A 259,503-nucleotide genomic window follows, 5' to 3' on the forward strand; every position below is an offset into this window, starting at 1 on the left:
TATTTTCTCTCTGCTCTGTATCCCCCCACGCATAATGATTAAAACATTGCTAAGAGACTACACTGGAGAATCTGAAGGGATTGATGACAGAGAAAATGATTACACTTTCCATTTGTAACAGGGTTTTCATTTGATTCTCACATTAATCCCATGAGGTGGTATAGTATTACAGTGCTCAGTAACTTGTTTACGAGATCCCACAGATAGAGGCTAGGTAGAGCCTAGGTATGCAAACTCCTGCCTGTAGTATTATTTTTCCTCTTCATTATCTTTATATGGGGATGGAATACAATAAGTTCTAGCTTTTATTTTCTAAATTGTTTGGGATTGTAATGTGGTACAATTAAGAGATCCCTGCATTCTCAGTAAAACCTGGGTTTTGATCCTGGTTTTTCCTCTTAGTTAATATTTTTCTATTTCCATGATTATTTTTCTTATTTGTGAAATAAGGTAGTTGAACTAGGTGATATTCATTCTCCCCTCCTACTTTAGTTAAAGTCAGTAATTTTAATTAAAAAAATTGCAAATGCCTTATTTCATGTTAGAGTTCACTTAATGTTCTATAAAATACCTGGTTTGTAAATTAATATGTATACTTGAGCAAATGCCCCCCCCCACTAAGCTACTAATTATTTTTAATTGTGGTAAAATACACATGTAAAATTTACATCTTAACCATTTGTAAGTGGACAGTTCAGTAGTGTTAAGTATCTTCACATTGTTGTACAACCAATCTTTGGAACTCTTTCATCTTGCAAAACTTAAATTCTATCATTAGTTTATTTTCTCCTGAATCTACTAATTTATTGTTAAAACTATCAAAATGAGCTTTTCTTTAGCAAATATAAAAAACTCAAGTTATATGTCACGTTCAGGTTTGATGTTGGAAAGCACTTTGACTCTTAAGACATTTTTCTTTTCCTAGCCCTTCGTAAACAAACTATTTCATTTACTTTAAATTTTCATTGATTAAATTTTCATTCAGCAGATTTCTGTGCCAAGTATATAGTGTTAAGCACTGGGGAAACAAATTTGAATACAATATCACTGAACTTGCTCTCTGGGATCTTATAATGTAGTAGGAGAAACAGACTGGTAAATACATAGTTATAGCACTAGTCCTATAATAAAGGTATAAATTGATTGCCGTAGTGGCATAGATGGGGGGGCTTCAGGGAGGCATCATGGAATTAGCTACATCTGAAGGATGAGTAAAAGTTTGGCCAAGCAGAGTCAAATATATGAAAAGCATGAAGAAGCGAACTGGCATGGTGGGTTCAGAGATGATAAAAATGTTAGTATGTAAAGCGTGTACAGCATATTTTGGGGAATGAGGAAAAGGCTTCAGTGAATTAGGGATCTGACCCTGAATGATGTAAAGAGCTCATCGAAGTTATTTTTTTTAAGTTTGCTTATTTATTTATTTATTTACTTACTTACTTACTTAAGTGAAAAAAGCCTAGAACCCGGAATGAGCCTAGTGTAATTAAGGAAAGAACAAGGGAGCAGTGTGGCTAGAGAAAACAGTGAGCAAGGGGGAGAGAAGTAAGAGATGAAGTTAGATGGGCAACAGGGGCGATTGTGTAGGGCCTTGTAAAGCCATTTTAAAGAACTTGGTAAAGGAGCCACTGGAGGATTTGAACAGAGGAGGAGCAGGGTCATGCTGTGGTAAAGGAATGGTAAAAAGGAAGTTGCTTATGGTAATTTAAGTGACAAGTGATGATGGTTTTAGGTCAGTGAGGAGAAAATGGTTGGATTTTGGATATGGTTTGGAGATAGAACCAATAGGATTTGCTGATGGATATGGCATAGGAAAGAAAGGAATGAGTCAGAGCTACTGTAAAAGACTAGAAATTGGGTAATGAGGACCTGATCAAAAGCATTGGCAATAAGAAAGCAGACAAAAGGGAAAAATTCATGAGATATTTCTTAGAGTTGATAGAACTGGAGATAAAGATCTGAGAGTTTTTAGCAAAGATGTTAGTCAAAATGATGAGATCACCCAGGTATGTGTAGTAGACAGTAAGGAAGACAGAAGTTTTCTGGAAGCCAAGGGAGGAGAAAGTTTCCAAAGAAGGGATGATCACAGAGCAGATAAAGGAAAGGGTTGGAAATTGGCCACAGGATATCCTAAATTAGGGCCGGTAAAAGCATGCTTCAGGGCTTGCAAGCAGCTGGCCTTCACACCTAAAATCTGTCCACATTATAGTTTGCCTGACAGGATGTTTAAAAATATTTACGTTTGAATGCCATTGGACTTGACTTGTGTTCTTTATCCCCCAGTCTTTTCACTGATACTTTCTTTGCAAACTCAGCACCTGATGTCTTGCTCATTAGGTGACTTGCCTGATCATGTAGGCATTTGAATTTGTGACCCTTTGTTACGCGATGAAGTCAGGTTTTCACCTGGACAGGTGGGTGATCTGGTTTCCAAAAACAGAGATAGGTGGCCTTGAATTTACCAGGTCAAGCCTCTAGTCAGTCTAGGGCTGTCCCAGTATTCTTTTGTGCATCAGTGCCCCCAGTGGCCTTGCTTCAGTTTTTCAGATTCGGAAAAAGATCAGCCTCAGAGCTGATCAGACGTGAAGATGTTAATTCATGCTAAAAAGTAATAACAGTGGCTAACATTTACATGCTGCTGTTTTAAGTGCTTTACATGAATTATTGCATTTAATCTTCATGACAGCCCTACACAGCAGCCCTTATTTTACAAATGAGGAAATAGACACTAAGAGATTGATGAATTTCCCAAGGTCGCAGAGTACATCAGTGGGAATTCAAGTAATCTGATTCTAGAGCCTGCATTTTTATTTGAGGATAGACATCCCTAACACAAGAGAATGTGTGTGTGTGTGTGTGTGTGTGTGTGTGTATCAGAATACCAATTCAGTCATGTAAAATGAGGATTAGATATTTGCATCAGGGAGGGTATTCTCTCCATGTAGAATGTTATATGGAAAACAAAATTACAAAAATTGCCTAATGAACAGGAGCATGGGATTAGAATGAGGGAGTTGATTGTAAATGACTGGAATTTTAAATGGCGTCAGGGTCTGATAAAGTGATATTTCCATCTTCATAACGTATCTGCCAAGCAGTTACTTGCATCAGCCTTACAGGATATCCCCTCTCCTGGGCAGTGCTTACATGGGCACTGGCCACATTTGTCTCTACCTTTCCTTCTTCATCATTTCTATCGCTAATCAGCCCTACTTTCTGATAGGTACATTTCTTTTCATTGCATGTTAATATCTTAAATTTAGTCATCTTTTACTTGGTCATGTGTATCTGACTTCCTCATCTGATTCATCTTATTTTGATTTTATGGTTGAACTTTCTGAGGTGATACTGTTCTGAGGAGATACTATTTCTAGTATCTTTTTTGAGGTGTTTGGGTCCTGGAAGGTGTTGCTTGACTGCTGATGCCATGTACCAACCCAGATAGCTGTCATTGGATGACCTTTGCAAAAGCCGTTTCAGCAGATTATTATTACTCTTGGCAAAGAACAACCTTCCTCTAATGTAAAATAGCTTTATATTTATTTTCTTTTGCCCTCTCCTTTTTTTTTTTTTTTTTTTTTTGAGTAGGCTCCACACCCAGTGTGGGGCCCAATTCAGGGCTTGAACTCATAACCCTGAGACCAAGGTCTGAGCTGAGATGGAGTCACACACTTAACCGACTAAGCCACCCAGGCACCCCATGCTTTGCTTTGTTTTTAATGTGAGTTCATGGCTTAACATTACTACTTCAAATGAACTCTTGTAATACTTCAGCTTTCATAAATCATACCCACATTTTTGAGTGGCAAATAACCAAAGCAAGTCCCAAGGAGTGTTTAAAGGGAATCCTAAGTTAATCATCATTAAAATTATAAAACCATGTAAAAATCATTAACAATGTATTTATAAGTGATAGAACAAAAGAACCTAGATTTAGAACTCGTGATACTCAATATTTTACATATATTGCTATTTATAATTCACATACTTTAATTCATTTGATTCATGTAGACAGAACAGTTATCAATATCTTCACTTTATAGTTTAGGAAACAGATTTGGAGGGTAAATAACTATTTACCACAGTCTATGTCTCATAGCATTTGATTTCATACTCTTCCCTTGCCACCGTTGCCTCATGATGGTAGTAATTTGACACCAGATGCTGGATTGGGATATTGGATCCATAAAAGGGTTTGGGTTTTTTTCTTTTTTTTTTTTTTTTTTAAAGATTTTATTTATTTATTTGTCAGAGACACAGAGAGAGAGGGAACACAAGCAGGGGGAGTGGGAGAGGGAGAAGCAGGCTTCCCGCCGAGCAGGGAGGCCGATATGGGGCTCAGTCCCAGGGCCCTGGGATCATGACCTGAGCCGAAGGCTTAACAACTGAGCCACCCAGGCGCCCCAGGGTTGTTGGTTTTTTTTTTTTCCTTTAGATATTACTTGATCCCAGGCAATTTCAGCCTACTTTATTATAAATTCATCTTATATGACAGTTTTTCTAAATTCTAAAACAATTAAAAATTGAATGTATAAAGAATACCAATTTTCACATATTTTTAAGAGTATGAAATCAGTTAAATCTAGCTACGTCTGCACATTTTTAGCTATGGAAAACAAGAATTCTTCTATTGTATACGGGTTTTAACCTATTAGGAGAATTTATTGAAGATGCATAGAGATCAAAAGAGCCAACATCTCTTTTGCTTGAATTTTTCTTGATGACTGGCAGTTGACAATAAAATATTAGATCACTGGTTCTTTGTGTGTGGGGTTTGAGTTCTTTACAAAGGCTACTCTTTGGCTCATAAAGGAGCTTGTGGGTTGATTTCTTTTCTACATCCTTGGCATACATAGGAGTCTATTTTAAAATTATGTTTTATGTAAGCAAACAAAAATGGAAGTGAATAATGCATTTATGTAAGAAATTCATACATATTTTGGCTGTATATACATATCTACCAAACATACATTTTTTAAAAATTATAGATACCCAAGCGTGAAAACCAACATTTGACCAAATCTTAGACTAAAGTTAATATCATCATCATAGATTAAATTTCTGGAATGCGTGAATAAATCTGAAATATCCCTCAAGTTATTATAATTTATTATTAGAAATTTTAGTGGTCTATTTTTAAAAATAGGACATTCCAGTGAAGTAATAATTTCTCAACACTGCCTATTGCTAAATTACTGCTATAATTGCTACAATGCACATTATTGGTACTGAATAGAGGGTCACCTTCAAATGAGATTAGTGGAACACAAGATAGTTGGGGGAACTTTTTTTCCTCTAACATTTTCCTTTATAATTTTTTTAAAATATCTGGAGCAAAATGATTGATTACATTACACATAACTTTAGAGTTTTTTCCTCATGAAATTTGGAGGTAACAAAGCTAACATTCTGTTTTTAATTCGTCTACAAAAGATATGAATTCTCAAATAGGATTTTTTTTCTTGAAAGATTCATGGGATTAAATAATTGAAAATATTCTTTAGAAGTTATTTTGTGTAGTGTTATGAATGTTAGAATGCCAAATAAATGAATAAAGTTAGAATCATGACATAATTTCTATTTTTGTGTTTTGTATTTTTTTTTAAGATTTTATTTGACAGAGCAAGAGCGCACAAGCAGGGGGAGCAATAGAAGGACAGGGAGAAGCAGGCTCCCCGCCAAGCAGGGAGCCCTATGCGGGGCTCTATCCCAAGACTCTGGGATCATGACCTGAGTCAAAGGTAGATGCTTAACCATCTTAGCCACCGAGGTGCCCCTGTTTTGTATTTTTCATTTAAATTTTTATAATCATTTGTCAGCTCAAACAGTGTATAATATTCTTCCTTAAAATCAATAGCTAAATTACTCTCTCAATATTATTACTCCGGTTTTTTACTTGGCTATTTGAGGATTGTTAGTTTCTTTTGTACATAAAATGGTTTTCATAATCATTAATTGCACATTTTTCTCTTACATAAATGTACATTTGTACTTCATCTAATTGATAAAATTTTAATATATAAAGCACAGGGAAATTCTTGTTGTAAGTTATACCTGAAAATGGATATTCAGATACTAATAGTAAATTCAGATGACATGGCTTTTTTTAATATATATGACCTATTATGCTGATTAGATATAATAGTAACTAACCTAAGGATCATGTAATTTCCAGTCATGTCATACTCAGGGATGCAGAAATGACTTGAAGCAGGCCAAGGCAGAATGGAGAAACATGCTTTAGCTGGATACTGAGGCCAAAGCCTAATTTTGGCATGTCTTTTATTTATTTATTTATTTATTTTTAAAGGTTTTTTATTTATTTGACAGAGAGACACAGTGAGAGAGGGAGCACAAGCAGGGGGAGTGGGAGAGGGAGAAACAGGCTTCCCGCAGAGCAGGGAGCCCGATGCGGGGCTCGATCCCAGGACCCTGGGATCATGACCTGAGCCGAAGGCAGACGCTTAACAACTGAGCCACCCAGGCACCCCTTGGCATGTCTTTTAAAAAAAAATGTACTCTGACAACACTCCCTGAAACCTGGAGCCCTGGTACCTCATATCGTAGGTAATATGATAGCAAGTAATTTGGCGTATTAGGAACGTTAACAGACCAAGTGGGATTTTTTGAATATTACTGGGTCGTAGGCAATTTTACCCAGTTCACTATACATTCATCCAACAAAACTTTTTCAACTTTTGTTCTGATGTCATGACACCTAGAAGATTATTTTCTAGCTTTCAAATTCTGTTTACTTTATTTGCTGAGATTTGTTTCTATTGAGTTTCTAGTTTCTCCAGCCTATACTGGAGAGCCTAAGTCAAGAGGATAAATTGAAAGGGAATGAAAGTAAATGAATTTTAGCTTAGTGAGATAACCAAGATAGTAAGTGAAATATAAAAAAATTATTTAAAAAAATGTAGTCTCAAAAAAACCTATGGCGGGGCGCCTGGGTGGCTCAGTTGGTTAAGCGACTGCCTTGGGCTCAGGTCATGATCCTGGAGTCCTGGGATCAAGTCCCGCATCGGGCTCCCTGCTCAGCAGAGAGTCTGCTTCTCCCTCTGACCCTCCTCCCTCTCATGTTCTCTGTCTCTCATTGTCTCTCTCGCAAATAAATAAAATCTTAAGGAAAAAAAAAAAAAAAAACCTATGGCAAGCTAGTACACAATGTTGTTTTATTCCCGTAATATTCTGTCTCTGCTTATGGCATAAAGGATGTTTGAGGAGTAATATGGTTTTCTTTCATGATGTCAAACATACAAGCTCAAGGATATATTTAAAAATTCTTCATTTCCCTAGATTAATATACAGCAATGCCTCTTCTATCTGGCACTGGGCAGGGAAATTAGCATCAATAGATATTAGCAGAAACTAATTTTATTATAAATATTTTCAAAGGATCTCTTTGTAAATAAAATATGTGGCATACTTTCCCCTCTTACTAACTAGACAATTACTGATTTATCTTTTTCTTAATTACTTTGGATCATCATGAATATCTGTTGTCACCATAATCACTATGAACCCTAGGTATTATACTCCATCTTGTTTTTTCTTGTGTCCAGGAGACTTTGGAAATATGGGAGGCTTTCACACAGACTGATTAAGCTAAGTATTGCTTAATGATAGGATAAAGGAGAAACAGCCTCAGGAACAGACTCCAGATTTGGTCTACCACAGTTTCTTTTCTGCTTTTACTTGTTTGAAATAATTTTTCATTGTTATTCTCTGAAGGAAAATAAAGGAAATTTCCCCCTGGAATCCATGCTTTTGGGATTTGTAACCTTTCCCAATTTCTATGAAATTATCTGTCATCTTCCATACTCATTCCATTAAAATGCATGTATTTCGGGCGCCTGGGTGGCTCAGTTGGTTAAGCGACTGCCTTCAGCTCAGGTCATGATCCCAGGGTCCTGGGATCGAGTCCCACATCGGGCTCCCGGCTCAGCGGGAAGCCTGCTTCTCCCTCTCCCACTCCCCCTGCTTGTGTTCCTGCTCTCGCTGTCTCTGTCTCTGTCAAATAAATAAATAAAATCTTTAAATCTTCTTTTTTTTTAAGATTTTATTTATTTATTAGAGAGTGAGCGAGAGAGAAACAGCATGAGAGAGGAGAGGGTCAGAGGGAGAAGCAGGCTCCCTGCTGAGCCGGGAGCCCGATGTGGGACTCGATCCCAGGACCCTGGGATCATGACCTGAGCCGAAGGCAGTCGCTTAACCAACTGAGCCACCCAGGCGCCCAATAAATAAAATCTTTAAATAAAAAAAAAATGCATGTATTTCAGGTAAATCACAAGAGAAAAGGAAACCAGTTGAGGGCTATCTATTATGAACAGTGCTAAGTAATTACCTAACTTTATCTCAATCCTTACACAACTTTGTGATGGTAGATTGATTGATCCTATCTGTAGATAAGGAAACTGAATATTAGGGGGCAAGATAATTGGTTCAAGTTAGTATAGGTAATATATGACTGGGAAGCAGAATCTGAACCCAGATCTTTCTGGCTCTAAAAGCTTTTGTTCTTCTACTTTACTACCATGCCTCTTTAAGTAATCTGTCTTAACATGCCACAAGTTTGGTTATTGTTCTTGTTTAACATTCTCGCTTTAATTTACAGGTTCAGGTGAGTTCACTTTGCCAGAATCCTGGGTCCTTATTAAATAAGGTGTTTGTTTGATTTTGGTTTGGGTCCTCTTCAACTTTAGGTGAAAATTGCTATTCTGGCAGCCAACTACTTCATTAGTATTTGACTCTCTTTTCTGGATATTGGTGCTTAGCTCCCTTTTGTTTTTATTGAACGGCAAACCTTAGTGATAACATAGCAGTTTTCATTACTTCTAGCATTCCTCTCTTTTCTTTGCCTCTTCTGACTTTGATGTGGAGGCTTTCATCCTACGAAAGCTGTTAACCTAAACTGCACCACTTTTTTTTTCCCAAGTCACATAAGTGATTTTTAAATAGAATTAAACAGTCATCAGAAACCCTGGAGGCCAGAAAGCAGTGGGATAATATATATTTCTAAAATTTTTTTATTTAAGTACAGTTGACATACAATGTTAGATTAGTGTACAACATAGTGATTCAACAATTCTATACATTACTCAGTGCTCATCACAATGAGTGTAGTCACCATCTGTCACCATAGAATGTTATTATACATTATTGACTATATGCTCTATGCTGTACTTTTCATCCCCATGACTTATTTATTTTATAACTGGAAGTTTGTACCTTTTAATCCACTTCACTTATTTTGCCCTTTCCTTTAACCCCCTCCACTCTAGCACTCACCAGTTTTTTCTATTTATGAATCTGTTTCTGTTTTTTTGTTTGCTCGCTTGTTTTATTTTTTAGATTCTGCATGTAAGTGAAATCATATGGTATTTGATTTGTCTGACTTATTTCACTTAGCATAATACCCTCTGTGCCCATCCCTGTTATCACAAGTGGCAAGATCTTATTCTCTTTTTAGGGCTGATTAATATTCCACTGTGTGTGTGTGTGTGTATGTGTGTATCTCACATAATATTCCACTGTGTGTATATATATATCTCACATGTATTGTGTGTAATATTCCAGTGTGTGTGTATACACACATATCACATATCACACACACATATATATATCAGTATATATACATCTTCTTTATTCATCTAGTGATGGACACGTAGGTTGCTTCCATATCTCGTCTATTTTAAATAATGCTGCAATAAACATAGGGGTACATATATCTTTTCAAATTACTGTTTTCATTTTCTTTGAGTAAATACCCAGTAGTGGAGTTACTGGATTGTATTTCTATATTCAGTTTTTTTGAGGACCCTACATACTCTTTTCCACAGTGGATGCACCAATTTACATTCCAACTAAATTGCACCACTACTTTATCAACTTGTCTGGGACCCTGAAATGAATGGGGAAACCTATTTTCCAGCTCTATGTGATTTGATTCTTTTACTTTTTAAAAAATCTATACAATAAAAATTTTTGACTAATTTCCTTTGAGCCCCTAAAAAAATACTGTTTAGTAAAAAGAAAACCTTATAGCACCTTATAACTCCAAGTGCCATATTTCAGTCCAACTAATCTAGCCTGGTGGCTGCCATTTCCTTACAAACATTAAAATAACTTCTGTGGGGGGCACCTGGGTGGCTCAGTCGGTTAAGCATCCGCTTTTGGCTCTGGTCACGATCCTGGGGTCTGGGATGGAGCCCCATGTCGGGCTCTCTGCTCAGTGGGGAACCTGCTTCTCCCTCTCCTGCCTGCCACTCTGCCTGCTTGTGCTCTCCTTCTCTGTCTCTCTTTCTCTGTCAAATAAAATCTTTTAAAAAATAAAATAACTTCTGTGGAATTGAAGTAACTCATATTTACCTTTGCATGTGAGAAATGCAACTTTTAGACCTTAACAGTTTCTCTGTATCATCTCTTAAAATACCACTTAAAAGTGTGTTGATGAAGTTTCTTTTTCTCAACATTTTATTATGAAAAGTTTCAAATATGCAAAGATATTGAAAGAAGTTTACAGTAAACACCCTCATATCCTACCCACCAGTTGGTGAGCTTCTTAATCTTCTTTACATTAGCTTCTATTAAGTGGTTTGGCTATTTGCAGTTTCCTCCTAACACCGAATGTGTGTAGCTATTATAGCAACATGGTGAAGAATTACGGGTCTGGAAATCAGACCCGAGTTTGGGCTCTAGCTCTGTCATCTACTAGCAGAATCAGTTAAGCCCCTTGCTTTACCTGTTTAATGAGGATAACATATTTCATAGTTAACATGAAAATGAAGTGAACTGATTGAACATGTCTGCAGCATAGTAATTATTCAGTAATTGTTAACTATCATATTGTTTTTTTTTACCATAAATTTGATTTAAGATGTTATTTTACTTCAGAAATACTGTTACTTGATCATAAATACATTTGCTGGAATTGAAGATAACCTTAAATAGTGAAAGAATTAGATAATAAAAAGTGTGGACTAAAAATTGCTGAGAATTATATTTTATTTTATTTTTTTTTATTTTTGTTTTTTTAAAGATTTTATTTATTTATTTGACAGAAAGCGAGAGAGGGAACACAAGCAGGGGGAGTGGGAGAGGGAGAAGCAGGCTTCCCGCAGAGCAAGGGAGCCCGATGTGGGACTCGATCCCAGGACCCTGGGATCATGACCTGAGCCGAAGGTAGACACTTAACGACTGAGCCACCCAGGTGCCCCTGAGAATTATAAAAAATTTTCAAAGTCACATATCCATAATCCTCTGAGGGCCCCCAGCTTTTTATAGGTTCTGTTCCAGGCAGTATTTTGGCCTTCATGGGGAAAATAACAAAATTAACTTACCCTTTTTTGGAAAAGGAACAGCTAAAATTGAATTATTTGCGCTTTTTATTTGTTAATATCTAAATTTGAGAGATTGATTGCAGGACTACTAAGACAAACTGGCACTCTAGTGAATGATGAATGTTAGTACTTTCTTTAAAGAATAGCCATTAGGGGCGACTGCCTTCTGCTCTGGTCATGATCCTGGAGTCCCAGGATGGAGTCCCTCCTGGAGCTCCCTGCTCATCAGGGAGTCTGCTTCTCCCTCTGACCCTCCCCCTCTCATGTGCTCTCTCTCTCTCTCAAATAAATAATCTTTAAAAAAAAGAATAGCCATTAGTTTTATTTATGTTCTCTTTTGTTTTCTGTATTTTGTTGATTTCTGTACTTATATTTATTATTTTCATTCTTCTCCTGGGTTTACCCATTTCTAAGTTCTTTAGTTGAACATATAGCTCATTTGTTTTTAATCTTTTTATTTCCTGAAAAATGTGTTTATTTTTTTATTTTTTTTAAAGATTTTATTTATTTGTTTGACAGAGAGAGATACAGTGAGAGAGGGAACACAAGCAGGGGGAGTGGGAGAGGGAGAAGCAGGCTCCCCGCAGAGCAGGGAGCCCGATGCGGGGCTCGATCCCAGGATCCCGGGATCATGACCTGAGCCGAAGGCAGACGCCTAATGACTGAGCCACCCAGGCGCCCCAGAAAAATGTGTTTAAATAAAAGCATAGGTCTCCTTCTAAGGACTCCTTTTCTTTGTTTAGGTCTTTTAATAACTTCATGGTGTACTCTGCACCAAATTTATACTGGGAGGTTCACCAGGAAGTTACATTGCTTGAATTTAGATGTTTCATTATTATGTTACTGATATATTCAGTACCTCCATCAGATCATTATAATGCCTGCTTTGAACGTTTTGAGGCTGAAATGATGGGGATTATGTGCTCCTGTGTTTTGAAGATTAACACATTATTCATTCATATCCTTACTACTTTGAAGAAAAATGTTGACCCTATTCAAAAGAATGACCTCAGGAATAAGGAGGTGACATTTAAAAGGTATAAATCATGGGAATGTTTGTAATACTCCTGGAGGATTGCCTGAACGATAATAGTCTACTAATTTCTCAATATTAGTAGTTTTCAGCTAATTTTTTTTTTTTTTTTTTTTGCCTCAACACTGTTGTAGAAAAAACATTCCCATCCATTGACAAAGTGTGTGTCTTTGAGTGAAGAGTGTCAAGTTATCAGGTTCTCCAAATATGTTCCATTCTTCTTTTGGATTTTTGCTTGGTTATTGCAGTGGCATCCTAACTGCTTTCCTGTGTCTGTTTTATTTCCTCTTTAGGTCTGCTTTTTACTCTCAAAGTTATCTTTCAGAATGGAGATCTAATTACATCGCCTCGTTTCCTGGAAACACTTCAGTGCTTTCTCATTTATATTAGAATAAATCCCAAACATGGTCAAAGCTCTGCATGATCTAGAACCACCCATCACTCCAGCATAATTTTAAACCAGTTTTCCCTTTGTCTTTATAATCCAGTGACGTTGGCATTGTCTCAGTTTCTGTCTCAGTTCTTCTACACAGAAGTTTTGCTATCCTATTATCTCTGCCTGCCACTGGTCCCTCTGCAACCTTTTATCTCTTAGGCTGGAACTCCTCACCTCAGTTCATTCATGACTTCCTCAAGGAAAGCCTTCTGATAAATGACTTTCTCCTGTTGGGTGCTCTCATAGCTCTATTTACCTTCCACATTTACTTGTATGGTTGTTACTTTATATGTATTTATATGATTCTTTCATTCATGTCTATCTCCCCCATCACTAGATTAAAAACTTCTTGAGAGAAGAAACCATGTCTTTCTTGTTTATCATTGTATGCCCACTGAGAAGGTGGTGAATAAATACATGTTAAATGAATGCCTCCCCTTTCTTTTTGGGGAGGACAGAAAATTCTAATATACATACAGTTTTTGAGAATCCCTGCTCTAGGTGTTGTAGATTTCATCCCCAGATTAAATCAGAATATCAGAGGAGTGCCTGGCTGGCTGTCTCAGTTGGTTGAGGGTGTGACTCTTGGTCTTGGGGTTGTAAGTTCCAGCCCCACGCTGGGTGAAGAGATTACTTAAAAAAATAGAATCTTGGGCGCCTGGCTGGCTCAGTCGTTAAGTGTCTGCCTTTGGCTCAGGTCATGATCCCAGGGTCCTGGGATCGAGCCCCGCATCGGGCTCCCTGCTCTGTGGGAAATCTGCTTCTCCCTCTCCTACTCCCCCTGCTTGTGTTCCCTCTCTCGCTGTGTCTCGCTCTGTCAAATACATAAATAAAATCTTTAAAAAAACAAAAATAGAATCTTAAAAAAAATCAGAACATCAGACAATTGTGTACTTGGACAATATTACTTTGTTTCCTTATAAAATTGCTTTTTCACAATTGGATTTTGGCAGCAAGCCCTTGGTTCAAATTGAGGCATGCTTTAGGTGATAAACTATTGCATTGGTTGTATGGACACTATTGAAGGTAGTGTCCATTGTGACAAGTACTGACCATTGTATCAGATAATGTCTTTATGAGGACTCAGGGGAGAAATTTCTTTCTGATCTCACTACTAGAAAAAACCATGCCTCTCTTGAGCAACTGGTCTGTTTTTGTCTTGGAAGTACTGTTGTCTTATACCTAATCCTGTTTCCTGAAGCCAAATTTGCAGCTCCCATATAAAAATTAGTCAGGGATCTCTGGCATACTCCTGTGTAAATTAATCTTAGTCTTAGCTTCACCTTAATCTTTAGAATTTTAACATATTTTATATATTGATCAATAAAGGCTCTATAAATAGCATTCAAGGAATAATAAAATTCACCCAGATTTTTTCTTGAAGCTAAGTTAATCCGCTTGCTGGGTAAGAAATGAGTTCACTCTGTCTCTCCGTGCTGAAAGTGAAAAAGAGAGGAAAAGAAAAGGTTTATTATATATTAGGAATTCTAGGTTTTATGTTCTGATTGGGTCATTTGGGAACTAGAAATTCTTCTTTTTGATTTTGTTCTGCTGTCACAAAAGCGTAGAGATTGCTTTATAAAGAGGTCTGAGGTGGGATATGAAAGTGTCTGTTAGGTTCAGAGATATAAGATCAGCACTTTTGTTTTTTTCTTTTTAGATCAGCACTTTTATATGCACATGCTGGGAACTTGGTAGAGTTTTATTTTAACAGTACTGCCTTAGTCCTACCCTTATAGAACAGCATGCTACATATTCACTGCTGTATGGGTTATGATCTTTGTAGGAATCGTGATCAAAGGCCTTAGTATTTAGCCTGACTGAATATCAGAGTACTTTTGTTTTCCTTCTGTTACAAAATGAATTTTTGTACCATCTGATGAAATAACAGCTGTGCAGAAGCATATATGACTCTGGAGACCAGGCATTGGGAGACTGTGAGACAAGTAAGAATAGCCATGACTAAATTCTAAGAAGAGACTAGAAGGCACTTTAGAGTGATGACCAAAGTAAGGGAATCTTACTTCTGAGTCCACTTTTTTTTAAGATTTTATTTATTTATTTGAGAGAGAAAGCGAGCGAGAGAGAACATGAGCGGGAGGGAGGGGCAGAGGGAGAGAGACAAGCAAGGACCCTGGGATCACAACCTGAGCCAAAGGCAGAGGCTTAACTGACTGACCCACCCAGGCGCCCCCTGAGTCCCCTTTTGATAGCCAAGTTGTCTTTTGTTTGAATATAGATCGGCCAACTTTCCCTGTGATATTACTTCATGGGCAGCAGGAAGTATTAGCAGTAATTCATATTTTTTTCTTGGCTTGCCAGCAAGAAATCTAGAGCTTATGCTATTATCCACAATCACTTAGATCAATGACTTTAGTTTGTTGTAACTCTGGGGCTTTGCGGTATTATCTTTTCAGTCAATGTTAATAACAAATTTTGGATAACATTTTCAAGTTATGTGACCTCTATAGTTGAAAATAGAGTCCTAATGATTCTAGCATAAAGAGAGTATCTGTTTTTTTCTCCAGGGAGATCAATGTCCCTTCAGACACTCCCACAGAAGCATAGTCTCCTGAAGGACATGGGAAGGAAATATCTAATATTGTCTAATTATTATATTTTTATATATAGTTGTTATCTGTATATGCAAGTTAGGTTTTGATGAGGCAAATATGAATAAGCATGTTGTGGATTCTGGAAATAAAGATTAGAAGGGTCACGTATGTAAAAACAGAAGTAGAATTACTTGTAAAAAAAAGTGAGAAAGAGATTCTTAGTTATCTCTGGGATACAGATAACTTGCATAGAGTTAAGCAAAATTTGGAAGGGTTGCCATAAGACTGTGGAGGATGTTAGGCTAATTAGAATTTATAATTTTGCCCATAAATTTGTACCAAGTCTCATTCTTGAAGGAATTTGTATTTGAGTTGAGGCTTTCGCAAATTCTAAGGTTGGCTCGAGGAGTGAAACTTGCTATAGCTGTAGATAGTCAAAAAGGGATAAGCTGAATTTCTGCAAACCAAATACATTCCAGAGGGTGTAAGAATGTATTGGATAAAGAATGAAGATTAAAAACACTTTGAAAGTTGTAGATATCTGTCAGATTTTACCACTGGTAATTTGTAAAGAGAAACTTTTGCTGAAACAAGTAAGATGAGCCATCTAGCATGTAAATGTTCAAGGTCCAGTTTGGGGATAAACATAAAATCATAAAAATTCATGTCAGGTAGCTCTGCTATGGCCCTGATATGACCAGACAGTGTTCTCCTTGAGAAGAAATAACTAGTTTGGGAGGTATAAGGTGGGGAGTTATGTCAGGTCTTTATCAAGAAGATCATACGTAAGCTATATAGGTTGAGGGAAGATACCAGAGTAGGCAAGCAAGTTTTCCGTTAAGGATGCTGACAAATTCAGCCAGTAAAATTGTTTATTACTTACATAGACAACAAATGTAGGATCACCATGGTGTTAGCTCCTTGTGTCTATTGTCTCACTGGGTAACACTGAAACCAAAGAGGCCAGACAATCACAGGCAACATGAGTGGTAGGGTACCCTGTGGCTGAGGAACAGTGGCCATATGAGGAGAATATATGGAGGTGGGTTAAAAATAGCTTTGTTAGCAGCACCTCCCAAGACTGCCTGTATTTCTGTATTCTGGAGGACCATTCTTCCGGGGCTCAGGTCAGCCTACGGTTGAGCCTTGCCTGTGTGAGCTAGGTGGAGACATGTAAGGTTGCCAGTGCCTCAGTTCAGAGCAGTTCTTCTACATTATCCATGGTAAAGGAGAAATGACAGGGTGAATTAGAACAAAAGCATGAAAAGAAAAGTGTTACAAGCAATAGTTTCAAGTATAGAAATTTGTGTTCTGTTGATCTTAGGATAAGCAGCCTATTTCTATAAAGTTGTCTGCTTCTGGAATGTAAAGGCATCCTTGACATCCTGACAGTCACTTGGTACCTTCTGAGAAATGTCTTTTTTCTGGTGATCATGTCATCTTTTCCCAGGATGCTTGTATTTATGAGTAATATCTTTGTAATATCATCTATCAGGAGTACTTGTATAGTATTTTATTGAGGCTTTTATGTTTCTTCCAGAAGACTCAGTTTCTGATCTATAGCTTGTAACAGGAGCCTTTAGGCAAGCATAAAGAAAAAGCAGAAACTACCTGTGGAGGTAAGACTGAATGGTTCAGGTTAAGTTGTTTTAATAGCAACAATATCAGAATGGGGAGAAGTAGAGTCCTTTATGAAGCAGATCAATTTATAAGGATTTAGTGAAATATACCTCAGAATAAGAACATATCATGAATATTGAGGGCATTGAGCCATTTCAGAGTTTTTAATTAATACCACTGTGTGTTATGATTTTCTCCAGTTGTCTGCAATGTAGATATTTAAACCTAGAGATAAAATCTTTTAAAACTTAATTATTTTTTAAAATAACAGCTTTATTGAAATAAAATTCACCTTTTTAAAGTATACAACTCATTGGCTTTTAGGATATTCAGAGTTGTGCAATCATTACCACTCTCTAATTTTAGAACTTTTTTTTTTTTAGAACATTTTCATCACTCCAAAAAGAAAAACCCCATGACCATTGACAGTCAATCCTCATTCCTCCCTCTGATCTACCTGGCAATCCCTAATCTACTTTCTGTCTCTATGGATTTGCCTAAGAGATAGATTCTTTTAAAAATAACAACTGAACAGTTGTTTACATGTCCATAAACATGAATATGCCTCTTCCTCAAAAGGATATAATCACTCTATTATTTTACATTAATGAAAAGTCATCCATATAGAATTGAACTGAGAGCCTCTCTTTTTGATTTATTAAATTTAAAAAAGTGTTTTGGGTTTAGTAAAAAACAGCTTTCATAATGGTGTTGAGCTAATTCAAAATCTAGAGAATGCTAAGCACTCTTAATTATATTATTTCTTCTGTTTTTTATTTTTCACAGAGCTAAATTAGTATCTGATACATTAGTAGGTGCTCAATCAAGATAGCTTTATTTTGTTTTGGTGACAGAACTGGCTTTAGAAGCCAGCTGTCCTCCCTGGAAGTCTCCTCTTCCATCATGCCATACATGCTTTCCATTTGTGCCCAAAGCTGATTTTTGTAAAGCATTTGTAAACAGTTCATGGAAATGGGGATCAATGTTCTTTATTTCCTTTTTCTATCCTATTTCTTGTAACCATACACAGATTTAAATTCACAAGTTTAAGTTTGTTGTGTGAATGCTAAAATGGTAAATAGTCTAAGGGAGAAGAAAGAAAAGTAAAATACCTTTCATTTCTTTTTGTCTAATGACAAATATAAGCACCCCATATTTCACAGTTAAAGAATTTATGTAAAGTAGGACATAAATTCATAGGCAGCATTTTTAACTTAAATACTTAGGTTAAATAGCTCCAGTCAAAATGTTAAGTATGAATTAGTGATTTTAAGATATAAAAAGATTTATGCTTTAAGGAGCTCAAGTTGGAAGAGAAGGGTGGTAAAAGAAAAGGTGAATGTCTGTAGGTTTTTTTGGTGCTGTTTAAATTTTGTTATGGTGTAAGTATAGGCAGTAAAGTACACAATTCGTAAATGTACAACTTGATGAATTTTTTACACATAAGTATGTATATATAATGATCACCACACAGATCAATATACAAAATATTTCAACACCCCAGAAGATTCCTTAGTACTCCTTTTTTGTCAGTTACAACCCTCCAAGAGGTAATCACTATTTTGACTTCTGTCACAATAGGTTAGTTTTGCCTCTTCTTGAAATACATATAAATGGAATCAAATAATACTCTCTTGTGTCTAGCTTCTTTTACTCATAATTGTGTCTATAAGATTCATCCATATTGTGTGTAGCAGTGGCTATTTTTTTTGCTTTATAGTATTTCATTATATAAATAAAGCACAATTTATCTGTTCACCTGTTGATGGTGATTTGGGCTAACAGTTTTTTACTATTGTGACTAAAGTTGCAAAGAACATTCTTGTGCTTATCTTTTGGTGAATATATGCACTCATTTTTCTTGGCACTTCAGGTTTTGTAGTGTTAAAAAAGTTCAGAACGTTTTTGTTAAAACAGCCAGAATGCCAACCCTGCCTCACAAGAAATTTTTAAGTCTGCCTAAATGGATATATACCTCTTTGATCTTATAATAGAAATTGGGGGAAAATAACATTGACTTCACTGCCAATTTTGGGTGGTATTGTGCCTGTTCTATAATGCAAGAGTTACGGATATTATACATTCATTCATTCAGTGAACAGTAGGGAACCATCCTAGGGGTTAGAGATACAGCTATGAAAGACGCAATCACATCCTACTTTCCCCAACCAATATGTTCAAGTTATTTGAACATAATGCATGGAGTGTAGTGATAAAGAAAGGAGAATTATTAGGACAGTACTTAGGGTGAAGCATCTCACCTAAACCTGGGTAGTCAGTGGAAGCATCTCAGAGGAAATGACATCTGACCTGGGTCCAATAGAACAAAATGGAATTAGCCAGGTGAAGGAAGTGGAGGGTGGGTGTTGAGAGGAGCGGACAATGAGAGTTTTTGTTTTTTTTTTTTTTTTTAAAGATTTTGTTTATTTTTGACAGAGAGTGCACAAGCAGGGGAAGCAGCAGGCAGAGGGAGAAGGAGAAGCAGGCTCCCTGCTCAGCAGGGAGCCTGGTGCAGGGCTCGATCCCAGGACCACCATGACCTGAGCCGAAGGCAGACGCTTAACTGTCTGAGCCACCCAGGCACCCCGACAATGAGAGTTTTTAAGGCAATGTTTAAAGCTTGGAGATGTGAGAAATTGAAAGTAGCTGGGAAGCAGGGACTCAATTATAAAGGACCTTTTGGTAATATCACAGAGTTCTGATGTCATCCTCAGGTCAGAAAGGAATCACTGGTACTGTCCTTTTATTATGGAAGACTTCAAACACCTACACATCCCACAGTTTGAGCAATTACCAGCTCATGACCAATCTTGTTGATACCACTTCCTTCCTCCCCCAGTGGATAGTTCTGAAGCAAATTTGAGACATCACATCATCATTGAAGATTTTGAGCAGGAGAGTGACATGATCAGTTTTGCATTTTAGAAATCACATATCCCTAGTAACTTTAAAGTATCTTTGTAATGCACACACCATAGTTTGGTTGCTTCTCATTTGCTTCCAGTCATACAGACATTTGTCTTTCCGTACTATTTATAGCAGCTTGCATTTTTTCAAACTGTATGGAAACATGATTAAATGCCAAACTTATTTTATATACTTATCTTCTTATGTAGATAGATCATTGTTTAATTTGCCTTTAAAATACTATTAATGAATATTTTGGGTTCTATAAGTATAAAAAGGTCATAAACAATATAAAAGTTTGTTTCTAGTTTGGTCTCCATTATAGCAAACATATTAGTATTTGGAAAGTGGAATTCAATTTATGATTTTACTATGAATATTTTTTGCAGATTCAAGTTTAATTTATGATTCTTCTGTAGCTCAGGTTTTGCTCTTTATCTGCCTATTGAAATCTGTTTTCTTATTGAAGTTTACTTTGATGGTGAGAATTAATACAGATTACTTTTATTTTAAAGCTAATTATCATTGTTTACATGACACTAAGTTAAAAATTCCGTCCTGTAGTAAGAATGTTTACTTACTAAAATGTTTTAGTTTAACTTTTTTTTAAAAGGTGATTTAGTAGAAGGTAACTGCTGTAATACCATGGAATAACACTGCATTCATGCATACATTCATTCATTTGGTGAGCGTCAGTGATCTTTTTTTTTTTTTAAAGATTTTATTTATTTATTTGAGAGAGAGAGTCAGAGAGAGAGAGAGAGCACAAGAGGGAGGAGCGGGAGAGGGAGAAGCAGACTCCCTGCTGAGCAGGGAGCCTGTTGCGGGACTCGATCCAGGGACTCCAGGATCATGACCTGAGCCGAAGGCAGTCGCTTAACCAACTGAGCCCGAGCGTCAGTGATCTTAATCCAAATCAGAGGTTGGCAAATTTTTGCTGCTAAGACTGGTTCTTACATTTTTGAAGGATTGTTCCCCAAAAAGGGAGAAGAATTTGCAACAGAAACCGTATGTGGCCTGTAAATATACTACCTGGCCCTTTACAGGAGAAGTTTGCCATCCCTGATCTAAATGAATATAACCTAAATTCTTGGCATGTGCTTTTTTTTCTTTTGGAAATGTTTTTATAAGACTCATTTTTGAATAACATTTGAAAATAAAAATGTCATTGTTTTCTACAGAGAAGATGGCGAATTAGAAGATGGTGAAATAGATGATGCAGGACTCGAAGAAACACAAGAACAGGAAGCAAAAGAGGATGAAAAACAGAAAAATGAAAAAGCCTATAGAAAATCAAGGAAAAAACACAAGAAAGAAAGAGAGAAGAAAAAATCCAAAAGGAGAAAACGTGAAAAACATAAGGTTAGCTAGAATCTACTTTGAATTCTTTTAGTAAATTTGTATGAAATATAAAATACTGAAAATTAGAAAGTATAAATTATTGCTTATTTTATTATAAAACATTGTTTAGAGGGGTGCCTGGGTGTCTCAGTCAGTTAAGTGTGTGACTGGATTTCAGCTCAGGTCATGATCTTGGGGCGTGAGATTGAGCCCTGTGTCAGGCTTCTCACTGGGCATGGAGCCTGCTTAAGATTCTCTCTCTCCCTCTGCCCTTCCACCCCCCAAAAAACAACTTGTTGATTAGATATTTTTATTTATGTGATTAATTTTCTGAACATAAAAATTATATGAATTATCTCAAAAATTTAAAAATTAATCAAGGTAACTTTTAATGCAAGTTAAAATAAATCTTTTATTTTTAAAGATTTTATTTATTTATTTGTCAGAGAGAGAGCGCAAGCAGGGGGAGCTGCAGGCAGAGGGAGAAGCAGGCTCCTCGCTGGGCAAGGACCCCGATGCAGGACTCGATTCCAGGACCCTGGGATCATGACCTGAGCTGAAGGCAGACGTTTAACTGACTGAGCCACCCAGGCATCCCTAAAATAAATCTTTTTAACTAATGGAATTATATGCAAGAATGATAAAAGATTAAAGAAAGTTTTATTCTCTACCGATATAGATTAGTAGCATTGGCATTGTCTGTTTATTTATTCATTCATATGTATTTTCATGTGCTTGTTATGGAAATCTCTGTGCCCTATGCTAGGGTTATAGTAATGAGTGAAACAGTCTCTAACAGAGATTACATTGAAATGGGAAAGAGAAGGCAATAAACAAATGAAAAACAAATGTCATCAAGAAAAAAAAGTAGGGGGCGCCTGGGTGGCTCAGTTGGTTAGGCGACTGCCTTCGGCTCAGGTCATGATCCTGGAGTCCCTGGATCGAGTCCCGCATCGGGCTCCCTGCTTGGCGGGGAGTCTGCTTCTCCCTCTGACCCCCCCCCCTCATGTGCTCTCTCTCTCTGTCAAATAAATAAATAAAATCTTTAAAAAAAAAAAAAGAAAAAAAAAAAGAAAAAAAAGTAGGGTGCTGCATAGAGAATAATGTAGTTTGGGATAGGGAAGAAGGGACATCTCTCTGACAGAGAACTCAGGGGAAAGTTGGCATCTGTGGTGGGGTAGTTTTTGAAACTCCCCTGTAAAAATAGAGCAATAAGGATAGCAAAATCAAAAACTCATTGGCAACATCTACCAAAAAATGAAGTAACAAGTTATTCCCACAAACCTTAAAAACATAAATGGATAAGGCCAAACCATAGACAGCACCAAGACCTGTATAGGATCAGCAACTGTGCATACTGAGGCAGAGGGAAGGTAATGGGACTTCCAGAAAACAAATTGCCAACAGGTACTCCTCTCAGATGGAGGAGTTCTGACTCCATGTGGAAAGTCCATGGACCAGTCTGAGAACAGCAGCAGAAAATGAGAGGAAACTTTACTAGTTTCAATTCACATGTGAATGTAAAGTGACCACATGAATTTGGATGGTGCTTGAATGGTCTGGGCCTGATGAACTCCTGATACTAATCAACCAAATCCCTCTTCTCAGACAGAGTCCCAACACTGAGAATATAACTGCTATCATTAGAATCTAAACTGAGGGGCGCCTGGGTGGCTCAGTCATTAAGCATCTGCCTTCGGCTCAGATCATGATCCCAGGGTCCTGAGATAGAGTCCCACATCGGGCTCCCTCCTTGGCGGGAAGCTTGCTCTCCCTCTCCCACTCCCGCTGCTGTGTTCCTGTTCTTGCTATCTCTGTCAAATAAATAAATAAAATCTTAAAAAAAAAAAAAAAGAATCTAAACTGAAAGGACAAGCATACTAGGGCTGGGCAAGGAAAGAAATAGATTTAAAAATGAGGGAAGGGAGCAAGCAAAGCATATTTGAGAAGATACATAACCATATTTATTAATACTTCATGCAAACAATGGAAGAAATAACCCTAGAAAACAAGATAGGACCACGATCACATTCCACGTAAATTATTATTTAAAAAAAAAAAAAAAAGAGGGGCACCTGGGTGGCTCAGTCAGTTAAGCATCTCCCTTCGGCTTGGGTCATGAGCTCCAGGTCTTGGGATCGAGCCCTGAGCAGGCTCCCAGGCTCCCTCTGCCCCTTCAGCCTGCTAGTGCTCTCTCTCTTGCTCTAACTCAAAGAAATAAAAAAAAATCTTCAAAAAAAATTTTTTAAAAAGGGAATAATGGAGAGAATAATATTATTCCAGAAGAGAAATAATTCCCATAAAACATATAAAATATCTAACCTAATATTTCAAAATGATAAAAAAATTTAAGAAAGTAATATAAGCTATGATCAAACAGCATAAATACAGTTTTGTAGGAAATATCCTTTGGTCATCTGGGCAAAAAGACGAAGTCCCTTATAGGAAAAGAGAATCAGGTTTATATAAAAATTTTTGATATAAATATTTTATGCCGGAAGATAATGGAATGACATATTTTTTTTAAAGATTTGATTTGAGAGAGAGTAGAGTGAGAGAGAGCACGAGTGGGGGGAGGAGCAGAGGGAGAGGGAGAAGCAGACTCTCCCACTGAGCAGGGAGCTCTACATGGGGCTTGATCCCAGGACCCTGGGATCATGGCCTGAGCCAAAGGCAGATGCTTAACCGACTGAGCCAGCCAGGCGCCCCTGGAATGACATATTTAAATAAGATGTGGGCCAAGAATTTTATATCCAGCTAAATACTGACCTTCTGATACAAAGTTGTCAAAAATATATATATGATAGAACTCAGGAAATATTGTTATCATGAGCCTTCCTGTAAACTCTACTAGAGAACAAGTTTAGATAACCAGAATGACTAGTTGAGAGAGAGGCATCTATATACACATACATATTTCCTTGTAAAACTAAGACTAAATGATGGATAAGAGGAGCAGTGTATTATGTATCTGAACATTACAACTATAAAAAATACCAGGAAAAGCAGAAGAGTATATGGCAAGCAGGATAAGCTTACTGATTGCCTTATAGTTATTAACTCAGAGTAAAAAGATGTTGCTTCACATTGTTATCCTGAGAATGAAAAAGAAAGGAGAAGAGGTTACTGCTGAACTTCAGTATTGGTCCTGTTAGTAAAGAAATAGTATGCAAAGAAGGGACAGGGACCAAGGTTATTGGAAAAAGGTTGTACAAAAGAAATAATGGAGGGACACCTGGGTGGCTCAGTTGGTTGAGCGTCTGACTCTTTTTTCTTTTTTTTAAAGATTTTATTTATTTGTCAGAGAGAGAGAGAGACTGAGCAAGCAGGGGGAGGGGAAGGCAGAGGAAGAAGCAGGCTCCCTGCTGAGCAAGACCCCCAGTGTGGGACTCGATCCCAGGACCCTGGCATCATAACCTAAGCTGAAGGCAGATGTTTAATTGACTGAGCCACGCAGGCATCCCAAGTGTCCAACTCTTGATCTCAGCTCAGGTCTTGATCTCAGGGTCGTGAGTTCAAGCCCCATGTTGGGTTCCACTCTGGGAATGGAGCCTACGTATAAATAGATAGAAAGATACATACATACATACATACATAAATGCAAACCTTTCTAAATACCAAAAGGTATACTCCCCAACAATGCAAAATCCAACTCTAAGCTGTGTATAATAGAAAGATTTAAAAAATGGGTAAAGCTATGCAGGCAAATGCAAAGAAAGAAAAGGCAGAAGTCATAATGTGGGGCACCTGGGTGGCTCAGATGGTTATGCATCTGCCTTCGGCTCAGGTCATGATCTTGGGGTCCTGGGATCAAGCCCTCCGTCGGGCTCCCTGCTCAGTGGGGAGTCTACTTATCCCTCTCCCTCTGCCCTTACCCCCTGCTCATGCTCTCTTTCTGTCTCTCTCTCTCAAACAAATAAATAAAATCTTAAAAAAAAAAAAAGTCATAATGTTGATATCTGAAAAAGTCAAAATTAGGTCAAAATGGCATTGAAAGAAACAAGGATATTTTGTGATGTTAAAGGCTATAATTCACAATGAAGTATAAATTATTAATATTTTATATCCCCCAAAACAGCAACTTTTATAAAGCAAGAACTATAGGAACTGCAAGAAGAAATAGGAATACACTAATAACAGGAGATATACCAGTATGCCTCTCTTAACCCAAAGAGATCAATCAAGTGGATGAAAAGGTGGTTAGGATATTAAAGAGAGATTATGTAGTGAGCTCTGAATCCTGAGAATACAGCTTCCTCTCATCTTTACGGCCATACAGTAGGCCTTATAAGCTCTAATTACTTTGATAGAGTGGAAGTGTTACAAAGAGCAATGTCAAACTACAATACAATAAAATTAGATATTACTAATAAAGATAAAAAACAAAATGTCTTTTTGCTTTGTAATTCAAATACCTGCTATAAATAGCCTGTGGAACACAGGGGAAACATTAAAACTGCAGAATTTCGTGAAAATGATAAAATCCCGATATGTAAGTACCAACAGAATATAGCTGAAGCGGTTATCAGGAGAAAAATTAGAGTATTGCAGTATTTATTACTGCTATTATTGCTAGGCTAGAAAAGTAGCCAATCAAAACAAAAACAAAAAGGAAGGACTTTTAATTAAGTTACAAACAGAACTTAATGAACTAGAATGAAAAACCAGTAGCTATTAAAAAAAAGATCAACAATATATATAAATCATTAGCCAGACTAATCAAGAAAAAGGGGGCACCTGGCTGGCTCAGTGGGTGGAACATGAGACTCTTCATCTTGGGGTGTGAGTTTGAGCTCCATGTTGGGTGTGGAGCTTACTTAAGAAAAAAAGAAAAGAGGGCGCCTGGGTGGCTCAGTTGGTTAAGCGACTGCCTTCGGCTCAGGTCATGATCCCAGAGTCCTAGGATCAAGCCCCACATCGGGCTCCCTGCTCTGTGGGAAGCCTGCTTCTCCCTCTCCCACTCCCCCTGCTTGTGTTCCTGCTCTCGCTGTCTCTGTCTCTGTCAAATAAATAAATAAAATCTTTAAAAAAAAAAAAGAAGAAAAGAAAAAAGGGAAAAGCAAAAATAAAATTTGATATGTTGAAGCTAAGAACTTTCAAAACCATCAAGTCCCATCTCCTTTTTAACAGCCTTTTCTTTGTCTATCTTCTTTGGCAGATACATACTTTCAACATTTTTCTTGAAAATCTTAACTAGATCACTTAGTTCACTAGACACATTTTCTAGTTTCCATGTTACCGAATGTAGCTGTTTTTGTTCAACTTTCTGCCACTGCATAATGAGGATTTCCATTCTTCCAGTTTTAATAAGATATCCCACTTTCCTTTAAGTTGCCTCAAAGTTCAGAATTTTACTAACAGTAATTCAAGGCAACTTATTTATTTATTTATTTAAAGATTTATGTATTTGAGAGAGAGAGAGAGAGAGAGAGAGAGAGCACGAGTTGGGGGAGGGGCAAAGGGAGAGAGAGAAGCCCAAGCAGACTCCCTGCTGAGCATGGAGCCTGAACGCAGGGCTCGATCTCATGACCTATGAAATCATGACTCAAGAGAAAACCAAGAGTTGGTTGTCTAACCCATTTTTTTAATTATTATTTTTTGTATCTCTACACCCAGTATGGGGCTTGAACTCACGACCTGGAGATTTAGAGTTGCATACTCCACCAACTGAGCTAGCCAGGCACCCCTCATTTGAGTTAATTTAGACTTTCACAAATACTCTCCTTAAAGTCCTTCCAGTTTCTATCCACTGCCTGTTTCCAAAACCCCTCCTACCTTTTAGATATTTCTTGTGGAAGCACAGCATTTCCAGACACCAGAATCTTATTAGTTAACTGTTGCTGCACAACATTACCCCAAACTTAGAAACTTAAAAGAATAAAGATTGATTTCCCAGTTTTTGTGGGTCAGGAATATGGGTGCAGCTTAACCAGGTGATTCCGGCTCAGCTTTTCTCGTGGGGTTGCAGTCATCTCAAAGCTTGACTGAGGCAGTATTCTTTTCCATGTTCACTCACGTGGCTCTTGGCAGGCCTCAGTTCCTCACCGTGTGGACATCTCTACAGACTGCCTCAGTGTCCTCATGATGTTATCTGGCTTCCCCCAAAGCAGGGGAACCATGAGTGAGAGAGAACAAGAGAAAGCACCCAAGATGAAAGCTCTAGTCTTTTTTATAACCTAATCTCAGAAGTGATATACTATCTCTTCTGACCTATTTACTAGCTATTTTTAATATAGTCCAATTGCTAATTTCAGGTTAATAATTACTACTTTTTTTAAAGATTTAATTAATTAATTAATTAATTAATTAATTAATTAATTTTAGAGAGAAAGAGCCCATACAAGAGCAGGGGGAGGGGCAGAGGGAGAGACAGAATCTCAAGCCGACTCCTCACTGAGCACGGAGCCCCATGTGGAACTCGATCTCACAACCCTGAGATCATGACCTGAGCCAAAACCAAGAGTTGGGACGCTTAGCCGACTGAGCTACCCAGGTGCCCCGTCACACATACATATTTTTTGATAATAGTCTTAATGGCTTCTTAAAGTCTATATATTTTTTTAGCCTCACTGTTTTGGAATAGTCTGAAGAAACTTCTCCCTTAAGCAGAACCTTCTCTTCTCTGGTGGTTTTTCCTGAAGCAGTTCAGTGTCTTCATTTGAGCTCTTCCTAATCAAGTCTTATCCCTTTAGTGATCTTCAAGTGAAAAGTTTTCCTTTGAGCTGGAGCTGACTTCTGCTAGAGACTTAGCAAACTTGGCTTCTGAATAGACAATGTTTAGGGGTGCCTGGCCAGCTCAGTTGGTAGTCATGAGTTCAAGCCCTGCGTTGGGCTTGGAGCCTACTTAAGAAAGAAAAAAGAAATGGGCAATATTTATTTCAAACCCTGACCAACAGATGTTAAATAAATAAGTTTGAAGCATTTCATAGCATAATTATAAAAATATTTCTTCATATCACCTATCAAATCAGCAAAAATAACACCACCACAAAACTAAACCTGAAAACATTTAAGAAGAAGTAGAGGAAAAGTTTGTCTTTCTTAAAAGAGCCTTTAAGAATGGAGGAAAACATCCTTCTGTGAAAATATCAGAGTTCAATTTAGTTCAGCAAATTTTTACTGAGTCAGTATTTTCACTGATAAGAACTTTAAGAAGTCTTTAAAAAGAGTGCTTAACCTGAGAAAGTAATTATTTTGACTCAATGGAGATATGGTGACTTTTTTTTTAAGAAGCACACTCATACTTTAAAAAGCTTACTCTTTTTTTTTTTTTTAAGATTTTATTTATTTATTTGACAGAGACATAGCGAGAGAGGGAACACAAACAGAGGGAGTGGGAGAGGGAGAAGCAGGCCTCCTGCCGAGCAGGGAGCCTGATGCGGGGCTTGATCCCAGGACCCTGGGATCATGACCTGAGCCGAAGGCAGATGCTTAACGACTGAGCCACCCAGGTGCCCCTAAAAAGCTTACTCTTAATATTTGCTAATCATTATCAGTTACTTGTGGTTTCTATTTCACTTTTTTTCAATTTTGTGAGTTGGATTTATTTCACATTTATAATTTGGTGTGTTTGGGTATCTTTTAGCTTTTGGTACTTATGCAAAAGAATAAGAATTCTAAAACCATTTTAGGTAAAAATAATTAATTCATACTTTACTTATGTTCTGTGATCCTCTTTGAAGACATAATTTTATTCTTTTAAGATTAACTTAAATCTAAGATCACTTTCAAGCATAGAGGGGCACAAGTCCTTGGACCACAGGGATGATGATGAGAATACTGCCATTAAATCCTTAAGAAGAGGAGAAGATATACTTTTCCTCAGAAAATTTTAGAGAAGTTGAGGTGGTGGTGGCCTTTGGAGCAAGGATTTTTTTGGTTAATACTTCAGAACCTACTAGGATAATACAATCTACTGGTTGGCACTTCTGACTGAAACAAGCCTATATAATTACTAGTTAATTTTTTTTCCTTTTGCAAGTGTAACTATTTGTTTTTTCCTTTCTTTTAGCATAATTCTCCATCTAGTGATGATAGTTCAGACTACAGCCTTGATTCAGATGTCGAACATACAGAAAGTTCCCACAAAAAAAGAGCTAGTTTCTACAGGGATTATGACATTCCATTTTCTCAGGTATTGCCTTTTTAAAACAATTGTGATCAAATATACACAGCATAAAATTTGCCATTTTAACCATTTTTCAACATACAATTCAGTGGCATTAAGTATATTCACAGTGTTGTGCAACCATCACCACTATCCTTTTCCAGAATTTTTCATCATCCCAAACAGAACCTGTGTACCCATTAAATGATAACACCTCACTTCCCCCTCCCCACCAGCCCCTGGTAACCACTATTCTACTTTGTCTCTATGAATTTGCCTACTCTATAGGCATATAGGTGGAATAATACTGTATTTGTCTTTTTCTGTCTAGCTTATTTCATTTATCATAATTTTTTGAAGGTTCATCTAGCATGTATCAGAGTTTCATTCGTTTTTAAGGCTGGATAATATTCCATTGTATGTATATACCATATTTTGTATATTCCTCTGTTGTTGGACAGATGGATTGCTTCCACCATTTGGCTATTGTGATAATGCTCCTTATGAACATGGGTGGGTAATATTTCTTTGAGACCCTGCTTTCAGTTCCTTGTAATATATACCTAAGAGTGGAATTGCTGGATCAGATAGTAATTCTGTGTTTAATTTTCTGAGGAACTGCCAAAATGGTTCCCATAATGGCTGCACCATTTTACATTCCCACCACAATACATGAGGTTTTCCAGTTTCTCCACATCCTTGCCAAACTTGTTATTTTCTGGGGCTTTTTTGCTTTATTTTGCTTTGGGTTTTATTATTATTTTTTTTTATAATAGCCTTCCTAATATGTGTGAAATGACCTCTCACTGTGGTTTTGAGGTATTGCCTTTTTTTTTTTTTTTTAAGATTTTATTTATTTGAGAGAGTGAGAGAGCACAAGCGGGGCAGGGGGGAAGGGTAGAGGGAGAAGCAGACTCCCCAGTGAGCAGGGAGCCAACTTGGGACTGATCCCAGGACCTGAGCTGAAGGCAGATGCTTAACTGACTGAGCCACCCAGGCACCCCTGAGGTATTGCCTTTTAAGGGGAAAAATGAAATTTTCAGTTTTATTCTTTGCCTTCTGATATTTTGAAAAAATGTTTTATATTTTTCAATATAGAAAAAGAGACATGCAGATGTATGCTATAAATTTTAATCTTTGAAAATCATACATCATATATTAGATTGCTAGGGCTATCATAACAAAATACTACAGACTAGTGGTTTAAACAACAAAAGTTTATTTTCTAGTAGTCTGGAGGCTATAAGTGCAGATCAAGATGCCAGCAGGGTTGGTAGCCTCTGAGGACCATAAGGGAAAGATCTGTTTAGCCCTTTCTCCCTGGCTTGTAGTTGGCTACTGTCTTGCTGCTTTGTCCTCAAATGGTCATTCTGCTATGCATGTACACCCGCAGGGTCTCTCTGTGTGTCCAAATTTCCTCTTATAAGGACATCAGTCAGATTAGATCAAGGCCCACCCTAGCGACCTCATTTTAACTTAATTACCTCTTTAAAGGCCCTATCTCCAAATACAGTCACATTCTGAGGTATTGGGGGTTAGGGCTTTCACATATGAATTTTGTGACATCTACCTCTTTAAGTGCAAAAAATTATTTGAAGTGTTTTAAATAGAAAAAAAATTAAAAGAACATGATATACTTTATATCTTTCTCGGGCATGTTGCACTGTATGAACAGTCTGCAGTGTAAATAGTCTTTTGTGCTAGAAAAATCTTGATGCTCTCAGGAACACTGGGGAGTATTCAGATCAGTGTGCACCTATCTGAAAAACCACAGACTTTCTGAGTTCTGGTTTCTGCCAGTCTGTCAATATGCTTGTCTACAGAGTTCTATTCTTTTTCCTAATTTGATGTTCCTAATCTCTTATGAGCTTAGAAAACAAAATACTCTGTGTGTTAGAGTTCTTTCATTGCCTTCTGTTTCTCTATTGCCTTCTTTATAGCTGAAGTTGCTCAGTAAGTAATTATTGAATAAATGAAGTTTATTATAATATCTTCTATTAAAATTTGAAAAGAATTATACTCTAGTTAATAATTTTGTCGAGTTAAGTGAACGTATCTGTATATTCAGTGTGTCTGCTGATTTTGGAGTAAATGGAGCTGCCATTTCTCAGAACACTAACAGTTATTCATTACTAATGACAAAATTTTTAAATATATCAAACACTGATACCTAAATTTCATAATTTGCAGGTAGATTTATGTTTTAGAAATAATCAAAAGTTGTTTAGAGACTATTCCAAACAATGAAAAAATGCTCAGAATGATCGTTACTGTTTCAGATAGCAAAGCATTTGAAAATATCAAATAATGAGATTTATAAAAGCTCTTGATTCATAAGCTGTCACTAAAAGTTATTCCAGAAAAGGAGGTAAACAATATTTTAAAACAGTGGCAGAAGTATTTTAATAAATATATAGCCTTCTATGGGGGCTACTCTGAAGGACAAAATAAATTTGTATGGGGGCGCCTGGGTGTCTCAGTCGGTTAAGCGACTGCCTTTGGCTCAGGTCATGATCCTGGAGTCCCTGGATCGAGTCCCGCATCGGGCTCCCTGCTCGGCAGGGAGTCTGCTTCGTCCTCTGACCCTATCCCCTCTCAGGTGTTCTCTCTCTCTCGTTCTCTCTCTCTCAAATAAATAAATAAAATCTTTAAAAAAATAAAAATAAAAAATAAATTTGTATGTATAAACAACATTACATTTGTTTTAACTGACTCATATTTTCTTAAACATTATAATTATTTATTGTCATTAAACTATTATAGATCTCTAGAAATACAGTGTAATTATTTTTGTTTCAAAAATTCAGTTAAAGAAATTAAGAAAAGAAAAAGGATGATATTTTATATTTACCCACATTTCACTTCCAATGCTCTTGTTCCTTTGTGTAGATCTGAATTTCAATCTGGTGTCATTTTTTTTATTTATTTTATTATGTTAATCACCATACATTACATCATTAGTTTTTGATGTAGTGTTCCATGATTCATTGTTTGTGTATAACACCCAGTGCTCCTTTCAGTATGTGCCCTCTTTATTATTTTTTTTCAATTTTATTTTATTATGTTAGTCACCATACAGTACATCATTAGTTTTTGATGTGGTGATCCACGCTTCATTGTTTTCGTCTAACACCCAGTGCTCCATGCAGTACGTGCCCTCCTTAATACCCATCACCGGGCTAACCCATCCCCCCACCCCCTCCCCTCTAAAACCCTCAGTTTGTTTCTCAGAGTTCATAGTCTCTCATGGTTCATCTCTCCCTCTGATTTTCCCCCCTTCATTTTTCCCTTCCTTCTCCTAATGTCCCCCATGCTATTCCTTATTTTCCACAAATAAGTGAAACCATATGATAATTGACTTTCTCTGCTTGACTTATTTCACTTAGCATAATCTCCTCCAGTCCCATCCATGTTGATTTAAAAGTTGGGTATTCATCCTTTCTGATGGCTAAGTGATATTCCATTGTATGTATGAACCACATCTTCTTTATCCATTCATCTGTGGAAGGGCATCTCGTCTCTTTCCACAGTTGGGCTATTGCGGACATTGCTGCTATGAACATTGGGGTGCATATGACCCTTCTTTTCACTACATCTGTGTCTTTGTGGTAAATACCCAGTAGTGCAATGGCTGGGTCATAGGGTGGCTCTATTTTTAATTTTTTGAGGCACCTCCACACTGTTTTCCAAAGTGGCTGTACCAACTTGCATTCCCACCAACAGTGTAAGAGGGTTCCCCTTTCTCACAACCTCTCTAACATTTGTTGTTTCTTGCCCTGTCCATTTTTGCCATTCTAACTGGTGTAAGGTGGTATCTCAATGTGGTTTTAATTTGAATTTCCCTGATGGCTAATGATGGTGAACGTTTTTTCATGTGTCTGTTAGCCATTTGTATGTCTTCTTCAGAGAAGTGTCTGTTCATGTCTTCTGCCCATTTTTAAACTTGATTATTTGTTTTTTTGGGTGTTGAGTTTGAGAAGTTCTTTATAGATCTTGGATACCGGCCCTTTGTAGTATCATTTGCAAAAATCTTCTCCCATTCCGTGGGTTGCCTCTTTGTTTTGTTGACTGTTTCCTTTGCTGTGCAGAAGCTTTTTATCTTGATCAAGTCCCAGAAGTTCATTTTTGCTTTTGTTTCACTAGCTTTTGGAGATGTATCTTGAAAGAAGTTGCTGTGGCTGATGTAAAGAGGTTATTGCCTATATTCTCCTCTAGGATTTTGATGGATTCCTGTCTCACATTGAGGTCTTTCATCCATTTTGAGTTTATCTTTGTGTATGGTGTTAGAGAATGGTCGAGTTTCATTTTTCTGCATGTGGCTGTCCAATTTTCCCAGCACCGTTTATTGAAGAGACTGTCTTTTTTCCATTGGACATTCTTTCCTGCTTTGTCCAAGATTATTTGACCATAGAGCTGAGGGTCCATATCTGGGCTCTCTGTTCTGCTCCATTGGTCTATACGTCTGTTTTTGTGCCAGTACCATGCTGTCTTGATGGATCACTGCTTTGTAATATAGCTTGAAATCGGGCAACGTGTTGCCCCCAGCTTCTAAGTTCTAAGAATAGTACAAAGAACTCCTGTATATCTCTCACCCAGATTCCCAGAATGTTAACATTTTACTGCATATGCTTTGTTTTCTCCTTTACCTTTCTTCTCTCCTCTTCTCTTTAGAGGGTCTAATTTGTCATTAAACCCATCTATTAAGTTCTTAATTCCAGTGTTTGTGTTTTTCAGATCTAGAAATTTGGTTTTTTTTTTTTTCAAATCTTTAATTTTATAGTTCCCAGTTCACTGCTAAAACTCTCGTGTCATTTTTTTTTTTTTTTAAGATTTATTTATTTGACAGAGAGAGACACAGCAAGAGAGGGAACATAAGCAGGGGGAGAGGGAGAGGGAGAAGCAGGCTTCCCGCCGAGCAGGGAGCCCGATGCTGGGCTCAATCCCAGGACCCTGGGATCATGACCTGAGCCAAAGGCAGACACTTAACAACTGAGCCACCCAGGCGCCCCTCTCATGTCATTTACTTGAAAATAACAAGTACAGATATTTTAAAATCTGTGTCACATGAATTTCAATATCTGGAGTCTGTTTCTATTACTGGTTGCTTTTAGCTGTTCCTCATGCCAGTCTTATCTCCTCATATGACTAGGTTTTTTGTTTGCTTTTGTATTGTGTGCTGAGCATTGTGTTTGCAAAATACAGTGCATTTTGTAGAAATAATTTGAGGCCTGAGATGATATTAATTTCCTTCAGAGAGGATTTTTACTTGCTCCTGACAAATTTTTAGTGACCCTTACAAGCTTTATTCTAACTTCAGGGTTTGAAGATAGATTGGACTGTAGCCTCTGACCCACGTTTTGAGATTGACCCAAAACTGGTGGGTGGGGGTTACTAAGGCTTCTATTTTTTCTAGACTCTGGATTTCTCCTTTTGTTCCCATAGATTAAAGGGGCAGTCAGAAGTGCTCTTGAACCTTTCAGCTGATTTTTCATGCCGGGCTGATGCTTTCAGAGCAAAAACCGCTCCAGATGCTGCTCATTTCTCATGATTTTCATCTACTCCATGGATATTAATGATCCAGTAATCCCTCACACGTTGATAGCTCTCTGATGTTTACAGTGGATTAAAAAAATATTGTGTCTATCTTTTGTATATTTTTTAGGAGGAGAACTGATCTGAATTATTTAGTCTGCTAGGAGAAAAAGTTCAGTACCATTTCCTCCACTTATGTTTTAGAGTTGACTCACTGAGATTAGAAAGTACCCTAAGTACATCCTAAAACTTCTGTTTTCCTAGATAACAAATGCCTGCTGTATAACTTCTATAATTTAGGCCAAAAATAGAATATAGTATTAACATCTAGCTATTAAATTTGAGGAGTTAGTATATCTTCCCTTTTCCTTATCCTTGTTCAAGGCCTCCCATTCCCTTATTTCATGTTTACAGTGATTGTTGTGGGACCAGTTTCCATTTTACAGAAAGCCAGTCTGCCCTGCAGACATTCTAGCCAAGAATATAGCCTCATAATTAGTCAGCAGAGTGATTGGAGAAACTGTATCCTACGTGTAGAACTTACAGGCTTTTTCATTTCTGTTATCTTCTTGCAGGAAGGCTTTAAAAAATACTTGCTAGATCCTTGCTGATGAATGCATTTTGTTCGTTCCAAATGATGAACATATGAAACATACGGAGATATTCTCCTAGAGAACTGGGGCTGCTCCTGTAATGTCATCCATTTAGTGCTTAGTGGAGCACTAGCACTGCATGGGTGATGCCCAGACTCAAACATTAGAGTCTTTCACTGCAGAAGGAGCCCTGGGAGGGGGGGGGGGGGTGGTGTTTGCATCATTAGAGGGCTATTAGGAATATTTGCAGTTGGGAAAACTAGCTAGGGGTATAAATAGAAAGTTTAGGGATAATTATATTTTAAAAAGTAGGAATATGGAGATTATTTTTGTAAAAGCTGTGAAAAATCAGAGAATTAAATTAATATTAAGAATTAAAAGTTTTTAGGGGCGCCTAGGTGGCTCAGTCATTAAGCGTCTGCCTTCGGCTCAGGTCATGATCCCAGGGTCCTGGGATCGAGCCCCGCATCAGGCTCCCTGCTCCACGGGAAACCTGCTTCTCCCTCTCCCACTCCCCCTGCTTGTGTTCCTGCTCTCGCTATCTCTCTCTGTCAAATAAATAAATAAAATCTTTAAAAAAAAAAAGAATTAAAAGTTTTTGGGGCACCTAGGTGGCTCAGTTGGTTAAGCATCTGCCTTCAGCTCAGGTCATAATCCCGGGATACTGGGATCAAGCCCTGCATCAAGCTCTCTGCTTGGCCGGGAGCCTGCTTCTCCCTCTCCTTCTGCCTACTGCTCTGCCTACTTGTGCTCTCTCTCTCTCTCTCTCTCACTGTCAAATAAATAAATAAAATCTTGAAAAAAAAATTAAAAGTTTTGGGGGCACATGGGTGGCTCAGTCAGTTAAGCATCCGACTCTTGATCTCAGCTTGGGTCTTGCTCCTCAGGGTTGTGAGTTTAAGCCCCCCATTGGGCTCTATGCTGGGCGTGGAGCCTGCTTAAAAAAAAAAAAAAGAAAAGTTTTTATAACAAGCATCTAATCTGAGAGAAAAATTCATACTCTTTAAAGGTATCATTGAAGAATTAATGAATCACATTTTTTTTGGATGATTTGTTTTTTGATGTTGAGTTGATAAGTTCTTTATATATTTTGGATACTGACCCTTTATCAAATACGTCATTTGCAAATATCTTCTCCCATTCAGTAGGTTGTCTTTTTAGTTTTGTTCGTTGTTTCCTTTGCTGAGCAGAAGCTTTTTATTTTGATGTAGTCCCAACAGTTTATTTTTGCTTTTGTTTCCCCCACCTCAAGAGACACATCTAGAAAGATGTTACAGCCAGTGTCGGAGAAATTACTACCTGTGCTCTCTTCTAGGATTTTTATGGTTTCAGGTCTCACAATTAGGTCCTTAATCCATTTGAGTTTGTTTTTGTGTATGGTGTAAGAAAGTGGTCCAATTTCAGTCTTTTGCGTGTATCTGTCCACAATTTTCCCAACACCATCTGTTGAAGAGACTTTCTTTTCTCTCTCTCTTTTTTTTTTTTAAGATTATTTATTTATTTATTTGACAGAAAGCAGAACGAGCAGGAGAGAACATGAGTTGGGGGGGGGGTTGAAGGGGAGGGAGAAGCAGACTCCCCACTGAGCAGGAAGTCCCAACGTGGGGCTCGATCCCAGGACCCTGGGATCATGACCTGAGTTGAAGGCAGACGCTTAACTAACTGAGCCACCCAGGTGCCCCAAGACTGTCTTTTTCCCATTGCATATTCTTGTCTCCTTTGTCAAAGATTAATTGACCATATAATTGTGGGACTATTTCTGGGCTCTCTATTATGTTCCATTGATCTATGTGTCTGTTTTTGTGCTAGTACTATACTGTTTTGATTACTACAGTTTTGTAATATAACTGGAAGTCTGGAATTGTGATACCTCAGTTTTGTTTTGGTTTTCTTTTTCAAAATTGTTTTGGCCAACTCGAAGTCTTTTGTGGTTCCATATAAATTTTAGGATTGTTTATTCTAGTTCTGTAAAAAATGCTCTTGGTATTTTGATAGGGATTGCATTAAATCTATAGATTGCTTTGGGTAGTATAAACATTTTAATGATATTTGTTCTTCCAATCCATGAGCATGGAATGTCTTTCCATTTGTTTGTGTCATCTTCAATTTATTTTTTTTTAAGATTTTATTTATTTATTTATTTCAGAGAGGGAGAGAGCAAGAAAGGGCAAGCATGAATGGGGGGCGGGGACGCAGACTCCCCGCTGAACAGAGAGCCCAGTGTGGGGCTTGATCCCACCTGAGCTGAAGACAGACGCTTAACCGACAGCCACCCAGGCACCCCTCATCTTCAATTTCAATTTCTTTCATCAATGTTTTATCGTTTTCAGAGTACAGATTTTTCACCTCTTTGGTTAAGTTTATTCCTAGGTGTTTTATTATTTTTAGTGCAACTGTAAGTGGGATTGTTTTCTTAATTTCTCTTTCTGCTGCTTCTTTATTAGTGTATAGAAATGCAACAGATTTCTGTATATTGATTTTTGTAGGCTCTGTGACCTTAATGAATTCATTTATCAATTCTGGTAGTTTTTTGGTAGAGTCATTAGAGTATCATGTCATCTGCAAATAGTGAAAATTTTACTTCTTCCTTACCAATTTGGGTGCGTTTTATTCCTTTCTCTTGTTTGATTGCTGTGGCTAGGATTTCCAGTACTATGTTGAATAAAAGAGGTGAGAGTCGACATCCTTGTCTTGTTCCTGACCTTAGGGAGAAAGCTCTCAGTTTTTCCCCATTGAGGAGGATGTTAGCTATGGGTTTTTCATATAAGGCCTTTATTGTGTTGAGGTATGTTCCTTCTAAACCTACTTTGTTGAGGATTTTTATCATGAATGGATGTACTTTGTTAAATGCTTTTTCTTCTTCTATTGAAATGATCATATGGTTTTTATCCTTTCTCTTATTGATCTGATGTATCACAGTGATTGATTTGTGAATATTGAATCACCCTTGCAGCCCAAGAATAAATCCCACTTGAATGTCATGAATGATATTTTTAATGTATTGTTGGATTCGGTTTGCTAATATTTTGTTGAGGATTTTTGCATAAATATTCATCAGAGATATTGGCCTGTAGTTCTCTTTTTTGGTGGTGTTTTTATCTGATTTTGGAATCAGGATAACGCTGGCCTCATAGAATGAATTTGGAAGTTTTTCTTCCTCTTCTATTTTTTGGAAAAGTTTGAGAAGAATAGGTATTAACTCTTCTTTAAATGTTTGGTAGAATTCACCTGTGAAACCATCTGGATCCTGGGCTTTTGTTTATTGAGAGTTTTTGGATTAATGAATCAATTTCATTGCTAGTAATCAGTCTGTTCAAATTTTCTCTTTCTTCCTGATCAGTTTTGGTAGGTTATGTGTTTCTAGGAATTTATCCATTTCTTCTAGGTTGTCCAGTTAGTTGGCATATTTTTCATAATATTTATTCTCTTACAGTCTGTTGTGTTTCTGTGGTATTGGTTGTTATTTCTCCTCTTTTGTTTCTGATTTTGTTTGAGTCTTTTTTTTTTTTTTAAATGAGTTTGACTAGAGAATTAATCAATTTTGTTGTCTTTTCAGAGAACCAGTTCCTGGTTTCATTGATCTGTTCTGTTGCTTTTTTAGTTTCCTGTATCATTTATTTCTCCTCTAATTTTTATTATTTCCTTCCTTCTGTTGATTTCTGGTTTTATTTGTTCTTTTTCTAACTCCTTTAGGTATAAGGTGAGGTTATTGAGTTTTTTGTTTTGTTTTGTTTTGCTTCTTGAGGTAGGCTTGTATTGCTATAAACTTCCCTCTTAGAACTGCTTTTGCTGCATCCCAAAGATTTTGGACCATTGTGTTTTTATTTTCAGTTGTCTCCATGTATTTTTTTTATTTCTTCTTTGATTTCTTGGATGACCCACTCATTGTTTAATAGCATCTTATTTAACTTCCATGTATTTGTGCTCTTTCCAGATTTTTTCTTGTGATTGGTTTCTAGTTTCATAATGTATTATGGTCAGAAAAGATGCATGGTATAACTTTGATCTTTTTGAATTTGTTGAGACTTGTTTTGTGAGCTAATATGTGATCTATTCTGGAGAGTGTTCCATGTGCACTTGAAAAGAATGTGTACTCTGTTTTAGGATGGAATGTTCTGAATATATCTATTAAATCCATCTGGTCTAGCATGTCATGGAATCACATTTTTTTTTTTTAAAGATTTTATTTATTTATTCAACAGAGAGAGAGCGAGCGAGAGAGGGAACACAAGCAGGGGGAGTGGGAGAGGGAGAAGCAGGCTTCCCGCCGAGCAGGGAGCCCAATGCAGGGCTCGATCCCAGGACCCTGGTATCACGACCTGAGCCGAAGGCAGACGCTTAACGACTGAGCCACCCAGGTGCCCCGGAATCACATTTTTTAATAAGAGGAAAAGTCGACATCATTCAACTAATTAATTAATCTTCACCTTAATCTAAGTAATTATTTTTTATTTTATTTTCATAGTTCTTTATTAAAAATGTCAGAAACACTGCCTTTTGGCTACAATTATAAATCCCTTTCTGAATTTCTGAAGTGCTAGATGAGAACAATTGATTTTAAAAACAAACAACAAAAAAAATTTCTAAAACACTGCTCAAGGAACGCCTGGGTGGCTTAGTCAGTTGGGCGTCTGCCTTAGGCTTGGGTCATGATCCCAGGGTCCTGGGATCGAGCCCCACATCAGGCTCCCTGCTCAGTGGGGAGCCTACTTCTCCCTCTGCCTCTGCTGCTCCCCCTGCTTGGGCTCTCTCTCTGACAAATAAATAAATGAAATCTTTAAAAAAACAAAAACACTGCTCAAAGTAAGTCAGAAACCTAATACAATATCTTTAAAATTTAAAATTGATGAGCTAATGGATTTTCTTGGTATGTTTAGTTAAGTATTTTTTTCTCTATTTTATAATTACTGAAAAGATCTTAATATTTCCCTGCATTTTATTAAAAACTCATAGTTTCATGTTGGTAATCTGCCAGGGCAGACAGTATTTTTATATTATATTTAAAATGTGCTAAGCTGAAGATGAGTCATGGTCTGGGTTTTGCTAGATCTTCAAACTGTAATTAGGTGCATTTTTTCTTTCTTTCTTTTAAAAACACTTGACAGAAGATATGACTGAACTAATACAAATATTTTAGTGAATAGAGATGGAATTGAATACTATCATTAAATAAAATTGTAGGACTAGGGGTGCCTGGGTGGTTCAGTTGATTAAGTGTCCAGGTCTTGATCTCAGGGTTGTGAGTTCAAGCCCCACATTAGGTTCCATGCTACTTTAAAAAAAATTGTAGGACTAAAGTATATTCTTAGTTTTCATATGTTTTAGTAAAATAAATTATTAATAAAATTAATAATGTATAGTATAATAAATATTTCCTAATGAGCAATTTTTTCACTAGATGTTTTTAACTTTTAGGGAAATCCTTGTTAGGCCTCAGATATAAACATTTCCTTTTTCTAAAATTTCCACACATTTTTTTTTAATTAAGTATAATTATAATGCTTAAATTTGTCATTTGGGACAATATTAGGAGAATATATATTTTTTTCCAGTTCAAGCTATTTTACTGTATTTTCCATATTTTCAAAAAGACTGTATTTTTTGGAGAAGGAATTCATGTATAATGGTGTGGGTTTTTGAGTATACTTTTATACTCATATATCGAGACATGGGACATGGAAAACAAAAAGTGAACAAACCACACTCACCAGCAAGATCTATGAACTTTAGAATGTTTAATAATACCAGAGTAGCATTTAGCTTTTTGAACTTTAAATACTTTAGCTTTAAATACTGTCATAGACAAGTACTAACCAAGAGTTAGAACTACAACTGTCTTCCCCTTCTTTCTCCAAATTTCTGAGGGAAAAAAGATGTCCTGTATTACTATCAATTCATTTATTTAACTGAAAAATCCTGATAATGATTGTCCATTTTCACTTAGCATGGACACTTATCAGGAAGCTACATGACATCAAAGAAGAGTCAACATAACAAAAAATTTAAAAGTAAAGAATATGATGAGTACAGTACGTACAGTGATGACAACTTTGGTACCTACAGTCAGGAAACAGAGGAAGATTTTGCCAATCAGCTGAAACAATACAGACAAGCTAAAGAAACCTCAACTACTGCTTTAGGATCATCATTTTCTAAAGAACCAGGGAAAAAACAAAGAATGAAAGCTCAGCAAGGTAAGTATGAAATTGCCAGTCTTTTTTGAATATGAGAGCCTTATTACAACAGGCAGCTATGGAGTAACAACTTAAATTTCTTAGTCCCTTCTCAAGATCAGCTTATTCCCATGGTTCCTGAATTTGTTTTTCTTTATTTTATAGATTTTGAGGACAAACATCTACGAATATTTCAGTCTGCATGATATCTTCATATTTGAATTAGAAAGATACACTAATATTTTAAAAGTATATAAAAATGTAAAACAACTTTCCCATTATGTTTTTTCCCTTTCCTTGTACGGTGATACCAGTATACTGAAAAAATGGCTTACCTTTTTCAGTTGTTTCTGTTACTCTGCGCATTGCTTTATATTTTAGACCTGTAAAGACAGAATTCTGGGGAGCTATTCTTTTATTAGACTTTAAAAGATGATGATCATCTTTGCTGTGCAAAGGTACTTATACTTAGGATTATGGATATCCTTCAAGATTGGAAATAAGAACATAAACTAAGAAGTTTCTCGAGTGATCATCACTTCATCTGCTGTATTGAGGCACATGATCCCTGGAGAGACCAGGGCAAGTTGCCATAGAAACTATGGGTCACATAAAAGTCAAATCAACCTTACAAATTGTCCACTCAATGTCTGCTTCAAGAAAACTGGAGCAAGATGAGGCTGAGGTGAAGGAGTGAGCCCCTAACCCAATGTTACTATACTTTCTATATTGTTGAAAAAAGGAATCAGTTATGAGTAAATGTGATTATTTTTATGACTTTATTTTTTCTTGATTTCCTAGCAAAATTCCTTTGAAAAATATGAATCCAGGCTTTTGCTGACCTAAAAAGGAAAGGAATTTGTCTGTGCATATGCTATTGTAATTAGTTAAGTTTGTTCCTGAAGTCTAGACATAGTGGTGTCAGGAATCATTCCACTTGGGGAATAAGGGAACATAGAGAGGTTTTGCTCATCCATTCCCACCTGGGGTTTTCTCTTTCAAGCTCTTCCTGTTTGTTCTGTTAAAGAATTGAGTATTCTTTTATTTTTGACATTCATTTTCCCCCCTCAGTTATGAAAGTAATATATGGTCAAATGCAGATAACTTTTTCTGTGTGTGGAAACAATAACAAAGATCAAAGATAAAACAAAAATAATTTGAATCCCTACACCCAGAAATAACTACTATTAATATTTTTGGTGTACATTCTTCCAGAATTTTTCTGGCAATTATTTTTAACAAAAAACTATGCATACTGTTGAACTTGTTTTTTCCCTTAACTATGAATTGTATTGTTCTTACATTAATGAGTAGCTTTTAATGCTAACATTCTATTCAATTAAATAGATATACCATAATGTGTCTAACAGATTCTTAGGTTTGTGTGATCGTAATCACTTGAGATTTAAGTTGCACCCATTTTTTTTTAATTCTGTGATTAATCCTATATATTTATATATGTCTCAAAGAGCATCTTCACAAATATTTTTTCTTAAGAATAAATTCTGAAATGCAGAATTGAATCAAAAGATATAGCCACGCATTTGAAAATTTTTTATCCACATACCAAGTTGATTTCCAAAAAGTTGATAGACCAATTTATAACACCCCACCAGTATGTGAAAATGCCAATTTCTCCAAATCCATACCAACACTATTCTTTGAGATAAAAATTGGTATGTTATTTTTAAACTTTTAGTTTTTTATTTCTTTTAATGAAGTAAAACATTTTTTCATATATTTATTTGCTGTTTTGTAGGTTTAAGAACACTTAATACATAAGAAAATGTATTAGTTTGATGTGACTTTGGTAAAATGAGAAATGACTCTATATAGTAACTTGCCATCCTAATACATAATTTTTGCAATTTTAGATACTTTTAAATGCCAAGTTTTTTAAAAGTAAAAGGTATCAATTTTACTTGGAAATATATGTGATACCTACTCAAAATTATCACTAGAAACTCAATTTGGTCAAATTAACCACAATGTCTTCCTTAAGGATGAATATAATATTTAATTCCCTTAAAAACAGAAAGCCTTGTTATTTCCTATTCAAAGGAAAATTGAAAAGAACAAAACTAGCTTTGACTTCTGTAGCCATGTGTATTCTGGTGCCTTGACCTCCTTATTGTTAACATCCTTTAAAAAAAAAAAAAAAAAGAATGAGAAGCACTACCTGGAAAGTAAAATGTAAAGATTTAATTAATTTTTTTTTCATTGAATCTAGAGAAGGAAAAAAAATGCACTGTATATTATAGACTATTTAAAATATGCTGTTCCCTATAAACTGATAGGTTGACAGGTGTGTTGTTTTTCTATAATATTTGAAGTACATTTTAACTCTTTTAGGTATTGAACAGAGGGTTAAAACTTTTAATGTTGGTCGTGGACGTGGTTTGCCGAAGAAAATCAAACGCAAAGACCGTGGGGGAAGAACCAATAAAGGGCCTAATATTTTTTCAGGAATGGATGACTATCAAGAGGTACTGAGAATTTATAATGAGGAGAGCTTTTCCATCTTTTAACCTATTTGGCTGCAAAGAAAGCATTGTGATTTTAATGCTCCTTTCCTAGTAAATGAAAAATTTCCAGCTAAGATCAAATGAGTATAAATAGATTCTAAAAAAAAGAAATAAAAGAATTGTTTTAATTAGTCAAGATACTAGTATAGAGATGCAAATTTAGGTGACCTTGAAATAAAATTAATGTGTTTGAAAGCACCTCAAAATAAAACTGGTATGTCGGAAAGCAAAAATGTGATTCTAGTAGTTCTCTGTTGTACTTTACTTTCCTAGGAGTCATCTTCCCCAGACGCAAAGGGCAATAAAATGCTAATAGCTCAATATGAAGCATGGCTAATAAGAAGGGAGATACTGTAGCGGTAGATTAACTTATTAGAACTGAAAGCAGTGAAATAGAAGAAAAGGCACTATAAATGGTTGGAAAGCTGAATTTGTGTACCTTGGGTATAGTAAATAGTGAATAAATATATGTTGAATTGAATTCTGAACATGTACATTTCAGCCTTGTTGCAACTCTTGGGATTAAAGTGGTCCAAATCCAGTATTCTGCCACTGTTCCAGTAAGATTGATTGAATTATACAGAGCAAGGGTAGGTTATTAAAAGCTACGACCTTGAGTGAGATGAGAGCAAAGGGATAGCAATATATTGTAATGTGAAAATGCTTGATTTTCTGATGTCTGGGTTTAAAGATAAGGGGCAAAGATTTCTTTCTTTTTTTTTTTTTAAGATTTTATTTATTTGACAGAGAGAGAGACAGTGAGAGAGGGAACACAAGCAGGGGGAGAGGGAGAGGGAGAAGCAGGCTCTCCACCGAGCAGGGAGCCCAATGTGGGGCTCCATCCCAGGACCCTGGGATCATGACCCGAGCTGAAGGCGGACGCTTAATGATTGAGCCACCCAGGTGCCCCAAGGGGCAAAGATTTCTTAATATGTACTCCTTAGTGTACTATTTAGGGAGATGTTAATAGGTATGACCTAAAAAAAGAAGTTCAGGCCCAAATAAATTTGTGAAACCCAGCACATGCCAGTCTACTCTTGGGGATTCTCAGTTGACATTAATGTATTAAAGGCTTCTTGCAAGTTAGATATAGAAAAGCCTGTTTTAGGGCGCCTGTGTGGCTCAGTTGTTTAAGCGACTGCCTTCAGCTCAGGTCATGATCCTGGAGTCCTGGGATCGAGTACTACATCTGGTTCCCTGCTCAGCAGGGGGTCTGCTTCTCCCTCTGACCCTCTTCCCTCTCGTGCTCTCTGTCTCTCATTCTCTCTCTCAAATAAATAAATAAAATCTTAAAAAAAAAAAAAGCCTGTTTTACTTTGTTCAATCCATTGTTTTCATATTTTACTTGACCCTGAACTTCCCCCCACTCCTGCCCAATCTATTAACATTCATTGAGCCATTCACTATTCCATGGAATAGCAGCTTTGGAAACAAGCTTAGAATTTCTGAGTGATTGTAACCTACCTGTCCATCTTCCTACATTCCTCTAGAGTGTGCTGCTTTCCCTAGACCAAATTAATATGAATGCTATCTGAAAGTAAGCTTTCTCCTATATCCAATAGGTACACACTATGCTTGGAAAAAAAATTAGCTTCCAAGAAAGTGTGGCTTTGAACAAGTTACTACCTGAATCAGAGCTTTAATTTGCTTAATCTGTAAAATGAAAGTATGGTATTAAATTAACTCTAAGGAGACCTTCAAGCACTAACATGTTTACAGATCTGGATTGCAACTAAAAGATTCTTTATCATGTTATAGAAAATCAGAATAAATTATTTCTTTTGCATTCATCAGATTTAGAATATTTTTCCTTTTGCTTACTAAGATTAAAATGTTATCAACTGTGTCAGTTTATTGGCTGTCAAGAGAGATTTCTTATGATTCCAGAAACAACCAGGAGAGTGCCAGATCCCAAGCAAGTAGCTCATATTCAGGAGTGGCCTGGGGGAAACCTATCCAGGGTAGAGTGAACATGCTAGAGTGGCCAACATAGATCCATTACCATCCTTTCCAGGAAGTGTGAGATCCTCCCAAAGCCAGATAAATTCACAGATGCCTGCATGTCCACACGAACTGTCTTGAAAACTCTGTGTGGTCATAGAACAAGTAAATTTTTGATAGATTTGAAGGACTTATTTATTCTGTTGGCCATAAAACCTCCCTTAATTTTTTTGTATTTATAACAGCTATTACATTTTCTGTAAATACATATTATTTTGCTGGCAAATCTTTTCATTCCCTCTTCCTTATATATTTTAAAACATATTTTATGCTCTTGTTCCTTATACCAATGTAATACATCTTCTAGAGTAAATACATTTTAAAATAACAAATAGGTACTTTAGTTTTCCCTCTCTCCATCTTTCCTTTCTCTCCCTCTTTCTTTTTTTTCTCCCTCTTTGTTGAATTGTGTTTTCTTAGAGGTAGTATGATACAGTGTAAAGGGTCCTAGCTATCCTGACCGCTAACTTGCCATACGACCCTTGGCAAGTCACTAATTTCTCTAATAGCCACTTTTCACATTTGTCTAGTGAGGCTGATGAACTAAATGACTTCTGTGGTTCTTCCAACTCTTATATTACATGAGATCTTAGGGTAGAGGACATTCGTGTCGCTTCTATAGGCTTAGACTTAAAAGATCAGATCTTTTAGGCATGTTATTTTGTCCTAAAATTTTATTGTTAAAGCTGCTTTAGATTTTCTAGAATATCTTGATTATAATTAGGTTTCTCATGGTTATGGATACTGATATACTTTCTACTCATTTAAACTAAACTCAACAACTAAACTAAACAAACAAAAAAACCGACTATCCTCTATTAAAACAATGAGGCACATCATTAGAAAGTAACATAGAATGTGTTATTGATGAAATAGAGGTACAACTTGGTGCATTTTTCAGGGTGGTTTTGGGTTTTCTTTGGTGATTACTTAATATTTTACTTTTCTTTTTTTTTTTTTTTAAGATTTTATTTATTTATTTGAGACAGAATGAGAGAGAGAGAGAGCACATGAGAGGGGGGAGGGTCAGAGGGAGAAGCAGACTCCCTGCCGAGCAGGGAGCCCGATGCGGGACTCGATCCCGGGACTCCAGGATCATGACCTGAGCCGAAGGCAGTCGCTTAACCAACTGAGCCACCCAGGCGCCCCGAATATTTTACTTTTCAATTTCAGTTATATTCTCCAAGTTGGCCTATTGATTTTGTATAATGCATTCTCCTTGGCTTCCTATTTTATTATAGCCACCATTTTTTGTACAGAAGGCATATGTGAGCTGGTCATTTATATCTACTTGTTCTAAATGAGCCTGGAAATAGAAAATGTTTGCGAGTCAAATTTACATAAATTTAAGACATTTTAAATGATCCTATCAAGAATAGTATAAGCAATTTCATTGTGTTTTTCCTGGGGCAATTTGGGTATACTTTTATTTTTTAAAAGAACCTATAGGATTATCTGTTTTCTTGGTATTTTTGTACTTTTTTCCCCAGAATTCTTACAGTAAAACATATATTTCAGATGCAAACGCTGAGGATCAGATTTAAGTCTAGCCATGTTTTGCCTCAAGTGTTTGCTCTGAGGCAGTTTCCTATTTTCAGTAGGTTGTGTATTGTTCTCCCATCTCCTTAGCAAATTGAAGGAAAGGGAAACAAATCAAATTAGAAGAGCAAATAGTTTATTGTGAGCTCCTGCTATATACAAAGCATGGTGCATACCAGGTGTTTGTAAAACAGTGCTATTTTATAGAGCTCATGAATCTAAGTCCTTAGCATGGCTAAGCATCCTACTCTTGTTACTCAATCTTCTTGTACTCATAGCAAAAGTTGAATAGAGGTCTAAGGAGAAAGTAAGGAAAACAGGTAGGGCTGTGAGATTTTCTACCATATACTTCTTTTTGTTATTTTTTAAAAGTTAAAGGAAATACATCCTCTTTTTTTTTTCCTAAAGGAAGTACAGAATAACCACACATGCAAAATATCTTTAATTTTTTGGAGATCCATCTAGAGACATACACTTTAAACATGGGGTTATATTCTTTTAGTCTTTTTTCTTTGTCTTTATTATTATAAAATTCAGATCAGTTTTCCACTTACTAAAGTACTGTGAACATTTTCTTATGTCCCTAAATTGTCTTTCCATCTCATCAATTTGTAATGATTTCATACTAATCTACACTGATCTGCATCATAATGTAGTTGACTGGTCTCATTGTTTGGGATGTGTAGCGTATTTCTAGGTGTCTGTCTGCTTGTTTGTTGTTTTATCATGTAATTCTGCAGTAATTTTTGTGAATAAATGTATGTGTGCCTCCCCGATAATTCCTTCAGAATACTCCTGAAAAGTGCAAATTTTGTGTCAAACAGTATGGATATTATCAATCTTTTATAACATAGCTATCAACAATCACAAGAATGCACATTTAACATCTTTGCCAACAGAGTATTATTGTTATTTTTCAAGCTTTTCATAATTTTATTTTTAAAAAGTAGTTGTACAGCCTAATTAAAATGGAGGGTTCTTTGCAACCAGTAGTAGCAGTAAGCAGTGTATGAGAAGCGAATCTCTCCAAATAAGTGTATAGTGTTGAATGCCCGCTCTTGACCACTCTAAATAGTAGTTTGTACTGCTTTCCCAATCCATTTGACTATCCATTTTAGTACATAGTATTTCATATGTTGTATTCAAGTGATTTTTTTCTTTCTTACAGTATAGTAAACCAGGGAAAAAATGGAAGGTTATGACTCAGGAATTCATTAATCAGCACACAGTGGAACACAAAGGAAAACAAATCTGTAAATACTTTCTGGAAGGGAGATGTATTAAGGTAAATTTTGGGGGGTATCATAAATCATTTTAACTTCCAAAATAATCTTTAAAATGTAAAGTCTTTTTTGGGGGTGGTTAGTTTGGTTTTTTTTTTCCATTTCTCATACAGTTGTAATAATAAAGCTGGTTCTTCAAAACGTATCTTCAAAGTGTATCTATGGAAATACTGTACATCAGAATTCATTTAATTATATTCTGGGACAGTAATATAATTTGTTGAACTCAGATTTTATTTAACAAACACATAATGCTACGTGGCAAGTACTGTTCAAAGATTATTAATATTAAATTTTTTAATCTTTACAGCAACCCTATGAAGTAGTTACTGTTATTATCCCCATTTTAAACATGGCCAAACCAAGAGGTTAAATAAGTGCCCACAGTAGCTCAACTAGAAATGATGAGTGCTGGTGGAACCCAGGCAGCAGCCTCTGAGGCCATGCTCCCCGTGCTGCCTCTGCACATAGCCACATCCACTGTCTTGGGCAAGACTTCCAAGGGATTGTTTGAATTATTATTAGATCATTATTTAAACACTGAAGATATGGCCACAATTCCACCATGGAACACCAAAGAAAAAACTCAGTTGTTTCTTTTTTTCTCTTTCTTTCTTTTTTCTCTTTTGTGACAGGGAGATCAGTGTAAATTTGATCATGATGCAGAGTTGGAGAAGAGAAAGGAGATCTGCAAATTTTATTTACAAGGATATTGTACCAAAGGAGAGAACTGCATTTATATGCATAATATCCTTTATTAAAAGGTGTAAATCAAAATATTGAGGTTGTAAAATATTACTGAGGTTTTTCAAAATCCCTAGAAAACCTACTTTGGTTTTAAATTTAAAATAGCTTGTGCTATGTTCATACGATTTTTTTCTCTTAATCTGTCAAAGTGCTGATTACAGTAATAAATTTCCTAAAACCCTACAGGAATTCCCTGAACCGTAAACCACCTGAAGATGGCATATTTTTCAATAAACTTCTGGAATTAGTATTTTCTTTAGAAGTTCAAAATTTGTTTTCAAAATCATGATGTAGCTTGGCTTATAGTTTTCATGTTGGGATATTTGACTTTAACATGACATGTTGAGCCCTTTTGTTTTCTTTATTAATATAAGCTCTTGCTACAAAATTTGTTTGCTCTGTCTACAATTTTTATTGTGGAAAGTAATGGAATTTACATAATTGACATACTATAGTATTTGCTATAACAATTATATTTTTTATTTAAAAATTTTTCTAACTAAATATAGTAAGGAAAATTAAAATCTTTGAATGTTTTGCTATGTAATTGAAATATTTCATCTTAAAAATTAAATTGTCTAAACTGACATGATTGTAAAAAATTCAGTACAATATATAGTAATACAGCCTTATTGACTCAGCACAGTTATGTTTTTGGATTTAAAAATATTAGAGTTTGATTTTACTTAGTCTCTTCCTTAATATTTTTATTTACATGAATTTCCGTGTAAGTTCTATCATAGTGGAGCAAAATGTTACCAAGGAGACAATTGTAAATTTTCACATGATGATCTGACTAAAGAAACAAAGAAACTTTTGGACAAAGTAAGTAATATTTTTGCACTTCAATTATTTGTTAGGTCTCACCACAGATTCATTTGACTTGAATCATATTTTATAAATCGTATTTCATAAAAGTCTGAGAAATCAAGGATTTGTTATTTTATGTTTTAATCTATGAATGTAGTGTGTTAGAAAAGCAGAAATATTGGACTAGGAATTAAGAATCATTCTTACTCTTGTTCTGCCATTAAAAAGCTAATGTACTTTGAGAAATATCCTTTACCACTTTGAACCTCATTATCAAAAATGAGTTAGCACTCTCTGACCATTTTAACTTCAAAATGATATTTTCCTAATAACAAAACTGGTTTATTGAAGTCTTCACAGTTTTTAAATGTAAGGAAGAAAGCTTGTTTTGGAATAGTAATCTTTGCCGATCATTTTTAGGTGTTGAACACTGAAGAAGAAGCCACAAATGAAGATGAACGAGAATTAGAAGAACTTAGAAAACGGGGCATAACTCCTCTTCCCAAACCACCTCCAGGAGTTGGGCTTCTGCCAACCCCACCAGAGCATTTTCCCTTTTCTGATCCTGAAGATGATTTTCAGACCGATCTCTCTGATGATTTCAAGAAAATCCCATCTCTTTTTGAAATAGTTGTAAAACCTACTGTGGATTTAGCACATAAGATTGGGAAGAAGTAAGTTAAAATTTTCAAAAATGGCATCATTTTCCCCCTAAAAGTTCTTATTAAGAAACTAACTTGTATTCCATGTTAATCATATAGTTAAACTTAGATAGAGATAGCAGATACCTGGCATTTACCCCGATTGCTCTTCCTGCTTCCTCTTTGTCTCTGCCCTCTGCTGCATGCCATCAGTGCTTCTCTCTATGGAATCCCTAACAGCTTCAGAAACCTCTCCACATAGTAACCCTGAAGGACACTGCCAGGTGGATGACGTTGGCCAATTCATTACGAGGCTACATTCGACATTGATAACATTTTCAAATAGTGGCATTAGCATGTTTCCAGAATATTTGATTCTTTTAGAGAAGTATTTCCTTGGGCTATTAGAGGAAAACCTTTGGGTAAGCTGCATCCAGATTTGCATTTTCTAACAACACCATTCCAGTCCTGCTGCCCTTTCCCAGGGATGTGCCCTTGGGCCTTAAGTCTCATTGTTGATTATTTTAACCCTGAACACTCAGGAAAGCAATGAGATCTCAGCAAATGAGGAACAAGAAATGTCACAGTTAATGTGAACCATTAAAATTATTTCTGTCAAGGTCAAGAAGACAGGTATGTTCACTGTTTGGCTAATATTGTAGATCAGATCCTACCCAATGCAAAAAGAGAAAGACATAGTAGATAAAAGGTTAGAAATGGAGAGGCAGCTCATTATTTGGGCGGTTTCCCTTGGTAAACCTGAAGGAATCAACTGATAAAACTATTAGAAATAGTAATTAAATTAGTAAGATGTCCAGAAAGAAGAACAACAATCAAAATCTAAAGGTCTTTTTATATGCCAGCAGTAATTGATGAGAAATTGAAAAATTGTGTGTTTATATAGTTTATATATAATATGAATTGTCTATATATATAGATTCTATATAATATAAATTGTATATATAAATTGTGTATATATATATACAATTCTAATTTTGTTATATTTAAAAAAAGGTCTGTGGGGGCGCCTGGGTGGCTCAGTCAGTTAAGCAGCTGCCTTCGGCTCAGGTCATGATCCCAGGGTCCTGGGATCGAGCCCCACATCAGGCTCCCTGCTCTGCAGGAAGCCTGCTTCTCCCTCTGCCACTCCCCCTGCTTGTGTTCCCTCTCTCGCTGTGTCTCTCTGTCAAATAAATAAAATCTTTAAAAAAAAAAAAAAGGTCTGTGTATGCCTAGAATAATTCTAGGAGAGAACTAATCAAAAAATGTATCTTTGGGTGGCAGGATTAGAGGTGATTCTTATTTATCTTTGTACTTTTCTGTATTTTTCAAAATATCTGTAAGCTTTAGAACAGCTGATGGTGTCAATTAAGACTGTGGGCTAAAATGAAGGCAAGATGCTTATACTGGTGTTTTCATTTAGAGATAATGTAGAATAAACTGCTTCTTAAAAACACATTCTGGGGGCGCCTGGATGGCTCTGTGGGTTAAGCAGCTGCCTTCGGCTTGGGTCATGATCCTGGGGTCTTGGGATCGAGCCCCACATTCTGGCTCCCTGCTCGGCGGAGAGCCTGCTTTTCCCTCTCCCTCTGCCTGCCATTCTGCCTACTTGTGTTCTCTCTCTGTCAAATAAATAAAATCTTTAAAAAAAAAAAAACAAAAACACATTCTGATATAGAAAAACACACTTAACCAATACATATTTAAAAATATAACATTCTTGTTTGCCTCTTTTCTTTGAGCTAAGAAATATTATTCTTTCTGTCTACAGGCCACCAGCATTTTATAACAGTACCTCACCACCAGGACCACAGTTTCAGGAAAGCAGCCCACATCCTCAACATATCTATAGTTCTGGATCAAGTCCAGGTCCTGGACCTAATATGTCTCAGGGACACAGTAGTCCTGTGATGCACCCGGGCTCCCCCGGACATCATCCATGCGCAGCAGTGCCACTCAGCCCACCTTTGCCACCTGCTCCACCTGGAATTTTAGGTCCTCACAGTCAAGCTGGGGTACTTGTTCAACCAGATGCACCTTTGACACCACCGAGTATGAGTGGTGCTTACCATTGCTCGGGCTTTCCAGAACATATGATGAAAGTACCTAGAGAGAATCACTGTTCTCCAGGTTCCTCATACCTGCAAAGTACTGGTGAAATGCAGCTCAACACCAGTTATGAGTCCCTACAAAACCCAGCTGAATTTTATGATAATTACTATTCACAGCATGCTGTACATAATTTTCAGCCACCCAATAACTCTGGTGGTAAGTTTACCTTTTCAAATAACTCATTTTTAATTTAAAATCTTTGGAGTTCTCCATTTTTCATTAAAAACATGATAAGAATGTGTGTCTTTAATAAAGCTAAGTAAAATGTAATGAAATTGAAGCTATAAAATATATTTTAAATTTAACCAAACATTTGCTACACCAGAACTTTAGATAGCTTTAAAAAAATATTTACAATCGGGCGCCTGCCTTGCTCAGTCGGTTAACCGTCCGAGTCTTGGTTTCAGTTCAGGTCATGATCTCCTGGTCGTGAGACAAGCCCCGCGTCCAGCTCCACGCTCAGCATGGAGTCTGCTTGCCCCTGCCTCTCCCCTCCATGCTCTCTCTCTCTCAAATAAATAATATCTTTAAAAAAATATTTACAATTACATAATTTGGTAATCAAATGTAGTTATTATTAAAGCTTCAATTTCTTATAATTTCTTATAATTCAATTTCTAGTGGAGTTCTGTGCTAAATCAGTGTCTGTGTCTTTCTGTGTTGTGTGTATAGATGGGATGTGGCATGTTGACTTTGCCCAGCATCAGCCAACCATTGTTCAAGACTCCCCTAACCGTGCAAGTGGATCTGACGGCAGCAGCAACACAACAGGCCATGGCCCCCTGCCTGCACCAGGCCTCCTCCCTGCAGTGCAGAGAGCTCTTTTTGTCAGACTTACTCAGAAGTACCAAGAAGAAGATGAACCAAGCAGCACCCAACCTCAAAGGGCACCAAGCAAGGAAGAAGGTGTGTCAGGTGTTATGATAGCCTCTTACTTTGGATTACTCAGTTCCTGAAATGCTCTTGAATAGGTTAAAAAATGAGTTCCTCTGAACTATCTATTCTATTTCCAGTTTACCTGGTAGCTTGTGTCTGCTTGGAATTGATTGTGGTTTCCAGTGCCAATAATGCTTTAGTAATTAATTGCAAAGAGTTTGACCTGAAGCAGTGATATCTGAAGCTATAGTGTGAGGCCTGGGCTGAAGTCCTTTTTATGGAAAAAAGAAATAGAATAGGAACCAGACATCTTCCAGTTCAGGAATTTTGACTTCTAGCCCAAGTTTAAAATGATTCAGTTATTAGAGAAGTTTTTATGGGCATAAGCTGTATACTTAAGATTCTACTATATTATGAAGGAATATTATTTTTAATATAAAAGATTATGTGGAAACCTCAAGTTTACCTTAGTGTTTTTGATATCAATAAGTATACAGCAATTAGTTAATTCAGTTAAGGAGAGAAAGCTTAATACATCCAGTTCTTCTTATGAATTACAAAATTGATGTGTTTTCCCACTTTCTTTTTTGCATATATATATATTTTTTTATTAAGTAAATTACATGGCCAACGTGGGGCTTGAACCCATGACCCTGAGACCAAGAGTCTCATGCTCCACCAGCTAAGCCAGCCAGGTGCCCGTTTGCCCACTCTTAAGCATAAAATTTATAAATATGTAAAACTAGATAACATGAGGTAGCTCCAAGCTATTATATAAACATCTGTAGCACTAACTCTTCATTTATTTAACATCACAGGGAAATGAGGGATTCCTAATAAGTTAATTTCCTGTACAATTTATGTTTGCTCCTTAAAGTGCTAAAACTTAACTTTAAGAAAAAACAATTTTAATGATAATCTTTCTATAAAGTCTTAGAAAAGTTTACATTTTCATAAACAAGAAAATTACAGTTTTTCTGGATTTAAATTTTGTAGTGTAATAATATAATTGGTGATGTTTTATGAAGGTTTTTTCTCCGTATCCAGGAAAAATCTTGAACAGCTAGGTTTTTTTTTTTTAATTTAAATTCAATTAATTAACATATAGTGTATTATTAGTTTCAGAAGTAGAGTTTGGTGATTCATCAGTTGTATATAACACCCAGTGCTCATTATATCACGTGCCCTCCTTAATGCCCGTTACCCAGTTACCCTATCCCCCACTTCCCTCCCCTCAGGCAGCCCTCAGTTTGTTTCCTTTGATTAAGAGTCTCTTATGGTTTGTCTCCCTCTCTGATTTCATCTTGTTTTATTTTTCCCTCCCTTCCCCTATGCTCTCCTGTTTTGTTTCTTAAATTCCACATATGAGTGAGATTATATGATAATTGTCTTTCTCTGACTTACTTTGCTTAGCATAATACCCTGTAGTTCATCCATGTCATTGCAAATGGTAAGATTTCATTCTTTTTGATGGCTGAATGATATTCCATGGTGTGTGTGTGTGTGTGTGTACACACACACCATATCTTCTTTATCTATTCATCTGTCGATGGACATCTGGGCTCTTTCCATAGTTTGGCTATTGTGGACATTGCTGCTATGAACATTGGGGTGCAGGTGCCTGTTTGGATCACTACATTTGTATCTTTGGGGTAAATACCTAGTAGTGAACAGCTAGGTTTTTTGTGTGTTTATGTTCATTTTTATAAATTTTAATGCCCTTATAACTTTAATCTGTCCTTTGATAAAAAGCTGATAACTTTCATTTCTTATCTAATATCTCCTTTCCATTTGGCCTATCTCTACTGGTCTGCTTTCCTTCTGTTCTATATTCATTCTCATTCCAAAAAGGATTTAAGATTGCTTATGAAATATATTGATATGAAAGTCAAAATAAAATAGCATCTTCCTTCTGTGGGTCAGATTTGGATCATCTTACCTATTTGGAACAAATAAATTCTGTGAGGAGTGAAATCGCTATGCAGAAATATTTAAAATAATGGCAACAGGTAAAAGTGAATCACTAGTTCAGCTTTGGTCTTCCTGAGGTCAAAGAGAGGAAGAAAAGAGATCTAGTGTCTAGAAGTAGTTTTTTCTGACACTGAAATATGAGTGAAACTTTTTTCCATTGGGTTGGGGTGCCTGGCTGGCTGAGTCAGTGGAACATGAGACTCTTGATGCTTGGGGTTGTGAGTTCGAGTCCCACATTGGATGGAGAGATTACTTAAAAATAAAGTCTTTAAAAACAAAACAAAACTTTTTTCCATTGTGATATATGGTCTATACGATTTTAAACCCCAATTCCACCCTAAATACCAATGCCTGTTTTGTAACTCTGTTCAAGCTAAATGTGTAACACTAAAGTTCCGTGGAGTAGAAACATGTTAGTGAGCAGTGAGAGGAGTTAAATGAGAATATGTCCAATATTCTATTAATCCAAAATATTCTAGGATATATACATATATATGTATGGGAGTGTGTGTGTGTGTGTTTGTGTTACCAATTCAGAGTCAACGTATGTATGTTTTAATGGAAAGGAAGGAGACTCCCTCCTGTAGCATCAGTTTATAATCCCTGCTGTACTACGAGAGAGAACACCTCTTGACAGTTAAGCTTCTTAACAGGGTGTCTAACATACTAGGGTTAAATATAAACCTTCGGGAGTAAGGTCCAAAGTGTTCCCATAAAGTTAAAGTATATAAATTTCAGGATGTTAGTTTTGTTATTTTTACTTTTAAATGTTTAAATAGCTAATAATATATTCACATATGTCAAACATCTAAAAATGTAATAAGCTACAAATGAAAAATCTCTTCCTCATCCCTCATTTGCTTGGTTCCCATTGCTTCCTTAACCAGTGCTATTAGTGTTTTGTTTTCTTTCCAGATTCTTAAAAAATATTTCATCCTTGTTATCTTGATAAATCCAGAGTTACAAAGCTTAAGTATTACTTGAATTAAAGAGATCCAAAACATTTTAGCATTCTTTTCCAAGAGTATTTTCTCTTCTTCCCCAACTCTGTCATACCACACACACTCTTGAGTTCCCTTTCGGCCAGTTCGAGTGAAAGGTCCTGACTTCTCCCTGACTGGAAGGATGTTACAGATATTACAATATCACACCTCTTTCTTTATAGAGTATGATGACTAAATTGATCATTGTCATTCCACATCTAATTTTATTCCAGTATTGAAACTCTGGTATTTCTCTGATGCATTTTCTTGAAGTTAGACTATACTTATTCCAGAAGTGCTGTGTGTTTTTTAATTATTTTAATTAAGGTCAAATATGAATGATTCATTCTTTATAATAACTTTTTGTCTGCATTTAGATGATACTGTTAACTGGTATTCAAGTAGTGAAGAGGAAGAAGGAAGCAGTGTGAAGTCAATACTGAAAACATTACAGAAACAAACAGAAACTTTAAGGAATCAGCAACAACCTTCCACAGAGCTCAGCACTCCTACTGACCCAAGACTTGCTAAAGAGAAAAGCAAAGGAAACCAAGTTGTTGACCCTAGACTTAGGACTATCCCAAGGCAAGACATGAGAAAATCTGAATCTACCCCACTGGATCTTAGACTTGCATGGGATCCCAGGAAACTGAGAGGGAATGGAAGCGGTCACGTAGGATCTTCTGTTGGTGGAACAAAGTTTGATTCACATCATGCAAATGCTAGCTCTGTCAAACACAAAAGAGGAGATGATGATGATGAAGATACAGAAAGAGAATTGAGAGAAAAAGCTTTCTTAATACCTTTGGATTCTTCCCCTGGCATAATGCTCCAAGATCCAAGGTCTCAGCTGAGGCAGTTCAGTCACATTAAAATGGATATTATCCTAACCAAACCCAACTTTGCAAAACACATCGTGTGGGCTCCAGAAGACTTACTTCCAGTCCCTTTACCTAAACCTGACCCAGTATCTTCAATCAATTTACCTCTGCCCCCTCTTATAGCTGACCAGAGGCTCAATAGGTTATGGAATACAAAAAGCGATCTTCATCAGAACACAGTGCCCACTGATTTGAAATCAGCAGCCAAAGCCAAAGTGAACACCACAAACAGAGAAGGCTACCTAGAACAATTTGGAGACTTACATAGTTCAGGAAGTAAATTAGGAGATCCTAGGCTGCAAAAAAATTTTGATCCTAGGCTTCATAGACTGCAGAGTACAGAGTCTCACCCAGCTGTTGTGAAGGACTCACATACATTAAAGGCCACCCCTCACTTAGCCAGATCTAACCCTGCTTCGTCACAGCCCTCAGGGGCAGCGACTAGCAGTTCTGGGCCAGGGCCTTTGCCTCCATATGCCCCTAAACTCTCCTCTTCAGCTGGCCTTCCCCTGGGAACTCCAAGTTCAGTTCTTAGTGGCATTAGTTTGTATGACCCTAGGGAGCATGCTTCATCATCTGCATCAGAGCTAGCAACAGAAAATGCAGAGAACCAGAAAAAAAGTGGTGGTTTAAAAAGTAGTGACAAAAATGAGCCTTCTCCTGGAGAAGCAGTCCTGCCACACAAAACCAGTGCAAACGTGGAAGTCGCTGTGGATGGGCTGGCTGATCCCCAGGCAGATATTCTCAGGAGTCCTGGTATGGTTCAGGTCCCAGCAGTGCACAGTCTTCCTATTCAGGCATTAACAGGCTTAATTAGACCCCAGTATAGCGATCCAAGGCAGTCCAGGCAGCCAGGACAGATGAGCCCCACCCCAGAAAGTGATCCCAGTAGAGAACCAGATGACAAATCTCTGAAAGAGGTTTTTAAAACTTTTGATCCAACTGCTTCACCATTTTGTTAGCTATTCTTTTCACTCTGTGACTATTACAGTCCTCTGCTGTTTTGTAACTGGTTTACCTCTATAGTTTATTTATTTTTAAATTATAAATACTTTTCAGCTGCTAGTATCAGAACCACATGAAGTTATATCCTCTAAAGCCTGTGGTATTTTATATAATATTTTTATAACTTTAAGAAACTGTAGTAATTGACATAGAAACCTATATATCATGTTAGCTTCAGTAAAAGTACTTTTATCGTTAATAAACCATCATGAACTTGACACTCTGCCCAAATATATGCCAGTCGTCTTTCATAATCAATGTTTAGATAATGATTACCACTTTTATATGGTTGTTAGTTTCAAGCAATATGATGTACATTACTTTTGAGCAACAGTATTTTGACTAGGATCTTCTCTATTTGTCAACACAGAACTGATTAATATGTAATGCTAACTGCTAACTAAAATGTAAAATGAAGTAAAGAAAACATTTTTAAAATCACAATCAACAGAGCAGTTTGTGTTTAAGGGCATCACTTTTATTAGTATTGGCAATATTATTTGTGTAAATGAAGCATTTGAATGTCATATCTTTTAAAAGTATTTTATTGTATACTGTATCATAGAAGTTGGAGATACATAGATTGTTTTTGCTAAAGTGAAAAATTCCCCAAGTTCTCTAACATTACTTTTTAAATTTAATTTTTCATATTAAATAGTTATGAGTTCTTGCTGTGCTATGTGATGTTTATGTGTTTCAATGTTTTTTGTCTTTAGCAGCATAATTTATATTACTTTTTCAAATGATGTAGCTGCAATAATTGTATTCATCATGACTTTGGAAATTTTTAACAAAATTTTAAAAGATCCAGTGACAGTCTGTAGTGATTATTGCATTGATAATGTTTTAAATGTCCAGGTTCTATATTTTAAATAGCAAGAAAACACAGAGATGGTATAATCAACTGTATATGGCTACCAATAAAGAATCTCTTTCAGATCTCTCCTGACTGGCATTCTGTAACAGAAGAGACTGCCTGGTATTTTAAGTATTTAATGTCCTCATAGTTTGGAAATCTAAACTGATTTAGAAATTGATTTTTATGAAAAATAATTTGTATTCATTCTTGTGTCTTTTGTGCAGTATATAAATAATGGCAGCCCTATTTGTTTTATACATATATTATTTATAATGGAAACTAAGTATTACACTGATATTCATATCTTGAACTGGACATGTGTGACCGTGTTTGCTGGTAATAGCTCCAATAAGTAACTTGAGATGGAGCATTTCACTATAAAAGATAATGAAAGTGAAGGAAATTGGTCCTTGGATGAAAATAGCTATGCTTGAGAAGTGATTTAAAAAATACACGGCAAAATATTTCTGTGAGAACCTAACACTCAGCTAGTATATAATTTAATATTAATGCTTATTTTTCTATTCACTTCTTCATTTTTTTTTCTGCTTTGATTCCATGCTTAAATGGGGTTGCAGCTAAGTGAACAGAAACTCTGCTTACCTAAGAAGTCCACTGTGTTCTAAGTGGAAGGACAGTTGTTCAAGGGGATGTGAATTTTTATTATTTATACTTTGGTTCCATTGTTGCCTAAAATGGCTCTGGATAACATTTTTGGGTTAAAAAATGCACTTTAAAGCCGCCATAGAGAGTATTCTCTGCTTTACTGTCCACATGAACTTTTATTAATTTAAGTCAATAAATGGTTAAAACTGACAGAAAAAAGTGTGTGTGTATACACACATACACTTATATACATACATATATATAATACTACTTTATCAGGAAAAAATCAGTAAAATTGCTGCATTTTAGTAATTAAATTGAAATTTTTAGCAAATCTTTAATTCCCTCTTATAATTATATTAAGTAATGATGTTCATATTTTAAATATCATACAAAAAAGATAATTTGGCTTGTTAAAGATCCAAATAGAATCCAAATTCTTTTTTTTTTTTTTAAAGATTTTATTTATTTATTTGACAGAGACAGCGAGAGAGGGAACACAGCAGAAGGAGTGTGAGAGGGAGAAGCAGGCTTCCCGCGGAGCAGGGAGCCCGATGTGGGACTTGATCCCAGGACCTGGGATCATGACCTGAGCCGAAGGCAGACGCTTAACAACTGAGCCAGCCAGTCGACCCTAGAATCCAAATTCTTAACAGAAGATCCTTTTTGGAAGGAAGAGAAATGTTGAAGGTTTAATTAAAAAGTAAGGTTTAAAAATCATTAATGCAAATTATAATGTCCATTTGCTCCATATTCTTGAGTCCCTATCATATCAGCTAGGGTCCTAGAGGCTATTTTATAAGTGTGGGCATAGTCTCAAATTTAACAATATATGTTATATGAAAATGTTTAAAATAATGAATTTAATTTGTGGGTTTTTTTTTTTAATTTGTGGTCTTTTTTAATCGAGATAACTTTAGCTTAGGGGATAGTCTATTGTATCCTGTCAATTTAGATTATTTTAATCTTCTTTTTTCCTTTTTCTCACCAAAATTTAGTAAGTAGCCATTTTCCCTGATGAATAGGTCTTCTTTAAGATGAATCAGTATTTGTTAGAATCCGTGTAAGTTGATTTACACTAGCACACTGGAAAATACTTTATGTCCCTATTCTTATAAGCCAAACATTTACAAATAACAGAAATAACTTGTGTCCTAAAAGAGTCTGGATGAGACTCATTGATTGAGGTGTAACTTAACTATTCATACTGGTTTGTGACAGAAGGTTTATACCTGTTTACTGTGATGTCAAGTAGAATGGGATATATCAGGGTGTTGAATTGGAATACCTAGGTGACCATAATTTAGTTTGGGCAACTCCTTTCCCACATTTTAATGTTTAGTTTTTGCTCCAAACTCCTGTCTCTGGATCTTTCCCAATTAGGACCTCATTCTGAACCTGAAAGTAAACCAAATATTAGAGTGATTTCAAATTCTGCTTCAGCAATTACATCTGCTTCTGTAGGGACCCTCTGTGTTACCCAGCTGCATGTGCCAAACCCCAGAATTAGGTTGCAAGTGAAACAGCCTAATTATAGGATAATGTTTGCTTAGGTTTCTGTTGTCTTTTAATTTGCCTTAAGGACTAGTTTTCCTTGCTTGTCCTACTTATTTTAAGAGTGGAAGAACTGTTGATTAGTAAAGAAATCCTGTATAAGTGTGCATATAGGCCACTTCGCTGAATTAATTAGAAGAGAAGAAGGAAAGGAGAACTTGGGAGGGCTGGGGGCTTAAAGAGAATAAATTCATATTCTTGTTCTGAATTGTTTTTTTCTCAACGTCCAGTTCCTTATCTGTGAAATGGGTATAATTTTGACTGCTCACAGATTTGATGTAAGGAGTAAATGAATTATTAAAGTATTTTTAAATGTGAAATTGGTTTATAATTTTACGGACATAATCATTACACATTACACTTCCACTAGGGTGCATTAAGCTGTACAAATTCCAAAATAACATGATTTGTATGGCTCACCGATTTTATGTTTTTTCAGATGATATATATTGAAGACACAATAGAATTGCGTGAGAAGTTGTTGTAGAGAATATTAACCCATCAAGTTAGCAATTCCCTTTAACATTTTGTGTGTTGTTAGTAAGACGTAGGACTTTCGTAATTTAGAGCTGTATGGACTTGTAGCGTCTGTTTAAGATCTGACCGCTCTGCCCATTTTATGTAAGTTGGATATTGATGGAGGGTTAAAAATGCTATGACAATCCATATTGCGTGGTGTATTTGCTTCAATTATAGCATGTGTGAGGTGGGCAAAGTGGCAAATTCATTATAAAAGCCATTGGCTCTTAGAAACATTAGAGATGTTTACTCCCACTCCTTAGTATGTATTTCTGCTAGCACATGACATGGAGGTCTTTCTGAGTGACCACTTGCTTGATAAAGATATCATTTTCCTTTGGTTAATGGCAACTTAAAGTTTGGAGGTTCCTAGGGACCTAGATGTGAGGTCTTGTCGAAATCTTTCCAATTGCCCAACACAAAGTCAAGGTAGAGATGTTCTCCCTGAGTTTACCCTTCTGGGCTTGAGGGTTATACCTCGGAGAGGTGGTCTGTGCTGAAGGCACAGACTTGGAGGTGTGGTCTGCAGTCAAGTGGTCCACTGATAGGGCCCCTGAAAACTTCAGGAACTGGGCTTTTGTGAATATCTAAAATAAAGAGTTGTAATTACCTTTTCAGAAATGGGTTGGCAGCACTTGATCATATTTATGGTCAAAAAGTGGGATATATAAGTCATTAGTAAACAAACAAGGCTTAGTTTAGGAAATGTAAGTTTTAACAAAATGTAACCAAACAGGGCTTGAGTGTTTAAAGCTGTCTTCCTCACGTATGTGTTACGATTTAGCATTTATGTAATGCCTTTCCTCCAAGGAGTTTAATGTGATTTACAGAAGCAGTTTCGGTAGCTACCAATCACCAAGTTGCTAGGGTTTTGTTTTTGAGTATGTTATTTATCAGTATCTGCCAGTTGTAACAGAGCCCAAATTAACCTGCTTTTCTTGGAAAGGATACAGACCTAAGAAAGGACTTTAGGTCAACGTCAACATAATATTTAGAATTTCTAATTTTTAAATAAATAAAAAGCACATTTTAAATGGTATTTTATGCTTTTGGAGGCAGGATGGTATGTGCCTCCTTGCTTTGCTGTTTCCCCACAGCAACAAGCCTGGTTCTAGGCACAGGGTGGGTGCTTTGTTAATTGCTTGTTAACTGCTTCCCGACATCCATTAGATTTTGATGTGGTGGAGCCATTCCATGATTATATCCAAGAGTACAATTCAGAAAGTATACCTCTTTTAGTAGACACAAGGCACCTACCTTCTCTCTCTCTCTCTCTCTTTTTTTTTTTTTTTTTGCCTCCCCTGCTCCTCTCCCTACCAAACAATGTGAAGGTAGGGTTATGGCAGCATTTAACTTAGGAGTTAAATGTTTCTACAATAATTCATAACTCTTAAGAATCCTCCAGGTTTACAAGATAACTTTACTCCTTCATGGTGGAAGTTTGATCAATAATTCATTCCTGTAGATCTATGAAGGATTCTTTCTGTAGCCAGAAAGAACTGCATAATCAGAGCCATATTTTTATTTTAAAATACATTTCTCTAATTTCTCTCTTCCTGTTCTCAAAATATCAACCACAATTACGAAGGTATGCCTAACCTAGTGAATTTCCAGTAACGTTTAAATTTTTTTTATCCCAGCACCTTGAATGGTAATTTACCCTTTAAAGTCGTGACTTGGACTCTACATTGGGTCTTGTGTGTTCCTTAATACCTTTCATTAGTCTTTGGAATAGAACAGTCACATGTTACAGTGGGCAAAATCATTGTGGGCATAGATAAAGTCTATTTCTTCAAGATTGTGAATTCTTAAGACTATTGCAGTCTTGTTTATCCTTGAATCTCTTGTTTTTAAAACTTTGAATTTGTCAGAAAAAAGTTAATATATAGCTAACCATAGCATTTTAGAAAAATATTAGCTCTGTGAATTACCAGGCCCCATACTTCCTGGCTCATTATTGATTTTAATGCCTTGGTGAGGGTATTAAAGTTAAGAGGAGCAGTAGAATTTGCATTAGCCAATATTATTTTGTCAGAGGTGTGATATATAGTTTATTTTAAGAGAATTAAATATATAGAGACCCAAATAAAAAAAAAAAAATCTAGCCATGTTGTTTCCAAACCTCCATTATGAGCAATATTTTAGTGTTAGTTGTCAGTGATAGACTATACATTTTATATGCTTTTTTAAATAGAGAAAGTGAAAAATTATAAACTAATCATTATTACAAGAGGTTTTTGTCCACCTCTGTTTTACAGACGTTTGCCCTCCAGTTGTTTGAGAGGAAGTCAAATAAGAGAGGAGAATATCTTTTTCAAGAGGTAGAATGAGATTTCCTTATAAAAGTGACAATCAAGAAGTAGTCATTTGTATACTTACTTGCCAAAGTGTTAAAAAGAATTTTCCTGCCCCTAAATCCCCTGCTCTCCCCCCTGCCCCGCCCCAGGATTCAGAAAGGGCTCAGTATAGATCCAGGTTTCCAGGGCCCAGGTCATTTTGGTTTTAGTCCCGGGCTTCTATGCCTGCACATGGCAAAGGCATTGATAGCACTTGCGTCCTAGGATGCAGTGTGTGTCGGGGGGGGGGGGGGGGGGGGGGGGGGGGACTGTGGGGGGGACATTCTGTGTCCAGACTTACGATCATTCATTTTCTATCAGACCCACAAGCACTGTCTGTGGGCTAAAATGTAGGTTAAACCTATTCAGAATGAGGTGGGATTTTAAAGCAAAGCAACAATTTTTAGTGTTTTTATTTCAATCCCCCAAGTTGTATCTCAAATGTTGGGGAAATGCTGCCTTGACTGTTTCACTTTGCAAGGTTTTAGTAGATACCAATTTAGTAAATTAACTGAACTGTTAATCTACTGTCTGTTCAGAAGATACCAGCAGGATATATTTTGCTAAACTGATAAGGACTGACAAATCATTGGGTAAAATCAGGAATATTATTTCTTCTCATTTACTAATAACTTTCCAACTTACGTTCTGTTGTTACAAGTTTCTGTAATTTTTTTCTGTGATACCTTTCTATCGTCTGACTTTAAATAAAAACATTTCTGATAATATCTGTCTGGCGCTGTGTTGCTTTTCTTTAACAGATCTTTATCATTTAAGGACAGAATACAGGGGTGCCTGAGTGGCTCAGTTGGTTGAGCATTCGATTCTTGATTTTGGCTCAGGTCATGATCTCAGGATCCTGAGATCAAGCCCCATGTCGTCTCTGTACTCAGCCAGGAGTCTTCTTGAGATTCTCCCCCACCTCCCCCTGCTCATGCATGCCCTCTTGTGCACACTCTCTCACTCTCTCTAAAATAAATAAATCTAGGGGCACCTGGTTGGCTCAGTTGGTTAAGCATCTGCCTTCGGCTCAGGTCATGATCCCAGGGTCCTGGGATAGAGTCCTGCATCAAGCTCCCTGCTTAGTGGGAAGTCTGCTTCTCCCTCTCCCTCTGCCCCTCCTCACCCCCCACTTGTGCTGTTTCTCTCTCAAATAAATAAAATCTTTAAAATAAAATAAAATAAATCTTTTAAAAATAATAAAAAAATAAAGACAGAATACAGGGGAGCATGTACTCGTATAAGAACTTACAACTGGAGCCTATTGCAGGCCTTCCTGAAAGCAAGGGAGGGCAGGCCTTCAATGTACCTTTAGTACACAGAGATTATGCTTCACTGAGCCACACAGATTAATAGCATCTAAAGTCCTAGTTCCCGATACTGTCTTCATTCTGGATATGTAAGCATCTCTTACGTTAATTTTCGATTAAAGGACCCAAATCTGAGAGGTTGCTAGCAAATTCTCTGCTTAGAGCAGAGCAGGAGCTCTTCAGGACCAGAGAAGAACAAACCTCATTGCAGAGGAAGGGCTCAGAGTAGTGGGGTGTGCACTTCCCTTCGAGATCAGGAGCAACAAAGAAGGGACCCATCTTGCATCCCTCAAAGGTCCGGAAGCCTCGTCAAAAGATGTTTTCTGGTTTCTGTTCTAGTATGTTCAGTGGTCAAGGACACACTGTCTCTAATAAGGGGGCCTAGCAGATTCCTGGATTTAATTATTGAGCAACTCTGTAGAAAGGTCTTTTTTGAGAGCTGGCTATCTTGTCTTGGTGCGCACTATCCTGAGCTACAGAACCCTGGGCAAGTCAGGACTTCCCTGAGCATCGCTTTCCTCATTGACAAAATCAGGATCCATCACTCATTTAAGAAAGACTGTTTGAACACTCAGCATATGCTATTAGGTGCAGGTTACAGAAATGGACACGATGGACTGCTTTTATAGCCTACTATTCCCCAATGAGAAATGTATGTGAAACCGGTCTGCAAAATGGATAAAAGTGGAGATACTCTGGCTGAAGTTGGGGTGGGGTGCTGGATCCCACACCTACATCACCTCAAAGGAACAGGAATGCCTGCGAGAGCCCTAATCTAAATCCCCCCCCAACAGCAACCGGCTCATTGTAAAATGCAGCTATCACACAGCCACTCACTGCCTTAAAAGCCCTCCAGGATTTCCCTTATCTGCCCAAAAAATCCAGACTCCACGGCTTGACAGTCCAGGCTCTTTTCCCGTGCCTTCCCCCACCCCCACACCCCCCTGACTGTTACATCCCTGGGTCGGCAGAGAACGAATTGTTCTCTCTGTGAATGAGCTGGAAGTTTGTCCTCTCTTGCACCATGAGCTCTTTTTCTATTTGCCTCTGTCTCCCTGGGACAGGGGAAGACACACAGGCTCTGTTCCTCAGCAGGAGCTCCAGCAGTAATCACTAGGATGAGACAGACCGGGATTCCAAATCAGAGGCCTTTATCCATACAAGTGGCACACTTCCAGGTCCCACAGCCTTTTCACAAGTCTACAAAAATGTTTGAGACTTGAAAAAGAATTTTGGTTTCAAAATGTTGTAAGAAATTGTAAAGGTGAAATGTTTAATTTTGAAAGCAAAGTTATTAAATATTTTCATGTTTATAAAGAATAATTATACAAGTATATATTTTACACATACATATAAGCACATCCATAAATAAATATATATATACACATACACACACACTTAGTGTGGAAGATGGGTGCATTTACGATGCTAGAGTAAGATCTTGAGAAATGAGAGTACTTAGGGCCTGTGGAGGTCAACACATGGCCCTGCTTCCAATCGAGAATTTAAAATCAAGAAATATCCTGGAATAGAGGAAATGGGGCTTATTCTATAAACCTGGAGCTTCACTACTGTTAATTATATTTCTGTATATGCAAGAAAAGTGGCGAGTTCATCTGCATAGCTTTCTGTGCTTTGTGCAAGACGTTGAACAGGAAGATATTTTAGCTAGTTGTAAATAACTACGTATGCTTTATGTATTCGTTCAGCAAATATTAAGCGCCTTTTCCTTGTCAGGCTCAGCAATAGGCCCTGGGGATTCTGACGCAAACGGGACGGATGGGCTTGGAGTTTACAGCTGAACGGAGGAGCCTGACATGCAGTAAGCATGTAATTCCGGGGTGCCGAGTGCCATTTCTCAGGGCTGCTGAGCCGCAGGGTGCTTGGAGAAGGACACAGCTGCAATCCTCCCTCTCTTCCTGGGAGGAACTTGGCCCGTACTTGTTTCAGCCCCTTACGAGCAGGACAGCTGAGTCTGATCACCACCTGGAGGCCATGTGGAGTAACGGCTCACGGGGGGGAGTACCAAATCCATCCCGGGAATGAGTCAAGAACCCAGAGAGACCCGAGTTCTGGGAAGAGCCCATTGCATCGGACACACTGGAGAAAAATGAAAAACTAAGCCAGATTTTTGAAGAATTGGTGGATGGTAAAGAAACAAAATAGCAGGGAGACTAATATTTATAGGAACTTGGTTCTGAATAGCAGGAGATCATCCAGGGAATGTTTCCGAAAAAAGGAGACTCAACCATGAGCTAGAGAAAAGGTAGTTCAAAAAAGAGAAGTTCTTCCCCTGCTGGCCAAGATGGAGTAAGAGAGACCAGGTCTCTGCGCACACACCCCACCCGAAGGCGCGAAGCCACCAGATGAAATGTACAAAACACGAGTCCTCAGTCTTGGAACCCAGGCAGCACAGGATAATCGTCCTTAAGAGACACTAAACCCAACAGGCAAATTCACACTCCTAGTTGCAGATTTCCATACCCCTCTATCAAAATGGCTGGAAAACGTAGAATGAACATCAGGGAGGACATTGAAGACTTGAGCATTGGTGTCATTTAACTTGCCCCAGCCGGTGTTCATACAACACTCCACCTAACAACAGCAGAAAGTCAATGAAACCAAAAGTTGGTCATTTAAAAAGATACATACAATGGAGAAATCTCTACATCAATCTTTCGGAAGAAAACATTAGAGGAAGTCTTGTGACCTAAGTGCAGCAAAGAGCCCTTGGGAGCTGGGAAGGATTACCTCACAGTCGTCATGCTGAAGGAAAGAAGCCAGAGGGGAAAGACCGAGTGCTACTGTGGGGTCCCAGGTTTACAAAAATCCTAGAGAATGCAAACTAATCTTCACGCAGCAACACAAGCAGCCCTAGTAGGGACCCCATCCCAGGCTAACACCACCTCAGCTTCCCCATACCTTGAACTCCACCAACCTCCCCAATCCAACCTACAAATCTTCCAGTACCTGGCTTCCTGCACAACTGGGACTGTTCTCACTTTGCAATGCCTTAATAAAGGCTGAAGCTGACAGGGGTTGGATGTTTTTCTCCCCGCTTCCACAACCTATATGTGATGTTCCTTCTAAGCCCAGAAACAGAAGCATCCTTCCCAGGAGGAGATCAGCCTCACCAGGGGCCCAGGGACAGTCCCCCAAAACGAGAACATGGCCAGGGCATCTCTCTGAGAGGCCCAGCCCCAGCCACCTCACCCCCGCCTGACCCACCATGTCACCCTGCGTCCCCACAGGCTGATTCAGCCTAAAAGGCACTCCCCACTCTGGGCGGCCCATCTCAGGGCCAAGGTACACATCGACAGAGAGTCCGACTCGGAGAATACTTCTCAGCCTTTATAAGGCTTCTTGAATCAGGGCTGCCAGTGTTGGGGGCCCTTTAGTGCTGGTTTTACGCAGGTCCAGCTCATCACAGTCCAGGTTTGAAGTTTCTCGAAGTCTGTGCCTTAGCAGTTTTCTTCTCCACTGTATGCAGAAGGTGGCAACTTCGAATTCTTCTGAGTCTGAAAAAGGTTGTCTCTCAAGCCCTAGAGGAGAGAGAGGTAGTTTTGGGTACTGAGGGACACTGTGCACACTCACCGGAGCTCTTGCTTAGTTAGGGGGCTCCGCTGAGTGAGATTGGAGCTGATTTTCTGACATTCTGACCCTAATTTTTTTAAGTTAATTTACTTATTAATTAAACTGTACACCCAACATGGGGCTCTAACTCATGATCCCAAGATCAAGAGTCACATGCTCTTCCAGCTGAGCCAGGCCAGGCACCACCAGCCCTGATTTAAAAGAGATCAAGGAGGGGCGCCTGGGTGGCTCAGTCGTTAAGTGTCTGCCTTCGGCTCAGGTCATTATCCCAGGGTCCTGGGATTGAGCCCCGCATTGGGCTCCCCGCCCAGCGGGAAGCCTGCTTCTCCCTCTCCCCTACTCCCCCTGCTTGTGTTCCTTCTCTCACTGTCTCTAGCTCTGTCAAATGAATAAATAAAATCTTTTTAAAAAATTGTCAAAAAAAATAAAAGAGATCAAGGAACTGTTGGGAGAGGTCCTCTGAATTAGAGTCCACTCGTTCACTCACTCACGAAAGAAGCGCCATAGGACAAAGGATCTTATGTTGGTCACCACTGAATGTTCTGAGAATGTAGCCAATTAAACATGCTCTCTCTACCCAAATTCTACCTCCTTTTGGATCTTGCTTTATTCATTTTGCTTTATGCAAACTATCTGTGGGTCTTTATTCCGTGGCCTAAGTGGAACTGGGACACAGGTGCACGCTGCCAGGACCCAGCCCCACTCTCAGGTTCTCCAGCACTCAAGCAGCCTGGAGACTGGGCTTCGGGGACGGGCCCCGCCCCGCCTCCAGTGGTGCCGCGGGGTCCGTGGGGGGCTGGCACTGTGGCCAAGCCAGCAGGGAGGGAGAGAGACTGCTCCCCAGGGGCCAGGCCTGAGCTTTTCTCTCAGCCTTCTTTATAGCCAAGAGACTGGAACCTATAGCTAAAATATGCATATTTTTCAAATGCTTTCCACTGGGTGTGTCTATTCTATGTACTCTTTGAGCTTTAACTGATAACGAAGTTTCCTTGAACCTGACAAGAAAACTCTCGTTCGATTTAGTTAGCACCTCCATGCAGCAGCCCACAATTCTAGGTCTGTGGCTTCATGGAGTCAACTTTTTAAAATTTTAATTCCAGTGTAGTTAGCATACAGTGTTATATTGGTTTCAGGTGGACAATATAGTGATTCAACACTTCCATCCATCACCCAGGGCTCATCACAAGCGCACGTCGAGTTTACATTTTAATAAGTGCTCCTCTCAGCCGGGGACCCTGAGCCATGGGGCTGTGCGTGTGTAGTCTCTGCCAATGCCGGCTTTTGGGATCAGCAGTTACCCGGGACTTGCAGCTTCCGTGGTCCTCACCGTCTTGGAGACAGCCTGGAGGAGCTGTTTTCCAGCAGGAGCTCTTCAGAGGACCTGCTTCTCGCCAGGGAGGCCTTCACGCTTGAGCGTTTACAGGGGGAAAGCAGACAACATTACACCAGGTAAGACATGCAATCTCAAATAGATCAATACCAGAAGGTTCTACAATGGGAGCCTCTTCCAGAAAGCTGGGATGCCTTTGTATCAGGACGACTCTGGAAAGAAAATGTTCCAAAGGCAAAATTTCGCATGTTAAAACAAAATTTATATTTTAACACTAAGAAAGCATGAACCGTACAGTATCTACAAATTAACGAGAAGTGTGTTTTTATAGAAAATAATGGAAGAGAAGTAGCAGAGCACATGGCAACATCCATATATGCTGAAGGGAGCAAGAGATTTCGCACCAGATTGCAGTCAGGACTTCAGCGTTCTACTCAAAGGTCAGACTGGCCCTTCCTAATTAAATTACACACCTCAAGGACTTTTGCTTTAAACGGAATGTAACTGGATTTAGTTACACAAGCTGGTTTCCCACAAAGGCAAATAAAGATGTGAAATTTAAGTTCCTTTAACTTAGGTAAAATCTCAGGACTTCCACGTGCTTTAGATGATTGAGAGCTTGATAAATATAGCTGTAGTCATCATGCCTGTTTACTTTCTGTATTTCCGGCTCATTGAACTCTTAGAGCCCTGCTGATATTGGAAAGACTGCCCCTCCCGGGGTTCGCCACTGCCCAGAGGAAGTAAATGACCCACTGGTCCTACACCGGCAAACCAGCCTATGCCCTGAACACCTCCTTTGCAGAGGTCTCCCCCTGGGGGCTGCAACCCTAATCGCCCCAGGGCCAGCCAGGTGCCAATTAGAGGTCATCTCTACATGCCAGGGCCCCTTGAAAATACTCCATGTAGCCTATCCTAAACCTGTTTGCCTCCTTCCCCTGCCTTGCCCATTCCTTCCCACGAAAACCCCAATAAAGGCTCTGCTTTTTGACCAACGCTGGTGCCTCCCTGTGCGGCCCTGCGTGGTATGCCACGCCTCCTGTTCCTAGGGACCTTCTTCCTCCATGGCAGTTTTTTCCACATTTCCATGTCTTACCGTACCCGATGGGAACAAATCCCAGGTGCCCTTATAACAGTACCCATAACTGAAATGCTAACATTAATTGCAGTTCCTGTATCCTAAGTAGAAAGGATTGGGTAGCCTTGAAGTGATTATGTACCTGAAATATTATTTCCCAGAGAATGGTAGCCACATTTTATTTTTAAAGAATTGTTTAAGAAAATTCACATACCCTGGTCTTGGCGATGTTATGCCTCCCAGGAACTGATAATAGTTTTAACTATCAAGCTTTCCCATAATATAAGAATATTATGAATACGGGTTTGTTACTGACAAATGTGTTGCTATCAACACAAAATCTGCTCTAAGGAGACAACAAAAACTGCTCAACTCCAGAGTCTGGGCATGTTAAATGAATAAATCTATTTTTTTAAGGTTTGTTTATTTATTTTTAAAGAGAGAGAAAGAGCAGGGGGAAGGGGCAGAGGGAGAGGGAGAGACAATCTCAAGCAGACTCCCCACCAAGTGCAGAGCCTGACGCGAGGCTCTATCTCACCACCCTGAGATCACGACCTAAGCTGAAACCAAAAGTCAGATGCTTAGCCAACTGTGCCACCCAGGCACCCCAATAAATCTTTTTTTAAATCTTCTTAAGTTTTATTTAAGTAACCTCTACACCCACCGTGGAGCTCAAACTCACATCCCCAAGATTAAGAGTCGCATGCTTTTCTGACTGAGCCAGCCAGGCGCCCCTAAATGAATAAATCTTAACGTAAGCTTTGTACTGCTATAGTTTTCCTTAGGCTGATGACATTCACAGTGCTTTCACTTTGTAATTAATGTATTTTTAGACAACTGGTTTTTTGGTTAGATGAGTATAAAAACAAATAGGGATGCCTGGGTGGCTCAGATGGTTAAGCATCTGCCTTCGGCTCAGGTCATGATCCTGGGGTCCTGGGATGGAGCCCCGCATCAGGCTCCCTGCTCAGTGAGGAGTCTGCTTCTCCCTCTGCCGCTCCCCCCTGTTCATGCTCTCTCTCTTTCTCTCTCTGACAAATAAATAAATAAATAATCTTTTAAAAAAACAAACAGAGAACTAATGGTCAAAATTTAAACATGATTACAGTGTAGAGATCAGTCATTTCTGTTTCTGGATGAACTCTGATGTGATGTGAGCATGGGAGCAGGTACACGGTGCCATGCAGGGAGGGGGAGCCTTGCAGGGAACAGAAGTTCTGATGTATTTGATTTTTAAACATTCCTTATGGTTACTTTATGTTCACACCTCCCCAGGAACTAGTTTTGCATGTTAAATCTTTTTTTTTCCTTATGTATATTGCCAGATATACTATTTTGGGGATAAAAGGAGAAATGACAGTGGCTTAAAATTTTTTTTTGGTCCTCTATAATAATTCTCTATATTTTCAACATCTGTTTAGTATTCTCAACATAAATGTAGACTCTTGGAGGAAACATTTTAAAAAGTATCCAAAAAAAAAAAAAAATCTGTCCCCTCCTAAGCCCTCCCTCTGGTTCTTGAGAAAGCAGAGCACAGCAGTTGCCACCAAAGCCATTTCCTACTTGGAGATGATGCAGAGCTGGTTGCTCATTATTTGAATCTGCTCTACCCCACACAAAAGCTCCCGGGAACATCTTTGATCTATGCAGTTCTTAGCAATGATGCGGATAAGTCTGGCGAAGTTTTGTCCAGAAGTCGCAATTTTCCTAGTGGAGGTAATGAGCTGATCTTTGATCTATATCAAAGAAATGAAAGAGTTAGGAGTCGATCAACAGTGCCCTCCCAGGTTTTCCCTAAGAAATCGGTGGCAAATTGTAAAGCATCCAACGGGGCACCTGGGTGGCTTAGTCAGTTAAGCAGCTGTCTCTTGGTTTCGGCTCAGGTCAGGATCTCAGGGTCGTGAGATTGAGCCCTGTGTCAGGCTCCACGCTCAGCACGGGGTCTACTTGGGATTCTCTCTCCCTCTCCCTCTTCCCCTTCCCCAGCTCATGCTCGCTTGCACACACCCTCTCTCTCTAAATAAAAATAACTAAATGAAAATCTTCCTTAAAAACCTGTAAAGCATCCAAAACTTGTTTGGCACAAGTTATGTCAGCCCCAGAATGAACAAATTTTAGCTTGATCTAAAACTATGATCTCCCGAACCTCCTCCAAAGGCTTCAGGACCAGCCCCTCAGAGGATCACTCTCCTGAAAACCAGCAGAATGAAGCAATCTGCGCCTAGGCTTCTGTGGGGGAACTGCTGAAGGGAAAGCAGCCCAGCCTCCTGGTCATGGTCTAGCCCTTTTCCCACAGGAGCCATGGCCTGCACTGGTTCAGGGTGAGTTTTCAGCAGACCCAGGACAGAAATGAGGCCCCTAAGAAGGGCCAGGTATGGGGAACATCCAGGTTGAAGGGGATCTCGGCTGGAGCAAAGGTGCAAAGGACTACAGTCCGGTGTAGGGCTTCCTAGCTGGGAAATGATCATTAATGGGCTGGAGACAGAAAACAGAACCTTTAATGCAAATAAAATCTTAAACATTATGGTGAATGCTGAAGCAACTAGTATGGATAAAAGACGGACAAGCTCTTTGCTTCTGCCAGCTCTCTCGATCCACGAAATGTGGGTTTGATGACCTGATTCCAGAATCACTGGTCTTTAGGATAAGAATGAAGAAGCGTACTAAGAAAATAGGGAGGAGGAGGGTGGGAGACTCCCTACCTTTTCCTGTGGGTACAAAATATGGTACACTTTTACTGCCACAGTTCCCTAATCTGGATCATGACTAAGAAATGGCTATGGTTCTCTGCTGGCCCATAGAAGGTATTCCACAAATATTTGTTGAGCAAACAAAGATCTGAGATGCCATAATGCTATGGAAAGTCTACAGTAAGATCACCTCCATGCGTGACGGGGAAGGGCTCCACTGAAGAGGTCTCACAGGTGCCAGAGAAAACTCAAACCCCATAAGAATAATCTTGTGTAGACCTCCGCCACGGAAGGAGGTGCTTACCTTTTCTGTCTCTCCAAAGGACAGCTTCTTCCCGTCTTCCCACCTTCCTCCTTGTTTCCTCCAGCTCCACCCCAGCCTCTGGGCTGAAGCACGGCTGACATGGCTGGTTCTAGATTAGTGTCATGGGATCTGAAGTTCTGCTTCAGGAAACCCTAGGTCCCCCACTCCTGGACTGCCAGTTTTCCCCTCACCAGCTATTTTAAACTCTTTTCTCTGATTGACTTTGGTGGTTAAAATCTGGAAGGTATTAACATTGAGATTTGGGAGGTTTATGGGAGAATTCTGCAGAGGCACTCTGTCTTCCCAGGCACTAGCCTCACTATTAAAGATTATCATTTGATTTTTCTTTTGTCATTTCCCCGTATGTGTACATTTCCCCAGGGAACTCCATGGGGTGGAGGGTTAGCATATTCCTGGACCCTCAGCCACACGGCACTGCCAGCGCCCAAGTCCTATATAAATGAGACTATCTGAGATGTCTGGAAAGAAAATGGGAGTCAGCGAGAAGGTACCACTCCCCCTTCTGAGGTAATGACCCCTGGGTAGTCAGTGGCAAAGTGGCTGGCTGAACTGGGCAGGGCAATGGAAGGTCTGAGTCTTGAGGGGGTGTGGTGGGGGCTGCTGGGTTTCAATCAACAATAGAGCTGAAGAGAATTAGGACAGCCACACAGGATAGAAGTTGGCCTCCAAAAGCCAGTGCAAAGCAGCCCCCTTCCCCTCCTGCTGTGCCGGCCCCGAGTGGCTATCCATCAGGAGGCTGCAGCTCCGTTACTTCTATTTGGGGGAATTCTTTTTTTTAAAGATTTTATTTATTTATTTGACACACAGAGAGAGCACAAGCAGGAGGAGCGGCAAGCAGAGGGAGAGGGAGAAGCGGGCTCCCCGCTGAGCAGGGAGCCCAATGCGGAACTCGACCCCGGGATCATGACCTGAGACCAAGGCAGACGCTTAACCGGCTGAGCCACCCAGGCATCCCTACTTGGGGGAATTTTTTTTTTTTTAAGATTTTATTTATTTATTTGAGACAGAGAGAATGAGAGACAGAGAGCATGAGAGGGAGGAGGGTCAGAGGGAGAAGCAGACTCCCCGCTGAGCAGGGAGCCCGATGCGGGACTCGATCCAGGGACTCCAGGATCATGACCTGAGCCGAAGGCAGTCGCTTAACCAACTGAGCCACCCAGGCGCCCTTGGGGGAATTTTTAAAGATGTAAATAGCCCTCTTCAGTTCATCCTTTTGGGATATGAATGAGTCCTTAATTTTAGTGAGCTGCAGTTTCTGACAAATTATCTTTCCTGATGCAATAAGACCAAGACTTCATGACTGAGCCCAAAAGATGAAGGGCAGAGAGAAGTGAATTCTAGGATGCACCCAGAGAAAGAAGAGAGCACTTTAAAATGCTATGTGCCCATCAGCCTGGAGCGTGGCCCTTCCTCTCTGGGAGCTGCCCTGCCTGGTCTGTCCCCGCTCCCACAGGCAGCCGTAGGGGGCGCGCTGTGCCCATGGTGCCCGGCCCTTCCACCACGGCGGCCCGCTGAAGGCCAAGTACCAAGATGGGTCCTCTCCTCCTCAGACTCTGAGCCATCAGGAGCAGCTCTGCGGCCATCTCACGGGTAATCTGGATGATTCGGCTCCCCTCATCTGCGCTGCCATCCTCTGGGAGGGGCTGGTCTGGCTCAGGGCCCAGCCAGGCCAGGGACCCCGGGGAGCCGGCTGCTGGGCTGCCCCTGCAAGAGGACAGGGTACAGCTAAGGAGACTCCAGATGCTCAGGCCTTTCCACTACTGTGCGGGTGGCCCTCTCGCCACTTTTTAAAGAAGAGTGGGAGTCAAGAGGGCTTCCTGATGCCCCACATGCCAGCATCTCAAGGCAGTTTTCTCCAAGTACGAAGGGAAAACAGTGAATCCCTATTACTCGGTGCTCCGTTCATCCAGAACTTGCATAAACTGGAACCTGGCATACTCAGATCCCAGTGTGGTTCCACTATCCCCTTTTCTTTCCCTCTGTCAAGTTTCAGGCCTTACGTGGGAGAAGGGAGACTCTACAGCTTCTTGAGGAAATTTGGGAAGCCTTGAATGTTCTACTTTTGGGTACCCAGACACTTTCTCACCAATCATTCCATGTGAAAGGACTTTACAGTTCTGATAAGAATAATTAGGAATATTCTCCCATGAATGTGTTATTTTCGAGCGAGAAAAAGCTATCGCCGGCACTCACAGCTAGGCCAGGTTATTTCTTTATTGGACCCTTCGTGGAGCCTCCCCTCAGCCTTTTCCAGAGTCTGGAATTGAGACAAGTTGTTCTGGCTTGGAGCCAAATCCAAGAACAGAGGATCAAGACTGGCTTTGATGTCTTTCCACCCTCCCCACCAGGTCCTGAGCTCCTGAGGGCAAGGGGTGTAGGTGGGCGGGGAACAGGGTGGGAGGGGCCTCCGGGCCTGCCCCCAGCATTCCTTCTTCCCCAATACCCCAGAGTAGCATAGTAATGCCTCAGAAGGGATAGAACTGTTAGATGTCGCTATTGGAAAACTATGAGGTCTTGAGCATAATAAATTCTATCTAAATTGGGATATATAAGTTCCTGATTCTATTTGGTTGTAAATGTAGCAAATATTTGGGCAAAACAGGAATGGAAATCAAAGGATAACTGTTCCAGGCCTGTGGAGAGACCTGCCCGTGTTCCTTCCACTCCCACCGTGGTAGGTGGCTATGTTCAGTCTTTGTCAGCTCCCCCACTGCCAAGCACACAGGGAGGGGTCTATAGCTAACGGTGTGGAACCAGGAGACCAACCATCCAAGGAAGGGGCAGGTGAATCGTATCATTTTGGCTGTCGCTATAGAGCTCAGGTGGGTGTGGAAGTAAGAAGTTTCCATGGGACAGACGAGGGGTCGTGAGTCTGCGGCCAGGAGACCACAGAGGACAAGATCCAGAGGACCTGCCCTGGAGTCTGGGGGCCTCCAGAACAGTGCATTTGGCCCCAAGCTTGGCCCAGGAGGAAGCAGAGGTGACAGCTGCCAAGGCTATGGAAAGCATCCTCATGCCTCAGGCTCGACTCAGAAGCTGTGCAGGTGTGGAAAACAGCAACCAGCCAGATGCGTGGCTGGAGGTAGTACAGAGGTCCATAGCGAAGGCTTGGGTTCTGGCAGCTTTCTTCTCCAACCATAAAGTACTCAGTTTCACACCAGGAGCAAATCTCAGTACAGGCACTGGGAGGACCTCTGGGTACTCGCTCTCCTCAGAGCTTTTATTGCCTGGAGAGTCCTTCCCATCCTCATGGACAAGACCAATTCCCTGCTTCCTTTGAAACTCAACTCAAGACTGCTTTCCTCTTAGGAGACATCTAGAACATCTGTTTCATCCCTTCCACGACCGTTTTGCCCCAAACGTGAACCTCTTCTGCACTTGTAGGCTGTCTTTAGCATCCTAGCAAGCATTCAAAATCACCTACTGTGCACTGCAAGGCACCAGAAACTGTGCTTGGTGTGAAGGATCTAAAGACAAGTAAGACTGAGGCCCTGAATGCTAGCAACTGAGAGCTGAGGCTTTCTGTGCTTGTGTGTATTGAGGAGTCATCTGGTTTGCTATTGTTTCGTGTTGCTTCTCCAATTAAATAGTCCTCTGACTTCTGAAAACTGTTCGTCAGCCTTCTTTTAGACAGGCTGAATGTCCCGATTGATGAGAGGGGTGAGCTTTTCTGGAGAGGGACCAAATTATGCCAAGGCCCTGGGGTTACCCAGATGGGGCCTTGGAGTAGGTGAGAAGAAGAGAGAAAAAGGGAGAGAATCCACCTGAGACTAAGACTCAAACGCAGTGACTGCAAACAAGGGCAAAAATGGCAAATGTGTGATTTGTGGTCCTTGAGTCAAGGGTTAAGAAAGTAGGAAATATTCTTTTCAACTCATGTTTCACATTCAACTATCAGGGACTTTAAGCATCCAAAGCCAGATGTGTCTCCAGGCTCTTCAGTAAGGGAAAAGGCCTAGCACTGTGTGTGGAGATCCCCTTAACTGGCATAAAGAATTTCCACTTGTGACTTCCAAGTGCCCAGAAGATGCACAAGCCCCTTCCCAAGCCCACATCCTCCCTCAGCAGGTTCTGTCAGGGGCTCACTGTTTGGGGTGCTGATCTGGGCCGGACGGAGGGTGTGTCTCTGCGCCCCAGGAGCCCAGGGAGTGGGAGAGTGGAGCAGACAGATACCATGGATGGCGAATCTCCCTTTTCTGCAGGCCCGCACCTCGGGGGGTGGGCTCTTGAGGCAGAGCCACTGTCCCTATTGGAATGATGTGTGTAGGACAGTGCTTCCTCCGGGATAGGAGCCTTGGAACGTGAGGCCTTGCTCTTCACCCGGGGGAAACCAGCCTCCAACAGGAGAGATGACACCCCTTCATGGACAGGCGTGACAATGAAAGCTGAACGGGCTTGCCGTCCTCGCCATCCCAGGGCGGCCCACCTCACCTGCCTTGGTGCAATTGTGCGAAATGCTCCTGACAGGAGGTTTTGACAAGAAGGGGATGCATCAGGGGAACTGATAGAAATAGAATGTTAGTGAAGTCAGTGGCATCAAATAAGTGTCTGAAAAGACCATATGGAGAAACAGATGAGGAGCCTGCAGGACACCGATTTCACGAGACCAACAGCTATGGGGCAAGGTGAGCCTAGAAGACAGCTGGAATCTGCGGCAAGAGGCCTTAGGCTGTGAGGGAAAAGGCACTGTGCCTGCTCTCCTCCCAGCTACTTTGGGAAGAGGGTCTCCTCCCATGGTAATGACCTTTTTTTTTTTTTTAATTTTTATTTATTTATTTGGGACAGAGAGAATGAGAGAGAGAGAGAGAGCACATGAGAGGGGGAAGGGTCAGAGGAAGAAGCAGGCTCCCTGCCGAGCAGGGAGCCCGATGCGGGACTCGATCCTGGGACTCCAGGATCATGACCTGAGCCGAAGGCAGTCGCTTAACCAACTGAGCCACCCAGGCGCCCTGGTAATGACCTTTTGGGGAGAAAAAGGAAGTAAAGAGTAAGGGAGTGGAGGCACATGGTCTGGCCAGCTTTGCCTTGGGAGAAGGCCCAGGGATGGGCTTGGAAGGGTCCATGTAGCCAAACATAAGGGGGTGGATCAAGCTGTGCCTAAAACGCTGGGCTGAGCACGCCTGCGAGGGAATTTCTTGAGCACTGCCAACCTACTCATACCTCTCACTGACTCTGGTCACAACTGGTGTAAGTAAATCAAATGTTTGGGCTCCCCAGTGGCTGACTGTCCTGTCTGGTGCCCTAGAAGGAAATGACTATGAGTGGAAGGGGTTCAACAGACCCAGCACCCTTCCAACAGATCTTTCTTTTTGCCTAGGCTGCTTCAATGGAGCCCTACCATTTGCCGACAAAAGAACCCCGATTGGGGCAGGGAGGTAAGTAACATCACAGAGGTCGAGCTGGCATGAGGCAGCCTGACCCACTGGAGGGGTGCTGTCGGTCACAGCAAGGGAAACCCCTTCCAGCCGGGGCAATGGGGAAAAGCTTCACAGATGTCCGTGGTTACAGCCACCACTTACGGGACACTTCCTACGTACGTCCAGGCAAGTGCGACTGGTTTACATGGAAGCTTTCGTTAACCCTCTGCCAGAAGAGTATCAACGTTCCCATTTCCTAGACTGGGAGCTTGAAGTCCAACATAGCCAGAAGCTTCACTGAGGTCTCGGGGCTAGGAAATGCTAGAGGCAGCCAGAGCCCCGGGCAGTGTGATTCCTGATCTCAGACTCTCCAAGGCTGCGCTGTGCTGCCGGCCAGATGGGAAGTACACACGTGGGCACCAAGACAGCTTTTTCTGGAACTTGGCACTGGCCTTTGGTTACTAGAAAGAGGGCTGTGGTGGGGGAGGAGGAAAGATGCTGACTGCCCTACCATGTCCAGGTCTGCTGCGAGTGTCCCGGGGGTGGCTGGATCAGCCTTGCAGGTCCCCACTGAACTCCCTGGGGTGTTTTTTGGGGCAGCACCCTGAGAATGTACACTGCCCACTACAACAGCTCCTGATGCACGCTCGTCACAGCGGCGCTGGGGCTGGGCAGGGTCTTGTTCATCCCTGGGTTTCATCACTGCTCTCTCCTCACTGGGCTTCAGGCACTGGGCCAAGAGTTTCCAGGCCTCGGTGTGACCACCCTTCCAGGCCTGGAGCTGGGCCATGGCATGATGGGCCTTGGCTGCCCACTCCCACTGAAGCCAGTCCAGGGTGTGCACTCTCCACTCCTCTGGGTGTTCTTGGAGCCCTGGGATCCTCTGGGCCACCTCCTTGGTGAGGACAAGAATGCTCTCCAGAGCCATAAAAAGGTCTTCCTGGCATGTCCCAGACTCCTGACTTCCTGCCACGATTCCCTGTGCAGCTTGGATACCAGACACCATTCCTTCCAGGGAGCTTTCTGGCCTGGTCTGAGGTTCTTTACAGACAGAGAGCCTTGGACAGAAGGCATCTTGGAAGGCATGTTCATAGTCGGCATTGATGATGCTGAGGTGGCCAGTCAGGGCCTTAGCTCGAAAGGAGATCTCCAAGCAGAGAAGTTCAAAGCGTGTGGACAGGCTGGGAGATGGTTTGGGGGAGGAGGCCAGGACCTCTGCCACATCCAGCAGAGCATCTGTGAGCAGGTGAATTTCCCTGCACAAAAAGGAGACCTCACCTTTTACCTGCACATCCCCACACAGGAGGCTAGAGAGCCTGGCAGCGTCTTGTAGCCTCTGAGAAACATCTGCTGCCTGGGCCAACCCTTCCTGCAATCCCTGCTGGTCCTTCACAGCCTGTCGCAGGGGCAGTAAGAACAGACCTTGTCTCCTGCTGAGTCCCTCCATGCACTGGAGTAGGTCTTGGACAGCCACTGACCATAGAAGGCACCCATCCTCAATGCTCTCCTCCCATGACTTAGGGGCTTGGAGGCCATCAGAAGCCAGAATCTTGTCCAACAGCTGTTTAGCATGGGTCTCCACCTCCTGTAATCTGCCTTGCATTTGTAAAAGTGCTTCTGGATGCCCCGTTGAGGCAGGGTCCTTCTTACCCAAATCCACAGGCCCACTTTTGGCTGCTAGTTGAACCATTGACGCTAAGTTCTGCTGCAGCTCCATGAACACTGCCATGTTCCTTGGAAGATCAGCTGCTTGGTTGTGACAAAATAGCTGTTGACACAGAGGGTACCAGTCACCAGCCCTGGCCACCAAACCCTGTCCAGTTTCTCTGGGTCTCCCAGACAGCTGGAGAGCCCCTTCCAGAAGCCCATTGGTTCTAGCAGTTGTACAGTGTGCTATCTCCATTGCTAGGTCAATAACAGAAGGTGCTAGTGGTGGGATTTCTTGGAGTCCAGGCATCCTCTCTGACCCCAGTGGTCCCTCTCCAGCCAGGGCCTCTTGAGGTACATCCACAGCTGCATCCTGCTCCTGCAAGTTGGTGTGAGCTGAGGTCACTGCCTGGTGGCTCTGGCTCTTTACAGCAAGGATGAGTTTGCTGATGGCTGGTAGTGGAGAGTCCCCCCTCTGTGGATGGATGTCAGGAATCAAGGGGCAGGAAAGATCGTCCCTCGGTGGATAGGAAGTACCTGAGTTGCTTTTCTCCAACCCAGGTTCCCCCTGGTGTTTCAGTGCAGGTGCTGTAGAGTCCTGAAGGCTGGGGAGAAAAAAATAAGATCGTCCCTTAGCAGCGTCAGACCTCCGGACCTGGTCCCGAAGAGGGCTGAGGATATCTGGGTGGTTAGTCCCATCCAGCCCCTCTTGGATGCTCTGGGCTGAAGAGATCAGATGTTTTGCCATGGTTAGAAATGCATCTGTGTCCTGAGTGCTGTGCCCACCTGAACAGTACTCAGCAGCTGCACTCAAGAACAGTGAAGACTGCTCCAACTGCTGGATCAAGACCCTCAGGCCATTCCGGAAAATGGGATCCCGATGTTGGTCCACATACCTGCTCATCACCTGCACTATGTGTGTGGCTCGACCCTGTAAATATGCCACAAGTCCGGGAAACTCTCTGGAATCTCCACTCTTCAAAGTCCACGTAAAGAAGTCCAAGTGGTTGGTCATTTCCTGAATGGACACACTCAGGAACTCAGGAATATTGAGAACGTCATCAAAACATGCCAACAGGCCTTCAGATGCCCTGGTCCATGCCTGAAGCAGGGCCTGCAAGGCGGCCGGGCTCCAGTCCAGACCAGACCCCTGGGGGCTTTGTGAAAAAAGTTGTTGCACCCTGACCACAAGCCCCCAAAGGCCTGCCATGGTGACCTCCATGTCTTTGCCAGTTTGTTGTCGGGGGCAGCAAACCAAGACCAAGTGAGCCACTCTGAGCATCCGCTTGGCCTGGTCACGGAAAGCAGCAAGGAAAAGCTGGAGTTTCTTTGACAAGGCCTCGCCATCGCCCGGGGAGCCGACTGCGCGAGTGGCCAAGGCGGCCTGGACCAGTCTGTGAAGAGGACTTCGCGTGTCGGTGAACGTGTCCAGGATCTGGCGCAGCAGTCCGGCCCGCACTCCCCGGGAGAGGGCCTCGGTCGCGGCCTGCAGCGCCGCGCACTCCCGGCCCGGCTCCAGGCTCCCGGAGGCCCGGCCCGCTGCCGGAGGCCCGTGCAGCCGACCCAGGCGCTGGGCGCCGCGCAGCTCCAGCAGCTGCCCGCAGGCGGCCACCAGGCGCAGCCTCTCGGGCGGCGCGGAGCCGGCGGCCAGGCGCATGCAGTGCCACACCACGGCGGCCAGCAGCGCGTCCAGGGGGCCGCCGCGCAGGCCCTCGGGCGCGGGCGCCGCCAGCAGCTCGCGGAGCCGCCGCAGGCGCCGGGTGAGTGCGCCGGTCGGGGCGCCGGCCGCTGGGGCCGCGGCGCTGGGCTCCAGCTGCGCCAGGAGCTTGCCGAGGGTCTTCCTGGTCTGGGCCAAAGTGTGGCGCTGGGAAGCGGCCCGCTGCGGGTCGCGCGGACGCTGCAGGTGGCCGCGGGCGGCCTCGAGCAGCGCGCGGACGCAGCTTCGCAGCAGGCGGCCGGCGCGGCCCAGGCGCTCCCCGGGCCCGCGCGCGCTCAGGCCGCCCAGGCGGAGCAGCGCCGAGGCCAGGTCGGCGAAGGGGCCGCGCAGCGAGGCCGCGTCCTCCGCCGCCTCCAGCGCATCCAGGCACGTCAGGCACCACCCCGCCGCCCGCACCATCTTCCTCGCCATCGCCGCGTCTTCAAGCAGCAGCACCTGTTCGGACAGCCAGGGGGAGAGAAGCTTGAAAACGCTGGCGCGTTCGGGGAGCGCGAGCAAACAACGGCAGTTGCGTCCCTCCCCGAGGTTTACGAATAGACCCCCCCCCCCCCCGCGCGCGCAACATCCCAAGGCTAAAGAGTATAGAATCTCAGGGCCAAAACAAAACAAGTTATCTAGAAGTGACCTTTAAAGTAAATATCTGGCTTGGCTGAAATTGTGAGGCTTCCTAAATTTGACGAAGCTACATTTAATGTGAGGTCCAACTTGGGTTTGGAGTGAGCATCTCCAGGTTAGAAGAGGAAGAGTCAACTGTCTATGTGGTAACTGACACATAATTAAGGAAAAAGTGTTTAGGAGGGACTTACTATTTGGATGAGGATGATGGGGGCTGGAGAGATGGCCTGTCCAGGAAATGTCTGAGAATCTTTCCTAGCCCGAGTCTGCCCATCCTGGATGGCTCTATCTCTATTCCCTGCTACAGAGCTGGTACCCAAACACTTCCAAGAGCCTGCCCTTCTTCCCCTCTGCTCCTCCCATCAGCAGGTGCCCCAAACCCTCTGGTTTTGCCTCTCACATCTCCCCATTTCCAGTCTCACTTTAATGAGGATCTGTTAAGTTGCCAATACCGTCCCCCCCAATAGCCCACACCATTAAAGCTTTAACGATGAACGTTAATAATATTGTAATATTTAGGACATATAGATCTTATTAGGGAGCAATGCCCCAACCTACAGGAGTTGTGCCATACATTCCTGACATTGTGGAATGTCAGGAAAATGGAGAGTATTTGGAGGCCAAGAGGTTATTCGGCCCCCCTGAGATCCTTCCAGCAGAGCCTTCCTTCTGGACCCAGATTTGCCAAATAGGCTAAGACTTGCAGAGGTTTCAGCAGGCTCTCCGCCACAGCTCCTGGCCATGAGCCAGGTGAAAAAGGAACCCCTCCGTGACACAGTTTTATTAGGGGTTGCTAAACCAAGTGTGGGGGATGAGGGGGGCACACATGGGTTAAAGACCATAGGCCCTAATTTAGTAGGTCTACCAGCTTTCTATGGCAATCTTCCACATTTAGCATTTATTGAATTGGTAATGAAGTCTGTGCTGTGATCTTGCTGGAAGCTTGGGCAGGGGATCTCTCTGCAAAGGGCATCCACTGTGGGAATGACATGCCCAATCCATGTTTCCTTGCAATGAGCTATGTCCCACTAACCAGCTAACCAGGTCTGATATCACCCTCACCTTGGTGGTATCTACCAGGATCTGCTGAGCTGTAGTCACTAGCTCCTCCCGGTGACTTTGACATTCTGGCTGAAGATGGAGCTTCTGAGCTACCAGCATGATGTTCCTCCCAGATAGGATCAGAGACTCAGCAGTAGGCTCCATTTCCTCCCAGAGCCACTCCTCCTCAGAGTCTCCTGCCAGCCTGGAAAGACACATTTTCAAGCAGCATTACCAACATGTCCATAAATGGAATGATACAAAAAGAAACATACCCATAAGGAAATTATTATACATAGACTTTACAGAGTACTATGAAGCCCTTAAAATGGTAAAGTAGGTTTGTATTTATGGTGATAAAAGCCTCTCTAAGACATAATGTTAAGCAAATAAAACCAAATTATAAAATAGCATGTATGGCAATATCTCATTCATTTTCAATTATGTACATATCTACATAGAGAACTATCTATCTAGATGGATAATCATCAAACTGTGGTTATAGCTTGGCATTTAAAAATATGCTTCATTGGGATGACTGGGTGGCTCAGTCAGTTAAGCGTCTGCCTTCTGCTCAGGTCATGATCCCAGGATCCTGGGATTGAGTCCCACATCAGGCTCCTTGCTCAGTGGGGAGCCTGCTTCTGCCTCTCCCTCTGCCTGCCACTTCCCCTGCTTGTGCTCTCTCTCTGACAAATAAACAAAAAAATCTTTAAAAATAAAAATGTTTCATTCCTTTTTGAATTTGCTCTCATTTTCTCTGCAATGAACATGTATAATTACTACAAAAATCAAAAAGCCTCTTTTTGTAAGAAATACCTAGAATCTCATTTCAATCCATGTTATCAAGAGGAGAGGTTTTGCATAACAAAAATCAATTTCCATGAACACAGATGTCCACAGCAACTGTTTTCATGTGATGCAAACATTTCCCTTTCAACAGCAATCCCTAATTACACAAAACAGACCAAGAAATGTCCCAAGTCCTCCTGCCCCCTTACGATTATTCTTTGCAAATGAGGCTGAGCTCTGTGCCTTCAGAACTGTAGGCTGAGAGGACACAGGACTGCCAGCTGGAGTAATCACAGAGAATCTCCTCTCAGCTTTTTGTCCCTTACGTAGTGGCAGCCAATTTCAAAGCCCCTCATCCTGACCTGCTCCAAACATCCCAGCTACCCTCATCAGAAATATCTCTTGAGTTCCCCTTGTACAGAATGACACAAACCAAACAACCCAGCATGGCAAAATGCTGAAACATTAGGGGTGAGCAATGTGTAACAGCTGTCTCCTTCCCTTATTTTACTTTTAACTCCTTGTGGAGAATGTGCTCATCAGCTGAGGTTGACATGCAGTCCGCTCAGCCCATAAATAGGATTCGCCACATCCTGTCAGCTGTTCAGTTGCAGAGCTGGGACAGTCCCCCATGCAGCCTGACCTCCTGGGATTTCTCATTTCTCAATGTTAAAAGGAGGGGAGAGAAACAAAGCTCCCAGGCATCAGGGCTGTCTATGTGAAATGAGGCTGTGGAGTGCTGTGTTAAAGCTAAATGGCTACATCCCAATATAAGCTTGAGTCCAAGGTGCTTCACAGAGAGGTCAGTAAACACCCTGTCATGATCTGATGGACGTCCCCACGCTCCTCCCTCTTCCTTGAGAGCTGGGGAACATTTTCCTGTCTTCCCCTCACTCCTCACTCCCATCCCTGCTTTCAGATTCGGCTGAGATTGTTATTCATTTGAAGGTACAGTTGGAATTTCCCTTAACGTTGCATTTTCTCTTCCAAGAATTTTGACCATCAAACATTCCAAGATACGAAACTATTGTCCTATACAAAGTTCTTTGCTTCTTCATCTTCCCTTACCTTGAGGTCTCTGGTTTCTGTTTGTGGGTTAGTGTTGTTAATCATTATTTTTCTTGATTTTCTTGGTTTCTGGAATTAGGGTATACATGGTGGTAATAGTCACCACATCCTTGCACATCTGCACTGTTTATGTCCTTCCTGTGCTGGGGGAGTAGGGAATATAATGGTAGTGGCCATTCTTTGTGGCGGTCCTTTCCTCTCAGCTGCCCATAGACCCGATTCCAGCACCTTCTGGCCTCCAGAGGTACAGGTGAGAAATCCAAGGCCAGTCTATTTGATACCAGTCTAACTGATTTTCCTTTGTAAGTAATTCGTTTTTCCTGTCTCTGAAAGCACTTAGAGTTCAGGAATTTTACCAATATATGCTTTAGGTGTATCTTTTCTCCACAGTCTCACTGAGAACAGAGGGAGCAGTTTTTATGTACAGATTTGGGTCATTAACAGGCTCAGATAAATTTTCTTCTATTATTTGTTTGTTTGATTCTCCTCAATCTCTTCATTTTTCTCCTTCTAGAAGCTCCATTATTTGCAAACTGGGTCTCCTGGATCTGTCCTCCAATTCTGTTTCTTCATGCATGATTTCTATCTTTCTGCTTTTACTCTCTGGTTTGAATTGTATTATTGACAAGCTTTCAGATCATGATTGGAGTCATAACTGTAAACATTCTCAAATTTCTGCTTCAAGTTATAAGGGTATCAGACTAAACTCCTCACCAAGAACAGTTGTAAAAGATAGATAAAATAGTTTATTAAACCCAGAGGACAGCCAAGACAGCCAGGACTTATCCTTGAGTAACACAGGCCAAGAGGCAGAAAAGCCATGTACAAAATGGCAGCTATACCACGACTTCTGAGAAAACAAAAATTAGAGTTTGGGTCTTGTCAATGTGAAGGGAACCTGATGAACACCCCAGAATTTCAGCTGAGACCCCAAAAGTCTACACCTTGGTAGTAAGAACAAGCCAGAAATATCTTCTTACAAAGAGTGAAATTAGTCTTGAATCATCTAGGCTTTGATTGGATAAGTGAGACCTTTCCCTACATTAATTTTCCACCAGAATAAATTAAACTTTGTCTAGAAGGAGACAATACTACATAGAAGCACTAAAATTTTTCATTCATTACCGTAGTTAATTTTTAAGAATTACCCTCACATGAAAAAATAAAGGTGGCTCAAATTATTTGGGTAAAGATAGACTTTATAATAAACAGTACTGGGATGACTGAATAGCCATCTGGAAAAATATAGTTGGATTGTTATTTCAAGATACATACAAGATTGAACTCTGAATGGATTAGGGAATCTAATGTGAAGTCAAAACCATATAAGTATAATGATGTACTATGTGTTGGCTAATTGAATTTAAATTAAACAAACAAACAAACCCATGTAAGTACTAGAAGAAAACATAATTGAATACCTCTTTAATCTTGGTATAGGGAAACCTGTGTAACTATATTCAAAATTCAAAGGCAATAAAAAAATAGGTTGATAAATTTACATAAGAAATTTTTAATTTGTATAGCAAAATAAATTTTCTTAAGTCACATGACATGGCAAACTGGGAGAAGATATTTTCAATATATATGACAAAAAGCTAATAACTTTAGAACATATATTCAATGTTTATAAACCTGGTAATACAACTCTGCATTGTACACTTTGCTTTTATCACTTAACAATGTATGTGAGTATTGGGTTAATAATATAACACAAAATATATTACAAAGGGTTAATAACCTATTATATATTTCAATATATTCAGTATATAATATGTAATATATTTTAACCCAGCAATGTCACTAGTTGGAAACTACCACCTCCAATAATATGAAAGCGAATATGCACAAAGTTATTCATTGCCACATTGTTTGTAATTTCAAATACTGGGAACAACCTAAATGTCCATTCATAGGAAAGTGGTTAAATAAATTATGATGTACTCATACACACGATGGAGTGTTATGCAATTATATAAAAAAGCAAAGAAAATTTCTATGAAGTGATATGTGTGATCTCCACAATATAGTGTTAAGTAAAATAATCAGAGTGCAAACAATGTCTACAGTATGCTACCCTTTGTGCCCAGTGTGGAGCCCAACATGGGGCTTGAACTTAGAACTCTGAGATCAAGACCTCAGCTGAGATCAAAAGTTGGATGCTTAACTGACTGAGTCGCCCAGGCGCCCCTGAGAAAATACACGTGTTAAAATCAAGTGGCATGTGAGGGAAAACCCCAAAATTAAATATGAAAAGGAAAAAATGAATCTATTAAAAAAGTTGTCAGAATTCTAAGATGGCCCCCAAATTCTCATCATGTGGTGCACACATCTTATAATGGCCTCCCCTTACATGTGCGTGGGACCTACGAATAGGATGGGATGTTATTCTGTGATCAAGTTATGCTATATGGAAAAGGAGATTTTTTCAGATGTAATTAGAGTCTCTAATCAGTTGGCTTGACTTCATCAAAAGGGGGCTATCTTGGGTGGGCCTGACCAAATCAGGTGAGCCTTCAAAAGAGGGTGTGTGGGTCCTTGAAGAGACAGATCTGAAGCAGCAAGGACACTCTCTGGTTCAGCCTTGAAGAACCAAACTGCCACACTGTGGAGAGGACCATATGTCAGGGCCTCAGTTCTGTAATCCTAAGGAACAATTCTGCCAACAACCAGTGGGTTTGGAAAAGGGACTCAAGCCCCAGGCATTGCAGCCCCAGCTGCCACCTGCATCACACAGCTCACCCAGTCTGCTGAGACCCAAAGCAGTGGACCAGCTCCTGCCCCACAGACACTGTGAGATAATAAATATGTGCTGCTTCAGACTGTGGCAATTTGTAATGCAACAGTACAAAACGAATATGATCACAAGCGGGTAACATAACAACTCTGAAAAGCATAGGGAAGAAAAGAACTAACCTAAGTAACTTTGGAGAAGAATGTTTTTCCTGGATAGAGTCAGGTTAAAAAGAGTAAGAACTACACACAAATACTGCTCTCCAGTTAGCCAATTTGTTTCTCCTATGGTTACAAGTTAAGTTTGCAACTCTTTATGTGTACTCCAGGGTTGAACAGGTAAGGGGACATCCTGTGGATAGTAAGAGCAGGATTCTCACTGTTGGAGAAAGAAGCTACAGATAAGAAAAGGGGAAGGCAAGAAAGGACCTTGTGGTGTTAGATTGGAACTGGAGATACCAGTATGATATAGATAGATAGATACATGATAGATAGATAGATAGATAGATAGATAGATAGATAGATAGATAGATAGATGATAGACGGACTTACACAGCATAAGGGAGAGATGGGGAAAGAAAATAGGATGGGAATAGGAAGTGCGAAGGAGGGAGAGAAAGGGAAACTACCTGTAATCAATATGTACCAAGATGTTCACAGTGGTTATCTTTGGGCAGTAGGCTTATGGGCAATTATTTCTTTCTCATCGCACTCATATTTTCTAAATGTTCATCATAGGATATATTTTTAAGCAAAAGGAAACATATACTTGTATCGACCTCTTCTTGTGGGGTCTTCCCTGAAGCCCTGGCTTGCTGCCAACACTAGACCCCTGATGTGGCAAGTTCCTTCTTGTTTCCTGAGAGCTTACCCAGCAGACAGAGACCGGGGAACTTGCCAGCCAAACACTTACCACGTTTTGTGCTGATTGCCTCCATTTGGCTTATCTTGAGAAGTGCTCAAGGAGCTGCCCTGAAAGCCAATGGAGCCAATCCCAAGTCAGAATATGAATTATTTGCAGTAATGTCCTGATTGGCGAGCTGGACCATTTCCCATGGTCATGAGCATGGATAATTCTCTTTATAAATAATTTACATGCCCGGAACAGACAATACAACAAAGGCATTCACACTGAAACAGACAAAAAAGATGTTTGCCTACTCCCAAAATTTTGTGTGCTTTTTTTGTGGTTACAAATGCATTGCGTTAAAAAACTTAGAATGTACAAGAGTATTAAATTACTATAGAACACTTAAGTACATTGTTATAAATATTCTGGTAAGCTTCTTTCCGTGAATTTTTTTCTTTTTACATAATTGGAGTCACATCACATACAGTCCCCGGCTCCATATTTTTTGTACGTGTGTGTGTTAAAATATATAAAACAAATGTCTATATTTGAAATATATATAAAAAATGTATATAAATACATAACAAATATAACAAAATTTACCAGCTTACCCATTTTTAAGTGTACCATTATAGTGACATTAAGTACACTCACATTGTTGTGCAAACATCACCATCATCCATCTCCAGAACTTTTTTCATCTTCCCAAACTGATACTCTGTACCCATTCAACACTAACTCCTCATCTCCCCTTATCCCTGCGTATTCCCCTGGCAACCATCATTCTTTCTGTCTCTGTGAATATGACTACTGTGGGTACCTCATCCTAGTGGAATTCACAGTATTTGTCTTTTTGTGCCTGGCTTATGTCACATAGCATAATGTCCTCGAGGTTCATCCAGGTTGTCAGAATATCCTTCCTTTTTAAGACTGAATAATATTTAGGGCGCCTGGGTGGCTCAGTCATTAAGCGTCTGCCTTCAGCTCGGGTCATGATCCCAGGGTCCTGGGATCGAGCCCTGCATCGGACTCCCTGCTCCACGGGAAGCCTGCTTCTCCCTCTCCCACTCCCCCCTGCTTGTGTTCCCTCTCTCGCTGTGTCTCTATCAAATAAATAAAAAATTAAAAAAAAAAGACTGAATAATATTCCACTGGATATGTACACCACATTTTGTTTAGGCATTCATCCATTAATGGACACATGGGTTGCTTCCAGCTTTTTTGGCTGTTGAAAGTAATGCTAGTATGAACACAGGTATACAAATATCTGTTAGAGTCTCTGCTTTTAATTCTTTTGGGTATAGACCCAGAAGTGGAATTGCTAGATCACATGGTAATTCCATTTTTAATTTTTTGAGGGCTCATATACAGTTTTGAATCCTCTTTGTTTCTAATTCACTTAACTTTTGAGCATGGGTATTTTTCAACAATATTTTTGTAATTTTTTGTTTTTGTATAAATTTCAAACTTCCAAAAAGTGGCAAAAATTATATGACAAACTCTAATATATCCTTCAACCAGATTCACTCACTGTTCTCATTTTGCCACATTTGTTTTGTCATTCTCTCTTTTTCTCTTTGTGTATGTGTGCATGCTTGCATGTATGTAGAGAAGGTTCCAGATACCATGCTCCTTTAACCAAAATGATTCAATGTGTATTCCCTAAGAACAAGGACATTAACTTTCAAAACTGCAGAACAATCATCAAAACCAGGAAATTAAACTTTGATACAATGTTCTTACCTAATCCAAAGTCAATATTCAAATTTTGCTAGTTGCTCCCAATCTAAGAACATGCATTAAATTTAACTGTCAAGTCCTGTGGTGGGCGATTCTAAACGCCCCTCCACCCCCAAATTCCCATCCCCTGGCTAGTCAGTCAAATGTTAATCTGGTACTGCTGTGAAGGGGCTTTGCAGAAGTAACTAAGGCTAATAATCAGCTGATCTCAAAACAGGAAGAGTGTCCTGAACTATCCCGGTGGGTCCAGTGTACTTGCATGAGCCCTTAAAAAAGAAGTAGGCAGATGGAGAAGTCAGAGAACTTTGTGAAGTATGAGAGGAACTTGACCTGCCCATGAGGGCCACATGGAATGCAGGCCGCCCTGAAGGGCAAAGACCAGTTTCTGGCTGACAGCCAGCAAGGAAATGGGTTCCTCAGTCCCATCACCACAAACAAGTGGATTTGGCCAATGCCCTGAATAGTCTGGAAGTGGATTCTTCCCAGAGCCTCTGCCTATGAGCCCGGTCCACAGACACCTCAATTTTGGCTTAGGAGGCCCAAAACAAAGGAACCAGTCAAGCCCACCAAGTTCCAACCTGCAAAACTGTGAGACAATACATTTGTGTTGTTTTAGGTCCCTAAGCTGGTAATATCTTGTTAGAGCCCCCGCAGGAAATGAATACAGGTCCCCTCAGTCTCTTTTACTCTGGAACAGTTCCTGAGATTTTCTGTCTTGACTCTTGACATTTTATGAAGAGTACAAGCCAGTTATTAGTAGAAAGTCCCTCAGCTTGGGCTTGTCAGTTTTATTAATAGATTCTCATTATACATTTTGGGAAGTAATTCCACTGCAGTGGCGCTGTGTCCTCAGAGCATCACATCAGCAGGTACATCGTGTTTTTCTCCCAATAATAACAATGCTAATTGGGGCGCCTGGGTGGCTCAGTCATTAAGCCTCTGCCTTCGGCTCAGGTCATGATCCCAGGATCCTGGGATCGAGCCCCGCATCGGGCTCCCTGCTCCACGGGAAAGCCTGCTTCTCCCTCTCCCACTCCCCCTGCTTGTGTTCCCTCTCTCGCTGTGTCTCTCTCTCTGTCAAATAAATAAATAAAATCGTTAAAAAAAAAAATAATGCTAATTTTGAATACTTGGGTAAGGTGACATCTGCCAGGCTTCTCTTCCTTAAAACTACTACTTTTCCCTTTGTAGTTAATGAAAACTTTGCCAGAAGATACCTTGAGACAATATAAATATCTTGCCCCTGTTAAACCTTTGCCCACCCATTTTAGCATCCACTGGTGACCCTTGCCCCGAACAGTGGTTATGACAGTTGCTGCATGCCCTGTCAGTATTAATTCTAGCTCTATATTAGCTTAAAATTTTTGTTTGGTAGCCTGCTTCTCCACGTAAAACAATGCTACAAGTTTCCCCTAATTAACAAATGTTCATCAACATTTTTAGCATCTATTTTGTGTTTCAGGTTTCACCATAAAGTTATATCATGCTTTACTGGACTAGGGCATTTAGCTTGTTTCTACTTTGTCACAATTTTTAATTATGAGGGGCCAGAAAAGTAGTACCTTACCCTTGTAATTTGCATTTTGTTCTTTGCCAAATTGGTAAAAGAATGACTGAGTTTAGGGGGGCGGGGGTGGCTCAGTTGGTTAAGTATCTGACTCTTGGTTTCAGCTCAGGTCATGATCTCATGGTCATGGGATTGAGCCCTGTGTTGGGTTCTGTGCTGGGCATGGAGCCTGCTTCAGATTCTCTCTCTCTCTCTCAAATAAATAAATAAATAAATAGAATTACCGAGTCTAAGATTGAATATATTTTTCATTTTTTAAAATTCATTTTAATTTCTTCTTCAGTGAAATACTTTTCCCACTTCTCTATTTACGTATTTGTTTTTCCCTTGTTGATGCAGTTGTATGTTTATATTTTTTTCTTTTCTGTTTGCTCCACTGCCCCTGAAGGCAGGAACTGTGAACATCTTATTCACTGCTGTATTTCAGCACTTAGGATAGTACCTGACACCTTACTACGTGGTCAATAAATACTCGTTGGATGAAAGAGAGGAATACTGGAGCACCTGAGTGGCTTAGTTGGTTAAGCGTCCAGCCCTGTGCTGGGGAGTCTGCTTGGGATTCTCTCCCTTTCCTTCCCTCTCTTATCCACTCTCTCTCTCAAATAAGTAAAGAAAATCTTTAAAAAAAAAAAAAGAGGGAGAGAGGGACATTTATGATACCTCTTTTTATGTTAAAGATCTATCTGAAGCAATCGTTCATAAGCTACCATATGCTAGGCACTGTGCTCGGTGACTCGTGCAGATTATTCACATACATTGGTGACAGTCCTATGAGGGAGGTTTGGTTATTACCTCTACATCCACAGATGAGGCATCTAGAGATTTCTGAAGTTAGCCATGGCCAGACAACCAGCAAGTGGTTGGGGCTGGCATTCAAACACAGGCAGTCTAGCTGCTGTGCTTATGTTAAGTTTGGGGCAATGAAAATGTCAAACTTTTGTTGTAGTATTCAACTGTTTCATTTATAGAATTCAGTTTTGTTGTTACAACTGGGCCTTTTTATATGGACCCTGGAACTAAATTTAATATGGAAATAATTTGCATTCGGGTTTGCTAATAATCAGGTCCAATGCAGATAATAAATGACAGATAATGAAAATCATGTTTAGACAACTCTGAAAATTCTTATCTCTACGATACAAAATAATCTGTGAGAGAAGAAGGAATCTAGAAACCCTGTGATGGGACTTGCAGTTGCTTCTTAGTGGGAAGCCGAACTAATCCTGAAATGTTTGTTTACTCAGAGTAGGCCCCAGAGCGCCTGGGTGGCTCAGTTGGTTAAGTGACTGACTCTTGGTTTCGGCTCAGGTCATGATCTCAGGGTCCTGGGATCGAGTCCCACATCGGGCTCCAAGCTGAGATTCTCTCTTTCCCTCTCCCTCTGCCCCTCCCCTCTTTCTCTCTCTCAAACAAATAAATCTTTAAAAATAAAAAGAAAGTACACTCCAGCTAATAAGTAGCAACATATGAAGTAGGTTCGCTCTATGTTATACCAATTTATTTTCCCACCTGACTTCTTTCCAAAGCATTTATGGAGACTATAACAAGGCTCTAGTTAACACTCTTCTTCTTCTGCAGTCTTGTCAGGGAAAAGGGCTGGAGTTCTCTGAAATTATTACCTTTTGGCAACTTGCACAAAGTCTTCACTAGCTTGAGCCAATTCCTCTGCCATCTTCTCCAAAGAGGCAAATACTTCATTTTCCATGTCTTTCCTCTCCATCGAAATGATCAGATGGCAAAGCTGAACAGTCATTGGGGAGATGATTCTCTCAATGGCCGTGTTCTGTATTATGGAGCCAACGTCTTCCAAGAGGAAAGATTCCATCTCTTCCAGTCTGTGAATAGAAGTGTGACATGGTCTGAGCCCCTGCTGACTGACATGTATAAATAGTTCTCTGACTTGATGTTCATCCAATTTTACCTCTACAATGGGAAAGAAATCTACAAAGTATTAAAGAGCCAAATGGGGGTAATTTTCAGGACCCTACAAGTATAGAATAAATTGTGGCTTAGCAGAACATGTAAAAAAAGTAAAAGAAGGACACGTGAGAGAGGTTCAGAGGAAGGCAAATAGGATGGAAAACGGACTCACTCATGCAAACTGTATGACACAAAGGCCAGTTTAAGCAATGGTTAATCTAATTATGAAGACATGACTGAGGTCTTCATTATTTGTAGAAGTACATATAATAAAAGAAATTTTGCCTGACTTTTACTCTATGGAGCTTCTCAGAACAAGGGATGAAAGCCATGTGGCAAGAGAAATTTCTTTCTTGGGTTGAATGGGCATCTCAAATCAAAATTCTCAAAGATCCTAGGAGTACTATTACTTGGGGGTTAATAAACTTCCTTCCCCTGACAGTATACAAGGATGAATGACAACTTGAGGATAATACACAGAAATTTCAAGCATTGTGTGGGCAAACGGACAAAATTCCAATACTGAAATGTTTGATCGGTAATTACAAGAGTGTAGCCACACACAGGGAGCCAACAAGGGGGAAAACATGGACATTTTTGCTTACCTTGATGAGAAGATACTTTCCACTCTCTAAGCAAAAGAGCAGACCCCTGAATTCACTCTAAATGTAAGAAACCCAGTTTGGGTTTTTTTTTGGGTTTTTTTTTGTTTTTTGTTTTTTGTTTTTTTTTAATTCAGCAACCGGAATCTATTTACATCTACACTACAGTTCAAGACTGTGGCATTGCCCAGCAACTGTTAGCTGACTCGGCTACTGACGTCACAGATAGGATTGCTAACAAGCAAACATCATAATTTATGCATGGAGCTATGGAAGGTCTATGGAAGGTCTAATTTCTGCAGTATTAAAAGTCCTGCTTATTCACAAGAATAAGAACGAGATTCAAGTATGAGAAAAAAGCTAACCTGTTTTAATCAATCCAGTCATAAAAATAAAACTCAACTACGAGTCTTTGGACAGTTTTGTTGTGGGGAACGAAAAGGAAATTTGGCACTGGAGCTAATAAAAGGCAGATGATGAATCACCGAACAGTTTAATTAACTTGACTTCTTTCTAGTTCCCTTGTGTGGATTTTCACAAGAACTTGTTGAGGGAGTATTCTGGCTATTTCTTGGAACAATAAAAGGAATTGGGGCTTAAACTGGAGGAAAAAGAAACTCTAATTTGTACTAATTTGTGTTGTGTCCCAGATGATTTCTACACATCAGCTCACTTATTCCACAGAACAATTTAATTAGGTAAGTGTTATTAAGTTCACTTTATGAGTGAAGAAACTGAAGACGGGAGCATATGAATGGTACCGAATCTCTGAGAATGATTTCCTATTCAAATGACTGGACTTTCGGTAAGTTCCTAAAGATTACAGTGTTTGAGTTGTGTCTGGTCAGGAAAACAGAAACCACTCTAGGTATTTAAAATAGAGGGAAAATAAATAAATAATATGGAGGGAATTTGGTTCAAGGAATTAATTACAACAGCATTGGGAGGGACAGTGAATGAGGCAGGACTTTTGGCTGAGTAAGGAGACTGTCAAATACTCTTCCCCAGAAGCAACTACAAAGATGGATGAAATTGCCCTAAAACAACCATTTCAGCACTTTGGAAATTGATCAAAGGCATACAACAATCTGAGGAGTGTTTATGTGTGAGCACTTGCTGGACGTTGTGGAGCTCTATGGCATTCTAGTCTGGGGCTGACTCCATCTACGCCATCAACATGGCGTCCTGCCAGGGAGGGAGGTCCAGAAGAACCAGTAGCTTTTCTATTGACATTGAAAGGGGCTCACTCAGTTTGGAGCAGTGGATGATGACACCCAGGATCATTGTCAGTGAAAGGGATTTCCTGGAGGCAGGAGAGTCTATGTCTATTGTAAGACATACTATCCTGCAGCCGATAGGGCAATGGTACCAGATGGTAATTCAAATCAACAGAAAGTGATGAAGAATTCCTATAAAGTTACTTATATAAGTAATTATCAAAACCATACACACATTTTCTCTCTCTTTTTTTTTAAGATTTTATTTATTTATTTGACAGAGACAGACACAGCGAGAGAGGGAACACAAGCAGGGGGAGTGGGAGAGGGAGAAGCAGGCTTCCCGCTGACCAGGGAGCCCGATGCGGGGCTTGATCCCAGGACCCCGGGATCATGACCTGAGCCGAAGGCAGATGCTTAACGACTGAGCCACCCAGGCGCCCCATTTTCTCTTTTCTCTTAACAGATTTAAAAATATAAGATTATGTAAAATAACAATTATAACACTGTCTTGTTGGATTTATAAGAATAAAAGCATGAAGGAGGGGAGAGAGAATAGAACTACATTAAAGCAAATTTTCATTATTTTACCAGAATTAAAATAGTATTAAGCTGCAGCAAATTTTTTTTTAAAAAATTAAGATGCACATTATAATCCCAAAAACAACCCCAGGAAAATAACTTTTAAAAAATACTAAAAGGGGCACCTGGCTGGCTCAGTTGGTGGAGCATGTAACTCTTGATCTTGGGGCTGTAGGTTTAAGCCCCACACTGGGTGAAGAGATTAATATTTTATTTATTTATTTGAGAGAGAAAGAGAGAGCACAAGCATGTGCACATGAGCTGGAGGGGGTGCTGAACGCAGAACCTGACTCAGGGCTTGATCTCACAACCCTGAGATCACTACCTGAGCCAAAACCAAGAGTCGGACACTTAACTGACTGAGCTACCCAGGCACCCCCCAAAATAAAATATTTTTCAAAAATACTAAAGGTAATCAACAATTAATTAAAATTGCACACAAGGGGCACCTGACTGGCTCAGTCAGTAGAGCATGTGACGTGATTTCCAGGCCATGAGTTCAAGCCCCACGTTAGGTGTGGAGCCTACTTAAAAATAAATAAATAAATAAAATATAACTTACTTATATAATAAATATATTATATTTTATATAATAAAATAGCATACTGAAAACAGTATGAAGGAATAGAAATAGAAATATTTTTATAAAATATTTCTAAATAAAAATATTTTTCTATTTTCCTTCATCTCTGTGTGGGAGTTACTGCATCTAGGAAGAACAGGAAATAGAGGAGAAAATGACTCAGGTGCCATATGGACTTAAGCAGCTTCATCCTACATGTTGAGATGTGAGTGTCTCTAGAAGGTATTCCTGTTCTCACAACTGTCACTCCAACCCAGAATTCCAGCAGCAGAAACTGGAGGGATATTTGCTCCTCTAGTTAAATTCCTCTAGGTAGCATCCAGAAAAATGTAAGCTTCCCCAGGAACAGAGCTCTGTGAGGACAGGGACCTCGTCCTGTGTCCTCCATGCCTTGAACACTGTCTGGAACAAGGACTTGTTTAATGCAGGTTTTCTGGGGTAGAAGAGTATGAGTGGCATTCTTCAGGGAGAGGTGTCGAAAGGCTCTGTTGGAGGAGGAAGCAGTCCTACCTCCAAAGTGCTAAAGAGCAACCAAGACCTTGGTCTAAAGAAATAGTGAGTCTTATTTTATTCAAAACAATTGAGATAGAAAATGCTAGCTAATTAAAGGTTTTGATTAATAGGGACTTTATGATCCATCTGGTACATGGTTCATCAGTTTTGGAAGGGTTAATACACACTCAACATTAAAACTCCATCTAACACACTTTCATTTGACCTTGATGATGATCAGGGTACTTCAAAGGCTTTCGTTGAAGTAGTGTGGTAAATGTGGCAAGAAAGTTACAATGGGAAGACTTAATAAAATGCTATGACTTTGAAATTGAGGATGCTGGCTTCAGTGAGCCATTGTAGTCTTTGATGTATGGGTAGATGTGAGGAATGCTGTGTTTTAGAAAGATTAATTTGGTAATGATGTTCAGCGAAGACTGGAGAGGTAAAGGGGCTAAAGCAGGAAGAGCAGCTAGAAGACAGGTGTGAAACCCAAAGCACAAAGTGATTGCGGTAATGTTAGAGATGATGAGAGAAAAAGAATTTTGGCTTGTTTTGGTGTCCAAGTATAGGACACAAAGAGCAGAGAGAGGGGAAAGGGTAGCGGAGGATTCTGAAGCTTGTTTCTTAGGTGTATGACCCTTAAGCCCATGTAAGAAAGGTCCTTGCTTTAGAAGCTCCCAGTCTGACCCTACTCTAGCCACGTCCCTCCCTACGAATGAGACGTTTGTGAGGGCAAGGGGATATGGCCCCTCCCCCCCCTTTCTAGACTATGCTAGGTACCTGAGAACCAGAATTCATGGTCCAAATAGCCCAGCTCTTGTCCTGAGCCTGCACTGCTTTCTTCCCAGGTCTGTTCTCTCAAGCGTTGATCACATTGCTGGTATGCACATCCCTAGGGCTGGGCACTGACCAAATGGCAGCTGTTTGTGGGAGGTGCTGGGTGAGGAGATGCAGTCAAGGAAGGGAGTAAACAGGGGCAGGCCATGGGCGGAGGCCAGGGCCATCTCTCCCAGTATTTCCAACTTCTGGCACTGAACTTCTATGAATCTGAGAATTCTAAAACTCTTGGCCTCCCAGGTCATCCTTATCATTATATATTTGTAAGGCGGAAAGACAGACATTTTATGTAGCAGCTTATGGGCATGGCTTAGAACTTTAAAATATTTAGACATATGGTTTCCATTTGTACTCTTGCCCTGCAACTATTAAATGTGGCCTTGCTTTTTAGCCTAACATATTCCTTATTGTCTTCCTATGACTCTTCTCCAAATCTTCTCTTGTGCTGAGAGTTCACCTATTGGATTGTCCCTTAAAATATCTAGCTCAGTTCCCTTGTTAATTGGCTTGCCAGTTTTTTAAATTATTAATTTGTAATTCCTCATGTATCCTAAATATGGGTCCTCTGGCAGATATGTATGTACACACACACACACACACACACACACCCCAGACATCATATCCTGTTCTGTGGCTTTCCTTTTCATTCTCGGGATGGTGTCTTTTGATAAAGAAAACTTTTATTTATTTATTTATTTTTTAAAGATTTTATTTATTTATTTGAGAGAGAGAATGAGATAGAGCATGAGAGGGGTGAGGGTCAGAGGGAGAAGCAGACTCCCTGCCGAGCAGGGAGCGCGATGCGGGACTCGATCCAGGCACTCCAGGATCATGACCTGAGCCGAAGGCAGTCGCTTAACCAACTGAGCCACCCAGGCGCCCAAGAAAACTTTTATTTTTAAGGGTGCTAATTCACTAGTTTTTTCCTTTATTCCTAGAGATTTTTGTGTCCTCTTTAAGATCCTTACCTAGTGTAAGATCATAAAGATTTTCTCTCGTGTTTTTCTGTTAAAAGCTTTATTGCTTTACTTTCATATTTAGATGCATCAGCTCACAATGAATCTGCAACTGATTTTGTGTGTGACAAAGGTCAAGATTAATTTTGTTTTCCAAATGTATATCCACTGACCCAGCTTCATTTATTGAAAAGTCCATCCTTTTCCCCACTGATCTGCAATGTCACCTTTGTTATGGACCAAGTGACTATAACTATCAATCGATAGATAGATACCTTTCCTTTGGTCTTCTTGTCTCTCCTGTGCCCAAAGCATACTTTCTTAATCACTGTAGCTTTGTACTTAAATACTATAACTTTTATAGGTCTTGGTATCTGGTAGTGTAAAGTCTTCCAACTTTCTTCTTCAAGGTTGCTTTTGTTATACTTCGACCTTTGCACTGCTGCATAAATTTTAGAATTGCCTTTTCAATTTCCCTCCCGCAGACACGGGATTGTGCCTTGGAACGTTTCGCTTTTATCCATAAATCGTCCCCTTGGAACAGTGGGGGTGGGAGGGGAAATCCTCCGCTGGCACCGTCCCCTGGCTGGGACCCGGGACTCAGTGGGACGCGCGCAGTCTCCGGCCTCCCTCGGTCGCACATTCCCGACGCCGCGCCAAAGCCGCGCTCGCCCCCGCCAGCCTCCCGGAGAAGCCCCCGCCAGCCTCCGGGAGAAGCCCCCGCCAGCCTCCCGGAGAAGCCCCCACCAGGGCCCAGGACGCTCTGCGGAGCCGCAGCGAACACCCGCCCCGCCCACCGCGGCCCCGCCCGGGCGGGGGCGGCCGCGCGGCATCACGGGGCGGAGGCGGGGCCGCGCCAGGAGTCGAGGGAGGGGGAGGGGGCGCGGCCTCCGGCTTGACGCGCGGGCGCCCGGGCGCGGCGCCGCCGGGACCTTAGTGGCTCCGGGAGCCGGCGCGGCGGCGGGCGCCCGGGCGGGTTCCGCGCTGAGCCGCCACCTCGGCCGGCTGGTCCCTGCGGCGGCGGCCCGGGCGGCCCGGGCGCACGGCCCTTCGCCATGTACACCTTCGTGGTGCGCGACGAGAACAGCAGCGTCTACGCCGAGGTCTCGCGGCTGCTGCTCGCCACCGGCCACTGGAAGAGGCTGAGGCGCGACAACCCCAGGTTCAACCTGATGCTGGGCGAGAGGAATCGGCTGCCCTTCGGGAGGCTGGGTGAGCGCTTCCCCGTCCCCGCCCTCCCGCTCCTCCCACGGCCCGTTAGCACCGGCGCTTTTGTCTTAAGGTCATAAATCTCCCTCTCCGTCGTTCCCCGGGCAGAGAGAAAATGGGTCCATGAAGGTCTAAACCCACCGCTTTGCATGCCTTCTCGTCCCGTAAAGCGGATTCGGGGCCGCCGCTGCCCCCGGACAATGGCGGGTCCCTGCAGCCCGGGGGGCGTCGGCCGCGCGCTCCCGCACTGCCCCGGCCCGACGCCCCCAAAACGCGCGGGGCCGAGCTGGGGCGGGGCCGGGTCCCACCGAGCCGCCGAACGACCTCAGGCTGGAGTCTTCTTGCGAATTTTCTGCCCTGAGGATTCCACCCTGCCTGATGTTGGAGCGGGAGGGATCCCTGTGTGTGTTGAAAACCCTGAGGATTCAGCTCCCCGAAGGCTCAGATAGGCTGGGGTTTTTAAGAGACCTCCGGATTCCAAAAGCGGGAGTTTCAGAAGTAAGCGAAGCCAGGGAGATCTTTCCTTAGCTTCCCCAAAGAATGTGTTTCCAAAGTTGTGTGTTGAATGCAGATTTTACAGGGCTCTGGCTTCACCCTGCGTCCCACTTCTCCGCCCTGCTCATCCCGAGGGAGTTACCTTCACTCACATGGTTGATGCTGGCTTGGCATCACATCCACATCCATATCCACATCCTCGCGTATAGGGAGGGGCAGGGAAAAGGAGAGGACCAGCAGCTCCTATCTAGGTGACGTAATCCAGAAGTTGTGCAGATCACTTCAACTTACAGCCCATTGACCTGAACAGGCTCGTGGCTTCTCACTGCGCAGTCATCCCAGAGATGCAGCCTCTCTCACAGTGGCCATGTTCCTTGCCAAAATTCTCTTGGGGTGGGGACCAGATCGAATTGCCAAAGACAGGAGAGGAGAATCAATAATGAGGAAAAGTCATCTCTGCCGTGGAGGGCAGCCCAGAGAGAGCGGTGTTCAATGTCCAGCAGAGGACACAGTTTTTAGAAATAGGTGTGGTCAGAGGGTGGAGAGGTTGAATGGGCAGATTGAAAACAGGCCATTGGGAACTGACTGGCCACTGGTGAGCTGCTATTAGGGCCTTTGGGTGGGGGGTTGTACAGTTGTAGTGATTTCAGGAATGAAGGGTGTTTAGCATAGCCTTATGGAAATTTTTTCTTTGGAATGGTACCATGGACAACTTTTTATTGTTCTACAAATTTAGGATGTATGTATGATGGAGACTCCATGGAGGGGCTGATTCCAACCCCCAGAAATCTGGGACTACAGGGAATGTGCCTGGAGATTCCCTTTGGTTAACCTGTCTCTCCAAGAAGCCCTCAGCAAAGAGAATACCTTCCCTGAAAGAAGAACTACCTATCGTTGAGAACATGTATTTCCTTCTTGCTTTTGCATTTCCCTGCCCGACTGACTTATTTTCCTCTGTGGAAAGTCTCTGGGGGGCTGGAGCAGGGGTGGTTGGCATTGCTAAGGTGCTAGGACTAGGGGGAAGGAGCAGAAACTTACAGGCTTCAAAACCTAAACAGGTACCACAGAGTCTACAGATGACAAGTAAATATTTGTTTTTTATGGAAAAGAAAACAGCGTCCCACAGCCATATGGTTATATGTCTTCACTGTTAGGGATATTTAGTTTTTGCTTAAAGTTTGAAACCCAAGGAGATGGCTTATAGAGCCAGGTAAAGTCTCAGGAATGCTGGTGCCATGGAGATGAGAAGGTAGGCAGTTGAGGTATGAGCCAGGTTCATCTGCCCCAGGGAGACAATGAGAGCTAGTTAGTGCCTAAATATTTTTATTTAATTATATGCTATTCTCAGATGTATCCTTCTTACCTCTGGCATCTTCTACTCAAACTCCCTTTGTTTGGTTTTACTTTTTTTAAAAAATATTTTATTTTATCTATTTGAAAAAGAGCGAGTGAGAGAGAGAAAGAGCATGACCTGGGGGGGAGGGGCAAAGGGAGAGGGAGAAGCAGGCCCCCCCTACGCTGAGCAGGGAGCCGGATGTGGGGCTCCATCCCAGGACCTTGGGATCATGACCTGAGCTGAAGGCAGACGCCTAACTAAGTGAGCCACTCAGCGCCCTGTTTGGTTTTACTTTTATTTCTGTTGCTGGAAATTCAATGCATTTTGTTAGGATTTTAAACAAAAGTGGAGGCTTTTGTTTTGTTTGTATCCTTTCTGCTCTATTTTATAGAGGAGGGGACATGCAGTAAGATTTACTGAAGATGAGTTTCTCTGTGGAGGATACACAGAAGAAAGTCCTCAGGGCTTCTGATTTTATAGACATGGCTTCTCCACACCTTCGTTCACCTCTTGTGGCTCTCCTAGAAGCTCGCAGAGGTAGACATGCTTGAGAACAGCAATAGCATAGTTCTACTGCCCTCCCTGATGGCTGTAGAAAAGCAAGGTTAGGGGTGTCAAAGCATGACTGTTAAAGTTGTATTGTACAGAAATTATTAAATCCCTCTGTGTTAAGCCAAGAATGGGGTGGGTGGGGATCAAGGAGAGGTGAAATAGAAAATACTCTTCCACCCTAAGAAGAAAAAACAACAGCAGCAGTGGTCTTTGGCAGACCTGGGAGGTTGATACCTTAATATCCACTGTGGGGCGGGGGAGGGTTTCCAGTGCCGTGCTGCGGAAGGGGAATACAGGTGCAGGGCGACAGCATGTTCCATTTCCTCCAACCAGTCCTGAAATGGGAGGAAGAAAAGCTGGGCATGACACAGCTGTTCTCTCCTACATGCTGGTGCTGACATTGTCATTTCCCACCTGTCCTCTTTCCCTTCTGAGCCTTCTCTTTCCTTTGTAGGTCACGAGCCTGGGCTGATGCAGTTGGTGAATTACTACAGAGGGGCTGACAAACTGTGTCGCAAAGCTTCTCTAGTGAAGTAAGTGTTTAAGATCCTTTCAGTGTATTACATAAATGTTTTTAGCTTTCATCCTGAAGCAACTTAAGCAAAAATGGGGGATTTTTTTTTTTTAAGGATAAAAATACTTTTATCTAAAAAGCCAATGATACTAGTTCTGGAGCATCCTTTGTGCTACTTTGATTGCAGTCTAAAACTTTGCTGTTTGTGCTTGATAAAGCCTGTCTGTCTCCTAGGTGAGGCTCCTGAGAAGCAGAAGGGGAAGCCAGGTTTCTTGTGTGGGTGATTGATGGGGGAAGAAGTGGAGGCTCCTGGGAGAAGCTCACTTGTGGTGGGGGGAGGCCAGACAGCAGGAGAAGAAGCCAAGCAAAGGTGCGGTTTCAGCTGAAGGCTATCCTCAGCCTGACTCCATGGTGCTCAGGAGTTAAGGGGACCTCAGAGTTGAGACACGAGGACTTGGCTTCTGTCCTCCAATCTCAGGCACTGGCTGTAGGGAGGAGTGAAAAATGTAGCCCACCCCCCATTTCTGGGCAGGGCCTAGACCCTGGAGAAAAGGCATGCATAAGCTCTTGGGAGCCACCTCATAGCAGCCAGGGGTCCCCTCAGAAAGGACACCCGGGCAGCATTAACAGTAGCTGCTACACCGCCCATCTCTGAGCAGTGCAGTTACGGCGAGGTGTCGGAAGAACGGTACTGTAAGGTGGAGGGAAGCAGTATTAGACAGTGATTAAGATCTAGGATCAGAAGCTTGTGTTTTAATCCCAGCTCTCCCTCTTCTTAGCTGGGGCAAATTTCCTCATTCCTCCGAGCCTTAGAATCTACCTCGTAAGTTGGCTGCAAGGATTAAATGGGGCGACAATGTAAAGCGATAAATAGTAGTTGACTCTGTGCCTTAGTTTCCTTTTCTGCAAATAAAATGGGGGTAGTAATAGTAATAGTAACTGCCTCAGGGTTGTTGTAAGAATTAATCGAGTTAATTTGTATACTGGCTTTGAGTAATGTCTTTCTCATAGTTCACACTACATAAGTAAAAGCTCTTCTTCTTACTATTATGGCTGTCACTGCTATGACTGTTTTCATTTGAGTAGGGAAAAACTGGGTAGTGCCCCTAAAATGGGGGCTGTAACAGGTCTCCAGTATTCTTTCCATGATGACCAATGAACATGTGTGTGTAGCCAAACAAATCACTTGGGGAAGAAGAAACTGGAAGGTATGACTCAATGTAAATGCTCTTTTCCCCACTCACATTTCTCTCTGGGCTCCATCTATTTACTAGGTTGGGTGTTCATGGCATTATTTTCCCCTTTTTGTTTACACTCTCTGGCCCCAGTAATGTATGTATCCACTTCTCTGTGTGATGGATTTTCATGATTCACCAGCTACCCCTAAAGGTGAGCAAGGCTTTGTGAAGTCCTGTGATTACATTTTTTTTTGAAGATGTTATTTATTTATTTGACAGAGAGAGGGAGAGTGCATGCACAAGCAGGGGGAGGGGCAGAGGGAGAGGGAGAAGCAGGCTCCCTTCTCAGCCAGGGAGCCTGATGGGGGACTCCATCCCAGGATCCTGAGATCATGATCTGAGCCGAAGGCACATGCTTAACCGACTGAGCCATCCAGGTGCTCCTTCTTATTACATATTCACATACTTAGAATGCAAAAGATTGTTTCACCAGGACTAAGAGTAGAAGTGGGACATGATTGTTTATTTAGATTATTCGTTTAGAAAAAAATTTTTTTTTAAGATTTTATTTATTTATTTATTTGCGAGAGAGAGTGAGAGAGAGAGCGCAAGAGGGGGTAGGGTTAGAGGGAGAACCAGACTCTCCGCCGAGCAGGGAGCCCGATGTGGGACTCGATCCTGGGACTCGGGGATCATGACCTGAGCCGAAGGCAGTCGCTTAACCAACTGAGCCACCCAGGCACCCTCGTTTAGAAAATTTTTAAAAAGTTGTATTCAGTCTTTTTTCTACTATGATTTTTTGATCTGAACATAAAGGTAGAATTTAGCTTTTATAAGTATGAACAGAGGATGCTGTAAAAAAAAAATATATATATATATATATATCTAACATTCTACTTATTTGCGTAGTTAGCAGCTACAAAGTGGACTCAGTGCATAGCTGGAGTCATGATTGGTCTGAGTAGGTATCTGGATCTCTGTGACCCTGGGCAACGCCACTCTGGATCCCAGTGACCCATCTGTAAATGTGGATGGTGGTGATCATACTTGCTCTGTGCCTTCTGTGGCATGTGACATGGTCTGTGATTGCACCTTGTAAATGGTGACATGACTTATGCAGGCTGGGGCTTGTCATCATCCACATAAGCTTCCTTCATTCTCTCAGGTGTCCTGCAAGGGATTGTGGTAGTTCCAGGAATTGATTGTCCCTTTGTCATTTTGTCTCATAATTTTATATGGCTCTAAAGGGCTCCAGAGAGTTAAGAATGTAATTTTCTCATTTTAATGTGGAACAAAATGGCAGCTCCTGGAGGAGAGCTGGGTTGCCCATGGCCATAGCAGTTAGTGTTGAGCTAAGACAGTTCTAATCTGTACAAATGGGACCCATGGGCTGTGTGACTGGGCATCCCTTACAGGGCTTCCCAGAACCTCGATAGGGTTCTCCGCTGGACCATTTACAGCAAGTCCCTTCTTCCTGATACTTCAGGGAATTTCAGAAATTCATCAAGGCCCTGAGGCTGTAGTCTCAGAGCCCTGAATGGCTTTTCTTCTGACCCAGGGTGGAGGCTTTCTTTCCCTACTGTGAGTTTTTCTCCCTTGTATATATAAATAAGTCTCCTTTTGTGATTTCTTTTCAAATGGGCTTATGAGGAAATGCAGCAATTGCAGAGGATGCTGTCCAGCAGAAATAGAATGCTAGCCACGTGTGTAATTTTAAGTTTCCTAGTGGCCACATTAAAATAAGTACAAAGAAAGAGGTGCAATTTATTTTAATAATATATTTTATTTGACCAGAAAAATCCAAAATAATGTTTGACATGATATTAATATAAAAAGCAATTAATGCGTGATATTTTATGTATTTTATTTTCATTCTGAGTCTTCAAAATCTGGTGTGCATTTTTCATTTTTGGAACATCTTAATCCAGACACTAAATTTTCATCTGAAACACTTGCCCTGTATTTAGATTTCATAAAAATTTATAGTTGAAAAAGTAGATTTAATACTTAAGTTGTTCCCACGTAAACTTTTTCAGTAACTGAATGAAAAATCCTTTTTCCTGTCATAGTCACATGCACATTGACAAAATTGCTTCATATTTTTAGAAGAGTTGACTTGACTTTTCAAAACTATGTCCAAGTTAAGTAAATTTGCTAACTCTTGTGTCAACACAGTATTATTAATATCAAATTCAAAAGACATATTGAATAAATTAAAAAGAAATTCTAAATATAGCAATATCAACAAAGTATTCTTCAAACTGTTCTTTAGTTTTTGCAGCCAATTTATGTAATGCTATTTCAACTTAAATCTACATGTTGAGTCATGTTATAAAAATACGTAAAATCATTATTGTTGACTTGTATTATGAAGTTGAAACATAAATTTTCACACTTGTCTGGTTAGGTCATAAGTAACATCTTCTTTTCCCTTCCTTGGACCTTTAAATTTAGCTTGATCATATGCAGTGTGGATATTGGTGAGAAAATGTCAATCCCACTGCCATGTTTTATCTTTGATTATTGGGTGAAATAATTATTTCTTGATTTGGGAAGCATTTTCTTTTATTGCAAGGAAATCTGATTTGGAGTTGACAATACAGTGAATTGTAGAACTTTATCTCTCAATCAGTGAACACCAGCAGAGAACACAGAATCATTAAATTCATTGTCTTCTGTTTCTTTCAACAGTTCCATACTGGGGAATCATTGTAGCATTTGCAAGTATATACTAAAGCTTTTCAACAACTGTATCCATGATAGTTTTCATAGAGCCGGCTTCAGAAAACTGAGTGTAAATGTTTCCAATATGTAACATACAGTACAATGAAGCAATAAAAGAATCATCAGTCTGTTAAAATCCCAGTAAGTCAGATTTCAACCCAACCTAGCTGAAGTACTGTCACGATAGAAATTTTCACATATAGGTGAAATTCTTCTTTGACAGATGTAAAAGATTAAAAAAATATCTACACCATAAGGTTAATAGTTTTAAGGCTACAATTCAGTAATATTTTTTCATGTATTTGAAAATTCTTTGAGACAGAACATACCCAAAGTATTAATTGGGCAACATCTTGTGTCATAGAACTCAACTAAAACTAAAGAAAAATATTTAAGATTTTTTTACTTTTGAATCAGTCTTTGATATTATTAGAAAGGTTTTATACTCCTTGGGCAATGTTTGTGACTTAGCCAAAGACTGTTCACTTTTTGTAAAATATCTTTTTTACTCTTTTCCTCAGAATATTTCCTCTAACTGTATTTCTATCTAAAATGGTTTTTTTTTTTTTAAGATTTTATTTATTTATTTGAGAGAGAGAATATGAGGGGGGAGGGGGACAGAGGGAGATGCAGAAGCAGACTCCCCACTGAGCAGGAAGCCCGATGTGGGGCTCCATCCCAGGACCCCGAGATCATGACTTGAGCTGAAGGCAGACACTTAACTGAATAAGCCACCCAGGTGCCCCTAAAATGGTTTTCTTTTGGGGCGCCTGAGTGACTCAGTCAGTTGAGTGTCTGACTCTTGGTTTCAGCTCATGTCATGATCTAAGGATCGTGAGTTCGAGCTCCTTGTTGGGTTCTGTGCTTAATGGGAAGCTGCTTGAGATTCTCTCCCTTCTTGCCCCCTTGTGTGTTCACACACTCGCACTCTTTCTCTCACTCTCTAAAAATAAATAAATCTTGGGGCGCCTGGGTGGCTCAGTCGTTAAGCGTCTGCCTTCAGCTCAGGTCATGATCCCAGGGTCCTGGGATCGAGCCCCGCATCAGGCTCCCTGCTCCATGGGAGGCCTGCTTCTCCCTCTCCCACTCCCCCTGCTTGTGTTCCCTCTCTCGCTCTCTCTCTCTTTGTCAAATAAATAAATTTTAAAAATAAAATAAATAAATCTTTAAAAAAAAAAATGGTTGTCCTTTTTGTGCAAGAATCCATGTCATTTTATCACTGACCAGAGTTACAAGCTCAGAGCCTGTTGAAATTTTGTTTAAAATTTTTTTGTAAGGTATTTCATTCTGATTTCAGCCAGATTTCACTGATTTTTTTTTTTAAGTTTTTATTTAAATTCCAGTTGGCTAACATAGGGTGTAATATTAGTTTCAAGGTGTACAAGTTAGTGATTCAACACTTACATACAGTCCCTGGTGCTCATCACAGCAAGTGTACTTCTTAATCCCCATCACCTGTTTCACCCATCCCCCACTTCCCTCCCCCCTGGTAACCATCAGTTTGTGCTCTGTAGTTAAGAGTCTGTTTCTTGGTTTGTCTCTCTCATTTTTTTTGTTTTTGTTTTGTTTTGTTTGGTGGTTGAGAGGAAACTGCTTATGAAATTCACTATGTATTTGCTGAAAATGCCTCCTTTGTACAGCAGACAAACTCTTTCATTTTACTCTGCTATAGCAAGTTGCAATTGCCATTCATTATGAAATTTCTGACATACCTTCTGCCAGTTCTTTTTTTTTTTTTTCTTTACTGTTCTGGTCATAGTTCTAGCTTTGGCATCCTCACTCAGTTCTCCATCAATCTTTGACTAAAAAATAAGAAGAAGAACCAAAAACTGAGAGAAGAAGAAATAGCTTACACTATCTAACAAAGCCATGCTAAATGCATATCTGCTATATGCCAGAAATGTGCTGGAGGATGTGTTCATGAAGTTGGTTGTCAGGTTAAGAGCTGATAAAGGAATTCCAGCAATGAAGATGTGGATAATACACAAACTCAAAGGGAATAAAGCTATCATATTAACTTGACAAAAAAAAAAAAAATTCGGCATCAGTAGTATTCCTTTGTTTTAAATTTAAAAATTTGTCCATACTTATTTTTTAACTTTACGTTTCACATTAGTTACCAATTATGATTTACATAGCTATCATTGTAACTTGTGCTGTCTGCGTAATAAACACAAGATAATGTCTCATCAGTGCATGGAAGATAAAGTCACTTGAACTGAATCAATCTATTGTCCCCGAGTAGAACAGTGATGTGTTTATGTATCTTCCTACAAACACATGTTCCTGACATGCACGCTGCAGTACCACAAAAATATCTTAGGTCATGCAGTGGTTAATGTCATCCTACCAAAAGAGTACAATTGTGATTAATGGAAAAATATTTTACAATACTTCAGTTTTTACATTAAAACTAAACAAGGTTTAAAATTCAGATCCTGGGGGCGCCTGGGTGGCTCAGTTGGTTAGGCGACTGCCTTCGGCTCAGGTCGTGGTCCTGGAGTCCCGGGATTGAGTCCCGCATCGGGCTCCCTGCTTGGCGGGAAGCCTGCTTCTCCCTCTGCTTGTGTTCTCTCTCTCTGACAAATAAGTAAATAAAACCTTAAAAAATTAAAAAAAATAAATAAATAAAATTCAGATCCTGTGTCACATTGGCCATATTTGAAATACTCAGAAGCCATGTGTGGCTAGTGGCTACCTTATTGGCCAATGTAGATAGAGTTGACTATTTAGTGAGTTAGAAATATATTGGGTTTTGGGGGCGCCTGGGTGGCTCAGTCATTAAGCGTCTGCCTTCGGCTCAGGTCATGATCCCAGGGTCCTGGGATCGAACCCTGCATCAGGCTCCCTGCTCAGTGGGGAGCCTGCTTCTCCCTCTCCCTCTGCTGCTTTCCCTGCTTGTGCTCTCTCTTTCTCTCAAAAATAAATAAAATCTTTAAAGAAAAAAGAAATAGATTGGGTTTTGTTCCTTTGAATTCAAGTAATTGTCATATTCTATTGCCTTTGGCTTAAAAATAACTTTATTTTAAATCTGAGTTAAAAATTTCTTTTTGGGACCCCTGCGTGGCTCAGTTGGTTAAGCATCTGCCTTCGGCTCAGGTCATGATCCCAGGGTCCTGGGATCAAGTTCCGCATCAGGCTCCTTGCTCAGCAAGAAGCCTGCTTCTCCCTCTCTGCCTGCCACTCCCCCTGCTTGTGCTCTCTCTCTTTCTCTCTCTCTGTCAAATAAATAAATAAAATCTTAAAAAAATTTTTTTTCATTATTTCTGCAATTTGCTCATAGACGGTTTTTGTAAGTGGATCTTAATACAGGCTTAACATTAATAGTTCTGTTCTAGACAGAGGAGGGAGCACAGCTTAAGGAAGGCCTGCAGATGTCTTTGGATGAGTTCCCTCCTGCCTCCGATTCCTGGGGAGTAGGAGTAAGTTTCGAGTGAGGACTGGGAGTTTGGGGCTTGCGTAATGGCTGTTTCTTAACTACCTTTATGATCTTGGGAAATTTACTTCTTGTGACCCAGTGGCTAATCTGTGAAATGGGATGCTAGTGCCGCCCCCACTGGGGATCTGACTGGAGAGTAAATGCAATGGGAAGCCCTTCATAAGCCCTTGTGTTTATTAAGTGCTTTGCCCATGGCCTGACTTTATCTTCCGTTGTGTTATGTTATTTTGGGGGCTGGAGATATGTTTAGTTATGACCACTGTAGTCGTGTGCCCCATTAGAAAGGTTCCTCCTTGGGCGCCTGGGTGGCTCAGTCGTTAAGCATCTGCCTTCGGCTCGGGTCATGATCCCAGGGTCTTGGGATGGAGTCCCACATCGGGCTCCCTGCTCAATGGGAAGCCTGCTTCTCCCTCTCCCACTCCCCCTGCTTGTGTTCCTGTTCTCGCTGTCTCTCTCTGTCATATAAATAAATAAAATCTTAAAAAAAAAAAAAAAGAAAAAAGAAAGGTTCCTCCTTTACATGTCATTGAAGCCAGGTGGAGCTAAAAGCAAGAAATGAAGAACTAAAATAAGTCTTCAGATAATTCAGATTCCTAAGGAGTAGCCTTTGCTCTCCAGAGAGTTGGACCAGGATAGTATTTTTTCTAGTAAGCCAAATAGTTTTCTAAGTTCTCTACTTTGTTTTTTTAGCATGTGTCTTTAGCATGTATCTTGCTCAACCATAACATGTATGTTGAGAAAGTATTGTCTCAGAATTACTTCAATTTTCCTTAGAGATGCATTTTAAAAGGTGCTAAAGTCCTAGATATTGAGCTCCTTTTTAACTACTTGGAGCATGCCTTTAGGGTTGCATGTAATAGCTGGGTACTGCCCAGTAGTGCATTACAGGTCAGCTCAAGGAGGCCAAGAACAAAGAGTGGGATAAAAAGACTAGCTCCTAAATAAATAAAATCTTAAAAAGAAAAAAGAAATGAAAAGACCAGCTCCCAGCCCCGGTGTTGTCCTGCCTCTTTGACGAGCTCTGGGGGAAAGCACTGGCTTTTCTGAATAGAGTGAGTGGCAGGGTGTACTAAGAAGGGAAACTGACCTTCTGTCATCTGTCAGGCTAATCAAGACAAGCCCAGACCTGGCTGAATCCTGCACATGGTTTCCAGAGTCCTATGTGATTTATCCAACTAATCTCAAGACCCCAGTTGCTCCAGCACAGAATGGAATTCACCCACCAATCCATAATTCAAGGACAGATGAAAGGGAATTCTTCCTGGCTTCTTATAACAGAAAGAAAGAAGACGGAGAGGGCAATGTTTGGATTGCAAAGTCATCAGCTGGTGCCAAAGGTGAGTTGGCATTATTGTCCCCTCCTTCCTTTCCTGTAGGTTCTCATGTATTTTGTTCAATTGTTCATTAGAATTCAATGATATCTTCAGATGAGTGAATCTGAATCCTCAAGGGTAGAGACCATGTCTAGTTACATAGTTTTAAACATTTATCTAGGTACTGATGACTTCTAAATGTATATCTCCAGCCAAAGTATTTCCCTTTAAACTCCAGATCCAGTGTGGTGGGCATTTCAAATGTAACATGTCTGATATAGAACTCTTCATTTCCTGCCCAATTTAACCCACCCCAGCCTACCCCTCTTTCAGTCTTCCCATATAGTGTGTGATCCCACTCTGCACCCAGTCTCTGAAGCCCAAAACCTAGGCTTCATCCTTGACTGCTCTTTTCTTTACGATCCATACCTAATGCATCAGCAAGTCTTGCCTGCTCTAGCTTCAAAATATATTCTGAATTAGACTTTTTCTTGCCATTTCCACTACTATCACTTAAAGTCAGAACTACTGTTCTTTCTAGTCTGTGTAATTGCTGTGCCTGCTCACAGCCAGTTTTCCTCTAAGACAGAGCGATGTCTAAAAACATGGATCTGGTCATGTTACTCTCTGCTCAAGAATTACCAGCTGGCCTCCCAATGCAACTCAAATAAACTTCAGATTGCTGATGGAGCCTACACTATTTAACATTTGCTTCTATCTCTGGTACCATCTTCTATTCTTGGCCTTGCTCACTGTTCTATAGCCACGCCTACCTAGAGTCCTACATATACCCTAAAGTTGTCTATGTATCTCAAATGTCCTTATGGATTATTTTCTATTTCTTTCAGCTCAGATGTTGCCTTGTCAGAGAAGCCTTTTCTTTTCTAAAATAGCCTTTATGTCCATTGCTCTCTGTCCTTTTTCCTGCTTTATTTTTCCTCCTTGCACTAACCTGTTTCTAGCACTTCTATTACATATCTGTTTATCTGCCTGTCTCCTCTCTCATACCATAAGCTCCATGTAAACACAGACTTTCTGTCTTGTTCATCTCTACCCTCCCCAGAGACACTCAGTAAATGTGTGTTGAATGAATGCATAGAAGGAATGAGGTTTATAATATTGACTCAAGCTCAAAATATAGGCAGTTCCCAGTGTAATGAACACATAAACACGGTCTATCTCTATAGCTACCATCATATGCTCCTTTTAAAACCATTCTATTTTGAACTTACTTCTTCTTTTATTGCCTTGGAAGACCATCTGGCCATTGGTACTCATTTCTATCCCTGGTCCAGTGGACCTCACCTTCTTTTCCACCAACCATGAGACAGGAGGGCATCACCTGGAATTTCCTGAAAGGGGGAGAGTTGGACTCTTGCCACAAGCCAGGTACCTCACCTACTTCTCTCTCCCCTCTTATGACCTCTTCTTAAGTACTGTCCCCTAGTTTGGTTCTAATGATAAATGGGGGAATTGGAAGAGGAAATAGACATCTGCAGTATTCCATATTCCTTCTGTGGATTTGGGCTCGAGTCAGGATGGCCATTGTAAGGACATCTTGTATAATGGAGCCTTAGTTGGAGTGAGAATCAGGAGTGAGGCAAGGTCCTTGGTGAAGAGCATGTCAGGTCATGGCAGCGATCCCACCTGGGTGGTGTCTGAACCCTCACCAAGACAAGTCAATAGATTGATGGTCAGCATCAGGGAGAGGTAAAAAGAGAATAAAATGCCAAACAAAGAAGAAATTTTGCTTTAGGAAGTTGAGATAAGTGGTATGCATTTGTTTTGTTTGGGAACTACAAAATGAAACCAATAGAATGAATGAGTGGCTTTTATTCTTGTTAAAGAAGTATTTAATGCCTACCCATTATGGGAATAGTTGGCTCAACCTTCACACTATATCCAGTATAAAGACCCCCTGTTCACCACCTCTACCACCGATCTTGGACCTGAGCCACTTTCACCTCTCACCTGGAGCGTTGCTCCTTGTCCTCCTGCCCTTGGCCATTCTCCAGAGTCTACACACAGTACAGCAGGCAGAGAGCCTATTAAAGCACAGTCAGACCCTGTCACATCTGTGTTCAGTGCTGTCTCTCCCTGGTGCCGGGGCAGCACATGGAACCCAGCAACAGTTCAATATATGTACTGAGTGCTGAATGAACGAATGAGTGAAATAATGAGTGTTTGGAGATCCAGGGATAAATAAAATAGATATAGTCTCTTGCCCTTATGGACCCAATCTAGTCAGAAAGAAAGCTAGTGATGCATCTATTTCCAGATAAATAGTTGAGATGGGAACAAATAACAAAAAAGACTATCACCTTGAAGCTCCTTAAAGAATTGCAGAGTTTCTTCATAATTTCTCCAGGTTTAGTTGGTGAGGATATAAAGAAATAGTATTAGAAATATAGTTAACGAACACATGGAAACATGCTACACTGGTATGCAAAACTTACAAAATATAGGTAGATTTTATGTACCATTTTATACCTACAAAATAAGAGAGACCTTCAGTGGGGCACCTGGGTGGCTCAGTTGGTTAAGCGACTGCCTTCAGCTCAGGTCATGATCCTGGAGTCCCTGGATCGAGTCCCGCATCAGGCTCCCCGCTCGGCAGGGAGTCTGCTTCTCCCTCTGACCCTCCCCCCTCTCATGTGCTCTCTCTGTCTCATTCTCTCTCTCTCAAAAAAGTAAATAAAAATCTTAAAAAAAAAAAAAAAGAGAGACCTTCAGTGATACTGTTGCTGAAAGTTTGTTATGAACTGCTGCCTCTTAGTTGTGATACACTGCCATTTGAAAAAGCAATAGGATAATACAAAGGAAGAGCCATAGAGAGTGCAGAGGCTTTGGCTCACTAATCTCATTCCTGAAAACTTAACTCCAGGGAAATATTTTAAAAGAAACAAGAGTGATCTATAGCAAAGACATTTACTACTATGTGACCTGTAACAGCAACATTTTATTTAGAAACAACCCCACTGTCCAGCGATCAGTAAATAAATGTGTAATTTTCTTCAGCTGCTAACATAATTGTAATGTTAATGTAGAAACAGTGAAAATATTGACAATATAAAGTGAAAAAAATTGACAACATAAGGTGAGTTCACTATGACTGAGCCAGTCTTTGCCCTTATGGAAAGGAAGGTGATATTAAAAGATAAAAATAATTATATTAGGAAATAAGACTAAAGGTAACTTTTCTATTTTACTTGAATGCCATGTTTTTATTTTCAATAATAATAGTTCTTTAAAGTTATCAAAATGTATCTTTCTACCTTCTTCCATTATTTTTCCCATCTATCAGCATGAGGTATATTTTCAATAAGAAATAGTTTACATAAGGAAATAGCATTAAGGGAAACAAAGTTGGAGCAAAATAGGAGGGAATGTGAGTAGATTATGGAGAGCAAGACATCAAAGGTGGTACAGTTCCAGGGCATTAGTAGGAAGGGGTGTTTTAGGATAACTATTTAATTTATTTTATTTTTTTTTATTCTTATGTTAATCCCCATACATTACATCATTAGTTTTAGATGAAGTGTTCCATGATTCATTGTTTGTGCATAACACCCAGTGCTCCATGCAGAATGTGCCCTCCTCAATACCCACCACCAGGCTAACCCATCCTCCCACCCTAATTTATTTTTTTTTAAGATTTTATTTCTTCATTTGACAGAGAGGTACAAGCAGAGGGAGTGGCAGGCTGAGGGAGAGGGAAAAGCAGGAAGCCTGATGTGGGGCTCGATCCCAGGACCCTGGGATCACGACCTGAGCTGAAGGCAGACACTTAACCGACTGAGCCACCCAGGCGCCCCTTAGGATAACTATTTTAGAAGAAGTGAAATGGAAGAGAGACTGAGGTCTGTATAAAAAAATTGGCAAATGGAAATAAAGAGGAACCAGGGTATCTGAGTGTAGTTCCTGAGGGAGATGAAACAGAAAGAATCCTGTTCCTACAAAAAGAGAGGAAGGAGCTTTTCCAAGTTGATTTGCAGTTTCTTGTTTAAGGGCTAACCACATGATGGAGCAAGTGACAAAAATGAGATAGTTGTAAAGGGGTTGGCTTTTAGGAAAGTTGAATTATTAAATTAATTAACAAAATTAAATTAATTTGTACTGAAAGCATGAGACCCAAGTAGAGATGAGCTATAAATCAAAGCATAGGTCAGAGGTCCTAGAACTAAAAAACTGAGTTCAGCAAGGTTGCAGAATATCAGATCACACAAAAATCAGTTGGATTTCTGTATATTAACAGTGAATATATTAAAACTAAAATTAAAAACAATACCTTTTAATAGTCACCCCAAAGAAAATGAGATGCTTAGGTATAAACTTAGCAAAACATGTACAGGATCTTAATGTTGAAAATTACAAAACAACTGAAGTTCAAAAAGATTCTAAGTAAATGCACAGACATACCATGTTCATGGATTGCAAGACTCAACATTGTAAAGATGTCAGTTCACCTCTAATTTGAGTTCTTGAGGCTTAATGCAATTGCTGTCAAGACGTCAACCAGGCTTTTGTGCGGACATAAAGCTTCTTCTAAAATTCATATGGAAAAGGCACAAGCCCTAGAATAGCTTAAACAATTTTGAAAAAGAAGAATCAAGTGGGAGTAATCACTGTACCTGATATTAAAGCATACTACATAGCTACAATAATCACTACACTACAGTATCGGTTGGGGGACAGAAACATAAATCTGTGGAAGGGAGAACTCAGAAATAGACCCCACACATATACCCACCTGATTTTTGACAAAGGTGCAAAAGCAATTCAATAGAAGGACAGACTCTTTTGGGATGCCTGGGTGGCTCAGTCAATTAAGCATCTGCCTTCAGCTCAAGTCATGATCCCAGGGTCCCCGCTCAGTGGGGAGTCTTCTTCTCCCTCTCCTTCTGCCCCTGCTTGTGCTCTCTTGCTCACTCTCAGATAAATAAAATCTTAAAAAAAAGAAAAGAAAAGAAAAAGGCTCTATAGATAAAAAATAAACGAATGAAAAGATTTTCAATATCATTAACCATTAGGGAAATGCAAACGAAAACCACAACACTCCTATTAAAATGGCTAAAATAAGAGATGGTAATGACAGCAAATGCTGCAAGGGTCAGGAGAAACTAGATCAATCACACAGTGTTGTTGGGAATGTAAAATGGTACAGCCACTCTGGAAAAAAGTGTGGTAATTTCTTGTAACATTAAACCTGTAACTACCATATAACCTAGCAGTTGCATACACTTGGCATTTGTCCCAGGAAAATGAAAACTTATGTCCATGCAAAAACCTGCACATGATTGTTCATAGCAGCTTTATTTGTAATAGCCCCAAACTGGAAACAGCTCAGATTCCTTCAAAAGCTGAGTGATTAAGCCAGCTGTGGTGAATCGAGACCTTGGAATCCTCCTCAGCAATAAAAGGAATGAACTATTGATACATGCAACAACTTGGATGAATCTCCAGAGAGTCATGCTGAGTGAAAGAAACCAATCCCCAAAGATCACATACTGTGTAATTCTATCTATATAAAATTCCTGAAATGACAAAATTATGGAAATGGAGAATAGGTTAGTAGTTGTCAGGAGGGTGTTATGGGAAGGGAGGTAGTTGTGGCTTTAAAAGAGCAACACTGAGGGATCCATGATAATGGAACTGTTCAAAACGGGAGAATATATTTGCAAATCATAGATCTTATAAGACACCTGTATCCAGAATGTGTAAAGAACTCGGATAACTCAATAATAAAAGGACAACCTAATTAAGAAAAGAACAAAGAACCTAAGTAAACATTTCTCCAAAGAAGATATACAAATAGCCAATAAGCACATGAAAACATGCTCAACATTGTTAGTCATTAAGGAAATGCAAATCAAAACCACAATGAGATAACCACTTCACACCCACTAGAATGGCTATAATCAAGAAGACAGTAAAGTGTTGGCAAGAATGTGACAAAATTGGAACACTCATATATTGCTGTTGAGGATGTAAAATGGCCTGGACATTTTGGAAATTAGTTTGGCAGTTTCTCAAAAAGTTAAACATAGAGTTACCATATGACCCAACTATTCCACTCCTAGGTATATTCATGAAAGAATTAAAAACATGTCCGCACAAAAACTTCTATGCAGATCAAGCAACAGTGGAAAAAACTCAAATGTCCATCAGTTGATGAATGGATGAACAAAAATGGTATATCCACACAATGGAATATTATCTAGTCATGGAAAAGAAGAATGAAGTAGCGGTACATGCTACAACATGGATGAACCTTGAGAACATTATGCTAAATGAAGAAGCCAGACACAAAGGCCACATACTGTATGATTCCATTTATATGAATCATCTAGACTAAGCAAATCCAGAGAGAGAAAGTAAATTAGTAGTTGTCAGAATAGGGTAAGGAAGGAATGGGGAGTGTACTGCTAATGGATATGGGTTTATGCAGGGAGGTAATGAAAATGTTCTGAAATTGTTAGTGGTGGTTGCAAATCTCCTGGATATATGAAAAATCATTGACTTGAATACCTTAAAAGGGGAAATCTTATGATAGGTAACATATATCTCAATAAAGCTGTTGAGAAGGATATTGTATCATTTATTTAAAGTTGATGGACAGTACATTTATCAAATTTTTCCTATTACAATGCTGTAGGGAATTGACTTGTACAATTGTGGTTATGCCCTAACTTTCTGGATATTTCTATAAGCTATAGTGTGAGAACTGGGTTTATTAAAGTCTTTATCAGGGTAGCCAAGTGACCAACAGTAAAGTGGCATTTACTTAGGATGCTTGGATATTTTGAATGTCTGTAAAAATGAAATTTCATGTTTGGCGCCTGTCAAGATAGTGTTTACAGTCCTAGGTGGAGAAAGAGTTAGATGGCCCTGGTGCTGTTGTGGGCAGAGGGGAGAATGTGAGAGATTGGGGAAGTGATGGGATGGAGGAAGAAGAGTGAGCAGTCCAACAGAAGCCTCCTCTCAGTTTTCTCCTGCTGTCAGTATTTCTCTTCTGGCTTTCTAGAGACCTTTTCCTCTTGGGATGAACTGGACTCATTTCTGTTACAATTTTGCCCTGTTAGGTGAAGGCATCCTCATCTCCTCGGAGGCTACAGAGCTTCTGGATTTCATTGACAACCAGGGTCAGGTGCACGTGATCCAGAAATACCTTGAGCACCCTCTACTTCTGGAGCCAGGTCACCGCAAGTTTGACATTCGGTAATGCATTGGCGTCCAGAGTTTTTGTTACTAATCTGAGAGAAATGCAGTGGTGGGTAATAAGGGTAACATGGAATGTGAGGAAGTACTTGACCATGTGTAATACATAGCCAAAATTGAGCACAGCTGAAGAGAACTGACCCAAGTTTCTCTTTTTCCTTCAGTATTTCTCTTTTCTTTCTAGAAAACATTACTAAAATTATAGGTTTTCCTTTTTCATATATATTCTCTTTAATCAAAATGACTTTTGCCTCCAAAGAGGAGAGTATAAATGTATGGGGCTTGCTTATGGAAGCAGCTGAGAGATGAACATAAAACACATAATTCAGACACAACAAATAATACGTCCTTGCTTCATTACTTGTGTCCTCTAGTTTTTAAGGATTTCATAAACACACCTCACATACCTTTTTGGATTCTAACTTTCATGAGCAAAGGGCCTGGCATAGAATAAGAGAGAGGTTGTCTCGTGCCTTCTAGAGCTAAACAGCCCTCTTCCCAGCTTTCCTGTGGCCTTGCTGATGTCTCCTCATTGTTGAAGATTCCATCTTCTTGTTGTCTTCATAATGACTTGCTGCTTCTTGAACACCAATCCTATGTCAGATCAGCTTCAGGATAAACAGTCTTCCTCTTAAGATTACTAATAGAGCAAACATGGCAAATGGAGGTTTTGTGGATAAACCTTAGGATCCAACCCATCCAGATCTCTTCAAAATGCTGTCTTTTGAACAGATCAAAGGCTCCTTGTCATTTATGGTAAAATGTTTTATTTGCCTCATTACAGTGATAATCCACTATCTTGGCTAGTTGTCATGGCTTGCCTCATAGAATCTTAGAACCTATCTCCTTCCTCTACTTCCCTCCAAAAATGTTAAAGTGTGGTGATGATGTATATACTGTGGAGAAACTTTGAATGACTTGAGTGCAACTGTTTTTATTGACTTGCAGAAGCTGGGTCTTAGTGGATCATCAGTATAATATCTACCTCTATAAAGAGGGTGTGCTTCGGACTGCTTCAGAACCATATCATGTTGATAATTTCCAAGACAAAACCTGCCATTTGACCAATCACTGCATTCAAAAGGAGTACTCAAAGAATTATGGAAAGTATGAAGAAGGGAACGAAATGTTCTTTGAGGAGTTCAATCAGTACCTAATAAGTGCTTTGAACATTACCCTGGAAAGTAGTATCTTACTACAAATTAAACATATAATAAGGTAACTTAATTGTCTCTTTTTTGGTTATGTGTCTTGAAGAAGATTTGGGAGTTTGTGCCTTTCAAGGAATTATTCTATTTAAGCTGTCTAATTTAAGGACAAAAATTATTTGTAATATTCCTTTATTATCCTTTCAGTATCTATAGGATCTGTAATGGTGTCACTGCTTGCATTCCTTATATTCTCTGTTTTACCGGGACAGATTGTCTAGAGGTCTATCAATATCATTAATCTTTTCAAAAGGTTACTTTTTGGTTTTATTGATTCTCTCTGTTGTTTTTGTTTCTTTGATTTATGTTCCTTATTATTTCCTTCCTTCTGCTTTTTTGAGGGGTTTGTTTTCTAGTTTCCTTAAGGCGAAAAGTTAGATCATTGATTTGAAAGAATTCATTTTTTTAAACGCATTTAATGCTGTCAGTTTCCCTCTAAGTACTCATTAGCTGCATCCCACAGGTTTTGCTGTGTTATGTTTTCATTTTCATTTTATTAAAATATTTTCTAGTTTTCCATGTTACTTCATCTTTGACTTATGTTATTTAGAAATTTTTGCTTAATTTCCAAATATTTAGGAATTTTCCAGCTATTTTTCTATTACTGATTTTTACTTTAATTCCATTGTGGTTAGAGAACATACCTTAAAATTTGTTAAAGTTTGTTTCATGGCCCAAAATATGGTCCAATTTTAGTGAATGTTCCATGTGCACGAAAAATAATGTTTATTCTGCTATAGTTGGGCTGAGTGTTCTATAAATGTGAATTAGGTGAAGGTAGTAAGTAGTGTTGTTCAAGTCTTTTATATCCTTGCTGCATTTCTGTTCTACTTGTTTTGTCCATGATTGAGAGGAAAAACATTGAAGTCTCCAAGTATAATTATGGATTAGTCTATGTCTCCTTTAGATTTATCAGTTTTGCTTCATATATTTGGAGATCTGTTTTTAGGTGCATATACATTTAGAATTATGACCTCTTTTTGGCAACTGACTACTTTAACCTTATGTAATTTCTGTCTTTATCTCTGGTAATATTTTGAAAGTCGATTTTGTCTGATAACTAATATAATCACGCTAGCTTTTTTTGATTAGTGATATGTCTCCATCCCTTTAATTCTATCCACCCTATTCCATTCTATATTTAAAGTGGGCTTCTGGTGGACAGCATATAGTTAGGTTTTGTTTTTGTTTTGTCTAACAAAACATCCAATACGGTAATCTCTACCTTTCTAATTGGTGTGTCTTTATCATTTAAATTTAATGTAATTATTGGTTTGGTTGGATTTACATGTACTGTTTTATTATTTGCTATCTGCTCCCTTTTGGTTTTGTTTTTCATTTTCCCATTTCCTGCCTTTTTATTTTTATTTTTTAAAAGATTTTATTTATTTGTCAGAAAAAGGGAAAGAGAGACCGTGTGCACGCACAAGCAGGGGGAGCAGAGGCAAAGGGAGAAGCAGACTCCCCGCCGAGCAGAGAGCCCGATGCGGGGCTCAATCCCAGGACCCTGGGATCATGGCCTGAGCCAAAGGCAGATGCTCAACGACTGAGCCACCCAGGCGTCCCCATTTCCTGCCTTTTAAAATTTATTTAGAGTTCCATTTTAATTTTTCCATTGAGTATTTGGCTATCTCTGTCTCTCTTTTTAGTGGTTATTCTAGGGATTATGATTTATATACCTAATACTTATTTCACAAGCCTTCTTAGAATTAATAATTTACCACTTCAAATAAAATGCAGAAAACTTATAACCTTATGGTTCCTTTAACTCTCTCCCTCTATAGTTGTGGTATGCATTACACTTACATACACTGAAATCTCTACTGCATGTTACTGTTCTTGCTATCAATAGTCATATATTTTTTAATTTATGTTAGATTATCAGGTTGGATTTTTAAAAAAATATGTATATAAGACCAAATGGTATGCTGTCTACAAGAAACCCACTTCAAATATAAAAAGAAAAATATTCTTTTTTATTTACCCAGATATTTGCCCCATTTTATTCTCTTCCTTCAGTCCTAAAGTTCCAAGTTTCTCTCTGACATCATTTCCCTTCAGACATTAGCATTCCTTTTAGAGTAGTTCTTTAGGTAATAACTCTGTTTAATTTTCTGTCATCTGAGAATGTCTTTATCTCACCTTATTCCTGAAGGATATTGTCTTTTCTTCTTTTCTTTTTTTTAAGAAATTTATTTATTTGACAGCAAGAGAGGAAACACAAGCAGGGGGAGTGGGAGAGGGAGAAGCAGGCTTCCCGCTGAGCAGAGAGCCCAATGCGGGGCTAGATCCCAGAACTCTGGGATCATGACCCAAGCTGAAGGCAGACATTTAACAACTGAGCCACCCAGGCGCCTCTCCTGAAGGATATTTTCACTGGTGTTACATAAACATAATGTCAAGCAAAAATTGCAAAATATATAAGCTGTATATAAGATGTATACAGATTGATTCTGTTCATATAAATTGAAAAACAAGCAGAACTAAATAAGTTATTTAGAAGAATGTTCATGTGTGGTAAAAATAGAGAACTGAAGGTATGAAAAACACAAAATTCGAAATAGTGGTTATCTCTGAAGTGGAACTAGGAGGGACCCAAGAAAGAGGCTTAAAGGAATTGGATTGTGGGTAAATGCATGGTCATTAATGCTATCTATATTGTAAACTCACACAACATTATTATTATTATATAGTTAATATTCATTTAGATTTCCCCATACATTTTTACTATTTATGTTGCTTCTCTTTCTTTCATGTATTTTCTTAATTTTGTCTAGGATCAGTTTCCTTATTCTTTTTTTTTTTTTGAGAGAGAGAGAGAGCATGTTCAGGGGGTGGGGGGGGTGGAAAGAGAATCTGAAGCAGACTCCCTGCTGAGTGCAGAGCCTGATGCAGGGCTCAATCTCACAACCCTGAGATCTGACCTGAGCCACCCAGGCGCCCCCAAAGCAAATGTCTTTAAAAAAATAAAGAAGGAGGGTGCCTGGGTGGCTCAGTCAGTTAAGTGTCTGTCTTCAGCTCAGGTCATAATCTCAAGGTTGTGAGATCAAGCCCTGTGTTGGGCTCCCTGCTCGGTGGGTAGTCTGCTTGAGATTGTCTCTCTCCCTCTGCCCCTCCCCCTGCTTTCTCTCTCTCTCAAATAAATAAATAAGATCTTAAAAAAAAAAAAAAGACACTTGCTTTGGAAACAGATTTCTAAATCAGCAGAATCCTTTTTTTTTTAAGCACTTTGAAGATGGCTTACCATTGTCTTCCGGCTTCCATTACATAGGCATCATAGTGCTTCTTGAATCTGTGGCTTCAGGTCTTTTATTTGTTTTGGGATATTCACGGCTACTATCTTTTCACTTATGGCTTTTGGCCCATTCTTCTCTCCTGTGGGATTCTGTTTACATGAAGCTAGTCCTTTTCACTGTCTCCCATTTGTCCCATGTGTATCATTTGATCTCTCTCTTCAGCAATTAAAACCTATTTAAAAAGGAAAAAGCCATTAAAATTTATTGTTAAACTCATCTGTTGAGTTCTTGATTTTAGGTATTATACATTTCAGTTCTAGAATTTCCATTTGACTCTTTTTAGATTATAGTTCTTTTGTGAAATCTCTCACTTGTCTTATAACATCTTGAAAATGTTAATGGCAATTCTTTAACATCTTTACTTGATTAGTCTGAAATCTGAATTACCTGTAGTAGAGGTTAGGAAACTATGTTCTATGGGCCAAATCCAACCTAAAGCTTGTTTTCATATATGCCACAAGCTAAAAATAGTTTCTACATTTTTAAAAGGTTTTTTAGAAATAGAAGAATATGTAACAGAGACTGTATGTAGCCTTCAAAACCTAAAATAGTTACTGTCTGGTCCTTTGTAGAAAAAGTTTGCCAACCCCTGACTTTTATAGGTCTTGTTTCTATTGTCTGTTTTTTTCTCTTGGTCCTGTTTCTTAATGTGTCTGGAAATAATTTTTTAATGTTACTCATTTATTATAGTTTACTAAATCCAATAGAGATTTTTTTTAAATTGGGGTGTAACATGCATATGGTAAAGTCCACAAATCGTAAGTGTACAGTGTAGTGAACTTTTAATTATGCATACACTCAGCTAATCATAACATGAATCAGGATATAAAATATTTACAGCACCGGGGCGCCTGGGTGGCTCAGTCGTTAAGCGTCTGCCTTCAGCTCGGGTCATGATCCCGGGGTCCTGGGATCGAGCCCCACATCGGTCTCCCTGCTCCGCGGGGAAGCCTGCTTCTCCCTCTCCCACTCCCCCTGCTTGTGTTTCCTCTCTCACTGTGTCTCTCTCTGTCAAATAAATAAAATCTTTAAAAAAAAAAAATTTACAGCACCCCCGAATACTCCCTTGGACTCCCTCAAAATATATACTTCATGCCACAGAGAGCCACTCTTCTGACTTTTATCATCATAGATTCCTTTTGCTTACTCTTACATTTTATGTAAATGGAATTATACTGTATTTCCTGTTTCATGTTCAACTTTTTTACAATTGTAGCTACGAGTTTCATCTATATTGTTGCATAGAGCAGTGGTTTACCTTTTATACTGCTGTGTAATATTTCGTTGTGTGATTATTACACGGTTTATCCCTTCTATAGTTGATGGACATCTTGGTCTTTATCTTTTACGTTTTAGACCTATAATCTACCTGAATTGTTATATACCAAGTTTCATATTTTTCTACGGGGTATCCAGTTGACCCAGGATCATTTGTGCTTAAGACTGGCCTTTTGCCACTGCATTTTGGTGAGCTTTTATTATAAATCAGGTGGCCATTTATATTAGGGATCTCCACTCTGTTCTGTTGGGTCTGTTGTCTGTTGTGTCATTACCACCTTATCACAATGACTGAGACTTTTTCCTTAATGTATTCTTACATAGAGTCTGGCAGAATAACTAGTCCTCTTTCTTCGGGGATTATAGGTGCTTAGAATTCTAACACCAGATAAATCAAGTATGCTGAAGAAAGATTTCCTATTTTAGGCAAAGATTTATTGGATATTTGTTACCTTCCTCCCCACCGTCCCCCCCGCATTGTTCTGTACAGTTCAGAGAGTGTTGCTACTTTGGTGCTATAAATGCTCCTAACAGCTCTCATGGTTTTATTCCCCACCCCACCCCCCAGCTAGCCTCCCCCTACCTTCCCACTCCCGCTGAAAAAAGATGTACTGTATAAAGTCTCTGATGATGAAAAAAAATTCTTTAAAGTGAGTTATTAATCTTGAGCTTCTAGCAGATAAAAAAATCATACTTAATTTTGACTTGCTTCTGGCTCTCAGTTTTTCCTTTATGTGTTTGAGCGTAGTGTTTCTTTCACTTTGTTGGGGTTTTTTCTTCTTTCTTTTAACCATGAGCCTCTATTATATGTAAAAGTTTTCTTAATTATAATATTGGAAGGGGTATTTTAATTAAAACAAAAGTTAAGGGTATTCCCTTATAGAATAGAGATAAACTATAGAAAAAAAAAAGTGATATGTGGCTTACCAGTGCAGGTTAAAGATGAATGAGAGAAGAAATTTTCATTCCATTTGATTCTTAAATGGTTAACTGCCCAAAATTACTTTTAGAGGTTTAAACATAAGCATAGAAATATTTTCCTATTTTGGGGTGGGGGGAGAAAGTAAGTTGATGCTTGGGCTGGGGTAGGGGGATGTAGTGGTGGAGGGAAGTTGGGGGAACAAGACTCTGGCTCCAAGTTCAGAGAGGTCTCTGTTCTTTAAAGTCACGAGTCAAGACGTACCTGTATGGATACATCTTGGAGTTAATCACATGAAAGCCAGTTCCTTCATTTTTCCTTCTAAACATACAGTTGTGTAGGAGGAAAGCTATTTCTGGTAATCTTAGAGTCATCATAACATATTTTATTACTAAAATAGATATTTTGCCCCAACATTCAGTTGAGGGAAAAGGTCAGGGAAGATCTGCATAAAACAGAAATGACTGGGCGCCTGGGTGGCTCAGTTGGTTAAGCGACTGCCTTCGGCTCAGCTCATGATCCTGGAGTCCCAGGATCGAGTCCCGCATCGGGCTCCCTGCTCGGCAGGGAGTCTGCTTCTCCCTCTGACCCTCCTCCCTCTCATGCTCTCTGTCTCTTCATTTTCTCTCTCTCAAATAAATAAATAAAATCTTAAAAAAAAAATAAAAACCAGAAATGACCTAGGTTTTCTGGGATGGTTTTTCTAGAAAACAGTGATTTATTATTAATAAGGTTTATATATATTTTTTCAGAAATATTTTATTTATTTATTTGACAGAGAGCCCAAGGGGGGGCGGGGCGGTGAAGGGCAGAGGGAGAGGGAGAAGCAGGCTCCCACTGAGCAGGGAGCCCAATGTGGGACTCGATCCCAGGACTCTGGGATCATGACCTGAGCCGAAGGCAGACACTTAACCAACTGAGCCACCCAGGCACCCTCGTAAGTTCTTCATGTAATTACCTCATTGAACCATCCCAGTGCTAGGACTAGGTATTACTTTTACCCCTTCCTCTATGGATAAAGGAATCAAAGCTTGGCTAAGAGAGGTTAAAGATCTTGTCCAAGATTCTGGCCTTAGGCCCCTAACCTTAGATCTCATGTATTAACTCAGTATGTTTCTAAGGCTCATGTTCAACATTTTTGTGTTTTCAGTTTTCTGTGTTTTTTTTCCCAATTTTTTTGAACAGTAGTTGATGTTAATAGTAATTCTATTTTGTATTTTAATATTTAAATCTTTTAATTAGTAATAATTTGGCATTAGAACCAGAGGTAATGAAAGTAATGAATGAGGCCAGCTTCACTACAGATTCTGCTCTTCACCAAATGGCAGTCCATTTCTTTTATGTGGCAACAATGCATGGGAGTGTTTTATTTATTACAAACATGGCAGCAGTCTCCTGTTGGAGGAATCCACCTTTCCAGGGTCTGTGGTGACTTAGCGCTGTGCTGGGAAAGCAGCCCCTACCTGGAAGAACATGAGTATTGGCAGAGTTTTCTAAAAAATAGCTTGATAAATAGCATTGTCTTGAGTAATCTGTTGGTAATGAAAAGAGAATTGGGGCATCTGGCTGGCTCAGTTGGTGGAGCGTGCAACTCTTGACCTCTGGGTTGTGAGTTTGAGCCCTACACTGGGTGTAAAGATTACTTCAAAATAAAATCTTTAAAAAATAAAATAAAATAAATAAATAAATTAAGTCCAGGGCGCCTGGGTGGCTTAGTTGGTTAAGCAACTGCCTTCAGCTCAGGTCATGATCCCAGGGTCCTGGGATCGAGTCCCACATCGGGCTCCCGGCTCAGCGGGGAGCCTGCTTCTCCCTCTGACCCTCTCCCCTCTCATGCTGTTTCTCTCCCGCTCACTCTCTAATAAATAAATAAATAAATAAATAAATAAATAAATAAATAAATAAATAAAATCTTTAAAAAAAAAATTAAGTCCAAGTGGATTTTTTATCATCACTTTTGATATAAAATCATCCAAGCACATCTTCCATGTTCCTTCTCCCTCAACCAACCCATTCTCAGTGAACTCTCCCCCTTTGTCCCGCAGAAGCTGCCTCATGAGCGTGGAGCCCGCCATCAGCACCAGGCACCTCCCTTACCAGAGCTTCCAGCTCTTTGGCTTCGACTTCATGGTGGATGAGGAGCTGAAGGTCTGGCTCATTGAGGTCAACGGCGCCCCGGCTTGTGCTCAGTAAGCCTGAACACCACTATGTTTTAACAAATGGGAAGTTGGTTCCACAGTTGGAATAGCCTGTCTTGGCAAGGTGGTGAGGTCCCATTACCAAAGTGTTCAAGCGTAAGCCATTTAACTGCTGTTAGGGAGGATGGCCTTTGGCAGGACCCTGGCCAGCAGGGGGCTCTGCTGCTGAGTCAGTCCTTCCCAATTCCCCCATGTGTGTTGAGCAATAGTCTGTGCTCAGGTGGGTGGTAGTTGCTATGAGAATTTCAAACAAAGCTAATAACTGTCAGAGGAGACCCTCTTGTGTGACCAGTTCAGGGAATGGGGTCCTGTGAGTTGGAGGGGACACTGATAACCAAGAAATTGAGGGGCTCTCCAGGCAGGAAGTGTTCTGAGAAGGCACTGTAGACACAGTGGAGCTAGAATGGGGATGTAAGAGAAGAGTGTCACATGTACCATGGAGAGGAGGGGAGAGCCTTCAGAAGGGGGACATAGCATCCATTGGGACCCTGCCCTGTGCCAGGCTCTGTGGGACATGCACAGATGAGCAGAACATGCCCACGAAAGCCTCATGGAGGCCTTAGAAGTTAGGAGAAGTCCCCTAGACATGATCCTCGAAACCTGCTGGTTCTTCTAAAGATTCACTTTCATCAGGTCAAGACCCCTTCATGGTTCCCCACATCCATGTCTTGAAGGAATTGAGGTGATCATCCACAGGTTCCGGAAAAAGTCCTGGACCTACAAGGGGCAGCGTTAACACACAAGTAGCTCTTTCATTAGGAGCCAGGCCTTTACCACTTGCTCAGTGGCTGTGACATGGCAGGTGTGATTCATCTCGTTCGGCAGTCCCTTCAGCTAACCAGTATTCATTAGCACCTCCAGTCTGCCAGGCCTCATAATGGGGCCTGGGTCACAGTCTTGAGCAGAGACACAGGCCCTGTCCTTAGAGAGACTGTGGGCATGACAAAGGACCAGACAAATACAGCTTACAAACTGCGACATGCTTTATCCTTCCTAAAGGATGTTAAAGGTAGTATCATTGAGCAAAGGGCTGCTGTTGAGCCGTGGCGTTTGGAACTGAGTCGGAAGGAGGGAAGAGAGGTGAGCAGGATGGCTCACATCTTCCCTTCACCAAACCCACAGCAGCGTGCCTGTTTTCCCCTGTCCTTCTAATAAAGGTTCAGTCTTCCCTTGTGCTCTATGCCCTATCCACCCCTCTTCCTGTCCCATGTCCCTTTGCCTTCCTCATTCACAGTGTCACCCTCTCCCACATTGCTCCCTCTTCGGGGTTCCCATCAACATGTGCACATGCAGCAGATTTCCCCAGCTGGTGAAAAAGTTCCCTCCCCTGATGCCACATCCTGCTGCAGAGATTCCTCCTCCTGCTCCTGTCACAACCAAACTCTGGAAAGCAGTGTCTGCTCAGGCTGTCCCCTCTTCCTCTATCCTCATCCATACTGTGGTCCATTCTGGGCTGGATGCCATCCCCTCCACCCCATAGAAATTGTTCTTTGAAGGTCCCCAGCTAAGTCCACATTGCCAAGTGCAGTGGCCCCTTTCTGTGCAGACATCCCTGGACCTCTCAGCAGCATTTGAGGCAGCTGCTCACACCTTGCTGGGATGCTCTTCTGCTGGGGCTTCGGGCACACTCTCTACTGGGAAGGTTCAACTGAGGAGGTGTGGGCAAGATTGGCCTCTTGCTCTTCATCAGCGGACCCCAATCAGTGCCTCAGTCTTGGGTGTTTGTCTTCTCTCTCCACTGCACTTTCTCTGAATGTGATCTTATTCAATTTCATCATTTTAAAACCATCAAATTACATCACAGCCCAGAGTTCCAGACCAGTGTCTGCACCTGCCTGCCCACCGTCCTACAAGGATGTTTGTGGATGTCTAAGAGGCACCCCCTGCCCCAGACTCGCCCAACTCCGTGGATGTCTACCTCCCCTCCCCACAGAATCTAAGCTGGAATCCTGATCAAGATCCAGCCTCCTTCTTTCCATTACCCTCAGGTTCTGTGCATTGGGACCTTGTCAGCTCAGCCTCCAGCCTTGGCAGCCTCTGCTGTCCGCCCCGACTGTCGCCCTCCCACAGGTCGTCCTCCATCACTGTGGAGGCTTTTGCAGAGAGCCTTCTAACGGGGACCTCCCCTTCTGCTCTTGCCCAATAAAATCCACTCTCAGGGTGCACTGCTCCTGCCATTGGCCCAGCCCGTCTTCTCCCCCTCCCCCAACACACTCTTTCTCTCCTCCTCCTCCTCCTCCCTTCTTCCTTCCCCCCTCCTTCTGTCTCTCTGGGTGTATCTCTCCTCTCCCTCCTCTTTTCTGCCCTGTCATCCACTGTCTGACTTCACTCATTCCCCAGGTCTCAGCTTATTTGTCACCCTGGAGAGTCTCTCCTAGAGTTTCCTCAGCCACGCTGAGAAGGTGCTCTCCCTCCAAGTATCCCCACCACAGACAGGCAAGATGGCTCTCACACTCGATTGAAATTGCCCGTCTTCCCTGCCAGTGAGAGCAGGAGTCATTTGTCCATTCACCTGAGACCTTCCAGAAATATTTGTTCAGGGGATGCTTGATCTTCGTGCAGCATTTGTATGTACCATGGAAACCAGTTCTATGAATTTGGTCATGAGGTGGAACATCTAGGGCAGGCCCTGGTGAAAAAACTTTGACTTTTCATGTGCATGTTGAGGAACATCTTCAGTGATACTCTTTAAAACATGTTGCAGGAAGCTTTATGCAGAACTGTGCCAGGGCATCGTGGACATAGCCATATCCAGTGTCTTCCCACCCCCGGACGCGGAGCCACAGCACGTGCAGCTGGCTGCGTTCATCAAGCTGTGACCGAGGGAGGTGCTCAGAGCTGCCTCAGAAGAAGCACGAGCTCACGCTCCAGGGGAAGGTGAAATGTCAGGATTGCTCATTACCAAGCCGGGACTGGAGAAAGAGAGGCAAACCGGCAAAGCCGTGATCCAAGGGGGAACACAAGAAGAAAAGGCCACTTCCCCAAAGAGTGGTGGCTCAGGGGTTCCCAGGGGGCACTCTCAGCACTGCTATGGAGATGTGAAAACTGAAGCAAATTTCTCTGAGGGGAGAGCAAAATATTCTTCTAAGGGGAAAAGACAGGGATTTGATTATTTTACGTTCTCACCCTTTAAAAAATCCAATTTTTATCCTAAGGCAGCATTGTGAGCAGCGCCTCTCCTCCCTGAGGGTTGAGACTGTTGGACCTTTGGTTGGTGTCTTTCCACCTGCTGCAGCCTTAGTGCCTTAGCTCTCTGCCCAGCTGCAACCCTCTGTCTGGGACAGGGATTGGATGTTAGAGCACTTGGGAGGTTGCCAACGTGTTCCCTGCCCATCCCTCTCCACAACACCCTGCCCTTGAAGCTCTGGACAAGCATGCACCAACAGTCCTTGGTTTTGTGCTGGGCGCCACTCACAGCAAAGGGGGCTTGCCTCCTCATGTTCCTGAACGCGTTTGGTCAATCACCTGTCAGGATTGGTGTGGGCTGGGCACCAAAACAGCAAATGCTGCTCTCGATCTGCTCTGTGCATGTTTTAGAAACCAAGCAGCAAGTTTGCCACAAACCCATAAGCATCAAATAAGCATGAGAGAGAAAAACAAAAACAAAAAGCACGATGTCTTGCTTTACTTAATAGTTGGGTGTGGTGGGTCTTTGAAATACTATGATTCTCAGTTATCTTTGTTTTAACCAGAATTCTACATGCACTTTTGCAAAGTTCCCTTTTGTTCACTTTTTTGTTGTTTTAACTTTTGGAAAACCCGCTCTAGGGGGCAGGAGTAGAATTACACACACATGCACACACGCACACACACGCGTGTGCACACACACACCCCAGGTGGCACTGCCCCAGACACAGGTTGCTCTCCCCCATTTTCCTGCCCTCGAAGCACCTTCTGCAGGAGCTGGAAGGGCAGGTATTGTCCCAGGATTATCTGCCTGTTTGTGCCTCTTCACATCAGGGTGAGGGTCTAAATGAGTGTATGTCTGGCCTGAATGGGGGAGTCTCCTAAAACGGGAAAGACGTGGTTTCAGAGCTCCACACAGCATCTTATAAGTCAACAAATGTGTCCTGTTAGGTGCAGTTTCCACTTACTGGATCAAATGTTCTGTAGATTTTTTAGGAGGCTACATCACTAGCAGTGGGAAGAACAAGATGCTACTTGTGTTCATTGTGAGCTGAATGAACAGGTCCTTCTTAGAATGTACTGGGAACCACAGCAGGCCTCCTGTCCAGTAGAGTGCTGTGTTCTTCCTTTGTGTATATGTGTGCTCCATTATTCTTTCTATGTGGCACCAGACAACAGTTCTGCAGTCAGGGAGACTTTTCTAAAAAGAGAAAAGAGCAGTGCCTCCTGAAACATGATGAGATGTGGGAGCTTACAGTGAAGAAAGGAATAAGGAGTATTTCATAGATGCAGCAGTGGGTGTAGGATGTGGTGGCATTATGTCGGGGTGAAGGAGAACGGCCCAACTGGTTTGGCTCTTCTGTGAATTTGGAATTACAAAATATTCTGGTTACCCACAATATAGATAATAAACTTTGCATCCAGAGCAAAATAAAAACAGTCAGCAGTGAAAGTCAATCGTGGAAGCCCAGCACTGTTGGGTTAGTGTTTGGGGACTTTGAGCAGATCATGACAAGGTGCACCCCCTTCTAGAACGTGTAAGATACTGAGTCCTTGAGAAGTCTCTGTGGACTGGTGACGGGGAAAGCATGGAGGTGTTTGTCGTGCTATCACATGTGAACGTAGATTTGTAATGATCTTTTGGACCTGAATTAAAGGGACATTTGAGAGTTTTCTAGTTCTTAACAGTGACAGAGCTAAGAATTTAGATGTTGCAAGTCCATGGATCTTGATGGATTTTCTAAGAAACATAAATCACTGGCATATATGTGAGGGAAGTAAGGCTTTAAAAAGAAAGTTATGCTTCATTCCTCACATAGTTTCAAATAAGTATCTGTTTTATGCATTTAGTTTTGATTGGGTGGGATGGTTGGCTCAGAACTGTTCCTTACCCTTCCATGATACCCTTGGCACAGATGGTCATGCCTCGCTCCTCAGTCTTTATACGTGCAGTATGCGTACGTGTCGCCAGTTGCGGGGGGAGGAGGTGTTCTTTATTTGGAGATGTTAATTCCCACCTTGGTGCTGTCATTTGGCCGCACAGTGTGAGATGATCCCGTTAACCTCTCTGTGCCTTGGTTTCTTATCTCATGGAAGAGATTGTTGCCTGACCCGGGGACTACCTCAAGGATTTTTAGTGAGGACAGGTGAGATCAGGAGGACTCAAGAACCTGTGGTACCAAGGTTCTCCGTGCTGACTATATGCTGGAATCACTTGAGAACCTTTTTAAAAATGTTGGTTTCTATACCCTCTTTCTCTCCCACCTCTGACGAATGAAATCAGAAACCTGAGGCATCCGTTTTCTTTCAGATGCCTTGAACCACTGCTTGAGAAGGAAGGAAAAACACATTGTTACCTTAGAGTAATCAAATGAGGCCTAGGACTTTTTTTTAAAAGTTCCTTTTGGAGGGACAGGCATTTCTTTAAGAATGACCGTGTTGTTGGTCAACGTGTTGACCTACGTATTCATGATACAGGCAACTGCTGTCTAAGCATGTTCTCTTTTTGCTTCTTGTCCCAGATTTGTAAACTCAAAATATGCTTTCATTTCCTTAGTTTGTGAAGTCTTGACAACAAATGTAAACAGACAGGAATTTATAAATCTGCTAAATATGTGTTAAGGGTATTCATTACTGAGAGGAAAGCCCCTTCCCTCACTCTGAACTCCTATGGTAATTATAAACTCGATTTTACCCAGAACATTGAAGTGCCTCAGTGTCTGTATGATTCCGTGCAGCACGTACTGGCATGCTTACCGGCTGACTTGCTGTTTCACCAGCACCTCAGGGTGATTATCCCAGACTTGGAATATCTGGTAGTGTCGGAAATGTATGGGATCCGCAGAATCTGCAAGCAGCAGCGAAGCTACAGAGTGTGTTTCCATTGACAGCCAAGGTTGTGTCAAGCAGGTGTGGATCCAGCCCTGTTGTGGGGGTGGGGGTGGAGGGGACTCTGCTGGAGAAGACCAGGGGCCAGAGTAGGTCCCCTGCAGCATGTGGGTGCTGTGGAGAAAATTCAGTGATACACTTGTCTCTGATCCTAGACACAGAATCTGTACCTAAGAGGAAATGAATTCTGAAATAAGGTGATTTTATGAATGTTTAAAATGCCCAGAGCATTAAAGTAATATTTCAAGTGTTTTTGTGCCCTTTGGTTCTATCATCTTATCATGGTGGTTGACTGTCCTAGGATATCACTGGTTATTTGAACCCATGATTCTGTTACTCAGGTAGGCAGACTTTTTCCGGAAAGGGTCAGATTAGTAAATATTCTAGGCTTTGCAAACCAAACAGGTTCTTTGTGGCATATTCTTCTTCTTTTTAACCACCTCTTAAAAACAAACTTAGTTCATAGGCCATACAAACGCAAGCCAGATGCGGCCACTGTTTGCTGACATAGCATGTTATTCAATACATAAGCCAATAGATTGTCCTTTGAAACTGTAATGAGCTCCTCTGAGGTGAAGCACTGAAATAATTTCCGCTGCCAAAATCCAGTCCATCTCTTACATGTCTTGTGTGTTGTCTGAATCATGATACAGATGGTCAGGTGAGACCCATGGTTGTGAGAAAGCATTATGAGTGCTTCAAACATGGGGAGTAGGTAGAGGGGCTTCTGAAATGATTCTGCATTCAGCCAGAAGGCCATGAAGTCCTAAGAGTTCACTAAGGCCACGTATATAAATACCTGTAAGTCTCACACACCTCAGGCATTTAGTGTCATTTATGTAAATTGTAGTTAACTTGTAACTTCCTGTGTGAAGAGGCTGAATGCTTTGGACTTCTTCCCCATGTATGGCTGCTTTCACTCCATAAACATACTTCTGGCACAGAGATAAGGCCTTCCACAGATGGAAACCCTGGCTTAAGCACTCCAGACAGGTTTCTGATATGATATGATACACACTTACCAGACTCAGTGTAGCTTGCATGGGCAGGGTGCAGGGACAAGCAGACGGGACCCAAGCAGGAAACTACTTAGGATCCTGACAGCGGAAAGGTTCAAAGCCTTCAGAGGACTTCTCTTCGCGGCTGGTCCTGCTTGCTGTCAGTAGCTGCCCCTTCTCCTTAAAGAACCTGAGATTATCCCATAGCCCCAGAGATTCAGTGATATTTTAAAGATGTCTCCCACAAAACATCCCTAAGGTCAAAGGAAAGTGAGCCCCTGTCCCAGGGGCTGTAAGCAAAATTCCTTTTCAAAATTCACATGAGAGGACATCAGTAAGAACAGCAGGGTAAAACCTCTGAAAATCCTCTCTCCATGAAAGCGATGGGAACACTGGCAAAAACTGTCTAGAAATTAACCAGAGGCTTGCAACAATCCAGAAACATTTATTAAAGAAAAGTGGTTCCACCTTGGTAAGAATAGCACGTTTTGTGATGTTTTAATTCACCCTATTTTCATCCCCCTTTTCCTAGCTCCAGGATAGCCTTGGAAATGAAAAGCCCCATAATCATGGTAAAATCCAGGAGTCTAGCAACAATTGGAGGGTACAGAGTGGGTTTGGAGCTCCTCCAAAAAGCCCCATTCCCGGTGAATTGTCATTATTTGACCTGTATGGCAGTTCCATATAAGTCCTCATCTCAGGGCTTGTCTTTGACATTGCTCAAAGTGTGCCCACTGTGAACAACCTTTTCCCTAGGTGAGTTTGTTAAAAATAATCAGCAGCAATTGTTTAAAACCTCAGCTTCCTGAGTTGGCTAAAAGAGTTGGAACAAACAACAAACTGACCAAAAAACTTAGGAATAGATGGGGAATGAGATATCCATTGGAAGTTCTGGAAAGTTTCTGAAGAACATAGAAGGCCACACACATGTATAGGGCTATGTGCAGGCCTGGGGAGACCTGAATTCCCTCAGCTTTTTTTTTTTTTTTTCCTTTTTAAGTAGCATGGAGCCCAGCACTGGGCTTGAACTCACAACCCTGAGATCAAGACCTGAACTGAGAACAAGAGTCAGATACTTAACAGACTGAGCCACCCAGGCCCCCTGAATTCCCTCAGTTTTTACTTATATATGACCAGGAGAATCTACACAAGCCTCCCTGGCATGTGCACACACACACAGCCCCTTGGCAAAGACTGGGAGACTTACTGGTGCAAGTGTTTAAGGAAATTAGTTCTAGATTGAACTAATGTTCAGTCATTAGTTGACCATTAAGCTAGCAGCAGAAACTTCAGTGGCCACATACATCAAAGAACATAGGCTTTACAGAATTATTTCAGGAAACTCTAAATAATCAACGACAACAATAAACCCTGGAGAGGACAGAGTATCTGGTTTCCAAAGTTGCCCCATCATATTATTAAATTTTTCCAATTTTCAGCACAAATTATGAGACATGCAAAGAAAAAGTATGGCCCGTGAAGGGAAAAGGCAATCAGTAGAAACCATCCCTGAAGAAGCCCAGGCATTGGTCTTATTACACAAAGACTTTAATTCAGCTATTTAAAATGTTTAAAGAACCAAAAGAATGATGAGAATGATGTGTCACCAGAGAGAGAATATCATTAAAGAGGTCTAAATCGTTTTAAAAATAGAGCCAAGTAGGAATTTTGGCTTTAAAAAGTACAATAATGCAAATGAAAAATTCAGTAGAGGTGTTCAAAAGCAGTTTTGAGCTGGCAAAAGAAGGAATCAAATATGAAATCAATTAAGATTATCCAGTCTGAGGAACAGAAAAAAAAAAAATGATGAGGGGCGCCTCTGAGGTGGCTCAGTCGGTTAAGTATCTGCCTTCGACTCAGCTCCTGATCCCAGGACGATGCTCAGTAGGGAGTCTGCTTCTCCCTGTCCCTCTGCCCCTCCCCCCTGCTCATGCACACACGTGCTCTCTCTCAAATAAATAAAATCTTAAGAAAAAAGGAAAAAGAATGAAGAAAAATGAACAGTGCTCCAGAAATGTATATGTATACCAACATATACATAACAGGAGTCCTAGAAGAGAAGAGAGAGGGAGGCAGAAATCATATTGGAAAAAATTGTGGCCAAAAACTTTCCAATTTGATGAAGAACATTAAAATGCATCCAAGAACTCCAACAAACTCTAAGTGGGATAGACTCAAAGAGATCCACACCAAGACACATCAACCACTAAGATAATAACTCTAAATACATAGTAAAAGAGACAAGGTAATAAAAAAGCGGAGAAGGTAGATAGAAAGCATATAGAAAACAAATACCGAAATGACAGACATAAATCCTACCTTACCAGTAATTTCATTAAATGGATTAAATACTACAACCAAAAAAGCAGAGACTGGCAAAATAACAAAAACAAATCAAACATAATCCAACTTTATGCTGTCTATAGGGACATACTTTAGATCCCAAAACACAAATAGGTAAAAGTAAAAATATGGAAAATATATATCATGGAAATAGTAGCTTAGAGACCTTGAGTGGCCATACTAATATTAGAGAAAATACACTTTAAGGAAAAAAAAAATGTGGGGCACCTGGGTGGCTCAGTTAAGTGTCTGATTCTTGATTTCAGCTCAGGTCATGATCTCAGGGTTGTGATATCGAGCCCCACATCAGGCTCTGCGCTGGGTGTGGAGCCTACTTAATTAAGACTCTTTCTCCCTTTGCGACTCCACCCCCTACCCCACCAGCTCACGTGCGTGCTCTCTGTCTCTTAAAAAAAGAAAAGAAAAATGTTACTACAGGCAAAGAAGGACATTTATAATGGTAAAAAAATTAATCCGTCAGGCAGATAGAACAGTTATAAACATATGCACCTAGCAACAGAACCCCGAGATACATGAAGCAAAACTGGCAGAACTGAAGAAAGAAATAGACAATTCAACGATAGTTGGAATTTTCAGTCCCCCATTTTCAGTAATTGAAGAACTGGTCAGAAGATCACCAAGGACATAGAAAACACTGTAAACCAACTAGATCTAACAAATATAGATAACTCCACCCAACAAAAGCAAAATACATTCTTCTCAAGTACACATGGAACATTCTCTGGAATAAACCATATGGTAGACCTTAATGACTCAGTAAATTAAAAATTATTGAAGGGGCACCTGGATGGCTCAGTTGGTTAAGCGACTGCCTTCGGCTCAGGTCATGATCCTGGAGTCCCTGGATCGAGTCCCGCATCAGGCTCCCTGCTTAGCGGGGAGTCTGCTTCTCCCTCTGACCCTCCCCCCTCTCATGTTCTCTCTATCTCATTCTCGCTCTCAAATAAATAAAATCTTTGAAAAAAAAATTACTGAAATCAGGGGTCCTAGCTGGCTCAGTTGGTAGAGAGTGTGACTTGATATCAGGGTCATGGGTTCAAGCCCCACTTTGGATATAGATACTACTTTTTAAAAAATTAAAATTATTGAAAGGTTTAACGGTGTCAGCATTGGATAGAAACAGAAGATAACCTTTAAAAGTGATATAGGAATGAAAACTACCATCTGACGTAGGTAAAGGTAAGATTGACAGAACGGATGGATTCCCAAGGGGCAGGAGGACACTTTTAGGATTGGTGGATTAATTCATTATCTTAATTGTGGTAGTGGCTCCACGGGTGTATACATAGGTCAAAACCTATCAGCGTGCACACTTTAAATGTGTGGCTTATTTTATGTCAATTATACCACAATACAGAATACAACTGTTAAATACAAACATAGAAGATGAAGTTGGAAAACATTTGCAGGCATTCCTTGATAAACCCATATTCTGGGGGGATAAGTGATTCATAGGACTCATGGAAACTCAAAGGATTTTTTTTTTTTTTTTTAAGATTTTATTTATGTATTTGACAGAGACAGAGAGGGAACACAAGCAGGGGGAGTGGGAGAGGGAGAAGCAGGCTTCCGCCGAGCAGGGAGCTTGGTCCCAGGACCCCGGGATCATGACCTGAGCCGAAGGCAGACGCCTAACGACTGAGCCACCCAGGCGCCCCGAAACTCAAAGGATCTTAAGGCTGGAAGTCCCCTAGGATGTCCGGGCCTCCCGGCCCCCCAGGAATCCGGCCTAGATGTGGGGAGAGGGGTAGCGAGGACAGACCACTCCCTCACCATCGCAGTGAAGTCTTCACAACTTAAGAGTTGTGAGGTGTGGGCAGTCGGTCTGGTGGCCAACATCTGCTTTTTTCCAGAAGTCAGGGTCAGCATCAGGTATCAGCATCGGAAAATGATCAAGGGGAACAGGAGGGGAAGGAATCTCTGAAGACCACCCTCCTCCAGGCCTAATCGACTGCGCGAATAAATGCCAAACAGATCACAGGCTGAACAGGACGTGGAGCTGACGTGAAGTGGATTTCTGCCTGCCTTCCGCGGAGGGGGGAGTGGGTGGGGCGGCCGCGCTCTGGCTCTGTACAGTTTTAGACCGGCCCATTCATTCCATGGTTTAGGTTTTCAAGTCGACCCTGTAAAGTCGAAGGGCCAAGGTCCGGCGGAACCAGAGGAACTACATTTCCCAGCAGGCTGTGGGCGCCGGCGTGCCTGCCCTTCTTCCCGGCGCGTGCGGAGCGGTAGCTGGCTCTCGGTGTGCAGGCGGACGCATGGATCCCGCCGGCCGGTGGCAGAATCTGCCCAGCGGGCCTAGCCTAAAGCACTTAACTGACCCGTCTTACGGGGTCCCGCGGGAACAGCAAAAGCCAGCGTTGCAGGAACTGACTCGGGCTCATGTTGAGTCCTTCAACTACGCTGTGCGCGAGGGGCTCAGCCACGCAGTGCAGGTGAGCGCGGCGTCCTCCCAGGCTCCCGTCGGCTCTGCGTTCCGTGGCGCCGCTTCCCCGCTGCGCGGCCCGCGACGAGGCGAAGCTCGAGGCGGGCAGAGGAGAGGGGCCCCGCGGGGCTGGGGGAGGGAGGCTGGTGGCAGGATGCGTGTGTGGCGCTGAGGGAGAGGGAGATCCAGGAGGCGGGGGTGAGTGGGGCCTGGGCGGAGTGGGGCACTGGCCTCGGGTAGGGGTCCCAGAGAGATGGCTGGAAGGTCCCAGTATAATCCCAAATAGTTGTACCCCTTGATCGCGCCAGACCCCGCGCCGGGGCCTGGCACTTGTAGTCGAGTCGACTAGGGGAATACTAGATGTGTTTGTGATGGGAACCGTAGTGTTTCGTAGGACAGTTTCAGCGTGCGGTGAGAGTGAGGAAGTGCCCCGGGTGGGTGTGCTTCCCAGCCATTCACAGCGCACGCGCTTTCGTATCACTGGGAGTTTTACTTCTCCGAGAAACTTACCCGAAAAGGTTCTGAGCCTATTCGCACATAGACTGTACTGTGGGAGGTCATCCTTCCACGGTTTTCTTCTCTCAGAGCTTTAACGGGAGAAACTACTGGACGCCTGTTCTGAATTAGGTAGGTGGGTGTTGAGGAAGATACAGATGAGCAAAGAAGCGAGATTGAGTAGCAGTAACACTTGCTCAACATTAAGGGATTGATCTAAAGGCTATGGTAGCAGAGTTCAAGTGAAGAGGTGGTGGCGGGCGAGGTCGTGTCTCATTTAGTCAGCATAGCCAGTGTCTCCAGGTACTAGGCTCTGCGGGTGAGGAAGAGGCAATCCTGTGTGAGACACAGTTCTTGCTTTTGAGTGCTTGGTCTCATGTTTTGCGAGTGGAGTGGAGGTGGTGGAGACATGGAAGCAGTGCCAATACTCTTGAGAAATGCTCTGCCAAGCAGAGTGCAGGGTACTTGGGGAGCACATAGGAGGTGCGGCTAGTCCAGGTGCTTGAGAAAAGGCGGGGTGAGATGAATTGAAGGCGGAGGGGGGGCGGGGAGTGCATTCCCTCCAGGGGAAGTGAAAGAGCACAGCTCAGGGGACACTACTGTGTGGGTTTGTTGGGAAGGATTTGTGTTGTGAGAAATAGGGATAACGGAGAGCTTTGCCAGTTTCTGATACTTGAACTCTCCAAATAATATGTGAGCCATTGAGGTTTCTTTGAAGATTAATTAATACTCCTTCACCTTTTGGCAAAAGATGAGGCTGATGGGAAATATTTGTATCTGTGAGGAAAACCATATCTAACTAAAGGTTAATTGGCACTGGGGTTTATTAAAATGGTGAAAAAAAAAGAGTCCGGGGTTGAGATGATCAAGGAAGGCTTTCTCTAAAATATAAAAGCACATGTACATAAGAATTTTTATGAGGAGTGATATATAGACTGGCAGTTCTCAAAGTTTTTGGCTCCAGGACCCTCTCCCACTCTTAAAATTCTTGAGGGATCCTGAACAGCTTTTGTTTATCAGTATTTACTCTATTAGAAATTAAAATTGAGAAATTTTTAAAACACTAATTCATTTAAAAGATAAACCAATTATATATTAACATTTTTAATAAAAATATTTTTGGGGAGGAAGGTGAAGATGGCGGCGATCAGGGTGTGGGTCCTGGGAGTCTGATGGCTGCAAAAGGGCAGCTGGTGTTGTTGGGTGCACAGCCTCCCACATTACCAAGGACGTGCTCCTGGGACCCTATCCCAAGACCCCACAAGAACCGGCCACTATCACCAAGAAGTATAATATGGGGGTGGAAGACTACCAACCAGTCAGATGACAGCATAGGGTGTGGCAACTATCCGAAGCTCCCTGACCACTCATGGCAGGAGAGGGGTCCATGGTATGACTGGGACCACCCAGACCTGAGGTTGAACTTGGGTGAGCCAATGCACTGGAACCTTGACATGTGTATCAGGAAACTTGTGGACACATCCCTCATGCCTGTTTCCTGAAATCCCATGTGTAAGCACCTCTTGGGTTTCGTGGTCTTCATGGTGTTCATGTTTTGGGTTGGGGAAACTTACCCCACCTACCAGCCCATGGGGCCAAAGCAATATCCTTATAATAATCTGTACATGGAACAAGGGGGCAATTCCACCAAAGAGCCGGAGCTGGTGGTTCTTTATGAGATTTGAGGAGGCTTCATCAGCTTTGTACCCCCCCTTATTTCTAGAGATTTAACCTTAATGAAATCCCTGATAAAACTTAGTGCTGTGGTTTAAAAATCTTTATTTTCTAAAGCAGAAAAAATTAAACGTAAATGATATTTTTGCGTTATCTTTTAAATGTCTGGCTTATTAGAAGACAGCCGGATTCCCATTTCTGCTTCTGTATTCTATGTCTTAAGATACATTGTTTTGATTGAAGTACATGTAGAAAGCATAGCCTGCACAAACAGTGATGCTGCAGCTTAGCTGGTACCATCAGACTAAGTGAAAGTGTTGTTACAGAAAACACAGTAAAGTAAATGAAGGAAGAATAGCTTTTGTCATATTTTTGTTTAGAGGTTTGCTCAATTCAGGGGGCGGGGGGATGGGTTCCTTCATTCTTTGAGTCCAAATTGATGCCTCACAGTCATCTTTTCAGAATACAGTCGATTCTCATTTTTCAGGAATTCATATTTGTGAATTGCCTACTCACTAAAATTTATTTGTAACCCCCAAATCAATATTTACCATGTGCAGAGTGGTGAAAAATTTGAGTTGCCCCATGTGCTTCATCCCAACTGAGGTCCAAGAAGGTGATGCTCTGCTTTCTTGTTTCAAGCTCTCAGACTATAAGTATCTTTTTCAAAGTCTGTCCAGTTTTTCTCATTCTGGTGCTTTTTCGTGGTGATTTCACTGTTTAAGATGGTCCTCAAAAACAGTGCTGAAGTGCTGTCTAATGTTCCAAGTGCAGAAAGGCTGTGACGTACTCCTTAAGAGAAAATCTGTGTTAGATAACCTTTGTTCAGTCATGAGTTAGTGCTGTTGGCTGTGAGTTCAGTGTGAATGAATCAAAAATATATACTGAGGGGTGCCTGGGTGGCTCAGATGGTTGGGCGTCTGCCTTTGGCTCGGGTCTCGCTCCTGGCTTGGAGGAGATCCTGCTTCTCCCTGTCCCTCTGCCTCTCCCCTGCTCGTGCTCTCTCTCTCTCTCTCTGTATCTGTCTCAAATAAATAAAACCTTAAAAAAAAAAAACAACAACCAATATATACTGAATAAGGTATCCTTAAAACAAGGTTATGTATTGATCATTTGATGAAGTGTGATCAGAGACTCACAGGAACCTAACTTTGTATTTCCCCTAAGAACAGTGATTCAGTATTCACGAATTCAGTGTTTGTGGCAACATTATAGACCATAACTATCTCAAGTAATGAGACTGTATTGAGATAAAGATAGTGCACCTGTGGCTTGAAAAAGTGAATCTTCTCCCTTCTAAAAATTAATGCTTCAGGGCACCTGGGTGGCTCAGTTGTTAGGCGTCTGCCTTCGGCTCAGGTCGTGATCCCAGGGTCCTGGGATCAAGCCCCACATTGGGCTCCCTGCTCGGCGGGGAGCCTGCTTCTCCCTCTCCCACTGCCCCCCTGCTTGTGTTCCCTCTCTTGCTGTGTCTCTTTCTGTCAAATAAATAAATAAAATCTTTAAAAAAAAATTAGTGCTTCTTCCTTAAATAGGACAGATTAAAATTTCATTTTAGAATAAAATAATACATTCTAAAACAATACCAGCTTTAGATACAATTTTAAAATTTAGAAAAGGTCGACTGAACGGACATGAGGAGAAGAACCTTCTTTATACTCTTGGCTCCATTTTTGGCATTTTTATTCTAACGCTAAGGCTAGGAGGTTGTTCACAGTTGATATGTACGAGAGCTCAATGATACCCTTTACTCAGAACAGCAGAGCTTCCCCAGGGAGTGGTGCAGAGAAGCGGCTGTTGTGGGATGGGAAAACCTCCGGGGCCACCACCTGTGTGGCTCTGGCATCAGTGTGAGGCCACTGGGGGATGAAATGTACAAATATCAAAGAAGGGCATTAGAGTGTCCGGTCCTACATCAGGAGGATGTTTCCATATCCTTGCCTGTTAGCCACAGTCCCATTTGTCTTACTATGTATTTAGCAGACACCAGGTATAATAGAGCAGGAAGGCACTTGGTTCAGAGAACAGCTTTGCTCTGTACACTGTTGTACCCTAGAGCCTACTATGAATTTGACATGTAGTAGACACTCAAGATCTGAAGTAGCGCATTATCGTTTCAGGGACTTGGGGTATGAGTAGAATGGGTGTAGCTTTAACCATCTTCCTGGATAGGTCACCTTTGGCATGATGGGCATCAGTGCTTGTAGAACGTGTGGGGTTTGGAAGAATCTTACAGAAAGAGGGCCTTGGAAATGCAAGCAGTTCATAGTGTGAATTGTATTTCAGGCTATCCCTCCCTTTGAATTTGCTTTCAAAGATGAGCGGATCTCTCTTACTATCGTGGATGCTGTCATCAGTCCACCCATAGTTCCCAAAGGGAACATCTGCAAAGAGCTCAACATTTATCCAGCCGAATGCCGGGGCCGGAGGAGCACGTATCGGGGCAAGCTGACCGTGAGTACAAGTGACAGCATGTGACCCTCACACTGTATGTTTGCGAGAATAAGGCTGATGCCTAATACAGTGTATACCACAGTTCTGCTTTCTTTGTACTGTCATCTAAAAGAGATACCATCTTCTAAATCTAAAGCATAAAATCATTTACTTTACAGCCTTCTTCCTTACTCTTTTAAAATACTTGTTCTTGTAGATCCACATAGTTTCTTTTTCTTAAGTATTTTTTCTCTCTCCTTTTCCTTTAGGCTGATATCAGCTGGGCAGTGAATGGAATCTCCAGAGGAATCATTAAACAGTTTCTTGGCTATGTTCCCATCATGGTGAAGTCTAAGCTTTGCAACTTACACAACCTTCCCCCCAAAGCCCTCATTGAGCACCACGAGGAAGCAGAGGTAACTGTGGGTGGCCAGTACACTGCAAGGCCAGGTGATGCTAGAGAAGGCCTGAGGTGGGGGTGAGAAGATACGGCACGTGTCAGTGGGAGTCAGGTTTTCTTTCTCTGCTTCCGTTTCTGGATGGGGAAAATGGGGCTAGCTGCCTTGTGTGCATCCTGTGCGGGGCTCAGAATGAGGCTCAAAGGAGACAGTGTATGAAAAGTGGTGGTCCAGTTAGAGAACAGTATTACTGTGGGGGAAGAGTTGATAGGACTTTCCCGAATTTTCTGTAGCATACACATTTAGAGATGTCTGCTTTACCAGCAGTAAGATTGTGTAAGCGTATTAAATGCTTCCCCTGCCTTCTCTTTGGCATCTCTTTTAGCTGCGTTAAGTGGTTTTGCAGTATTGAGTTGAAATGATCAAGAATACAGACTCTGCCTGCAATGGGAGACAGTGTAACGTGGTGGGATGAGGGTGATGGTATCAGATCTGGGTTTGACACCCCGCCGCTCCACTTACCAGTTATGTGGCTTTGGGCACATTCCATCTTTCTGAGCCTCCATTTCCTCTGCTGGGCATAACAACGGTGCCACTCGTTACTATGAGGGTTAAATGGGGTGGAGACAGAGCAGCCCAGCATGCTTACGCCTGCTTCACAGTGAGGCAGTGTGTAGTAGCTTTTTATTTATTACAGAAATGTGATGCCAGAGCTATGAAAAATCGTTTCCTCTTTAGCTAATCTGAATGTCTGGTTTCCAGAGTTTTTGTACAAAGTTTTTTTAACTTATTTGGGAAACCTTATTTGCCTTATTTGTTTTCATCTCTTTAGAGTAAGTTTTTTTGTTCTGTTTTGCTTTTAAATATCATTTGAAGACAAATCATTTTAGGGGACAAAAGGGCAAGTTAGGTCGAGCCTGTCCAGTGGAAGAAGTTACCCTGATTTTCTTCCGTACTTTTCTCCCAAGTCCCTAGAACCTTTTTAATGCACTTGAGAAGACTGTTAGTTCACACGCTGACAGTTTCCGAGGGATGTGTAGACCCTTTTGCCTCCATGTGCCTCCTGTGCACTTTGCACTATATCTGGCAGGTAGCTTCATGTTTACAATTAACGTATCTTTGTCTAACAAATTATAATTCGTCTCTTTGGCAGGAAATGGGAGGTTATTTTATAATCAATGGCATTGAAAAAGTCATCCGAATGTTGATTATGCCTCGGAGGAATTTCCCTATTGCAGTGATAAGACCAAAATGGAAAACCAGAGGGCCTGGCTATACTCAGTATGGTAAGTTGTAGTGACTTTTGGAATGTTCTCTTAGAAAAGTTTTGTTTCTTTTTCTAGTAAGCATTTCTGTGTTAAGATTTTATAGTGGGAAACCCTACTTTCTATTATGTATCATTTTTTCCATATTGAAAGAACACATGTATTTATGGTATTACTTATGAAGGTGGAGGTTGGCCTGACTTAACCAGAGGTAGGTATGGGCCTCAGAAGTCTTCTGGTGCAGGCTACCATGGCATTCCTCTTGGGGTCCCTGGCTGACAGCCACCTGGCCTCTGAGCACTCTCTGTGACAGTGCCTGGCTTCATAAGACAACATTTTACATTCTTGGGAAACCCTGCGGTTAAATAATTTATTCCAATAATTGAGCTAAAAATCAGCCTCGAATGGGATAGCCATACATATTGTATCTAGAATGATGGCATCTCAGCAAGTCAAAATGGCTAGTCATTTATTCTTTTCCATCACTGATGCAGAATGTCTTCGCAATTTTTGTTTAACACTGAAACAAGCTTAAAATCTAAAATTCTGCTTTTTTCCATTTGAACTCTTGGATCAAGCCATCATCTCTTGACCAGATTCCATAGGGTACGAGGGATATAAAATGCTATATGATCAGGCTCTGCAGGGTGCTAGCGATATAATGTGTTATAAGACATGGACCCTGCTCTGGAAGGAAACTTCGAAGTTGGATTACATTTCTGTAGCTTTGGTTACTTTGAGAGGTTTTCAACCCAGGGAGATTTTGCACCCTAGGGGACATTTGGCAAGGTCTGGAAACATTTTTGGTTGCCATTCTTGGCTAACTTTGGGGATTTGGCTCTATTTTTAAGAGAGTAAAAATAATTCAGGAAAAAAAACAATGATGGAAGCAATTATAGTATTACTGAGTTTCTGACTTCTTGCTTTGTTTCAATAGGAGTCTCAATGCACTGTGTGAGGGAAGAACATTCTGCAGTCAATATGAACCTTCACTACTTGGAAAATGGCACAGTTATGTTGAACTTCATTTATCGGAAAGAACTGTTTTTTCTTCCTTTGGGATTTGTACTTAAGGTGTGACTTCATGAATATATTTGTTTTGCTATGAAGAGCTTCCCTGGGGGGGTCACATTCTGTGCAGAATGGATGGATAGGGTCTCGTTAGCGGAGTTCATGCGTACCAGCTATGCACTGCTCCATAACAAATTACCCAAATTTCAGTGGCTTAAACCATCAGTAAATATTTCCCTCTTACTATTTCTGTGGCCGGGAATTTGGAAGTGGCTAGGATTGGGGGCACGTCTGCCTCAGGGTGTCAGGAGATTGCAGTGAGATGTCAGTAGGGGCTGCGGTCGTTCAGAAGGCTGGACCAGGGCCGGAGGGTCCACTTCTAAGGTGGTGGGGGTCACTCATGGCTGGCACGTCAGTGCGGGCTGTTGGCAGAAGGCCCCAGTTCCTCTGAGTGGGCCTTTGCACAGGCTGCTTGAGGTAGCTGTCTTCCCCGAGAGGGCTAGCCAAGAGAGCAAGGCTGAACCCACAGTCCCTTCTATGACCTGTCCTTGAGAGTCACACGTCTACTTTTTCACCATATTGTCTTGGTCACACGGGCCAGCGCTGACTTAGTGTGAGAGGAGGCTATACAGTACCAGAAGGGGAGGATCACTGGGGCCATCTTGACGTCTTCTTATCATACAAGCCAGGCCTTATCTCGGAGAGTTCATTTCGATTCCCCAATAGTGGAGTGCTAATTTTTTTGAGTATTAGAAAAATAGAGAATTGTTACCTAATGGGTAAAATGGTTTAGTTATTACAAGCAATTAAAAAGAAAACTTTTTTCTGTTCTAGGCACTTGTCAACTTCTCCGATTATCAGATTTTTCAGGAGCTCATCAAAGGCAAAGAGGAGAACTCTTTCTTTAGGAACTCTGTTTCTCAGATGTTAAGGATCGTCATGGAAGAGGGTTGTTCCACACAAAAACAGGTCCTTAACTATCTAGGTGAACGCTTCAGAGTAAAGCTCAGTCTTCCTGACTGGTGTCCAAATGAACAAGCCGCAGAGTTTCTGTTCAAGTATGTGTGCTTTTGCTTAAACTGTTTTTTGTCAGGCGGAAGGTGTCAGTGGTTCTTTATATTGATTGTAGTTAGGGCTGGTGAGTCCGCTGGGGCTCAGAACGGACCTGCAGGTAGAATTCTGGTCTAAGGAAGTAGTGGCTAGCTCTGTTTCTATGGCCATCCTTACCTTTTCTTTTTATGGCAGTTTCATTTTATTTTATTGTACTTTTGTACTTTTATTTTGAAACAACTTCAGACTTCCAGAATTGCTGCAAAAATAGTACAGTGGACACTTTTATTCACTAGTTGTTATCGTTTTTACTACATTTGCTTTCTTAATTTCTCTGCACGTGAACACTTTTTTTTCTGCAACATTTGAAAGTTGTGAGCATGATGTCCCTTTCTTTCCCCAAGGCAAAGACTCTGTGTTCTGTAACCACTGGATAGTTCTTAACGCTATCCAATATGTAGCCACAAGTCCCATCTTGAGCCCTTGAATGGCCAGTGCAACTGAGAAACTGAATTCTTAAGTTTATTTAATTTTAATTAATTTAAATGTAAGTGGCCACATGGTGCTTGTCACGCCGTGTTGTCCAGCATAGCTCTAGACCTTGTGGCCATGTCCTATCCTTTTGCTCATGCTGCCAGTGAAGATGAAAAGCAATTTTTTGTTTGTTTGTTTGTTTTTAGATTTTATTTATTTGATAGAGAGACAGCGAGAGAGGGAACACAAGCAGGGGGAGCGGGAGAGGGAGAAGCAGGCTCCCCGCTGAGCAAGGAGCCCAATGCGGGACTCGATCCCAGGACCCCGGGATCACGACCTGAGCTGAAGGCAGTCACTTAACGACTGAGCCACCCAGGCGCCCCGAAAAGCAATTTTTTGAAAATGAGTAAAGCACTTCTAGTAAACAGGGATTGGGGACCATGGTCAGTAGATCATCAAGTAGTGGTAGCAGCTAAATTGTTTTAAGCTTTGCTTTCTCTTTTGACAGCCAGTGCATCTGTATCCACTTGAAATCCAATACTGAAAAGTTTTATATGCTTTGTCTCATGACCCGGAAGCTCTTTGCTTTCGCCAAAGGAGAGTGCATGGAGGACAATCCTGATAGTTTAGTGAATCAAGAAGTCCTGACGCCCGGTCAGCTTTTCCTCATGTTCCTGAAGGTAAGCGCCTACTGCTCTCACCCCGGCCGGCTGTCCCTCTCGTGGAATGGTGAAGCAGTTCCCTGCAGTATTGTTTCCTATGTGTTTATGATTTGTAGTGTGGGCATTTTACAGAGTCTGCCTTTTCTTTTTGTTTGTTTGCTGAGCAGTAAGGGACTTAATCAAAGATCTTAGTTTATACCAAATTCAGAAATTTCCCTGATGTTTCTTAGAGGCTAAGTGAAGACAACATCAAATCTTGGTCATCACGTTAATGATAACATGTAACTGTCCTAACGTGTGTGATCGCCTTACTTTTACACCAGCTTTGTTTTAAAAGCTTCTGAACCTCTGAATGTGGGTCACAGTAAGAACCTTCAGGAAGGTACACGACAGTGACATGATCTGAATTGCAGACTTCATCGGCCATTTCAACTGAGTGTTGCAGCAGAGATTGAGGTGTCCTGTGATTTCTGTGCTTGATTCTGAGGGCTTCTTAGTGGTGAGGGAGCGAGAGAGATTGCAGAGCTGCCCTTGCTGAACTTGAGAACAGATAGGCTGGGCCCCGTTCATCATCTTTTGTGGTGTCTCCCCTCCTGCCCTAGGCACTGTGCTCAGCTTTATATGCCTCAGCCTTTCACCGGAAAGGCTGGTGAACCTCCCAGGAGGGCTTCTAAGAGGCCGCTCTGGCTTTTCTTGCTGTGTCGTGCACAGACCGTACACACACGTCCCGGTCACTCAACTGCATTTCTAAATCCCGAAAGTGCTAGCACCTAAAAAATGCGAGTTGGCAGGAAAACCTGACCTGCACTGCAGGAGGCTATTTATAATTTTTATTGATTCTACTTAGTGTGACAGTTTGTGTGTTTCACTGTGGAAATGTGTTTGATTACAAGTCAGTGCCTCAGTCTTCGTAATAGGTGTAGGTTTATGCACTTGCTAACTTTCTAAAGTCTGGAAAAAAAAATTTTTTTTTTTAAGATTTTATTTATTTATTTGACAGAGCGAGAGACAGCGAGAGAGGGAACACAAGCAGGGGGAGTGGGAGAGGGAGAAGCAGGCTTCTCGCGGAGCAGGGAGCCCAATGCGGGGCTCGATCCCAGGACCCCGGGATCATGACCTGAGCCAAAGGCAGACGCTTAACGACTGAGCCATCCAGGCTCCCCTAAAGTCTGGAAAATTCTTTTTTTTCTTTTTTTTTTTTTTTAAAGATTTATTTATTTATTTGACAGAGAGAGAGACAGCGAGAGCAGGAACACAAGCAGGAGGAGTGGGAGAGGAAGAAGCAGGCTTCCTGCGGAGCAGGGAGCCCGATGCGGGGCTCGATCCCAGGACCCTGGGATCATGACCTGAGCCGAAGGCAGACACTTAACGACTGAGCCACCCAGGCGCCCCAAAGTCTGGAAAATTCTTAATATTGAAATACATTTGGCCCAAGTGGTTCTGCAATGTACTGCTTCTTGAGGAAAAGTTTATTGTGAGGCTTAAATAAATATGCAGAGTGCCAGCATATAGTACGTGCCCAAGAAATGCTACTTGCTCACCTTAGCAAGTTAATGACAAAGTGACAGTAGGCAGACATGTGACAAGGGAGAAGAATCAGCTCCTCATTCCCCCAGTCTCCTGTCTTGGGCTACAGAGCTGCTACCGGTGTCTCTGTCTTATTTTTATTTCCATTGTGTTTCAGATTTCTAGAAGAAGAAAGAGTCAGTCTTTCCTACTGGTTTGTCAGCCATCTTGTATGTGGGGTGTCATTTGGAGACTTTGATCTCTTCTTAGTTATTTGTTTTTTCTTCTTATTATTTTGTTAGGACAACGGGCTGCTGCTTGGTCTCAGAGCTTTGTTTTTGTTGTCTGTTTCTGCCTGTTGAAGCTGTTTGGACTGCTTGATAAGAGCATTTTAATGAAAAACTTTTCTAAAGCCAGAGCAAACCATTAACGTCGATAATCTTGACTGGGAGCAATTTTGCCCCACTCCAGGGGACATTTGACGGTGCCTGGAGACAGTTTTGATTGTCACAGCTTGGGGGGTGCTACAGGCATCCAGTGGGTTAGGGCCAGGGACACTGCTGGACATCCTACACGCATGCTCGGCCCCTAAGAACTATCCAGCCAAAATGTCAGTAGTGCCGAGGTGGAGAAACTCTGATCTACAGGTGTTTGTAGCTTCTGTCTTAAGAATGTCCACCCATTGAAAGGCTGGTTTTCAGGTTTATAGGCCAGATGTTTTCTATGTCAAATGTATAAACTTAGTGGGCCTTTGTTGGCAGACCTACAGATTATGTGGGAGTAAATATGAAATGTGAATAATTTGAATTTAATGGCTTAAATTTTATTTCAGGAAAAAATGGAATCTTGGTTAGTGTCTATTAAAATAGCTCTAGACAAGAGGGCTCAGAAGACGAATGTGTCCATAAACACTGAAAATTTGATGAAGATTTTTAACCTGGGAACAGACCTTACAAAACCATTTGAATATCTTCTTGCTACTGGGAATCTGCGTTCCAAAACAGGTAAAATTAAATCGATTGGCTACATTTTAGTTACATTTCATTTGCTCAGTGTAGATTTATATATTGCTGAGAGAGGTTCTCTTTGAAAGTGAACTTGTCCCTTTCAGTCAAGACTGATTTCATGTTGTAAATTTGACAAGTGTGTATCAGTCTGAAGGACTTGAGACAAGGCATCCGTAGAACTTCACACTTCTCATCGTCACATGCATCTCTGTGGCTCCTTCCAGAATACTAAGGACAGCGTCAATCCGTGAGGAATGGTCATTGGGACAGGTAGTCTGGGAGGGTTGTAGATACGTGCCCGTCCCTAAACCAGGTGCGTCAGAAAGGCCTACGTGGTCATTGAGGGCCCAGAAATCTGCTGGGGTTTTTTTTTTTTTTTTTTTTTTAAACAGATGGTACTGTTGCAGATTGTTCTTAGGAATAACAACTTCTTACATATTCTCTAGCCCTCTCTGATGAATCCCATTTAGTTACTTGCTGTTTCATACTCATTTAATGTTTCCCACTAAGGAGGTGTAGTAGTAGAGGAGAGAGGGAATGAGGGGCACTAATATAACTTGGGAAATCGGGAGTTTTACTGCCTTTTTACTACTAGTTTTGTAAACTCTTTCCACTCATTCGAGCTAATAAACTTTATAGTAACTCTGCGGTTTGTACTGTGCTCTGAGGTGTTTGTCCTCAGAGCCTCAAATCAAAATAGACTTGTATTTTTAAGTTGAGCCTGTTTCTAAACAATTTTTGTTTTATGAAGGTCTTGGCTTCCTGCAAGATTCTGGCCTTTGTGTTGTGGCTGATAAGCTGAACTTCATACGCTATCTGTCCCATTTCCGCTGTGTGCACAGAGGGGCCGATTTTGCCAAGATGAGGACCACCACGGTGCGCAGGCTGCTGCCGGAGTCCTGGGGCTTCCTGTGTCCTGTGCACACCCCAGACGGGGAGCCCTGTGGCCTCATGAACCACTTGACCGCTGTGTGCGAGGTCGTCACACAGCGTGTGCACGCGACCTCTGTTCCCGCCTTGCTCTGCAGCCTCGGTATGTGGGGCGCGACTGGAAGTCGTTGGTTTGGGGGTGTGCGCTTTCACAGGTGCAAATTGTTAAGGTTTGCTTATTTGGGGGCTGAGCAGAGAATTCCAGCAAGAATTCTGTTTCCTCTTCTATGCAGGAGTTGGGCTGGTCTCTTGGCTCTTCTATAGGTCAGGTGCCCTTTTTTGAGAATGAGTGAAGAAGTTAAATGTTGTAGTTTTGTTCTTTCACCACCACCCCCCACCCCACGCCAAAAAAAGATGTCAAAGCGTTTGAAATAAAGCAGCATTCAGCATTTAATAATCAGAAATAACATTTGGGGTCACTCTCCTTGCATCTGATGGCTCAACCACTGCATCTCTAAATAGGAAACAGTGTCATTTTGCAGGAAAACAGTTAAAAAGGAGTTGTCTAGTCTGTACCCTGATGTCATCAGAGACATAGCCTTTGTTCCCGGGGACCTTCTAGCTGCGCTCTCTGCTTTGGCTGAATGTCCTGGAATGACCACAAAAGCAAATACATTTTAGCAAGTAGGCAAATTCACAGGTATGGAATCCACAAATAATGAGGATCAAATGTAGTTAGGTTTTGGGGGAAAAGTTAATCTATTTACATGGTTCAGATCAAAATATAGAAGGTAGACAGTGGAAAGCCTCTCTTACACTCTTGTCCCCCAGCTGCCTCCCCCCGCAGACAGAGTCACTAGTTGCCCATGTGTCCTTGCTGAAATGACCTGTAAACACTCAAGCAATATAAAAATGTACTGGTTTAGAGATAAGATAACTAGAGGTCTAAAATGACGAAGCGGTTGCTGAAGCCCTCCGGAGGGAGTTCTGGCTGTAGGGAAAAGCATTCCGAAGTGAGCGTTCTGTTTGTTCGTTTCCCCAGGGGTCACTCCGGTTGACGGAGCTCCACCTCGACCGTACAGCGAGTGCTACCCCGTCCTGCTGGATGGCGTCATGGTTGGCTGGGTGGATAAGGAGCTTGCTCCGGGCATTGCAGATTCTCTCCGACATTTTAAGGTGATCTTGTGTCTTTGTGAATTGTTTTATGCCTTGATCTTGATTGTCAGTCCTTTTCTTGTCGTTGAGGTAGCCCCACAGCCATCTAGAGTGGTCGGGGGTCTGGAGGTCAGAAGCTAATTCCACAAGTGCCCGTGTACCCCCAAAGTGGCAGAGTCTTGTCTTGTGCTGGCTCATAGGTTGGGGTCAGTGACAGATACTTTGACCTGAAGGAATTTTTTTTGGGGGGTAGTTTCCTTGAGGCCCTAATCTAACAAATGTTAACTTTTTTTGTTTTGTAAATATTAGTGGCATAAAGGGAGCCTCAAATATCTTCTTTATATTTGAAGTAGTATTAAAGATAGGCAAGATATTAAGTCCTATCCTGTTGGCTTCTGGATCTTGAAAGTATATTGTTAAAAAGTCAAAAAGGGGGCGCCTGGGTGGCTCGGTCGTTAAGCGTCTGCCTTCGGCTCAGGTCATGATCCCAGGGTCCTGGGATCGAGTCCCACAACGGGCTCCCTGCTCTGCGGGAAGCCTGCTTCTCCCTCTCCCACTCCCCCTGCTTGTGTTCCTGCTCTCGCTATGTCTCTCTCTGTCAAAAAAAATAAAAAATCTTTAAAAAAATAAAAATAAAAAATAAAAAGTCAAAAAGGAAATAAAAAAAGTCAAAAAGAAAGACATCCTTTAACTTACTTGGAATTTTCCTAACAAGAGTGTTGCTATGAAGAGTGTTGCACTGAAGAATTGTTCTTTGGCAAGAGGATGAATTGTAGTTCATGCTCTGGTCTATTTGGTTTAGTTTTGGTTTTGTAGTTTTAAAATTGTTTTACTTTGATATAATTGTAAATGTAAGGACGTTTGAATAGCACAAAGAAGTCCCATTACCCAGATCCACCAATTGTTATGTTTTGCTCCACATGCTTTATCCATTTGTATGCTCTTTATAAATAGGTACGTAGTTTTTTCTTCTGAACCATTTGAAGGTGGTGGACAGGCAAGACCCCTTTTCCACAAAGATTGCAGCGTATTCTTCCTAAGAACAAGGAGTTTGTCTCCTCAATAACCACAGTATGCTTTTTAACATCAAGGAAGGTCAGGGTGGTGAAATGCTCTGCTGATACTCAGAAGATGTCAGTTGTCTCAGTCATGTCCTTTATGGCATTGTTCTTGCCATCCTGGGCTGGGACCCAGGCCGGCATCACATATTACATGTAGTTATCATGTTTCTTTAGTCTCCTTTAATCTGGAACAGTCCCTCAGCCTTTCAGGTCTTGACCTTTTAAAAAAAAAAACTACAGGCCAGTTATTATATAGATATTCTTTAATTTATGTTGGTGTGGAGCTTTCTGATGATGAGATTCAGGATATCCTTTCAAGAGGCACATGATGTTGGCTTGTCCCACAACTGGTGATGTTAATTATGATCACTCTAAGGTTTTATGCTCTAGGTTGGTCCATTGTGCTATTACCAGTTTTCTGTGTAATTAGTAATTTGTGGAGAGAGATTTGGAAGCTACCTGAAAGCCCTTTCCCTCATCAGATTTTCCCCCTGCGAGTTGGTGACTTCTTTGCAGAATTATTACTATTCCATTGATGATTCTTTGCTGAGTTATTACTTGATGGCTGCCAAATGGTTCTAGCTCCATCATTCCTTCCGTGTTCATGAGTTTCTGTTTTGTAAGGCAGAGTTTTCCTTTCTCCTCCATTTGTTTGTTTGTTTATTCACATCAGCATAGATTTATAAGATGCTTGTTTTATTTTATGAGTATTCTGTTGCTGTTGCTTATTTTGATGCTCAAATTGGATCCGTTTCCACACTCTCCAGAAAGTTCCTGTGGTTTGGTTTTGTTTATAAATTTACATAACAAAATTTACCATTGTAACCATTTTTAAGTGTATAGTTCAGTGCCATTAAGCACATTCATGTTGTTGTGCAACTATCACCCTATCCCATCTGCTGAAGTTTTTCATCATCCCAGACTGAAACTCTGTGCTCATTCAACAGGAGCTCCCCATTTCCCCCTTCCCTAATTCCTGGTAACCACTGTTCCATTTTTCTTCGTGAACTTTGACTTTGCTAGGTACCTCATGTCAGTGGAATCATACAATGTTTGTCCCTTTATGTCTGGTTTATTTTACTCAGCATAGTATTTTCCAAGTTCATCCGTGTTGTAGCATGGGTCTGAATTGCATTCCTTTTTAGGACTGACGAGTATTCTGTTGTATATACCACCACGTTTTGTTTAGCCATTCATTTGTTGGTGGACACTTGGGTAGCTTCCAGCGTTTGGCTACCATGAATACTGCTGCTATGAACCTGGGTGTACAGGTACCTGTTCGAGTCCCTGCTTTTGGTACTTTTGGATGCCTACCTAGAATTGGAATTGCTGGATCATACAGTAATGCCATGTTTCATTCTTGGGTATATTTGGGGACAAATCTGTAATATTTTCCCTTAGATGTGTACTGAGCGTATTATATTAATTTATTCCCTAATAATCATCATTCTCTAATAATATGATAAATAATGAATCCTAAATTCCTGGAATAAATCCCACTTGGTCTCGGTGTATTTTTTCTTTTCTTTTTTTTTTTTTTTAAGATTTTATTTATTTATTTGAGAGAGAGAATGAGATAGAGAGAGCATGAGAGGGGGGAGGGTTAGAGGGAGAAGCAGGCTCCTCGCCGAGCAGGGAGCCCAATGCAGGACTCGATCCCGGGACTCCAGAATCATGACCCGAGCCGAAGGCAGTCGCTTAACCAACTGAGCCACCCAGGCTCCCCTGGTGTATTTTTTTCTTAATTGACATAAGTATCTGTTTTATAAAAATTAGAAAGTTTTCCTTTGTTTTCAGTGCCCTGGCACAGTTTGTGGAACATTGGGTTATCCGGGCCTAAGTCTGCTAGAATTCCCGTCTGAAACCATCTGGCTCTAGTGCTTTCTTTGGGGTTAGTTTCTGGATACCTTTATTTCTAATATGGAAATTGATCATCTTTTAAAAGGCTTTCTACTTTTGTTGAGGTCTGTTTTGGTGAACTGCATTTTATCTATTTCATCTTGATTTCTTAGAGGTATGCAGAGTATACCCATGATTTTAAAATTTAGTTTCAGTGGGTTCTTTTTTTTTTTTCCTGTTGTCATTTCTTACTCAGTACATTTGTGTGTATGTGTCCCCCTTTTTTTCTTGATTAGGTTAAGTGAGGGATATTTGTTGATTTTTTTTTTTTCTTTTTTAAGAATGAAGAATTTTGATTTGTTGCTTTGAACCTTTTTCAGTACTATACCTCATTAACTTCGGGTTATATCTTTGTTAACTTGTGGGGGTTTTGTGTGTACGTGTGTCTTTGTTGGTTTTGTTTTGGTTTTTTTTTTTTTGCTTTTGCATTAAGAATTTAATCCATCTATTTTTCTTGATGACTTGATTAGCTGTGACTGCCCTTAAGTTCTGATATATAGGTTTCATTATTTTTTCACATTTCTGTAATGTGGGTTTGTATTTTACCCAGGAGTTGATTAATAAAAGTTTTGTTGTTTTGTTTTTTAAATTCCAGGTAGAAGGGTCTTTTCATTGAATACAGTTTAAAATAAAACCAGTAATGTACTACATTCTAGACATCAGAGGACAAACTTTACATTTAGTGTGTTCACATGCACCTTCTTGGTTTACCTTTCCCCTAGTCTCCCCCATTACCAGTTTGCCCCAGAGTGAGGCTGAGCCCCTCAGAAGGTAGGGCTTTTGCCAACTCTGGATACTGGGTGAGTGGCTTTCTGTGTGGTGATGAGACTGGCACTACGATGTTACTGGCATAACTAGTTTTCTGATACTGCTTTTTATATTTGACCTCCTTTCGCATTCTGCCCACCTCCTGGGTGGCAGGGGGATAGATGTAAAACACATCACTGCTTCTTAATTGAACTCTTTTTTTGTTGAAAACAGGTGTTGAGAGAAAAAAGAATTCCTCCCTGGATGGAAGTGGCCCTTATCCCCATGACAGGAAAACCAAGTCTCTACCCGGGATTATTCCTGTTTACCACTCCTTGTAGACTGGTGCGGCCTGTGCAGAACTTGGAATTAGGCAGAGAAGAACTAATTGGAACTATGGAGCAGGTTCGTAGAGCACTGTGATTGGTTCCTCTGTGTGCTCGTGTAGTATACAACTTTCGGGGACTTAATAACCACTGTGTTTTGGTTTTTTGTTTTTTTAATAAAGATTTTATTTATTTATTTGACAGAACACAAGCACAGGGAGTAGCAGAGGGAGAGGGAGAAGCAGGCTCTCCACTGAGGAGGGAGCCCAACGTGGGGCTCGATCCCAGGACCCTGAGATCGTGACCTGAGCCAAATGCAGACACTTAAGCAACTGAGACACCCAGGCGCCCCAACCACTGTTTTTTAAAAGTGTTATCGGGGTGCCTGGGTGGCTCAGTCCAACCCTTGATTTCGGTTCAGGTCATGATCTCAGGGTTGTGGGATCGAGCCCCGCATCAGGCTCCATGTTCATGGGGAAGTCTGCTTCAGATTCTCTCTCCCTCTCTCTCTCTGCCCCTCCCCCGCGTATGTGCTCTCTCTCAAAAAAAAAAACCAAAAAACTTTTTATAAAGAAAGTGTTGTCATTGTTTAGTAACAGTTGGGCATTTGAAAGAAAATCAGAACTTACTTTCTGCCTCCTCTGTGACCTCTCGCACATCGAGAGAGAGGATTGGTGGTCACATTACCTGCCTTCCCATCTTGCCCAGCTCCTTTGTGCCTGGCTCTGCCTCAGGTGGTGAGGTGGGAACATTCCATTGGAGTCACAATTTTTGCCTACATCTTCACAGTTGCAAAACTGTGGGCTTCGTGCTACTTCAAAATGTCTTTCTTCCTGTCCTTTACGGTTGGACCAGGGTGGATTTAGAATGAAATGTGTCAAGCAGACAGTATTTCTGACTGGAAGCTTCCCATTGGATTCCATCAGTGTTCATGATGCTGAGTGGGGAAGGTTTTTGTTCTAGTCTTTGGGTCCTAAACTCTGAGAGATAGGATGAGTTAATACGTTCTCAGTTATTCTGTGCCTTGAACTTCCTCGTCCTTCCTCTTTTCCAGATCTTCATGAACGTTGCCATCTTTGAGGATGAGGTTTTGGCAGGAGTTACCACTCACCAGGAGCTCTTCCCTCACAGCCTGCTGAGTGTGATCGCCAACTTCATTCCTTTCTCCGATCACAACCAGAGTCCTCGGAACATGTACCAGTGCCAGATGGGTAAGATGGTGGAGGGCGGTGGTATTCACACAAGAAAGGTGCCTGTAACTTTTTTATTGTGAAATAATTTCAAACTCAGAGAAATGTTGCAAGCACAGTACAGAGAACTCCTATAAGCCCTTTATGTAGATTCTCTTAACGTTTTGTCCCATGTGCACCGCTTTCCATTTGGAGGTAAGTTGCAGACACGATGCCCCTTTACCCCTAAGTATTTCATGTGTATTTCCTAACAGTAAGGGTGTTCCCTTGCATATTACAAGGGCAAGTATTAACATCAGGAAGTTTAACATTGGTGTCATTATACTGCTTTATAATCTTTACTCACATTTTGACTGATTGTCCCAAAAATATGGTTTATGGCAAATTTTTCCTATGTAGCACCTAATCCAGGATCACACGTTTCATTTAGTTGTTGAGTCTCTTTAGTCTTTTAAATTAGATCCTTAGCCTTTGTCATTTTTGACATTTTTGACCTTTTTGTACCTTGAACAAAAAGGTAATTTATTTTGTGGAATGTTTGTCGATTTGGATTTGTCTGAGATCTTGTGATTTGATTTTTGAGGAACACAGGCCGTTGTCATCACCCACATTTCACCACTGCTGGTGCTCTGCCTGCCTGCCTGATGATTCCGGTTTCCATTGAGTGTCGTATCCCTTGAGCCTGAAAACCTTCCTTTAGCACTTTTTTTATAGTTTAGGTTGCTGGCTACAAATCCTCTTTTTTAAATAAAAACTACAAATCCAGTTTTTATTTCTCTGAAAATGTCTCTGTTTGATCTTCACTTGGAACTGGATGTACGATTCTGATTTGACAGTTATATTTTTTCAGCACTTAAGAGATACTACTGGGTCACTTCTTGGTCTCTGTCATTTGTGCTAGAAGTCAGTGGTTATAAGTGTCATTGTTTGCTTGTATATAATGTGTTATTTTCCCATCCTTAAGATTTTCTCTTTATATCTGGTTTGTAGCTGATTGAGTATGATATGCCTAGATATGATGCTCTTTGTGCTTGGGGCTTACTGGTCTTCTAAAATCTGTTTTAAAAGGTTTCATCAAATTTGTAGTTATCTGTCATTATTTCTAAAAACACTGCTTTTGACCTCTTGAGTTTTCAGCATGCGTCATCTATGTTAAACCTTTTGATAATTGCCCCGTAAGCCACTGGGTTTCTGTTCTCTTTTTTCCTTTGTTTTCTTTCTTTCTTTTTTTTTTTTTTAAGATTTTATTTATTTGTGAGAGAGAGAGCACGAGCAGGGTAAAGGGCAGAGGGAGAGGCAGATTCCCTGTGGAGCAGGGAGCCTGATGTGGGACTCTATCCCGGAACTCCAGGATCATGACCTGAGCTGAAGGCAGATGCTTAGCCGCCTGAGCCATCCAGGCGCCCGCTTTGTTTTCTTTCTCTTCATACTGGATCATTTTTATTGATCTATCATTACCCTCACTGACTTTTCATTCTATTTCAGATATTTAATTTTTCAGCCTAGATTTTCCATTTGTTTCTTTTTTATAGTTTGTTTTCTCAGAGATTGTTTTCTTTGTAAACATATTTTCCTTTATGTTTTTGTTTTGTTTTGTTTTAAAGATTTTATTTATTTGTCAGAGAGACAGAGAAGAGAGCAAGCGGGCAAAGCAGGGGGAACTGCAGGCAGAGGGAGAAGCCGGCTTCCCGCTGAGCAGGGAGCCCGATGTGGGACTCTATCCCAGGACCCTGGGATCATGACCTGAGCCAAAGGCAGATGCTTAGCCGACTGAGCCACCCAGGTGTCCCTCCTTTATGTTTTTGAGCATGGTTGTAACAGGTGTTTAAAAACTGTTGTCTGGGGCGCCTGGGTGGCTCAGTTGGTTGAGCGACTGCCCTCGGCTCAGGTCATGATCCTGGAGTCCCGGGATCGGGTCCCGCATCGGGCTCCCTGCTCGGCGGGGAGTCTGCTTCTCCCTCTGACCCTCCTCCCTCTCATGCTCTCTGTCTCTCATTCTCTCTGTCTCAAATAAATAAATAAAATCTTAAAAAAAAACAAAAAAACAAAAAACTATTGTCTGAAAAAAATTAAAAAAAAAAAAAGTCTGCTAATTCCAACATCTTTTTTTTTTAAGATTTATTTATTTATTTATTTGAGAGAGCTTGCATACACAGAGAGGGAAGCAGACTCCCTGCTGAGCAGGGAGCCCAATGTGGGTCTTGGTCCCAGGACCCTGGGATTATGACCTGAGCCCCTCAGGTGCCCCGCTAATTCCAACATCTGGGTCGTCTCGGGATCAATCTCCATTGATTACATTTTTCTTGAGTATGGGTTATGTTTTCCTGTTTCTTTGTATTTCTAGTACTATTGGATCATATCAGGAACATTGTGAATGATAGGTTTTAAGACTCTGGGTTCTATTATGTTCCTTTGAAGAGGATTGGTTTTTAGATTTAACTTATATCTAAACACAGCAGTTGAAGTTCTTTTAGTCTTAGGTGGGCTGCTTAGATCTGTCCCATGCATGCATAGTTCAGTCCACCAAAGATTTGGACTCAGTTTATATGTAGAATTTAAGGCTCTCCCTTTATGGTTCTTCCCTTTCTAAAATGTCCCCCCTTACTTTCCAGTTGCTGTTGTGCTCTGAACTCTATTCCTTGGCTCTTCAAGCCAGTAAAACTGTAGGTTTTTATCTAGGTTGTAGCCACTGTAGTGACTGGACCATCAGGCCAAAAGAAACAAAAACATTAAAAACTGAAAAAGCTAGTAGTTCACGCCGTTCCGTTTCTTTTGTCCAAGTATAAATTCCTCTCCAGTTCCTGACCCCTTTTGGTTACTCTCCAGTGCTTTCAGATTGTGTGTGTGTGTGTGCGCGTTTGCCCATGTGGTGATTTTTTGTTTTGTATTGTTCTGGATCTTATGTGCTGAGGGTGGTCTTGTAGGAGTAGCCTTCTATTACTGCAAGCTGGAAGTCTCCTTTTCGGTATTTTAAAATGCACATATATATATTTAATCTTAAAAATCACTTTATTTCAGATTGATTCTCTATAATGTAAAGTAGTAGAAAGAAGACTTACTTCCCTACCCTCTGTACCCCATACCCAGAATTAACAAATACTGACATTTTGCTCTGTGTAAGAAAATAATCTAATAATAGTTACTGTCCCCTTTTCACCCCTTTTCTTCCTCCACTAGTAATACCCTGTAGTTTATATATATCCTTTATTATCCCCTTTTTATGCTTTTCTTATATTATACACATGTCCACAAACTATGGAATTGTCTGGGATGTGTTACAAATGTACATAAATCATACAATATTAAATGTCATTCTGTGCTTTTTCCCCACTCAGCATTGTTTTCATGGTCTGGTTACATACATACATGTGGTTCTGCTTTATTTTCATGCTGTGTATTAGTCTGCCACGATTGATTTATTCATTCCCCTATGATGAATGTTTTACTGTTTCCTATTTTATTTTATTTATTTATTTGAGAGAGAGAGAGGCAGACTCCCCACTCAGTAGGGAGTCTGATGTGAGGCTTGATCCCAGAACCCTGGGATCATGACCTGAGCAGAAGGCAGACACTTAACCAACTGCACCACCAGGCACCCCTCGAATTTTATATATGACCTTTATAATCAAGGGAAACAAACAAGATGCTGAAGTTTTTTTTCCCTTTGTAGGGAAGCAAACCATGGGCTTTCCACTTCTCACTTACCAAGCTCGGTCAGATAATAAACTGTACCGTCTTCAGACTCCACAAAGCCCTTTAGTAAGACCATACATGTATGATTATTATGACATGGATAACTATCCAATTGGGACAAATGCCATCGTTGCTGTTATTTCTTACACTGGCTACGATATGGAAGATGCCATGGTAAGTTCTACCAAGAGATGTAGTTCAATTCCTTTTAATTTGTAACTTTTTTGTTTACTGTTTTTCTACGTCCTGGTGCATGAGTGTTCTGTTAAATGATTAATTGCTCGTCTCCATTGAAAGTGGCAAGCCCTGAGGAATATTCACTAAATATTCAGATATGCATATATTGTGCATACTTGAGTGCATAGTATGAGTAGATGTTGAATGAATGTAGTCTTGGATATATCTACCTTTTATATTTATGCATAATTAGGTTTTAAGCCATTTATAAGTGGGTTTTAGTAGTGTAGGTGGCTTGGAAAATGCGGAGTGTTTTGTTTACAGTTTTATTTGCGAGAGAGAGAGCATGAGAGAGCATAAGTGGTGGGTATGGGCAGAGGGAGAGGGAGAAGCAGACTCCCCGCTGAGCAGGGAGCCTGACGAGGGGCTCGATCCCAGGGTCCTGGAATCAGGACCTGAGCCAAAGGCAGATGCTTAACTGACTGAGACACGCAGGCGCTCCTGAAAATTTGGAGTTTTTAAATTAGAATGCCAGTTATCCTAAACCAAGTATTTTAATTCTAACCATTTTTAATATTGTGAAAATCCCCATTTGACCTCAGTCTCTTGAGTTAATGATTCTTTGACCTTGCAGATCGTGAATAAGGCCTCCTGGGAACGAGGCTTTGCCCATGGAAGTGTCTACAAATCTGAGTTCATAGATCTCTCTGAAAAAATTAAACAAGGAGATGATAGTCTGGTGTTTGGAGTCAAACCTGGTGACCCGCGGATTTTGCAGAAGTTAGGTGATGATGGCTTGCCATTTATTGGAGCTCAGCTGCAGTATGGAGATCCGTATTACAGCTACCTGAACCTCAACACCGGGGAAAGCTTTGTGATGTACTATAAGTAAGTGTGGGTACCCAGTGCTATTTTTTGAAGGCTGTTTCTCAGTGAAATTGCTGAGGTCAGTGAAAGTTATCTTGTGACAGGAGAATTTTGGAGAAGATAAAAGTGGTAGCTCAGTTACTGACTCAGTCATAACTGAATTGGCATTTCTTTTTTTTTTAAGAGCTTTCTATTTATTTATTTGACAGAGAGAGACTGCGAGAGAGGGAACACAAGCAGGGGGAGTGGGAGAGGGAGAAGCAGGCTTCCCGCTGAGCAGGGAGCCCGATGAGGGGCTCGATCCCAGGACCCTGGGATCATGACCTGAGCTGAAGGCAGATGCTTAACCAGCTGAGCCACCCAGGCGCCCCTGAATTGGCGTTTCTTAAATGAGACAGAGTTCTGTGTCTGCTGGACGGCCTTTGGTTTTCTGCTTCTCTTGTCAGTCTGTTACGATTTGACAAGCTGCCTGTGACTTCTTTTTAAAACTCAGCTATTCAAACTTGGTCATCTCTCTCATGCATGTTGTTAGGGATTTCCCTAGCTAAAAATGTCAAGTTCATGATGCCTCTCGTTAAAATTAAAAATGGTTAGTTTATTTTCCATCTATGAAATGGTTTCAGCAGTAGGTCTTCATTAATAGTGTTTTGGTGGTCTCTGTTGCTTTTCTTCGGATGAGCAGAGTTCTGTAGCGAACAGAATCAGTAGCTCTGTTCATAAATACTTTTAGGGATACCAACTCTGTTTGTACTGGAGAAGAAATGTGAGAATAAGTTTTGCAAATATCCTTTATGAAGGACTAATTATGTCAGTGAAACTTAGGTGTGTTTGTCAGTGTAAAGAAAGTAGTTTGACCTTCTGTCTGCTTTTTTTCCCAGGAGTAAGGAAAATTGCATTGTGGATAACATCAAAGTGTGTAGTAATGACACTGGCAGTGGGAAGTTCAAGTGTATTTGCATCACGATGAGAGTCCCTCGGAACCCAACTATCGGAGATAAATTCGCTAGTCGCCACGGGCAGAAGGGCATCTTGAGCAGGTTGTGGCCGGTTGAGGACATGCCTTTCACCGAGAGCGGGATGGTCCCAGACATCCTGTTCAATCCTCACGGTTTTCCCTCCCGCATGACCATCGGGATGTTAATTGAAAGTATGGCAGGGAAGTCTGCTGCTCTGCACGGTCTCTGCCATGATGCGACACCCTTCACCTTTTCAGAGGAGAACTCGGCCTTAGAGTACTTCGGCGAGCTGTTAAAAGCCGCTGGCTACAACTTCTATGGCACCGAGAGGTTGTATAGTGGCATTAGTGGGATAGAACTGGAAGCAGACATTTTCATAGGCGTGGTTTATTACCAGCGTTTACGCCACATGGTTTCAGACAAATTCCAGGTTAGAACCACGGGAGCCAGAGACAAAGTCACGAACCAGCCTATTGGGGGAAGAAATGTCCAGGGTGGAATCCGTTTTGGGGAAATGGAGCGGGATGCTCTTTTAGCTCATGGTACATCTTTTCTCCTTCATGACCGCCTCTTCAACTGTTCGGATCGTTCAGTAGCCCATGTGTGCGTGAAGTGTGGTAGCTTACTCTCTCCGCTGCTGGAGAAGCCACCCCCTTCTTGGTCTGCCACGCGCAACAGAAAATACAACTGTGCTTTGTGTGATCGCAGCGACACCATCGACACTGTTTCTGTGCCTTACGTTTTCCGGTATTTTGTAGCGGAACTGGCAGCTATGAACATCAAGGTGAAACTGGACGTCATTTAACTTGATGTGGCCTTTTGGGTTAGGAGAACTCTCAGATTAAAACCAAATATACCTTGAGCTCAGTGAAGATATGACTTGGTTACTCTGGAGTGTTTTTCAAGGGTGTTCAAGTTTCCCACCGAGACCTGGCAACTAAGAATTCAGGATTTCTGAGTCTGACCAGTATGGTAACTACTGAAGTTGATTTTCAATATGTTTGTTAAAAAATTCCACAAGTATCTTCTTTAAAAATGATACACTGATAGAAGGATATATAGGGAAGTCTTTCCAATCCCAGGGTCTTTGTACCCTACTTTCAGTGGGCAGTGACCACCGAACATTGCTCCGTCTAGAACCGAGCAATCCAGTACAAATACCACGCAAGTCACATATGTAATTTTATATTTGCTTATATCCACATTAAAGTAAAAACCAAAGGTAGCTCTATTGAAGTGTAATTGTTAAACAAAACTGTGCATAGTTAACGTGTACAATTTGATGGGTTTGAGCATACGCATACACCTGTGAAATGATCACCACAATCGAGGTAATAAACATCACCCTCCAAAAGATTCCTTGTGCACTTTGGGGTTGTGTGTGTTTTTGGTAAAAACACTGAATTTGATATCTACCCTCTTAACAAATGTTTAGGTGTACAATAGAGTATTGTTAACTACAGGCAGAATTGACTCGTATAAGTGGAGCTTTACACCTGTTCAGTAGCAACTCCCCATTTCCCTCCCACCAGCTCCTGGTAGCCATCACTCTAGGCTGTGAGTTTGACTCTCTTATTAGATACCTCATATAAGTGAGATCATGCAGTATTTGTGCTTCTGTGATGGGCTTATTTCACTTAGCATAATGGTCTTCAGGTTTATCCATGTTGTTGCATATGGCAGGATTTCCTTTTTTTAAGGCTGAATAATATTCCTTTTTGTGTGTATAGCACATTTTATTTGTTCATCTTTTTTTTTTTTTTAGATTTTATTTATTTGAGAGAGCAAGAAAAAGCACCAGCAGGGGGTGGAGGGGGAAGCAGGGTTCCTGCCAAGCAGGGAGCCCAACGTGGGGCTCGATCCCAGGACCCCACAATCATAACCTGAGCCGAAGGCAGATGCTTAATCAGTGGAGCCACCCAGGCGCCCCTATTGGTTCATCTCTTGATGGACATTTAGGTTGTTTCCATACCTTAGAAATAATGTTCATATACTGTATTTAATATAGTCAAAATGCCATTTCCACATATAATAAGTAACAATTTATGGAGATATTTTACATTCTCTTTTCATACTAATCTCTCAAATCCAGTGGCTGTTTTTCTTTGTACATTTCATTGTACGTACGTGCTGTCCCCCCGTTGGCGCACATTTGGGCAGCCCCGTTCTTTGGCTACTGTAAACAGTGCTGGCGTAGATAACCTTGTATTCCCTCGTGAATCATGCTCTTTGATGTTAAACTTCACTAAGATAATTCTTGAGTCTGGCTTTAGGTGTCTGTTACTAACTAGAAGGCAGATAGGGCTAGACTGAGAAAAATGTATATCCTGGCTTTGCTTCATGAAACTGTTGGGGAAAAAAATAAGGAAAAATGCCTCAAATCTAGTGGCTGATACTTTCACCTACTGTTAGTAGAATCCCAGCTGAACTTTAGACAGTCTCTGTCTATCTCACAATCCCATAGCTGAGGTATGTTGTTCCAAGTCTCCTAATTTTTTTAGGAGCACCAAAAATGGTAAATAAATAAAGTTTGTTTTAACTTTTACTTGTTTTTTATTTAAATTCCAGTTAATATATAGTGTAATATTAGTTTCAGGAGTAGAATTTAGAGATTCATCACTTCCATATAATACCCAGTGCTCATCACAAGTGCCCTCCTTAATCCCCATCACCCATTTACCCCATCCCCCTGCCCGCCTCCCCTCCAGCAACCCTCTGTTCTCTAGAGTTAAGAGTCTTTTATGGTTCTCCCTCCCACCCCTTGCTATGTTCATCTATTTTATTTCTTGATTTCCACATATTAGTGAAATCATATGTCTTTTCTCTGGCTTATTTGCTTAGCTTTTCTAAATTATAGATTCACAAAATTGACATTGGGACAATTCACAGAGTTTAGTCCTATTTCACCAGTTTACACGCACTTGTTTAGATATGTGTGTATAATTCTGATCAATCTTATCACACTTGTAGATTGATGTAACCAACATAAGACACAACTAAAAACCATAAGTGACTCTTAATCATAAGAAATAAACTGAGGGTTGCTGGAGGGGAGCAGGTTGGGGGGATGGGGTAGCTGGGTGATGGACATTAAGGAGGAAAAGTGATTTAATGAACACTGGGTATTATATAAGACTGATGAATCACTGACCTCTTCCTTTGAATGTAATAATATACTATGTTAATTTAAATTAAAAAAAAAAAAAAAGATGCACAACTATTCCACACCACAAGGCTCTGCCATGTTTTCCCTTTATAGCCATCCCCAACTCCATCCCCCAACTTTAACCCCTGGCAACCACTAATCTATTCTCCGTCTCAATCATTTTGTTATTTCAAGAATATTATATAAATGGAATCATACAGTATGTGACCTTTTGAAATTGGCCTTTTCCACTCAATGCAATTCCCCTGAGATCCATTGAAGTTCTTGAATGTATCTGTAATTTATTCCTTCTTACTGTCACTCAGCACTCCATGATATGGAGCAGTTTATACTTTATCATTTGGGCTTGGTTTTTGGTAGCTCATGCTTTTGGTGTCATGTCTTTTTTTTTTTTTTTTAAAGATTTTATTTATTTATTTGAGAGAGAGAATGAGAGACAGAGAGCAGGAGAGGGAGGAGGGTCAGAGGGAGAAGCAGACCTCCCGCTGAGCAGGGAGCCCGATGCGGGACTCGATCCCGGGACTCCAGGATCATGACCTGAGCCGAAGGCAGTCGCTTAACCAACTGAGCCACCCAGGCGCCCTGGTGTCATGTCTTAAGAACTCTTCAAGCCCAAAGATTTTATCATAATATCTTCTAAATGTTTATAATTTTATGCTGTACATTTAAATCTGTGATCCATTTATCCCTTTTGAGTTTTTTTTTTTTTTAAGATTTTATTTATTTGACAGAGAGAGACACAGCGAGAGAGGGAACACAAGCAGGGGGAGTGGGAGAGGGAGAAGCAGGCTTCCCACAGAGCAGGGAGCCCGATGTGGGGCTCGAGCCCAGGACCCTGGGATCATGACCTGAGCCGAAGGCAGACGCTTAACGACTGAGCCACCCAGGCGCCCCTTGAGTTTATTTTTTTTTAAAGATTTATCCCTTTATTAGAATGTGCAAGTGGAGGGGGTGGGGTGAGGCAGGCAGAATCTCCAGCAGGGAGCCGGGAGCAGGGATTGATCACAGAACCCTGAGATCACCACCTGAGCTGAAATCAAGAGTCCAAATGCCCAATGACTAAACCACCCAGGCGCCCCTTGAATTTATTTTTGTATAAGGTGTGAGGTTCAGATCAAGATTTTTTTTTTTTGCCAGAGAATTGGGTGATAAGTATCATTTTGAATGTTGTGCTGGTATAACACAAATCAGTGTATGCAGTGAAGGGATAAGGTATAGACAAGATACATATTTATACAAATGGAATGTTGTTTCAAAACAAATGTCTTCAAGGGAAGGATGGAGCTGTAGGTAAAACTGAATGTTACATCTATGAATGGAATATTGCATAACAATATTTTAAAGAAGTAAATACAAAATTGAATGATAGGGGGCGCCTGGGTGGCTTAGTTGTTAAGCGTCTGCCTTCGGCTTGGGTCATGATCCTAGGGTCCTGGGATCGAGCCCCGCTTTGGGCTCCCTGCTCCGTGGGGGGCCTGCTTCTCCCTCTCCCACTCCCCCTGCTTGTGTTCCCTCTCTCGCTGTGTCTATCAAATAAATAAAAGCTTAAAAAAAATTGAATGATAGGTTAATTATCTGAATAGTATATGGATAGATTAAAAACTGCAATAAAATAGGGCTGTATGTTATATTTCTGTATTGTTTTATAAGTTTCCTAATGAAAGAACAGAACTACACACAAGATGGAATAAATAATTTGTCTCTGTTAAGAATGTTGATCCAGAGCGCCTGGGTGGCTCAGTTGGTTAAGCATCTGCTTTCGGCTCAGGTCATGATCCCAGGGCCCTGGGATGGAGCCCCACATTAGCCTTCCTGCTCAGTGGAGAGTCTCCTTCTCCGTCTCCCTCTGCTGCTCCCCCTGCTTGTGTTCTCTCTCTCTCTATCAAATAAATAAATAAAAATCTAAAAAAAAAAGAAGAATGTTGATCCAACAAAAATGAATTGCCCACTGTGGTCCTTGAAACTAACCTGTTTTATTTAATGGACACTCCATACACCCAAGTGGTTGTAACAGGTACTGCAAGATGTATTATACGAATAGACGTTTCAAGTATGTGTGGTACTTCTTTCGATGGTAAGAAGTGTTTCTGTGGGGCAGATCTACAGTGAGGACAGTGCCAGTGGGTTGAGTATCTCTGTGGGACCCAGCAGGTACCCCAGCCCAGCCCTGCGGTGTGGGGGAGGCAGCACAGGATGTGGGGAAGAGCCCACTGCACTGATGGAAGAGCTGGTCCGGGCAGGAGCGCTTCAGACCCCCTTCCAGCAGGCTGTCCACACTGCCCTCCCCCTTTGACAGCTAGTCCTGGTGAGCCTTTTCAACTGCAAGCGTTACTGACAATGATACAGGGTGCAGCCTGTGGCAAAGGGATGTAGGCGAAGGCTCCCCCTGGGGTTTTGGCCTTCGTGTCCTTGTTAAGAGAACACACAGAGAAGGTGATGTGAGCGGAGGCAGAGATGGAAGTAATGTGTCTACCAGCCAAGGAATGCCAAGGACTGCCTGTAACCACCAGAAGCTGGGAAACAGGTATGGGACAGATTCTTCAGAGCCTCCAGCAGGAATCTGCCAGCACCTTGATTTTGGACTTCCGGCTTCCTGAACTGTGAAAATGCATGTCTGTTGTTTTAAGCTACCCAGTTTGTGGCAGTTCGTTACAGCAACCTCAGGAAGCCAGTCCCACTGAGGCTTAGCTCCTTACAGAGCACAGATTAGCATGGTTCTAAATGTGCGATGCCTCCATGTGGATAGAAGATAATACTGAGATTGGTGAGGAGGCCCAGATTGGCTGTAAAGAAAACAAGCCACTTAATTAACCCTTCCCACACTTACTTTTCCTTCCCAAGTGGTGCAGTGTTCTATTTGAACCATCAAATACCACTTCTTGGAGGCAAAGCCAAGAAGTGAGGGCAGTGTCCTCTCTCTGGGACTGGTTTCTGCACACCTCCCTTTCAGCCTGTGGCCCACAGCTCCCGAGGACCTGGAAGAGATCAGCACTGGGACCCGCTCATCAGCTGCAGCTTCTGAATCTGCATTTCCTACGCCTCAAACCCCATGAACCTGCCGTGGATGAGGAAGACACACGCAGTGCTGCGGAGGTGGCCAGGCCCACTGGAATCTCAGCCTCAGGCAGCCGCCCAGTGCAGGAGGAAAGGAACTGTCCTGGGTGAGCTGTCAAGGTCTTGCCTAAGACCAGTCCCCAGGAGGCAGAATAGAGCCGAGCAGACCTCATCACGAGGGCACCGTTCTGCTGCCTCACACCCATCATCAGGTAGGAAGGTTGTTAGCTGGTGTTTGTCAGTTCCTCTAGGACAGAGCCATGGCTTTCACCTCCTCCCAAGCCCTCCCCTCGCCCAGCACCGGAGGGAAGGCAGCACCCTTAATACAGGCCTGTGTGGACAGCATGGCAGGACCCAACAAGTGGACCCTTTTCCAAGCCTCACCGGCCCTTGCCTAGACTAACAAATGGTTGGAATCCAGATGCAGGAGGAAGGGATGGGATTCATTGCAGTTCCCAGGAATCCTAAGGCTTTGGGCTCTGGAAGAATAGATCTGGGAGGCATAGGATCCAGGAGACACTAATGAGAAAATGGAAGTTAAACTTCAAGCTAAGTGTTCATTTTTCTCTGTCTTTTTTTTTTTTTTTTAACTAAGGAGCTTAATGAGGAGAAAAAAGAAGTCAAGAGCTGGGACACCCCCTCAGAGTCAGAGTATGTGGTTTCCTCTAACAAATTTCTGTGCTACTATCTCCAGAGGAGGGGTGATCCTGAAGCTCTAGGTCACTAGCCACCTGGCTAGTGAGAAAAGATGTAATGTGGCTGGAAAAGCGTGCTCACTGCCGTCCTCAGCTTGGAGATTTTACATGTATTGGGCTCGTCAGGATTTGCCTCCCACCCATCATATCCTATAAACTTAAGATTAAGAGGGAGAGCTTCTAGAAAAGAAAAACCCAGATGAAGGGGGCAGTGAAGCCACCGAGGGGAGAGAAGGAGCCCTCGGGAGTCCTGGAGACCCTCTCCTAGTCAACAGTACTCCTCTCATAACACCATTAGGAAATCACCAACACACCCAGGCACCATCCCTTCCTGCCACATGGCCCCTTCAGGGGATCAAGGGTCAGGACTCACACTGCTGCCAGCTCACAGATCATCTGGTCAAAGTCGTTTCTGTGCTGCCATTCATGGCGGCTCTCAGTCTGGCCAGGGATCGAAGCACTGGACAACTCCCTCCAGGTCACATTCTACAAGGGCATCCTCCCACCCACCACCCTGTATCCACCCATCATGCTCCCTGCCCTTCATCAAATCTGACATGCCCCACCTGGAGGGACTAAATACGCAAAGACAAATATCACATGATCTCACTTATATGTGGAATCTAAGTTGAACTCATGAAAACAGAATGGTGGTTGGCAGGCCTGGGGTGTGGGGGAAATGGGGAGATGTTGGTCAAATGGTATAAACTCTATTAAGATGAGTAAGTTCTGGAGACCTAATGTATAGCATTAGATAATAATAACATATTGTGTACTTGAAATTTGCTAAGAAATTAGATCTTAAATGACCTTATCACACATAAAAAATGTTAACTACGTGAGCTGATGGATATTACTATGGTAATCATTTCACAATGCCTATGTATACCAACACATCCCATTGTATACCCTTTTTAGCAGTATGAATTTTGGTCTTTTACTTGCTGTTTCCCCAGTTCCTGGCACATATATGGCACTTAATAAGTATCATACGAGTCAATGAGTGGATCTCATTTTATCCTCACGCAATCCTGTGAGCAGATGGTTTCATTTGTCCCATTATGACTCTGCCAGACCCCATGCTATGGAGGGGATCCAGCAGTGACCATGAGACAGATACAAGCCATTCCCTCATGGGTCTTGAAGAAGGCAGAAAATAAGCAAATACAATAACTAATTCTGATAAGGCTAGAAAAAGCAAAGTACAAAGTGCTCCATACCATGTGCTCTGCAGGCGTCATTTCAGTCTCTGCTCACAAGGGCATCCTGAAGCAGCTGTCATGGAGGAAACTGAAACCCAGAGAGCAGATTCTGCCCAAGATCTCCGATTCAAACCCAGGTCGGCTTCACTCCATAGGTCTGCCTTGCATTTGATCCCTAGAGAGGAAGTTAGTCACTCTGGAGCTATAGCCCAAAGACAACCTAGAAGCTTGGAGGCACAGGTGTCACACTTCCCAGAGGGGGTGTCTCCTCTTGGGGTCTTCATCGTACCTACTAATGAGCCCACGTTTGAACCCCTTCTCTTGAGGAAGCACATTACAGGGACTTTGAGATAAGACTCAGGAAGTGCCAAGGGACAGGTTAAGATTTCACTTTCCCAGGAGAGAAGAATATGAGGATTCAGTCCACAATTGAAGCCAGAGTGTTCTCTGTCACTGAGGGTGTTCCTTCCCCCGTTCTCCCACCAAAAATACACACTTGGAAGTTTTTGCAAGAAGGAAGAATAGGAAGGCTTTGGGTGAAAAGCTTTCCTTCGGTGCGCATAGCTCCAAACCTACTCCTGTCATCGGAGGCAGGTTCAGATGGTCAGTGGGGCAATCATACGTCAAGGGCCAACCAGAGCAGCTCACAGTAACAGGCTCCCGTGACAGCTCTCACTTCTCCAGAACTCCTGAGGGTCCAGGCTCTGCCTTAAACTGTTCACAGGCACTATGCCCTATGTAAAGGATCTCACTATCATCATCCCCATTTACAGATGAGCACACGGATACTCCAAATAGCTGTCACTTGCTCACAAATAGCTCTTGTTCCTCAACACTATGATGAAGTGCATTTTATGTTAATTTTGGCTGGAGTCTGGGAAGACATCCACATACTAGATGGCTGGGCTGATGCTTAGTTTCTCTCTGATCATGGGATACTCGCGCCCACCCTCACAGAGGGGAAAACGCACCCCCAGGCCTCACACTGGAGGACAGATCAAGAGATGGAAACGGTACCCCACCAGGAGGAACTAGAATTACACATGCCCATAATCACGTGGAGCCAATATTAACACTCAAGTCCGGCCTGGCCGCAGGGCTTATGCCAAGAAGGAGGGGGCCTGGTCTGGGTAACCCAGGCTAAGCCGAAGGGACGTCCAGGCCGGTTGGTCCCACTCTTGCGGTGACCCCCTTCCCGCGGCTCCGCGCGCGCGCACGAACCAGCATCCCGAGAGGACGGGGAGCGCCTGCGCAAGACAGAGGTGGCTAGGCGTCAGGCTCCTAGTCCCCGCGCCCAGCAGCCGGCAGCCACGGCGCCCAACCCGGCCACAGCATCCGCTCGCCACCAGCTCCGGGCGGGCAGCTAGGATAGAAGCGCGTGCTGCGGCGTCCACCCCTTATTCCCGGCGCACTCCGCCGGGGCCAAGGCGAGCCGGATGTAGAAAGAGGTAGAGCAACCGAACCGAATGGGGGCCTGCGATGACTGCGCAGGCGCCGCCACGACAGGCGGGGCCGGAAGGAGAGACAGGGCGCCGCCATGACAGGTTGGGCCTGAAGGGAATGGAACGGGCCGCTTGGCGGCTCTGCGACCGGAAAAAAACGAGGCAAGGACAGCGGAGTTGGGCGCCGCCATGACAACCTGTACCGGAAAAGGCGGGACTCTCCTCCCTGACTGATTCCCTACCGGCAGCGGCCTGGAGATGTGAGTAGCGGGAGCGCCTACCCCGGATATGCCGCCGCACCCCCTCTCTTCCCGTGACCTGGACCTACGCCAGCACTCCGGGAGGAAGGATTGGCTTCTTTGTTCCTCGGAAATCCGACCCTTAGGATTCAGCGCAGTCCATTACAAGTCTCATCCCTCCGCGTGTCCAGGCCCCGCCCCTGAACGTTTAGACTCTTCCCCTCTTCCTCGTGGTAACTGGTAACTTGTCAGGTCCACCCTTAACACCCACCCAACCCCTGTCCCTAGGACCCCTGGCACTGTCCACCACCTTGCAACCCTAGGACTGCAGAATTGTCGCGGGACCTCTACGATTCTTTTTTTTTTTTTTTTTTAAGATTTTATTTATTTATTCATGAGAGACAGAGAGAGAGAGAGAGAGAGAGAGATGCGGGAGCCCGATGCGGGACTCGATCCCAGGACCCTGGGATCATGACCTGAGCCGAAGGCAGACGCCTAACCATCTGAGCCACCCAGGCGCCCGACCTCTACGATTCTTAGACCCGTTCTTAGAGCTCCGGGTTCATCCCCCTAGATCACCTAAACATACGTTTTGAACCTTAGGATCTGCACAGTATCCGAGACCTCACCTGTAGCACCCACAGACTTGTTCCTAGACCATTGGTCCCACTCTAGATTTCCAGATCTTGTTCCCAAGAGCTTACTTGTAGGAACCTCCAGATCTGTCCCAGAGCCCCAACCTTCCCCAGGGTTTCCACGTCATGCCCCTAGAACTCTGGGACCCACCCTAGGACCCCCAAACCCACTCCAGGGCTTCGAGTCTCATCTCCAGGACCCCTGTCCTCAGGCCTAATCTTTAAGACTGGCCAATAAACCCTTCCCCAGGACCAAAGACCTTACCCCTTGGACTTCTAAAGCTCTTTTTAGAACTCCAAACCCCTTTAGGGCTCCCAGGTTTTCTCCTAGAACTCAAGATCTTACTTTTAAGGCCCTATTGGGGAATGCCCGAACTCCAAGACCCTTCTTCCAGGACCCCAAGGCTTGCCTTCGAATGATTAGATCTTTTTTGGAAAAGATCTCCACCATCTTCCCAGAAGCCCCCAGCCTGTTCCATAATCCCCAGCGCTCATGCCTTACCTCCCCCTCCATCTCCCTGGCTCTGTCCAGGATCCTTCAGACTTCCGGATCTGCCCGAGATCCCTAGTGTTGTTCCCTGCTCCATCCTCCTACCAAAATCAGAACTCCCTTTCTTGTCTGTTGTCTGGAATTATCCTCAGCCCACCATGTCCCACAGGCAGGCAGCCCTGGAGGTCACTGCTCGCTACTGTGGCCGGGAGCTGGAGCAATATGGCCAGTGTGTGGCGGCCAAGCCTGAGTCCTGGCAGCGGGACTGTCACCACCTTAAGATGAGTATTGCTCAATGCACGTCCTCCCAGTGAGTGTGGACAAGAATGGGATGGGGTGGGAGGTGGGGGGTGGGTAGGCGGTGGAGTGGAAGTGTGAATGCCTGAAATGCCCTTCCTCCACAGCCCAATCATTCGTCAGATCCGCCAGGCCTGTGCTGAGCCTTTTGAGGCCTTTGAGGAGTGTCTTCGACAGAATGAGGCAGCCGTGGGCAACTGTGCAGAGCATGTGCGCCGCTTCCTTCAGTGTGCCGAGCAGGTGCGGCCACCACGCTCACCCTCAGCGGTGGAGGTGAGGCGGGGGGGCGGGGGGCTCATCCGTTCTCACCCCCTTCATCCTTCTGGTTGCTCAGAATAAAGACCTGGGAGTTATCCTCAGCCCCACCCTACCCCCCACACAGACCCGCACCATGCACCCGGGATCCAGAACATGATAACCTCTTGCCCCTTCCCATAGTCCCTGCTTGAGTCCAGACACCTCCCTGACCTGTTCACCTCCAGAATCCCTGCCCCCGCCTTTTCCCTGACACTCTGAATCCCCTCTCACTTGCCCCCCACACAGTGGCCAGAGAGAATATTTAGGAACTGAAAACTATTCACATTACATATTTGCTTAGAGCTCTTCAATAGCTTCCTATTCACAGAACAAAATCCCAGGTCCTTGCTGGGTTCTCTGTGTTCTTCCCTGGGCTGACCTCAACCACCTCCTTCCTTACCTGCTCTCTTGTTCCCTTCCTCACTGTCCCTCAGCTGTACTGGGTGAGGGGGTGAGGTGGGGGCAAATGAGTCTTACTCTCTTTAATGTATACAGTACATAAACAGATATGCAGTATAACTATGGTATTAAGATTTCATGGATGGCTGCAATTTTTAAAAGCTGTCTTAAAAGACCCCTTGGGGAGCAGTAATAAAAACAAAGTTGAGCAATGCTACTTTAGATGTTTACTGCCTCCCCTCACTGGACTGTGCGCTCCTAAGGCAAAAGTCACATCTTGCACCACCTCCCTCTTAACATTCTCTCATTTGAGCCTCTGTGCTCCGTATTATCACTTTCAGTCCATTCTCTGTGATGGTCCCAGAGCGATCCCAAAGGAAATCTGACCATGTTCTGCTTCACTTATTTATTTATTTATTTTTTTTGAGAGAGAGAGAAAGAGAGTGTGAGCGGGGAGAGGGACAGAGAGAGAGGGAGGGAGAGAGGGAATCCTAAGCAGGCTCCACACTGACGTGGAGCTCAGTCTCACAACCCTGAGATTGTGACCTGAGCCAAAATCAGGAGTCGGACGCTTAATCGACTGAGCCACCCAGGCGCCCCATGTTCTGTTTCACTTCGAAACCTTTCAGTTAAGCGTCTGCCTTCAGCTCAGGTCATGATTCTGGGACCCTGGGATCGAGCTCCACGTCGGGCTCCGTGCTGGGCAGGGAGCCTGCTTCTCCCTCTCCTTCTGCCACTGCCCCTGCTTGTGTTCCCTCTCTCGCTGTGTCTCTCTCTGTCAAATAAATAAATAAAATCTTTAAAAAAACAAAACAAATAAAAACAAAAAAAGCTTTCCATGGCTCCTCACTTCCATCAGGCCAAATCTAAAGTCCAATAAAACCTCTCCTGCGGGCCCATCCCCATCCCCGGGCTCCCATGGTCTCTGAGCTCCTTCCGTTATGGCTTATATCTTACTGCCTTATAACTGCTTCATTCCCATTGCCTGTCTCAGAGGAGTTCTAGGCTAAAGATGGGGGAGATGCCCTTCCACCAGGCCCTGTAGTCCTTGTTTTGTTTTAATACGGCAGTAATAAGTGAAAGGTTCAGGCCCTAGGAGCGGACACCAGCAGGTAGGACTTTTAATTCTTAGAAATGCTTTAGTAATGATTGCATACTATTCATGTTAGTTTCTTAATCTGTATATTGGCTCTATGTTAGTCATATGTTCTTTCTTTCAAGTTTTGGGGCATCTGAACAGTAAAGGCCTCACCTTTCCATCTCAGGGCTCGTTGTTCCCGCCCTGGTTAAGCAGCCAGCTTCTCCCTGGTCTTCCTGTGGCCATCCTGCCCCCAAATCTGCTCTCCCCTGACAGCCACAGGACCTTGTAAAAAGGGAAGTGAGGTCACATCTCTCCCCTTTCCAGCCTTGTCGTGGCTCCTGAGTGCACTCAGAGTGATTCCCCCCACACCTGGTCCTCCTCACCATCCTCCTCTTTGTAGACAGTTGACATCTTTTTTTTTTTTTTTTTAAAGATTTTATTTATTTATTTGAGAGAGAGAATGAGACAGAGAGCATGAGAGAGGGGAGGGTCAGAGGGAGAAGCAGACTCCCTGCCGAGCAGGGAGCCCGATGCGGGACTCGATCCTGGGACTCCAGGATCATGACCTGAGCCGAAGGCAGCCGCTTAACCAACTGAGCCACCCAGGCGCCCCAGTTGGCATCTTTTTATTGTTTATTTGTTGTCTGTCTCTTCCTAGAGTCAGAGATTTGTGCCTGCTTCATCCGTTGCCCTGTAACAATGCCAGGCACTCCGCACGTGCTCAGTAAATACAGCAAATGGTGCCTTCCCTGCACCCAGTGACAGTTCACTGTGTCAGACGTGTTCACATGGCAGATGGCCAAGGCCATCACCCGATACCCTCTCTCTCCCCAGACTCTGGACTTGGCAAGGGCAGCTTCTGCTGTCTACATAACCTCCCTCAGTAGGGGCCCCAGGGCCAGGCACAAAATAGGTGCTAGTAGATGTTCATGTGTTTTTTCCACAGGCAAAGCCACTTCCTGCCTCCTGAAGACTCTTTGAACCATAGGAAAACTGGACCTGAGCGACTGGCCATTTGATGCCCCCACGCCTGAAGAGTGGCCAAGTGGAGTCATGAGGGGCCTGGATGGGAGTCTGGCTTCTCTGGACAGCAGGACTCACAATAAATAAAGACTCTGTATACCAGACTTTGACTTCTGCCTTCAGCAGCTGAGGGGAAACTGAGGGGAGAGCTGGCTGGGCGGAAACCCCGCTCCTCTGTTCCCCAGCTTCACGCAGTGTGCCCAGGAAGGGCCTGCTCACCAGGGTTAAGACGACCCCTCTTTCCTCGTTAACTCTGCCAACAGCCACTTCCTGTCTCCTGCCGCACAGACATGGGAAAAGGCTCTTTCTCGCTTCCACTCAAGCGTTTACCGAGTCTTTATTGAGTGTTTCCTTAAGGTTTAGGGGGGCAATAATATCACACTTCTTTTCCTCCTGAGGTTTGAGCCAGTTGTGTGATAGACCTGGGCACTAGGCAGTGGGAATGAAAATACTGGCTTTATTACTGGGAACAGTGTGGCTTAGAGTCTGCTGTCCTGGACTTCTCTTCTGTCTCGGTTTGTGTTCTTCCAGAATCCAACCTGGAGAATTGGAGTGCAGATAGAATACTTGGAATGTGATTCCAGAAACATTTGGAGGGGAGTGGAGAGGTAAGACAGAGAGGAAGGCAGCCAATAAAAGGTGCGTAATCAAGCCAGTTACCACAGTGGGTGATGGGCTCAATCTAAGGGGCAAGGAGGTTGAGGTATAGATCACCTACTGCCCATCTGTCATTGGGGGCAGTTTTCATGCACATTGACCGTCTTGCACTTCTGCCTGCCCCATGTGTGGTCACGTGCCCTGCCATCACAGGAGCCCTGAACGGAGAGTAGCCAAGGATCAAGTAAGCAACGTTCAGCACCCAGAAGAGTGCTGAGTGGATGTGGGTGGGGATCAGCAGTGGCTGCGGCAGCTTCTCAGTTTCTCCTCAGGAGTACATGTTCTGTGGGCCCGGCTGGTTGATCACCAGCTCCCCAGCAGGGGCAGGTCCCAAAGGGCAGAGGGCAGACAGGCACGGATGGGGGAGAGAGATGAGAGTCCTGGGATCGAGTCCTGCATCAGGCTCCCTGCCTCTGCCTCTTATGAATAAATAAGTAAGTAAATCTTAAAAATCATTTCTGTTCCTCTGTCTGTTTTGATGAATTGTATTTAGGGAGTTTTCACATGATCTGAATTTTCAAATTGCTGTAAATTTGTTCATAATATCCTCATATAATCTTTTTAAGACCTACAGAATCTGTAGTGAGAGCCCCTTTCTCATTTCTGACATTGGTTATTTGTGCCCGCTTTCTTTTTTTCTTATTCCATCTTGATGGTTTACCAATTTATTAATCTTTTCACAGAATTTACTTTTGGCTTTGCTGGTGTTCTTTGTATATTTGTTTTTAACTTAATTATCTTCTTTATAATTACCTTTTTTGGATTTAATTTTGTATTCTATCTTTTTGAAGTGAATGTTTAGCTCACTGATTTTTAGCCTTTTTTTTTTCTTTAATGTACACACTTAAATTCCCCACAAAGCAAGCTTTTCTATTTTGCATTTTTCATTGATCCCAGATTATTTAGAAGTTTAAAACTATTTTTAAATTTCTGAACATGTGGGGATTTTTCTCGTTATCTTGCCTAATTGCAATTGGATTAGGGACATATTTTATATGGTTTCAATCTTTAGAAATATGTTGAGACTTTTCACGGCTTGGCGTAGGGTTGGCTTTTGTTAATGTGCCATCTGTGCTTGAATCATAATCTTTGGTGCATGATGCACTATCTTAGGTTGGGTTCCCCCAGAAACAGATTTTGAGGCAACGCTTTTTGGGAGATGGCCTCAGAAAGCACTGGCAGGGCAGAGGGAAGTGAGACAGGAAGGGAAAGCAGCATATCAAGGCTGCATTATCAATTGAGCAAGTTACCACTGGGCAACAGCTTAACTCTCTGGGGAACTCTGGAAACAATGGAGAACATACTCTTCCCCCACAAGGGGTGGGGGTATTTATACACTAACCCCCATCAGTCATTTTGTTCAGGGTCACTTAGGGGGCTGGGATTTTAATTTCCGAGCTGCTTCCTGTTTGCCAGACACACAGGCAGAGTGGGCTTTGGGGGAGAGAAAACTCCAGCGAAGAGCAGCAGCTTCAGTGGGGTTCACTCAGTGGGAGCCGCCCTGTGGCCATTCATTGCAATGAGACCCATGGCCACAGCCACCATTTTCCCAGCCTGTCATGGCTGCCTCCGCAGCAGCCACCATCATCTCAACTCCCTTTGCCGCCGTCACTGCGCCTCCCATGACTGCATCCCACCACAACTACCACTGGTGGAGGTTTTGCAGTAACACGAATGCTTTCAAAATGCTTGACTCTGTTCACAAAGGATGGCTCCGTTCAACCCAGGAGGCCAACTAGAAGTGGTGGGCATGAAGCCTGAGGGAGTACTGAGAACAGTGTGGGGAAGGGACAGGTGTCAGTGTAGGGGGACATGTGCAGATGTTGAAGTGGTCCAGCGAGCCGATGACCCTCAGGATTCTGAGGAGGCAGAATGTGCCAGTCAAAGGAGTGCAGAGGTGAGGAGGTAGGGTATGTTAACCAGAAAGCAGAGTATGTCATCGAGAGTCTCCATTTCACCTTTGGTGATTGAACTGAGGATTTGTGCTTGCCATTGAGCATACTGACTTTGTTGATAAAGATAATCAGAATAAGAATGATAAATATTTCAGTCAGCACTCCCTTCAGTAGGTAAGCACTTGGTTTATGCTGTGAAAAACTTTTGAGCAGAGTCTGTACAAATAGAAGCTAGATTCTCTAAGGAAATTGATAATCCTGAAAGAAAATAAGCTGGCAGGGCACATGGCTGGCTCAGTGGGTAGAGCATGTGACTCTTGATCTCAGGGCTGTGAGTTCAAGCCCCATGTTGGGTATAGAGCTTACTTAAAAATAAGATCTTAATATATATATATATATATATTTGTGTGTGTGTGTATATATATATTTAGAAATAGATTTTAAAATTGGGATATCTATTTCAATATGCAGGCAAGGCTCAGAACCACTGCCTAGTGGAATTCCTCAATTTTGTTTGACTGTGTTTTATAATATTAACATGCTCGGAATTAAGGTTTGAAAGTTGTCGAACCTACTTTGACGCCCCTGATGTTACAGAGGTTTCAGAGTCCAGGGAGTCGATGTGTGTCACAATAGTATTTCTTTTTTAACTCAGTAAATATTTACCAGTGAGGTGGTGACGTGTGAGACAATTTCAGACCCAAGTAATTTGAATCCCTTCCTTCTCTGATGGGCCAGAAATTATGGGATGCATGGTGTGTTGGGTCAGCTGGACAGAGGAAAGAATGTCACTCTGAAAAGTATTAAGAAGCAGCAAAAATGCCAAGGACACGGACAAGTTTGTGTAACGAAGGGACCTGCCCTCCTGAGGCTCTCAAGGGCAGATGCCTGGACACCGTCCCTGGAGCTGCCTTTGCTGCAGAGCGTGGGCAGACAGGCAAATCTCATCCTTCCCAGGATAAGCCAGCGGGGATAACACCATGTCTGCGGTACAACAGTGCAAGGGCCTGGTGAAGAAAAGGGGGAAATGCAGACCAGAAAAATGAAGAACCAGAACGACCCCAAGGCATCTAGTCCCAGCAGAGCACCAGCCCCAGGGAACTGGGTCCAGGCAAGCATGTATGTTCTTAAGCTACATAAGTGCAAGACTTTTAAAAAGCAGAATGTAAACCCAATAGTACTAATTAAAAAGCAAGTTACCTCTATTGAATAAAAAACAACCACGTATTTCTTTCTGTCTGATACAGTAAGAGTTTTTCTTCTTCTTTTTTTTTTTTTAAAGATTTTATTTATTTGTCAGAGAGAGAGTAAGCAAGCACAAGCAGGGGGAGCGGCAGACAGAGGGAGAGAGAGAAGCAGGCTCCCCGCTGAGCAAGGAGCCTGATGTGGGACTCAATCCCAGGACCCTGGGATCATGACCTGAGCTGAAGGCAGATGCTGAACCAACTGAGCCACCCAGGCATCCTGAGTTTTGCTTTATCTATTTCCTTTTCCAGTAATAATTCTCCAAACTGCCTGCATTCTTGAGGATGCCCTTCTCTTCTCTTATGTGGTGGTAAAACTGAAAATCCTAATTCTTCCGTGGTCCATGCTTTTGTTGAGAGAGTAGTGAGCTTGGCATCACGTCGGACGGACACCAGGAATCAGCGTGATGTGGGCTTGCTGAGCTGCAAGTCAAAGCAGATTTTATGTAATGAAGTACAAGTGATCAAGTAAAAAATCTCATTAAATGCTTCTGTACATTTTGAGGAAATGGTAACCTGACCAAAATGCACATTATGAAGCCTCAGTATCATAGGTAAGTAAATCACATCTGTTTTAGCGATGTTGTACATAAGATGTCCAGGACATCTAACAAGTAGGATCGTTTCATTTTCCTTGGTAAGAAACATGGACTGAATGGGATGGGCCGAAATTTAAATTTACACTGCCTGCCAAATATGCAAATAAATAAGAAAAGCCTAGTTTGTCTTTGATAAAAGATCAGCAATCTTTTATGTTTTCTGCGATTTCATTACAGTCATCGTAGAAATTAAGAAGATGATTGAAACTCTGTTTTTCAAACCAAAGTACCTAAGAGCCGGGGGTGGGGGGAGAGGGGGAAGGACACTTCTTGTTGCTGCCCCGCTGCAGTTGCCTGACTATAGGATGAAGAACTATAACATGAGTAACTGTAGGAAGATCTGATAGAATCGGTTTTGCACCCTAAGGGGCCAATACTTCTGTTATCAGGATTTCCCCTTTAGGGTTAGGTTAGCCTGCAAGACATTTGAGTTGCAATGTCTCAATCAGGAAATGGAAGGGTGCTCAGTTTCACAGATCATTTCAGGGAACAATACAATACAGTGATGTCTGCTTGTTCGTGTGGTGTGCCCAAGCCAATTCAGTGGTTGCTAGTTTCTACTGAGCATTGGTATGTTTCCAGGAGACAAAAACCCCTCTATTGATAGATTTAGAAGTGCTCACCTGCCTTATGCTGAACTTGTAAGATTCAGTCTCCGTATGTGTTTGCCTGTACCTCTCTGCACATGCGCAAGCAGACGCTCCTTTCTGCACGGTGTGCGGTGTGATCTGCTCCGGTTACTTCCCTAATCCAGTTACACATGTCCTCCAGTTTGTGATGAAACTACCTTAATCATTTAGTCTGTGTATTCGGTGATGTCTGGGTCATGCTGGCATCGTAACCATTCTCATTTGAGTTATCCAGACTCCTAGAAAATATAGTCATGATACTCACAATGTTAAAAATTAGAGGGGTGTCTGGGTGATGCAGTCGGCTAAGCCTCTGACTCTTGGTTTCAGCTCAGGTCATGATCTCAGGGTGGTGGGATCGAGTCCCACGTCGGGCTCCACGCTTAGTGCAGAGTCTGCTTCAGATTCTGAATTTCCCTCTCCCTCTGCCCCTTCCCAACTCCCCAAAATAAATAATCTTTAAAAAAAAGACTAGTGGGCGCCTGGGTGGCTCAGTTGGTTAAGCGACTGCCTTCGGCTCAGGTCATGATCCTGGAGTCCCAGGATCGAGTCCCGCATCGGGCTCCCTGCTTGGCAGGGAGTCTGCTTCTCCCTCTGACCCTCCTCCCTCTCATGCTCTCTGTCTCTCATTCTCTCTCTCTCAAATAAATAAATAAAATCTTAAAAAAAAAAAAATTAAAAATAAATTAAAAAAAGACTAGTATTGTCTCCCTATAGATCACAACACTTAATCCACAAAGACAGACTGTTAACACACAACTACAATGTTCTTAAGCTGCACACATAAGTCACTGTCATTCAGAGTGATGTGGCCAGGCATGATTCATTATTCTGAGTCACGCAGTATAGACCGGGGGTGGGGTGGGGAGGGGCACAGCAACAGCAACTATGGAAGATAGTCAACTTCTGAAGTTGCTTTTTATTTTTTTAAGATTTTATTTATTTCAGAGAGAGAGAGCGAGCATGAGCAAGCATGGGGGAGAAGGGCAGAGGGAGAAGCAGGCTCCCCGCTGAGCAGGGACCCTGCCCCGAGACTCAATCCCAGGACTCTGGGATCATGACCTGAGCCGAAAGCAGATGCTGAACCAACTGAGCCACCCAGGCACCCCAACTTCTGAAGTTTAATCTCCACTCAAACTTGTCTCCCGAACTCCAGACTTGAAATCAACTGCCTGCCCAACATCTCTATTTTGATATCTTGAAACATCTCAGTCTTCCCAAGCTCAGATCTGAGCCCCTGATCCTGCTCCCAGAACCAATCCCTCCACCCTCAGTCTTCCCTAACTCAGGCGGTTCCATTCCTCCAGCTATTCCAGCCAAAGACCTCGGAGCCTCCTTGACTCCTGTTTTCTCAGGAGCCAGTGTATTAGGAGATCCTGTTGGCTCCATCTTTAAAACAGATCCACACCTCCTGTTACCAAATCCAGCACAAGCCAATGTCACTCCCCCTGGTTTCCGCAGCAACCTCTCCCCTGCTCTCCTGGTTTCCACTTCATTCCCACCCTTGTGTGGGTTCTCAGTACAACAGCCAGAGGGATCCCTTTTAATACATAAGTCAGAACACATGTCACTTCTCTGTCTAAAACTGTGCACGGGCACATCAGCTCACTCAGAGCAAAAGTCAAAGTCCTTACAGTCACCTCCGAAGCCCTCTGTGATCTGGGCACCCTCCTCCTTCCATGTTCCCAGCCACACGTCCTTCTTCCTGCTCTCTGAACACTCCAGGCATGGCCCTGCAGCAGGGCCTTTGCATAATTGTTTTGCTAGAAAACTTCTCCCAGATAAACATGTGACTGTCACCTCTAGGTCTTTTCTCAAATGCCACCTTCTTACCGCCCTACTTAGCACAGACACCCACTCCTTGCCCTGCACTTCTGATGACCTGTTCTTTACCCTATCACCTCTTTTCATGTAAGGCACTTATTTATCAGGCTTATTGTTTATTGTCTGTCTCTCCCACCAGAATGGGGCAAGGATTTTTGTTCCATTTGTTCCCTGATATACTCAATGCATTGAGAATAGTGTCTCGTACATAGTAGGTACTCAATACATAGTTTAGAAGGAGTGAAGGAGGTGGTCACCATGCTGTGTTCAGGTTACCGCCTGGGAAGCGTGGCTGTAGTTGTCTTGAGGTACGGGGTCCCCGGAATGGTGGTGAGTGGTGGCCTGAGGTCAGAGGCCTAGGGGTCCGCTGCTGCTTCCGCTCACCTCCCGCCCTCAGAGGCTCTAGCCAGGCTGAGGAAGGTGGCAGCATTGTCTGGGGAGGGAGGTTCGTGGGGAATGCAAGTATCCACGAACCGCCGAAGACAGCCAGATCCCTCAAAGCTGCCCGGACGCGGCACCGCTGCCGCCGACCAGAGCTCAGCCCTACCTCGGCGCAAGGGATGCCGGGAGACGTGGCCAAGCTGTGTGCTGCGGAGGAGAAGTGAGCGAGCACTCAGCACCGTCTCTGCCACGTTAGAGATCTTGCCCAGTTTGGGGTGAATCCTCAGTATAAAATACATGGAACAACAGGCAAACACTGTCGTGGAGGGAGATGCATGGCCTAGAACGGCCTTTCTGAAGGCAGTGTGGACCTGTCTCGTTCCTCCTGTTGGAATTTAGGTTACGTGTGTACAAACATGAATGCACAGGATACACCTGCTGTGGAGCTTAGAATAATGAAGAGTTGGAAATAATGGTTTGTCTATAAAATGGGATGCATAGAATAATTTGAAAATGAGGATAGTTCTCCGTATTGTCATAGATGTCTAACAAAATGCAAATTATAATATTATCTCAGAAAGAATATTCATATACTAATTTCTTCTAAAAAAAAAATCAAACTGACAAGATGCTAAATTATTCAGCATCCTATCTTCCTCCCATGATAAATATATATTTACATTAACAAAATCAAAAAACATGTATAAAGCTATGGCTATAGATGATAAAAGTTGACAACATTTTATTTTTTATTTATTTTTTTAAACATTTTTTAAAAGATTTTATTTATTTAGGGGCGCCTGGGTGGCTCAGTCGTTAAGCATCTGCCTTCAGCTCAGGTTATGGTCCCAGGGTCCTGGAATCAAGCCCTGCATCAGGATCCCTGCTCAGCAGGAAGCCTGCTTCTGCCTCTCCCACTCCCCCTGCTTGTGTTCCCTCTCTCGTTGTGTCTCTCTCTGTCAAATAAATAAATAAAATCTTTAAAGAAAATTATTTATTTATTTGACAGAGAGCACGAGCAGGGGGGAGGGGCCAAGGGAGAGAGAGAAATAGGTTCCCCGCTGAGCAGGGAGCCCGACACAGGGACTCAATCCCAGGACCCTGGGATCATAACCTGAGCTGAAGGCAGATGCTTAACCCACTGAGCCACCCAGGCACCTGAAGGTTAGCAACATTTTAAAGGTGACTACATTTAATATTTATTGCTCATGTGTGGATAATTGATGGTTGGATGAGTAATAAAATAAAGACAAGTAGAATTCAGAATTATTAAATATTTATTTAAAAAAATTTTTTGCCTTCATTTCATCAAAATCACTTGTTAAAATAAAAATTTTTACTTAATTTGAGAAGAAGCAATAAGATGGGTGCTCAGTGGGTGCTTTTCACTACTGTGAAATATGAAATTCATCATTATGCAAGAACCCATGGTATTCATGATATCATACATTTCTGGTGGCAATGCAAAATGGTGCCACCGCTTTGGGAAACAGTCTGGCAGTTCCTCAATCAGTTAAACATGGAGTTACCATATGAGCCAGTAATTCCCCTCCTGGGTGGATTCCACCCAAGAGAGTTGAAAACACATACTCACAAAAAGTTGTGCAAGGATGTTCATAGCAACATTATTCATAATAGCCCAACAGCGGAAAAACCCACACACATTTATCAACTGAAGAATAAACAGGGGGCGCCTGGGTGGCTCAGTCAGTTAAGCGACTGCCTTCGGCTCAGGTCATGATCCTGGAGTCCCAGGATCGAGTCCCACATTGGGCTCCCCGCTCAGCGGGGAGTCTGCTTCTCCCTCTGACCCTCCTCCCTCTCGTGCTCTCTGTCTCTCATTCTCTCTCTCGCAAATAAATAAAATCTAAAAAAAAAAAAAAAAGAATAAACAGAATGTGCTATCTCCATACAATGGAATATTATTCAGCCGTAAGAAGTGGTGAAGTACTGTATATGCTACAACATGGATGAACCTTGAAAACATCATGTTAAGTAAAAAGAGACAGTCACGAAGGACTATATACTGTGTGATTCCATTTATATAAAATGGCCAGATTTGACAAATCCAGAGACTGGGAAGTGGATTCATGGTTGCCAGGCACTAGGGAGAGGGAGGAACAGGGAGTGAATTCTCATGAGTACAGCCTTTCTTCCTTGGCTTGTTTGTTTCTTTCTTTCTGCTTTCTCTTTTTCTAAAATTAATTAGTTTGTTTTTTAAAGTTTCAAGTTTTTGTTTAAGTTCTAGTTAGTCAAAGGGCACCTGAGTGGCTCAGTCAGTTAAGCGTCTGACTCTTGGTTTCAGGTCAGGTCGTGATCTCAGGGTGGTGAGATTGAGCTCTGTGTCAGGCTCTGTACTTGGCATGGAGTCTGCTTGGGATTCTCTCTCTCCCTCTGCACCTCACACCCCATGCACACAAATATACTCTCTCTCAAAAAAAAAAAAAAAAAAAATCTAGGCTGACTGCCTCTCCTCGGCTGGCCTGCCCACTGACCCCTTGTGGTGTATTTGATAAACTTCTAACTCCTTTAAAAAAAAGGGGGTGGGGAGGCGCCTGGGTGGCACAGTTGGTTAAACGTCGGAATCTTGCTTTTGGCTCAGGTCCTGATCTCAGTGTTGTGAGATTGAGCCCTGCTTGTTGGGCTCTGTGCTGGGCGTGGAGCCTGCTTAAGATTCTCTCCCACCCTCTCCCTCTGCCCCTCCCCTCTTCCAAAACAAACAAACAAACAAAAAAAAAAAAGATTACCCAAAATTCTGGTTCCTTAGATCTCTACATTTAATTACACTTTTCATTACGGATAATTTATTTTATTTATTTTATTTTTTTAGAGGGGAAGGAGCAGAAGTAGAGAGAGAGAGAGATAATCTTAAGCGGGATCCAAGCCCAGTGTGGAACCTGATGTGGGGCTTGATCTCACAACCCTGAGATCATGACCTGAGCCGAAATCAAGAGTTGGATGTTTAACCAACTGAGCCACCCAGGTGCCCCCTCATTATAGAGAATTTAAAATAAATACAAAAATAGGCTAGAATGATGAACAACCATCCAGCCCAGTGACAACTCTGGAGGATCAACTATAGTAGGGCCATTCAGCACAGTGGGCTGAACAGCCTTACACCAGAGTTTCTCAACCTCATCACTATTGACATTTTAATTAATTAATTAACATACTATTATTTTTTTAGTGAGCTCTACGACCAATGTGGGACTCAAACTCATGATCCTGATATCAAGAGTCACAATGCTCTACCAACTGAGCCAGCCAGGTGCCCCTTCTATTGACATTTTAGGCTTGATAATTCTTTGTGAGAGTAGGGGGAGGTCCTGGGCATTATAATATGTTTAGCAGCACCCTGGCATCTACCCACTAGATACCAGTGGCATCCCAACCCACAGTCATGGAGATCAAAAATGTCTCCAGACATTGTCATATGTCCCCTGGACAAAAATCAGTCTTGGTTAAGAACCATTTCTTCATTTTTAAAATTAATTTATTATTTTTTTAATTGAAGTATAGTTGACACACAATATTACATTAGTTTCAGATGTATGACACAGTGATCAATAGTTTTATGTATTATGCTCTGTTCACCACAAGTGTAGCTCCCGTCTGTCACCCTGCAATGCTATTACAATACTGTTGACTGTGTTTCCTGTGCTGACTTATTCATTCCATACTTGGAAGCCTATGCCTCCCACTCCCCTTCCTCCATTTTGCCTTCCCCCCACCCCCTCAGCTCTGGCAACCACCAGTTCGTTCTCTGTATTTATGAGTTTGTTTCTGCTTTGTTTTTTAGATTCCACATATAAGTGAAATCCTATGGCATTTGTCTTTCTCCGTTTGACTTATTTCACTTAGCATAATACCCCCTACATCCATCCGTGTTGTCAAAAATAGCAAGATCTCATTCTTTTTTTTTTTTTTTAAGATTTTATTTATTTATTTGACAGAGAGAGACAACGAGAGAGGGAACACAAGCAGGGGGAGTGGGAGAGGGAGAAGCAGGCTTCCCGCTGAGCAGGGAGCCTGATGGCGGGGCTCGATCCCAGGATCCTGAGCTCATGACCAGAGCCGAAGGCAGATGCTCAACGACTGAGCCACCCAGGCACTCCAAGATTTCATTCTTTTTTATGGCTGAGTAAAATTCCATTGTATATATCTACCACATCTTCTTTATTCATTCATCTCTCAATGGACACTTCGGTTCCGTCCATATCTTGGCTATTGTAAATAATGCTGCAATAAACATAGGGTGCATATATCTCTTCTAATTAGCATTTTTGTTTTCTTTGGGTAAATACCCTGTAGTGAAATTACTGGGTCATATAGTATTTCTAATTATTTGATGAGGCTCCACACTGTTTTCCACAGTGGCAACACCAATTTAGTTTCAAATGCGCAAGGGAAGATCCATTGCTTTAGATGATACTCTACAGAACCAGTCATATTTTTACTAACTCTTGGATCGTCCCCAGTGGACTAGCCATCTGCTCTGTTACTTAAAACTACTGACTGACAAATTAAAGACACCCCCCTTTGGACTGCAAACTGAAAAATAGTTGTGGTTCGTGATTCAGCATACTGGGCCCATGGTAAGGGCCCTTTCGCTGAGGAGACTGACTGGAGTCAAGGTATTGGTCAAGCCTGTGTGGTCCAGATCGTCTCCTGGACCCACACTCATCCTGAACGTGGCACTACAGCCACCATCATACACTGGACACAAAGCCGAGGACCCTGTTCCTGATGCAGAAGCCTCACTGCAGGGCGCCTGGGTGGCTCAGTCGGTTAAGCGACTGCCTTCGGCTCGGGTCATGATCCTGGAGTCCCGGGATCGAGTCCCACATCGGGCTCCCTGCTCGGCAGAGAGTCTGCTTCTCCCTCTGACCCTCCCCCTTCTCATGCTCTCTCTCTCTCATTCTGTCTCTCAAATAAATAAATAAAATCTTTAAAAAAAAAAAAAAAGAAGACTCACTGCATGCCAGACTTGTGACTTCTGCCAAAAGTTGGCCCCTTTACCTCACAGTGAAGGAAGCCACAGAACCGAGGGCATTGGCTCTACCCACTCTTGATGGATTGACTACATTGGACCTTTTGACTCTCCTTTTTTGGCTTCCAACAGTGCTTCACTATTGTTGACACTTTTTAAGGTTATGATGTTGCTGTTCCAGTCTGATCAGCTGACTCTGGGCCCACCATTGTGGCCTTTGAAACCAAACTATCGTGTATTTGGCTTTCTGGATCATTTACAGTTTGACAATGGTGCACCTTTTGTAGCAAAGTCCGCAAAGCCACCCAACAATGGACTTAGAGTCCAAGTATTCAATGAATCTATAGGCTCTCTATCATCCACAGGCTTCTGGTATTGTTGAACTTTGAAACATCCTCCTCAAAAATCAACTCTCTCTTCTCCTCCTTATCCAAACACCTGGGTAAGGCAGTTTGGTCACTGTGATGTCTTCGTAGTGTGTCAACTTGGCTAGAGTGAACCATACTTCCAAATTCCCATAGCTCAGAGTTGGCCTCCCCTGACGGGAGATTGGACATTCATCAATGTCATAGCCATGGCAGCCTTTGTGAGAAAAAAGCCATTCTGTTGAACCATGCATGGACTCCATTACTCACTAGGGCCAAGCCATGTCATACAGGAACTCTTCCATGTATACTATTCCCACTTGTACATGGGCCTACTGAGCATTGGCATCATCACCTGATTAAATTTGTGAAAACCTATCATCTGGATTTTGTACATTCCAAACATGTAAGTTAAATGAAGATATGTTGGGAATCACCACCTCTGCATCTTTTGAGTTCTGGCTGGTGGTAGTTCTGGATGGTGCTAGCAAGATAGAGGGACCCCTCCCCCGCCCAGGGATAGGGCATTGATTTTTGGATGAGTATCTAAGGTGGAAGTGGGGAGGGAGCCTTTCTAGAAGCTTTCACTTGACCTTCCCATCATAATAGGTTTTATTCTTTGGGTCAGCGAAGAAACATGGGGATTTCACCAGTTGGGAAGTATATCTGATGTGATCAGGGAAATAACCATAAGATTAGTTCAGGGTCTCACCTGACCCACTGTGAGATGGATTGCTGCCAAAACTCTGTATCTACTCACCTCCATAAGCTCTTCCCTCTCCAATGGACAATGGGGCACTTTGCCTTTCCAGAGATTAGGTTCAGATATGAGCCAATATGCACAATATGGCATCTAGGGGAATGAGCACAGGCTTTAAAAATGACCAGAATTGGGGCACCTGTGTGGCTCAGTCGTTAAGGGTCTGCCTTCAGCTCAGGTCATGATCCCAGGGTCCTGGGATCGAGCCCCACATCGGGCTCCCTGCTCTGTGGGAAGCCTGCTTCTCCCTCTCCCACTCCCCCTGCTTGTGTTCCCTCTCTCGCTGTCTCTCTCTGTCAAATAAATAAATAAAATCTTTAAAAAAAAAAAAAAAAAAAGACCAGAATCTGGGGCGCCTATGTAGCTCAGTTGGTTGAGTATCTGCCTTCGGCTTGGATCATGATCTCGGGGTCCTGGGATCGTGCCCTGTATTGGGCTCCTTGCTCAGCAAGAAGCCTGCTTTTCCCTCTCCCTCTGCCTTCCACTCCCCCTGCTTGTGTTCTCTCTCTGTGTGTCAAAGAAATAAATAAAATCTTTTTAAAAAATTAAATAAAAAATACATCTGTACTCCCTATCTTAGAACTTAATTTAGCAAATTATTTTTTTTTAATGTTGGTGAGGGTGTAAGAAATTGTGTTCCAACCATAGCTAATAGGAGTATAAACTGGAGAAGCATGTCTGAGAGACTTAATAAGACCAAGAAAAATATCAATAACTTTAAGGCAGCAACCCCTTGCCTAGAAATTCATTTATTTTGTCTTTTTGCAACTTTTTAAGTTAAATTACTTACATGGATCTTTAATTTTTAGACCTTCGTTTTCTCTAACATGAGCATTTAAGGCTATCATATCTAGACAGCGTTTGTGATATGGTAGGATTGTCATTGTTTTTCATTTCTACATCCCAAGTGATTTCCACTATGGTTTCTTCTTCGACACATGAATTATTTAGAAGTAATTTTATGAGGGGGCGCCTGGCTGGCTCAGTAGGTAGAGCGTATGACTCTTGATCTCAGCTCGTGGGTCCAAACCCCACTTTGGGAGTGGATCCTACTTAAAAAGTACGAATAAAAAAAGAATAGAAGTTATTTCATGCATTTCCAAATACGATGTTTTCTAATTTTCTTTTTTGGTTAATACTTCCTATTTAATTGAATTGTGGTCAGGGAGTGACATCAATCCTTTGATATCTGGTGAAAAATGTGATGTGGGGTCCTTTTTCATAAAAGTTCGATGTGAGATTCAAAATAGTATGTGCTACACAATTGTTCCATTTCGGCCTTTGGCTGTTGGGTATAGTCAGTATAGTAAGATCTGGGTCAAAGTGTTACAGGAAATGCTGTGTAAAGTATCCCATGGATAGTAGTAGTGTGACTTTCTCCTGGTAGTTCTGCCCATTTTTTATTTATATACAGTATTTTATGCTATTTAGTTAGGTTCGCACAAGTTTGTATTTATTTCATGTTCTGATGAATTAAACCTTTTATCATAATGGGGTGATCCTCTTTATCTCTAGTAATGCTTTTTGCCTTAAGTTCTATTTGGTCTGATAATAACATAGCCACATCTGCTTTCTTTTCCTTAGTTTGTCTAAATATATCTTTTTGCATTCCTTTACTAGAAATCTTTTAAGTGAAAATTTTCAGTTATTTGGGTGATATATATTCTATTACAATTTATATGATAATCAGCAACCTGTTTGGAATATTTTGGCCATCTTATTTTGTGCTTTCTATTTGCCTTCCTTTCTAGTTCTATTTGTCTCTGGCTTCTTTTGTACCTATTAACTATTTTTCTATAATTCCTTTTTCTTTCTTTGAACCAGTGTGGGATTTCTATCTCTAGCCTAATAATTTTTACCCTAGATATTTTGACACTCATAATTAACTTATTAAAGTCTAAAATTAATGAATAGCTTTACTATCCTTCACATCATACAAGGATATTTGAATACATTAACTTCCCATCTTCTGTCCCTTATTTTGTTTCTCATCTTGTTATTTTAAGCCTGGCAGACATTTTTATCATGTTTCGCACCATAAATGTTCTTCTTTCTTTCCTTCAGGTTTTTTCTGGAATGTTCTCCTTCTGTCTAAAATACATCCTTTAGAATTCACTGCAGCTCTGTTAGAGGCACCCCCTCTACTTTGTTAACTTGAAAATGTCTTCATTTTGCTTTCATTCTTCAAGAGTATTTTTACTGATTGCAAAATTCCAAGTCGACAGTCAGTAGAAAAAAAAAAAAAAGAGTTAACATAGCAGGCCCAAGGCTGCTATTTTTAGAAAGGACTGCTTACAAGGATGGCCCTTGGCTGGCATCTGGGTCCTTGGCTTTCAGAAGGGTTCCCATCATTCCCTAACTGACAAGAATGGCTTCCTGTGTTGAAACCGTAGCATATGGTCTATGCTGAACATCTGCTCTCCAACTGGCAGGCTGGAGTTTTGATATGTGCTAGACAGAGGTGCCTACGTTACCAGTTCCCAATACAAATCTTACACACTGAGTCTCTAATGAGCTTCCCTGGTGGACAACATTTCACACGTGTTGTCACAACTCTGCTGGAAGAATTAAGCCTGTTCTGTGTGACTCCACTGGGAGAGGACTCTTGGAAGCTTGCATCTGGTTTCCTTTGGACTGTGCCCCATGCACCATTTCCTTTTTTTTTTCCTTTGTATCTTTTTACTGTAATAAATCATTGCATGAGTCTGACTATATGCTGAGTCCTGTGAGCCCTCCTGGTGACTTGTTGAACCTGAACCTGAAAGAGCCCCGACACACAGTCATTTCATCTCAGAACACTGGGTAGATTCCATCATTTTCTGGCTTCCAATCTTGCTGGCAAGAAGTTAGCTGCAAGCCTAGATGTTATCCTTATATCCTCAGCTCAAGCACAGTGATTGTCATATGGTAGGAACTCAAATACTTGCCCAAACATGGTGGAGAAAGGGCTTCTACAGGAAGAAGGGGCCTTCGGTCATTAAATACCCAGAGGCTTTCCTGCTCATCATAACTTGTGACCTGGGCTGCCTGAAGAATGACTCAGGTCTGGAAATGAGCAAGAAGCTGTCTCCAGGATGAAAGATTAAAATATTCTTTTAGAGGAACTCAGGCAGTCTGAGGCACCTGCCTGTGTCTGCTGGACTCACAGGTAAAATGTGGGAGGCACAGACTGAGAGCCGTAGAGGCCGAGGGTCAGGGATTCCTGATGCTGGCGACGCAGGGAGGGGAGTTCAAAGTCCAACAGGTAGGAAGACAGGAAGAGGCTGGAGGTCCCTGCTTCGTTTTAGGTGAGAAGGGGCAGGTCTCCTGTTTGGAGTGGCTAGGGAGGACGGTATAATACATGCAGAATTTGCAGGATGGGGTCAAGCCCCAGGACAGGGGAGGCAGTGGGGAAAGTTGGTCTTTGGGAGAGAGGCTGCAGGGCTTGTAGAAGTAACCCCTTTCCTTGCTTCCAATGTCTCTTGCCCTAGTCCACCCTGAGGGAGGGGACCAGATACTAGAAGCGAATACAAATCCCCAGAGATCGTTTCCAAAAGGGAGTTCTGTGCTCATTGTGTTGCAAATGACTGCAGTTATCTGGAAACACTTTTAGTTGGTCTTCTCCTGCTTGTGACCCTGCAAGATTTTTTTTTTCTTACTTAACCCAGACTTGTCTCAGGGGGTCCCAATTCCACCCCAAATCATCTTTGAGCACATCCAGAGGGTGGGAGAGTTATACCCTGGGGCAAACTGACAGGGATACAAAAGAGCCATTTGCCAGATCACCGACTGCCTACTGCATCCCTGATAGCCTGTTCAACTCCCCTGAGAAGACATCTGGATACCTCCTCAGGCGAGGCAGTGATGATCACTGGGGCCACCCTTTGGTTGTGTGCACAGCTGTCTACCCGCCTTCTGCCAGGACGAATCTGGTTGGGGTGGGAACCAGATGTGATTTAAAGGGATCTTTGATCCCTTTGATAGGCACCTCCACCTGCTTGTTCTTTCATCTTTATGGTGGTTCTACTCTGGGCCAGTCCCCCTGGGATGAGTGATGTTTTTGTTGGATTATTTTGGTCAGGGGAAACAGTTTCAGAGGCTTTCCCATGGGCTATAAGGACCACGTGGCATTTTTAAAGATTTTATTTATTTATTTATTTGAGAGAGAGAGAGAGTATGAGGGAGAGGAGAAGCAGAGGGAGAGGAGAGGCAGAGGGAGAGGGAGAAGCAGACTCCCCACTGAGCAGGGATCCCCACCCCACCCCCCATCTCGGGGCTCAATACCAGGACCCTGGATCATGACCTGAGCTGAAGACAGACGCTTAACTGACTGAGCCACCCAGGCGCCTCAGAATCATAATTTTTTATTGAGATGGCTGCCTCGAGCCTTTATCATCCATCCTGATTCCCTTTAGTTATATAAGTTAAGCTATATCTTGCCCCCTAGGAATACTATGGTTTAACACCACCTCTATAATTCTCTATGAGAACAGACTCCTCTGACTGCCATGAATTACCATTGTCTCGTCACGTATTATAGTAACCTCACCCACCTTGCTGCCAGCTATGGGCGTGCTGTCACCTGGCCCCTACTATTCGGAGATTCTGTCACCCCCGTTAGAATTAGAAGCATACTTCTTTCTGTAACGGCATCTCCCATCAGTGTTGGCCTAGAAAGGAGCCACCACTGAACTTTTCACTGATGCTGCGGGCCGCCTTCGCCAGCACATTCCTTATCGCTCGGGAAATAGAGTGTTCTTCAGGTCCTCCTGTGGACCACAGCCCCCTGGTGGGTTTCTGTCCTCAGCAGTCTCTCTACACCAGCAGGCGCACTGCTCTGAGTCCCACTGAGTCTGCCACGGCCGCTCTGACAGTTCTGTTTCACTTAGTGTGGGCCCTGGCTTGTCCTAAGTTTCCATGAGCCAGCCACGTGGAGCATGAATACCATCGTCAGGGGCGCCTGGGTGGCTCAGTCGGTCAGGCATCTGCCTTCGGCTCAGGTCATGATCTCAGGGTGCTGAGATCGAGCCCCACCTGGGCTCCTTGCTTAAGGGCTCCCTGCTCCGCGGGAAGCCTGCTTCTCCCTCTCTCACTCCCCCTGCTTGTATTCCTTCTCTTGCTGTCTCTCTCTCTGTGTCAAATAAATAAATAAAAATCTTTATTTTTTTTTAATAATAAATAAATAAATAAATAAATAAATAAATAAATAAAAATCTTTAAAAAAAAAAAAGAATTCTTTTTAGGGGCACCTAGTTGGCTTAGTTGGAAGAGCATGGGACTCTTGATCTTGGGGTTGTGAGTTTGAGCCCCATGTTGGGTGGAGAGCCCCAACGCTGGGAGCCCCATGTTGTTCACTTAAAAATAAAATTTAAAAAAAAAGAAAGAAATATAAACCATCCCCTCAACTACTATAGTTAGTTGTACTGATAGCGGCTTAGACCAAATCCTTTTTCCTTTCTTCAGGAAACACTGAATGAGAGTGACCATGATTCTTCACTGGCTTTTGCAGTTTAAAGGGTTCACCGGGTTGTGCTTGGGTGGCTCAGTCGTTAAGCGTCTGCCTTCGGCTCAGGTCATGATCCCAGGGTCCTGGGGTCGAGCCCCGCATCGGGCTCCCTGCTCAGCGGGAAGCCTGCTTCTCCCTCTCCCGCTCCCCCTGCTTGTGTTCCCTCTCTCGCTGTGTCTCTCTCTGTCAAATAAATAAATAAAATCTCAAAAAAACATTAATTAAAAAAAAATAAAGGGTTCACTGGGACTAGCTGGCCAGAGGGGGAGGGCAGTGTGGACAGCCTGCGGGAAGGGGGTGTGAGGCGCTCCTGCCTGGACCAGCTCTTCCATCAGTGCGGTGGGCTCTTCCCCACATCCTGTGCTGCCTCCGCCACACCGCAGGGCAGGGCGGGGGCGCCTGCAGGGTCCCGCATGGATAGTCATCCCACCGGCACTGTCCTTGTAGCATCTGCCCAACGGGGTCTCTTACCATCAAGAGAACTTCTACACATACTTGAAACCGCTGTGTGTCCCCACATCGTGGAGGGCGCGTGACCTTGGGTGCAATTGTTCCTGTGGGCCAAGGTCATTCTTGGAAGGGGACTCAGCTGTGAGCCACTAGCAGTTAATACCCCAGCAGCTGGAGGAATGAGTCCTGATGGGGATTCAGGGAGGTGCCCCCAGGTCAACCACAGACCCTAAAGTCCTTGTGTTCACACCGCCACCACGACCGAGACTCGAGAGGGCCAGCACAGGCTTCTGGGAGGCTATCCGCTTCTAGGAGATACGGCATGTGGTCACGTCAGGGGATTCCGTGATTTGGGCACACTGCCCACATTTTGTGTCATAAAATAGTGTTTCGTGGCCAAATAATTTGTGGGACCCCCTTGTAACTGAATAAGCATCTGTAAATCTATGGACAGCGATGTTGGCAGAAGTGCCGCGGGCAGGTAAGCAAATCCATACCCAGAAGATGTTCGTGTTCGCTTGCCTTCATTCCCCACCATTAGCCTTTCACACCGGCCACACAGGGGAGGTAAATGCAGATGTGGTAAAAATCATTAGTCCTGAGTCTTTCAAATCTTTATGGAACTAATTTCTGCAATGTCCCGGAAGCACAGAATTTTGGGGTGTTATCTTGGCTGTAGGAGGCCCGTTCAAGGACTTCATTTGGCCATTCTTACCATAATAGACCTATTCCTCTGGTAAGGGAAGCAAGGCTGGCAAAATAGCCCCACGGTGAGTCTGGGATCCCACTTGACCTGTAAGGTGGACTCTGGCCAACACTTACCCTCCTCCTGACCTCCCTAATCCTCTCTCCAGTGAATCCCAGTGCTCTGGGGATTAAGCTCAGATAAGCACCAGTATCTACAAATGTGGCTTTCAGTAAAATGAGCACAGACTGAGATTAAAGCACCTGATTCTGGATCCTCTCTTTTGCTAGGCGTGTTATCGGGCAAAATCCTTAAACTCTCTGAGCCTGTTTGCGCATTCATAAATTAAGGCCAAATTGTTTCTTGTTTGTGCTGATGTGGTAAGATTACACACCAAGTGCTTTACACATGGCCGAGGATACGACCTAACACCCATCAGGGCCATCCGCAGCTTCTTCTGGACATCGTAAGGAAGGATAGAAATATATTACTATCTATCAGTGTTTTAATAGCTCGTTTTATGCAATTTGATTATTTCGCATTTATTTCCAATTCTTGTTGCTTCTTAATAACATAGAATTTAGGGATAGGAACTTAGATCTAGGTCAGTCATCAGTTTGAATGAATATTCTTACACGACAGATTGGATAGTAAGGCCCAGAGAATCAAATGACTTGATCCTTATTTTTGAAGAATGGAGCTATAAAATTTATCTTTTACTTCTTTTTTTTTAATAAAGATTTTTATTTATTTATTTATTTATTTGACAGAGAGAGACACAGTGAGAGAAGGAATACAAGCAGGGGGACTGGGAGAGGGAGAAGCAGGCTTCACGCCGAGCAGGGAGCCCAACGTGGGGCTCGATCCCAGGAACCGGGGATCATGACCTGAGCCGAAGGCAGACGCTTAACCGACTGAGCCACCCAGGTGCCCCTTATCTTTTACTTCTTAACATTTAATCTGCACCTCTAGTCTAGGATTTAATTTGGGAAAGATTTTTTTAAAATTCATAAAACTGTAGAAAATGTTTGCTCTAACCATAGCTTGTAGCGATGTGAATTGGTAAAGCATTTCTGTAGAGCAAATATCAAGACTAGTTAAAACACTGATTTCTGGACTCACACCTTAATTCACGATCCAGTAGGACTGGGGTGGGTTCAAAGAATTGGCATTTCTGCAAGTTCCCAAATGATACTGAACCTGATGCTGCTGGCCCACAGACCACACTTTGAGAACTACTGATGGAGAGTATTCAGAGTATTCTGGTACCTTTTTTTTTTTTTTTAACAGAGAGGGAGTGGGGGAGGAGCAGAAGACAAGGGAGAGAGAGAATCTTAAGCAGGCTCTATGCCCAGCGCAGGGCCCGACTTGGGGGGTTGATCTCACAGACTTGGGGCTCAATCTCATGACCCCGAGATCATGACCTGAGCTGAAATCAAGAGTCAGACATTTAACTGACTGAGCCACCCAGGCGCCCCATATTCTGGTAACATTTAACTAAAGCCAGGTGCGCCTGGGTGGCTCAGTCAGTTAAGCGTCTGCCTTCGGATCAGGTCGTGATACTGGGGTCCTGGGATTGAGCCCCATGTCAGGCTCCCTGCTCAGCAGGGAGTCTGCTTCTCCCTCTGACCCTCCCCCCTCTCATGCTCTCTCTATCTCATTCTCTCTCTCAAATAAATAAATAAAATCTTTAAAAAGAATTAAAGCCAGAAAAATATTCACAAACTTTGGCCCGGGGATAAATGAAGATGAGCAGCCCCCACCCCAACACCTCCTTTGGATGCTCCCCAATTGATCCCCCAGGACCTGCTACAGCCCCTTCTGGTCACGTGGAGCAAGCCCCCCTTGCAGCAGGAAGCACAGAGGAGGCGTGACTCATGGGGGCAGGGGGCAGCCCCAGGTTCTCCGGGTGTGGCTGAGGCAGCAGAGAGGAAGGGCATTCGGGACCAGGCCCCAGCCTCGCACCCTATTTAAGTGTTTCCCATTGCCAGGATCAGCATCTAACACATCACAGATCTGATTCATCTCATTTACTGCCCAACACCCTCACCTCTCTGTGGAGTGTAAGTTCTCTAGAGCAAGAATTTTTGTGTGTTTTGGGCAAGAACAGGGCATGGATCATAGGCGCTCAATAAGTACTGATTGAATGAATGACTATGCACATGCGTCTGTATGTTCATGTTACTATTTCTATAAGGATCCACAAGGAAATGGCAGCAGACCTCCTGTGGGTAAGGGGAATGGGAGAAAGAGTGGGAGTGAGTGTAATTTTCACTGACTCTGTTCAGCCTTTGAATTTTTCCTACCAATTGTTAAAAACAAGACAACAGGCCCCAAATAAAGTCGTTCATGCTGAGCCCCATATCACCAAACCAAAACTTAGTTAAACTCTCATGTCTCCCAGAAAAGAAATACTAAACCAGTCAATCAGGAGCCACCTGATGAGCACTAGTTAGACAACCTACCTGGGAGACCCCTGCCATGCCCTAAAGGAAAGTAACCTTGCGATACCCTATCCACTTTTTTTTGCCTAGTGTGACTTTCTTCCTTGTTCCTGCTCCCATCTGGCTATGAAAGTCTTTCATTTGGTATAGCTCCTCAGAGCTCCTTTCTATGTGCTAGATTGAATGCTGCCAGATTCAAATTGATTTTTGCACGAAAAACAATTTTTAATGTGCCTCGGTTTATCTTTTTTTTAAAGATTTATTTTACTTATTTTAGAGAGACAGAGAGCATGAGTGGGGGTAGGGGCAGAGGGAGAGGGAGAGAATCCTGATGCGGACTCCCTGCTGAGCGCGGAGCCCCACTCAGAGCTCAGTCCCAGGACCCTGAGATCATGACCTGAGCTGAACTCGAGTCGGATGCTCAACCAACTGAGCCACCCAGTTGCCCCTATCTTTTAACCCAATATATTTTACCTAGCTAATCAAAAATAAGTTAGATCCCTAGTCTTCTTCTTATTAAGTAAGCTTTACATCCAATGTGGGGCTTAACTCACGACCCTGAGATCAAGAGTCCCATGCTCTACCGACTGAGTCAGTCAGGTGCCCCTAGATCCCTATTATCAATCAGGAAAAACAAGTTGTAAGAGAAATAAGCATAACGGGGAAAAACATAAGGACCACACCACACTAAGTATGGTGAGATGGTTGCATGGGCGGTGTGAGAATACCCAGACAGGCTTGAAGGAAAGCTCAGCGCTTGCGGAGTATCTTGCCACGTGGGCCTGGTCCTGACACCCCACCTCAACCCCTCCCTGAGCCTGGCCTTGCCCCAGACTAACCCCGGGCGGTTCCCAGAGGTCCCTCCTGGAAACCAGAAGTTTCCAGCCCTTCCCACCCACATCTTAAGTTTCAAGTGTCAAGTAACAACAGTCAGTAGTTAATGGAGGAAAGAGAGACTTGCCTGTAGCTACTTTATGGAGACAATATCTCTAAGTCCCATGAACTAAAAGGCCAAAAGAGAATCCAGGGGTCCAGAAAGGAGACAGAAGAACATACATAGAGAGAAAGGGGGAGAAGCTGTGCATTAGGTCTCATGTGACTAGTAAGCATCTCTGGGTGGGAGTGGGGGCGCTGGGAGTGGGGTTAAGGAGTTAGAGGCCCCCGAGACCAAAGGAGGAAGGAAGCCTAGGTAGGATCACCAAGACAAGCAGCTTGGAACCAGGAGAGCCAGGCAAGAGGTCTGTTAGAGGAATTTCAGAAAGAGAGACAGTAAGCTGTAAACGCTCCGGGTGCCTGGGTGGCTCCGCCGGTTAAGCGTCTGCCTTAGGCTCAGGTCATGATCCCAGGGCCCTGGGATTGAGTCCAGCATTGGGCTCCTTGCTCAGCAGAGAGCCTGCTTCTCCCTCTCCCTCTGCCTGCTGCTCCCCCTGCTTGTGCTCTCTGTCTGTGTCAAATAAATAAATAAAATCTTTACAAAAACAAAAACTGTAAATGCTCTCCTGAACAAAGCCAGGAGCAGTTTCCACCTGAGATGACTGCTGACCTAACTATTTATTCAATAAATATTTATCCTTGTGCCAGACCCTATGTCAGAAATATCACTTTGATTAACTGCAGAAGACTTGTGTGACCGGAGACTCTCACTAGAGGCCTTGTAAGAGGCGCTGATACCCAAGGAGACCAAGCCTTCCTGGGAGAGCGGCAGAGCGGTGGAAGACCTCATCCACGCCTATCGCTCTTCTCGCCCTTCACAGATGCAGAGGCTCCAGGAGAGGGGCGCCTCTTTCCCCTCTGGATCTTTCTGTTGCCTCTGACCCCACAGCAGCGTCTGTGCTTGCCCAGCAGAGGGCAGCCGGAGCCTGGGCGCCGCTTCCCTGGCCACCTGCTTAGGAACCGGACAGATGGGCACCTAGCCCCCTCACTGCCCACTGAAGCTTGGGCATGGTGCCCACTTGCTGGTGGCAGCAGCCCGAGAGAAACAGGATGCACCAGGAGGCTGCAAAAAAAAAAAAAAAAAAGAGGCTGTTTTGAATCCTCTCTAAGCTGTGGCGGTTCTGCCTGGCAGATGCTCAGCCTTGGCACTCTGCCACGTTCACCCTCTCTAGGGTCCTGGGACGAAGGATCGTTTCCTTCTCATCCCAGTGGATGAGGCTGCTTGCCCTGTTTCTACTCACTGTTCAGACTCTGTTTTTCCGAGGCCTGGAATCCTGGAGCTCCAGAGCTGGAAGGGACTCTGGAGCTGCTGGTCCAGGAGTTGCCATTTCAAATAATTTCAAAGGCAGGCAGGGAGCCTGAATTTGTCTCACTGACTCGGGGTGCTACGGTGGGGAGTGACCATGGCTGTGGGAGCTGGAGATGAGCCTGCGCCAAAGCACCTACATTCACCAGCTTCTCACCAAGAGCAAAGGAAAACACGGCCACGGGCTAAGCTGGGAGGCTGGCTGCCAGGTCTCCCTTTCAGGTCCGGGAAGGGAAAACAACTTGCCCAAGATCGGGCCCGGTTCCCCTTCTCACCAGTCCGGTCCCTTCCGTGTCGTTCCCCCACTGTGCATGGTGAATATTAAACTCAGTAGCTGGGGACGATTTGGACTTCCAGCCCCGCCTGCTGTGCGGGCTGCCTCGTCTTGGATTACTTCATTTCCTTCCTTGGCCACCGATCCCCTGTTTGGAGAAAGTAGCCTCCCCCAGGATACAGGGCCCTCCTTTTCCTCGCAGTGAGTCACAGCCTCTGAGCTGACTTGTGGACAGCTTGACTCCAACACAGAATCCTTCCCTCCCACTGCTTTTTCCAATGAATACCTCCAGCTGTGGCTCTCCACTTCCTCTGGCCACCTCCCTACGGCTAGAAGCTTCTATTTACTCAGGTCTTTTCCTCCTCCTTGAAATGAGGTCCCATGGAGAAGGACGCAGGGGACTTTCAACCCTGATTCCCCAGAACTCACCAAGAAGTAATGACCATGAGGCATGAAGTGCTGTTTCTCCGTGTTGTGTGAAGAAGGTCACAGGGATGCAGCGTGTATTTGCAGGGGCTTTCCAAGTATTGAGCATGGTTTTTTTTAAAAAATCCAGTGTTATATGATCGTATACTCCACTCGGACAGGCTGGCTGGCATGGTCACCCTGTCCAGGAGAATCAGCAGGCGTGGCGGGATGCTTCGTTAGGGCTCAGCCTCCTGAGTGGCAGGAATAGGGCTGTGGCCTCATGACGGGTCATAGGGACACCTTTGGGACCTGGGGCAAGTATTTGATAGAGCCAGTCTGGTGAGGAGTGTCAGTCGTTCTCACCATGAGGAATCCGGGTGAAGACGAGGAACAGCCATCCCCCCTGTCAGGGGGCTCCCACTGTCAGGGGGCTCCCGCTCCCAGCATCTCCCATGCAGTGGTGCAAGAGATGACTGGGGTCCTGAAAATCCGGTCTCCGAAGCACGTCCTCTCAAGAATATCATTTGGGGGGAGGAAAGAAGGACATTTACCTACTTATTCAAGGGAGAAGAAAGAGAAAAAGTGGAAAACAGACTAATGAGATTAGTTAGCTGCAGGGCACGGTGGGAACAGGACAGAAAGGCCAGAGGGAACGAAGAGGATGACATTTCTCTGAAATACCTTCTTGTTCTGACTTGGCTCCTGGAACCTTTTTAATGTTTCTCGTTTCAGAAATAAATAAAAATAAAATAAAACCCACAAGGATGGGGGAAACCCTAAAACGGAATATACTTAGAAATAAGCAAGTAAGAAAGAATGCCCTTTGACTTCTATCTTACATTCTAGTAAAAACAGTTGATCCCTTACTATGTGTTAAACATTACCCTGCAGTTCACTTAATCTGTGCAACATCTCTAAATGCTAGGTACTATTCCTATCCTAGTTTTACAAGAGAGGAAGTCATGCCTCAGTGGGATTCAGGAAGCTGCCAAGGGACTTGAACTCAGATTTTGTATCAGATTTGTAGGAGGTCTCAGTTCTGAGATCATATGATATACTCAACTCTGTGCCAGGCACAGAAGTATGAGTTAGTCCCCCCTGGGTTCCAAGAATCTACAACCTTAGTGATTAACATTTAACACCATGAGGCTATAAAAATAGGGAAATGAATGAGTCCCTTATCATTCATAAAGATTTAAAAAGTCCATAAAGACTTCAGGAATTCTGAGCATTCCTTGAGGGCTGGCTTCCTGGAGGATATGGGATTTGAGCGAAACCGAACCCTCCTAAGTAGGATTCAGGTAGGTGTGGGAAAGGGGCGAAGGAATTCCAGGCAGCAGAACCCACTGGGAGCAGAGGGGCAGAAAGGGGCTTGGTGCGTGGGGAGCCTTTGCAGAAGGATGGACAACATGGAAGGGCACATACATAACCTTCTTGGAGATCTGTTGGAATTCAAAGTCAAGGTGAACATCATGGGAGCAAGGTGTCCACAATGAGGCTGGGATGAGGTCAGTGAATTCCCAGGCCCTAAACATTAGCTCTTTTGTAGCTGCATATTGATATTTGATATCTGTCTAATCCCTCAATGCGCTTACTAGGAAAAGGTAGACACTATATTCTGGATCGACAGGTTAAAAACTCGTTTTGCATAAAGGGGAAGTAAAATGCGAGCTCCTATGGTTGCTTTTGCTCTTCTCTTCCAGCTCTACTTTCTCAGCGAAGATTTACAAGCAGAAAGAGAAGCCACTCCCAGTTTGTTTGCAGAGCGGAAAGACAGACTGAGCCTTGCACCTGTCTAAAGCCAGCCTGCGGGCAGCCCCCGGGCTATGCAAGGAGAGAAAAGCACTTCCCCTTCTCATCTCCTCCCCAGCTGGAGGGTTTGGTGCTCAGCAGGGACAATGAGAGGAAATGAGAAGAGAAAGCCGGGAGGCCCTGTGATTGGAGGGAAGGAAAGCCGGCCAAGCCCGGTGGGCAGACACCAATGGTGGTTCTGGCTAAGCAGCAAAGCGGGAACATGAAGAAAATAAAAATATGGGCATCTTTATCAGACTCATGGTTAAATGTATCCTGGGTTTTAATCAGCACCCATATTCAGATAAACCTGAAAAGTTTATCTTTTTTTTTTTTAAGATTTATTTATTTATTTATTTATTTGAGACAGAGAGAATGAGAGACAGAGAGCAGGAGAGGGAGGAGGGTCAGAGGGAGAAGCAGACTCCCCGCCGAGCAGGGAGCCCGATGCGGGACTCGATCCCGGGACTCCAGGATCATGACCTGAGCCGAAGGCAGTTGCTTAACCGACTGAGCCACCCAGGCGCCCTGAAAAGTTTATCTTGAACCAGGGACTGTCACAACAATGGCTTTCAAATTGCTGCCCTCGGTGTGGTGTGGTGTCATCTTTTGAAACAATAGAACTAATCTCACATCGCTCAGAGGATAAAGTCATCCTCTGGCCTCTTCTGATCTTTTCATTGCTGTCTGACAGCACGGCCCGTGATCCCTTCCCCAGCACCCACCCCCAAGCCTTGCCTTAGCCCAGCTGCACCAGCCCCCCTGCAGTTCTGTGTTCATCCCCACCGCCCCAGTTGGGAACACCACTTCCCTTTGCCTCCTCCCCCCACCCCCCCACCCCGGCCCCGGCAGCCACTTTTCAGGACCAGCCACACACCACCTCCTAGGGGAGCAGTGGGACTCTGGGGCAAGGCAGTGGCTCCCTCCTCCTCCCAACTGGGAGGTGGGGTGCACACCCTTCTGTCGGTGAGGTTTTCACATCCTGTCCTGGTGACGTGTTTGTCTTCCCACCCCCAGGCTCAGAGCCTCTTAAGGGCAGGAGCCAAGTCTTGCTTTTTTCTCTACTGGACCAAGATACAGTTTTTGATGGTATTTGTCTATTTGAGGAATGGATATTTCCCCTTAAAACAATGTTTCTTAAACTTTTTAATCCACAGCTTTCAGGAAGAAATACTTTTTACACCACGACCCAGTTTACACAGACTCATACACACACACACACACACACACACACGCACCTAACTGAAACAAAGTTTCAAGAAATAATACTTATTAGGTAGGATGCACTCTGAGATTTTCTCTTTTATTTCTCTCTCTTTCTCTTTTTTAAAGTGCTTATTGGGACTTGCAGGTGGAAAGCCACAGTCCTAAAATATAAAGAGAAGCTGTCATAGCTAAAATGAGAAGAGCTTCCCTTCCAAACCAGGATCAGATCAGGATTAAGCTGTAAACAAATGAGAGCCTCCGTGAGCTCAAGGACGTGCGGACCATAAGGGTCTTGGCCTTAATATGAAGCAGAGGGCTCTGTGGGCTTTATCGACCACGTGCTGGACCACAGCTTCAGGCAACAACGACCCTTTGGCAGCTTTCCTGTTCAGTCCCTCAGAGCTTTCCTTCATTCCTTAACACAGCCACCTCCCCCAAAAGAGTTCCACCCATTGCACTCGCTGCCCCAGCTATATTTTGTGCAGTCCTCCATGATTGCTCTTATCACGCCGGACTGTAATGCAAGTCTGTTTTACGGTGCTGGCTGCTCGATCGAATTCCTGGACGGAGCCTGGCATGGGAAAGGCTGTCAAGAAGGGTTTGGTGTGCGGCTGAGAAGAGATGAATGGCTGCACTTTTGGGGTCTGCAGGCGCCCATCTCTTCCTCATTGTGGCCTGGGTAGGGGGTTGCCAGGGGCTCAGGAGGGTGAGAGCAGGGAGAAGCAGGCCAGGTCCAGCTACTTTGGAGCAGGATGGGCAGGTGCTACCCAGATGCAGGAAGCAGTGGCTGGAATTCAACAGGGAATTTACAAAACCCACTTATCTCTTCCCTTTGTGTAGAAACCTCACAATTTAAGAAAGGAAGATGATAAACCTGAGCTTTAGGGTAAACTTCTACACTCAAAAGCAGGCTCTTGGGACTAGAGTTGCTGAAGAACTAATTAGAATGGCAGGTGGCAGTCAACTCAGGGCCCAGCACTGAGAGTGCAAAGGTGACCCACCTGAGTCCCTTCCCGGCTGGTTAACCCAACCCCAGAGACTTCAGAGCTCCCGCCTCTTGTCTCCTCCGCTGTGCCTCACCCTGAGCAAGTAAGTGGAGCACAGGGAGGGAAGGTGGTGAATGCTGCGCCCCAACCTCTCAATCCAACATGCTAATCGTCCTGGTAGAAAATTTCCGTGTAACTGTTGGAAATGACACAGATCATGAAACATGAGTAGTACATAAATCACATTACATTGGGAAATGTAAGTTATGCTTCTGCTTGTCCTATGATAGCGGTAACCACACTTTCACAAAGCAAGAAACAGGGCGCCTGAGTGGCTCAGTCGGTTAAGCATCTGCCTGCAGCTCAGGTCATGATCCCCAGGTCCTGGGATCGAGCTCTGAGTCGGGATCCCTGCTCAGCGGAGAGCCTTCTCATGCTGGCTCTTGTGCGTTCTCTCTTTCAAAAAAAAATAAAATCTTTTTAAAAAACCCAAACAAACAAAAAAACCAAAGCAAGAAACAACAAACATCTCCAGCTCCATTCTGTACGGGGCCCAATACTACGGAAGGGAAGCTGGAATCTGATTCTAGAACATTCCAGCAGGTTTCTGCCCGCCTCTGGGCCCCACTCCCTTTGTGTTTTTGTTCTTTCAACCTAACTGAATGCCTTCTAGCAGGATAGCATTGTGGTTTCTCCCACAGGGGAGGAAATTTACCTTGAAGAAGGATTTGAGCAAGCAACCCTGTAGGTTAAAAATAAACGAAAATGAATTCCTCTCAGCTCTTTGCCTAGTTCTGCTTTCTGTTACACACCCAAGTTACAACCCACTGTAAGCATTGTTTGTCACACGGGAAAGAGAACCTGGCCCTCGTTCCCCTGAGCTGACCTCTCCCACGTAACTAAGGTAAAGGGAGCGGGCCGTTGCCTGCAGAGGACAAAGGTCTGAGGGAGCACTGTGGTCTTGGGAGGAGACGGACTCCTTCTGCACCCGGTTTCTTCTCATCTGTAGAAGGAGGACCACTCTACTGCTCCCCAAGGCTTCTGAGAGGAGGGGAATGAGGGGAAATATGTGGGAACAGCTAACTTTCTGAGGTGACCACGCAAGCCCACTGGCTTCAGTGCACAGAAGGGAGACGGAGGTGACCAGCCAGCCTGGGCAGAGTAGGTTTTTCCTGTTGTGAATCAGTAGAATATGAAGCTGGATGGTCCGAGGGCCCTGTCACGGAAAACAGGGTCCGAGGGCCCTGTCACGGAGCCGGCTGCATTTGGTCCTGTAGGCCATGGTAGCCTGTGAACGACTTCATGAAAGTAGTGGGTTGGCAGATTAGTCTGGCCTAAAGTCTGGTTGGAAGTCGGGTGAGGCTGGAGGCTGGGAATAGGGGTGAGGCTCTGGACTTAGAAGGCTGTGGGGGGCAGGTGTGAGAGGCAGACCCCCGGAGGAGTCCAAGTTGGGTTTCCAATTGCTCTGTATGTTCCCCCCACTGCTTCTTTCCTCCCTGTCTTTGCTTTTTCTCCTCCTTGTCTTTCTGTCTCCACCCCTACCCCCACCTCCATTATCAGCCCTGTGTCCCTCTACCACCTAAGGAGGCACGCAAATGTGGCTCAGCGAATGCTTCAGATGATAAAGATGCTGCCCAGTGGGCCTCCCTGGGTAAAGCTGGTCTGGCTGGCATTGATTGGGTCATGAGCGGGGAGGGCAGACCCATGTTTTCTTTGGTATCTGAGTGAGAAAAGCTACTGCAGGTTAGAACTCACTGGAAGCTAGAGCCAAGTGACAGCACCTGACATCAAGTGCAGCACAGCTGGGTGGGTGAGAAGAGAGGTGACAGCTCTGGGCTGCGAGGCCCGTTGCTCCTTCTACTCCAGGCCAAGGAAATCAGGTCACCCGATTCACTAGCCAGACACCAGGGGACTGACTGCTGCCTCTGGAAAATCAACCATACAGAAATAGTCATGGAAGAGTGGCCAGGACATGGCACCTGGGTGAGGATCTCAAACTGGTGGCCACAGGTCCGTTCACCCCGCAGATGGATTTTGTTTGGCCAGCTCAGGCCCCCGCACCCTCTATTATGTAACACATTGCCCTTGCTCCCTCTCTGCCTCATATATTTGCCTTCCTAGTCTCACCCCTGAGCTTATGAATTTACCAATCCCATCCTGGAAGGCACAGAGAAACACAAAGATGTTCCAGGAGCTTCCAACATTGCTGGGAAAACAAAACAAATACACAAGCCAAGAGGCTAGGATGACAGACCCAATGTGTGGGGCAGACACTTGTATTTTGGAGTTGAGTTTACGTAGGAGATCTTCTCCCACTAAGGTCATGAGAAAAGGGTGTGTAGAAGTCAGGGGTGACTTGCTGGAAGAGACAGGTCTCAATGGAGATGAGGTGGGGATGCTCCTGGGTGGGGACAGGCAGGGGGAGCCAGCCTGGAGAAGGTGTACACACAGCACAGGACCTCTGAGGTGTTTGCACAGGACAGTGATGATGAAGGCACAACAATCCAGGAAAGCGAGCCGGTAGGTGGGAGCTGAATTAGGGAGAAATTTTTTTTTAAAGATTTAAAGGTGAAAATAAAATATTTATAAATAAAATATAAATATAAAATATAAAATATAAAAATATTTTATCCAGGGGTCCTTGGGTGGCTCAGTCAGTTAAGTGTCTGTTTTTGACTTAGGTCATGATGCCAGGGGTCCTGGGGTGGAGTCCTGCATCGGGGGCCCCTGCTCTGTGGGGAGCCTACTTCTTTTTCCCTCTCCCTCTGCTGCTCCCCCTGCTTGTGCTCTCTCCCTCTCTCTGTCAAATAAATAAAATCTTTTTAAAAAATTTTTATCCATTTATTTGAGAGAGAGCGTGCAAGAGAGCACAAGTGGGTGGGGGAGCAGAGGGAGAGGGACAAGCAGACTCCCCGTTGACTGAGCAGGGAGCCTGACATGGGGCTCCATCCCAGGACCTCTAGATCACGACCTGAGCCAAAGGCAGATGCCTAACTGAGCCACCCAGGTGCCCCGAGATTTTATTTTTTTAAATATCTCTACACCCAACGTGGGGCTTGAACCTACAACCCCAATCAAGAGTCGCATGCTCTACCACTTGAGCCAGCCAGGTGCCCCAGAAATTTTGAAGATGTAAAGACTGGTGCAGGGTGGGAGTCGAAGTATCCAAAGGGTACCAGGGAAGCTTCAGAGCATCTTGGAGACGCTACTCTAGTCACTGCGACAGGGAAGTCATAAGAAGGCAGCTGCTTGGGGTGGGGTGTGAGAAGTTGAGAGAAATTTTGATTTAAATGTGTTACATTTGATGGAAGAAGTATGCAGCTGGCATCTAGGACGGAGACGGAGGTGGTGATGGAGGGCTGCAGTGGATTAAATGGGACTCCCAAGGGAGATGAAGTGGGACAAGGTGCGGAGAGAAACCAGGGAAGGAGACTAACATGGAATTGGAAACAGATGTCCGCAGAGGAAAACGAGGTCTGTTAGCATTATTAACTACAGCGGCTTCCAGAAGAACGGAGCAGAGAAAAGCCCAGGGTTTGAAGCTAGGAGGTGACAGGGATTTCTGCTGGCGTGGAGAAGGGGACAACATATTTCAGAGTCAAGGAGAGCAGGTGGAGGGGAAGGTAACAGGTAGAGGTCGTTATCTCAAAGAGCATGTAGCAGAAAGAAGCCACAAGTAGGAAACCCACGAAAGTTTGAAGGTAGAAGGAAGGATCCAGAGGTGAGAGTGAGAGAAGAACTGAATCCGCTCAGGAGAACGGATAAAATGAAGAAGACAGGACCCAGAGGAGGTCGATGGAGATGCTCATCTTGGATTTCACAACTTTTGCATCTCCTTGCCCCGCAATGTTGGGCCGGGTCCTCGGTCCCCTCGCTGACCATGGTCCTCATTCTTGTGGTTAGGCAGCAGAAGGAAGTCTGCAAATGGCGAGGGGGTTCTTCCCTGGGGACTGGGACCCAGAGCACCAGCAGTTATCCCTTTCCCCTTTGCCACGGATTCCCTCTCTTTTCTCTATCGGACCTGGTCAGTCCGGGTGGCTAGATACCGTCCAGAGGGCTTTACACAGTAGTGAAGCCTCCGGCCCCTGTTTTAGGTGCGCAGGCACAGGCAGGCAGACAGGAAGTGAAAGTGGGGTAACCACGAGGAAGAGGGGGTGAGGACTGGGTTAATCATCTGAATTCTCAGCCACAAGCTCCCAGCCAGTGCTGAGATGGTGAGTGAGTAACTACAGATACAGAATTCTTAGCACAGTCTGTGTCTCTTCAGGGTCTGGTCACCTATGTTGGGCACAGAACCACCACCACCCGAGCGAGCCAGCGGAGGTAGGAGCATCAACAAGCAAGGAGGTGTCTGTGAGGGTGATCTCACCAGAAAAGCAAACACACCCCTGGAGGGGAAGGAGGTGCTTGCTCCCTGCTGGGCTGGGGCAGGCTGTTCTCGAGAGAGTATGGGGTGGGAAGACAGATCTAAGCTGGGAGGGACAGCATGAAAGGAAAAAGGCTGGTACAGGGACGACGAGAGCGAAAGGGGAAGGGGGGAAAGTTCATTGCTGCGGCTGAGTCAGAAGGTTTCATTTTGACTGAGCGTGAAGATACTCTGAAGGGGTAGCTTGTGTGGATGGAGGTCTGGGTGGGCTATTAGGCCCTGACCACGTGTCATCTGAAGGAGATCTAAAATATCCTGAGCCTCTAAACTGTCATTTTCCTTTATATGCTGGGTGGGTGTCGATATCATAGAAAATGAAAACATTCACATAGCCCATGGCCCAGCTACTCTACTAGGGCACACACACACACACACACACGCACACACACACATACTTTATAATGGACTATTATTCATATAAGCAAAGGAAAGAAACAAAGAGCTCTATCTGCAATGACATGCAAAAGTATCTAAGATGATGTTAAGTGAAAAGAACAAGTTGTATAATTGTGCATGGTAGTATTTCAACTGATTAAAAAAAGAAGAACGATGTATATTATGTATTATAGAAAAATATGAATACCTTATATGTTTTTGCATGTGTATCACAAGGAATTTTTTTTAAAAACCACTTTATTGAAGTATGGCTGACATACAAAAAGCTGTATATATTTATATATATAACTTGAACTGTTAGTTGTTATTTTGGGGATTAGATTAGAAAATTAGCATTCTACGGAGGGGCATTTTTAACTAGATAGTATTCTGTGTTAAAAAATAAAATTCAGGGGTGCCTGGGTGGCTCAGTCGGTTAAGCGTCTGCCTTTGGCTCAGGTCACGATCCCAGGGTCCTGGGATGGAGCCCTGCATAAGGCTTCCCGCTCAGCGGGGAGCCAGCTTCTCCCTCTCCCTGCCGCTCTGCCTACTTGTGCTCTCAATATCTCTGTCTCTCTGTCAAATAAATAAATAAAATCTTAGAAAAAATTCATACAACCCCTCCCCAAACTTGGGGTGCCTGGCTGGCTCAGTCAGAAGAGCATGAGACTCTTGATCTTGGGGCTCAAGCCCCATGCTGGGCATAGAGATTACTAAAGAAAAATAAATCAACTTTAAAAAGTTCAAGATCAAATTGGCTTTGTTCATCAATTCCTGAATCAGGCAGAATCCCATCTAGCAAATAGAAAGGAGCTCCAAGCAGCTACACAAAATAGAAGGATTTTATAGGCAGAAACAGAGGCAGATGGGGGGCGGGGCGGTGAGGATAGAACAATTAGCAAAAGAAAAGAAAGGATATTTTCAGGCAAGGTCTTCTTAGGGGGAAGAGCAAGGGTCTTATTAGGTGGATTACCTCATCTTCCTTTGGGGGACGGAGAGGGCCTCTGTGACAGATGACCTCATGGGTGTTTACCAGAAAATTCCTGGCCAACCGGTTAAGACCACATTTCTAGGGAAAGTTGGAACTGCCATTAGGTTAAGGACTAAGCCCCAGTTTGGTGACTTGGCCTAGCATAAGTGACTCCATTTAGGGCCTGGATTTTCTTTTTAATATCTGCATGGTGTGGTTTTTTATTTATTTATTTATTTATTTATTTATTTATTTATTTATTATTTTTTTTTATTCTTATGTTAATCCCCATACATTACATCATTAGTTTTAGATGTAGTGTTCCATGATTCATTGTTTGTGCATAACACCCAGTGCTCCATGCAGAATGTGCCCTCCTCAATACCCATCACCAGGCTAACCCATCCTCCCACCCCCCTCCCCTCTAGAACCCTTAGTTTGTTTTTCAGAGTCCATCGTCTCTCATGGTTCGTCTACGCCTCCGATTTCCCCCGCTTCATTCTTCCCCTCCCGCTACCTTCTTCTTCTTCTTTTTTTTTTCTTAACATATATTGCATTATTTGTTTCAGAGGTACACATCTGAGATTCAACAGTCTTGCACAATTCACAGCGCTTACCAGAGCACATACCCTCCCCAGTGTCTATCACCCAGTCACCCCATCCCTCCACCCCAGCACGGTGTGGTTTTTAATGGGAGCACATATTATTTAGCTTGATAGTTTCAGTGACCACATTTTGTGAACTAGATAGTCAGAACACAAGGCTGATACATATGAATTTTTATGGGGACAATGGAACAGAATATTTGCAAATTGAGGTCATCCTAGGAAATGAAGTACATTCTCCTTTCCTTCTCTCTCCTTTATCTGGCCTGAAAGCCTCACTCCTGTAAACAGCTTCTCTGGTTTAAATCTGGAGGGAAGAACATTGGCCTTTGAGTTATTCATTCACTGAATCCCTGCCAGGGTCCACTGTGCCAGTGTTTCAGGCCCTGGTCCCCTACTCACTCTCTGGCTGTGGGCTCTTGGACTTTCATATCCCTGTAAGATGGGGCGGTAATACTTTTGCTCTGCCTATGAAACCACTTAAAAGCATAGAGTTGAACAAAAACCAGAATGGCTGCACTAATGCTTCAGCGAAGCTTGATTTTATTTTTTTTATTTTTTTTTAGCGAAGCTTGATTTTAAAGATTTTATTTATTTATTTGAGAGAGAGAGAATGAGAGACAGAGAGCACGAGAGGGAAGAGAGTCAGAGGGAGAAGCAGACCCCCTGCTGAGCAGGGAGCCCGATGCAGGACTCGATCCTGGGATTCCAGGATCATGACCTGAGCTGAAGGCAGTCGCTCAACCAACTGAGCCACCCAGGCGCCCTAGCGAAGCTTGATTTTAAAGTAACCTTTTCCCTCTCTTCTTCAAACTTCCCCTCTTCCCTTCTTCATCATTCATTTCAGGAACCTGGTAGCATCTTGAAAATGACTAATGACTAAGGAGGCTGACAGCATATAGACAAATTTTCCCTATATCCGCCCCCCAACCCCACGCCCTTTCCTCCAGGCAGGCTTGCAGTCTTTGAAGGCCATAGCCTGCTGCCAGGCAAAGCAATGAAGCTATTATTATTACTCTTTATCCCAACCTTTATCTTTGCATTATATTTTGGCTCCAAAGCATGAGGTCAGTTTTCAACAACATCTATATCACACAAATGTGAAGATGAAAGAAAAAGCTTTTGAAGGTATCTAGAATCAGGAGGATAAGAGCCTTATATACAGATTTGAGGTTTTTATGAGTCATCATCAGAGGCATTATCCAAGGTCACAGTTAAAAAAGTTAATTCCTGGGGCGTCTGATTGGCTCAGTTGGGGGAGTGTGCAACTCTTGATCTCCGGGTTCTGAGTCTGAGCCCCACATTGCATGTAGTGAATACTTAAAAAAGAAATAAACCCAAAAACTTCAATTCCCTGCAGTAGTTAGTATCCAAAATCTATACTTACACAACTCAACACACAAAAAACAGATAATCCAGTCAAAAATGGGCATGAACAGACATACTGATGGCCAACAGACATATAAAAAGATGATCACCATCACTCATGATCAGGGGAATGCAAATCAAAACTATAATGAGGGTGGCTCAGTTGGTTAAGCATCTGCCTTCAGATCAGGTCATGACCCCAGGGTCCTGGGATGGAGTCCGGCATCTGTCTCCCTCTGCCTGCCACTCCCCCTGCTTGTGTTCTCTCTCTCTCTGCCAAATAAATAAAATCTTAAAAAAAAAAAAGCTACAATGAGATATCACCTCTTACCTGTCAGAATGGCTAAAATCAACAACACCAAAAACAAGTGTTGGTGAGAATGCAGAGAAAAAGGAACGCTCTTGCACTGTTGGATGGAATGCAAACTGGTGCAGCCACTCTGGAGAACAGTATGGAGGTTCCTCAAAAAATTAAAACTAGAATTATGGAGGTGGGTGGGGCGATGGGTGAAATAGGGGAAAGGGAGGAAAAGTACACTTATCTTGAGCACTGAGTAATATATGGAACTGTTGAATCATTATATTTTACATCTGAAACATAACACTGTATGTTAACTACACTGTTAACTATATAAAATATAAATAAATAATAAATAAATAAATAAAATAGACTCACCTTATGATCCAGTAATTCCACTAGTGGGTATTAAATAGTAAAAATACTAATTTGAAAAGATATGAGCACCCCTATGTTTATTGCAGCATTATTTACAATGGCCAAGATATGGGAACAACCCGTGTCCATCCATAGATGATGAATGAATTAAGAAGATGTGGTACACACACACACACACACACACACACCATGCACAATGGAATATTACTCAGTCATAAAAAGACTAAAATCTTGGGGCGCCTGGGTGGCTCAGTTGGTTAAGCAACTGCCTTCGACTCAGGTCATGATCCTGGAGTCCCGGGATCGAGTCCCACATCGGGCTCCCTGCTCAGCGGGGAGTCTGCTTCTCCCTCTGATCCTCATGATCTCTCTCTCTCATTCTCTCTCTCAAATAAATAAAATCTTAAAAAAAAAAAAGACTAAAATCTTGCCATTTGCAATAACATGGATGGATCTAGACAGTATAATACTGAGTGAAATCAAATCAGAGTAAGACAAATACCACATGATTTCATTCATATGTAGAATTTAAGAAACAAAACACATGAAGGAAGAAAAAACCTAGATAAACAAAAAAAAAAACCAGACTTTTTTTTTAAGATTTTATTTATTTATTTGAGAGAGACAGAGAGAGAGAGAGAGGGAGAGAGAGCACGAGTGGGGAGGAGAGAGAGAAGCAGGCTCCCAGCTGAGCAGGAAGCCTGACCCAGGGACTGGATCCCAGGACCCTGAGATCACGACGTGAGCCAACGGCAGATACTTAACTGATGGAGTTACCCAGGCGCCTCAAAAAACCAGACTCTTAACTACAGAGAACAAACTGGTGGTTACCAGAGGGGACAGGGGTGGGTGGGGGGATGGGTGAAGAGGGTGAGGAGGATTAAGAACACACTTGTCATGATGAGCATCGAGTAATATATAGAATGGCTGAATCACTATATTGTACACCTGAAACTAATACAGCACTGTATGTGAACTATACTGGAATTAAAAAAAAAAGATGGAAAGAAAAGTTCAATTCCCTGCAGATGGCAAGTATGGAATAAATTAAATGGACAGTCCTGAAATGGATGTATTTGGAGTGACGGTAAGTTGCCCCCAGGAAATAAAGTCACCTTTGGAAAATAAAACTAGGAAGAATCTGTGCATAATAGATGAGACCATCAACTACGGAAGCATTTCAGCCTAAAAGATGGTAAATGTAGTGTGTAGGAAACTCGGGGACACCCAAATCCAATTAGTATCCCAATGTATTGTGTGCTTGCTAAATGCCAGGTACAGCGCGAGCACTTTAGTTATTCCATGCTCATAACAACCCTATTATCTCCAATTTATAGAGAAGGAGTGTGAGGCACAGAGAAGTGATTTGCCCGTGATTCTAGCGGGGAAATGGTAGAGCCTGGATTCTAATTTCAGATCGTCTGACCCCAGAGCCTCATCTGCGAACCACTCCTCAGGAAACTGAGATTTAATATAGAAAAAAAAAAGGGATGCCTTTCAACGTCCAACTGAAAAAGAATGTGTTAACATAATGTTTCTAAACTTACCAGGTAACAAGAATCATTATTCTTCCCGTAATTGCTTCTCAAGCTGTCATGTACATATGAATCACATGGTGACCTTGTTAAAATGCAGATTCTGATTCAGTAGGTCTGGGTGGGGCCTGAGACTGCAAACTGCCCTGCTGAGGGTCTGTAGACCGCACTTTAAGGAGCAAGGCTCTAGGCAGAGGGCAAGAAGGTCCCCGTCACTGGAAATGGATTTGCCCACTGAAAACGAAGAAACTGGGTTCTGCTCAGATCCTCAGTCTCCCACGAGGCAGCTTCCACCAGCTGAAGCCCTTCTTTGAGTCCCCAGCACCTGAATTTCTGGACCTCCCTAGGCTCTGATCTCTCCCCCAAGACAGACAGCTTTTTCTTCAGATTCACCCACGGGGCCCTGTGGGGTTCTTCTTGGCCAGCTTTCTCTTGCTGAGGTGATTTGAAGACTGAGGGGCCCTGAGCCAGCTGAGGGGGGAGCCTATTGAGAGCAGGAGGCGGGGCAGTGTGGGGGTAGACTCTGGGATGAGTGACCTGGCACTCTCTTGGGTCCTGGAAATGTTCGCTGAGAGAACAATAATAAGGGTGTACTGGAAAAGGAGCCGTGTGAGCTGGGTACAGGAGTGGGAGGTCTGGCGGGGGATAGAAGGTTGACTTTGCCTCCTTGGCTGTTTTGTCTGTGGCCAGTCCTCAGTGTGAAGTTCTAGATGTAAGAAGGAGTTTGTGTTTTGTGAGGGCATGGGCTGGTCAATCTCGTTGATCTGCCAGATCTAAGGCGAACTATTTGTTGAATGAATGAACAAATGAAGAGCTAGGGGAAGCGACACAGTGCCTGGAGCCCTTACTCTCTACCTCGTCCTTGGAATGGCTATGTGGATGACTCACGTCCTGCTGCCCACTCACTTTCTCAGCCCAAAACCACATGTCCTGGGGTGTGGTGGCAGTGAGCTGACCTCCTTCCCCCCTTCTGCCACAGGATCTTCATGACATACAGTTCCTGAGTTTCTAGCAAGTTGCCTTTCCTCCCTGCTTTCCCGAGAAGAGCTGAGAAATTTGGGCCTTGGAGAAAATGGAGTCCCAGTTTAGGTCTCCAGAGAGAGGTGTTTCTGAAGAAGTGTTCAAAAACACTAGGCTGTCCTGAAAGCTGGCTCGAAGAACTAGAGACTTCAGAACCATTTCAAGCTCTAAGAACTGTACTTTTGCCCCCTCTGTCTGGGTCCTAGGCCCCATCACACTCAAATGTATGAACTCAAAACCAAGGAGAGACCAGGCGATGAGCAGTTAGGAGGAGGCACATAAAGTCTGGAGTGGGTGGCCCTGTCCTCCACTCCTTGGGTGGGCAGAGGAATGGACCGACCCATTTGCCTGAGGCAACCAAAATCTGGCTCCTTATTGCTGTGGGACACTGGCCTGAGACGGGTCTCAACCAGTGTCTCCACATCAGAGCTGGGCTGTCTGGGTGCTTGAAAGCAGCCTTCCGCTACACTCCGTCTCTGTCTGGAACTTTCCCTGGACCTGGTGGGCAGAGCCATGGATACTGGGTGCCCAGTCCTATTTGATGGGGAATGAGGAAATGTTTGAAGGCAGTGGCCAGCCATTATCCACAGCAGGTGGGAAAGTGCTGGTGGTGATGGTGATCCGTGGTCCTTACTTTATTATTATTTATTATTCATTCATTCACTTATTATCATTATCAATTTATTTATTCTGAACCTATTACCTGTAGGAATTGACTACAGGTGGGTGCAAGATAGATTTCCTTTCTTTTTTTTTTTTTTAAAGATTTTATTTATTTATTTAACAGAGAGAGACACAGCAAGAGAGGGAACACAAGCAGGGGGAGTGGGAGAGGGAGAAGCAGGCTTCCTGCAGAGCCGGGAGCCGGATGCAGGGCTCGATCCCAGGACCCTGGGATCATGACCTGAGCCGAAGGCAGACCCTCAGTGACTGAACCACCCAGGCACCCCTAGATTTCTTTCTTTTTTTTTTTTTTTTTAAGATTTTATTTATTTGAGAGAGAGAGAATGAGTGAGAGAGAGCACACACATGAGAGAGGGGAGGGTCAGAAGGAGAAGCAGACTCCCTGCTCAGCAGGGAGCCTGATGCGGGACTCCATCCCAGGACTCCAGGATCATGACCTGAGCCGAAGGCAGTCGCTTAACTAACTGAGCCACCCAGGCGTCCCTAGATTTCCTTTCTTGAGAAGTCTCAAGAGAATGGAGTTTTCGGTAACTCTGAAACATGGTCAGGCTACTGCCTCAACTTTATTTCTTGAGAGAACCTGTGCCCTTGGCTTCCTGCCTCTTCTTATTCTGGGGAAACTGGGGACAGTCTTGGAGTCAGGTCTCCTAGAAATGCCCTTTCTCTTCCAACAGGACTTGAGGAGGCTTAAAATGCAGGCAGTAAAAGCAACAGAATTAATAAAAATAAGGAGGAAAGAAGGGGGAAGTAAACGTGTTAACTTGAGTGCAAATAAGAGTTAACACCTAAGGGCATCACATTTGCCTCTGCACTTACTGACAGCCAGGGAAGAAGCACCTACAAGCTCACAGTTTGTTAGGTTCTTTACTGGGTTATCTGTTCCTTCATTCTCTGTGCCTCAATTTGTCTGTAAAATAAGGTATATCAACTAGAGGTTTATGGAGAGCTTCCCATGAGATGATACACACAGACCACCTGAAACAATGCTTGGCACATTGTAAACATTTAATCCCAACCTTAGATATTACAACCTCATTCATTTGTGACTGTAGCCAAGTGGAAGGGAGTAGTGGGTAGAAGGGAGGTGGTTTTCCTTTATTCAAAGGTTCCTACCTTCTCTTTCCTGCTCCATCCAAGTTCTAATGGACAGCCTCTGAAATCGCCTCTGATCCTAGTCTGGCTCCACAATGTTCCCATTCCCACTGTAGTCTCTGCCCCTCCAAGTAGATTATTTCCAGGATGCTTACTTCCTGCTCATTGAACAGTGACCTCAGATGCATTTCCTTGACTGCAAGTCTCTCGGGCTCAGGAAGTGCAAAAGTGGTGTTGCCTCCTTTTGTCCCACTTCGGCAGGTCTGGAGGGGCTGGTGGGTCTGCTTTCCCAGCTCTCAGAAGTTTAACTCCATCAGGTTAGTGAGAGATGGAGACATCTCCAAGAAAACTCCAAACCCGTGGTGCTCAAGTTGATGTTTAGCAGCATGTAGTAGGCTTTCCCTGTCCTTTGATGATGAGGATGGGTGAGGGACCCTTGGGCTTGCGAGCTCAGTGATAGTGACCCTGATCTACCAAAGATCCTACGGGCATTCGGGGCCTGAGCCAGGCCCAGGCCTCCCACTCCCGGGCCAGTGAGCCCACCATGTGTCCTCTGCCACACACTGCCCCTCCCCCTCTGGCAGCAGGTTCCAGTTTTATGTGGCCCCTCATTTTCTATGAGCAGTGCGAGAAGTCTGAATGAGCTTTTGGCCCAGATGGCAGCTCTGACAGCTGACATACACATAGTAGGCCTTCAGCAGTTGAATAAGGAGAGTATGAATGCCTAAGTAGTGTCAGCCACGTGTGAGAACTTTAGAAGAGTTTTATATACCTTGAGTCCTCACAATGGCCCTATAGAGTAGGGACTCTCAACATCTCCCCTTTACAGATGAAGAAAATAAGGCAGAGAATGTATTTGTCCTTGGTCACGTGACTAGTGAATAGCAGAATAGGTAGTTTGGCTTTATAGTCTGTGTGTTTAACCACCAGACCAAATGGCCTCACTCAGATCCTAGAGAGTGTGCACCAACACCTTGACTCTAACAGAGAAATGTTATCCTTAGGATCTCTGTCTTCTTTCCCAAGTTCAGCGATAAGGTCGGAACCAGTGCCATCTGTGTATGACTTGGCGGTCTTCCTACCTCCTCTTTCCATTTTTAGCGCACTGTAACTTCTCTTACAGGCAGAGTCCTACCTCTCCTCCCCCCTGGGAGGATGAAGGCATCAGGACCAAGGCAACTCCAGGTCTCTAAGGGCTGTACCCCACTGATGCTCTCTCCACTGGTGAGGTGGTCAGGACCCACCCCAATCCCCAACTTCTCCCTCCTTGTAGCCTGGTTGGCAGAGGCACCCTGTTGTCCTAAGGAGGAAGGATAGGACCAGCCTAAAGATGTTGATGGAATTCACCTGTAATGCAAGGGGAAGTCTCTGAATCTCTGCCCCAGGGCTCTCCGACTCCCTGCAAACCCATCCCAAGGGCCTGGGCTATGCTCTTTTACCCTGATGGCTACTCACCGTGGCTGCCCCACCCCCTGACTCACAGGTTGTCCAGTTAAGTATCTGCGAACTTGAAGGGCTAATACCACTGACCAGAAAAAGTATGTCCGTGGACAAAAAGAAACAAAAACAAAAACAAAACACACATGCTGTGACAAGTCCTAAGCAATTCCCTTACAAACAATTGCTTTGAAAATTGTTTTTAAAATTTTATTATTTTTTAAATTCAAATATAATTAACATACAGTATTATATCAGTTTTAGGTGATGATTCAACAATTCATCACTCAGTACTCATCACGGTAAGTGTACTCTTAATCCCCTTCACCTATTTCACACACATCACCCCCAACCCAAAATCATCGTTTTAAAATGGCAGAACACTAAGGACCTTTAACAGATCAGTCCTTTTATTCAATTTTTTCATAACCTTGGAATGAATTGAAGGAGGAGGGAGGAATACATTTTAAGGTGCCAGAATTACATCAGAATTGCATTCTAGGGTCATTGCTCCCAGACATGAACTTTCTGCTTCAGACATGACCTTGGGACCTAGAGCTTTGTAAATTACTCACAGAACTCCATCAGATCTTCTAGATAGGTCAGAGAATACTCATGTGCAGTTTAAGCCTCCATAGATGTCCCAGACAGAGCAATGATTTACAGGATCTTTGCTTCTGCTCTTCAGTGCCCTGCTACTAGAGATGGCAAAAAGGTGGAAAGGACTCTAGAACATTCTAAGCCTGGTAAGTATTTCTGGTTGAAATTCTTCAATCTCACTACAACCCTGACAAGAAAGTACGACTTTAATCTCCCGACATGATTAGTTTTGATCTTAAGCTGCACAATAGAATAAATGCCCCCAAATGTGCAGAGCAAATCTTATTAACGTCAAAACTATATTATACACCCTGTAGGAGACCAGAAATCAATGTTTACATCAAAAGAATACAAAAGCTTCTCGGATGCACAGAGACCGTCCCCTTCCACCCTTTCCTACATCCTAAAACAGGTATTTTTACATTAAGAGCAAACCGGAAATTGGCATTCTGTGCCTACTGAGTGCTGGTCACATTCGCGTACCTTAATTTAAGTCCTGCCACAAAGTAGGTACTGATTGTTAACATTTTACATTAGTGACAATGCAGTCTGAGAGATCTGGAATTTGCTCAAGGTGACACACTGCAGCAAGTAGGAGTCAGGACTTGAATCCGAAGCAGTGTCCTTCCTCCCGCGCCACAGCCACGACGTAGAAAACGCAGGTCTACAGGAAATTAATGACCCACAGCCTTCCTGAGGCTCTGCGCCATAAACGGGGAGACAACCCGGTTCTCGTGACTCTTCAGTCTTTCTGTTTTCACCCAAGTGCATGACTGCGGGAGCAAACCGACCACGTGAGCCTTCTCCCTCCCCCGACGAGGGCCAGTGCCTGTCTGGCCAAGGGCAAGTCACAGGTGCGACAACGTGCCAGGACTGGATCTGGAGCCCGAGGGCTCGAGCTCTCCCGCAGCGTCACTGGACGGACGGGAGGGGAACTCGGCCAGGTGTGGCCTCTGGACGCGGCAGGTCACTAGTGCGCTCAAAGGAAGGCTGGAGAAGCGGTCAGCACTGTGAAACGGGGCCCGCGAGATAGAGGGACTAGGAATGACCTTGGTCGCGGCCTCTAAAACCCCGCATGACGACCTCCGGCGGCAGCGCTAGGGTCCCCCACGGTCTCCACCAGTAACTAACCGGTGCGGCGAGCCTCTACACAGTCGCCAGGGCGAGGCTGCAGAGTGGGGGCTAGCCCTCCCCACGTGGACAAGCTCCCCTCTGGGGGCGTGGCCGCCGGCGCGGGTCCGGCCAATGAGCGCCGCCGTCGGGCTCACCCGGTTGGGCACGCCGGCCGGTGGGGGCTGCGCCATCCCGGGGGCGGGGCTCTGGAGCCGGGGCGAGGCGCGGCGGGTCACGCGGGTCGCGGCGCCGGGCTATAAGTAGCGGCCGGCGGCGTGTACCGCCAGAGTGATGGCTGCCGGCGCGCGCTGCGTGCTTTCTCTTCTCGGCCGCTGAGGGGCCCGCGGGTGCTTCCAGGGTGGGTCGCTAAGCCCCGCCGAACCGTCCCCGGAGCCTCCGCCCCGGGCCGTCTCCTCGTCGGCCACAGGTGCGTGCGTCCGTGGCTCCAACCCACCGCCGCAGCCTGCACCTCTAGTCTCCCGCTCGGCCCTTCGTTTCCTCTGGTGAGTGGCGGCGCCACCTTGGATAAAGCTTTCTTCTCCCCGGGGCCAGGCGCCGACGTCGTGGCGCCGGAGGCGGTCGGGTGGGCCGGTGCGGGCGGTGCGGCGAGACTCTGGCTTCGCTTCTGTTCGCCTCCCTCCCCCACCCCGCCCGCCCGCGGGCCTTTTTGGCGGTCCCCGGGCGGCGCGCGCGCGCGCGGGAACGGCCCTTTTCCGGTTTTCGTGGGGAGGGCGCGCGCGGGCGGGCGGGCGGCGGCGGCGGCGGCGGCGGGCGGGGGGGCGCAGGCCGGGCGCGCGCCGGCCGAGGAGGTTCCCGGCGCCACGTGCCCACCGCCTCGCGAGCCCTGCTCGGGGCCGGGGACGGTGGGCTGCGGGCGGAGGACAAGGCCGGGTTCCCCAGCCGCGTGGGCCAGCGCGGGGTGCCGCACGCGCCCCCCAAGGGCTCGCTGTTATTGTTATTTTCTTCCCCCTCCCCCCCCCCAGGATGAACTTGCGTCCTTTCTCTTCTCCGCCATGGAATTCTCCTTGCTTTTAGCCCTCCAGAGCCAAAGAAACCCCAGACAACAGATGCCCATACGCAGCGTATAGCAGTAACTCCCCAGCTCGGTTTCTGTGCCGTAGTTTACAGTATTTAATTTTATATAATATATATTATTTATTATAGCATTTTTGATACCTCATATTCTGTTTACACATCTTGAAAGCCGCTCAGTAATTCTCTTATAATTAAAAACAAACAAACAAACCACTAGTCTAGAGAATGGCATCTGCCGTGACAACGCTGCCTACCAGTACTTTTGCTGCTACTGCTGCCTCTGGTCCATTGGTGGACTACCTATGGATGCTGATCCTGGGCTTCATTATTGCATTTGTCTTGGCATTCTCCGTGGGAGCCAATGATGTAGCAAATTCGTTTGGTACAGCTGTGGGCTCAGGTGTAGTGACCCTCAAGCAAGCGTGCATCCTAGCGAGTATCTTTGAAACCGTGGGCTCTGTCCTCCTGGGGGCCAAAGTGAGCGAAACCATCAGGAAGGGCTTGATCGACGTGGAGATGTACAATTCGACCCAACCGCTGTTGATGGCCGGCTCCGTCAGTGCGATGTTTGGTAAGTTCTTTTTATGTATGCTCCTTAGTGGCGGGTGAGCAAATGGGTAGTTCCGTTCCTGTGCCCTCCCTTTCAGATTTTCTTCTTCAGAATGCAGTGCATTCCTAAGAATTTTGCCATTTAATAAAACTTGCCTGTGTTTCAGGTTCTGCTGTGTGGCAACTAGTGGCTTCGTTTTTGAAGCTTCCCATTTCTGGAACCCATTGTATTGTTGGTGCAACCATTGGTTTCTCCCTTGTGGCAAAGGGGCAGGAGGGTGTCAAGTGGTCTGAACTGGTAAAAATTGGTATGTTTAATTCTAAATGGTTTTTAAATTTTTATTCTTGTCATGTGCTACCATGGCATTATATGAAATATATGGTGTAAAATAGAAAATTTTGAAGATAGAATATTAAAATTTAAGGTGTTTTTTTTTTGTTTGTTTCTGATTTTCATTAATAGACATTTTTTTTTTTTGTGTTCTGTTCCAGTGATGTCTTGGTTCATCTCTCCACTGCTTTCTGGTATTATGTCTGGAATTTTATTCTTCCTTGTTCGTGCATTCATCCTCCGTAAGGTAATCTTTCTCTCCCCTCTTTTATGACCTTTGATGGGTCATACTCACGTGGTATTCAGACTGTTAGCGTTCTTCCAGATGTGATTGGTGTGGCCTTAGAAAGTTAAAAAATTTATGTTCTGTATATCTCTTGTATGTTGCTGAGTTCTCTGAAACAAATTTTCAATAACCAAGAACGAATGCATTCAGGAAGGAAAAATGGAATGAACTACGGTGTGCCAAGAAATAGGAGAGGCTGGGAATGAGAAAATAAGGAAATTTATTCAGGGCGGCTTTGTACAGGTGTTTGCTGATTACTGCTTTACCTGAACCATCATATGCAGACCAGTTTGACTTATAAGCCTGGGGTTCAATAAGTCACAATGTCTCTTGTGGCTTTTTTTTTAGCTGATAGTTAGATTGAGTAGTTTGGCTCTCCACGTAGTTACTTCTGTAGTGCTGATTATCATAACCAGTTTATAAGCTTCTAGGTGGGGACTCTACCTCTCACAGTGACATGACTCTAATTTCTTAGGTAAAAAGAGCCAGTAAAGGTAGTTTTTGTTTTGTTTTGTTTTTCTTGGCAAAAAAAAGTTTCCAGACAGTCCTTTAATTTCCTGTCCCATTTGAAAATCCCTTTTGAGTGACCCAGTAGCATTTCTTTTATCAAGAAGTCTGATGCTGGCTCCAAAATAAATGTAGACAACAAGGGATGTTGTCATTGGACTGAGTTACTTACTGAGTAAGAATAAATGCATTTTTCTCGGGAAACAAAGTTGTCCTTTTTCTGAGGGGACTGGCTCTTAACGGTCCATTGTAAGTTCTTAAAAATGCTCCTAAATGGTAGAAATCTGAGTGAACGGAGATAGGTAGCTTAATCGCAAGGGGTAAGAATATATTCAGACCCACTTGTTTGGTCCTGTTGTAAGCTTCTGTAGGGAAGGATTTGTACCTCTGTAGAAATACCATGATTCATTAATCACTTTTCCTCTGACCTGAGTCTGGCAGAGTATAGCAGTTGAAAATTTGAAACATCTATAGGTTGATTATAATTTGAGAGTAAATAGTTCATTGTTACTACTAATGGCCTTGAAGTTTGGTATGGTTCTACTTAGCATACAGGCATGATGAGCACCTACCTCCCAATCCCCAGAACTGTTGTAGTATATGATAACATGATGCTTAGATTTGAGGTGTACCGGTAGTCACTGATCAGATTTTTCAGTCTTCTTATTAGAGCCATATAGCTTGCTCTATACCAGAGAACCAGAAGAATTAATAGGATCCTCTGTTAGGGATTCCTGCTTTATAAAAGTTTACATTGGGTCTTTGTTAATTACTGGGAAGCAGATTGTTCTGATTCTGGAGAGGCTTTGTGTGTCTCAAGACAAAACAAACTTGTCTTCTTTCTTGGAGGAGGAATGGTGGTGCTCTGAAGTGTGAGGAAGGATTTTTAGTGCCCAGAATCTCTGATTTGAGAAATGCATGGACAGGTATTTTTTACCCACAGTTGAGAACTTAAGTTAAATATATTAACTTCTTAACTATATATTCTTTTTTTTTTTTTTTTAAGATTTATTTATTTATTTGAGAGCGAGAATGAGAGAGAGAGAGAGTACATGAGAGGGGGGAGGGTTAGAGGGAGAAGCAGGCTCCTCGCCGAGCAGGGAGCCCAGTGCGGGACTCGATCCTGGGACTCCAGGATCATGACCTGAGCCGAAGGCAGTCGCTCAACCAACTGAGCCACCCAGGCGCCCAACTATATATTCTTTATGTGGGAATGAGGATGGACATGATTCAGAATGATTGGAATTGTGTGTTTTTTTTTTTTTAAGATTTTATTTACTTATTTGACAGAGGGATAACGAGAGCAGGAACACAAGCAGGGGGAGTGGGAGAGGGAGAAGCAGGCTTTCTGCCGAGCAGGGAGCCCGATGCAGGACTCAATCCCAGGACCCTGAGATCATGACCTGAGCTGAAGGCAGACGCTTAACGACTGAGCCACCCAGGCGCCCTGGAATTGTGTTTAAAACAATACTGACTTTGAGAACCTTCTTGACCTCCAAACCCCCGTTTCCTCCCTATGACCCATATATATCCTTGTGCCCAATCTATCAGTGAGTCTTTAGGTGATGAATGTGAATAGTTCTGGTTACCTTAGGTTTTAAATCTCAAGAAGACATCCTTATGCTGGTAATCTTTGGGGGTCCTGGCTGTTAAAGTCTGAATATTTGATCATTAAGATGCTTTCCAACTTAAGATTCTGTTTTGGAAATTAACATTAAAATTTCCTTTTAAAAATTTTCTGTTTTCTCGGAGCGCCTGGGTGGCTCAGTCGTTAAGCGTCTGCCTTCAGCTCAGGTCGTGATCCCAGGGTCCTGGGATTGAGCCCCGCATCAGGCTCCCTGCCCCGCATCGGGCTCCCTGCTCTGCAGGAAGCCTGCTTCTCCCTCTCACACTCCCCTTGCTTGTGTTCTCTCTCTCGCTGTGTCTCTCTCTGTCAAATAAATAAATAAAAAATCTTAAAAAAAAAAAAATTTTTCTGTTTTCTCAGTGTCTGTTTCAAGGGTATTAGGTGGTCTAGTAGGAAAAACCAGAGTGGAGGTGAGGTACTTCCCTTTTAAGGACTGGGGACAATAAACAAGGAACAGGGGATAAGGGAAAGTTTTCCTGTTGGGTATTTAAATGCTAGTTAGAGAAAACAGGTCCCTCTGCTTTCTCCCTTTTGTTAGGAATCACATTAAATCTAGGACATCTTTTCAAACTCAGAGGAGCCTTTTTCTTTAGACAAAGGTTTATGGGAACATCCAGTATGTAAACAATGGACTATTGTGGTTAAAGATGGGGAGTTACGAAGACCCCCTTTTCACATCTCACATAACTGGATGGTGAGATATTACATTATTTCCAGGTAAAGATTCAAGTGTGTGTTAGATGGGTCATACAGTAATAAAAATTTTATGAAGTTAGCCTTGGTTACCTCTTGCGAGTTTCTGAGAGGAGTCTGGAGGGAGTTAAAGGGAGAACACGGTTTGTTTTATTCCCCCCTGGCTGATTTATGAACTTAGACTTTTTTTAGCCTATGAGCCTGTATTTCTTTCTTTCTTTCTTTCTTTTTTTTTTTTAAAGATTTTATTTATTTATTTGATAGAACGTGAGCTGGGGGAAAGGGAGAGGCAGACTCCCCGCTGAGCAGGGAGCCCCACTAAATCCCAGGACCCTGGGATCATGACCTGAGCCGAAGGCAGATGCTTAACAGACTGAGCCACCCAGGCGCCCCTGAGCCTGTATTTCATAATAAACCATTAGTAGCATCATTCATTCCCTACCTTCCCCCCAACTAATTAATTATTGGTTACCTTCGGGAATACATAATTGGGCTATACAGAAAAATAAAAACATAAGCTACTTCCTCCCAACTCTAATTAGCTTGATTTGATACCATATTACCAAATAGTATTTGAAAATCTGTTAAGAGAAGTCCCTATATAATGTTTATAGAACCCTAATGGGTTTTGATTTGGGGGAGGATCTTAAAACCATGGATAGTTCTTAGAAGAAAAATACATATATGCATCAGGTTTATAACTTTATTGACTGCCCTTGGAGTGTGACACACTGTAGTTATTCTGGGATGCTTAACAGTTTCTGGGTATAGAATATAGTTCCTAGGCATAAGCTATTGTTTTATTTTGGCTATTTCTCTTTGTGTAGTGTTTATTTATTTGTATATTTATATATTATATATTTAAAGTATAGCTAAAACTCAAAGTGGTTTTCAGTGAGGGCTCATCTCTACTGATTTGGAATGGCATCTTCTGTTGTGTTCATCTTCAGCCACTGCCTCCTTCTTCCCAATGAATTGACTGTCTTAGAAGCTGTATTTATTTATTTATATTTTAAAGATTTTATTTTTAAGTAATCTCTGTGCCCAGTGTGGAGCTCAGATTCACAACCAAGGTCAAGAGTCACGTGCTCCACCGACTGAGCCAGCCATGTACCCCTAGTCAGAAACTCTAGAATCACTTTGGGTCTTTCTCTTATTTCTCAAGATTTTCTTTTGGATTGTGATCGAGACAGCATTAAACCTTTAGGGTAATATCTTCATAGTTTAGTCTTCCCTGTATATTCAAATCTGTGTTCTCTTTAAGTGTTTGACTTCGATGTTTTCCTTTAGAATTAATACATATTTGTTGTAAGTGCAACTCTTCTTATTTCCAGTTACACTGGCCTTGCAGTTCCTTAACCATCTGGAGTTTTTGCCTCAGGGTTTTTGCACTTGCTGGTATCTCTGTCTGGAATACAACCCCCCCGCCCCCCCCCAGGTGGCTTGCTTTTTTTTCCACCCTTAGGAATGCACGTGGCTTGTTGGCTTACCACATTTGTGTCTATGTTCCACTGATACTCCCCAGTGTGCCCCTCCTTCCGTCACTGCCCCTTACCCTCCTTTATTTTCTTCATAGTATTTATTGCTACTTTTTTCTGTACTAGAATGTAAATGTCACTTCTCTGAGGCCAGGAACTTTGTCTCATTCATTCCCACATATTAGGGCCCACAGTAGTGTTTGGCACAGTCTGTTGAACGAGGAGGTGACTTAGCGTACAGTTGATTTTTATCTTAGCACTTTGGTAAATTATTAATAATGACATATTTATTGATGTCTAGAAAAGATGGTTGTTGCAGGTAAATTCTGCATGTTTTGGTTTTAAGAAATCTTTCCAGGGGTGCCTGGGTGGCTCAGTGGTTAGGCGTCTGCCTTCGGCTCAGGTCATGATCCCAGGGTCCTGGGATTGAGCCCCACATCGGGCTCTCTGCTCAGTGGGAAGCCTGCTTCTCCCTCTCCCACTCCCCCTGCTTATGTTCCTGCTCTCGCTGTCTCTCTGTCAAATAAATAAATAAAATGTTAAAAAAAAAAACAACTTTGCAGACATGGTGAGAAATGTCCTAACATCTCATAATCTATTTCTTGACATTTTTTACAAATGTACATCTCAGATGTATGCTCAGATTTACATCTGGACATCAGATACCTTAGAACACTGGGTGATAAAACTGATTAATTGGGACATTACCAGTCACTGGGATAGGTAGCCTTGTTAGAAATAGCAAACCCCTCCCCCCCACAAAATAATAATAAACCAAACACAAACTTAAATTCAGGTAGATGTAAAAGATGAGATCAGCCTTAGTAGGGAGACTTCCAGGAACAAGGCCAACTGGGCTTTTCCTACTGCTTGGAGACCATTAACTGGCACTGTAATTCCCGAACCTGCCCTTTTACAAGGTTCTATGGAAATGAATTAACTTCAACACCTTTTAAGGTATTGATCTTAATGATCTTTTACAGGCAGATCCAGTTCCTAATGGTTTGCGAGCTTTGCCAGTTTTCTATGCCTGCACAGTTGGAATAAACCTTTTTTCCATCATGTATACTGGAGCACCTTGTAAGTACATATCAAAATATTTAAATGTGAATTTAAAGTTGTTTATAAAACTTGCATTAAATGCCCAATTTACCCCTTTTTGCTTTACAGGGCTGAAATCTCCTAGAAGGTGGCTGGCCTGCGCCCATTTCAGAAGGCTGCAGGCTAGTGTATGCTGAGTTAACCTAGATAGTTTTTCAACCAAAGAGACCTGCTCAGATTCTAAATCACTACAGACCTTTACTCTTTAGTCTTCACAGGATCCACCGATAATATGACCCTTCTCCCTCCCTTTCTCCTATCTATGCTAAAAATACTGGAAGTGATATTGACCTCAACTACTGACTACTGAAGAGTCATTAGTTATATTTGGTCTTCAATAATCAGTCATTTAGGACTGGTTTGCTGGATATTCTCATTTTTCTCTCCCAAATGGAGCTACCTTTGTTTCTAAGCACTAAATTTACTTCCCTGAATCTGCTTGAATGAGAAGAGTTGGGATGTTTAACAACTGGTCTAAGTGCACTTGGAAGAAGAACTCATGCAGCTAAGAGGAAAAATAATTTGAGGATATAAAGATTGAAATGATTGCTTTTATTTTGGGACTAAGGCAAAGCATGGATTAAATTATGATACGTGTTCAATTTAACAACTGAAAAAGACCAATCACTTGTAACTTACAGGACAGTACATGCTTTGATCAGTTCAGTTTTGCTATCTAGGGTCATTTGACTTGATGGTCAAGTGAGTGGCTTTTGATCTTTTGACTGTGACCTACTGGAAAAAATACATTGTACATTGCTGCCCAAGACACCCATGTAGAGAAAGAGAGAGGAAGGAAAACCAGAATAGTATGTTGAAGCTATTTACCCTTACTGTGTGCTGTGCACTCATATTTTCAGATAATTCTCTTTAGTTTTTAATGTTCATTGGGGCCCACTAAATTGATTACTTTTCTGACTAATGGATTGTAACTTGCTTCTTAAACTTCACTGAAGTAGTAAGTCACTGACCAAAAATGGAATTAGCTAAGTATTTTTAACCTTGTCTTTATTCTTGGAATAATTAGGAAGGAAAATGGACACCTTTATGAGAATATTGATCTTACTTAGGGGATACCAGACTCCTTGCTAAATGGTACAGGCAAAGAAAAGCATGCATGCTGCATTTTCGTTCTATTTTAAATTGAGTTGTTTCTTTGTGCTAAACCTCATAGGAGAGGCTCTAAGCACTTTTATCTGGTAGCAGCAAAGCTCATAGTTCAGTGAAATTAGAAACTTAAACTTTCAGTCATTTTTGAAAAAGGAACTTGGGATATTTTTGTTCTGTGTGGATCATTTGCCAGGAAAATTTCCCCTTCTTGTTTCCCCTTTTTGACCTGGAACACAGGCAAATTTAAATTGTAATAGAGATTGATTAAATTTCATATATATTTTAGTTTGTGTGACTAAATACATGGCTAGAATTGATAGGAATTAAAATGGAAAGATTTGTAGTCACTATAGAACTTTAGTTTTGAAGGGACCACAGTTTATATGTGATTTTAAAATATTAATCATTGGGGGAAAATAGATTTTCCATTTTATAAGTAATTTAATTCCTAATCAGAATAAAGCAAAAGAACTGCAGGTAGCCAAGCTATTCTTGGATGAACTATAGATCATTATAACATCTTTTAGGCTCAAATAGAATTCTATAGTGTTTTGCTTCAGTCATTAGTCTAGGCTAGTGCCTTGGAGCCTGTTGGCATTTAAATGATAAGCAGATGAAGACTGATACTAATCCCAAAGCCAGGTGAAAAGTAGGCAAGTTTCTAAGATACGGCTTGTTAATGAAATTACCACTAAATTATTTTCTTTTTGTGAAAGATAGCCCTTTGAACTATTCTTATCTTTTGATAATATTCTGGTTTTCTGTATCTAGTTTGATAATGTCGCTTAAGAGATAATCTTGTTAAAGGATTTTACTGGAGGGTAATACAATGGATGTGATAACTTCCACAGAGAATTCTGTCAGTATGACAAATATGACTCTTGGGGCCCTTTCTTTTTTAACATCAAAATCTGTATGTGCAAACATAACATGTGGCAGCTACCATCTGGAGGCTTAGGGAGTGGAAGGTTTCCATTTTTTCATAGCTAGTTGCAGATCCTCAGAGTATAGTTGATCCTTATTATCTTCTAAGTAAAGAAAGGAAAACTCGTTTTTGAAGGAGCTGGGGAGACTTTAATCTAGCAGGTGTGGAGAGTGGGCCAGAGGTAGAGGTGTGGGTTTCAGATGACCATGGGATTTTTCTCCCCTCCTGAATTTGTGTAGTTATGAGCACAGTAGAAACCCTGTGGACCTAAGGCTGACAGCAGTTATAAAGGGTGATGGGCTGGCTTGGGGAACCCCAGAGTCCCCAGAGGAGGGTTTACACATTGTTGCAGGGGGCTGTTGCCCTGGGGTTTTCAAGATGCACCATTTTATCTCCTAGTGCTGGGCTTTGACAAACTTCCTCTGTGGGGCACCATCCTCATCTCGGTGGGATGTGCAGTTTTCTGTGCCCTTATCGTCTGGTTCTTTGTATGTCCCAGGATGAAGAGAAAAATCGAACGTAAGTAACAAATTGTAGCAGAACATTTTAACTAGCAATGTGCTTGTTTTTTCTTGTGTGATCACTAAATAAAAACCCACTATTTGGATAGATTGGCAAAGTCAGAAATTTAAATGAGATTTCAGGAGATGGGTTTATTGTCCGAACTATGTTTTTATTGACTTGACCTGGGACCTACTCATAAGGAATAGTTGACATATGCTGTAGACAAACTGGTCATTCAATCTACTTTTTACTGTATCAGTTGCTGGTGACAGAAATACAGAGGGAAGTAGCTTAACATTAATTGGAAGTGTGAGGATATCTTAATGTGTAATAGGGGGTAGGTACAAAATATTTTCAAGGAGAAAACTTTATCCTAACTACTTCTGTGTGTGTTACTTCAGATTTAGACACGCAAAGCTAAGTCACATATTTATATCTGACTTTAGATTTAATTCTCAGAATCGTCGCACAAATTCTAGAGGTAGATATTTTCCAGTGTTAATATGAAGGAGTCATTTAGACCATTACTACACACAGTAGTAGAATGTAATTAAATACAGGATAAGTTTCGTTAGTGTCAGTCTTTTTTAATCTTGTATTTGTTTCCTTACTGGCTTGAGATCTGTTCAAGTGATCTTTTTCTGCCCTTTTCATCTGCAAATGCTTGGTTAGTGATTTCACGTTTGTCACTGGGAAGTGGAGGGATGCACATACTGCTGGGCACTAGGAGGAGTGCTGCGTCATGCAGCTGCACTGAGCCCTCTCTGAGAGCCTCTAGTCTGTGCTACTCTGCTTGTGCGGTGCGCACAGTGGGAATGAGGCTTGCATGACATCCTGACCTCGTTTTTCCCCCAGTCTGGAAGAAGAGGAGACAAGTCTTGCTAATGTTTTATGGTTCTACTCTGTAGCATGGTTGTGCTACCTGAATGAACGTGTAAACGTACTGGGCATTGGTAGACTGGGCAGAAGATATTCCTGCCTAGTCATGGCATTTAGCACCATAAGGCAGAGCATTAAAGTGAATCTCTGTTTTACAGAGGTGGGAATTCAGGTTGTCATCTTTAGTCTTGAACTCCTGGACTGAAATTTGGGGGCATTCCTTTTTTAAAAAGAACATGAATTATTAGATGCGGTGTAAATTTTCAATTTGTCCACCTCATGCTTTTTAGGTACCTTTCACCTCAGAATGGGTCAGCAGGGAGCTAGGATTAGTTTTTATCCTTGTAAAATCAAAATCTTTGTTTTGTAAAGGAGGAGAATATACAACAGAGCCCATAAAGCCTAAAATATTTTACTGTCTGGCCCTTTACTGAAAAAGTTTGTGACTTCTGAAGCATTGCTGATTTCTTCCCAAAGGAAGGATATGAGATACGCCAAGTGAAGCAGACAGGGAAAATTATCCTGAGTTTTCACCAAAATACATTACCTTGAGATGGATTTTTTTTGAGTTGGGGAGACGGGAGTTGTGGAATGAGTTAGTTGGGTCAAAACCAAACCAAAAAAAACCCCCTTTTTTTCTAGGAGAAATAAAGTCTAGTCCTTCTGAAAGCCCTTTAATGGAAAAAAAGAATAGCTTGAAAGAAGAGCACGAAGAAACAAAGTTGTCTCTCAGCGATATTGAAACCAGGAATCCTGTTTCTGAGGTAGGGTCTGCCACTGTACCACTCCGGGCTGTGGTGGAGGAGAGAACAGTCTCGTTCAAACTTGGAGACTTGGAGGAAGCTCCAGAGCGAGAGAGGCTTCCCAGCGTGGATCTGAAAGAGGAAACCAGCATAGATAGCACCATGAATGGTGAGTGGAGTTTCTTCAGTGGGGAAGATAAGAGTTTGACTTTGTTACCTATACTGGGGAGGAGGCTCACTGTTTGGACCTGATGCTCTTTGTTTTGAATGTTACTGTTTTGGTCTTGGCCAGGGGCAGTGCAGTTGCCTAATGGGAACCTTGTTCAGTTCAGTCAAGCCGTCAGTAACCAGATAAACTCCAGCGGGCACTATCAGTATCACACCGTGCATAAAGATTCCGGCTTGTACAAAGAGCTGCTCCATAAATTACATCTTGCCAAGGTGGGAGACTGCATGGGAGACTCTGGCGACAAACCCTTGAGGCGCAATAATAGCTATACTTCCTACACCATGGCAATTTGTGGCATGCCTCTGGATTCATTCCGTGCCAAAGAAGGTGAACAGAAAGGTGAAGAAATGGAGAAGCTGACCTGGCCTAATGCAGACAGCAAGAAGCGAATTCGAATGGACAGTTACACCAGTTACTGCAATGCTGTGTCTGACATTCACTCGGCATCTGAGATGGACATGAGTGTCAAGGCAGAGATGGGTCTGGGTGACAGAAAAGGAAGTAGCGGCTCTCTAGAAGAATGGTATGACCAGGATAAACCAGAGGTGTCTCTCCTCTTCCAGTTCCTGCAGATCCTTACAGCCTGCTTTGGGTCATTTGCCCATGGTGGAAATGACGTCAGGTCAGTTGACTTGGAATCACAGCATCACGCTTTCTATTTTTGTATCACCTGTTCCCTTTTATAAGGCTATGTTTGTGGCTTTGGTACCATACCGCCCCGTGGGACACAAATAAGCTAGAGAGGGTGAGGTAATAGCAGTTATGGACTTAATAAAACAGGCAGTAAAATGTGTTTTATAAGGGTGCCTGACTGGCTTAGTCGGTAGAGCACACCACTCTTTTTTTTTTTTTTTTTTAAGATTTTATTTATTTGAGAGAGAGAATGAGATAGAGCGAGCATGAGAGGGGGGAGGGTCAGAGGGAGAAGCAGACTCCCTGCTGAGCAGGGAGCCCGATGCGGGACTCGATCCCAGAACTCCAGGATCATGACCTGAGCCGAAGGCAGTTGCTTAACCAACTGAGCCACCCAGGCGCCCTGAGCACACCACTCTTGATCTCACTTGTAAGTTTGAGCCCCGTGTTGGGTGTAGAGATTACTTAACATCTTTAAAAAGAAAAAAAAAAGGTTGTTTTTTTTCCTTTAGATTACAAAGAATGTTTTTGTTTTTTTAAAATATTTTATTTATTTATTTGACAGAGACACAGCGAGAGAGGGAACACAAGCAGGGGGAGTGGGAGAGGGAGAAGCAGGCTTCCCGCGGAGCAAGGAGCCCGATGTGGGGCTCGATCCCAGGACCCCGGGACCATGACCCGAGCGGAAGGCAGACGCTTAATGACTGAGCCACCCAGGTGCCCCAAAGAATGTTTCTGTAGATGAGAAACACAGATATTCTTTATGGAGAGGTCTTGTCAATCAAGATAGGATCCATTTCGGGCGCCTGGGTGGCTCAGTTGGTTAAGCGTCTGCCTTCGGCTCAGGTCATGATCCCAGGGTACTGGGATCGAGTCCTGCATCGGGCTCCCTGCTCTGCGGGGAGCCTGCTTCTCCCTCTCCCACTCCCCCTGCTTGTGTTACCTCTCGCTGTGTCTCTCTCTGTCAAAATAAATAAATAAAATCTTTAAAAAAAAAAAAAAAGGATCCATTTCTGTGATAGTAAATTCGGTGAATACGGAGATGAAAAGCTTAAAAATCACTGCCCGTAGGGAATGAATTTGGAGGTTGTTGGCTGTAGTTCTGTCGTTTGTAAACTGGTCATTGGAACCAGAGTTGTTCTAGGTTTCCTGTTGGATGATAGGCCACCAAATGCATGGGATTCTTCTTTGAGAGCAGCTTTCATTTTCTTCTGCTATGTATGTTGGGGTCCCATTTATTTCTTTTGAAAGGACTGTTTGCGAAATGAGCTTGACAGCTTTGCTTTAAATAATTTAGTAGGTCTCATGGAACACTACATCTAAAACTAATGATGTAATATGTGGTGATTAACATAACAATGAAAAAATTGAAAAAAAAATCTAGCAGATCATTTAGCAAACTGGATCTTGCCAAGTTCTAGTTCTGCCTGAAAAATCATCTTTGTCCTCTTTTTTTTCTTTCAGCAATGCCATCGGTCCTCTGGTTGCTTTGTATCTGGTTTATGACACAGGAGATGTTTCTTCAAAAGTAGCAACACCAATATGGCTTCTGCTCTATGGTGGAGTTGGTATTTGTATTGGTCTGTGGGTTTGGGGAAGGAGAGTTATCCAGACCATGGGGAAAGATCTGACACCAATCACACCTTCTAGGTAAGTCGGTAAAGCAGGTCTTAGGCTAATGCTCATTTTCTTAGGATACATAATACTGTGTAGTGTTATCACACAAATCTTCAGCTCATGTAACCCAAGCTTGTATAAGGTCCTGCTGTTACTCTCATTATTGTGAACTTTTTCGATTTTACATATTGTCTGGCCCTTAAACATAATTTTGGTCAAATATTCATCTCCAGTGGTCTCTTAATGTAACTTTTCTGAGAAACGTGTGTGTGTGGAGTGAATAGCTCTGTGTACTTGTCCTTTATTTGTCTTTACTTGAGAGCTAAGACTGATGTTTATTAAATTCTTCCAGATAGAAGTGCAAACTTTAATAATGGGCTTCTAGGAACCCTTAAAACCTCAAAAACGTTAGAGAAGAGGGAAGAGAGCCTAATTTAAATTAGATTTCAGGGGCGCCTGGGTGGCTCAGATGGTTACGCATCTGCCTTCGGCTCATGATCTCCAGGTCCTGGGATCCAGCCCCACATTGGGTTCCCTGCTCAGTGGGGAGTCTGCTGCTCCTTCTCCCTCTCCCTCTGCCTCTTCCCACCCCTCCGCTTGTGCTCTCTCTCTCAAATGAATAATGAATAAATAAAATCTTAGAAGAATAGATTTCAGGAGCTACAGCAAATTAAAGATGTTAGGTTAGTGTCAGGTTTTGTCACTGAGTAGAGCACAGTAAGATTGTGTTAACTTTGAGGTAATGTTAGCTTATAAAACAGCTTCCATTCTTGACAAGTAATCTTTTTATGTCTACAGTGGCTTCAGTATTGAACTGGCATCTGCCCTCACAGTGGTAATTGCATCAAATATTGGTCTTCCCATCAGTACAACACATTGTAAAGTAAGTGTAATGTATATGTGCTGTGTCTATTGAATGGTTCTAGTAATATGGAGAAGTTTTTTGTTTGTTTTTTTAAGTGTGATAACTGTAGTTTAGAAAGTTTTATGCAGTTGGAGTCCTGAAGAGTTCACAAATTTAGGACAAATGACTGCAATAATGTGAAGGCTTACAGTTTACAATTCCTTGGGTCTAGTACTCTTTTTAAAAAAATTTTTATTGTTATGTTAATCACCATACATTACATCATTAGTTTTTGATGCAGTGTTCCATGATTCATTGTTTGTGCATAACACCCAGTGTTCCGTGCAGAACGTGCCCTCTTTAATACCCATCACCAGGCTAACCCATCCCCCCAACCTCTGCCCTCTAGAACCCTCAGTTTGTTTCTCAGAGTCCATAGTCTCTCATGGTTCGTCTACCCCTCCGATTTCCCCCCCCTTCATTCTTCCCCTCCTGCTATCTTTCTAGTACTCTTATTATTTAAGCCAATACTGTATGTTCTCCCTAAATGATGGCAAAAGTCCTTTTACATATAGTTAGCCTGTCTGTGAGGCTTGTTGGGCTGTTGAAGGGCAGCGTTATGTATAGAAGGCGTATATTCATAGCTTCAGAATTGAAGTACGGAGAATCTTGTTGAATTTGAAGTTGCTTGATGGCCATGTAATAACTAGAAAAAAAAAACTGGCTTCCTTAAGGCAATTTAAGTTGGTTCATCATGGAGCCTTTGAATCATCCCTTTTTCTTCTAGGGTATTTCCAGGTGATTGACTATGAGGTTTAATAACTGTCCTCCTCTAAAATGATGTTTGGAAAACCTGAAACTTCACGTAATTTATTAAAACAGTTCATTATTAAAGCAGTTGATTACAATTCCAGTAGCTCAGGAGGGAGAGAGGAGATGTTGTTCTCGTATTTTACCCCAATTACCACAGATGTAGTGATTGGATTTTTACATTGCCTTCATCTTTCCATGAGTGATCTGCTTCTTATCCTGTTCCAAACCATCTTTCATGGAGTCAGTCTCATCAGCTGTTTGGGGCTCCTTACCTACAGAAGATCGTGTGTCTGTTACCAAAATACCGTTGGCCTTTACTAACCAGTTTCCTTGATCCCTTACTCTGCTAGGTGGGCTCTGTTGTATCTGTTGGCTGGCTCCGATCCAAAAAGGCTGTTGACTGGCGACTCTTCCGCAACATTTTTATGGCCTGGTTTGTTACCGTCCCCATTTCTGGCATCATCAGTGCTGCTATTATGGCAGTCTTCAAATACGTCATCCTCAGAGCGTGAGGCTGTTTGAGATTAAAATTCGTGTCGATGTTTGGGGCCACCTTACACATTCCTGCTCCTTTGAAGAAGGATCACAGTGTTACAGAAGACCGACAAGAGTCTTTTTAAAGTTTGGGAGCTGTGGGAGGGAAGTGTTACTTGTGCTATAATTGCTTTTGTGCTAAATATGACTTGTCTCAAAATTAGCTATGTAAAATAGCCAGGTTTCCACTGGTTCCTATTGAGGTCCCTTTTCCTTCTGGGCTGGGAATTCCTGTACATAATTCTCTACTTTTTGTATCAGGCTTCAATTCCATTATGTTTTAATGTTGTCTCTGAAGATAACTTGTGATTTTTTTTTTTTTTTTTTAAACAACCATTCAGAGCCATTGGACGCAGTGCGCTCTGCCTTGGTGGTTTCACCAGCTTCTGCCCTAACATGCACAGGGACTGAACAACAAACATAACCGAAGCTTCCCTTGTAGTCTCTTAGAGGAATAGAGCCATTTGCACTCTGCCCTCCCGTCGGTAGTGGCAGGTTCCATTGGCATATGTGGGAACTTCTTACAGGGACGAGGTTCTTTGGACACAGTGAAAATTTAAGTTAGTAGTAACTTTTTTGCCAGCAGTTCATTGACTATTATTGCTAAAAAGAAGTAGGAAGAAAAAGCCTTCTGGCATTCTTGATTATTTCTTTACGATTTCTGGCAGTGTGGGATGGATGAATGGAGTGGAATATGAACTTTGGGCAAGTTAAATGGGACAGCCTTCCATGTTCATCTGTCTACCTCTTAACTGAATAAAAAAGCCTACAGTTTTTAGAAAATTTCGTTCTCATGGTTTTTGTTCATATTTGAAGCATCTGGGCTCCATATCAATTAGCCCTGTGCCATTCTTAGGAGGGTATCTTAAATAACTACTGACCCACTTAAACTTCCCCACTCCCTGTTAAGTTTCTTGTGATCCCGGAATATACGTGACTTAACTCCATAAGTACTGTTGTAGCTGTTTGGCATTTTTCCTTGTAATAGCACAGCCTAGACACTTCCACATTAGCATGTATAAGTGTATTCATTGTTTGACAGCCACAAAGTTTTCCTGTTTGAATGGACTGTTTTACCAGATCCTTATTTAGAATGTTCCTAGCTTTGCTATTATGAAGGATGTTAAGACGGGTGGGGTGTATATGTGTGTGGCTAGCTCAACTTACTTAATTCTCAGTGTTGGGTTCTTCAGTCTTGACCCGTTATCTCGTTTACCCTTGATCAGAACAGTTAATGAAAAGTGCATTGCTTTGCAAACTAGGTAGATGATTCCTGTTCTGAGAGTTGTGTTTTAGGAAGATGCTTTGAGAAGCCACACTGTACCACATAAAGCTATGCCTGCCTGACCTATGCCTGAGAGAGATTAGATCACTGGTTGGGTACATGCCATAGACTTGCTCAGTCAGTGTTCACCATTTAAGGTCAGGTACTGTGCTAAGCTTTTTATATACATTTAATCCTCAAGACCTCTTCGAATAGGTCTTTACCCCCCTCTTACAGGTGATAGACCCAGCCTGGGGAGTTGTATCTTTCCCAATACTACATCTTAGCAGAGAGTGGACATCAGTTGTAGCCTCTGGGGCTGGCTGAAAGTAGCCTTGTGATTTTTTTTTTTTTTGAGGAAGGAGGGAGGGGGCTCTGTGTGGTAAAGGAGAACTTAGCATTAATCCCTGGACTGAAAGTTTTGGAGGAGACGCTCTTGAGTTTCGGTATTGGTTTCCTTTCCTGATGCTATGTGTCCTCACACAAGCCTCGATCCTGTCTTCCCTGTGATTACATGAATAGTAACCCGCCTCAACATTTCCCTCTTGGCTTGGGAGAAAACAGCTGAGAAAATACTTGAATCAAGGATGTGTTTCTCTAGGAAGAGCAGCTAGATGTGGGGACGAGGAACCCCAAGAGCTAAGAAGAGACCAGAGGGAGTTTGTATTTCCATATATAGTAATACCTACCACAGGCTAGGGATACATTCTCTGGAGAGCTTTGGTCTATGTTTCTTGGGCATAGAGGTTGCTTTTTTTTTTAAACAAGTTTTTGAAATCAAGGTTACATGTGTACATGTTAAGGAGTCCTGTGACTCAACAAGGCTTATAACAGAAATGGGTCTCCCACCATTTCTCCCTTTCCTGATACTGTGACACAGTCCTTGTGGTATTTATCCCAGTGTTGCTGAATGCTATACGTTTGTGCAACTACTTGGCCCTTCCAGCTTTTGGCTCTTGACTTCCCATAGTGGAAAACGATGTGTAGTTTTAGTCATCTTCAACTTTTACCATACACTGACCCTAACCTCCCACTTTCACTGTATAATTGGGTCTTAATTTTGCTAAGATAATATTCATAGTATTTAAAAGTTATTACTGAGTTGCTGAGTCTTAACAGTTAATATACTGTAATCACTTTTCTTGTACAACTTTTTTTTAAAAGATTTTATTTATTTGACAAGCACAGTGAGAGAGGGAACACAAGCAGGGGGAGTGGGAGAGGGAGAAGCAGGCTTCCCGCCGAGCAGGGGGCCCGATGTGGGGCTCGATCCCAGGACCCTGGGATCATGACCTGAGCCGAAGGCAGACGCTTAACTGACTGAGCCACCCAGGTGCACCCTTGTACAACTTTTGGTATTTCCCTGGAGTAGTCTTTTTTTAGGTTCTTGTCCCTAATCTATCCTGTACCAGTTGTCTTTTTTTTTTTTAAAGATTTTATTTACTAGAGAGAGAGAATGAGCAGGGGGAGGGGGAGGGAGAAGCACACTCCCCACTGAGCAGGGAGCCTGACACGGGGCTCGATCCCAGGACCTCAGGATCATGATCTGAGCTGAAGGCAGATGCTTAATGGACTGAACCACCCAGGCACCCCACTGTACCAGTTATCTTAATTTCCTCTTAGGACTGTTGAAAACATCAACAGGAGTGTTACTGATGTATTGGGGAAGCCTCCCTCACAGCTTATCTGTTCCAGTCTAGACAAGTTTCACATCTGCATCCTAAAATTTTTCCTTCTTTCCTTCCTCTCTCCCTCCTTCCCTCCCTCCCTCCCTCCCTCCCTTCCTTCATGGGAGAGGAGGGAGGGGCAGAGGGAAAGGGAGAGAGAGAATCTTTTTTTTTTTTTTTTTTATGATTTTATTTATTTGAGAGAGAGACTGAGCAAGCAGGGGGAACAGCAGGCAGAGGGAGAATCAGGCTCCCCACTGAGCAGGGAGCCCGATGCAGGACTCCATCCCAGGACCCTGGGATCATGACCTGAGCTGAAGGCAGATGCTTAACTGACTGAGCCACCCAGGCACCCCTATTCCCTTGTTTTCATGGGGAACACCTTGTAGCAGTTTCCTGGGAAGAGTGTTGCGGAGGATTTTTTGGGGGGACCTTGCACATCTGGACATGCTTTAATTCTATCTTCACATTCAGTTGAAAATTTGAGTATAGGATCTAGGTTTGAAATAATTTCCCTTGAGTATTGAAGGCACTGCTTTCAGTGCTACTGTGGAAGAAGTCAGACATTTTTTTTTTTTTTTAAGATTTTTATTTATTTATTAGAGAGAGAACAGAGGGAGAATAGGAGGGAGAAAAGAAGCAGACTCCCGCTGAGCAGGAAGCCCGATGTGGGGCTTGATCCCAGGACCCTGTGATCATGACCCGAGCCGAAGGCAGCCTTTCAACAGACTGAGCCACCCAGGCGCCCTTGGACATCTTTTTGATGCGTACATGACCCATCTTTCTGGAAGCTTGTTTGGATTTTTAGTCATTAAGTGTTGGAAACCTGACAGCGAAGAGTTGGTTTACTTTTCAGTTGATCGAGTACTTCACTGAGTCTAGAAAATAACGTTTTTCAATTCCACCAGCTTCCTGAATTATTTGGATACCTTTTTTTTTTTTTTGAGCTTTTTAAGCTACCCAATTGGCCCTAATTTCTGAGTGTTTTACTCGGTACACTTTTCTGTTTCTCTGATTTTGTCCTTTTTATTTTATTGAGAGATGCCCTCAACTCTGTTCTCTAATCCTAGGTGGCTCAGTAGTTAAGCGTCTGCCTTTGGCTCAGGTCATGATACCAGGGTCCTGGCATCAAGCCCCACATCGGGCTTCCTGCTCGGCGGGAAGCCGGCTTCTCTCCCACTCCCCCTGCTTGTGTTCCCTCTCTCGCTGTGTCTCTGTCAAATAAATAAATAAAATCTTAAAAAAAAAATTCCTGCTTTCTGATTTCCAAAACCTTAAAAAAATAGCATCCTATTAATGGATACAATCAGTATCTCTTCTTTGAAGATATTAATGGTAATTAAAATGTTTTTCTTCTTGTTTTTCACTCTAGTCTCTAATGCCAGTGACTTTCCTTAGCGGCCTGGTGATCTCTGGTCATCTCCTGTTTATAAGAGTGAAGCACTAAAATGCTGGTGGGAAGCTCTGAGTGTGTGGGTTGGACTGTGGGGCCTTTGTCTTGGGCAGTGGTTCTCCCACCCCCAGTTTACATGGCAATACTTGGTTCGAGACATTCTTTGTTGTCACAGTAGGGGAGGGGGTTGCTACTGGCCAGAGATGTTGCTGTAAAAATCCTACAGTACACAGGGCAGCCCCTGACAGCACAGAATTACCTGATCTGAAATGTCAAAAGTCTCAGGCTGAGAAACCTGGGTTTAGGGTGGTCTGGTTAGACTGTTTCCTTGGGAGAATCCCAGAGAAGCATCGGAAAGGTAAAGGGCTGACTGTTCAAAGTACTGGCGCTCAGTGGGGAAAGAGGTCACTATGTATTTTAATCTCTTTGTGTCCACTACAGGCAGTCCTTGCTTTGTGTGGCTCTGATATGCACGAATCAGTTACTGCAGTGTAGGTAAATAACAGCAGTCTCCCAACAACACGGTTCAAATTTCAGTTGCTGTGGTATATTCACTGTTCGAGTAACTGCATAAAGGACAAACTCGAATGCTGGCCCTTCAGTCCACAGAGTTCATTTACAAAAGCACAGACGTGCAGCACCATCAGTGGCTTATCAGATCACTTCTTTTTTTTTTTTTTTTTAAAGATTTTATTTATTTATTTGAGAGAGAGAATGAGAAAGAGAGAGCACATGAGAGGGGGGAGGGTCAGAAGGAGAAGCTGAGCAGGAAGCCCGATGCGGGACTCGATCCTGAGACTCCAGGATCATGACCTGAGCCGAAGGCAGTCGCTTAACCATCTGAGCCACCCAGGCGCCCATCAGATCTTTCAAAGTCTGCTGGTGGCTTGCTGCTCATCTGTTGCTCAGTTTACTCACTGAAGACAGAGCTTTTGGTGGTGTCGCGTCTTTATCTCCTAGTGGTACAGAGACATTGTAAGCTTTTAGCACTCCTGTTGGGTTATGCCCCACATTCTCTTGGGCTTTTGAATGAAAATGTGAAAACTTGTGTTTTTACCATCAAACCAACTTCATTGATCAGCCAGTGGACAGGTTCATTTCAGCTTCTAATGGACTTTTGGACGGCTACTGATGCTACAGCCGGAGATTTTGCAATTTCTATAGCTGAGGTTTGGAAGAAATGGGGAGCATCATGGCAGAAAGTAACAGTAATATGCAGTGTGGTGGAAACGTACTACACTGCAAATAGCCACGGGATTCAAACTGATCATGAATTGCATTGTATTTGACTTTGGGAAGGTTGCCGCTGCTGTTTGAGAGATTCTGGACAGGCAGCTAGGGGACCTTCATGAAGGGGAGCTTCTCAGCATAAATGAGCAAGTGATTGTGATGAAAAGGGTACAGATGTCCCAGAAGTGATGGTGGCCACCACTTCACAGTAAGGAAATTCTCGGAGGTATTTCACAACATTCGATAAAGGCAAAATGTTGGAAGCTGATCCCAAAATGTTGAATCCCAATATTTCTTTAAATTAGTGGGCTAAATAAATAGTTTGACTATTTTTTTCATTTTTGTATACATTTATAACTTTTTTTTTTTAAAGATTTTATTTGTTTATTTGACAGAGAGAGAGACAGTGAGAGGGGGAACACAGCAGGGGGAGTGGGAGAGGGAGAAGCAGGCTCCCCGCAGAGCAGAGAGCCCTATGTGGGCAGATGCTTAACCTTAACCGACTGAGTCACCCAGGTGCCCCAGTTTGGTGGTTTTGTATCCACGCCAGTTGTCTGTCTCTACAGTAGTCCCTTACTACTAGCATTTTGGTGATATTTCAAAGGGAGTGAAAGTTAATATTTTAATCTTTGTTTACTTAGGAATTCTTGACTAATTGATATTTTAATAATTTTTTTAAAGTGAAAAATTTATTGGAATGTTTACATTGAAAAGGTTTTTGAACAGTTAAGCATAGAAGGTAGAGAATGAAAAGAACCTCACTTGCTTTCCCCTTTCCCAACCGCAGTCCCCAAAGGTCGCTGTCAGTAGCTTGTCGGTCAGTAATTTGTGGTTACTGTCAAAAGTTTGCATTTCTTAGGCACTTGGCCTATGCGTGTGTGCACAGGTGTGTATGCACACACACACTTGAAGAATCTTTCTTTTTGAGAGATGAAGCTGTTTACTCCTGTAAAGCCCCTTTGGTGTCTAGAAGTTAAATAGTGTCATTCACAGAATAAACAGGACAACGTTGAGTCACCTGGTTAACCTACCGTTGTACCGTTGTACGGAGAGAACTAGATAAATGTTACACAATTGTACTTGTGTTTACTTGCAAGTTGCTATGTCCTTTGCAAGCTGGGCTAAGCTTTAGGCAAAACTAGTGCTTTCAACAGTGCATTTCCTGACTGGCAGGAAATAAAAGGATTTGTTCTCACCCTCCTTCACTCCTTCCCCTTCAGGCAATATAAAGCTGCTTGGAGACAAAAGGTGACAAAGTTAAGATTGTTGCTCATTAAAAGCTGGGTTGTGTTCCCTATAAAATCTAGTGGTGTGAGGATACCTGGTCTATTAAAACCCTTTCTCCACTGTGTGCAGTGTGTAAGATTTTCATATCTTTTTTTTTTTAAGTAGGCTCCACCCCCCCCCCTTTTTTTTTAAGGTAGGCTCCACACCCTGCATGGAGCCCAATGCAGGGCTTGAACTCACCATCCTGAGATCAAGAGTCAGACACTTAACCAACTGAACCGCCCAGGTGCCCTGATTTTCGTATGTCTTAATTGCTGATGGTTCTCTCTTGCCTCAAGCCAAAATTTTGTTCAGTGCTCCACATTTTGGTAAGGTTATTGATCTCCTGCCTGTGGCGTGAAACTTGTTTCTTTATAATACCGTTTTCTGCCTTTCTTTTCACCTCTACTTGAGAGATCTAAATCCTATTCATTGTTTCAGCTGAGACACAGATATTTGAAAAGCTGAGAGGGGTCGGTTGGCTGTAGATCGCTGAGGTGTTTATACCAAACCATTCCTTTTGTGACAGATGGAGACTTTTGAGAGTTTATGAATAGATTTTTTTAAATAACTACTAGAAGAAAACACTGGAGCTGCTCATTGGCAGTAGTCCTTGCCTTTCTAATGATTGGGTTTTAGTGTAAACCCCTTCTGTTACATTCAGAGATGATGCTGGATTTCTCTCATCTGAATATACTGCGGTGCAGTGCAGAATGCTACTTATTAAAAGGACAAGATGGTTATTTTCTGGGGATTCCTGGTGGAGCAAGGTCTCTCCTCCCAGAGGATTATTGCTAAAGACCTAGATAGCAGGTTTCTACTTCCCATTCATTCTATTTCTAGAAGCAAGCAAATGTTCTCTAATTGCAGGCTTGGGCTGAATGCCTCAACAGTGTTTCCCACTGTGCTAATTGGAAAAATATAATTCTCAACTAACTGTGTCCTGCTTTGCAAAATAATAGTTGGCAGCTGAGTTGCCAGTTTGGTTCCTAAAGTGAAGTGGTGCTTTTTAGGTTAGCTCTAAGGATAATGGACCTTTGGAAATTCCAGGGACAGCTTATGCTGTGTACAAAGATCATTAGAGATCAAGCTTCAGCCTATAAGAACTCAGTGCCTATTGATTTGATATCTTTTCCTAAGAGCCGTTATTAAATTTAATTTCAATTAAAATTTTTTTGGGGGGCCAGGTTCTGGAAGTATTAGTCAATATTTCCCATTAGTCGAACAGTCCTATGAGGGGCCTTGTGTGTACCTTATTGATTTGGAAGGGAGATAATTTTCTTTTAGCTGAGGCCTTGGCTCTGGCAAGCTCTCCATCCACATCAAATACGGTTGGCCTTGTCAGCTTTTTGGGCATCCTGCCAGCTGGTGTGTATAGAGTTGATGTGACACTTCTGTTGAGAATCTTTGGTGGTTCTCCCAGTTCCCCGCAGAATCACTGTCTAGTATAGAGAAAGGCTTTAAAGTCAAAGTTTCCATTGGAATCAGGTCTTCAAGGCAGTTGATTACCTCATGTATACAGTGTAGTGTAATGGTTAAGAACGTGAGATCTGGAGCCACATTTATCTGGGTTCTAATCCCAGCTTTAGCACTTGCTAATTGTGTATCTTGGAGGCTGTTTAATCTTTCTAGGCCTCAGTTCCCTGTCTAAAGATTGGTGAGAGTAATGGTACTTAGGTCAGGATTTTCATGAGGTTTATATGAAATAGTGCCTGTGAAGTGTGTAATGCCTCACACTTCCTAAACACTCTAATAGTAGGGTTTATTAACTGATCTCATCCTCCAAATAAATATATGTTATTTTCTTGATATGGTAATGTTCAGCTTGACATTGATACCTTTCCTTGACTGGTGGGACAAATAATTTTCCTTAACTAAACCTTTCTTTCTTTTTTTTTTTTTTTTTTAAAGATTTTATTTATTTATTTGAGAGAGAGAGAATGAGAGACAGAGAGCACGAGAGGGAAGAGGGTCAGAGGGAGAAGCAGACCCCCCGCTGAGCAGGGAGCCCATTGCGGGACTCGATCCCAGGACTCCAGGATCATGACCTGAGCAGTCGCTTAACTGACTGAGCCACCCAGGCACCCTAAACCTTTATTTCTTAAGTCTGAAATAAAGGACCTAACTTTGGTGGAGTGTCTTTGAAGAAAAGTATATAGGACTCTCTATAAATTGGGATTAGGTTAAACTGAGTGACGGAAGGGGCGCCTGGGTGGCTCAGTAGGTTAAGTATCTGCCTTTGGCTCAGGTCGTGATCTCTGGGTCCTGGGATCAAGCCCCACATCAGGCTCCCTGCTCAGCAGGTAGTCTGCTTCTCCCTCTCCCTCTCCCCCCTGCTTGTGCCCTCTCTTTCTGTGTCTCAAATGAATAAATAAAATCTTTAAAAAGTTAAAACAAAACAAAACAAAACAAAACAAAAAAAACCCCTGAGTGATAGGAAATCCCAAGAACAGAGAAGAAAGTTTATTTTTTCGCCAAGTGAAAGAGGCCCAAGGGCTGTTACAGTGGCATCATGGTCATCAGGATAGAAAGACACTCTTTCTATCTTGCCCCATCTTCAGCATGTGATTACTATCTCAAGACTTAAAGACCCAAACATGCCAGTTTTCTCATTCTTGGTAATATTAAGTTTGATCACTCAGTCCTGATGAGCAGGAAATGCAAGTAGTTTAGATGCCTTAGTAAGATATGGGTACATGCTGGGGGGTGGGATATAAACTCCACTCTTGGTACTAATTTCTGCCTCTGAATCCAGTCAGAAGACAAAAATCATAGGTGGGGTTTTTTTTTTGTTTGTTTGGTTTTTTTTTTTTAGAAATCATAGGTGTTTTAACAGAGAGTTTAATAAAAGAGCTAATGCGGTATAAAGTGTTAACCTGCACCTGAAATGGCAAAAGGCAGACACAGCAGTGTCCTAGACGTAGCAGCTACCAAGGCTGGGGAAACAAAGATACAATGTTGGAAATACTGAAACTTGAGAAGCAGAAGAGCCCCCGTGAAGCTGAAACTCAGACCTCCAAGGAATGGTTGCTGTTGGCTGCTGCAGGTCCCCAGCCACTGAGGAGAGCATGCTGGCAGCTAGTGACTAAGGTCTGAGAAGAGGCTGATTCTGTGAGGGCTGCTGCATAGGAGGGGACTGGGGCTGTCCCAGTGAAGAAATGTGAGGGTGACCTTCACAGGAACAGGAAGCAAGCAAGGAGTTAAGTTCCTTCCCCTGAGGTCTCCTCATAACTCCCCCTCGTGGCAGACTGTGATAGGGAAGCCGCTGCAAACGTGGTTGGGCGAGTCCCCAGCCCCAGTGTCACCACAAAACTTAAGACGCTGAGATATGAGAGCTTAACACAGGGGTACTTGCCAGATGTTTCCATTTTATTTAAAAATTTATTTTTCAGATTTTATTTTTAAGTAATCTCTATACCCAACGTAGGACTCGAACTTAGAACTCCAAGATCAATAGCTGTGTGCTCTACCGACTGAGCCAGCCAGGTTCCCCAGATTTCTCCATTTCAGAAGAATCTTTGGAATTAATACCTGATCAGTGGAGTAAAAGTGAGATTGTGTGAATATCCTATGCTCTAGCAGTCTTTCACCCAATTGCCTTAGTATCCACTGGTGAATCTAGCCTGAATCAGTTATCACTAAGATGGTTATAAAATGGTGATTTTGGGGGCGCCTGGGAGCCTCGGTCAGTTAAGTGTCCAACTCTTGATCTCAGCTCAGGTCTTGATCTCAGGGTCGTGAGTTCAAGCCCCATGGGCTCCATGCTGGGCGTGGAGCCTACTTAAAAAAATAAAAAAATAAGAAAATGGTGACTTTTCTATTTTTCTCATTCCTTGTACGTTTATTAGTTGGCTTTCTTTGGTAGAGGAGAGCTTTCTCTTCTCGCTCATCCCTTGCCCTGGGGATGTGGTTTTCCCTTGCGTGGCCGCATACTCTGCTTGGAGCTGGAGTTGTAGTACTAAGAGCTGGGGTAGAACACACTGGCGTAGGCAGCGAGCGGCGCTCTGCCACAGTTCCTGGCCTCAGCAGTCTTCTTGCTGCAACTGGATCTATAATTGACTTGAATTATAAAAACATTAGAAAGAATAAGGAGGAATTAATTTGTGTTTTACATATGGAAGGATGAAGGCAAACAGCTGGAATTCACAGGTGGTATCTGGTGTTTCAGGGTCCTCATTCTCCTGAGAGGACTACCTAGGCCAGTGGTTCTCCGGCATGGCTGCATCCAGGACTCAGGAGAGATGAGGCCTGGGTTCCAGCCTGAGGCATTGGGATTTCATAGGTGTAGGTGTGACCTGGGCATCAGGATTTTTAAAAGCCCTCCCGTGGATTCCAGTGTGCTTCTGGAGTCGAGGGCTCTGAAACAGGCAGCCTAAATTGGTCACATGGGGGAAAACAGAACACATGGGGTGTTCTCTGTTCCATTCCACTGGATGGGAATGAAGGAACTGAACTAGGTATATTGGCATGCCTTGCTTTCAAATCCGCACTTCCAAAAATCTGCCCACTGTTAGTGTTTGACCACATGGCATGTTTGTAAATTTGACTTCTCCCCTTCAAAAAGAAAAAAAAAGTTGCCGGTTCTCAAAATCCAGTCTGGCCCAGCTAGTCCAGATCCAGGCAACCAGATTCAGAGTGATTCTCATGACTTTAGTCATAAATCCATTTGAGTTTCTGTAAAAATGGAAACACCTTTTTGTATCTTATGCGTGGAGTGAAGGAGAGAATCCTGAAGGTGAGTAAACCTAAGGAGTGGAACGTCTGAGTAAAAAGGACAGAAGTTGTTACTGTATATGGACTTTGCTACATCCCCAGCATTGTGCTACGTACTTAATATAAAGTAGGTCTTTAAAACTTTTAAAATTTGATGTGAATTATTTATGACATGGAAAAGGTTATATAAAGGATAAAATAATGCACACTCTTGTACTCAAAATGCAGCTTAAGGTTCCAGGGCCTGGATTGTTTTCCCTTTGTTCCATTTAGGGCCACTAACTACTTGTGTTCATAATTCATTATGTAATAATAGATAACCAGAGCTATCGTCACGATAGAAACTGAAGGGAAGACATTTCTTATTCTTCATGGATATGGAAAAATAAGTGTACTTAATGCATGTCAAAATTTGAAATCCACCCAATACGACTATTTGGGGTTTACTTTTCGCATGTTCTACGAATAGCACATTTATAAAATCACCTACTCATGACTCCCAATCTACTATTTCCATTTGTCCATGTTCTGTTCTAGTCTTTGCTTTAATGAAATATTTAATTTCTAATTAAATATGCAATTATGAAATAGATGCAATTTAGATTTCCCGTGTCCTAATTCTTAGATGGATTTGGTCAAGGGGAGATCACTCAGGGTGGTACAAAATTAGTCGTAGTTCACATTAATTTAGCACTGACTTTGCTTTAACTCATTTAATACAATAAGGAAGTTACATACTACAGATGAGAAGACTAAGGCCTTCTAGGGGTGAGGAAACAATTCAAGATCACATAACCAGCACACTAGGGAATGTGACATTACAATAATGGAGAAAATTAAAGTACAAGGGACAGTTTCTCTGGGGCCTGTACAGAGAACACATTCATCATGTGAGGCAGGAGCATTTCCAGATCAGAGATAAATGGACTCCTAGAGGCCAGTTGGACTGCCCCTCCTACAGTGACTGAGTGCTAGGGAGATGAGTTAAGGAGTGTGGAAACGACGTTGGCTCTATGCTTTGGCAGTAGCTCCTTCCGTAAACTGCAGCCAGCAGAAGAGCTGATCCCATAAAGGCGACCCACGGAGACTTGTGTGTGTGCTTGGAGAAAAGTGTCTTTACAAAGAAACCATGACCTGCGCTTTTAGGGTCCTCAAAGCCCATAAAAATAATTAGGTCATTGAAAGAAGGAAACTAGGGGCACCTGGGTGGCTCAGTTAGTTAAGTGTCCGACTCTTGATTTCGGCTCAGGTCATGATCTCGGGGTTGAGCCCCAAGTTGGGCTCTGCTCAGTGGGGAGTCTGCTTGAGATTCTTTCCATCTCTCTCTGTCCCTCCCACCCCGTGTATGTGCGTGTGCTCTCTCAAATATATAAATCTTAAAGAAGAGGGAAACTAACAGTGAGTTGGTTGGCTTAGTAGATGGTAGAGATGCCTGTATTCCTCACCTCTGGGGTTTTGGTCCTGGGATCTTGTACTCTTGGTAAGGTCTACCGTATCAGTGAACCAAGGTGGAGTGCTGGATTCAAAAGAGTCTGATTTGCAGGCATAATTACAATGATACTGATAATGCTCCCATTTTCTGCGTGCCTGGCATGCAGCTCTGGCATTCCCAGTGCAAACCTGTGGCCAGTAGCAGCTTGGTCTACCCTGACCACAGGAGGAAGCTTGAGGCCTGATGGTGTCCTAACGGGCTAAGCCTGGTTTGCCTCCACCTTCACCCCGTAGTACTTTCTGTCACATGGCAGAATTCATGGATAGGAGCCACTCATCTACTTGATGACCCCAAACTGCTGGGTGAAGCAGATGAGAAACCTGCTTTGGAAAGAGGCTGTTCCTGGAATTGCCTTCATAAAGCTGCTGGGCTAACACCAGACCGGGGCTGGCTTCTTTGCTTGGTTCCTCCTGAGCAGCCCTCTTGGCACAGCCTAGTAGCTCAGGATGGATGGTGGCAATGGCAGGCAAGCTTGCATCCCCAGGGCCCTTTTGCTATATATAATAGTTGCAACTTGTTTCCCACACAAAACACTGACCCAGCCCCCATCACTTAGAGCTTGTGTGTGCCCTTTATTGAGGGGCTGGCTGGAATAGGCAGCAAGAACCTGGCTCTGCCTGCTATTGGGGTTCTAGTTCCTGATTTAGGTCACGTGCATTTCCTGGGCCTTTGTCTCTTTAGCCTCACAATGGGGCTGACAGGGCTTTTGAATCCTGAACTTTGGAAGAAATTAGAAGGATGTTATAAAGACAAGTGATGTTATGAGTCCATCTAAGATTTAGGAGAAAAATTTCCTCCAATGACACAAGTATTTCTCTCCAGATTTCAAGATCTAGGCTCCGGGGTGCTTTCCTTCCAGTTCCTTCAGGAAGCAGGTGCCAGGGATACTCTGGGACATCTCAGCAGCCTCTCCCTCCTCCCTTTCCCTTCCTAGCAACTCCAGATTCCTGCTGGAGGATGTAAGTGGTTCCAGCTCTAAGCCAGTCAAGACAAGACAATTCTGTCTTCTTGTGGGACGGGCATGTGAACCAGTGTGGTCTAATCAGAGTGAGTCTCAGGATTGCTGGGAATTTCTGCTGTGTGATTATCACCAGAATCTGAAGGGAAGCATGCGGCAGCCCCAGGTATCCAAGCAAAGATGCCGCTAGCAATGAGAACATGCAGAGCCAAGGACAGAAACAGATCCTTGTAACATTACTGAACTACTGGAGGAAGCCTCCCCGTGGACTCTTCCACTCTCTGCGTCTATACATTTCCAGTATTGTTTAAGCCAGGTTTTCTGCTTCTTGCAACTGAAACCATCCTAACTGGTACCCGTGGGATGCCAGTTACAACTTTGATCTGAGCTGTTATCTCTGGTGTAGAGAAAGGGCAACTTGGGGATCATGGCCTAGGCCCTTCTGAGAATTCTAGAACTCCAGGGCTGTAGACTCATGGGGGAAGGCAACCCTGACTTGTTCATCCCAGTAGTCCTAGTAGAGGTGGAGCCCTCCTTCCCAGAGGCAAGGAGGACCTAAGTGCCTGGTCCTGAGGGAGTTTACCATCAAGGAGTCATGCCCATGTGAATATGGTCTGCCCAGTGGGCTTAAAGGACTAATTCCCTATAGGGCTATATTCAGTTTCTCTGGAACAAGGGAAATCTAGCTACCCTGTAAATAATCACAACTGTCCCATTCTCCGTCCTTCCCCTATCCTCACTTAATAATAGCAGCAGCTTGGGACACCTGGGTGGCTCAGTTGGTTAAGCGTCTCTCTCTCTCTCTTTTTTTTAAGATTTATTTATTTATTTATTTATTAACTAATTTATTTTTTGAGACAGACAGCACACATGGTAGGGAGGGGCAGAGGGAGAGGGAGAGAGCGCCTCAAGCAGACTCCCCACTGAGCGCAGAGCCCAACGTGGGCCTCCATCTCACAACCCTGAGATCATGACTTTGAGCCGAAATCGAGATTGGACACTCAACTGACTGAGCCACCCTGGCAGCCCAACTGTCTGACTCTTGATCTCAGCTCAGGTCTTGATCTCAGTGTCATGAGTTCAAGTCCTGCGTTGGGCTCCATGCTGGGCCTGGAGCCTACTTTAAAAAAAAAAAGAAAAAAATACAGGCAGCTTAAAACACTGTCCCCTCTTCTGTTTTTGTTTTCTGTCACTCCTTCCCTTTGGGTCTCACCAGATGATCCTGGGGATGTGGCTTCCAGGTGCTATCAGACGCCATTTCTCCTATCAGCCTAGGCAGCCCTGTGCTTGCTGCCCCACCAAGCCTGGGACTCCTTGACAGGCAGGCAGGGCTTCCTTTGCCCCAGATGCTGCTTGGATCTCTTGTTCCTTTCCCACCTAGTTGATCAATAAGATTAAGTATCCTCTAGGAAGGATTTAAAGAGATTGGGAAAGGGAGATCATAACTGATTAAAAATTAATACAAAACCACAATAACAGAAACAGTTTAGTGCTATTTTCCATATGGTCCAAGAATAGACATCAAATCATTGGAAAGTCCTGAAATAGACCCAAGCGTATATGATATATAAGAATTACTGTATGATAAAAGGAATATTTCAAATCACTGGGGAAATGATAAATCAATGGTTCTTAAAGCGGGGGTGATTTTGTCTCCCAGGGGATACTTGGCAGTGTCTGGAGACATTTTTGGTTGTCATACCTGGAGAAATGATCCTGGAATTTGATAGAGGTCAGGGATGCCGTTAAATATTGTACAGTGTACAGGCAACCCCCACATAAAAGAAGTATATGGCCCCAAATACCAAGAGAACCGCTTTTCAGAAACCTTGGGTTTAATGAGATAACTGGAAGAATTGGCTAGCCGTTCAGGAAAAGGAAATGGAGTTAGATTCTGAATCATATCACAGTAGAAATAATTTCAATTTAGATAAATACATTTTAATAAGTAGAATCTTTAATAAGACCTTTAATAAAACTTAGAAGAAGACACAGATCAGTTTGTTCTCTATAGTGAAGAGTCTGTTTCTTGATTTGTCTCTCTTTTTTTTCCCTCTTTGCTTATTTGTTCTGTTTCTTAAATTCCACATATGAGTGAAATCATATGGTGTTTGTCTTTCTCTGACTTACTTTGCTTAGCATAATACTCTCTAGCTCCATCTGTGTTGTTACAAATGACGATATTTCATTCTTTTTATGGCTGAATAATATTCCATTACATATATTTCAATACATATATTCCATTATATGTATATATACACATCTATACATATATATGTACATATATACACATTATGTATATATTCCATTGTGTGTGCGTGTGTGTATCACACCTTTTTTATCCATTCATCAATTGATGGACACTTGGGCTGCTTCCATAATTTGGTTATTGTAAATAATGCTGCTATAAATATCAGGGTTCATGTATCCCTTTGAATTAGTGTTTTTGTATTCTTTGGCTAAATATCCAGTAATGCAATTGCTGGATTGTAGGTAGCTCTATTTTTTTTTTTAAAGATTTTATTTATTTATTTGAGAGAGAGAGAATGAGAGACAGAGAGCACGAGAGGGAAGAGGGCAGAGGGAGAAGCAGACCCCCTGCTGAGCAGGGAGCCCGATGTGGGACGCCATCCCGGGACTCCAGGATCATGACCTGAGCCGAAGGCAGTCGCTTAACCGACTGAGCCACCCAGGCGCCCAGCTCTATTTTTAACTTTCTGA

The 259,503-nt window shown here is 42.5% G+C and overlaps 5 protein-coding genes, 1 long non-coding RNA gene and 1 pseudogene across 14 annotated transcripts in view; all 7 read left to right on the forward strand.

The window, feature by feature from the left end:
• ZC3H6 (zinc finger CCCH-type containing 6) overlaps nt 1-60,118 on the forward strand; it is a 63,867-nt gene extending 3,749 nt beyond the window's left edge. For both annotated transcript variants that reach the window (XM_035001060.1, XM_035001061.1), the window contains 11 exons: nt 21,075-21,255; nt 29,246-29,368; nt 41,411-41,660; nt 43,992-44,125; nt 48,873-48,989; nt 49,623-49,734; nt 50,450-50,559; nt 50,965-51,218; nt 52,957-53,453; nt 53,970-54,203; nt 57,505-60,118. In XM_035001060.1, the coding sequence (XP_034856951.1) occupies nt 21,075-21,255; nt 29,246-29,368; nt 41,411-41,660; nt 43,992-44,125; nt 48,873-48,989; nt 49,623-49,734; nt 50,450-50,559; nt 50,965-51,218; nt 52,957-53,453; nt 53,970-54,203; nt 57,505-58,970 (3,478 nt within the window). In that variant the 3' untranslated portion in view covers nt 58,971-60,118. The remainder of the gene's footprint in view (nt 1-21,074; nt 21,256-29,245; nt 29,369-41,410; nt 41,661-43,991; nt 44,126-48,872; nt 48,990-49,622; nt 49,735-50,449; nt 50,560-50,964; nt 51,219-52,956; nt 53,454-53,969; nt 54,204-57,504) is intronic.
• A 42,370-nt stretch (nt 60,119-102,488) lies between these two features.
• On the forward strand, nt 102,489-136,677 carry TTL (tubulin tyrosine ligase). Of its 2 annotated transcripts, none has more exons than XM_035001063.1 (7): nt 102,489-102,745; nt 105,580-105,658; nt 114,085-114,317; nt 121,376-121,511; nt 122,460-122,729; nt 130,258-130,401; nt 133,115-136,677. In XM_035001063.1, the coding sequence occupies exons 1-7, from the start codon at nt 102,589-102,591 to the stop codon at nt 133,227-133,229; spliced, it is 1,134 nt and encodes a 377-aa protein (XP_034856954.1). In that variant the 5' UTR covers nt 102,489-102,588; the 3' UTR covers nt 133,230-136,677. The 2 variants fall into 2 exon arrangements, with proteins under 2 accessions (XP_034856954.1, XP_034856955.1); XM_035001064.1 differs by lacking the exon at nt 102,489-102,745 and adding an exon at nt 104,958-105,110.
• Nucleotides 136,678-142,045: 5,368 nt separating this feature from the next.
• Nucleotides 142,046-168,510, forward strand: POLR1B (RNA polymerase I subunit B). The gene is made up of 15 exons (XM_035001065.1): nt 142,046-142,222; nt 146,668-146,835; nt 147,084-147,230; nt 148,366-148,498; nt 149,415-149,551; nt 150,323-150,546; nt 151,521-151,692; nt 154,013-154,184; nt 154,939-155,220; nt 156,100-156,233; nt 160,154-160,324; nt 161,300-161,456; nt 165,106-165,302; nt 165,940-166,193; nt 167,051-168,510. Exons 1-15 carry the CDS (start codon nt 142,046-142,048, stop codon nt 167,931-167,933), a joined length of 3,408 nt encoding a protein of 1,135 aa, XP_034856956.1. The 3' UTR covers nt 167,934-168,510.
• Nucleotides 142,267-144,770, forward strand: LOC118007859 (annotated as a pseudogene).
• A 7,847-nt stretch (nt 168,511-176,357) lies between the features above and the next one.
• CHCHD5 (coiled-coil-helix-coiled-coil-helix domain containing 5) lies at nt 176,358-182,525 on the forward strand. 5 transcript variants are annotated; one of them, XM_035001067.1, is made up of 4 exons: nt 176,358-176,947; nt 178,094-178,361; nt 178,456-178,621; nt 181,072-182,525. In XM_035001067.1, the coding sequence occupies exons 2-4, from the start codon at nt 178,210-178,212 to the stop codon at nt 181,093-181,095; spliced, it is 342 nt and encodes a 113-aa protein (XP_034856958.1). In that variant the 5' UTR covers nt 176,358-176,947; nt 178,094-178,209; the 3' UTR covers nt 181,096-182,525. The 5 variants fall into 5 exon arrangements, with proteins under 5 accessions (XP_034856958.1, XP_034856959.1, XP_034856957.1 ...); XM_035001068.1 differs by having other exon boundaries at nt 176,531-176,947; nt 178,221-178,361; XM_035001066.1 differs by lacking the exon at nt 176,358-176,947 and having other exon boundaries at nt 177,385-178,361.
• Nucleotides 182,526-184,075: 1,550 nt separating this feature from the next.
• On the forward strand, nt 184,076-208,595 carry LOC118007862. 2 transcript variants are annotated; one of them, XR_004678506.1, is made up of 3 exons: nt 184,076-184,819; nt 185,197-185,498; nt 208,181-208,595. It is a non-coding gene; the product is annotated as an uncharacterized LOC118007862 (long non-coding RNA). The 2 variants fall into 2 exon arrangements; XR_004678505.1 differs by lacking the exon at nt 208,181-208,595 and adding an exon at nt 201,883-201,904.
• An 18,037-nt stretch (nt 208,596-226,632) lies between these two features.
• On the forward strand, nt 226,633-243,582 carry SLC20A1 (solute carrier family 20 member 1). 2 transcript variants are annotated; one of them, XM_035001071.1, is made up of 11 exons: nt 226,634-226,864; nt 227,345-227,967; nt 228,113-228,253; nt 228,438-228,523; nt 233,851-233,947; nt 236,403-236,522; nt 238,029-238,298; nt 238,422-238,980; nt 240,456-240,641; nt 241,407-241,491; nt 242,616-243,582. In XM_035001071.1, exons 2-11 carry the CDS (start codon nt 227,622-227,624, stop codon nt 242,775-242,777), a joined length of 2,052 nt encoding a protein of 683 aa, XP_034856962.1. In that variant the 5' UTR covers nt 226,634-226,864; nt 227,345-227,621; the 3' UTR covers nt 242,778-243,582. The 2 variants fall into 2 exon arrangements, with proteins under 2 accessions (XP_034856963.1, XP_034856962.1); XM_035001072.1 differs by lacking the exon at nt 228,113-228,253 and having other exon boundaries at nt 226,633-226,864.
• Nucleotides 243,583-259,503: the final 15,921 nt, after the last annotated feature.

Source organism: Mirounga leonina, unplaced genomic scaffold (genome assembly GCF_011800145.1).
Source record: "Mirounga leonina isolate KUSES-001 unplaced genomic scaffold, KU_Mleo_1.0 Mir_125, whole genome shotgun sequence".
Lineage (NCBI taxonomy): Eukaryota > Metazoa > Chordata > Mammalia > Carnivora > Phocidae > Mirounga > Mirounga leonina.

What these genes read in the sequence shown, in the direction of transcription:
- SLC20A1 (XM_035001071.1), top strand. Translation starts at nt 227,622, where the DNA reads ATGGCATCTGCCGTGACAACGCTGCCTACCAGTACTTTTGCTGCTACT. An exon ending in CTCCGTCAGTGCGATGTTTG is followed by an intron (nt 227,968 to 228,112) that starts GTAAGTTCTTTT and finishes CCTGTGTTTCAG; the next exon opens with GTTCTGCTGTGTGGCAACTA. An exon ending in GTCTGAACTGGTAAAAATTG is followed by an intron (nt 228,254 to 228,437) that starts GTATGTTTAATT and finishes GTTCTGTTCCAG; the next exon opens with TGATGTCTTGGTTCATCTCT.
- CHCHD5 (XM_035001067.1), top strand. Translation starts at nt 178,210, where the DNA reads ATGTCCCACAGGCAGGCAGCCCTGGAGGTCACTGCTCGCTACTGTGGC. An exon ending in GCTCAATGCACGTCCTCCCA is followed by an intron (nt 178,362 to 178,455) that starts GTGAGTGTGGAC and finishes CTTCCTCCACAG; the next exon opens with CCCAATCATTCGTCAGATCC. An exon ending in GCTCACCCTCAGCGGTGGAG is followed by an intron (nt 178,622 to 181,071) that starts GTGAGGCGGGGG and finishes TTTTTTCCACAG; the next exon opens with GCAAAGCCACTTCCTGCCTC.
- TTL (XM_035001063.1), top strand. Translation starts at nt 102,589, where the DNA reads ATGTACACCTTCGTGGTGCGCGACGAGAACAGCAGCGTCTACGCCGAG. An exon ending in GTCATCAGCTGGTGCCAAAG is followed by an intron (nt 114,318 to 121,375) that starts GTGAGTTGGCAT and finishes TTGCCCTGTTAG; the next exon opens with GTGAAGGCATCCTCATCTCC. An exon ending in CACCGCAAGTTTGACATTCG is followed by an intron (nt 121,512 to 122,459) that starts GTAATGCATTGG and finishes ATTGACTTGCAG; the next exon opens with AAGCTGGGTCTTAGTGGATC.
- POLR1B (XM_035001065.1), top strand. Translation starts at nt 142,046, where the DNA reads ATGGATCCCGCCGGCCGGTGGCAGAATCTGCCCAGCGGGCCTAGCCTA. An exon ending in TTTTCCTCATGTTCCTGAAG is followed by an intron (nt 151,693 to 154,012) that starts GTAAGCGCCTAC and finishes ATTTTATTTCAG; the next exon opens with GAAAAAATGGAATCTTGGTT. An exon ending in CATGTACCAGTGCCAGATGG is followed by an intron (nt 161,457 to 165,105) that starts GTAAGATGGTGG and finishes TTCCCTTTGTAG; the next exon opens with GGAAGCAAACCATGGGCTTT.